Raw genomic sequence first — 270,863 nt, forward strand, 5'->3', positions numbered from 1 at the left:
TAGCACCACAACCTTGACCTTCATTGTCCTCCTGTGCCTTGGTGAGTTTGTGGGGAAAAGAGGAGGGATAGGGTCCCCTCCCCTCCCATGTCCTGGCCTTGGGAGACCCCAGGATTCAGGAGGCTCAGTGAGGACAGGACTTTGGGGTGAGGAGACAGTGCTCAGGAGCCCAGACCAGGCCTGGAGCTTCTGTGTGCTGTCGGGGACGGTTCTCACAGGGACTCTCTTCCAGGGCTGTGTCAGGGCCCGTGGGACCAGGTACAGGCAGGTGAGTCTCCCCCGCCCCCCCCCACCCCACTTCCCCTGACCTCCTGCTTCAGCACAGTCACCCCTTAGGCACCTGGGGAGACACAGGTTTGGAATAGTGGTGACCAATCTGGGAAGGGCCTGGGTGTGACAGCTGGTGAAGGTGGAGAGAAGGACATCCTGGACCATTCAGGTCTGATTCCTTTCCAGAATTCATCCCCAGTCCCTTCATCTGGGCTGACCCGGGCCGCTTCATCACCAACGGGAGCTCTGTGACCATCTGGTGTAAGGAGTATCTGCAGGCTAGTGCCCACAGTCTGTATAAAGACGGGGGCTCTGACCCCCTGGAAATAAGGATCCCACAGGACTCTAGCAACAAGGCCTGTTTCCTCATTGAAGCCATGACCCCATCCCACACAGGGCTGTACCAGTGTGCATATTACACTACTGAGGACAAACTGTCACAGAGGAGTGACCCCCTGCTCCTGGTGGTGACAGGTAAGGGAGATGGCGTGGGCTCCAGGTCATAGGCAGAGGGAATACAGTGTGACCTCAGGGGACTTCACCCCTCACAGAACACACCTGGGGTGCAAGGGTGACTGTCCTTTTAACACAGACCCTTTCTCCTTCCTCAGGAATGTACCCTGCACCCTCCCTCTCAGCCCAGCCAAGCCCTGTGGTGGCCTCAGGAGGGAACGTGTCCCTCTCCTGTAGCTCACAGTTCACATCGGGCCCTTTCCATCTGCTGATGGAGGGAAAGTTTGATCCACCCCGACACATGGAAGCAGAACTGAGGATCCATAATGGGAGGTCGCAGGCCCAGGCCATCTTCTCTCTGGACCCCGTGTTCACCTCCCATGGGGGGACCTACCGATGCTATGGTTCTTCCAGCTCCAACCCCAATGTGTGGTCACAGCCCAGTGCCCCTCTGCATATCGAGGTCACAGGTGAGGGACAGACCCTTGTGCATCCCCTTCTGTTTCCTGGGCTCAAATTAACTGTGCTGTGTGTCCATTGGGGCCCTTAGGTCATAGGGGTCAGGGGCCTCCTGCCCAGACTCTGTGCATTCACCTCTGCTCAGTGTCTCTGTGCACCCCAGTTGGATGCAGGAGGCGTCCTCTACAGGGATATGGCCCACATTCTCCTACACCCAAACTGGGGTGCTCTCTCTCCCTCCCTGTCCTCGCTCACTCTCCTTCACTGCTCTTCTGTTCTCACCCTGTCACGTGAGGGTCCATCTCATCTGGCTGGTTTGGATTCCCATCTATACAACCCTTCATGCTGGGTCTATTATGGCTCTTTTTAGAGAAACTTCAGGCAACACTTCAGTCTATGAGCTCACAATTGAACTTTCATTATATGGAGTCCAGATAGAAATATAAACATTCTATTCCTCTTTTCATTGGGAGCAGATCAAATTCAGATATTTGTTACGAAGAATAACTTCTTTATATAAAGTCTTCTTATCACACACATTTTCAAATGAGCTTTATGAATGAACTTCAGACGCATTTGACAGCTATTTGTAAAACTGAGTAAATGCACAACCCACTTAGACAATTGCACAACTAAGATAGCAATTTGTCAGAAAGCTGTTTGATTCTTATAGCTTTTCTAAATGGCACTAAGTGCACATAGGAAAGCTATTGTGTGGACATACTTATACCCTGACCTGTTAGCCTCCCAAAGCTTCTCTCCCTGTGGATTGTTTTTCAGTTGGTCCCTCTGATATAAGATTATAATCCCCAGCAGTCAAAGGGAATGTCATTTCTTTATTCCCAATGGCAGACCTATTTTTCTCACTCCACGTCCCATAGGATGAAACCGCGAAGCACAATGCGAATTCACACCCAAAGTTATGTCAAGGCAAATCCATTTACAAATTTGCATTTTATATTGAAAGCACTATTGGTCCCTATGTTCCAATCCGTTCTTCTGTTTCATTAGGGTTTACTAGGAAGGCTTTCTTTTCCTGACAGATACACCCACCCCCATAATGATCTTTTCTCTGACTTTTAACCACATGAACACACATTACAAAGGCTTCGTAGATTCACCCACTTGGATATTAACCCAACTGCGCAACACGGATCATTCATGTGTATATCTGAATAGTGGAGCTGACATTTAGAGTTATTGCATGGATCAGTGTACTGAGGAGATGTCAATAATTTTGTTTATATCTCAGGTTTTATAGCAAAACAGGTAAACAGATTGACATAATTTCCTACTTTGGGTGCTCACTAAATAATGAAATTAGGGGAGTTTTCTCTGTGACTTAAGCTTGAGCCAGAAGTGTGGACCTCCTTGGTTATGACCTTTGTTGTACTTTGAGATAAAGCAAAAGCTCACACCATTAGCATCCATATGCCCACACTTCTCATCTAGTAAATATATCTACCACTGTAGGTATTCATTTGTATAATTGTATAATGAATGAACTAAATCTTATCTGGTTTGGCTCAGTGAATAGAGCGCCAGCCTATGGACTGAAGGGCCCCACGATTGATTCTGGTCAAGGGCACATGTCCAGGTTGCAGGCTCAGTCCCCTGAAGGGAATGTGCAGGAGGCAGCCAATCAATGATTCTCTCTCATCATTGATGTTTCTATCTATCCCTCCCTCCCTTCCTCTCTGAAATCAATAAAAATATATTTAATATATAAATAAATGAGTTAATGAAAGGATCAATAGATGAACAATTCCAGGTGAGGATGAAAATGCGGATCCCAGAGAGGAGGGGCCTGGGCGAGATGGAGTGAAGGAGACCCAGCCCAGACTTTCACTCCTTCATGCTCATGAGATTCGGGAATCCCTGATACCAACCCCTCCTCCACAGACCCTGGGTCCCCCGCTGTTGAGAACCTGGGATGACTTAGCTGTAGGGGAATAAGCTCATGGGGTCTTGAGTCTCAGGCTGAACACAGACACACAGCTCTTAGTTATTTCTCAAGTGGGACCATTTCTCCCCTCACCCTCAGTTCTTGGGCAATGCTAACTCTTGTCAAGGTGACTCAGCAGGTGCTGAGTTCAGATATCACAGGGACGCTGAAGTAAAGGAGAGGTGGGAACCAGGGTTGACACAGAACCCGTGAGATTTGGGTCCTGCCCTGACCTCTGTGACCTTTGCATCTACATTTTCCAGACTCCAAACCCCAAGACCCAGTGCCGATTCTCGCTGGGATGGGCGTGGCTGGCTTGGTCCTGGTGGTCTTCGCGGTGATACTATGTCAGACTCGAAATGACAACAGAAGGACCCTTGAGGCAGCCAGGATGTGAACACAGAGGGGACAACCGATCAGAGTGGGGGAGCCTTGGAGCCCATCTGATGACCCCAGGAGGTGCTGAAACAGAATGTGGGCCATAATTGGGGAAACTGTCTGCTGAGAATGTCCAAGGGAGAAGACGTGGTAGATGAGGTTTGGGTGCAGGAGAACGTGGGTCATGTCCCTGTAGAGGACGCCTCCTCCATCCACCTGGGGTGCTCTCTCTCTCTTCCTGTCCTCACTCACTGTCCTCCACTGCCCTTCTGTTCTCACCCTGTGACATGAGGGTCTGTTCCACATGGCTTGTTTGGATTCACAACTATACACCCCTTCATGCTGGGCCACATCCATCCCAATAAAAATGTGGTATCTTAATAACCTGGGTTTTTTTTAAATTTTATTTTTATTGACTTTTGAGAGAGAGGAAGGGAGAAGGATAGAGAGATAGAAACATTGAGGAGAGAAAAACATCAGTTGCCTCCTGCATGACCCCTTTTGGGGATGGAGCCTGCAGCCTAGACATGTGCCCTGAGCTGGATTTGAACCAGTGACATCCTGATTCATAGGTTGATGTTCAACCACTGAGCCACACTGGCTAAACTGTGGGATTATTTTTAAACCAAGAAGAACAAAGTAAAAAAATGTCCTGATACCTGCTCCACGTGGTCCAGACTATTGCACATCTCCACCCTCCTACCATCTCCATGGGACTTTTTTTTTTTTTTGGTGAGGGATTGCAAATTTATTTGATCATCCACACACCAGGTGGCTGAGCCTGGTTCGGTGCTTCTCCTTTGTATCCTTTCCTGGGACCTGCTGTTCACCTAGGTTTCATGTGGTTCTGAATGATGCTTGCTCTGTAGTTTAGTTGTAATTTCGCTGTGGTTTTGGGAGGATTTAAGTACTTCCTTTACTTCCTCTGCTATCTTGAGAAGAAGTTGTAATATTTTGATAATAAATAAATAAGTTTGAATTGTTGGCATCATTTCATTTAAGTAACGCATAGGTTTGTTTTAAGTAGCTTTTTAAAAATTTTCCAGACCAGTTTTAAATTGATTCAAATTTATTTGCTTTATGCATTTACATCAATCAGTTTCGAGGTTATACATGCATTTCCAGTAGGAATACTTACCACCATTGTTAATATTGTTAAACGGGCCTGTGGGCCAGTCACTAGCTTTAACTACAGCTGTTCCACCTGGAGCGATAGGGTCACTGTGCCTCAGTGTTTCTACCAAAAGGTCATTGCTGATGCCGGCTTCACTGAAAGGCTGAACAACAGACGTGGCCACAGCATCAGAAGATTGCTTGAGAAAGCTGTTGATGTACATGGATCTGAACCCTTGAAGGATCACCTCCAAATAGACCAATTCCCCCAAAAGGATCAGCCTTGAAAGGATCACTGCCAAGAAAAATATCAAACTGGAAACAAATCCAAGTCTATCTGCACCTGGATCTGCCAGTGACCTTGATTCTACAGTTGATGGATCTTCCTCATTTGAGTGTCTGTCACTGTTACATCCAAAACAAATATTTTATTGGCAGCTGCAGTCCCCACTCCATTCCCATCAGCCATCACACCATTCCCATCAGTCCCCACTCCATTCCCATCAGCCATCACACCATTCCCATCAGTCCCCACTCCATTCCCATCAGCCATCACACCATTCCCATCAGTCCCCACTCCATTCCCATCAGTCCCCACTCCATTCCCATCAGCCATCACTACATTCCCATCAGTCCCCACTCTATTCCCAGCAGCCATTACTCCATTCCCATCAGTCCCCACTCCATTCCCATTAGCCATCACTACATTCCCATCAGTCCCCACTCCATTCCCATCAGTCCCCACTCCATTCCCATCAGCCATCACTACATTCCCATCAGTCCCCACTCCATTCCCATCAGCCATCACTGCATTCCCATCAGTCCCCACTCCATTCCCATCAGCCATCACTGCATTCCCATCAGTCCCCACTCCATTCCCATCAGCCATCACTACATTCCCATGAGTCCCCACTCCATTCCCATCAGCCATTACTCCATTCCCATCAGTCCCCACTCCATTCCCATCAGTCCCCACTCCATTCCCAGGAGGCAGCATGTCAGAAGCAGTTCTTGCTCAGACTCCAGGCTGCTCAGGCCTTCTGTGCGCATTCAGTTGGCTGTTGCTCTGCTGCCTGTGCTGAGGCTGCAATAATCTCTAGCTGCTAGCACAATCTCTGGAGTCTAGCGCCATTTAAAAGGATGCTGTGTGGGCTGCTGCACCAATTTCTTTTTTAAAAAAAAACTGTATCTTTCTTGTTGAAAGTATTAGAGTTGTCCCCATTTTTCCCCACTGACCCCTTCCACCCCACAACTGCCCTTCTCAGGTCTTTACCACACTATTGTCTGTGTCCATGGGCTGTGCCTATGTGCACATAACTTCCCCAGTTAATCTCTCCCCACTCATCCATTCACCCAGCTTTCCCTCTGAGATTCGTCAGTCTGTTTTATGCGCCTATGTTTCTGAATCTCTTTTATTCATCAGTTTATTTTGTTCATTAGGTTCTATATATGAGTGAGATCATGTGATACTTATCTTTCTCTAACTGGCTTATTTGCCTCAAAGTCCCTCCATGCTGTCTCTATATACTCCAGGTCCCTCCATGCTGTCTCAAAGGGTAAGAGATCTTTCTATTTTACACATGCATAGTAATCCATGGTGTCAATGTCCACAGCTATTTTTTATCCATTCATCTACTGAAGGGTACTTGGGCTGTTTCCAGATCTTAGAAAATTGTGCTTCTATGAACAAACAGGTATATACGTCTTTTCAGATTAGTGTTTAGAGTTCCTTAGGATATATTCCTAGAAATGGCATCACTGGGTCACATGGAAGTTACACTTTTAAATTTTTGAGGAAACTCCATACTGTTTTCCTCAGTGGCTGCACCAGTCTGCATTCCCAGGCATGTACTAGCAGGCATGTACTAAGACTCCCTCTTCTTCACATCCTTGCCATCACTTTTCCATTGTTGACTGGTTGATGCTTCCCTTCTGACAGGTAAGATGATAGCTCATTGTCATTTGAATTGGCATCTCTCTGCGGATCAGTGACTGCACCAATTTCATTGATTACAAGGGGTGTCCAGCTCTTTCATTTCCACCTGATTCATTTGCATTGAACTGATTTCCTGCTGTGAACCCTGCAGGTGCCCCTGAGGAGGTCCCAGCTGGCCCTTGCCTGTGTCCACACTCTCCCCCAATCCTGCTGTTCCTGTTGTAGGCCACGCCCCTCTTCCCTATAACATGGCCAACTCTTCCGCAGAAGTGGAGATCTGCGACTCTTGACTAGTCCCTTCAGCTTCCAGGGATGTGACCAGCTGGGCCTCCTCAGTGTATTTGGCTGACTTTCCTGAGTTGCTCCTGCAACGGGGCCTCCTGCTCATCCAGCCCATTAAGGAGACCCTGTGCTTGCTGTTTTTGGGCCTGTAGTCTTTGCAGATTAGCATTTGACCCTGAACCTCATCAAGACCCTGAACCTCAGCGTTCTCTTTTGAAGAGTATATCTCTCGCCCAGCTGGAGCGGCCCCAGTTGGTTGAGCATTAGCCTGTGCACCAAAAGGTTGCTGGTACAACTCCAAGTCAGGACACACATCTGGGTTGAGGGTTCAGTCTATTGTTGGGGCACCTGCAGAAGGGAACTGATTCATGTTTCTCTGTCTCCCTCTCTCCAAGCATGTCCTCAGGTGACAATTTTTTAAAATAGAGCACCTTCTTTCTCTTTAAGGTCCTCTTGCACATAAGGTCCCTCTTTAGGTCAATGGTGTTGTTGTTAAAGGCATCTAGCTCCTTAATAGCAGAGAAATCTGTAGCAGGACTGGATCCTATGATGCTCTTTGGTAAACCGGCCCTGTCTGGTGGTGGGAGAATCTCAGGAGTAAAAATGTGAGGAGGATCAATGCCCTTTTAACTTCTGATTGACTGAGTGAAAAGCCAAGGCAAACATACCCTTTGAGAGCTTCCCACAGGGTCACATGACACCCAAAGGTAGGCTAGTCAGGTAGAAGCTAACCCTGTCTCCAGGTAGATCTCACAATTCAGACACAAACTCATCCATGTCTTCATCAGTTTTCAGGAAGATGCCATCCTCTCTAATTTTTCTTCAGGGGATCCAACCCAGGTTTTCCTCTTAGCAGGTGGCACAAGGCTGGAGGCCAGGACATGGGCACAGGTGCTTCCTCCAATGTGCCCTTTACCAAGCACATGGCACCTGCAGACTCATCTCCATGAGCTTCGCACCAGGGCCAACACCACTCAGCTCCCAAAGGCTTCCAAGGGCAGCCACAGGCAGCTTCGAGGTGAGTGATGCTCGTTTCCCTTTAGCACATCCACATATGGGGCTTAAAACAATCAAAAATGGCACCATGTTTGGCCTTGTCTTCAGATTTTACAGCCCACGTAACCCTGATGCAGAGGTTCCACTGTCTAGTAAGAAACTATGGGTGTCCTGAGATCTGGGTCCTGGAAAGCAAGGTTTAAGCTTCTCAGTGACACCTGCCATGCATTCTGGGTACATGCACAAGGCAGAGAGCAATGAACAATTCCCGTTTGCTCAGGACAACTTTGCCCTCTGGGTCAGCTAAATACCAAACCTTTCCAAGTGTCAGATCTGGGAGCCTGATATATTCAGAAAAGTAGCAGCATCAGCAGGCAACGCCATCCTGGATGGCTCGCACCACCCGGTCTGTAGCGTTTTTCACATGAAGGGATCCCACTAGATGACTGTGTCAGGGAGAGCTGGGCAGGCACAGCCATGATGCCCCCATCCTGCAGGGGAGAGAAAGGAAGGGCAGGCAGACAGGGCAGGGTGGAGAGGAAGGGGATGGTGCATGGGAGGCTAGCTCTTCCCTCCTCTCACCCCCTGGGATTTCCCTTTCACGTCCATTCCTATTGGATCCTCCCACTTCCACCCCTGCTTCTCCACAGAGAGTCCCTCCCAGGCCTGTCCTGATGTTCAGGACGCAAAGAGGTGGGTAGTGGGATCTGCCCTGCCCCATGGCGTCCTCTTTCCCTAAGTTGGCATCTGACTGTGATGTGCCCAGCAGAGCCCACGCCAAAGGTGAGTCTCACACTCACACCAGGACAGACGCCCACGCCCAGCGAGAATGGATTGAATCCGTTTCCACACACACACAGAGGACATGGCTCAGTGCTGACCATGGGCTGGGTCTGTGGGCAGAGAGACCCCAGTGCCCGTATCCAAAGCATGTGGAGGGGCAGCCCTGCTCCAACTTTCACCCTGAGTCCATTCCCCTCCCTGTGTGTGGCCACCTTGGGTCCCTCTCTTGTCCACACACAGGTGGGAAGCTCCACATTGATGACTTCTGGCTGCACCCAGGCACCAGTAACCACTCAACTTTGGCCCCCATCATCTATTCTGCTTCCCTCTTCATCTGGGGAACTTGCAGTTCCCTTTTGGGCACTGAGGATGGACACATGTTTCAGAAAGTGCATAGCCTTTCTCAGCATCAGGAGCAGATGGGATTTGTACGTGGGTATAGCAATCATCCAATTCCTGCAGAGTTCTGAACAACACCACTCAGGGCTCACCTCACAGGCTTACTCAGGTGTGGAAATAAACCGGGATGGCTCCCTCCAGGTCCCCGCGGCACCGACCCCACAACCACTCTAAGGAGTTGGGTTCTTGACAATGTGCTTCATGAAAGGAAACTGAGAATCAAGATGTTGTACCTTGAGAGTGAAGGTCACACACCTAATGGACAATGGAGGACGATTTAAATAAGAATCAGCCCAGCTGGCATGGCTCAGTGTTTGCATATCGTTCTGTGAACCAGGAGATTGAGGTTGGATTCTTCCTGAGGGCACATGCCCGGGTTGCTGGGCTCAATCCCCCATATGGGGCATGCAGGAAGCAGCCGGTCAGTTGTTCTTTCTCATCATGGATGTTTATATCGCTCTCTACCTCTCCCTTTCTCTCTGTTAATCAATAATAATATATATTCAAAATAAAAATAAATAAGAATTCGTTTTGTGCCCCAAATCACAGCAATAACACACTTATTGTCACTGACTGTGAAGACAGGGGCCCAGGACGAGAAGCAGCGATCTTCCTGAGGAACAAGGCGCTGAGGGTCGGAGGGACTCAGAGGCGAGTTCCCACCCGGCTGGGGAGGATGCTGTTGCAAGAAAGGGGAGGTGACCAGGGGCTGGGACAGGAAGAGAAATACATTCTGGGGCCAGGGAGAAGACCTGTTTCCTTCCCATATTTCCCTGCATTTCCCTCTGTGCTCATTGTCACAGGGACATCGCCCTGAGCTGCACAGTTGGAGGGTGAGCATGTTCCTGATGACCTGAGCTCTGCAGGCCACAGGGACCCACATCTTTCTGAAGCGTCTTCAGGGCCCAGGTGGCACTATCCATGGTGAGGACCCCAGGGAGGTGCTGATGGACGGGCTGAGGAGGAAGGAGACCCCGTGGGGGAGGCTCTGACAGGGAAGGACGTGCCCTGGGTCACCTCACCTGCAAGGGGCCTCTCAAGAGGCTCCGGGTCTATTTCCCGCTTCACCATGGAAATGAGAGCCAGGCTGTGCCCTCCCCTATAGGCTGCTGACATAACAACCCTGTGATGCGAAGGATCCGCCTGCAAGTGACCACCACCCGTGCATCTCTGTGTCCATCCTGCTGGTTCCGTGGCCTCCATCTGCTCAGCTGAGGCCACAGGGAGAAGACGCCATGACCCCCACCCTCAGGGTCCTGCTCTGCCTCGGTGAGATGGGAAGGGGAGGGGAGCCCTGCTCTATCAGAGCCCAGGACTCAGGAGGCTCATGGGGAGGAGGGTGCTGCTCAGGGTTCAGGGCAAATCTCTCACAGGGACTCTCTTCCAGGGCTGAGTGTGGGCCTCAGGACCCCAGTGCAGGCAGGTGAGTCTGTTCCCAGTTGTCCCAGGTCCCACTCCTCAAGGGCCATCCTCCAGGAAGCAGAGGGAGGGGTGCATATCTGTCTGACAGATGGGGGGCATCTAGGACCGAGAGTTGGGACCAGGAGTGCGAATGTCCTGTGACCCACCCTCTGAATCCTTCCAGGGCCCCTCCCCAAGCCCACCCTCTGGGCTGAACCAGGCCCTGTGATCCCCCGGGGGAGCTCCATTACCATCTGGTGTGAGGGGACCCCAGGGGCTGAGGAGTACCATCTGGAGAAAGAGGGAAGCCCAGCACCATGGAATATACAGAAGCCACTGGAGCTTGCGGACAAGGCCAAGTTCTCCATCACACACGTGACAGAGTATCATGCAGGGAGATATCAGTGTCACTACCTCAGCTCCAAAAGCAGGTCAGAGCGCAGTGCCCTCCTGGAGCTGGTGGTGACAGGTGAGAGGACTCACAGTGGTTTCCGCCTCAGCCTCTGCCCTCAGGATGGGGGTCTGCCCACAGGGTGTCTCCCTCTCACAGCCCAGCCATGGGGGACGTGAGGGAGTTGTGCTCCCATTTAACACGCTGCCTCCTTCTCTCCTAGGAGCCTACCCCAAACCCAGCCTCTCCGCCCTGCCCAGCCCTGTTGTGCCCTCAGGAGGGAACGTGACCCTCCAGTGTGGCTCAGGGCAGAGATTTGACAGGTTCCTTCTGACTGAGGAAGGAGATCACAGGCTCTCCTGGGCCCTGGACTCACAGACACTGCCCACTGGACGGTCCCAAGCCCTGCTTCCTGTGGGCCCAGTGACCCGCAGCCACAGGGGGACGTTCAGATGCTATGGCTGCTACAGGCACAGATCCCACCTGTGCTCACACCCCAGTGACCCCCTGGAGCTGCTGGTCCCAGGTGAGTCCCATTATTGCCCCATCTATGGATTGAGGAACCAGACACATAATTGGCATCTTTGCTTTGAGGGGAGCCCCATGTGAGAAGGTGGGGAGACTGGACCACAGAGGCTTCTGGGCCAGAGACACAGAGAGAGACCGTGAGACCTGGAGGCCAGGCAAAAATAAGAGGGTTATGGGAGGAGCACCCCCTGTAATTCATGTCTGGTCTCCCCAGGTGAGGCTGAGAAGCCCTCCCTCCTGAGCCAGCAGGGCCCCATCGTGGCCTCTGGACAGAGCCTGACCCTCCAGTGTCGCTCTGATGGCGGCTATGACAGATTCGCTCTGCACAAGGAGGGGGGACGGGACCTCCCCCAGAGCCTCATCCTGCAGCCCCAGGCTGGGCTCTCTCAGGCCCACTTCCCCCTGGACACTGTGAGCAGCTCCCACGGGGGCCGGTACAGATGCTACGGTGGATACAACCTCTCCTCTGAGTGGTCGGCCCCCAGTGACCCCCTGGACATCCTGGTGGCAGGTGAGGAGCCAGTGGGTTCACTCAGGGACTGGATTCTGCACAGGCCCTGCTGGGGGTCTCAGGGGGTGAGGCCAGAATGAAAGTGCAGGCCCCAGGGAGGGAGAGAGATAGAGAGACAGGGGGTGGGAGGGGAGAGGGGAAGACTCAGAGAAACAGAGACAGACAGAAGGGAGGGTCCTCAGAGAGAGGCCTGGTGACTCTCAGGGCCGAACAATGTGGGCAGGCACCTCTTACCCTCCCTCTCTCTCTCTCTAGGACACCTGCCTGACAGACCCTCCCTCTCGGTGCAGCCAGGCCCCAGGGTGGCCTCAGGGGAGAACGTGACGCTGCTGTGTCAGTCACAAGGCCCGAGGGACACGTTCCTTCTGTCCAAGGAGGGGGCATCCGATCCCCCCCTGCGTCTGAGATCAGAGCACCGAGCTCAGCAGTTCCAGGCGGAGTTATCCCTGGGTCCTGTGACCTCAGCCCACGGGGGCACCTACAGGTGCTACAGCTCACACAGCTCCTCCCCCTTCCTGCTGTCACGCCCCAGTGAGCCTCTAGCGCTCCTGGTCTCAGGTGAGGGCCCCTGACCCTCTCTGCTGAGCTGTCAGCCCAGGGTCCCTGCTCCAGAACAATCATGGGCTGAAAGGGAGGGAGGGGCTGTAGGGATCGTCACTCAGAGGAGATCTGCCCCTCAGAGACCCCCTGTCCCCTCTACTCCCCTCCTCACCTGGTCCAGAAGGTGTCAGGTCGGTGGTGGTAGGGACTTAGTGAGGACTCTGTGTGAGGGGGCTCCAGAGTCAGCCCCACGGTATCCCCCTCTTCCTGTCCTTCCCAGGCCCCTGGGATCCAGCCCCTCTCCCACGTGGTCCCCTTTGCTCGGAGGGAGACAGCACCCCTGGGCAGTTCTGAGACTGAGGATCTAACGCCGCCCGTGCAGTAAGGGCAGGCTGTGTCCTAAGGCTGCTAGGAGCTGGGGACACATTTCAGGGAACCAAGGGTCCCAGGGCTCTGAGGATCGGTCTCCTCCCACCCAGAGAGTCAGGCCCATGGAGGGAAAGCGGGGTCTCTGTGGGGAGGTGGTGGGTGCCTCCATGGGACGGGGCTGAGCCATGTGATGGTTCTGGATCCTCTGAAGTCCCTCATTTGGACACGCCCTTCCCCTGCCGGGGCTTCCGTGTCTGCTCATGTTAAAAAAGTGAATCATGGCCAAGAGCTTACACTTCCTGTCAGTTTTGACCCTGACCTCCTGGGCGAGGGGCCTCTCAGGGAAGCACCCAGGACGTGATGTTATGGGGCCTGTCCCCTCTGTCTCAGTGACGGTGACATTGTACAGGGAGGGACAGGCAGGACTGGGGTCCAGGCACCCAGGTCCTACCCCCCAGCTCAGGCTCAGCTCAGAGGAGGGAACAGGGAGGATCAGCCCTGGCTCAGCTCCTGGCTCTGCTGCTCCTGCTGTGGGGCTGGGCGGTCCCTTCTCTCCTCTGAGTGTCGGGTTCCTGTCTGCTCATCCCTGGTCCCATCCTGCTCACAGGCTGCTGGGAGATGAGGTGACATAAGGGCCTCACAGAGCTCAGGAAGGCAGAGCCCCAGCCCAGCCTGACTTTCCCAAGGGGCATCAGGACCTGCAGGGTGGGGACAGATGAGGGTGAGACTCAGAGTCCAGCCCTCACCCTGCCCCTCCTGTCGCTGGTGTGCTGGGGGCGGGTAATGAGGAAGGACCCTCAGCTCCAGATGAGACGTGGACAGGCCCCTGCAGAGAAGGACCCCAGAGCATGAAGCTGGTGTCCCCCTGGGGGGCAGCGTGAGGATAGGACAGGGAACTCACAGTCCCAGGTTCCAGTCCCAGCCCCGCCCTGACCAGGATGGGTGACCTGGGGCACCTGGTTAACCTCTCTGAGCCTCAGTGAAGAGGGTGGTGGGGTCAGCAATCCCTGGTGCATGACTGCTGTGAGGGGAGAGGAGATGAGTGACAAACCCCAGCACATACCTCACACATAGTAGGTGCTCAATAAATGGGATCATTGGCTCATTCCTGATGGCATTTCCGGAGAGGGACGCCCATGACATTTCAGGTCTGATTTCTTTCCAGGAGACGTCCCCAAACCCTCCATCTGGGCTGACCCAGGCCCGATCGTCACCCATGGGAGCCCTGTGACCATCTGGTGTCAGGGGTCTCTGCAGGCTAGTGCCTACGTTCTGTATAAAGGGAGGGGCTCTGAGCCTTTGGATACGAGGATTCCACAGGACTCCAGCAACAAGACCAGTTTCCTCATTGAAGCCACGACCCCATCCCACGCAGGGCTGTACCAGTGTGCGTATTACAGCACTGAGGACATACTGTCAGAGCTGAGTGACCCCCTGCTCCTGGTGGTGACAGGTAAGGGAGACACCGGGTCCCCTCCCCACTGTGGGCTCCAGGTCACAGGCAGAGGGAATAAAGTGTGGCCTCAGGGGACCTCACCCCTCACAAAATACCCCTGGGGCGCGTTGGTGATGGTCCCTTTAACACAGACCCTTTCTCCTCCCTCAGGAGTGGGCGATGCACCCTCCCTCTCAGCCCAGCCAAGCCCTGTGGTGGCCTCAGGAAAGACCCTGTCCCTCTCCTGTAGCTCTAACCTCACATCGGGCCGTTTCCATCTGCTGAAGGAGGGAGGGGCTGACCCATCCGGACACATGGAAGCAGAACCCAGGACCTATGATGGGAGATGGAGGGCCATCTTCCCTCTGGGCCCCGTGAGCCCCTCCCATGGGGGGACCTACAGATGCTATGGTTCTTCCAGCTCCTACCCCAACGTGTGGTCACAGCCCAGTGCCCCTCTGCACATCGATGTCACAGGTGAGGGACAGACCCCTGCGCAACCCCATCTGTTTCCTGGGCCCAAAATGACTGTGCTGTGTGTCCACTGGGGCCCTGAGGTCATCGGGGTCAGGGGCCTTCTATCCAGACTCTGTGCATTCGCCTCTGCTCAGTGTCTCTGTGCACACGGGTCTATTATGGCTCTTTTTAGAGAACCTTCAGGGAATACTTCAGTCTATAAGCTCACAATTTAACTGACATTATATGGACTCCAGATAGAAATATAAACATTCTATTCTTTTTTTGGGGAGTAGATTAAATTCAGACATTTGTTATGGAGAACAACTTCTTGTTTATATAAAATCCTCTTATCACACACACTTTCAAATGAGCTTTATGAATGAAGTTCAAAAGCATTTTTGACAGCTACTTGTAAAATTGAGTAAGTGCACAGCCACTTAGAGAATTGCACACCTAATATTAAAATTTGTGAGTAAGTGGTGTGATTCCTGTAGATTTTCTAAATGGTACTAACTACACGTAGGAAAGCTTTTGTGTGGACATACTTATATCATGACTTGTTAGCCTCCCAAAGATTCTCTTCCTGGGGATTGTCTTTCAGTTGGTCCCTCTGATATAAAATGATAACCCCCAGCAGTCAAAGGGAATGTCACTTCTTTATTCCTGATGGCAGACCTATTTTTCTCACTCCACGTCCCATAGGATGCAATGACGGACCAAAATGGGCCACAGCTTCCCTTCAACAAAACAGCTTCATTCACACCCAAACTTATGTCAAGGCAAATCCACTTACAAATTTGCATTTTATGTTGAAAGCACTATTGGCCGCTTTGTTGCAATCCGTTCTTCTGTTTCATTAGTGTTTGCTAGGAAGGCTCTCTATTCCTGACAGATACACATCCCCCCGTAATTATCTTTTCTCTGACTTTTAACTAAACGACACACATTACAAAAGCTTCTTGGTGTCACCCATTTCGATATTAACACAACTGAGTAACTCGGGTCATCCATGTACATTTTCTGAATTGTGGAGCTGACGTTTAGAGTTATTGCATGGATCACTGTAATGAGGAGAGGTCAATAATTTTGTTTAAATCTCCGGTTTAATAGCAAAATAGGGCAACAGATTGACATGATTTCCTACTTTTGGTGCTCTCTCAATAATGAAATTAGGGGGATTTTCTCTGACTTAAAGTTTGAGCCAGAAGTGTGGACTTCCTGGGTTATGACCTTCCTTGTACCTTGAGATTTAAATAGACTCACACCATTAGCATCCATATGCCCACATTTCTCAACGGGTAAATGTATCTACCACTGTAGGTATTCATATATATAATTGTATAACAAATGAGTTAAACCCTAGCTGGTTTGCTCAGTGGATAGAGCATCGGCCAAAGTACTGAAGGGTCCCAGGTTCGATTTTGGCCAAGGGCACATGCCCAGGCGCAGGCTCAGTCACCAGTAGGGATGTGCAGGAAGCAGCCAATCAATGATTCTCTCTCATCATTGATGTTTCTATCTATCTCACCCTCTCCCTTCCTCTCTGAAATCAATTAAAATATATTTAATAAAAAATAAATGAGTTAATAGAAGAATCAATAGATGAACAATATCCGATGAGGATGAAAATGCGGACCCCAGGGAGGAATGGCCTGGGCAGGGCAGGGTGAAGGAGACCCAGCCCAGACTTTCACCCCTTCATGCTCCTGAGATTCAGGAGCCCCTGACACCACACCCTCCTCCATGGACCCTGGGTCCTCAGCTGTTGAGAAGGCGGGATCTCTCAGCTGTAAGGGAATGAGCTCATGGGGTCTTGAATCTCAGGCTGAACACAAAACACCCAGCTCTTAGTTATTTCTGAATTGTGATCATATCTTCTCTCATCCTCAGTTCTTGGGCACAGCTCTTACAGGTGACTCAGAGCAGGTGCTGGTTCAGACATCACTGAGATGCTGATGTGAAGGGAAGGTGTTAGCCCAGGGAAGACACCAGAATCCCAGAGGTTTGGGTCTGTCCTGACCTCAGAGACTTGTTTACCCACAATTCTTATTTTCCCATCCCCAAGACTACACAGTGGAGAATCTCATCCGGATGGGCGTGGCTGGCTTGGTCCTGGTGGTCCTCGGGGTGCTGCTATTTCAGGCTCGAAATGACACCAGAAGGACCCACGATGCAGCCAGGATGTGAACACAGAGGGAACAATGCACCGTTCAGAGTGGGGGAGACTTGGAGCCCATCTGATGACCCCAGGAGGTGCTGAAAGAGAATGTGGACCATAGTTGGGGAAACTGTCTGCTGAGAACATCCAGGGGAGAAGATGTGGTAGGTGAGGTTTGGGTGCAGGAGAACGTGGGCCATGTCCCTTTAGAGGACGCCCCCTCCATCCACATGGGGTGCTCTCCCTCCCTCTCTGTCCCCACTCACTCTCCTTCACTGCCCTTCTGTTCTCACCCTGTGACATGAGGGTCCATCCCACATGGCGGGTTTGGATTCACATCTATACACCCCTTCATGCTGGGCCACATCCATCCCAACAAAATGTGATACTTCATAACCCTGGGGTTGGTTTTTATTTTATTTTTCCTTTTTTAACTGTGTTTTTATTGATTTTAGAGAGAGATGAAGGGACAGGGATAGACAATAGAAACATTCAGGAGAGAAAAACATCAGCTGCCTCCTGCATGCCCCCTTTTGGGCATGGAGCCTGCAACCCGGCGTATGCCCTGACCGGGATTTGAACCAGTGACATCCTGGTTCATAGGTCGATGTTCAACCACTGAGCAACACTGGCTGGGCTGTGGCATTATTTTTAAACCAAGAAGAACAAAGTTTAAAAAGAAAAGTCCTGATATCTGCTCCATGTGGTCCAGCCCATTGCACATCTCCATCCCTCCCACCGTCTCCATATAGTTTCTTCTTTGGATCCTTACTTGTAAACTTCTGTTCACCTAGATTTCATGTGGTTCTGAATGATGTTTGTTCTGTAGTTTAGTTGTGATTTTGTGGTGGTTGTGGAAGGATTTGAGTACTTCCTTTACTTTCCCTACTATCTTGATCAGATGTTTTAATGTTAGATAATAAATCATTTAACATTGTTGGCATCATTTTATTTAAGTAGTACATACGGTTCATTTTAAGTAGCTTTTTCAAAAAATTTCCAGACCAGTTTAAAATTGATTCACATTTATTTGTTTTATATATTTACTTCAACCAGTTTGGAGGTTATACATGCATTTCCAATTGCATGTATTTATTATTAATAATAATAAATACCATTGTTAATATTGGTATTTATATCTATAATTGTGAAATATTTTTTATTCACTCTCTTCTTTAGATGATAAAATGACACTACACATTAGCTGAACTCTGTACCAAATTCCAAAAGCTGTGTGTGTTCATGTGTCTCAAACACACACACACACACACACACACACACACGCACACACACTCATAATATTTTTTAAACTTTCTTAATTAATAATGTATATGTGAATGTATGTGCCAATATACTTTTTCAAACTTTATTAATTTTGCCATTACTTTTCTCACTTTTACAACTCACTGTCTCTACTTCTTGTCTGTTGTGCTGTTGGTTTAATTACTATCTTAGTGAGCTTTTAGTCAGTGTGTAAAAAACAGAGAACTTGTATGTTTGCAAATGTCTTATTTCCATTAAGACACTTGAAAACATGTTTTATTTCAAAGAGAGGATATAATTCAAATAAAAGGAGACAGAAAGTCTCTGATGGCTGAGGATCTACCGCCCAAACCTCCTCCTCCCTCCTGAATCAGAACCTGACCTGGTGAATGTAACACATGGGATGTGAGTTCATAGGGTTGGACGTGCCTCTCTCTTCTCAAGCTCATGGATTTCTCCCCTCTGACACTTTCACCTTAGCCTTCTAATAAAAATGTGGGTGAGTATAGGATTCTTCATTCACAATCAAGTATTTGAATGGACTTTTCACATAATGTTTGGTATTATGTTTCTGTTTGAACATGAGCTCCCATCACTTTCCCCCACTTGCAATGAATATCAAGACCCACATTTCATTTGCATATTCATGCACCCTGGCACTGTGTTCTCTCTGCTTCTCTGTAACATACCCAGCCATTGGCCTCTAGGAATGAAGGAGACATCATCCTCACTGCTCTCCTCCTGCATCTCACAGCTTCAGTGGCCCTTCTCTTTCTATTCCCCAGGTATCTGAATTTTCTAGTTCCAGTCCTTCTGTGTTGCATCTCACAAAATTTCCTCAATGTTGTCCTCCGATTTCAGAATTGTATCTTCAACTGTATCTCCTCCTTGATGGAAAGAATGTTTGAAAGTGCTAAATCAAATTACTTTTTGTCTTAGGTCTACGGCATTTGCATGATCCATTACTAAAATTTCATGTAATTCTCTACCATGATGCCTATTGTTTCCCAAGAAATCAATTCTCTCCTTTCATTGTCAGATGTTTAAACATTCTTCAATTAAAATGAGTTTCATGTATTCCTAGTGTTCTGTTTCTTTGAGTGATTTCCATGATAACACCCATTAATCACTCTGTAGATAGTCTTTCATGGCACTGTGAATCATTATTATGATTTCACATTTATAGCAATCTCAAGCCTTTTGTATTTCCACGCTCACAGGTAGTTTTGATACACACTGAAAATAGCTTCACTGTTCAAGAAGAATATTATATGGTTGACGAAGGACAGGAGAATTCTTCCTGCTTCTGAATCTTAGATGTGCTGGGTGCAATTGTCAATGCTAAGTCGTCCTGCTCCCACTGATTCAGTCAGGAATGTCTCGGCTCTTCTCTCACACATTCATTCCCAATTGGCCCATTCAATCACATCTTCTTCAAAATAGGGTAAGTTAACAAAACACTTGGGACAAACTCTTTATTGGTAGTGGTGGTAGTAGTACAGTGGATGGAACACAAAACATATCAGCATCTTTTTCTTTGGGACGGTCACTGCCTGGGAAAGGCTGAACTGGATCATTCAGTTAAATGAGACAAGAAGAATCCAATTTGTTGCTGGGTCTTTCCCAGGTGGTGGTGACCAGGTTGTGGCTGGAGTTCTGATCTCTGGTGACAGGGCTGGGGGTATGTGTTCACTGTTGGCTGAAACTTTCTCAAGCACATTTTGTGTAATGATGACATTGCTGATCATGCTGGATGAGGCTGAACTAAAAAGGTCCTCATTTTTGGCCATTGACAATGTGCTGAAGTCAGCAAATCCATTTTCAGATGATCCCTATCCAAAACCAGAAGCAACGGGATCTTTGGGCAAATTCTTAGTTGCAACAACCTATCCATCCAAGAGCAATAGGATCGATGTGCTTCAGTGTTTCTACCAAAGGGTCACTGCTGATGCCGGCTGCACTGAAAGGCTCAACACCAGACGTGGCCACAGGGTCAGGAGAAGATTGCCTGAGAAAGCTGTCCGATGTACATGGATCTGAACCCTTGAAGGAACACCTCCAAATAGACCAATTTCCCCAAAAGGATCGTCCTTAAAGGATCACTGCCAACAAAAATATCAAACTGGAAACAAATCCAAGTCTGTATCTGCACCTGGATCTGCCAGTTGCCTTGATTCTACAGTTGATGGATCTTCCTCTTTAGAGTGTCCGTCACTGTTAAATCTAGAACAAATTTTTCACTGGCAGCTGCAGTCACCACACCATTCCCATCAGCCTTCACTCCATTCCCATCAGTCCCCACTCCATTCCCATCAGTCCCCACTACAATCCCATCTGCCATCACTCCATTCCCATCAATCCCCACTCCATTCCCATGAGCCTTCACTCCATTCCCATCAGTCCCCAAGCCATTCCCATCAGTCCCCATTGCATTCCCATCAGCCATCACAGTATTCCCATCAGACCACATTCCATTCCCTTAACCATCACTTCATTTTCATCCCTCACGTCATTCCCATCAGCCACCACTCCATTCCCATCAGTCCTCACTCCATTCCCATCAGTCCCCACTCCATTCCCATTAGTCCCCATTCCATTCCCATTAACCATCACTCCATTCCCATCAGCCGATGGTATCTGCCCTGCCCTGTGGCATCCACTCTCCCTAAGTTAGCATCTGATTGTGATATGCCCAGCAGGCCCACGCCAAAGGTGAGCCTCACACTCACACCTGGGCAGATGCCCACGCCCGGCTATAATGGATTGAATCCGTTTTACACACACACAGGGGGTGTGGCTCAGTGCTGACCATAGGCTGGGTCTGTGGGCAGAGAGACCCCAGTGCCCATATCCAAAGCATGTGAAGGGGCAACCCTGCTCCAAATTTCACCCTGATTCCATTCCCCTCCCTGTGTGTGGCCACCCTGGGTCCCTCTCTTGTCCACACAGAGGTGGGAAGCTCCTCACTGATGACTTCTGGCTGCACCCAGGCACAGTAGCCACTCAGGGTTGGCCCCTGTTATCTCCTCTGCTTCCCTCTCCATCTGGGGAACTTCCACTTCCCTTTTTGGGCACTGAGGATGGCCACATGTTTCAGAAACAGTGTGCATAGCCTTTCTCAGCATCAGGAACAGATGGGGATTTGTATGTGGGTATAGCAATCATCCCATTCTTGTGGAGTTCTGAACAACACCGCTCATGGCTCACCTCTCAGGGCTTAGTCAGGTGTGGAAATAAACCAGGATGGCTCCCTCCAGGTCCCCGTGGCACCGACCTCACAACCACTCTTAGGAGTTGGGTTCTTCACAACATGCTGCATGAGAGGAAACTGAGACCCAAGAGATGGTGCGTTCAGGCTGAAGGTCACACACCCAATGGACAATGGTGGACTATTTAAATAAGAATCAGCCAGGCTGGCATGGCTCAGTGCTTGTGCATCGTTCTATGAACCAGGAGGTCATGTTTGATTACCAGTCAGGGTACATGCCCAGCTTTCCCGCTTGATCCCCATGTGGGGCATTCAGGAGGCAGACGATCAGTGATTCTCTCTCATCATTGATGTTTCTCTCTCCCTGTCCCTTCCTCTCTGAAATCAATAAAGAAATATGTATATATTCTCGGGGTTGGGGGAGGAAAAAGAAAAGTATGAGAGTGGCGCTCCAGCCGCTGGACATGGGGCCCGCAGGTAGCAGGACTGCTATGAGCACAAATATGTGTGGAAGCTGTGGTTCGGACCAGCTCTGCTGGTTGCAGGCGAGGTGTCTGGGCAGAGGCAGCTCACAGCTGCCCTTAGAGCTGAAGGTGTGTGAGGGAGATGAAACTGAACTCTGTCTGGGCAAGAATTGTGCTCCGTGTACAAAGCAAAGAGCAGCACAGTGACTCCTGGTGGCAAAGAGCACAAATTCCGAGTCAACTGGGGAGAGGGAACTCGTGCTCATGGAGAGAGTGGACGGTTCGTGCCAAATTCCAGAGGAACCGTCCCACTACGACCATAGGACACAGAACCCGTGTAATCGTGTAACCCTCCAGGAGTTAAACTCATTGAAAAGTAAATAAATTACAGTGGATGGTCTCTTGTAAAAAAAAAAAAAAAGTAGAAGAAAACACCTGATTGAGACATTACTGCTCAGTACACACAGGAAGCAGGTGGGACACAAGTATTTTGAAAAGGTGATTTTTCTTAACTAACCAAAGCTCTAGATCGAATCATGGCTTCTTACTGTCTAAGACAAGCCATGGGCCCAGGGGGACAGCTCTGCCCCAGGAATGAGGGGCCCTGAGGGGGAAAATGACCCTGAGGCGTGTGCCTAGGAAGGAGGGGCTGGAGGCTGTGGCTGAGAAAAAGAGAAGTTCATGAACAAACATGTGATAAAAAGAAAACCAAGATTCTGGGCTCACAGAAGGGACCTGTTTACTTCCCTTATTTCCCTGCATTCCCCTCTGTGCTCACTGTCACAGGGACATCGCCCTGAGCTGCACAGGGAGAGGGTGAGTATGTCCCTGCTGATCTGAGCTCTGCAGGCCACAGGGACCCATGTCTTCCTGAAATATTTCCAGGTCCGGGTGGCACTGTCCAAGGTGAGTACCCCAGGGAGGTACTGATGGACGGGCTGAGGAGGAGGGAGACCCCGTGGGGAGACTCTGACAGGGAAGGACATGCCCTGGGCCACCTCACTTGCAAGGGGCGTCTCAGGAGGCTCCGAGTCTATTTTCTGCTTCACCATGGAAATGAGAGCCAGGCTGATAGAGAGGCTGTGCCCTCGCCTGTGGGCTGCTGTTGTGACAACCCTGTGACAAGAAGGAGTGGCCTCCAAGTGACCACGACCTGTGCGGCTCTCTGTCCATCCTGCTGGCGCCAGAGCCTCCTCCATCTGCTCAGCTGAGGCCACAGGGAGAAGAGGCCATGACCCCCACCCTCAGGGCCCTGCTCTGTCTCGGTGAGATGGTATGGGAGGGGACCCTGGTTTGTCAGGACCCCAGGACTCAGGGGGCTCATGGGGAGGAGGGTGCTGCTCAGGGTTCAAGGCCAATCTCTCACAGGGACTCTCTTCCAGGGCTGAGTGTGGGCCTCAGGACCCCAGTGCAGGCAGGTGAGTCTGTCTCCAGATGTCCCAGCTCCCACTCATCCCTGAGGACCAAGGGCCACACCCCAGGCAGCAGGGGAAGGATCTCTCTGACACACTGGGGGCATCTGGGACTGAGACCTGGGGATCAGGGGTAGGAATGTCATGTTACCCAGCCTCTGATTCCTTCCAGGGCCCCTCCCCAAGCCCACCCTCTGGGCTGAGCCAGGCCCTGTGATCCCCTGGGGGAACCCCATGACCATCTGGTGTGAGGGAACCCCAGAGGCTGAGGAGTACCGTCTACAGAAAGAGGGAATCACACAGCAGTGGGACACACAGGAGCCACTGGAGCCTGGGGACAAGGCCAAGTTCTCCATCACACACATGACAGAGCATGATGCAGGGAGATATCGCTGTTACTATCACAGCTCTGCTGGCTGGTCAGAGCTCAGTGACCCGCTGGAGCTGGTGGTGACAAGTGAGAGGACACTCAGGGTTCCCAGCCTCAGGCTCTGCCCTCAGGAAGGGGGCCTGTCATGGTTTCTCCCTCTCACAGCCCAGCCCTGGGGGACATGAGGGAGGTGTGAGCCCATTTAACACGCTGCCTCCTCCTCTCCTAGGATCCTACAGCAAACCCAGCCTCTCAGCCCTGCCCAGCCCTGTCGTGACCTCAGGAGGGAACGTGACCCTCCAGTGTGGCTCAGGGCAGGGATTTGACAGGTTCATTCTGACTGAGGAAGGAGATCACAGGCTCTCCTGGACCCTGGACTCACAGCCACAGCCCAGTGGGCAGGTCCAGGCCCTGTTCCCTGTGGGCCCCGTGACCCCCATTCACAGGGGGACGTTCAGATGCTATGGCTGCTACAGGAACAGCCCCCAAGTGTGCTCACCACTTAGTGACCCCCTGGAGCTCATGGTCTCAGGTGAGTCCCATTATTCTCCCATCATGAAATGAGGAACCAGATGCATTATTGGCATCTTTGCTGTGAAGGGAGTCCCATATGAAAAGAGGAGTGAGGGGAGCACAAGGGCTCCTGGGCCAGCGACACAGAGAGAGACAGTGAGACCTGGGGGCCAGGACAGGAGAAAGGGGTTATGGGAGCAGCTGCCCCTGTAATTCACATCTGGTCTCCCCAGGTGCCTCTGGGAAGCCCTCCCTCCTGAGCCAGCAGGGCCCCATCGTGGCCTCTGGACAGAGCCTGACCCTCCAGTGTCGCTCTGATGGCGGCTATGACAGATTCGCTCTGCACAAGGAGGGGGGACGGGGCCTCCCCCAGAGCCTTGTCCTGCAGCCCCAGGCTGGGCTCTCTCAGGCCCACTTCCCCCTGGACACTGTGAGCAGCTCCCACGGGGGCCGGTACAGATGCTACGGTGGATACAACCTCTCCTCTGAGTGGTCGGCCCCCAGTGACCCCCTGGACATCCTGGTGGCAGGTGAGGAGCCAGTGGGTTCAGTCAGGGACCAGACTCTGCACAGGCCCTGCTGTGGGTCTCAGGTGGTGAGGCCAGAATGAAGGTGCAGGACCCCAAGGAGGGAGAGAGACAGAGAGTCAGGACGGGGAGGGGAGAGGGGAGACTCAGAGAAACAGAGAGAGACAGAGAGGAGGGTCCTCAGAGAGAGACCTGGTGACTCTCACAACAAGGTGGGCAGGCAGCCCTCACCCTCCCTCTCTCTCTCTAGGATGGCTGCAAGACAGACCCTCCCTCTCAGTGAAGCCAGGCTCCAGGGTGGCCTCAGGAGAGAATGTGACCCTGCTGTGTCAGTCACAGATGTGGAGGGACACGTTTCTTCTGTCCAAGGAGGGGGCAGCCGATCCCCCTCTGCGTCTGAGATCAGAGCACCGAGCTGGGCAGTACCAGGCGGAGTTCTCCATGAGTCCTGTGACCTCAGCCCACAGAGGCACCTACAGGTGCTACAGCTCACACAGCTCCTCCCCCTTCCTGCTGTCACTCCCCAGTGAGCCCCTGGAGCTCCTGGTCTCAGGTGAGGGGCCCTGAGCCTGTCTGCTGAGCTGTCAGCTCAGGGTGCGATCCTCAGAACAATCATGGGCTGAAAGGGAGGGAGGGGCTGTAGGGATGGTCATCCAGAGGAGATCGCACCTCAGACACCCCCTATTCCCTCCCCACCCCTCCCCCTCACCTGGTCCTGAAGGTCCCAGCTGGGCAGTGAGATAAACTTAGTGAGGACTCTGCGTGAGGGGGGCATCGGGGTCAGCCCCAGACTCTCTCCTCTTCCTGTCATTCTCAGAACCCAGGAGCCCCAGGACCACAGCCAGAGGGTTCTCTCTACTCAGAGGGAGACAGCTCCCCTGGGCAGTTCTGAGTCTGAGGACCTAATGCCACCCATGCACTAAGGGCAGGCTGTGTCCTAAGGCTGCTGGGAGCTGGGGAAAGATCTTAGGGAACCACAGGACCCAGGGGCTCTGAGGCTCGGTCTCTGCCATCCAGGGAGTCAGGTTCACAGAGGGGAAGTGGGGGTCTCTGCCTCCATGGGGACAGGGGCTGAGCCATGTGGGAGTTCAGACCCCTCTAAATCTCTCACTTGGACACCCCTTCCCCTGCCTGGGCTTCTGTGTCTCCAGGTGTAAAAGGAGAGAATCCTTGTCCAGAGCTTAGATTTCCTGTCGGTTCTGGCCCTGACCTCCTGGGAGAGGGGCCTCACAGGGACCCCCCAGGATGTGATGTTATGGTGCCTGTCCGCTCTGTCTCAGTGACGATGACACTGTACAGGGAGGGACAGGCAGACAAGGGTCTGGGTACCCAGTCCTCCCCCTCAGCTCAGGCTCAGCTCAGAGGAGGGAACAGGGTGGGTCAGCCCTGGCTCAGCTCCTGGCTCTGCTGCTCCTGCTGTGGGGCTGGGTGGCCCCTTCTCTCCTCTGAGTGTCGGGTTCCTGTCTGCTCATCCCTGGTCCCATCCTGCTCACAGGCTGCTGGGAGATGAGGTGACATAAGGGCCTCACAGAGCTCAGGAAGGCAGAGCTCCCAGCCCAGCCCGACCTTCCCAAGGGGCATCAGGGCCTGCAGGGTGGAGATGGGTCCAGAAGAGACTCAGAGTCCACCCCGCACCCTGCCCCTCCCTGTCCCTGCTGTGCTGGGGGTGGGTAATGGAAAGGACCCTCAGCTCCAGATGAGAGGTAAAGAGGCCCCTGCAGAGGAGGAGCCCAGAGCATAAAGTTGGTGTCCACCTACGGGGGAGGGGGAGGACAGCACAGGGAACCCACTATCCCGGGTTCCAGTCCCAGCCCTGCCCAGTCCAGGCTGAGTGACCAGGGGCACATGCTTAACCTCTCTGAGCATCAGTGAAGTGGGTGGTGGGGTCAACAATCCCTGGTGCATGACCGCTGTGAGGTGAAAGGAGATGAGTAACAGTCCCCAGCACATACCTCACACATAGTAGGTGCTCATTCAATGGCATCTTTGGCTCATTCATGACATCATGGGGAAATGAGGACTCCCCAGGACCTTTAATGCCTGATTCCTTTCCAGGAGACGTCCCCAAACCCTCCATCTGGGCTGACCCAGGCCCCATTGTCAGGAAGGGGAGCCCCGTGACCATCTGGTGTCAGGGGTCTCTGCAGGCTAGTGCCTACGTTCTGTATAAAGACAGAGGCTCTGAGCGTTGGGAAACCAGGATCCCACAGGACTCCAGAAACAAGGCCAGTTTACGCATTGGAGCCACAACTTCACTGCACGCTGGGCTGTACCAGTGTGCATATTACACCACTGAGAACATATTGTCACAGTGGAGTGACCCACTGCTCCTGGTGGTGATAGGTAAGGGAGACACAGTTCCCCTCCCCTCTTTTGTCTCCAGGTCACAGGCAGAAGGAATATAATGTGGCCTCAGGGGGGCTCACCCTTCACAGAACACACCTGGGACATGAGGGTGATGGTCCCTTTAACACAGACCCTTTCTCCTCCCTCAGGAGTGGGCAGTGCACCCTCCCTCTCAGCCCAGCCAAGCCCTGTGGTGGCCTCAGGAGGGAACGTGTCCCTCTCCTGTAGCTCATGGTTCACATGGGGCCCTTTCCACCTGCTGAAGGAGGGAGGGGCTGACCCGCCCCGACACATGGAAGCAGAATGGAGGATCCAAGCTGGGAGGTGGCAGGCCATCTTCCCTCTGGGCCCCGTGAGCCCCTCCCATGGGGGGACCTACAGATGCTATGGTTCTCCCAGCTCCAACCCCAACGCGTGGTCACAGCCCAGTGCCCCTCTGCACATCCAGGTCACAGGTGAGGGACAAAACTCTATGCAACCCCATCTGTTTCCTGGGCACAAATACCTGATTTAAGCTGTGTTCCCAGCAGAGATCTGGGCTCATGGACATCAGTGACACTGGCCTCTTGGGGACAGAACCACAGGCGGGAGGCTCAGGTTTGGGACATGGGAGACCTCTCACTGCAGCCCCGTGGGTGATGTGGGGTGTCCCCTGGCTGACGCTGTGCCCTCCTCCCAGGTGTGCACAGGGAGCCCGCCCTCTCAGCCCAGCCAGGCTCGCTGGTGCTGCCTGGACACAGCCTGACCCTCCAGTGCCACGCAGAGGCCGGCTTTGACACATTCGCTCTGACCAAGGACGAGGGGCTCGCACCCCCTCAGCACCTCGATGGGCAGCACAGCCCCCACTTCCCCCTGGGCCACGTGAACCGCACCCACGGGGGCCGGTACAGATGCTACAGTGGACACAGCCTCTCCTCTGTGTGGTCGGCCCCCAGCGCCCCCCTGGACATCCTGGTGGCAGGTGAGGAGCCAGCCCTGCCCCTGTCCTGAGGGTCTGCTCAGGGCTCTGGGCTCAGGGTCACCTGGGGGGGATGGGGTCCAGGAGAGGGGCCTGGAGCAGAGGCTGAGCTGGGCAGAGGCCTAGGGGAGGGAGTGAGGAAGGGGGTGAGGCCATGGAGATAAAAGACACCCCCCAGGGCGACTGAGAGGAGGTGGCAGGGGTCATAGAGTTTCTGGAGAAGGACAAGGTCCCTGAGCTCAGGGTCAGGGGCGTGAGGGGGGGGTGGCTCTCTACCCATCACACCTTCCTCTCCCCAGGAATGTACAGGAAACCCTCCCTCTCAGCCCAGCCGGGACCCTCAGTGCCCAGGGGAGCGACCGTGACCCTGCAGTGTGGGTCCGAGATCTGGTTGGACACCTTCCACCTGCACAGGGAGGGGTCACTGGACCCTCCCCAGCACCTTCGTCTGCAGGACATGTCTGTACCCTCTCAGGCCACCTTCACCCTCAGTCCTGTGACCTCAGGCCACCAGGGGACCTACAGGTGCTATGGCTCAAACAGCTCCTCCCCCTACCTGCTGTCACACCCCAGCGACCCCCTGGAGGTGGTGGTCTCAGGTGAGCAGCCCTAGACCCGCCCCCGTGTCCTCATGTCAATTTTGGGCCCTGCCCCCAGGGGACCTTGGGCTGCAATGGGCATGAGGTAGTACCAGGAGGAGGGCCACCCAGAGGCGACTCTCACCTCCCAGAGGGGTGGAATGAGCCAGAGCTGATCCCATGCCTGCCTCATTCTCATCCTCATCGTCCTCCCGGAGGCCCAGACATGCTCCCGTGGGCAGAGGGAGGCTGGCGAGGATGGAGCTGCCCAGAAGGAGAAAGGCCAGAGGAACCCATCCCGACCCTCCAGTCCCCAGTCCTGTGGCTTCAGCCAGAGTGACCAAGACAGGAGTGTGACCAGCAGAGGCCGGATCCCCACAGAGAGCAGGACCCCCTGCTGGGGCTGGGCCTGTCTCCCAGGGGGGCTGGGGAATGGAGATGCTGGGGGACCACCAGGGGAGGAGCAGCCCCCACCCCTACCCCCCTTTCCTGATTGAGGAGCCTCTGAGGATTGGTTCCCCCAACGGGAAGTCAGGCCCGCAGAGGACTAAGTGAGGGTCTGGGGGGAGGTGGTGGGTGGGAGGAGCTCAGTGTTGGTCTTGGCTCAGCCACTTCCTGGGTAATGGCCTGAGGAATGTTCCTCCTTCTCACTGGGACCAAGTTCCCCAAAGGCTGCCAGGACACATTGTGTGCAAGTGTGTATATGTGTGTGTGTGCAGGCGCATTTGTGCATGTGTTCACACCTGTGCCTCCATGCATGTGTGTGTGTGCACGCGTGCACCTGTGTGTCTGTGTGTGTGTCTCTCTCTGTGTGTGCATGTGTGCTGGGGACTCAGTCTCCTCCACAGCCTTACAAGGAGCAGCCGTGGAATCAGGAGAAGCAGCCTCAGCCCTGGTTCAAATCCCAGCTCTGCTCTTTCCCGCCTGTGGGACCTTGGACAAGTCTGTTCCTCTGAGTCCTGGTCCATGGGCTGTGGGTCAGGCCCCCAGCTCCCGCACAGCAAAGGCCATCAGCTCGCAGCCCAGCCCAGTTAGAGCTCAGGAAGGACCCAGCCCTCCCTCCTGCCCTTCCCGAAGGCGTCCCACGTGCACAGGCCCCACTGTGGGGGAGGGGGATGTCAGTCTGCCGAGTGGGACAGGGATCTGGGCTGGGATGGAGAGGGGTGGTTCTACCTGCAGGTACAGGGACAGCATGAATAATAATAATAATTCTATATAATAAGGAGTTAATATGCTATTTAGACCAAACAGCAAAACAACCGTCCGGACATCCTTCCAGATGACCTTCCGGATGAAGCCGGGGCTGTAAGGGCCAGCCAGGGCTGCGAGGGCCAAGCCCCTTGCATGAATTTTGCAATCATAGTAATAATGCCCTGACCAATTTTGCTCCGTCAGTTAGAGTGTCAATCCACGAACTAAAGGGTTGCAGGTTCGGTCCCAGGTCAAGGGCACATACGTTAGCTGCTGATTTGATCCCCCACCCTGGTCAGGGCACATGTTTGAGGCAACCAGTCAATGTGTCTCTCTCACATCAATGTTCTCTCTCTCTCTCTCTCTCTCTCTCTCTCTCTCTCTCTCTCTCCCTCCCCCTCCTCCCTGACTTCCACTCTCTCTCTAAAGATCAATGGAAAAAATATCCTTGGGTGAGGATTAAAACAATAATAACAGTAACAACAACACACAGGGATCCCCCTGTCCCAGATTCCAGTCCCAGCCCTGCCCCGCCCAGGCTGGGTGACCTGGGGCTTCTGATTAACCTCTCTGAGCCTCAGTGAAATGGGTGGTGGGGTGAGCAATCCCTGGAGCATGACTGTTGTGAAGTTAGAAGAGATGAATGACAGACCCCAGCATGTGCCTCACACACAGTAGGTGCTCATTGATTACGTCATTGGCTCATTCATGACATCACTTGTGTTCAAGGTCTGGAATGGAACCGGAATATCCTGATCGGGGCCTCAGTGGGTCTCGTCCTGCTGCTCCCCCTCCTTCTCTTCCTCTTCCTCCGATTCCGGCGTCAGAGCAAAGGCAGCACATCAGGTGAGTAGGAGTGACCTGGGTCACAGGAGGGAAAGCTCCAAGCACCTGCCACAGCAAACCAAATAGCTGGAGGTCAGCTGAGAAAAAGATTTCCCCAGAACCTCAAATCAGGAAATGTGGAGCCCCAGCTTGTTTGGCTCAGTCAATAGAATGTCATCCTGCCCCAAAGGCCCCTACTTTCACTGACCTTGGCCCACACTGTGCCTTAACACTCCTGTCTACTCCCCGTGCTGCAGCCTGTGAGGGGAAGAAACAGCTGCCCTGGGGGAGGGGGCACAGGGATTTCAGGAAGGGTTGGGGAGGGTTATGCTGGGAGGGTGTGGGGTCAGGGGTGGGAAGGACTGAGATGCACACTGAGTGACCTGGCTCTGCACCTCATTCCTGGGTGCAGGCGAGGTTTGCAGCCCTGAGATCTCGGGGCCCTGTCAGGAGACACACCCCTGTTCTGCCCCAATAGATGCTTCTGTTAAGGACCCACAGCCTGGAAAGAGCGTGGAGCTGGATCCTCCGGTGAGACCCCTGCTCCTGTCCAAGCCTCCAAGGACCTTCTGTTGCCCAGTTTAATCCAATGGACCCTTCCCTGTCCCACCTCACCTGCTTCTCAGCAGCGTCCACACTGACCTCCCCTCTGGGCCCCCAGGTCGTCCTGCTGTGACTCACTCCTCCTGGTTTCCTTGTGACCTCATGGCCCCTCCTATGTGGCCCCCTTTGCTGGCCCCTCACCCTCTGTCTGACCTTGTGCAGCCCCAGGTCTCAGGAGGAGGCAGGAATGAGTGACTCACCCACAGGTCCCCAGTATCCCTTCATTCATTCACCCAGCACATGTGATGGGCTCACTGTTTACCATCTCCATTTGGGGGCCACGGTGCAGCCCTGAGCCACACTGTCTCCACACGCCTCGAGCTCACCTGTGCGTGAGGGAGACAATATGCAAACAAGCAGACAGTGTCCCAGAGAGCAAAGTGCTGTGAAGGAACATAAAGCAAGAGGAGGGGATAGAGTGCATGGTGGGGTGTGGAGAGGAACAGGGAAAAGAGCCGGTGCCAGGGCCTGAGGCAGGACATGCTTCTTCAGGAAGATGGGCCATGAGGCTGGAGCCAAGTGAGCAAGAGAGAGCGCGTTAGGATAAGAGTCGGAGCCATCAAAACATCCAGAGGCCCCAGGGCTCTGGAAGGCCCTGCAGATTCCACCAGGAGAGGGACCTGATCTATTTAAAGTATAAGCAGTCTCCATGGCAACATGTGGATACTTGACAGGAGGCACTGTCTCCAGCAGAACAGGCAGGATGAAGACCCCCAGGGAGTGACGTACACCCTGGTGAACCACTCAACACCAAGACCCAGGCAGGGAATGGCCACCTCTCCTTCCTCCCTGTCAGAGGAATTGCTGGACACAAAGGGCAGACAAGCGGAAGAGGACAGACATATAAACAGTCTGGTGAGTCCCATTCTCTGCAGACCTCCAGGTTTCCCCAACCCCAACCAAGTGTCATCCCTCTCTCTCCCCCTGCTCCAGGCTGCACCTGACGCCCCCCAGGATGTGACCTACGCCCAGCTGAACCTCTTGGCCCTTAGGCGGCAGACAAGTGCACCCCCTTCCTCCCCATCAGAGGAGCCCCCAGAAGAGCCCAGCTTGTACGCTGCTCTAGCCACCCACTAGCCAGGAAGGACCCAGACCCCACACTTCAGAAAGGGGGCCTGCAGGGACCCCAGAAGGCATGGGCACTTCCCCCATGGACACTCAGCTAGTGACCCTAGCCTGTCTGGAGACCAGACCTGCTCCCTCGGCAGCTCCTGGCACCCTCTGGGAGTCACCCGGTTCTATAAGCAACATGCCTACATTTTGGAATCAAAGCAAGACTTCTCAATAATCAATGTGTGAATTTAGAAAAAACTGAAGTGAGAGAATGCTTTAAATGAACGACAATGTAAATATCATACATCAAACCTATGAAGTGGAACATAGAAACAACGTAAATGTCCTTGAACTGATAATGGGATAAAGATGTGATAACATATACCAAGAGAATATTACTCAACCATAAAAAATGAAATACTGCCATTTGTCACAACATGGATGTATCTGGAGAGCATCACGCTAAGTGAAGGAAGTCAGAAAGAAAAGGACAAGAACCGTATGATTTCACTCAAGTGGGTGAAATATGAAACTCGGAACTGTCATGTATGTTAAATATATTTAATCTTTAATTAAAAATTTTCCTGCAGCCCTGGCTGGTTTGCCTCAGTGGATAGAATATTGACCTGTGGACTGAAGGGTCCTGGGTTCGATTCCAGTCAAGGGCACATGCCTGAGTTGCGGGAGCGATCTCCAGTGGGAAGCCTGCAGAGGGCAGCTGATCAGTGATTCTCTCTCAGCATTGAGGTTTCTCTCTCTCTCTCTCTCTTTCTCTCCCTTCCTCTCTGAAATCAATATATATCTTTTAAAAAAACGCACACACACACTTTCCTGCAAAGTGACCTTAGTTTTCCTAAAGTTTCTCTCCTAAATACTTCTAAACATTTATTCATGTATGAAATACACACATATATACACATACATGTATAAATACATACACATATATACATGGACATACACATGGGCACATTCAGACATATACACAAACATAGATGGACATAAATATGGGTGCACATGGACATACACACCAACACACACACACACACACATGGACACACACATAGACACACACACACACAATCTAAAATAGTATAAAGACCTATTATTCTAATTTGAAAAGAATGTATTCAATGTCACTGGACACATCATTAATATCTAAAAACCAATTGCATTTCAGACTTCCAGTTTTAGACCAAGGGGAAGCAGACCTATGTCTTCCGTACCCCCCCTACAGCACAACAAAACCCCTGGTCATACATCAAACAGAAGCACACGCCTGGTTTATGGCCGGAGCTGTGAAATGTGGCCTCCTGACCACAGCAGCCTGGAGACCAGAGTGCACCTGGCCGCTCCTGGGACCCTCTGGGAGTCACCTGGTTCTATAAGCAATATGCCTACATTCTGAAATCAAAAGAGACTTCTCAATAATCAATGTGTGAACTTAGAACAAAACAGAAGCGAGAGAACGCTTTAAGTGAATGATGGGCAGCAGCTGCCATGGGAGGCCCTACAGCAGCTCTCCTCCCTCCCCCTCCCCACCTCTAGCCTCACTGACCGACCTGCAGTTCCCCAGGAGCCGAAGAACACCGACAAGGCTGTGGCTGTGGCTGACCAGGTGTGTGCCACGCTGCTACGGTTCTCTTCCTTCAGTCCTTTGCATGGGGCCTCCTGACAACTCCAATGTTAACGGCAAATGCAGATTTCAAGGTGGAGGCGGAGTATGTGGAAGCTACTACACTCACCTCCTCCCAGGTCCAAACGGGAATTACAACTGAATGAAGGAGCAATCACCCTGAATAACCACCTGAACACTAGCTGAGGAGGAGTCACAGAGCCAAGGATTTACAGAAGCCACTTGGAGACTGGCAGGAAGGGCAGGCGCGGGAAAAGGGCCGCCCCGCTCTCCAGGCAGTGGCTGACCTTGGCCTGCACCAGAGTCCCTCCCAAGAGGCCCAGAACCAACCCACCCGTGGGCAGCTTCACACGACATCAGAGCAGGACCCAACTAGCCTCACAAGCAGCATATCTAAAGGGAGATCTCCCAGACAACAGACCCTGCTGAGGCCAATGCCGCTTAGTCTGGTCAGCATCTGCCCAGCAGCTTGCATGCCATGGTGGGAGCTGAGCCTCACATTCAGCCAGCCTGAAGGTCGATCCCACGCACAAACACAATAGCCATCAAGACTCAATTACACAGTGTTCACGGTCCTGCGAAGAGCCCTTAGTCCTGGCAAACAGGGTTCGGCTGGAAAGGGGGCCGCCCCCTTGCCCTTCACACAATGCAATTCATGGGCAACCTGGTGCTAAACCATTCGTAGACAAACTGCTTTTGGGTCGGGTTTCCTAGCAGAGCAGTTACCTAGTTGCGATCTATTGAAAGTCAGCCCTCTGACACAAGGGTTTGGTTTGCTCCGGGCCTCTCGCCTCTCTCCTTCCCCAGGGGACTACCTCGCGGAGGATGGTCGAGAGAAGAAAGGGGCGGGGGGACCGCGTGCGTGGAGCCCATGGCGGCATTGGCGTCCATTCCTTCCTTTCGCGCTTGGCACGGGAACCTGCCAGGGCCTTTGGCCCCGGGCTGGGACGGGGAAGTGGGGGTGGTGGTGGCAGACAAGGCCCCTTTCCCAGTGGTGCGGAAGGCAGGCTCCCTCCACCCCGTTTTTTCCTCCCCCTCTGAGGAACCCTGTCAACCAGCACTCCCAAAACTGCCCGCGCAGGGCTACCCCAGGTACTGACTGTCTGCACAGTGACTCTGGTCAACTAGATGGCCGGCCCGGACTTAGTCTCGGGCAGCAGTGAGGACTGTAAGAGACCGGGTGGACCAGATGGCCTGCCTGGACTTTGTCTCAGACAGTGGTTGGGACTGTGAGAGACAGGGTCGACCCAATGGCCGGCCCAGATTTAGTCTCAGCGGTGATGGGGACCAGGAGAGATGAGGTCGACCAGATGGCTGACCCAAAATTAGTCTTGGACACTGGTAGAGACTGCTAGAGATGAGGTCAATCAGATGGCCTGGCTCAGACTTCGTCTCTGGCAGTGGCTCAGAAAGATGGGGTTGACCAGTTGTCTATAGAGATGAGAGATTGAAGACAAGGGACTGGTGATTGAGAGGGAAGGAGGAAGGCCGGGGGTGGGGCGGGGCGGTGCCGGGGGCAGGGCTAGGGGCGGGGCCAGACCAGGAACTAAGAGCAAATACATGTTCACAGAATATATTTATTTATTAAAAAATAAAAAGACTCAATTACGAGAGGAGGGCCCACATAACCCATGAAAGGGACATCCCTAGGGCTCCCAGCTTAGGTAATCAAAGAGACTACACCACAGGACTTGGCCCCACAGGACACCTACCACACTAAGTCACCCCATAAAGCGGGAGTCATGGCAGATCTAGCTCATACACAAAAAATTAACACGAAGAGGCAGCCAAAATAGGAAGACAGAGAAACAGACCCCAAGTGAAAAAAAAAAAAAAACAGTAGAAATCTCCAAAAAACACAGCTAAATCAAATGAAAGCAAGCTGTTTGTTAGATATAGAGTTCAAAGTAATGGTTGTAAAGATGTTCAAAGAACTTAGGGAAAATTATAACAGCATGGAAAAAAACATTTTTTGAAGTCAGAAATGAAGAATACAATATATGACATCATGAAACACTGGCTGTGGCTGGGTGGCTCATTCGATTGGAGCATTGTCACATACACCCAAAGACTGTGGGTTCAATTCCTGGTCAGGGAACATGCCTAGGTTGTGGGTTTGATCTCTGGTGAGGGCAAACACTGGAGGCAAACAATCAATGTTTCTCTCTCTCTCTCCCCTTCCCTTCCTCTCTCAAAAATCACTTTTAGCCTTGGCTGGTGTTTCTCAGTGGGTAGAGCATAGGCCCTGCACCACAGAGTCTCAGGTTCAATTCCAGGTCAAGGGCACATACCTGGATTGCAGGTTTGATCCCTAGCCCTAGTCGGGGCATGGGAGGGAGGCAACCAGTTGATGTGTCTCTCTCGCACTGATGTTGCTCTCTTTCCCACCGCCACCTTCCTTCCACTCTTTCTGAAAAGCAATGGAAACAATATCCTCTGGTGATGATTAACAAAAATAAAATAAATAAAATAAACTATAAAAAAAAATATCCTCAGTTGAGGATTTTGAAAAAAGAGTACACTGGAAGGAATAAGCAACAGGTTAAATAAAGCAGAAGATCAAATGAGTGATTTGGAAGACAAGGTAGAAAAAAAACAATCAGAGCAGCAAAAAGAAGAAACAAAATGAAAAGAATGAGGCTAGTTTAAGGGACCTTTGGGACAAAATGAAGTATAACAGCATCATCATCATAGGAGTATCAGAAGGAGGAGAGAGAGAGCAAAGGATTGAGACTTATTTGAAGGAATAATGACTGAAAACTTCCCTAAACTAGTGAAGAAAAGACACGCAAATCCCAAACAAGAAAAACCCAAAAAGGCCCAAACCAAGACACATCATAATTAAAAAGGAAAGGTTAAAGACAAAGAAAGAAACTTTTTAAAACAATTTTTGTTGATTTCAGAGAGGAAGAAAGAGGGAGAGAGAGAGAGAGAGAGAGAGAGAGAGAGAGAGAGAGAGACCTCAATGATGAGAGAATCATTGATTAACTGTCTCCTGCTTGCCCCACACTGGGAATGGAGCCCACATCCAGGCATGTGCTCTCACCAGGAATGGAAGCATGACCTCATGGTTCATAGGTCAACTCAACCACTGAACCACACCGGCTGGGCTTTAAATATTTATAGCTGAGTACCTTGAATGTGTAAATGTATGACTGTCCACAAATTTGTGAAATCATCAGCTATCTAATTGTTCAAATCTGTTTTTTCTTCATTGACATCATTCTCCTTTGCTTGGAGATCAATAACATAAATTGTCATACAGGTCCCTGAGTCTGTCTGTGTCCATGCTGAAATCTGGATTGCCTCCCATGCAGGTGCTTGCCCAGTGCTGGAAACAGAATTCCCAGTGTGAGGGAGGAGCTCTGCTCAGGAGAGGAGGGGCCCAGAGGAGGCAGCAATGACTCAGAGGTTTGAAGGAGAGCCATGAAGAAAAAGATGGGCCCTAGCCGGTTTGGCTCAGTGGATAGAGCGTCGGCCTGCGGACTCAAGGGTCACAGGTTCGATTCCGGTCAAGGGCATGTACCTTGGTTGCGGGCACATTCCCAGTGGGGAATGTGCAAGAGGCAGCTGATCGATGTTTCTGTCTCATCGATGTTTCTAACTCTCTATCCCTCTCTCTTCCTCTCTGTAAAAAGTCAATAAAATATATTTAAAAAAAAAAAAAAAAAGATGGTGCTGACCTACAGAAACAGGAAGTCAGTGAAGGGAAGTGTGCCGGGGGAAAAAAGTCCACAGTCCCAGTGGGGCCCTGCTTTCGTCTGAGAAATGGGGAGCAGTCTTCTCAGCATCTCCCAGGCCTCCCTCTCCACTGGGGTGTCCTCCCTGGGACGGCCCCACTGGCTCCTCCAGGCACCAAGGACAATAGAGCAGCCTTCACTTCCTCACTGGAACACTTCACATAGACCATCAACTCACTCCATGTGCCCCATGAGCCCTTCTGAGCAGTGGCACGACCCACCACAGACTCAAGATGATTCATCTATGTCATCCAATCAGCCTCCTTCCTGGTCCTCCAACCCAGGCCACACTTTTTCTCCATGTCTCTCCTCTCCCCACCTCCTGAGGACCCTTCCTATAGCCCCACCTGGTCTGAGCCAGCCTGCTGCACCCTCTCCACCAGTTTCCACCTTCAAAAGAGATCCAAGGTGCACATCTGATATCAAGACTGTGAATGGTCAGTTTGAGCTAAACTCACCAGCCCCAGCAAACATGACTCTCCCTCAATGGCGTTAACAATCAATAGAGCCAGTCTGCATGGCATTTTCACATAGTGGTCGCCTTTTTAAATCAGAAATCTTTTCCTACAATCTGTTGCTTCAAATTTATCCCTTTGACTTGGAGCTAAAATCCCAAATATTTGTGTGATTCACTAGACCAGCCGTGGGCAAACTACGGCCCGCGGGCCGGATCCCGTTTGAAATGAATAAAACTATTGAAAAAAAAGACCGTACCCTTTTATGTAATGATGTTTACTTTGAATTTATATTAGTTCACACAAACACTCCATCCATGCTTTTGTTCCAGCCTTCCAGTCCAGTTTAAGAACCCATTGTGGCCCTCTGAGTCAAAAAGTTTGCCCACCCCTGCACTAGACCCTGTGTGACTATCCTGAGCCTTTGCCTGACAGCTCTTACTTCTGACAACAGCTCAAGATCTTTCTGGACAAAGACACACCGTCCCTCCCCCCAGCCCACCACCTCTGGGCTCCTCCTCGCTCATGCCTTGGGTCAGTCCATGCCAGAGAAGGACCCCCTCAGCCAGAACCTGTGTTGCATGGCATCTGCCTGTCATTGAACCTCATTATCTCATTTCCTTTATTCTCCCGACGGGTACACGAGACTACAACTGAACTGTTTGCAGCGGAAATATCTGTAACATCTGCTTCATTCATCTCAGCCCCATGAGTCCAGGGAAGGGATCTCGGAACTTCAGTTACAACTCAGTAATACTGCCTGATTGCCTGGCCAGTGACAGTCCAGGGTTACTGCTCAGTAAGTACTGCATGGCCAGTGATGGTCTGGGGTTACTGCTCAGTAAGTACTGCCTGATCGCCTGGCCAGTGAGGGAAGGGAAGGGCAATTCCATTTACAGAGGCTCAGGAAAGGGAAGTGTCTTACACAAGCTCACAGAGGTTCTAGAAAAGGCAGAGTCAGAACTGGGCCTTAATTGGGTGAAGTCCTGCCCTGTTCCTCCACCCTCCTCACCTGGGACGGCTGTCACCGTCTGGATTTGGGTTTGGCATGAGGTGGAGGCAGAGGGTGTGGGGTCTGGTGAGACTCAGGTCGGTCTCAGAGGTCCCACAGCTTGCTGGCCCCTAGGGCCCACCCTCCAGGGAGGGGCTACTTCCCTTCCTGTGAGGCCACTGATGAGGAACCAGTGATTTATCACTTGGGGACTGGACCCTGTCACACCTCATTCTTGCCTTTGTCCGCCAGGCTCTGTGCAGTTTATGTCGTCTGCACACCGGGGACCACGTGAAGAAGCCCCCCAACGTAGAAACTCACCACCCTTCTTGGCCTCGGTGAGCTCTGGGGAAAGGAGGAGGGGAGGGAGCGTTAACAGCTCAGTAACCATCCCTGGGCTGACGGGATGGTGGAAGGAGGGGAGAAAACGTGCATGTGTGGAGTCTCAGGAAAGAGAAGGGAACTCCCAAGGTCACACAGACTCTGTGAGAGGCAGGAGCTGGTGCTTCCTTCTGCTCTGCCCTGTGCCCTGCACCCTCGGGGACTGGGACCAGGGTCACCCTCTGGATTGGGGTTGGACAGGAGGTGGAGGCAGAGTGTGGGGCTTCTGCTGAGACTCACATCTGGTCCTGAAGTCTCAGAACCTGCTGTGTCCTCATCCATCCTTCTTGGAGAGCAGAGTGAGGCTGATGAGGAAACAGGGACCTGTCACACAGAGCCGGGACCCTGTCACACCCGTGCGTCTGCTTGTCCTGCTGGGCTCTGCGGACTTCATTCATCATCAGTGCCACTGGGGACCATGGCAGACAGCACCACAACCTTTAACTTCATTGTCCTCCTGGGCCTTGGTGAGTCTGTGGGGAAAGGAGGGGTGGGGTCCCCTCCCCTCCCAGGTCCTGGTCTTGCAAGAGCCCAGGACTCAGGAGGCTCAGTGGGGACAGGACTTTGGGGGGAGGAGACGTGCTCAGTCCCAGGTCTGTCCCCAGTGCTCAGGGGCCCCAACCAGCCTGGAGCTTCTGTGTGCGGTCAGGGACGGTTCTCACAGGAACTCTCTTCCAGGGCTGTGTCAGGGCCCATGGGACCAGGTACAGGCAGGTGAGTCTCCCCCCCCCTGCTCCCCCAGACCTCCTGCTACAGCACAGTCACCCCAGGGCAGCTGTGGAGACACAGAGTTTGGAATAATGGTGACCAATCTGGGAGGGGCCTGGGAGTGACAGCTGGTAAAGGTGGGGAGAAGGACGCCCCTGAGATTTCAGGTCTCATTCTTTTCCAGGAGTTCTTCCCAAACCCTCCATCTGGGCTGACCCAGGCCCCATCGTCACGAACGGGAGCCCTGTGACCATCTGGTGTCAGGGGTCTCTGCAGGCTAGTGCCTACGTTCTGTATAAAAACAGGGGCTCTGAGCCCTTGGATACGAAGATCCCACAGGACTCCAGCTTCAAGGCCGGTTTCCTCATTGGAGCCATGACCCCATCCCACTCAGGCTTGTACCAGTGTGCATATTACACCACTGGGGACATACTGTCAGAGCAGAGTGACCCCCTACTCCTGGTGGTGACAGGTAAGGAAGACAGTGGGTACCCCTCCCTATTGTGGGTTCCAGGTCAAAGGCAGGGGGAATAAAGTGTGGCCTCAGGAACACCCCTGGGCATGAGAGTGACGGTCCCTTTAACACACACCCTTTCTCCTCCCTCAGGACTGGGCAATGCACCCTCCCTCTCAGCCCAGCCAAGCCCTGTGGTGGCCTCAGGAGGGAACGTGTCCCTCTTGTGTAGCTCATGGTTCACATCGGGCCCTTTCCATCTGCTGAAGGAGGGAGGGGCTGACCCGCCCCAACGCATGGAAGCAGAATGGAGGATCTATGCTGGGAGGTGGAGGGCCATCTTCCCTCTGGGCCCCGTGAGTGCCTCCCATGGGGAGACCTACAGATGCTATGGTTCTTCCAGCTCCAACCCCAACGTGTGGTCACAGCCCAGTGCCCCTCTGCACATCAAGGTCGCAGGTGAGTGACAGGCCCGGATGCATCCCCATGTGTTTCCTGGGCCCAAAATCACGGTGCTCATTGTCCACTAGGGACCTGAAGTCAGGGGGTCAGTGACACTCGCCTCTTGGGAATAGAACCACAGGCGGGAAGTTCAGGGAGGTACATGTGAGACCTCACTTCAGCCCAGTGGGCGATGTGGGGTATCCCCTAGTGCCACTGTCCCCTCCTCCCAGGTGTGCACAGGGAGCCCATCCTCTCGGCCCAGCCAGGCTCGCTGGTGCTGCCTGGACACAGCCTGACCCTCCAGTGCCACATGGAGGCCAGTTTTGACACATTCGCTCTGACCAAGGACGAGGGGCTCCCACACCCTCCCCCCAGCGCCTCTTCTGATTTATTAGAGTTTACTAGGAATGTTCTCTTTCCCTGACAGATACACATTCCCCCATAATTATCTTTTCTCAGACTTTTAACCACATGACACACATTACAAAGGCTTCTTGGTGTCACCCATTTCGATATTAACCCAACTGAGTAACACTTTTCTGAATTGTGGATATGACATTTAGAGTTATTGCATGGATCACTGTAACAAGGAGATGTCAATAATTTTGTTTATATCTCGGGTTTTATAGCAAATAGGGTAACAGGTTGACATGATTTCCTACTTTGGGTGCTCACTCAATAATGAAATGAGGGGGGTTTCCTCTGTGACTTAAAGTTTGAGGCAGAAGTGTGGACTTCATTGGTTATGACCTTTGTTGTACTTTGAGATAAAGCAAAAGTTCACACCATTAGCATCCATATGCCCACATTTCTCATTTGGTAAGTATATCTACCACTGTAGGTATTCATTTGTATAATTGTAGAATAAATGAGTTAAACCCTAGCTGGCTTGGCTCAGTGGATGGAGAGTCAGCCTATGGACTGAAGGGTCCCAGGTATGATTTTGGCCAATGACACATGCCCAGGTTGCAGGCTCAGTCCCCTGAAGGGCGTGTTCAGGTGGCAGCCAATCAATGATTCTCTCTCATCATTGATGTTTCTATGTCTCCTTCCCTCATCCTCTTGGAAATCAATAAAAATATATTTAATAAATAAATAAATGAGTTAATAGAAGAATCAATACATGAATAATTCCAGGTGACAATGAAAATGTGGACCCCAGAGAGGAGGAGACTAGGCAGGGTGGGGTGAAGGAGACCCAACCCAGATATTCACCCCTTCATGCTCCTGAGATTCAGGAGCCCCTGACACCAACCCCTCTTCCATGGACCCTGGGTCCCCAGCTGTTGAAAATGTGGAATCTCAGTTGTAGGGGAGTAAGCTCATGGGTCTTGAGTCTCAGGCTGAACATGGAACACGCAGCTCTTAGTTATTTCTGAATTGGGACCATTAGTCCCCTCACCCTCAGTTCTTGGGCTCAGCCAACTCTTATCAAGGTGACTCAGAGCAGGTGCTGAGTTCAGACATCACAGAGACCCTGATGTCAAGGAGAGGTGGGAACCAGGGTTGACATCAGAACTCTGGAGATTTGGGTTCTGCCCTGACCTTTCTGACCTTTGTATCCAGATTTTCCAGCCTCCAAACCCCAAGACTACACAGTGGAGAATCTCATCCGGATGGGCGTGGCTGGCTTGGTCCTGGTGGTCCTCACGGTGCTGCTATTTCAGGCTCGAAACGACACCAGAAGGACCCATGATGCAACCAGCATGTGAACACAGAGGCAACAATGCACCGTTCAGAGTGGGGGAGGCTTGGAGCCCATCTGATGATCCCAGGAGGTGCTGAAAGAGAATACGGACCATAGTTGGGGAAACTGTCTGCTGAGAATGTCCAGGGAAGAAGACGTGAGAGGCATGTTTTGGGTGCTGGAGAACGTGGGTCATGTCCCTGTAGAGGACGCCTCCTCCATCCACCTGGGGTGCTCTCCCTCCATCCCTGACCTCGCTCACTCTCCTTCACTGCCCTTCTATTCTCAACCTGTGACGTGAGGACCTGTCCCACCTGGCTGGTTTGGATTCCCATCTAAACACCCCTTCATGCTGGGCCACACCCATCCCAATAAAATGTGGTCTCTTCATAACCTTGGGATTGTTTATTTTATTTCATTTTTACTTTTTTAACTATATTTTTATTGATTTTAGAGAGAGACAAAGGGAGAGAGATAGACAATGGAAACATTGAGGAGAAAAAAAAATCAGCTGCCTCAAGCACGCCCCCTTTTGAGGATGGAGCACGCCATGCAAGCATGTGCCCTGACCTGGATTTGAACCAGTGACCTCCTGACTCATAGTTAATGTTCAACCACTGAGCCACACTGGCTAGGCTGTAGGATTACTTTTAAACGAAGAAGAACTTATTTAAAAAAAAAAAAAAAGCCCTGATACCTGCTCCACATGGTCTACCGGCCTGCCCATTGCACATCTCCACCCTCCTACCGTCTCCATGAAGCTTGTTCTTTGTATCCTTACCTGGGACCATCTGATCACCTGGATTCCAGGTGGTTCTGAATGCTGCTTGCCCTGTAGTTTAGTTGTGATTTCACTGTGGTCATGGGAGGATTTCAGTACTTCCTTTACTTCCTCTGCTATCTTGAGCAGAAGTCCTAACATTTTGATAATAAATAAATAATTTTGAATTGTTGGCATCATTTTATTTAAGTAGTGTGTAGGGTTCATTTTAAGTAGCTTTTAAAATATTTTCCAGACCAGTTTTAAATTGATTCAGATTTGTTTGTTTTATACATTTACATGAATCAGTCTGGAGGTCACACATGCCTTTCCTATAGGAATAGTTACCACCATTGTTAATATTGGTAAACGGGTCTGTGGGCCAATCATTAGCTGCAACAACAACCATTCCACCTGGAGCGATAGGGTCACTGTGCCTCAGGGTTTCTACCAAAGGGACACTGCTGATGCCGGCTGCACTGAAAGGCTCAACACCACACGTGGCCACAGGGTCAGGAGAACATCGCCTGAGAAAGCTGTCTGATGTACATGGATCTGAACCCTTGAAGGATCACGTCCAAATAGACCAATTTCCCCAAAAGAATCGGCCAACAAAAATGTAAAACTGGGAACAAACCCAAGTCTGTATCTGCACCTGGATCTGCCAGGGGCCTGGATGCTACAGTCGCTGGGTCTTCCTCATTGGAGTGTCCGTCACTGTAGGATTCAGGACAAGCTTGTTCTTGGCAGCTGCATCGCCAGTCCCTTCTTATGAGCCACCGCTCCACACACCTGCCTTCCCCACACTAATGTCTGTGTCCCTGAGCTGTGCATATAGGCATATAAGGCGCCCGGTTAATTTCTCCTCACCAGCCCAGCCCCCTCTTCCTTCCCTGGAAATTCCACAGTCTGTTCCGTGCTTCTATGTCTCTGGATCTGTTTTATTCTTCAGTTTATATTGTTCCTCAGAATCCACACACAAGTGAGATCATGTGATACTTACCTTTCTCTAACTGGCTCATTTCACTTAGCATAATACTCTCCAGGTCCCTCCATGCTGCCTCAAAGGGTAAGAAATCCTTCTTTTCTACAGCTGCATGGCATTCCATGGTGTAAATGTATCAGCTTTTTTACCCACTCACCTACTGATGGGCCCTTGGGCTGTTTCCAGATTTTAGCTATTGTAACTTGGGCTTCTATGAACATGGGAGTGTATATGTTCTTTCTGATTGCTGTTTCAGGGTTCTTAGGGTATATTCCCGGTGTGGGATCACTAGGCCAAATGGCAGTTCCATTTTTAATTATTTGAGGAAACTCCACACCGTTTTCCATGATGGCTTCATCAGTCTGCATTCCTACCAGCAGTGCACGAGGGTTCCCTTTTCTCCACATCCTCACCAGCAAAGGTAATTTGTTGATTTGTTGGTGATAGCCATTCTGACAGGTAAGATGATCCCTCATAGTTTTTTATTTTCTGTCTTTCTGGTGATCAGTGATTGCACCAGTTTCATTGATTACTATGGGATTCCAGCTCTTTCCTTTCCATCCCTTATTTCACATCCATTTGCATTGAACTGATTTCCTGCTATGAACCATAGAGGAGCCATTGAAGAGGTCCAAAGTGGCCCTGGCCTGACTCTCCCCCAATCTTACTGTTCCTTGCTGTAGATGACTCCACTCTTCCCTATATAGGCCAGCTCTTCCTCAGAGGTGGAGATCTGCGACTCTTGCCTAGCCCCTTCAGCTTCCAGGGATGTGGCCAGCTGGGCCTCCTCAGCGCATTAGGCTGACTTCCCTGAGTTTCTCCTGGAGCTGGGCTTCCTGTTCATCCAGCCCATTAAGGAGACTCTGTGCTTGCTGTGTCTGGGCCTGTACTTTTTACAGATTAGCATTTGCCCTTTGAAGACCCTGGCCCACACTGTTCTCTGTTGAAGAGTACATCTGTCGCCCAGCTTGAGTGGCCCAGTTGGTTGAGCATTAGCCTGTGCACAGAAAGGTTCCTGGTTCACTTCCAGATCAGGACCCACATCTGGGTTGTAGGTTCAATCCTTGGTCAGGGTACATGCAGAAGGCAACTGATCAATGCCTCTCTTTCGCATCCATGTTTCTCTGTCTTCCTCTCTCTAATCATGTCTTCAGGTGATAATTTTTTTAAATGGAGTACCTTCTTTCTCCTTAAGGTCCTGTTGCACATTATTCATTCCCTCTTTAGATCAATAGTGTCATTGTTAAGGGCATCTAGCTCCTTAATAGCAGAGAAATCTATAGCAGGACTGGATCCTATGATGTTATTTGGTATTGGGCCATGTGTGGTGGTTGGAGCATCTCAGGAGTAAAAATGTGAAGAGGATCAACGCCCTTTATTAACTTCTGATTGACTGAGTGAAAAACCAAGGCAAACATGTCCTTTGAAAGCTTCCCACAGGGTCACATTACATCCAAATGTAGATTAGTCAGGTAGAAGCTAACCCTGTCTCCAGGAAGATCTCACAAACTTCCAATCCAGAAAAAAAATGACACATGTCCCCATCAGTTTCCAGGAAGATGCCATCCTCTTCAGCTTTCTCTGCAGGGGATCCAGCCCACGTTTTCCTCTGAGCAGGTGGCACAAGGCTGGAGGCCAGGACATGGGCACAGGTGCTTGCTCCAATGTGCCCTTTACCGAGCACATGGCACCTGCAGACTCATGTCTGTGAGGATTGCACCAGGGCCAACACCACTCAGCTCCCAAAGGCTTCCAAGGGCAGCCACAGGCAGCTTGGAGGTCAGTGACGCTGGTTTCCCTTTTTACAGACAAAAAATCACGTATGGGGCTTAAAACGATCAAAAATGGCACCATGTTTGCCCTTGTCTTCAGATTTTACAGCCCATGGGAGCTCCGATGCAGAGGTTCCACTGTCCAGCAATGGACTATGGGTGTCATGATATCTGGCTGCTGGAAAGCAAGGTTTAAGCTCCTCAGTGACACCTGCAATGCATTCTGGATACATGCACAAGACACGGAGCAATGAACAATTCCTGTTTGCTCAGGACACCTTTGCCTTCTGGGTCAGCAAAACTGTAAACCTTTCCCAGTGTCAGATCTGGAGCCTGATATGTTGAGGGAAGCAGCAGCATCAGCAGCCAGTACCCTCAGAGATGGCCTGCACCCCCCTGTCTGTAGCATTTTCCAAATGAAGGGGTCCCACTTGATGACTGTGTCCTGGAGAGCTGGGGCAGCACAGCCATGGTGCCCCCATCCTGCAAGGGAAGGGGAAGGAAGGACAGGCAGACAGAGGTACAGTGGCAAGGAAGGGTAGGGTGCATGGGAGGCAAGCCCTTCCCTCCTTTCACCACCTGGGATTTCTCTTCACGTCCATTCCTATTGGACGCTCCCCTCCCACACGCCTGCTTCTCCACAGAGAGTCCTTCCGAGGGTTGTCCTGATGTTCAGGATGCAAAGAGGTAGAGAATGGGATCTGCCCTGCCCCATGGAATCCTCTCTCTCTAAGTTAACATCTGACTGTGATGTGCCCAGCAGGGCCCACGCCAAAGGAGAACCTCACACTCACAGCTGGACAGACGCCCACACCCGGCTAGAATGGATTGAACCTGTTTCAGTCACACACACAGGGGACCTGGCTCAGTGCTGACCATGGGCTGGGTCTGTGGACAGAGAGGCCCCAGAGCCCGTATCCAAAGCATGTGGAGGGGCAGCCCTGCTCCAACTTTCACCCTGAATCCATTCTCCTCACTGTGTGTGGCCACCTTGGGTCCCTCTCTTGTCCACACAGTGGTGGGAAGCTCCACGCTGATGACTTCTGGCTGCACCCAGGCACCAGTAACCACTCAACTTTGGCCCCCATCATCTATTCTGCTTCCCTCTCCATCTGGGGAACTTGCACTTCCCTTTTGGGCACTGAGGATGGCCACATGTTTCAGAAAGTGCATAGCCTTTCTCAGCATCAGGAGCAGATGGGGATTTGATCGTAGGTATAGCAATCATCCAATTCCTGCAGAGTTCTGAACAACACCACTCAGGGCTCACCTCACAGGCTTACTCAGGTGTGGAAATAAACCAGGATGGCTCCCTCCAGGTCCCCGCGGCACCGACCCCACAACCACTCTAAGGAGTTGGGTTCTTGACAATGTGCTTCATGAAAGGAAACTGAGAATCAAGATGTTGTACCTTCCTGGCACAAGAATAGGCATATAGATCAATGGAATAGAATAGAGAGCCCAGAAATCGGCCCGAACCAATATGCTCAATTAATATTTGACAAAGGAGGCAAGAACATACAATGGAGCCAAGATAGTCTCTTCAATAAATGGTGTTGGGAAAATTGGACAGATATATGCAAGAAAATGAAACTAGACCACCAACTTACACCATACACAAAAATGAACTCAAAATGGATAAAGGACTTAAATGTACGATGGGAAACCATAAAAATTCTAGAAGAATCCAAAGGCAACAAAATCTCAGACATATGCCGAAGCAATTTCTTCACTGATACAGCTCCTAGGGCACTTGAAACTAAAGAGAAAATGAACAAATGAGACTACATCAAAATAAAAAGCTTTTGCACAGCAAAAGAAACCATCAACAAAACAACGAGAAAACCCACTGCGTGGGAAAACATATTTGCCAATGTCATATCTGATAAGGGCCTAATCTCCAAAATTTATAGGGAACTCATACAACTTAACAAAAGGAAGATAAACAATCCAATCAAAAACTGGGCAAAGGACCTAAATAGACATCTTTCAAAAGAGGACATTCAGAAAGCCAAGAGACATATGAAAACATGCTCAAATTCACTAATCATCCAAGAGATGCAAATCAAAACAACAATGAGGTACCATCTCACACCTGTCAGACTGGCTATCATCAACAAATCAACAAACGACAAGTGCTGGAGAGGATGTGGATAAAAAGGAACACTTGTGCACTGCTGGTGGGAATGCAGACTGGTGCAGCCACTGTGGAAGACAGTATGGAGTTTCCTCAAAAAACTGAAAATGGAACTCCCATTTGACCCTGTGATCCCACTTCTAGGAATATATCCCAAGAAACCAGAAACACCAATCAGAAAGGATATATGCACCCCTATGTTCATAGCAGCACAATTCACCATAGCTAAGATCTGGAAACAGCCTAAGTGCCCATCAGTAGATGAATGGATTAGAAAACTGTGGTACATCTACACGATGGAATACTATGCTGCTCTAAAAAGGAAGGAACTCTTACCATTTGCAACAGCATGGATGGAACTGGAGAGCATTATGCTAAGTGAAATAAGCCAGTCAATGAAGGAAAAATACCACATGATCTCACTCATTCATGGATAATAGAGACCATTATAAACTTTTGAACAATAATAGATACAGAGGCAGAGCTGCCTCAAACAGATTGTCAAACTGCAGCAGGAAGGCCGGGGAGGGTTGGGGGGCAGGAGGTAGCGGGGTAAGAGATCAACCAAAGGACTTGTATACATGCATATAAGCATAACCAATGGACATAAGACACTGGGGGATAGGGGAGGCTAGGGGACTGTCTAGGGCAGGGGGGGAAATGGACAAATATGTAATACCCTTTGTAATACTTTAAGCAATAAAGAAAAATAAAAAATAAAAGATGTTGTACCTTGAGAGTGAAGGTCACACACCTAATGGACAATGGAGGACGATTTAAATAAGAATCAGCCCAGCCAGCGTGGCTCAGGGTTTGCATATCGTTCTGTGAACCAGGAGGTTGAGGTTGGATTCTTCCTGAGGGCACATGCCCGGGTTGGTGGGCTCAATCGTCCATGTGCGGCCTGCAGAACGCAGCCAGTCAGTTGATCTTTCTCATCATGGATGTTTATATCGCTCTCTACCTCTCCCTTTCTCTCTGTAACCAATAAAAACATATATTGAAAATAAAAATAAATAAGAATTCGTTTTGTTCCCCAAATCACAGCAATAACACACTCACTGACTGTGAAGACAGGGGCCCGGGACGAGAAGCAGCGATCTTCCTGAGGAACAAGACACTGAGGGTCGGAGGGACTCAGAGGCGAGTTCCCACCCTGATGGGGTGGATGCTGTTGCAAGAAAGGGGAGTGACCGGGGGCTGGGATAGGAAGAGAACCACACTCTGGGGCCAGAGGAGAAGACCTGTTTCTTCCCTTATTTCCCTGCATTTCCCTCTGTGCTCATTGTCACAGGGACATCGCCCTGAGCTGCACAGTTGGAGCGTGAGCCTGTCCCTGATGATCTGAGCTCTGCAGGCCACAGGGACCTACATCTTCCTGAAGCGTCTCCAGGGCCCGGGTGGCACTGTCCATGGTGAGGACCCCAGGGAGGTGCTGATGGACGGGCTGAGGAGGAAGGAGACCCCGTCGGGGAGGCTCTGAGAGGGGAGGACGTGCCCTGGGTCACCTCACCTAAAAGGGGCATCTCAGGAGGCTCCGGGTCTATTTCCTGCTTTACCATGGAAATGAGAGCCAAGCTGTGCCCTCCCCTATAGGCTGCTGATGTAACAACCCTGTGATGGGGAGGATTGGCCTCCAAGTGACCACCACCCGTGCATCTCTCTGTCCATCCTGCTGGCTCCGTGGCCTCCTCCATCTGCTCAGCTGAGGCCACAGGGAGAAGACACTATGACCTCCACCCTCACAGCCCTGCTCTTCCTCGGTGAGATGGGAGAGGGGAGTGGGGAGGGGACTCTGGTCAATCAGGACCCAGGACTCAGGAGGCTCATGGGGAGGAGGGTGCTGCTCAGGGTTCAGGGCAAATCTCTCACAAGGACTCTCTTCCAGGGCTGAGTGTGGGCCTCAGGACCCCAGTGCAGGCAGGTGAGTCTGTCCCCAAGTGTCCCAGGTCCCGCTCATCCAGGGCCACCCTCCAGGCAGGTTGGGAAGGAGTGCAGATCTGTCTGACCTAATGGGGGGCATCTGGGACTGAGAGTTGGGACCAGGGGTGGGAATGTTCTGTGACCCAGCCTCTGATTCCTTCCAGGAACCCTGTTCAAGCCCACCCTCTGGGCTGAGCCAGGCCCTGTGATCCCCTGGGGGAGCCCCGTGAACATCTCCTGTCAGGGGACCCCAGGGGCTGAGGAGTATCATCTGGAGAAAGAGGGAAGCCCATCATCATGGAAAATACAGAAGCCACAGGAGCCCGGGGACAGGGCCAAGGTCTTTATCACACACATGACAGAGCATGATGCAGGGATATATCGCTGTTACTACCTCAGCCCCAAAAACTGGTCAGAACGCAGTGACCCCCTGGAGCTGGTGATGGTGAATGGTGAGAGGACACTCAGGGGTCCCAGCCTCTGGCTCTGCCCTCAGGAAGGGGGTCTGCAATCAGGGTGTCTCCCTCTCACAGCCCAGCCCTGGGGGACATGAGGGAGGTGTGAGCCCATTTAACATGCTTCCTCCTCCTCTCCTAGGATCCTACAGCAAACCCAGCCTCTCAGCCCTGCCCAGCCCTGTTGTGACCTCAGGAGGGAACGTGACCCTCCAGTGTGGCTCATGGCAGGGATTTGACAGGTTCATTCTGACTGAGGAAGGAGATCACAGGCTCTCCTGGACCCTGGACTCACAGCCACAGCCCAGTGGGTGGTCCCAGGCCCTGTTCCCTGTGGGCCCCGTGACCCCCATTCACAGGTGGATGTTCAGATGCTATGGCTGCTACAGGAATATATCTCACAGGTGGATGTTCAGATGCTATGGCTGCTACAGGAATATATCTCAGGTGTGCTCACCACTTAGTGACCCCCTGGAGCTGCTGGTCCCAGGTGAGTCCCATTATTGTCCCATCCATAGATTGAGGCACCAGACACATTATTGGCATCTTTGCTGTGAAGGGAGCCCCATGCGAGAGGGTGATGGGAGCACAGAGGCTTCTAGGCCAGAGACACAGAGAGAGACAGTGAGACCTGGAGGCCAGGCCAGGAGAAGGGGGTTTATGGGAGGAGCAGCCCCTGTAATTCTTGTCTGGTCTCCCCAGGTGAGGCTGAGAAGCCCTCCCTCCTGAGCCAGCAGGGCCCCATCGTGGCCTCTGGACAGAGCCTGACCCTCCAGTGTCGCTCTGATGGCGGCTATGACAGATTCGCTCTGCACAAGGAGGGGGCACGGGGCCTCCCCCAGAGCCTTGTCCTGCAGCCCCAGGCTGGGCTCTCTCAGGCCCACTTCCCCCTGGACACTGTGAGCAGCTCCCACGGGGGCCAGTACAGATGCTACGGTGGATACAACCTCTCCTCTGAGTGGTCGGCCCCCAGTGACCCCCTGGACATCCTGGTGGCAGGTGAGGAGCCAGTGGGTTCAGTCAGGGACCAGACTCTGCACAGGCCCTGCTGGGGTCTAAGGTGGGGAGACTAGAATGAAAGTGCAGGCCCCAGGGAGGGAGAGAGACAAGAGAGACGGGGGGTGGGAAGGGAGATGGAGAAACCCAAAGAAACAGAAACAGACAGAGACGAGGGTCCTCAGAGAGAGGCCTGTTGACTCTCAGGCCAGAACAAGGTGGACACGAGCCCTCAACTCCCTTCCTCTCTCTAGGACACCTGCCTGACAGACCCTCCCTCTCGGTGCAGCCAGGCCCCAGGGTGGCCTCAGGAGTGAACGTGACCCTGCTGTGTCAGTCACAGAGCCCGAGGGACACGTTCCTTCTATCCAAGGAGGGGGGAGTGGATCCCCCTCTGCATCTGAGATCAAAGCCCGGAGCTCAGCAGTACCTGGCGGAGTTCTCCATGAGTCCTGTGACCTCAGCCCACGGGGGCACCTACAGGTGCTACAGCTCAAACAGCTCCTCCCCCTTCCTGCTGTCACTCCCCAGTGAGCCCCTGGAGCTCCTGGTCTCAGGTGAGGGCCCCTGACCCTGTCTGCTGAGCTGTCAGCTCAGGGTCCCGTACCCAGAACAATCATGGGCTGAAAGGGAGGGAGGGGCTGTAGGGATGGTCACCCAGAGGAGATCTGCCCCACAGACGCCCCCATCCCGCTCTCCACTCCTTCCCCTACCTGGTCCAGAAGGTGCCAGGTGGGCGGTGGGAGGGACTTAGTGAGGACTCTGCCTGAGGTGGGCTTAAGGGTCAGCCCCAGACTCTCCCCCTCTTCCTGTCCTTCCCTGGGACCCAGCCCCCCTCCCACGGGATCCTCTTTGCTCAGAGGGAGAGCGCTCCCCTGAGCAGTTCTGAGTCTAAGGACCTAACCCCACCCATGCACTAAGGGCAGGCTGTGTCCTAAGGCTGCTGGGAGCTGGGACACATTTCAGGGAACCACAGGCACCAGGGGTTGTGGGGATCAGCCTCCCCGGCCCAGGAAGTCAGCCCACAGAAAGGAAATGGGGTCTCTGTGGGGAGGTGGTGGGTCCCTCCATGGGGACAGGGATGAGCCTTGTGGGAGTTCAGGCCTCTCTGAAGTCCCTCACTTGGGCATGCCCTTCCCTTCCCTGGGCTTCCGTGTCTGCACATGTTAACCATGTGAATCATGGCCCAGAGCTTACATTTCCTGTCAGTTCTGGCCCTGACCTCTTGGGAGAGGGGCCTCACAGGGAAGCCCCCAGGATGTGATGTTATGGGGCCTGTCCCCTCTGTCTCAGTGACGGTGACACTGTACAGGGAGGGACAGGCAGGACAAGGGTCCGGGCACCCAGTCCTCCCCCTCAGCTCAGGCTCAGCTCAGAGGAGGGAACAGGGAGGATCAGCCCTGGCTCAGCTCCTGGCTCTGCTGCTCCTGCTGTGGGGCTGGGCGGTCCCTTCTCTCCTCTGAGTGTCGGGTTCCTGTCTGCTCATCCCTGGTCGCATCCTGCTCACAGGCTGCTGGGAGGTGAGGTGACATAAGGTCGTCACAGAGCTCAGGAAGGCAGAGCCCCAGCCCAGCCTGACCTTCCTGAGGGGCATCAGGGCCTGCCGGGTGGAGATGGATGAGGGAGAGACTCAGAGTCCAGCCCTCACCCTGCCCCTCCTGTCCCTGCTGTGCTGGGTGTGGGTAATGAGGAAGGACCCTCAGCTCCAGATGAGACGTGGACAGGCCCCTGCAGAGGGGGAGCCCAGACAACAAAGCTGGTTTCCTAGGGAGTGGGGGGGGGGGAGGAGAGTGAGGGCAGCACAGGGAACCCACATTCCTCATCCAGGAGGTTCATTCCAGTCCTAGCCCTGCCCCGCCCAGGCTGGGTGACCTGGGGCACATGATTAACCTCTTTGAGCCTCAGTGAAGTGGGTGGTGGGGTCAGCAATCCCTGGTGCATGACTGCTGTGAGGTTAGAGGAGGTGAGTGACAGACACCAGCATGTGCCTCACACACAGTAGGTGCTCATTCAATGGTATCTTTGGCTCATTCACGTCATGAGCTGGAGATGGACGCCCCTGACCTTTCATGTCTGATTCCTTTCCAGGAGACGTCCCCGAACCATCCATCTGGGCTGACCCAGGCCCCATCTTCACCAATGGGAGCTCTGTGACCATCTGGTGTCAGGGGTCTCTGCAGGCTAGTGCCTACGTTCTATATAAAGAGAGGGGCTCTGAGCCCTGGGATACCAGGATCCCACAGGACTCCAGCAACAAGGCCGGTTTCCTCATTGAAGCCACGACCTCATCCCACGCAGTGCTGTACCAGTGTGCATATTACACCACTGAGGACATACTGTCTCAGAGGAGTGACCCCCTGCTCCTGGTGGTGACAGGTAAGGGAGACACCGGGTCCCCTCCCCACTGTGGGCTCCAGGTCACAGGCAGAGGGAATAAAGTGTGGCCTCAGGAGACCTCACCCCTCACAGAACACACCTGGGACATGAGAGTGACCGTCCCTTTAACACAGACCCTTTCTCCTCCCTCAGGAGTGGGCGATGCACCCTCTCTTTCAGCCCAGCCAAGCGCTGTGGTGGCCTCAGGAGGGAACGTGTCCCTCTCCTGTAGCTCACAGCTCACATCTGGTCCTTTCCATCTGCTGAAGGAGGGAGGGGCTGACCCGCCCCGACACATGGAAGCAGAATGGAGGATGCATGCTGAAAGGTGGCAGGCCCAGGCCATCTTCTCTCTGGGCCCCGTGAGCCCCTCCCATGGGGGGACCTACAGATGCTATGGTTCTTCCAGCTCCTACCGCAACGTGTGGTCACAGCCCAGTGCCCCTCTGCACATCCAGGTCACAGGTGAGGGACAGACCCGGCTGCAAACGCATCTGTTTCCTGGGTCTAAAACGACTGTGCTGTGTGTCCATAGGAGCCCTGGGCTCATGGGGTCAGTCACTCTGGCCTCTTAGGGACAGACCCACAGGCAGGAGGCTTAGGGAGGGACATGGGAGACCTCTCACTGCAGCCCAGTGGGCGATGTGGGGTGTCCCCTGGCTGCCACTGTCCCCTCCTCCCAGGTGTGCACAGGGAGCCCGCCCTCTCAGCCCAGCCAGGCTCGCTGGTGCTGCCTGGACACAGCCTGACCCTCCAGTGCCACGCGGAGGCCGGCTTTGACACATTCGCTCTGACCAAGGACGAGGGCCTCACACACCCCCAGCGCCTCGATGGGCAGCACAGCCCCCACTTCCCCCTGGTCCATGTGAACCGCACCCACGGGGGCCGGTACAGATGCTACAGTGGACACAACCTCTCCTCTGTGTGGTCGGCCCCCAGCGCCCCCCTGGACATCCTGGTGGCAGGTGAGGCGCCAGCCCTGCCCCTGTCCTGAGGGTCTGCTCAGGGCTCTGGGCCCAGGGTCACCTGGGGGTGACGGGGTCCAGGACAGGGGCCTAGAGCAGAGGCTGAGCTGGGCAGAGGCCTAGGGGAGGGACTGATAGAGGGGGTGAGGCCATGGAGATATAAAACACCCCCCAAGGGGACTGAGAGGAGCTGGGAGGGGGTCACAGACAGAGTCTCTGGAAAAGGACTAAGTCTCTCAGCTCAGGGTCAAGAGCTTGAAGGAAGGGGTGGCTTTCTACACACCACACCTTCCTCTCCCCAGGAATGTACAGGAAACCCTCCCTCTCAGCCCAGCCGGGACCCTCAGTGCCCAGGGGAGTGAACGTGACCCTGCAGTGTGGCTCTGAGATCTGGTTGGACACCTTCCACCTGCACAGGGAGGGGTCACTGGACCCTCCCCAGCACCTCCATCTGCAGGACACGTCTGCACCCTCTCAGGCCACCTTCACCCTCAGTCCTGTGACCTCAGGCTTCCCGGGGACCTACAGGTGCTATGGCTCAAACAGCACCTCCCCCTACCTGCTGTCACAGCCCAGCGACCCCCTGGAGCTGGTGGTCTCAGGTGAGGAGCCCTGATCCCGTCCTTTCTGTGCTCGGTCAGCTCAGGGCCCTGTCCCTAGGAGTGTGGGTGACAGTAATAAACAAGGGGGTGGAGGAGGTTCCACAGAGCTGGGTCCAGCCCAGGAGAGAGTAGAGACAGGACCTCCCTCTCCTGAATCCCATTTCTGAACCTCAGCAGAGATGTAGGGTAGGGAAGGCGAGTGAGATATGAGTGAAATGAGCAGGAATGTGATTAGACTGAGCAGAGAACACAGACCCCAACCACTCACCTCCTGACGACTTCATCTCAGAATCTGGATCCCTCTAGTCCCAGCCCCACTGGACACTCCAATAGAGAAGCATCCTGCCTGTGTGCACCACCCTGCATGGCCCCCTGTGCTCTCCTGGAGGCCTCCAGGCCCTCAGTGCTCACCTGAGAACAAGGAGGGACCCTGCAGGCCTCGTGGGGACCTGCGGCCTCCTGCCCAGACTCTGTGCATTCCCCTCTGCTCAGTGTCTCTGTGCACACGGGTCTATTATGGCTCTTCTTAGAGAAACTTCAGGGAATACTTCCGTCTAAAGGCTCACAATTTAACTGACATTATATGGCATCCAGATAGAAATATAAACATTCTATTCCTCTTTTTATTGGGAGTAGTTTAAATCCAGACATTTGTTATGGAGAACAACTTGTTTATATAAAGTCTTCTTATCATTCACATACTCAAATGAGCTTTATGAATGAACTTCAGAAGCATTGTGAGAGCTATTTGTAAAATTGAGTAATTGCACAGCCCACTTAGAGAATTGCACACTTTATGTTGTAACTTGTGACTAAGCGGTTAGATTCCTGTAGATTTACTAAATGGTAGTAAGTGCACATAGGAAAGCTATTGTGTGGACATACTTGTATCATGACCTTTTAGCCTCCCTAAGATTCTCTCCCTGTGGATTCTTTTTCAGTTGGTCCCTCTGATATAAAATTATAATCCCCAGCAGTCAAAGGAGATGTCACTTCTTTATTCCCGATGGCAGACCAATTTTTCTCACTCCACGTCCCATAGGCTGGAATGACGGACCAAAATTGGCCACAGCATCCCCAACATTATGCCAAGGAAAATCCTTTTACAAATTTGCATTTTATGTTGAAAGCACTATTGGCTGCTTTGTTCTCATCCGTTTTCTGTTTCATTAGGGTTTACTAGGAATGCTCTCTTTGCCTGACAGATGCACATCCCCCCATAATTATCTTTTCTCTGACTCATAACCACATGACACACATTACAAAGGATTCTTGGTGTCACCCATTTGGATACTAACACAACTGAGTAATGCTGATCATCCACTTACTCTTTCTGAATGGTTGAGCTGACATATAGAGTTATTGCATGGATCCCTGCAACAAGAAGCGATCAATAATTTTGTTTATATCTCGGGTTTTATAGAAAATAGGTTAACAGATTGACGTAATTTCCTACTTTGGGTCCTCACTCAATAATGAAATTAGGGGGATTTTCTCTGTGACTTAAAGTTTGAGCCAGAAGTGTGGAAGTCTTGGGTCATGAATTTCCTTGTACTTTGAGATTTAAAAAAAACTCACACCATTAGCATCCATATGCCCACATTTCAGTGGGTAAATGTATCTACCACTGTAGGTATTCATATGTATAATTGTATAACAAATGAGTTAAACCCTAGCTGGTTTGGCTCAGTAGATAGAGGATCGGCCAAAGTACTGAAGAGTCCCAGGTTTGATTTTGGCCAATGACACATGCCCAGGTGGCAGGCTCAGTCCCCAGTAGGGGGCATGCAGGAGGCACCCAATCAATGATTCTTTCTCATCATTGATGTTTCTATCTATCTTTCCCTCTCCCTTCCTCTCTGAAATCAATTAAAATATATTTAATAAATAAATAAATAAATGAGTTAATAGAAGAATCAATAGATGAACAATTTCAGGTGACGATGAAAATGCATACGCCAGACAGGAGGTGCCTGGGCAGGGTGGGGTGAAGGAGACCCAGCCCAGACTTTCACCCCTTCCTGCTCCTGAGATTCAGGAGCCCCTGACACCCACCCTTCTCCATGGTCCCTGTTCCCCAGCTGTTGAGAACGTGGGGTCTCTCAGCTGTAGGAGAATAAGCTCATGGGGTCTTGAGTCTCAGCCTGAACCACAGAATACACAGCTCTTAGTTATTTCTGAATTGTGATCATATCTTCTCTCATCCTCAGTTCTTGGGCACAGCTCTTACACGGTGACTCAGAGCAGGTGCTGGTTCAGACATCACTGAGATGCTGATGTGAAAGGGAGGTGGGAGCCCAGGGAAGTCACCAGAATGACGGAGGTTTGGGTCTGTCCTGACCGCAGAGACTTGTTTACCCACAATTCTTATTTTCCCATCCCCAAGACTACACAGTGGAGAATCTCATCCGGATGGGCGTGGCTGGCTTGGTCCTGGTGGTCCTCGGGGTGCTGCTATGTCAGGCTCGAAACGACACCAGAAGGACCCACGATGCAGGCGGGATGTGAACACAGAGGGAACAATGCACCGTTCAGAGTGGGGGAGACTTGGAGCCCATCTGATGACCCCAGGAGGTGCTGAAAGAGAATGTGGACCACAGTTGGGGAAACTGTCTGCTGAGAATGTCCAGGGGAGGAGACGTGAGAGGCACATTTTGGGTGCTGGAGAACGTGGGTCATGTCCCTATAGAGGACGCCTCCTCCATCCACCTGGGGTGCTCTCCCTGTCTCCCTGACCTCGCTCACTCTCCTTCACTGCCCTTCTCTTCTCACCCTGTGACGTGAGGGTCCATCCCACATGGCTGGTTTGGATTCACATTTATACACCCCTTCATGCTGGGCCACACCCATCCCAATAAAATAAAATGTGGTCTCTTCATAACCTGGGATTGTTTTGTTGTTGTTTTTTTACTTTTTTAACTATGTTTTTATTGATTTTAGAGAGAGACAAAGGGAGAGGGATAGACAATAGAAACACTGAGGAGAAAAAAACATCAGATGCCTCCTGCACGCCCCCTTTTGAAGGGGGAGCCGGCGATGCAGGCATGTGCCCTGACCTGGATTTGAACCAGTGACCTCCTGACTCATAGGTTGATGTTCAACCACTGAGCCACACTGGCTAGGCTGTGGTGCCAGGGTCCATCCCCAGCAGGTCCAGGGGTCCCCAAAGGTGTGGACGGAGTCGGCGAAGAAGGAAGGACACGGATACAGCGTTCAGTTGATCAGCAGCCTAGCCAGGATCTCCAGCCAAGTTCTGGTCTGGATCTCCAGAGAGGTTCTGCTTAGGATCTCCAGAGAGGTTCTGTCCAGGTTCTCCAGTCAGATTCAGTCACCAGGTTCTAGTCAGGCTCTCCTGCCAATCTCCGCAGTCAGGTTCAGTCCAGGATCCCCTGCCATGCTCTCTCGCCAGGCTCTGGCTCCAGGCTCCGAGGCCAGTCCCTGTCCAGGATCCTCCGGCATGCTCTCTCCAGCGAAGTTCTTCTGTCTCTAGAGAATGTTCTGTGTAGGTTCTGTGCCTAGGCTCTGTCTCTCTTGGTCCTGTCTTCCAAGTCCTGTGTCCTAAGTTCTGTGTCTGAAGTTCTGTCTCTCTGTCTGGTTCTGTGTTCTGAGTTCTGTCTTCTGAATTCTGTCTGTTGTTGTCTTGTTGCATCTGTATTTATACCAGTTGATTCTAATCCTGTCAATTTCTATTACAAAGGTTAGGGCGTTTCTTATCTCCATTCCAGGGAGTAAAGATTATGTAGCTTAAGCATGATTGTTTGTAGTTAAATTGATTAACTACCCGCCTGGCACTTAGTTAAGGAGTTTCATCCCCTCCCTAACTTCAGGGGAAAATCCCTACCTGGGGATTCAACCTTTCTTGGAGAGGTGACCTTGGTTAAAACACAGTGCCAAGAAGGTGAGCAAACATATTAAGAACCGTATGCTATATATGCCAGGTCCCTTGAAACAGCAAGCATGGACCGGCTCCCGGCACTGTGGGATTACTTTTAAACCAAGAAGAACTTAGTAAAAAAAAACAAAAAAGCCCTGATACCTGCTCCACATGGTCTACCGGCCTGCCCATTGCACATCTCCACCCCTCCTACCATCTCCATGAAGCTTGTTCTTTGTATCCTTACCTGGGACCATCTGATCACCTGGATTCAAGGTGGTTCTGAATGCTGTTTGCTCTGTAGTTTAGTTGTGATTTCACTGCGGTCATGGGAGGATTTCAGTACTTCCTTTACTTCCTCTGCTATCTTGAGCAGAAGTCCTAACATTTTGATAATAAATAAGTAATTTTGAATTGTTGGCATCATTTTATTTAAGTAATGCATAAGGTTCATTTTAAGTAGCTTTATAAAAATTTTCCAGACCCATTTTAAATTGATTCAGATTCATTTGTTTTATACATTTACGTGAATCAGTCTGGAGGTCACAAATGCATTTCCATTTGGAATAGTTACCACCATTGTTAATATTGGTAAACGGGTCTGTGGGCCAATCATTAGCTGTAACAACCATTCCACCTGGAGCGATAGGGTCACTGTGCCTCAGGGTTTCTACCAAAGGGGCACTGCTGATGCCGGCTGCACTGAAAGGCTCAACACCACACGTGGCCACAGGGCCAGGAGAACATCGCCTGACAAAGCTGTCCGATGTACACGGATCTGAACCCTTGAAGGATCACGTCCAAATAGACCAATTTCCCCAAAAGGATCGGCCAACAAAAATGTAAAACTGGAAACAATCCACGTCTGTACCTGCACCTGGATCTGCCAGGGACCTGGATGCTACAGTCGCTGGGTCTTCCTCATTGGAGTGTCCGTCACTGTTGGATTCAGGACAAACTTATTCTTGGCAGCTGCATCGCCAGTCCCTTCTCAGGAGCCACCGCTCCCCACACCTGCCTTCCCCACACTGATGTCTGTGTCCCTGAGCTGTGCATATATGCATATAAGTCGCCCGGTTAATTTCTCCTCACCCACCCAGCCCCCTCCTGCTGCCCTGGCAGATTGCACAGTCTGTTCCATGCTTCTATGTCTCTGGATCTGTTTTATTCTTCAGTTTATATTGTTCCTTAGAATCCACACAAAAGTGAGATCATGTGATACTTACCTTTCTCTAACTGGCTTATTTCACGTGGCATAATACTCTCCAGGTCCCTCCATGCTGCCTCAAAGGGTAAGAAATCCTTCTTTTCTACAGCTGCATGGCATTCCATGGTGTAAATGTACCAGCTTTTTTTACCCACTCATCTACTGATGGGCCCTTGGGCTGTTTCCAGATCTTAGCTATTGTAACTTGGGCTTCTATGAACATGAGTGCCTGGAGCCGGTCCATCCTTGCTGTTTCAAGGGACCTGGCATATATGGCATACTGTTCTTAATATGTTTGCTCACCTTCTTGGCACTATGTGTTTTAACCAAGGTCACCTCTCTGAGAAAGGTTGTTTCCCCAGGTAGGGATTTTCCCCTGATGTTAGGGAGGGAATATAACCCCTTAACTAAGTGCCAGGAGGGTAATTGATCACTTTAACTACGAACAATCATGCTTAAGCTACATAATCTTTACTCCCTGGAATGGAGATAAGAAAAGCCCTAACCTTGGGAATAGAGATTGATAGGATTGGAATCAACTGGTATAAATACAGATGTAACAAGACAACAGGACACAGAACCTAGACACAGAACCTAGAGACAGAAGAACTTTGCTGAAGAGAACATGGCAAAAGATCCTGGACAGAAACTGGCCACAGAACCCAGAGACAGAACCTAGCAAGAGAACCTGGCTGAAGAACCTAGAGACAGAACCTGGCTACAGAACTTGGATAGAACATGGCAAGAGAACCTGACTAGAACCTGGTGACTGAACCTGGCTGGAGAACCTGGACAGAACCTGGCTGGAGAACCTAGCGAGGGAACATGGACACAGAACCTGGCTGGAGATCCTAACCAGAACTTCACTGGAGATCCTGACCAGAACTTGGCTAGAGATCCTGGCTAGGCTGCTGATCAACTGAACGCTGTCTCCGTGTCATTCCTTCTTCGCCGACTCCGTCCACACCTTTGGGGACCCCTGGACCTGCTGGGGTTGGACCCCAGCACATGGGAGTGTATATGTTCTTTCTGATTGCTGTTTTGGGGTTCTTAGGGTATGTTCCCGGTGTGGGATCACTAGGCCAAATGGAAGTTCCATTTTTAATTATTTGAGGAAACTCCACACCGTTTTCCATGATGGCTTCACCAGTCTGCATTCCTACCAGCAGTGCACCAGGGTTCCTTTTCTCCACATTCTCACCAACAATTGTAATTTGTTGATTTGTTGGTGACAGCCGTTCTGACAGGTAAGATGATACCTCATAGTTTTTTATTTTCTGTCTCTCTGGTGATCAGTGATTGCACCAATTTCATTGATTACTGTGGATTTCCAGCTCTTTCCTTTCCATTTCCATTCAACTGATTTCCTGTTATGAACCATGGGGGAGCCACTGAGGAGGACCAAGGTGGTCCTGGCCTGACTCCACACTATCCCACAATTCTGCTCTTCCTTGAAGTAGCGACTCACTCTTTGCTAGCATGACCAGCTTTTCCTCAGAAGTGGAGATCTGCGACTCTTGACTAGTTCCCTCAGCTTCCTGGGATGTGACCAGCAGGGTCTCCTCAGCGCATTAGGCTGACTTCCCTGAGACCTCCTGCAGCTGGGCCTCCTGCTCATCCATCCCATTAAGGAGACCCTATACTTGCTGTTTCTGGGCCTGTAGTCTTTGCAGATTAGCATTTGCCCTTTGAATTCATCAAGAACACCATGACCCACACGGATCTCTGTTGAAGAGTATATCTTTCGCCCAACTGGAGTGGCCCAGTTGGTTGAGCATTAGCCTGTGCACCAAAAGGTTGCTGGTTCACTTCAGGTGAGGACACACACCTGGGTTGTGGGTTAAATCCCTGGTCAGGGTACATGCAGAAGGCAACTGATCAATGCTTCTCTTTCACATCCATGTTTCTCTGTCTCCCTGCTCCCTCCCTCCCTCTCTCGGGTGAGAATTTTTAATAAATAGAGTACCTTCTTTCTCCTTCAGGTCTTCTATCAATTATTCATTTCCCTCTTTAGGTCAATGGTGTCATTGTAAAGGGCATCTAGCTCCTTAATAACAGAAAAATCTGGATCCTACGATGCTCTCTGGTAAATGGGCCCTGTCTGGTGGTGGAAGCGTCTCAGGAGTAAAATTGTGAAGAGGATCAATGCCATTTATTAACTTCTGATTGACTGAGTGAAAAGCCAAGGCAAACATGTCCTTTGAGTGCTTCCCACAGGGTCACATTACACCCAAATGAAGGCTAGTCAGGTAGAAGCTAACCCTGTCTCCAGGAAGATCTCACAAACTTCCAATCCAGACACAAACTCCTCCATGTCCCCATCAGTTTCCAGGAAGATGCCATCCTCTTCAGCTTTCTCTGCAGGGGATCCAACCCACGTTTTCCTCTGAGCAGGTGGCACAAGCCTGGAGGCCAGGACATGGGCACAGGTGCTTTCTCCAATGTGCCCTTTACCAAGCACATGGCACCTGCAGACTCATGTCTGTGAGCATCGCACCAGGGCCAACACTACTCAGCTCCCAAAGGCTTCCAAGGGCAGCCACAGGCAGCTTTGAGGTGAACAACACTGGTTTCCCTTTATCACAGACAGAAATCCACATATGGGGCTTAAAAATGATCAAAAATGGCGCCATGTTTGGCCTTGTCTTCAGATTTTACAGCCCACGAGAGCCCTGATGCAGAGGTTCCACCTTCCAGCAAGGGACTTCGTGTGTCCTGAAATCTTGTTGCAGGAAAGCAAGGTTTAAGCTCCTCAGTGACACCTGCAGTGCATTCTGGGTACATGCACAAGGCACAGACCAATGAATAAGTCCCCTTTGCTCAGGACACCTTTGCCTTCTGGGTCAGCAAAAGCCCAAACCTTTCCCAGTGTCAGATCTGGGGCCTGACATGTTCAGGAAAGTAGCAGCATCACAAGCCCATACCCTCAGGGATGGCCTGTACCACCCTGTCTGTAGCATTTTCCACATGAAGGGGACCCACTTGAAGACTGTGTCAGGGAGAGCAGGGCCGGCACAGCCATGGTGCCCCATCCTGCAGGGGAGGGAAAGGAAGGACAGGCAGACAGGGGCTGGGTGGGGAGGGAAGGAAGGGGAAGGTGCATAGGAGGCAAGCCCTTCCATCCTCTCACCCCCTGGGATTTCCCTTCACATCCATTCCTATTGGACGTTCCCCACCTACAGGCCTGCTTCTCCACAGAGTCCCTCCCAGGCCTGTCCTAATGTTCAGGACACAGAGAGGTGGGGACTCGGATTTGCCCTGCCCCATGGCGTCCTCTCTCCATAAGTTAGCATCTGACTGTGATGTGCCCAGCAGGGCCCACGCCAAAGGTGAGCCTCACACTCACGCCTGGACAGATGCCCACGCCCGGCTAGAATGGATTGAATCCACTTCACTCACACACAGAGGACATGGCTCCATGCTGACCATGGGCTGGGTCTGTGGGCAGAGAGACCCCAGTGCCCGTATCCAAAGCGTGTGGAGGGGCAGCCCTGCTCCAACTTTCACCCTGAGTCCATTCCCCTCCTTGTGTGTGGCCACCCTGGGTCCCTCTCTTGTCCACACACAGGTGGGAACTCAATGCTGATGACTTCTGACTGCACCCAGGCACAGTAGCCACTCAAGGTTGGCCCTCATTGTCTCTTCTGCTTCCCTCTCCAACGGGGAACTTGCACTTCCCTTTTTGGGCACTGAGGATGGCCACATGTTTCAGAAACAGTGTGCACAGCCTTTCTCAGCATCAGGAGCAGATGGGATTTGTACGTGGGTATAGCAATCATCCAATTCCTGCGGAGTTCTGAACAACACCGCTCAGGGCTCACCTCACAGGGCTTAGTCAGGTGTGGAAATAAACCAGGATGGCTCCCTCCAGGTCCCCGCGGCACCGACCCCACAACCACTCTAAGGAGTTGGGTTCTTGACGACCTGCTGCATGAGAGGAAACTGAGATTCAAGAGATTGTACGTTGAGGGTGAAGGTCAAATACCTAATGGACAAGGGAGGACTATTTAAATAAGAATCAGCCCAGCCAGCATGGCTCAAGGATTGCGCATCATTCTATGAACCAGGAGGTCGAGGTCTGATTCTCCGTGAGGGCACCGGGCTCAATCCCCCGTGTGCAGCAACCAGGACGCAGCCAGTCAGTTGTTCTCTCTCATCATGGATGTTTATATCTCTCTCTACCTCTCCCTTTCTCTCTGTAATCAATAACAATATATATTGAAAATAAAAATAAATAAGAATTCGATTTGTGCCCCAAATCGGAGCAATAACACACTTATTGTGACTGACTGTGAAGACAGGCGCCCAGGACGAGGAAGAGAGATCTTCCTGAGGAACAAGGCACTGAGGGGAGGAGTGACTCAGAGGCAAGTTCCCGGGTTGCTGGGGTGGATGCTGTTGCAAGACAGGGGAGGTGACCAGCGGCTGGGATAGGAAGAGAAACACACTCTGGGGCCAGAGGGGGAGATGCATTTCTTCCCCTTATTTCCCTGCATTTCCCTCTGTGCTCATTGTCACAGGGACATCGCCCTGAGCTGCACAGTGAGAAGGTGAGCATGTCCCTGCTGATCTGAGCTCTGCAAGCCACAGGGACCCACGTCTTCCTGAAGCGACTCCAGGGTCCGAGTGGCACTGTCCAGGGAAAGGACCACAGGGAGGTGCTGATAGATGAGCTGAGGAGGAAGGAGACCCCCTGGGGGAGGCTCTGACAGGGTCTCCTACCTGCAAAGGCACCTCAGGAGGCCCCGGGTCTATTTCCTGATCCATCATGGAAATGAGAGCTAAACATCTGGGAGACACTGTTCCCCTTCCTGTGGGGCTGCTGAGATGACAACCCTGAGGCACCGAGGGCCAACCTCCCGGTGCCACACCCTGTATCTCTCCATCCTGATGGCACCTTGGTCTCCTCCATCAACAGCCAGAACCAGACAAGAGACACCATGACCCCCACCCTCAGGGCCACGCTCTGCCCTGGTGCAATGTGAGCATTTATTTTCCAAGACGGCCTCTGGAATAAATAGAAAATCTGAAACCTTGTGGAACCAGTCAAAATGTCATCTGAAAAGTGAAATCATCGCACACAATTAACTCCAGGCCCACCCAGTGCGCAGAGACAATCCCAGGACATTGGACTCTGGTGTCATAGACACTGTGACAGAGCTAACGCATTTAGATACGCGAGACGTATGTCTGAGAGGGATGTTTCTAGTCAAAATGCACATTTAGGGTTCTAACCTATAATTAGATGCAGAAAAGTTTTAAAACTGGAAGAAGAGCCTGGCCACGATGGCTCAGAGGCTGAGCATCAACCTATGAACCAGGAGGTCGTGGTTCAATTCCCAGTCAGAGCACATGCCTGGGTTTCGGGCTCGATCCCCAGTGTGGGGTGTGCAGGAGGCAGCCGATCAGTCATTCTCTCTCATCATTGATGTTTCTCTCTCTCCCTCTCTCTTCCTCTCTGAATCAATAAAGATATTTTTTTTCAAACTTGTTAAAGGAAAAAGAAAAGTATGAGTGGCACTCCCACTGCTGGAGATGGGGCCCATGGGGACCAGGACTGCTAGGAGCACAAATATGTGTGGAAGCTGTGGTTCGGACCAGCTCTACCTGTTGCAGGCGGGGTCTCGGCGGGTGGGGGAGAAACAGAGGGAGCTCACAGCTGCCCTTAAACCTGAAGGTATGTGTGCGCGAGATGAAACTGAACTCCGTCTGGACAAGAGATGTGCTCCGTGTAAAAAGCAAAGAGCAGCACAGAGACTCCTGGTGGCAAAGCGCACAAATCCACAGTCACCCGGGGAGAGGGGACCCGTGCTCATGGGGACAGAGGACGATAAGTGCCAAATTCAGGAGCAATCAGCCTGCTAAGATCACTGGGCCCTGAATCCGGGTAATCCTATAACCATCCAGGATTTAAACACATTGAAGAGTAAATGAATTACAGTGGCTGTTCTCTTGTAAAAAAAAAAAAAAAAAAAATGGAAGAAAACACCTGATTAAGACATTACTACTCAGTTCATACAGGAAGCAGGTGGGACACAAATATTTAAATAAAGAGGGTTTTCCCAAAAAATAAAAGTTCTACATGAAATCATGGCTCCTTACTGTCTAGGAAAAGCCATGGTCCCAGACGGACAGCGCTGCCCCAGGAACCAGGAGCCCTGAGGGGAAAATGACCCTGAGGCTGTTCCAGGGAAGGAGGGGCTGGAGGCTGTGGCTGAAAAAAGAGAAGTTCATGAACAAACATGTGATAGAAAGAAAACCCAGATTCTGGGGGCACAGAAGGGACCTGTTTCCTTCCCTTATTTCCCTGCATTTGCCTCTGTGCTCATCGTCACAGGGACATCGCCCTGAGCTGCACAGGGAGAGGGTGAGCGTGTCTCTGCTGATCTGAGCTCTGCAGCCGCAGGGACCCACGTCTTCCTGAATCATCTCTAGTGCCCAAGTGGCACTGTCCATGGTGAGGACCCCAGGGAGGTGCTGATGGACGGGCTCAGGAGGAAGGAGACCCCGTGGGGGAGGCTCTGAGAGGGGAGGACGTGCCCTGGGTCACCTCACCTAAAAGGGGCGTCTCAGGAGGCTGCGGGTCTATTTCCTGCTTCACCATGGAAATGAGAGCCAGGCTGCTAACGTCAGAGCTCCGGGACAGGGAGGATCAGCCTCCAGGGAACCACCACCCTTGCATCTGTCCCTCTACCCTTCTAGCACCGTGGCCTCCTCCATCTGCTCAGCTGAGGCCACAGGGAGTGGACGCCATGACCCCCACCCTCAGCGCCCTACTCTGCCTCGGTGAGATGGGAGAGGGAGGGGAGCCCTGGTCTGTCAGGACCCAGGACTCAGGAGGCTCATGGGGAGGAGGGTGCTGCTCAGGGTTCAGGGCAAATCTCTCACGGGGACTCTCTTCCAGGGCTGAGTGTGGGCCTCAGGACCCCAGTGCAGGCAGGTGAGTCTCCCAGGTGTCCCAGGTCCCACTCCTCCCTGGGGAGAAGGGCCACCCTCCAGGCAGCAGAGGGAGGATCTGACAGTCAGGGGGGCATCTGGGACTGAGGGTGTGAATGTCCTGTGACCCAGCCTCTGATTCCTTCCAGGAACCCTCCCCAAGCCCACCCTCTGGGCTGAGCCAGGCTCTGTAATCCCCCGGGGGAGCTCCGTGACCATCTGGTGTCAGGGGAGCCCAGGGGCTGAGGAGTACCGTCTGGAGAAAGAGGGAAGCCCACCACCATCCAAAAGACAGGAGCCAGAGGACCCCAGGGATAAGGCCAAGTTCTCCATCACACACATGGCAGAGCATGATGCTGGGATATATCGCTGTCTATATATCAACCCCACTAACTTGTCAGAGCGCAGTGACCCCCTGGAGCTGGTGATGGTGAACGGTGAGAGGACGCTTAGGGGTCCCAGGCTCAGGCTCTGCCCTCAGGAAGGGGGTCTGCTCGCAGGATGTCTCCCTCTCACAGTCCAGCCCTGGGGGATGTGAGGGAGGTGTGAGCCCATTTAACACGCTGCCTCCTCCTCTCCTAGGATCCTACAGCAAGCCCAGCCTCTCAGCCCTGCCCGGCCCTGTCATCACCTCAGGACAGAACGTGACCCTCCAGTGTGGCTCAGGGCAGGGATTTGACAGGTTCCTTCTGACTAAGGAAGGAGATCACAGGCTCTCCTGGGCCCTGGACTCACAGCCACAGCCCAGTGGGCGGTCCCAGGCCCTGTTCCCTGTGGGCCCCGTGACCCCCAGCCACAGGGGGACCTTCAGATGCTATGGCTGCTACAGGAACAGGTCCCAGGTGTGCTCACATCCTAGCGATGCCCTGGAGCTCCTGGTCTCAGGTGAGGGCCCCAACCCTGTCTGCTGAGCTGTCAGCTCAGGGTCCCCTCCCCAGAACAATCATGGGCTGAAAGGGAGGGAGGGGCTGTAGGGATGGTCACCCAGAGAGGTCTGCACCTCAGACACCCCCTGTCCCTTCCCCAACCCTCCCCCTCACCTGGTCCAGAAGGTGCCAGGTGGACAGTGGGAGAGACTTAGTGAGGACTCTGTGGAGGGCGCTCCAGGGTCAGTCCCAGGCTGTCCCCCTCTCGCAGTCCTTCCCAGGACCCAGGGGCCCCAAGACCCCACCCAGAGTGTGCTCTCTGCTGAGAGGGAGACAGCTCCCCAGGCAGTTCTGAGTCTGAGGACCTAATGCCCCCCATGAGCTAAGGGCAGGCTGTGTCCTAAGGCTGCTAGGAGCTGGGGACACATTTCAGGGAACCACAGGCCCCAGGGGCTCTGAGGATGGGTCTCCCCCACCCAGGGAGTCAGGCCCCAGCGGGGAAAGTGGGGATCTCTGTGTGGAGGTGGTGGGTGCCTCCATGGGGTCAGGGCTGAGCCATGTGATGGTTCTGGAACCTCTGAAGTTTCTCACGTTGACTCACACTTCCCCTGCCTGGGCCTCAGTGTCTCCAGGTGTAAAAGGAGAGAATCCATGTCCAGAGCTTAGATTTCCAGTCAGTTCTGGCCCTGACCTCTTGGGAGAGAGGCCTCACAGGGAAGGCCCCGGGACGTGATGTTATGGGGCCTGTCCCCTCTGCCTCAGTGATGGTGACAATGTACAGGGAGGGACGGGCAGGACAAGGGTCCAGGCCCCCAGTCCTCCCCCTCAGCTCAGGCTCAGCTCAGAGGAGGGACTAGGGTGGATCAGCCCTGGTTCATCTCCTGGCTCTGCTGCTCCTGCTGTGGGGCTGGGCGGTCCCTTCTCTCCTCTGAGTGTCGGGTTCCTGTCTGCTCATCCCTGGTCCCATCCTGCTCACAGGCTGCTGGGAGATGAGGTGACTTAGGGCCTCACAGAGCTCAGGAAGGCAGAGCCCCCAGCCCAGCCCGACCTTCCCAAGGGGTGTCAGGCCCTGCAGGGTGGAGAAGGATCCTGGAGAGACAGGGAGTCCACCCCTCACCCTGCCCCTCCTGTACCTGCTGTGCTGGGGGCGGGTAATGAGGACGGGCCCTCAGCTCCAGATGAGATGTGGACAGGCCGCTGCAGATGAGGAGCCCAGAGCACGAAGCTAGTGTCCCTCTGGGGATCAGCGTGAGGACAGGACAGGGAACTCAGTCCTGGGTTCCTGTCCCAGCCCCGCCCCGTCCAGGCTGGGTGACCTGGGGCACGTGATTAACCTCCCTAAGCCTCAGTGAAGTGGGTGGTGGGGTCAGCAATCCTGGTGCATGACTGCTGTGAGGTGAGAGGAGTTGAGTGGCAACCCCAGCACGTACCTCACACACAGTAGGTGCTCATTAAATGACAGCACTGTCTCGTTCATGACGTCCTGAGGAGATAAGGGCTCCCCAGGACCTTTCATGTCTGATTCCTTTCCAGGAGACGTCTCCAAACCCTCTATCTGGGCTGACCCAGGCCCCAGCATCACCAATGGGAGCTCTGTGACCATCTGGTGTCAGGGGTCTCTGCAGGCTAGTGCCTACGTTCTGTATAAAGACAGGCGCACTGAGCCCTTTGAAACAAGGATCCCACAAAACTCCAGCAACAAGGCAGGTTTCCTCATTGGAGCCACGACAACCCACGCAGGGCTGTACCAGTGTGCATATTACACCCCTGAGGACATACTCTCAGAGCTGAGTGACCCCCTGCTCCTGGTGGTGACAGGTAAGGGAGACACCGGGTCCCTCCCCACTGTGGGCTCCAGGTCACAGGCAGAGGGAGGTTTCTCCAGAACCTCAAATCAGGGCTCATGGGACCTCACCCCTCACAGAACACACCTGGGGCGTGAGGGCAACCTTCCCTTTAACACAGACCCTTTCTCCTCCCTCAGGAGTGGGTGATGCACCCTCCCTCTCAGCCCAGCCAAGCCCTGTGGTGGCCTCAGGAGGGAACGTGTCCCTCTCCTGTAGCTCATGGTTCACATCGGGCACTTTCCATCTGCTGAAGGAGGGAGGGGCTGACCTGCCCCGACACATGGAAGCAGAACCCAGGACCTATGATGGGAGGGGGCAGGCCATCTTCCCTCTGGGCCCCGTGAGCCCCTCCCATGGGGGCACCTACAGATGCTATGGTTCTCCCACCGTCTACCTTAACGTGTGGTCACAGCCCAGTGACCCTCTGCACATCGAGGTCACAGGTGAGGGACAGACCCCTGCGCAACCCCATCTGTTTCCTGGGCCCAAATATCTGACCTGAACTGTGTGCCCAGCAAAGCCCTGGAATCATGGGGTCAGTACACTGGCCTCTTGGGGACAGACCCACAGGCGGGAGGCTCAGGGGGGGACATGTGACACCTCTCACTGCAGCCCAGTGGGCGATGGGGTTGTCCCCTGGTGCCACTGTCCCCTCCTCCCAGGTGTGCACAGGGAGCCCGCTCTCTCGGCCCAGCCAGGCTCGCTGGTGCTGCCTGGACACAGCCTGACCCTCCAGTGCCACGCGGAGGCCGGCTTTGACACATTCGCTCTGACCAAGGACGAGGGGCTCCCACACCCCCAGCTCCTCCATGGGCAGCACAGCCCCCTCTTCCCCCTGGGCCCCGTGAACCGCACCCACGGGGGCCGGTACAGATGCTACAGTGGACACAGCCTCTCCTCTGTGTGGTCCGCCCCCAGCGCCCCCCTGGACATCCTGGTGGCAGGTGAGGAGCCAGCCCTGCCCCTGTCCTGAGGGTCTGCTCAGGGCTCTGGGCCCAGGGTCACCTGGGGGTGATGGGGTCCAGGAGAGGGGCCTGGAGCAGAGGCTGAGCTGGGCAGAGGCCTAGGGGAGGGACTGATAGAGGGGGTGAGGCCATGGAGATAAACACCCCCCCCAGGGGGACTGAGAGGAGCTGGGAGGGGTCACAGACAGAGTCTCTGGAGAAGGACAGGGTCCCTGAGCTCAGGGTCAGGGGCGTGAGGGGGGGTGGCTCTCTACCCATCACACCTTCCTCTCCCCAGGAATGTACAGGAAACCCTCCCTCTCAGCCCAGCCGGGACCCTCAGTGCCCAGGGGAGCGACCGTGACCCTGCAGTGTGGGTCTGAGATCTGGTTGGACACCTTCCACCTGCACAGGGAGGGGTCACTGGACCCTCCCCAGCACCTTCGTCTGCAGAACACGTCTGCACCCTCTCAGGCCAACTTCACTCTCAGTCCTGTGACCTCAGGCCACCAGGGGACCTACAGGTGCTATGGCTCAAACAGCACCTCCCCCTACCTGTTGTCACACCCCAGTGACCCCCTGGAGCTGGTGGTCTCAGGTGAGGAGCCCTGACCCCGTCCTTTCTGTGCTCAGTCAGCTCAGGGCCCTGTCCCTAGGAGTGTGGGTGACAGTAAAAAACAAGGAGGTGGAGGAGGTCCCAAGAGCAGGGTCCAGCCCATGAGAAAGTAAGAGAGACAGGACCTCCCACTCCTGAACCCATGTCTGATCCTCAGCAGAGATGAAGGGTAGGGAGGGCAAGTGAGATGTGAGTGAAATGAGCAGGAATGTGATTAGACTGAGCAGAGAACACAGACCCCCCACCACTCACCTCCTGACATCTTCATCTCAGAATCTGGGTCCCTGTAGTCTCTGCCCCCACTGGACACTCCTTTATAGAGAAGCATCCTGCCTGTGGGCACCACACTGCACGGCCCCCTGTGCTCACATGGAGGCCTCCAGGACCTCCATGCTCACCTGAGAACAAGGAGGGACCATGCAGGCCTCATGGGGACCTGAGGCCTCCTGCCCAGACTCTGCATTCACCTCTGCTCAGTGTCTCTGTTAACATGGGTCTATTGTGGCTCTTTTTAGAGAACCTTCAGTCAGTACTTAAGTCTATAAGCTCACAATTTAACTTACATAATGTGGAGTCCAGATAGAAATATAAACATTCTATTACTATTGTCTTTTGGGGTAGATTAAATTCAGACATTTGTTATGGAGAATAAATTCTTGTTTATATAAAGTCTTATTGTGCACATTTTCAAATGAGCTTTATGAATGAATTTAAGAAGCATTTTTTAAAATATATTTTATTGATTTTTTACAGAGTGGAAGGAAGAGGGATAGAGAGTTAGAAACATCGATGAGAGAGAAACATCAATCAGCTGCCTCCTGCACACCCCCTACTGGGGATGTGCCCGCAACCAAGGTACATGCCCTTGAACAGAATCGCACCTGGGACCCTTCAGTCCGCTGGCCAACTCTCTATCCACTGAGCCAAACCAGTTAGGGCTTCAGAAGCATTTTAACAGCTATTTGTAAAATTGAGTAAGTACACAGCCCACTGAGAAGATTGCACACCCTAATATTGTAATTTGAGAGTAAGCGGTGTGATTCCTGTAGATTTTCTAAATGGTAGTAAGTGCACATAGGAAAGCTCTTGTGTGGACATACATACATCATGACCTGTTAGCCTCCCAATGATACTCTCCCTGTGGATTGTCTTTCAGTTGGTCCCTCTGATATAAAATTATAATCCCCAGCAGTCAAAGGGAATGTCACTTCTTTATTCCCGATGGCAGACCTATTTTTCTCACTTACGTCCCATAGGATGGAATGACGGACCAAAATGGGCCACAGCTTCCCTTCAACAAAACAGCTTCATTCACACCCAAACTTATGCCAAGGCAAATCCATTTACAAATTTGCATTTTATATTGAAAGCACTATTGGCTGCTTTGTTCTCATCCGTTTTCTGTTTCATTAGGGTTTGCTAGGAATGTTCTCTTTGCCTGACAGATACACATCCCCCGTAATTATCTTTTCTCTGACTTTTAACCACATGACTGACACACATTAAAAAGGCTTCTTGGTGTCACCAGTTGGATGTTAACCCAACTGAGTGAAGCTGATCGTCCATGACCATTTTCTGAATTGTGGAGCTGACATGTAGTTATTACATGGATCACTGTATGAGGAGAGGTCAATAATTTTGTTTATATCTTGGGTTTTATAGCAAATTAGGGCAACAGATTGACATGATTTCCTACTTTGGTGCTCATTCAATAGTGAAATTAGCAGTATTTTCTGTGTGACTTAAAGTTTGAACTAGAAATGTGGACATCTTTGGTTATGGCCTTTTTTGTACTTTGAGATAAAGCAAAAGCTCACACCATTAGGATCCATATGCCCACATTTCTCATCTGGTAAATATATCCACCAATGTAGGTATTCAGTTGTATAAGTGTATAACAAATGACTTAAACCCTAGCTGGTTTGGCTCAGTTGCTAGAGCGTCGGTCTATGGACTGAAGGGTCCCAGGTTAGCTATTGGCCAAGGGCACATGCCCGGGTTGCAGGCTCAGTCACCAGTAGGGGGTGTGCAGGAGGCAGCCAATCAATGATTGTCACTCATCATTGATGTTTCTCCCTCTCTCTCTCCATCTCCCTTCTTCTCTGAACTCAATAAAAATATATTTAATAAATAAATAAATGAGTTAATAGAAGAATCAATAGATGAACAATTCCAGGTGATGCTGCAAATGAGGATCCCAGAGAGGAGGGACCGGGGCAGGGTGAGGAGAAGGAGACCCAGCCCAGACGTTCACCCCTTCATGCTCCTGTGATTCAGGAGCCCCTGACACCCACCCTCCTCCATGGACCCTGGGTCCCCAGCTGTTGAGAATGTGGGATCTCTCAGCTGTAGGGGAATAAGCTCATGGGGTCTTGAGTCTCAGGCTGAACACAGAACACCCAGCTCTTAATTATTTCTGAATTCTGATTATATCTTCTCTCATCTTCAGTTCTTGGGCACAGCTCTTACAGGTGACTCAGAGCAGGTGCTGGTTCAGACATCACTGAGATGCTGATGTGAAGGGAAGGTGTTAGCCCAGGGAAGACACCAGAATCCCAGAGGTTTGGGTCTGTCCTGACCGCAGAGACTTGTTTACCCACAATTCTTATTTTCCCATCCCCAAGACTACACAGTGGAGAATCTCATCCGGATGGGCGTGGCTGGCTTGGTCTTGGTGGTGCTCGGGGTGCTGCTATTTCAGGCTCGAAACGACACCAGAAGGACCCACGATGCAGCCAAGATGTGAACACAGAGGCAACAATGCACCGTTCAGAATGGGGGAACCTTGGAGCCCATCTGATGATCCTAGGAGGTGCTGATAGAGAATATGGACCATAATTGGGGAAATTCTCTGCTGAGAACGTCCAGAGGGAAGACGTAGTAGGTGAGGTCTGGGTGCAGGAGAACGTGGGCCCTGTCCCTGTGTAGGAGGCCTCCTGCATCCAACTGGGGAGCTCTCCCTCCCTCCCTGTCCCCAGTTACTCTCCTTCACTGCCCTTCTGTTCTCACCCTGTCACATTAGGGTTCGTCCCACATGGTTGGTTTGGATTCACATCTATACACCCTTTCATGCTGGGTCACATCCATCACAACAAAATAGTATCTTCATAACCCTGGGATTCCATTTTAATTTATTTTTTAGCTGTGTTTTTATTGATTTTAGAAATAGAGAAAGGGAGAGGGAGAGGGAGATAGAAACATTGAGGAGAGAAAAACACCAGCTGCCTCCTACATGCCCCCTTTTGGGGATGGAGCCCACCACCCGGACATGTGCTCTGACCGGGATTTGAAATGATGACCGCCTGGTTCATAGGTCTATGCTGAACCACTGAGCAACACTGGATGGGCTGTGGGATTATTTTTAAACCAAGAACAAAATATAAAAAAAGTCCTGATACCTGCTCCACGTGGTCCAGCCTATTGCACATCTCCACCCCTCTTACCATCTCCATGCGCTTCTTCTTTCTATCCTTTCTTGGGACCTTCTGTTCACCTAGATTCCAGGTGGTTCTGAATGCTGCTTGCTCTGTAGTTTAGTTGTGGTTTCACTGTGGCTATGGAAGGATTTCAGCTCTGCTATCTTGAGCAGAAGTCCTAATATTTTGATAATAAATAAGTAATATTAAATTGTTGGCATCATTTTATTTAAGTACTACATAAGGTTCGTTTTAAGTCACTTCTTAAAAATTTTCCCGACACGTTTTAAATTGATTCAGATTTATTTGTTTTATGCATTTACATCAATCAGTTTGGAGGTCACACTTGCATTTCCAATAGGTATAGTTACCACCATTGTTAATATTGGTAAACGGGTCTGTGGGCCAATCACTAGCTGCGACTATAACCATTCCTCCTGGAGCAATAGGATCAATGAGCTTCAGTGTTTCTACCAAAGGGTCACTGCTAATACCAGCTGCACTGAAAGGCTCAACACCAGATGTGGCCACAGATGTGGTCAGGAGAAGATCGGCTGAGAAAGTTGTCCGATGTACATAGATCTGCACCCTTGAAAAGAACACCTCCAGATAGACTAATTTCCCCAAAAGGATCTTCCTTAAAGGATCCCTGACAACAAAAATATAAAACTGGAAAAAAAATCCAAGTTTGTATCTGCACCTGGATCTGCCCGTGACCTTGATTCTACAGTCGTTGGGTTTTCCTCATTGAGGGTCTGTCACTGTTGGATTCAGGATAAACTTTTTCCTGGCAGCTGCATCGCCAGTCCATTCTCATGAGCCACCGCTCCCCACACCTGCCTTCCCCACACTAATGTCTGTGTCCCTGAGCTGTGCATTTATGCATATAAGTCCCCAGTTAATTCCTCCTCACCAACCCAGCCCCCTCCTCCTTCCCTGGGAGATTCCACAGTCTGTTCCATGCTTCTATGTCTCTGCATCTGTTTTATTCAGTTTATATTGTTTCTTAGAATCCACACACAAGTGAGATCATGTCATACTTAACTTCTCTAACTGGCTTATTTCACTTAGCATAATACTCTCCAGGTCTCTCCATGCTGACTCAAAGGGTAAGAAATCCTTCTTTTCTACAGCTGCATTCCATGGTGTAAATGTACCAGCTTTTTTATCCACTCATCTACTGATGGGCCCTCAGGCTGTTTCCAGATCTTAGCTATTATAAATTGGGCTTCTATGAACATGGGGGTGTATATGTTCTTTCTGATTGCTGCTTCAGGCTTCTTAGGATATATTCCAGGTAGGGAATCAGTAGGCCAAATGGCAGTTCCATGTTTAATTATTTGAGGAAACTCCACACCGTTTTCCATAACGGCTTCACCAGTCTGCGTTCCCACCGGGAGGGTATCAGGGTTCCCTTTTCTCCAGATCCTCATCAACAATTGTCATTTGTTGATTTGTTGGTGATAGCCATTCTGACAGGTGAGATGACACCTCATTGTTTTTTATTTTGCATCTCTCTGATTATCAACAACTACACCAATTTCATTGATTACTATGGGATTCCAGCTCTTTCCTTTCCATCCATTTCCTTTTCATCCATTTGCATTGAACTGATTTCCTGCTATGAACCATGCAGGTGCCCCTGAGGAGGTCCAAGGTGGCCCTGGCCTGACTCTCTCCCTATCCTGCTGTTCCTTGCAGTAACGAGTCCACTCTTCCCTAGCGTGGCCAGCTCTTCCTCAGAGGTGGAGATCTGCGTCTCTTGACTAGTTCCTTCAGCTTCCAGGGGTGTGACCAGCTGGGCCTCCTCAGCACATTAGGCTGACTTTCCTGAGTTGCTCCTGGATTTGGGCTTCCTGCTCTTCCAGCCCATTGAGGAGACCCTGTCCTTGCTGTGTCTGGGCCTGTACTTTTTGCAGATTAGCATTTGCCCTTTGAAGACCCTGCCCACACTGTTCTCTGTTGAAGAGCACATTTGTCACCCAGCTTGAGTGCCCCAGTTGGTTGAGCATTAGCCTGTGCACCGAAAGGTGACTGGTTCAATTCCAGGTCAGGACTCACACCTGGGTTGTAGGTTCAATCCTTGGTCGGGGTACGTGCAGAAGGCAACGGATCAATGCTTCCCTTTCACATCCATGTTTCTCTGTCTCCCTCCTCCTCTCTATGCATGTTCTCGGGTAAAAATTTGAAAAAAAAATAGAGAACCTTCTTTCTCACTCCTTAAGGTCCTCCTGCACATTACTCTTGTCCCTCTTTAGGACAATGGTGTCATTGTTAAGAGTTTCTAGCTCCTTAATAGTAGAGGAATCTGTAGCAGGACTGGATCCTAAGATGCTCTTTTCTAAATGGACCTTTTCTGATGGTGGAAGCATTTCAGGAATAAAAATGGGAAAATGACCAATGCACTTTATGATCTTCTTATTGACTGAGTGAAAAGCCAAGGCAAACATATCCTTTGACAGCTTCCCAGGGTCACATAGCACCCAAAGGTAGGCTAGTCAGGTGGAAGCTAACCCTGTCTCCAGGAAGATCTCACAAACTTCCAATCCAGACACAAACTCCTCCATGTCCCCATCAGTTTCCAGGAAGATGCCATCCTCTTCAGCTTTCTCTGCAGGGGATACAACCCACGTTTTCCCCTTAGCAGGTGGCACAAGCCTGGAGGCCAGGACATGGGCACAGGTGCTTGCTCCAATGTGCCCTTTACCAAGCACATGGCACCTGCAGACTCATGTCTGTGAGCATCGCAGCAGAGCCAACACCACTCAGCTCCCAAAGGCTTCCAAGGGCAGCCACAGGCAGCTTCGAGATGAGCAACGCTGGTTTCCCTTTATCACAGACAGAAATCCATGTACAGGGCTTAAAACGATCAAAAATGGCACCATGTTTGCCCTTGTCTTCAGATTTTACAGCCCATGGGAGCTCCGATGCAGAGGTTCCACTGTCCAGCAATGGACTATGGGTGTCCCGAAATCTTGGTTCAGGAAAGCAAGGTTCAAGCTCCTCAGTGACACCTGCAATGCATTCTGGGTACATGCACAAGGCATAGAGCAATGAACAATTCCTCTTTGCTCAGGACACCTTTGCCTTCTGGGTCAGCGAAATCCCAAACCTTTCCCAATGTCAGATCTGGGAGCCTGATATGTTCAGGAAAGCAGCAGCAGCAGGAGCCAGTACCCTCAGGGATGGCCCGCACCTCCCTGTCTGTAGCTTTGTTCACATGAAGGGGTCCCACTTGGTAGCTATGTCAGGGAGAGGTTGGGCCGGCACAGCCATGGTGCCCCCATCCTGTTTTGGAGGGGAAGGAAGGACAGGCAGGCAGGGGCTGGGAGGAAGGGGAGGGTGTAGGGGAGGCAAGCCCTTCCCTCCTCTCACCCCCTGGGATTTCCCTTTCATGTCCATTCCTATTGGACGCTCCCCTCCCCACACACCTGCTTCTACACAGAGCGTCCCTCCCAGGGCTTATCCTGATGTTCAGGACGCAAAGAGGTGGAGAGTTGGATCTGTCCTGCCCCGTGGCGTCCTCTCTCCCTAAATTAGCATCTGACTGTGATGTGCCCAGCAGGGCCCACGCCAAAGGTGAACCTCACAATCCCGCCTCGACAGACGCCCATGCCCGGCTATAGTGAATTAAATCCGTTTTACACACACAAAGAATGTGTGGCTCAGTGCTGAACAAGGGCTGGGTTCGTGGGCAGAGAGACCCCAGTGCCCATATTCAAAGCATGTGGATGGACAACCCTGTTCCAACTTTCACCTTAAGTCCAGATCCCCTCCCTGTGTGTGGCCACCCTGAGTCCCTCTCTTGTGCACACGGAGGTGGGAAACTCCACACTGATGACTTCTGGCTGCACCCAGGCACAGTAGCCACTCAAGGTTGGCCCCCATTGTCTATTCTGCTTCCCTCTCCATCTGGGGAACTGGCATTTACCTTTTGGGCACTGAGGATGGCCACCTGTTTCAGAAACACTGTGCATAGCCTTTCTCAGCATCAGGACCATATGGGGATTTATACGTGGGTATAGCAATCAGCCAATTCTTGCGGAATTCTGAACAACACCACTCAGGGCTCACCTCACAGGGCCTAGTCAGGTGTGGAAATAAACCAGGATGGCTCCCTCCAGGTCCCCGCGGCACCGACCCCACAACCACTCTAAGGAGTTGTGTTCTTGAGGACATGCTAGATGAGAGGAAACTGCGACTCAAGAGATTGTACGTTGAGGGTGAAGATCACACACTGATGGACAATGGAGGACGATTTACATAAGAATCAGCCCGGCTGGCATGGCCCAGGGGTTGTGCATCGATCTATGTATGAACCAGAAGGTCGAGGTTCTATTCTCAGTCCGGGCACACGCCCAGGTTGCGGGCTCCATCCCCCATGTGGGGTGTGCAGGAGGCAGCCGGTCAGTGATTCTCTCTCATCATCAATGTTTCTGTCTCTCTCTCCCTATCCCTTCATCTCTGAAATAAATAGACATATATTTATAAAATAATAATCAAATAAATAAATAAGAATCCGTTTTGTTCCCCAAATCGGAGCAGTAACACACTATTGTCACTGACTGTGAAGACAGGGGCCCAGGACAAGGAGGAGAGATCTTCCTGAGGAACAAGGCACTGAGGGGAGGAGTGACTCAGAGGCGAGTTCCCAGGCTGCTGGGGAGGATGCTGTTGCAGGAAAAGGGAGTGACCAAGGGCTGGGATAGGAAGAGAACCACACTCTGGGGCCAGAGGGGGAGACCCGTTTCTTCCCCTTATTTTCATTGTCACAGGGACATCGTCCTGAGCTGCAAAGTTGGAATGTGAGTGTGTCCCTGCTGATCTGAGCTCTGCAGGCCACAGGGACCTGTGTCTTTCTGAAGTGTCTCCAGGGCCCGGGTGGCACTGTCCATGGTGAGGACCACAGGGAGGTGCTGATGGACCGGCTGAGGTGGAAGGTACCCCATGGGGGAGGCTCTGACGGGGTCACCTACCTGCAAAGGCGTCTCAGGAGGCCCCGGGTCTATTTCCTGATCCATCATGGAAATGAGAGCTAAACATCTGGGAGACGCTGTTCCCCTTCCTGTGGGGCTGCTGAGGTGACAACCCTGAGGCACCGAGGGCCAACCTCCCGGTGCCACACCCTGTATCTCTCCATCCTGATGGCACCTTGGTCTCCTCCATCAACAGCCAGAAACAAGGCAAGAGACACCATGACCCCCACCCTCAGGGCCACACTCTGCCCTGGTGCGATGTGAGCATTTATTTTCCAAGACGGCCTCTGGAATAAATAGAAAATCTGAAGCATTGGGGAACCAGTCAGAATTTCATCTGAAAAGTGAAATCATCGCACACAATTAACTCCAGGCCCACCCAGTGCGCAGCCAGGTCTTTCGAACAATCCCGGGACATTGGACGCTGGTGTCACAGACATTGAGACAGAGCAAATGCATTTAGAGAGGCGAGACGAACATCTGAGAGGGATGTTTCTAGTCAAAATGCACATTTAGGGTTCTAACCTATAATTAGATGCAGAAAAGTTTTAAAACTGGAAGAAGAGCCTGGCCACGATGGCTCACAGGTTGAGCATTGACCTATGAACCAGGAGGTCGTGGTTCAATTCCCAGTCAGAGCACGTGCCTGGGTGGTGGGCTTGATCCCCAGTGTGGGGCGTGAAGGAGGCAGTTGATCAGTCGTTCTCTATCATCATTGATGTTTCTCTCTCTCCCTCTCATTTCCTCTCTGAAATCAATAAAGATTTTTTTTTTTCAAACTTGTTGGGGGGAAAAAGGAAGAAGAAAAATATGAATGGCACTCCCGCCGCTGGCCGTGGGGGGCGCTGTGAGCAGGACTCCTATGAGCACAAATATGTGTGGCAGCTGTGGTTCAGATCAGCTCTGTCAGTTGCAGGAGTGGTCTAGCTAGGGGGAGGGGGGGGTAGGACCAGAGGGACCTCACAGCTGCCCTTAAAGCTGAAGGTGTGTGAGGGAAATGAAACTGAACTCTGTCTGGGCAAGAGATGTGCTCCGTGTACAAAGCAAACAGCAGCACAGAGACTCCTGGTGGCAAAGCGCACAAATCCACAGTCACCCGGGGAGAGGGGACCCGTGCTCATGGGGACAGAGGACGATAAGTGCCAAATTCAAAGCAATCAGCCTGCTAAGATCACTGGGCCCTGAATCCGGGTAATCCTATAACCCTCCAGGATTTAAACACATTGAAGAGTAAATAAATTACAGTGGCTGTTCTCTTGTAAAAAAAAAAAAAAAAAATGGAAGAAAACACCTGATTAAGACATTACTACTCAGTTCATACAGGAAGCAGGTGGGACACAAATATTTAAATAAAAGGAGTTTTCTCAACTAATCAAAGTTCTACACAAAATCATGGCTCCTTACTGTCTAGGAAAAGCCATGGTCCCGGGGGGACAGCTCTGCCCCAGGAATGAGGGGCCCTGAGGCGGAAAACAGACCCTGAAGCTTGTTCCCAGGAAGGAGGGGCTGAAGGCCGTGGCTGAAAAAAGAGAAGTTCATGAAGAAACATGTGATGGAAAGAAAACCCAGATTCTGGGGCCACAGAAGGGACCTGTTTCCTTCCCTTATTTCCCTGCATTTGCCTCTGTGCTCATCGTCACAGGGACATCGCCCTGAGCTGCACAGTGAGAGGGTGAACGTGTCTCTGCTGATCTGAGCTCTGCAGGCCACAGGGACCCACGTCTTCCTGAATCGTCTCTAGGGGCCAGATGGCACTGTCCATGGTGAGGACCCCAGGGAGGTGCTGACGGACGGGTTTGGAGGAAGGAGACCCCGTGGGGGAGGCTCTGAGAGGGGAGGACGTGCCCTGGGTCACCTCACCTAAAAGGGGCGTCTCAGGAGGCTGCGGGTCTATTTCCTGCTTCACCATGGAAATGAGAGCCAGGCAGCTAACGTCAGAGCTCCGGGACAGGGAGGATCAGCCTCCAGGGGTCCACCACCCTTGCATCTGTCCCTCTATACTTCTAGCACCGTGGCCTCCTCCATCTGCTCAACTGAGGCCACAGGAAGTGGACGCCATGACCCCCACCCTCAGCGCCCTACTCTGCCTCGGTGAGATGGGAGAGGGAGGGGAGCCCTGGTCTGTCAGGACCCAGGACTCAGGAGGCTCATGGGGAGGAGGGTGCTGCTCAGGGTTCAGGGCAAATCTCTCACGGGGACTCTCTTCCAGGGCTGAGTGTGGGCCTCAGGACCCCAGTGCAGGCAGGTGAGTCTCCCAGGTGTCCCAGCTCCCACTCATCCCTGGGGAGAAGGGCCACCCTCCAGGCAGCAGAGGGAGGATCTGACAGTCAGGGGGGCATCTGGGACTGAGGGTGTGAATGTCCTGTGACCCAGCCTCTGATTCCTTCCAGGAACCCTCCCCAAGCCCACCCTCTGGGCTGAGCCAGGCTCTGTAATCCCCCGGGGGAGCTCCGTGACCATCTGGTGTCAGGGGACCCCAGGGGCTGAGGAGTACCGTCTGGAGAAAGAGGGAAGCCCACCACCATCCAAAAGACAGGAGCCAGAGGACCCCAGGGATAAGGCCAAGTTCTCCATCACACACATGGCAGAGCATGATGCTGGGATATATCGCTGTCTATATATCAACCCCACTAACTTGTCAGAGCGCAGTGACCCCCTGGAGCTGGTGATGGTGAACGGTGAGAGGACGCTTAGGGGTCCCAGGCTCAGGCTCTGCCCTCAGGAAGGGGGTCTGCTCGCAGGATGTCTCCCTCTCACAGTCCAGCCCTGGGGGATGTGAGGGAGGTGTGAGCCCATTTAACACGCTGCCTCCTCCTCTCCTAGGATCCTACAGCAAGCCCAGCCTCTCAGCCCTGCCCGGCCCTGTCATCACCTCAGGACAGAACGTGACCCTCCAGTGTGGCTCAGGGCAGGGATTTGACAGGTTCCTTCTGACTAAGGAAGGAGATCACAGGCTCTCCTGGGCCCTGGACTCACAGCCACAGCCCAGTGGGCGGTCCCAGGCCCTGTTCCCTGTGGGCCCCATGACCCCCAGCCACAGGGGGACCTTCAGATGCTATGGCTGCTACAGGAACAGGTCCCAGGTGTGCTCACATCCTAGCGATGCCCTGGAGCTCCTGGTCTCAGGTGAGGGCCCCAACCCTGTCTGCTGAGCTGTCAGCTCAGGGTCCCCTCCCCAGAACAATCATGGGCTGAAAGGGAGGGAGGGGCTGTAGGGATGGTCACCCAGAGAGGTCTGCACCTCAGACACCCCTGTCCCTTCCCCAACCCTCCCCCTCACCTGGTCCAGAAGGTGCCAGGTGGACAGTGGGAGAGACTTAGTGAGGACTCTGTGGAGGGCGCTCCAGGGTCAGTCCCAGGCTGTCCCCCTCTCGCAGTCCTTCCCAGGACCCAGGGGCCCCAAGACCCCACCCAGAGTGTGCTCTCTGCTGAGAGGGAGACAGCTCCCCAGGCAGTTCTGAGTCTGAGGACCTAATGCCCCCCATGAGCTAAGGGCAGGCTGTGTCCTAAGGCTGCTAGGAGCTGGGGACACATTTCAGGGAACCACAGGCCCCAGGGGCTCTGAGGATGGGTCTCCCCCACCCAGGGAGTCAGGCCCCAGCGGGGAAAGTGGGGATCTCTGTGTGGAGGTGGTGGGTGCCTCCATGGGGTCAGGGCTGAGCCATGTGATGGTTCTGGAACCTCTGAAGTTTCTCACGTTGACTCACACTTCCCCTGCCTGGGCCTCAGTGTCTCCAGGTGTAAAAGGAGAGAATCCATGTCCAGAGCTTAGATTTCCAGTCAGTTCTGGCCCTGACCTCTTGGGAGAGAGGCCTCACAGGGAAGGCCCCGGGACGTGATGTTATGGGGCCTGTCCCCTCTGCCTCAGTGATGGTGACAATGTACAGGGAGGGACGGGCAGGACAAGGGTCCAGGCCCCCAGTCCTCCCCCTCAGCTCAGGCTCAGCTCAGAGGAGGGACTAGGGTGGATCAGCCCTGGTTCATCTCCTGGCTCTGCTGCTCCTGCTGTGGGGCTGGGCGGTCCCTTCTCTCCTCTGAGTGTCGGGTTCCTGTCTGCTCATCCCTGGTCCCATCCTGCTCACAGGCTGCTGGGAGATGAGGTGACTTAGGGCCTCACAGAGCTCAGGAAGGCAGAGCCCCCAGCCCAGCCCGACCTTCCCAAGGGGTGTCAGGCCCTGCAGGGTGGAGAAGGATCCTGGAGAGACAGGGAGTCCACCCCTCACCCTGCCCCTCCTGTACCTGCTGTGCTGGGGGCGGGTAATGAGGACGGACCCTCAGCTCCAGATGAGATGTGGACAGGCCGCTGCAGATGAGGAGCCCAGAGCACGAAGCTAGTGTCCCTCTGGGGATCAGCGTGAGGACAGGACAGGGAACTCAGTCCTGGGTTCCTGTCCCAGCCCCGCCCCGTCCAGGCTGGGTGACCTGGGGCACGTGATTAACCTCCCTAAGCCTCAGTGAAGTGGGTGGTGGGGTCAGCAATCCTGGTGCATGACTGCTGTGAGGTGAGAGGAGTTGAGTGGCAACCCCAGCACGTACCTCACACACAGTAGGTGCTCATTAAATGACAGCACTGTCTCGTTCATGACGTCCTGAGGAGATAAGGGCTCCCCAGGACCTTTCATGTCTGATTCCTTTCCAGGAGACGTCTCCAAACCCTCTATCTGGGCTGACCCAGGCCCCAGCATCACCAATGGGAGCTCTGTGACCATCTGGTGTCAGGGGTCTCTGCAGGCTAGTGCCTACGTTCTGTATAAAGACAGGCGCACTGAGCCCTTTGAAACAAGGATCCCACAAAACTCCAGCAACAAGGCAGGTTTCCTCATTGGAGCCACGACAACCCACGCAGGGCTGTACCAGTGTGCATATTACACCCCTGAGGACATACTCTCAGAGCTGAGTGACCCCCTGCTCCTGGTGGTGACAGGTAAGGGAGACACCGGGTCCCTCCCCACTGTGGGCTCCAGGTCACAGGCAGAGGGAGGTTTCTCCAGAACCTCAAATCAGGGCTCATGGGACCTCACCCCTCACAGAACACACCTGGTGTGTGAGGGCAACCTTCCCTTTAACACAGATCCTTTCTCCTCCCTCAGGAGTGGGTGATGCACCCTCCCTCTCAGCCCAGCCCAGCCCTGTGGTGGCCTCAGGAGGGAACGTGTCCCTCTCCTGTAGCTCATGGTTCACATCGGGCACTTTCCATCTGCTGAAGGAGGGAGGGGCTGACCCACCCCAACACATGGAAGCAGAAACCAGGGCCTATGCTGGGAGGAGCCAGGCCCAGGCCATCTTCCTTCTGGGCCCCGTGAGCTCGTCCCATGCGGGGACCTACAGATGCTATGGTTCTCCCACCGTCTACCCCAACGTGTGGTCACAGCCCAGTGCCTCTCTGCACATCGAGGTCACAGGTGAGGAGCATGCCAGGGTGCATCCCCATCTGTTTCCAGGGCCCAAATACCTGATCTGAGCTGTGAGCCCAGTCGAGACCTGGGATCATGGGGTCAGTGACACTGGCCTCTTGGGGACAGACCCACAGGCGGGAGACTCATGGAGGAACATGTGAGACCTCTCACTGCAGCCCAGTGGGCGATGTGCGGTGTCCCCTGGTGCCACTGCCCCCTCCTCCCAGGTGTGCACAGGGAGCCCGCCCTCTCGGTGCAGCCAGGCTCGCTGGTGCTGCCTGGACACAGCCTGACCCTCCAGTGCCACGCGGAGGCCGGCTTTGACACATTCGCTCTGACCAAGGACGAGGGGCTCCCACACCCCCAGCGCCTCGATGGGCAGAACAGCCCCCACTTCCCCCTGGGCCCCGTGAACCGCACCCACGGGGGCCGGTACAGATGCTACAGTGGACACAGCCTCTCCTCTGTGTGGTCGGCCCCCAGCGCCCCCCTGGACATCCTGGTGGCAGGTGAGGAGCCAGCCCTGCCCCTGTCCTGAGGGTCTGCTCAGGGCTCTGTGCCCAGGGTCACCTGGGGGTGATGGGGTCCAGGAGAGGGGCCTGGAGCAGAGGCTGAGCTGGGCATAGGCCTAGGGGATGGAGGGTAAAGGGGGTGAGGCCATGGAGATAATGACACCCCCAGGGGGACTGAGAGGAGCTGAGAGGGGGTCACAGACAGAGTCTCTGGAAAAGGACAAGGTCCCTGAGCTCAGGGTCAAGGGCGTGAGGGGGGGGGGTGGCTCTCTACACATCACACCTTCCTCTCCCCAGGAATGTACAGGAAACCCTCCCTCTCAGCCCAGCCGGGACCCTCAGTGCCCAGGGGAGCGACCGTGACCCTGCAGTGTGGCTCTGAGATCTGGTTGGACACCTTCCACCTGCACAGGGAGGGGTCACTGGATCCTCCCCAGCACCTTCGTCTGCAGGACACGTCTGCACCCTCTCAGGCCACCTTCACCCTCAGTCCTGTGACCTCAGGCCACCAGGGGACCTACAGGTGCTATGGCTCACACAGCACCTCCCCCTACCTGTTGTCACAGCCCAGCGACCCCCTGGAGGTGGTGGTCTCAGGTGAGGAGCCCCAGCCCCACCCCCGTGTCCTCAGGTCAGTTCAGGGCCCTGTTCCCAGGGAATCTTGGCTGTAATAGGTGTAATGGGGTCACAGAAGGAGGGACCCCCAGAGGGAACTCTCACCCCCAGAGGGATGGAAAGAGCCAGAGCCGCTCCCATCCCTGCCTCATCCCCATCCCCCTCCCTGAAGCCCAGACATGCTCCCATGGGCAGAGGGAGGCTGGAGAGGATGGGGCTGACCAGGAGGAGAAAGGACAGAGGCATCCATACTGACCCTCCAGTCCCCAGTCCTGTGGCCTCAGCCAGAGAGACCAAGACAAGAGTGTGACCAGAGGAGGCCAGATCCCCAGAGAGAGCAGGACCCCTGCTGGGGCTCGGCCTGTCTCCCAGGGGGGTTGGGAGAATGGAGATGCTGGGGGACCACAGGGGAGTAGCAGCCCCCACCCCCACCTCCCATCCTGATTGAGGAGCCTCTGAGGATTGGTCCCCCAACGGGAAGTCAGGCCCGCAGAGGACTCAGTGAGGGTCTGGGGGGAGGTGGTGGGTGGGAGGAGCTCAGTGTTGGTCTTGGCTCAGCCACTTCCTGGGTAATGGCCTGAGGAACGTTCCTCCTCCTCACTGGGACCAAGTTCCCCAAAGGCTGTTAGGACAGTGTGCATGCGTGTCTGTGTGTGTGTATGTGTGTGTGTTGGGGACAAAGGTGGTGTCTGAGTCTCCTCCACAGCCTTCCAAGGAGCAGCCTCAGCCCTGGTTCAAATCCCAGCTCTGCTCCTTCCCGCCTGTGGGACCTTGGACATGTCTGTTCCTCTGAGTCCTGGTCCATGGGCTGTGGGTCAGGCCCCCACCTCCCTCAAAGGGAAGGCCCTATCACGCAGCCCTGCCCAGTTAGAGCTCAGGGACGATCCAGGCCTCCCTCCTGCCCTTCCTGGTGGCGCCCCACGTGCACAGGCCCTTCTGTGGAGGGGAGGGGGGTCAGGCTGCAGAGTGAGACAGGGATCTGGGCTGGGATGGAGAGGGGTGGTCTACCTGCAGGTACAGGGGCAGCATGAATAATAATAATATTAATAACAATAATAGTAATAATGCCCTGACCAGTTCTGCTCCGTGAGTTAGAGCATCAGCCCTCTGACTAAAGGGTTATAGGTTCGGTCCCTGGTGAAGGGCACATACCTTAGCTGCAGATTTGATCCCCCACCCTGGTCAGGGCACATGCAAGAGGCAACCAGTCAATTTGTCTCTCACATCAATGTTTCTCGCCCCCCTCTCTCTCTTCCCCTCCCTCTAAAGATCAATGGAAAAAATATCCTTGGGTGAGAATTTAAACAATAGTAACAACACACAGGGATCCCCCTGTCCCAGGTTCCAGTCCCAGCCCTGCCCCACCCAGGCTGGGTGACCTGGGGCTTCTGATTAACCTCTCTGAGCTTCAGTGAAATGGGTGGTGGGGTCAGCAATCCCTGTCGCATGGCTGCTGTGAAGTTAGAAGAGATGAATGACAGACCCCAGCATGTGCCTCACACACAGTAGGTGCTCATTTATTACGTCATTGGCTCATTCATGACATCACTTGTGTTCAAGGTCTCGAATGGAACCCGATCATCCTAATCGGGGTCTCGGTGGCCCTCGTCCTGCTGCTCTCCCTCCTTCTCTTCCTCTTCCTCCGCTGCCGGCGTCAGAGCAAAGGCAACACATCGGGTGAGTAGGGGTGACCTGGGTCACAGGAGGGGGGCTCAGAGCACCTGCCACAGGAAAACCAAACAGCTGGAGAAGGTCAGCTGAGTGGATTTCTCCAGAACCTCAAATCAGAAAATGTGGAGCCCCAGCTGGTTTGGCTCAGTTGATAGAGCGTCGGCCTGCCCCAAAGGCCCCAGGCTTTCCCTGACCTTGGCCCACCTCCCCACCCCCTCACACCCTGCCCCCCGTCCCTAACTCTCCTGTCTCCTCCCCCAGCTGCAGCCCCGCTGGAGCCCCTCTGTGAGAGGAAGAGACAGCTGCCCTGGGGAGGGGGCACAGGGATTTCAGGGGATGACTGGGGAGGGGAGGCGCTAGGAGGGTGTGGGTCGCGGTGGGAAGGACTGAGACCCACACTATGTGACGTGGCGCCTCACCTCACCCTGTGTTAGTGGCCCATCTGAAGCAGGTGGGGTCTGCTGCCCTGAGATCTCGGGGACCTGCCAGGAGACACCCCTGTTCTTCCCAGCAGATGCTGCCGTGAAGGACCCGCAGCCTGGGAAGAGCGTGGAGCTGGACCCTCGGGTGAGACCCCTGCTCCTGTCCAGGCCTCCAAGGACCTTCTGTTGCCCAGTTTAATCCAATGGACCCTTCCCTGTCCACCTCACCTGCTTCTCAGAAGCATCCACACTGACCTCCCCTTTGGGCCCCCAGGTGGTCCTGCTGTGACTCACTCCTCCTGGTTTCCTTGTGGCCTCATGGTCCCTCCTACATGGCCCCCTTTGCCGGCCCCTCGTCCTCTGTCTGGCCTTGTGCAGCCCCAGGTCTCAGGAGGAGGCAGGAATGAGTGACTCACCCCCAGGAACCCAGGATCTCCTTCATTCATTCCCCCAGCAGATGTGACCGGGCTCACTGTTTCCCGGCTCCATTTAGGGCCCACGGTGCAGCCCTGAGCCACACTGTCTCCACACGCCTCGAGCTCCCCTGTGGATGAGGGAGACAATATGCAAACAAGCAGACAGTGTCCCAGAAAGCAAAGTGCTGTGAAGGAACATAACGCAAGAGGAGGGGATAGAGTGCATGGCAGGGGGACAGGGAAAGAGCGGGTACAAAGGTCCTGGGGCAGGACATGCTTCTTCAGGAGGATGGGCCATGAGGCTGGAGCCCAGTGAGCAAGGGAGAGCGCGTTAGGATAAGAGTCAGAACCATAGAAGCATCCAGAGGCCTCAAGGCTCAGGAAGTCCGTGCAGATTACATCAGGAGGGGGACCTGATCTATTTAGACTGTAAGTCATTTCTCTGGAAACATGTGGATACTTGACAGGAGGCACTGTCTCCAGCAGAACAGGCAGGATGAAGACCCCCAGGGAGTGACGTACGCCCAGGTGAAACACTCAAGACCAAGACCCCGGCAGGGAATGGCCACCTCTCCTTCCTCCCTGTCGGAGGAATTGCTGGACACAAAGGACAGACAAGCAGAAGAGGACAGAAAGATGGACAGTCCGGTAAGTCCCATTCTCTGCAGACCTCCAGGTTTCCCCAACCCCAACCAAGTGTCATCCCTCTCTCTCCCCCTGCTCCAGGCTGCACCTGATGCCCCCCAGGATGTGACCTACGCCCAGCTGAACCTCTTGACCCTTAGACGGCAGACAAGTGCACCCCCATCCTCCCCATCAGAGGAGCCCCCAGAAGAGCCCAGCTTGTACGCTACTCTAGCCATCCACTAGCCCCGGAGGACCCAGACCCCACGCTCCAGGGAGGGGGCCTGCAGGGACCCCAGAAGGCATGAGTACTTCCCCCATGGACTCTCAGCTAGTGACCCCAGCCAGCCTGGAGACCAGACCTGCTCCACTGGCAGCTCCTGGCACCCTCCGGGAGTCACCTGGTTCTGTAAGCAATATGCCTACATTTTGGATCAAAACAAGACTTCTCAATAATCAATGTGTGAACTTAGAAGAAAACAGGAGTGAGAGAATGCTTTAAGTGAATGACAATGTAAATATCATACATCAAACCTATGAAGTGGGACATAGGATCAACCTAAGTGTCCTTGAACCGATAATTGGATAAAGATGTGGTTACTATACAAAGAGAATATTTCTCAGCCATAAAACATGAAATACTGCCATTTGCCACAACATGGATGGATCTGGAGAGCATCATGCTAAGTGAACAAAGTCAGAAAGAAAAGGACAAGAACCATCTGATTTCACTCATGTGGGTGAAATATGAACCTGAAGTGTCATATATGTTAAATACATTGAATCTGTAATTAAAACTTTCCTGCAGCCCTAGCCGGTTTGGCTCAGTGGATACAGCATTGGCCTGCTGACTCGGGTTCAATTCTGGTTCAAGGGCCCGTACCTGGGTTGTGGGCATGATCTCCAGTGGGAAGCTTGCAGGAGGCAGCTGATCAGTGATTCTCTCTCATCATTGATGTTTCTCTCTCTCTCTCCCTCTCCTTTCCTCTCTGAAATCAATAAAAAATATATATTTTTTAAAAAACTTTCCTGCGAAGTGACCTTAGAGTTCAGAAAGTTTCTCTGCTAAATGCTTCTGAACACTTATGCATGTATGAAATACACACACATATACACATGCACGTATGAAATCCACGCATATACACATGGACATACACATGGGCACATACAGACATATACGCAAACATACACGGACATATAAATTGGCACACATGGACACACACATCAACATACACACACATAGGTATACACACAAAAAAATCTAAAATAATATAAAGATCTATTATTCTATTTTGAAAGGATATATCCAACGTCACTGGATACATCATTAATATCTAAAAACCAATTGCATTTCAGACTTCCAGTTTTAGACCAAGGGGAAGCAGACCGATGGCCCCCTAACCCCCGTACAGCACAGCAAAACCCCTGGTCATTGCACATACATCAAACAGAAGCCCACGCCTGGTTTGGGCCGGAGCTGTGAGGTGCGGCCTCCTGACCACAGCAGCCTGGAGACCAGACGTGGACCCGGCTGCTCCTGGGACTCTCTGGGAGTTACCATGTTCTATAAGCAATATGCCTACTTTTTTAAAATTTATTGATTGATTAAGTTATTACATATGTGTCCTTGTCCCCCTTGTTGTCTGCGTCCATTGGTTAGGCCTATATGGATGCATATAAGTCCTTTGGTTGATCTCGCCCACTTACCCCCACCCTCCCCTACTTTCCCTCTGAGGTTTGACGGTCTGATCAATGTTGCTCTGTCTCTGGATCTGATTTTGTTTATCAGTTTATGTTGTCCATTATACTCCATAAATGAGTGAGATCTATGCCTACATTTTGAAATCAAAGCAAGACTTCTCAATAATCAATGTGTGAATTTAAAACAAAACAGAAGCTAGAGAATGTTTTAAGTGAATGATGGGCAGCAGCTGCCATGGGAGGCCCTACAGCAGCTGTCCTCTCTCTCTCCTCCTCACCTCTAGCCTCACTGACTGACCTGCAGGCCCCCAGGAGCTGCAGAACCCCTACAAGGCTGTGGCTGACCAGGTGTGTGCCACGCTGCTACGGTCCTCTTCCTTCAGTCCTTTGCATGGGGCCTCCTGACAACTCCAATGTTAATGTTAACGGCAAATGCAGATTTCAAGGTGGAGGCAGAGTATGTGGAAGCTACTACACTCACCTCCTCCCAGGTCCAAACGGGAATTACAACTAAATGAAGGAGCAATCACCCTGAATAACCACCTGGAGACCAGCTGAGGAGGAGTCACAGAGCCAAGGATTTACAGAAGCCACTTGGAGACTGGCAGGAAGGGCAGGCACGGGAAAAGGGCCGCCCCACTCTCCAGGCAGTGGCTGACCTTGGCCTGCACCAGAGTCCCTCCCAAGAGGCCCAGAACCAACCCACCAGTGGGCAGCTTCACACGACATCAGAGCAGGACCCAACTAGCCTCACAAGCAGCACATCCAAATGGAGGTCTCCCAGACAACAGACCCTGCTAAGGCCAATGCCGCTTAGTCTGGTCAGCATCTGCCCAGCAGCTTGCCTCCTGGCCAGCCAGCCTGAGGGTCGATCCCACCCACAAACACAATAGCCATCAAGACTCAATTACACAGGTCTGGTGTGGAGAGCCCCTTGCCAATCTTGGGGAACCTGGTGTGAAACCATTCCTAGACGACCTGCTTCTGGGTTGGGGTTTCATATGTAGCAGAGCAGCTCTCTCGCTGGCTGGGGGAAGGTCAAGGGGGAAAAACAGGAGACATATGTACTACTCTTTGTAATATTTTAAGCAATAAAACAAAATTTAAAAAAAGAAATAACATAAATGTAGATTTTAAATTCAAAAAGTAAAAAGAGAAGGAGAGAGAGAGAGAAGGAGGAGGAGGAGGAGGAGGAGGAGGAGGAGGAGGAGGAGGAGGAGGAGGAGGAGAAGAAAGTCAGCCCTCAACACAAGGTTTGTCTAGCTCCCGGCCTCTCTCCTTCCCCTGAAGAAGGCTTCCCACCAGCCAAAGTGGGAACGCGGCGGTGGAGGGAAAGAAGGGAGGGCGGGGGGGTGGGGGCGGGGGGCGCGGGGGGAAGGGAGAAGAGGGGAAGGGGGGAAACGCGAGTGTGGAGCCAACCGCGGTAGCGTCCGTTCCTTCCTTTCGCGCATGGCACGGGGACCTTCGCTTCCTCTCGCGACCCCGCCAGGCTGGGACGGGAAGTGGGGGTGTGTGGCCGACGCGGCCCCTTTCCCAAGGGGCTCGAGGGCCGGCACCCTACTCCCCATTTTTTCCTCCCCCTCCAAGGAGCCCGGTCGACCAGCACGCCGAAAACCGCAGGCGCAGGGCAGCCGCGAGGACAAATGTTTGCGCGGTGGCTCCGGTAGACCAGATGGCCCGGACTTAGACTCGAGAAACAGTGACAGATGGGGTTGACTAGATGGCCGGTCTGGATTTAGTCTCCTGTGGTAGTGGAACTGTGAGTGATAGGGTCGACCAGATAGCCCGGCCCAGACTTTGTCTCTGGCATTGGGTCAGAGTGATGGATTGACCGGTTGTCTGTGGAGAGATTGAAGACAAGGGACTGGTGATCCAGCAAGGGTAGTAGGCCAGGGGCGGGGCAGGAGGCGGTGCCAGGGGAAGAGCAGGGCTGGGCAGAACAGGGAGGAAGAGCAAATAAATGTCGACAGAATATATATATATATATATATATATATATATATATATATATACACACACATATATATGTATTTTTTTTTAAAGACTCAATTACAGTCCTAGCTGATTTGGCTCAGTGGATAGAGCGTCAGCCTGCAGACTCAAGGGTCCCAGGTTCGATTCTGGTCAAGGGCATGTACCTTGGTTGTGGGCACATCCCCAGTGGGGAGTGTGCAGGAGGCAGCTGATTGATGTTTCTAACTCTCTATCCCTCCCCTGTCCTCTCTGTAAAAAATCAATAAAATATATATAATAATAATAAAAAAAGACTGCCCTAGCCGGTTTGGCTCACTGGATAGAGCGTCAGCCTGCGGACTCAAGGGTCCCAGGTTCGATTCTGGTCAAGGGCATGTACCTTGGTTGCAGGCACATCCCCAGTAGGGGGTGTGCAGGAGGCAGCTGATCGATGCTTCTCTCTCATTGATGTTTCTAACGCTCTATCCCTCTCCCTTCCTCTCTGTAAAAAATCAATAAAATATATTTTTAAAAAAAGATAAAAGACTCAATTACAAGAGGAGGGCCCACATAACCCACTAAAGGGACATCCCTAGAGCACCCAGCTTAGGTGATCAAAGAGACTAGGCCACTTGGTCCCACAGGGCACCTACCCCATTAGGCCACCCACCAAGCTGGGAGTCATGGCAGACCTAGCTAAGACACAGAAACAAACACAAAGATGCAGGCAAAATAAGGAGACAGAGAAACAGACCCCGAGTGGAAAAAAAACAGTAGAAATCTTTAAAAAAAAAAAAAAAAAAAAAAACTAAATCAAATGGAAGCAAGCAGTTTATCAGGTATAGAGTCCAAAGTAATGGTTATAAGGATGTTCCAGGAACTTAGGGCACGTTATAACAGCATGAAAAAAACCTTTTGTAAAAGTCAGAAATGAAGAATACAGTATATGACATCATGAATACACTGGCCGGGGCTGGGTGGCTCATTCAATTGGAGCATTGTCACATACACCAAAGGCTGTGGGTTCAATTCCTCTTCTGGGAACATACCTAGTTGTGGGTTTGGTCCCGGGTTAGGGTGCCTATGGGAGGCAGCCAATCAATATTTCTTTCTCCCTCTCTCCTTTCTTCTTGTCTCAAAAATCACTTTTAGCCTTGACTGGTGTTTCTCAGTGGGTAGAGCATAGGCCCCTGCACCACAGAGGCTCAGGTTCAATTCCAGGTCAAGGGCACATACATAGGTTTCAGGTTTGATCCCCAGCCCCAGTTGGGGCATGGGAGGGTGTAAGAGGCCGTGGGGCTCCAGGAAAGGCCTGACCCCACTCCAAGTCATGTAAAGGACATGAACTTGGCTTGCACCCCAGTTCTTGTGATTTAGGCAAGCAGACATTTTGTCATAGCAACTGTTTGTCATAGCAACTGCCAAACATAGATGGAACTAGACAAAGCTTGCCCAGTCTTGCCCCAGTCTGTAACAATCTGCTACTTCCCCATGATAGGCCAAGCCCTAGCAGTGATCTATGAAGCATGACCAGCCACAGCTTAGCTATAAAACAGTGTGTGTAAAAAACAAAGTTGCTGGTGTCTTGTGCCAGTCCTCCTAACCCCGGTCTCTGGTGCTTTCATCCCACGCCGCCATTACCCTACAGGACCTTTTGGGAGCGGGTCTCCACAGGAGGGAGGCAACCAGTTGATGTGTCTCTCTCACACTGATGTTTCTCTCTCCCCAAGCCCCCCACCTCCCTTCCACTCTCTGAAAAGCAATGGAAAAATTATCCTCTGGTGAGGATTAACAAAAATAAAATAATTTTTAAACAATATCCTCAGTTGAGGATTTTGAAAAAGAATACACTGGAAAGAAAAAACAACAGGTTAAATAAAGCAGAAGATCAAATGAGTGATTTGGAAGACAAGGAAGAATAAAAAAAATCAGAGTAGCAAAAAGAAAAAACGTTAAAAGAATGAGGATAGTTTAAGGGACCTTTGGGACAACATGAAGTAGAACATCAGCATCATAGGGGTACCAGAAGGAGAAGAGAGAGAGCAAGGGATTGAGAATTTATTTGAAGAATTGCCCTAACCGGTTTGGCTCAGTGGATAGAGCGTCAGCCTGCGGACTCAAGGGTCCCAGGTTCGATTCCGGTCAAGGGCATGTACCTTGGTTGCGGGCACATCCCAGTAGGGGCGTGCAGGAGGCAGCTGATTGATGTTTCTCTCTCATCGATGTTTCTAACTCTCTATCCCTCTCCTTTCCTCTCTGTAAAAACTCAATAAAATATATTTAAAAAAAAAAAAAAGAATGACCAAAAACTTCCCTAAACTAGAGAAGAAAAAAGACACACAAGTCCCAAACAAGAAAAATCCAAAGAGGCCCACACCAAGCTACATTATAATTAAAAAGGCAAAGGTTAAAGACAAAAAGAGAAACTTTTAAAAAATATTTTTTTATTGATTTCAGAACGGAAGAAAGAGGGAGAGAGAGAGAAACATCAATGGTGAGAGAATCATTGGTCAGCTGCCTCCTGTATGCCCCACACTGGGGGTCGAGCCCACAACCGGACGTGTGCCCTCACCAGGAATCAAACCATGACCTCATGTTCATAGGTCAACTCAACTACTGAGCCACACCAGCCGGGCTTTAAATATTTATAGCTGAGTACTTTGGATGTGTAAATGTGTGACTTTCAGCAAATTTGTGAAATGGTCAGCTATCTAATTGTTCAAATCTGTTTTTTCTTCATTGACATCATTCTCCTTTGCTGGGAGATCAATAACATAAATTGTCATACAGGTCCCCGAGTCTGTCTGTGTCCATGGTGAAATCTGGATTGCCTCCCATGCAGGTGCTTGCCCAGTGCTGAGACCGAATTCCCAGTGTGAGGGAGGAGCTCTGCTCAGGGGCGGAGGGGCTCAGAAAAGACAGCAATGACTCAGAGGTTTCGAAGGAGAGCCATGAAGAAACAGACGGTGCTGACCTACAGAAACAGGAAGTCAGTGAAGGGAAGTGTGTGGGGAAAGAAAGTCCACAGTCCCAGTGGGGCCCTGCTTTCCTCTAAAAAATGGAGAACAGTCTTCTCAGCATCTCCCAGGCCTCCCTCTCCCCTGGGGTGTCCTCCCTGGGACGGCCCCACTGGCTCCTCCAGGCACCAAGGAGAGTGGGGCAGCCTTCACTTCCTCACTGGAGCACTTCACATAGACCATCAACTCACTCCATGTGCCCCATGAGCCCTTCTGAGCAGTGCCCCCCACTGACCACAGACTTAAGATGATTCATCTGTGTCATCCAATCAGCCTCCTTCCTGGTCCTCTAACTCAGGCCCCACCCCTTCTGCAGGTCTCTCCTCTCCCCACCTCCTGAGGACCCTTCCAGTAGCCCCATCTGGTCCCAGCCTGCCTGCTGCACCCCCTCCACCAGTTTCCACCTTCAAAAGAGATCCAAGGTGCACATCTGATATTCAAGGCTGTGAATGGTCAGGTTGAGCTAAACACACCAGCCCCAGCAAACACGACTCTCCCTCCACAACCCAACTCACCCAGTTACCCACACTCCCCTCCACACCAAACCACATGCAGAAACTGAGCTGTTTAGAAATTCTGTGCCTTCCTCCTCTGCTCCCTCAGCCAATCGGAACCTAGCCACCTCCTCTCCAACCTGCTGGACCAAGCCCGTCCTGTCTCAACCTACTCAACTGAATGTGTACTTTCTGTTACAGGTTTGTGTAAGAGTTATACGCTGAAACCACATGAATGACTGAAAATACTGATCAGCACACCCTCCAAGAGCCAGGTGAACGTTGGAGTTTTATTACTAATGGAGTGAATTTTCAACAGAGCCGGCCTGTATAACATCTTCACATAGTAGTAGCCTTTAAAAACTGAAATATTTTCATTCAACCTGTTGCTAAAAATTTTTCCCATTGACTTCAAGAATATATTCCAAATATTTGCGTGGTGCGCTAGCCCTTGTGTGACCAGCCTGCGCCTTCGCCTGACTGCTCTCATTTCTGACAAAAGCTCTAGATCTTTCTGGTCCGATCCTCTGGGCTGCTCCCTGCTCATGCCTTGGGTCGGTCCATCCCCAAGAAGGACCCTTTCAGCCAGGACCCAGGTTGCATGGCCTCTACCAGTTATTGAACTTCATTGTCTCATTTCCTTTATTCTCCCAACGTGTACATGAGACTGTAACTGAACTGTCTGCCGTCTAAATATCTGTAACATCTGCTTCATTCATCTCAGCCCCATGAGTCCAGGGAAGGGATCTCTGAGCTTCAGCTATGACTCTCTAGAGCAGGGATTCTCAACCTGTGGGTTGCGACCCCTTTGGCGGTCGAACGACCCTTTCACAGGAGTCGCCTAAGACCAGCCTGCATATCAGATATTTACATGATGATTCATAACAGTAGCAACATTACAGTGATGAAGTAGCAACGAAAATAATTTTATGGTTGGGTCACAACATGAGGAACTGTATTTAAAGGGCTAGAAAGTTGAGAACCACTACTCTAGAGCCTGGCCAGTGATGGCCCTAGGTCACTGCTCAGTAAGTACTGCCTGATTGCCTGGCCAGTGAGGGAAGGGAAGAGCAATTGCATTTACAGAGGCTCAGGAAAGGGAAGTGTCTTACACAAGCTCACAGAGGTTCTAGAAAAGGCAGAGTCAGAACTGAGCCAGAAATTGGGTGGGGTCCTCTCCTGCCCTGTTCCTCCACCCTCCTCACCTGGGACGGCTGTCACCCTCTGGATTTGGGTTTGGCATGAGGTGGAGGCAGAGCGTGTGGGGTCTGGTGAGACTCAGGTCGGTCTCAGAGGTCCCACCGCTTGCTGTCCCCTAGGGCCCACCCTCCAGGGATGGGCTACTTCCCTTCCTGTGAGGCCACTGATGAGGAACCAGTGACATGTCACATGAAGCCTGGACCCTGTCACACCCCATTCACCCATCCTGGGTGGCTCTGCGGAGTTTACACATCGTCTGCACACTGGGGACCATGGGAGGACGCTCCATGACTTCCACCCTCACTGCCTTTCTCTGCCTCAGTGAGCTCCGGGGAAAGGAGGAGGGAGGGATGGGGTCCCCTCCCCTCCCAGGTCCTGGCCTTTCGAGAATCCAGGACTCAGGAGGCTCAGTGGGGGCAGGACTCTGCGGGGAGGAGACGTGCTCAGCCCCAGGTCTGCCCCCAGTGCGCAGGGGCCCAGACCAGGCCTGGAGCTTCTGTGTGCGGTCGGGGATGGTTCTCACAGGGACTCTCTTTCAGGGCTGTGTCAGGGCCCGTGGGACCAGGTACAGGCAGGTGAGTCTCCTCCCGCTCCCCCTTGAGCTCCTGCTTTAGCACAGTCACCCCCTGGGCAGCTGGGGAGACACAGGGTTTGGAATAATGGTGACCAATCTGGGAGGAGCCTGGGTGTGACAGCTGGGGAAGGTGGGGAGAAGGATGACCCTGACATTTCAGGTCTCATACCTTTCCAGGAGACGTCCCCAAACCCTCCATCGGCGCTGACGCAGGCCCCATCATCACCAATGGGAGCTCTGTGACCATCTGGTGTCAGGCGCCTCTGCAGGCTAGTGCCTACCTTCTATATAAAGAGAGGGGCTCTGAGCCCTGGGATACCAGGACCCCACAGGGCTCCAGCAACAAGGCTGGTTTCCTCATTGGAACCACGACCCCATCCCACGCAGGGCTGTACCAGTGTGCATATTACACCACTGGGGACATACTGTCTCAGAGGAGTGACCCCCTGCTCCTGGTGGTGACAGGTAAGGGAAACACTGGGTCCCCTCCCAACAGTGGGCTCCAGGTCACAGGCAGAGGGAATACAGTGTGGCCCAGGGGACCCCACCCCTCACAGAACACACCTGGGACATGAGGGTGACAGTCCCTTTAACACAGACCCTTTCTCCTCCCTCAGGAGTGGGTGGTGCACCCTCCCTCGCAGCCCAGCCCAGCCCTGTGGTGGCCTCAGGAGAGAACGTGTCCCTCTTGTGTAGCTCTAACCTCACATCGGGCACTTTCCATCTGCTGAAGGAGGGAGGGGCTGACCCGCCCCGACACATGGAAGCAGAACCCAGGATCCATGCTTGGAGGCGGCAGGCCATCTTCCCTCTGGGCCCCATGAGCACCTCCCATGGGGGGACCTACAGATGCTATTATTCTTCCAGCTCCTCCTCCAATGTGTGGTCCCAGCCCAGCGATCCCCTGGAGCTGGTGGTCTCAGGTGAGTAGCCCCAGCCCCACCCCCAGGTCAGTTCAGGGCCCTGTCCCCAGGGAACCTTGGCTGAAATGGGCTGAGGGAGTACCCGGTGGAGGCCACCCAGAGGGAACTCTCATCTCCCAGAGGGATGGAAAAAGCCAGACTGCTCCCATCCCTCCTCATCCTCCTCCTCCTCCCTGAGGCCCAGACATGTTCCCGTGGGCAGAGGGAGGCTGGAGAGGATGGGGCTGACCAGAAGGAGAAAGGCCAGAGGTGCCCATCCCGGCCCTCGTCCCTAGTCCTGTGGCCTCAGCCAGAGAGACCAAGACAAGAGTGTGACCAGCAGAGGCCGGATCCCCAGAGAGAGCAGGACCCCTGCTGGGGCTCGGCCTGTCTCCCAGAGGGGTTGGGGGGCGGAGACGCTCAGGGCACCAGAGCTCTGAGGCTGACAGGTGACAGGTGGGTGGTCATGCAGAGGGAGATGCTGGGGGACCACAGGGGAGGAGCAGCCCCCAGCCCCCACCTCCCATCCTGATTGAGGAGCCTGTGAGCATTGGTCCCCCAACGGGAAGTCAGGCCCGCAGAGGACTCAGTGAGGGTCTGGGGGGAGGTGGTGGGTGGGAGGAGCTTAGTGTTGGTCTTGGCTCAGCCACTTCCTGGGTAATGGCCTAAGGAACATTCCTGGGACCAAGTTCTCCAAAGGCTAAATATTTTAGTGTGCCCGTGTGTGTGCGCGTGCGTGTGTGTGTGTGTGTGTGTGTGTGCGCGTGTGTGCTGGGGACTCAGTTTCCTCCAAAGCCTTCCAAGGAGCAGCCGTGGAGTCAGGAGAAGCAGCCTCAGCCCTGGTTCAAATCCCAGCTCTGCTCCTTCCCGCCTGTGGGACCTTGGACACGTCTGTTCCTCTGAGTCCTGGTCCATGGGCTGTGGGTCAGGCCCCCAGCTCCCGCACAGGGAAGGCCCTCACCACACAGCCCTGCCCAGTTAGAGCTCAGAAAGGACCCAGCCCTCCCTCAGCTCAGGGTCAAGGGCTTGAGGGGCGGGGTGGCTTTCTACACATCACAACCTTCCTCTCCCCAGGAATGTACAGGAAACCCTCCCTCTCAGCCCAGCCGGGACCCTCAGTGCCCTGGGGAGTGAACGTGACCCTGCAGTGTGGGTCTGAGATTTAGTTTGACACCTTCCACCTGCACAGGGAGGGGTCACTGGACCCTCCCCAGCACCTTCGTCTGCAGAACACGTCTGCACCCTATCAGGCCACCTTCACCCTCAGTCCTGTGACCTCAGACCACCAGGGGGCCTACAGGTGCTATGGCTCAAACAGCACCTCCCCCTACCTGCTCTCACAGCCCAGTGACCCCCTGGAGCTGGTGGTCTCAGGTGAGCAACACTTTCTCCATCCTTTCTGTGCTCAGTCAGCTCAGGGCCCTGTCCCTAAGAGTGTCGGTGACAGTAAAAAACAAGGGGGTGGAGAGGTACCACAGAGCAGGTCCAGCCCATAAGAGAGCAGAGACAGGACCTCCCTCTCCTGAACCCCATTTCTGATCCTCAGCAGAGATGAAGGGTAGGGAGGGCGAGTGAGATGTGAGTGAAATGAGCAGGAATGTGATTAGACTCAGCAGAGAACACAGACCCCCACACCCACCGCCACCACCACCACCACCACTCACCTCCTGATGACTTCATCTCAGAATCTGGGTCCCTGTAGTCCCAGCCCCACTGGACTCTCCCCTATAGAGAAACATCCTGTCTGTGGGCACCACCCTGCATGGCGCCCTGTGCTCACCTGGAGGCCTCCAGGCCCTCAGTGCTCACCTGAGAACAAGGAGGGACCCTGCAGGCCTCATGGGGACCTGGGGCCTCCTGCCCAGACTCTGTGCATTCCCCTCTGCTCAGTGTCTCTATGCACACGGGTCTGTTATGGTTCTTTTTGGGGAACCTTCAGGCAATATTTCCATCTATAAGCTCACAATTTAACTTACATTATATGGAGCCTAGATTGAAATATAAACATTCTATTCCTGTTTTCATTGGAAGTAGATTAAATTCACACTTTTGTTATGGAGAACAACTTATTATTTATACAAAGTCTTCTTTTCACACACATTTTCAAATGAGCTTTATGAATGAACCTTAGAAGCATGTGATAACTACTTGTAAATTGAATAAATGTACAGCCACTTACTAGAGAATTGCACCTCTTACATAGTAATTTGTGAGTAAGTTGTGTGATTCCTGTAGATTTTCTGAAAGATAGTAAGTACACATAGGAAAGCTCTTGGTTTGGACATACTTATATCATGACCTGATAGCCTCCTGTGGACTATTTCTCAGTTGGTCCCTCTGATATAAAATTATAATCCCCCACAGTGAAAAAAAATGTCACTTCTTTATTCCCGATGGCAGACCTATTTTTCTCACTCATGTCCTGTAGGATGGAATGACAGACCAAAATGGGCCACAGCTTCCCCTCTGGAAAACAACTTAATTCACACCCAAAATTATGTCTAGGCAAATCCATTTACAATTTTGCATTATATTGAAAGTGCCTTTGGCTGCTTTGTTCCAATCCATTCTTCCGTTCATTAGGGTTTACTAGGAATGCTCTCTTTTCCTGACAGATACACATCCCCCCATAATTATCTTTTCTCTGACTTTTAACCACATGACACACATTATAAAGGCTTCTTGGCGTCACCCACTTGGATATTAACCCAACTAAATAACTCGGATGATCCATGTGCATTTTCTGAATTGTGGAGCTGACATTCAGAGTTATTGCATGGATCACTGTAATGAGGAGAGGTCAATAATTTTGTTTATATCTCAGGTTTTATAGCAAATAGGGAAACAAATTGACATGATTTCCTACTTTGGTGCTCACTCAATAATGAAATTAGGGGGATTTTCTCTGACTTAAAGTTTGAGCCAGAAGTGTGGACGTCCTTGATTATGACCTTTGTTGTACTTGGAGATAAAGCAAAAGCTCACACCATTAGCATCCACATGCCCACATTTCTCATTGGGTAAATATATCTACCACTGTAGGTATTCATTTGTATACTGTAGAATAAATGAGCTAAACCCTAGCTGGCTTGGCTCAGTGGGTAGAGTGTCAGCCTATGGACTGATGGGTCCCAGGTTCGATATTGGTCAAGGGGACATGCCCGGGTTGCAGGCTTTATATCCAATAGGGGGTGTGCAGAAAGCAGCCAATCAATGATTCTCTCTCATCATTGATGTTTATATCTATCTCTCCCTCTCCCTTCCTCTCTGAAATCAATAAAAAAAATATATTTAAGAAATAAATAAATGAGTTAATAGAAGAATCAATAGATGAACAATTCAAGATGAGGATAAAAATACGGACCCCAGAGAGGAAGGGCCTGAGCGGGGTGGGGTGAAGGAGACCCAGCCCAGACTTTCACCCCTTCGTGCTCCTTAGATTCAGGAGCTCCTGACACCACACCCTCCTCCAAGGACCCTGGGTCCCCAGCTGTTGAGAACATGGGAACTCTCAGCTATAGGGGAATAAGCTCATGGCATCTTGAGTCTCAGGCTGAATACAGAGCACACATCTCTTAGTTATTTCTAAATTTTTATCATATCTTCTCTCATCCTCAGTTCTTGGGCACAGCTCTTAGAAGGTGACTCAGAGCAGGTGCTGGTTCAGACATCAGTGGGATGCTGATGTGAAGGGGAGGTGGGAGCCCAGGGAAGAAACCAGAATCCCAGAGGTTTGGGTCTGCCCTGACCTCTCAGACTTTTTTACCCAAAATTCTTATTTTCCCATCCCCAAGACTACACAGTGGAGAATCTCATCCGGATGGGCATGGCTGGCTTGGTCTTGGTGGTGCTCGCGGTGCTGCTATTTCAGGCTCAAAACGACACCAGAAGGGCCTGCGATGCAGCCAGGATGTGAACACAGAAAGAACAGTGCACCGTTCAGAGTGGGGGAGCCTTGGAGCTCATCTGATGACCCTAGGAGGTGCTGAAAGAGAATTTGGACCATAATTGGGGAAACTGTCTGCTGAGAACATCCAGGGGAGAAGATGTGGTAGGCGAGGTTTGGGTACAGGAGAACGTGGACCATGTCCCTGTAGAGGGCACCCCTGCCATCCACATGGGTGCTCTCCCTCCCTCCCTGACCTCGCTCACTCTCCTCCACTGTCCTTCTGTTCTCACCCTGTGTGTGAGGGTCCATCCCACATGGCTGGTTTGGGTTCACATCTATATACCCCTTCATGCTGGGCCACATCCATCCCAACACAATGTGGTATATTCATAACCTTGGGATTGTTTCTTTATTTTATTTTTACTTTTTTACCTATGTTTTTATTGATTTTAGAGAGAGAGGAAGGGAGAGGGATAGAGAGATAGAAACACTGAGGATAGAAAAACATCAGCTGCCTCCTGCATGCCCCTTTTGGGGATGGAACCCACACCCAGGCATGTGCCCTGACCAGGATTCGAAAGAGTGACATCCTGGTTCATAGGTCAATGTTCAACCACTGAGCCACACTGGCTGGCTTGTGGGATTATTTTTAAACCAAGAAGAACAACATAAACAAACAAAAAAAGTCCTGATACCTGCTCCATGTGGTCCAGCCCATTGCACATCTCCACCCTCCTACCACCTCCATGCGGCTTCTTCTTTGTATCCTTACCTGGGACCTTCTGTTCACCTAGATTCCAGGTGATTCTGAATGCTGGTTGCACTGTAGTTTAGTTGTGATGTCACTGTGGCCATGGGAGGATTTCAGTACTTCCTTTAGTTCCTCTGCTATCTTGGGCAGAAGTCGTAATATTTTGATAATAAATAAGTAAATTTGAATTGTTGCCATCATTTTTTTAAATATATTTTATTGATTTTTTACAGAGAGGAAGGGAGAGGGATAGAGAGTTAGAAACATGGATGAGAGAGAAACATGGATCAGCTGCCTCTTGCACACCCCCTACTGGGGATGTGTTCACAACCAAGGTACATGCCTTTGACCAGAATCGAACCTGGGACCTTTCAGTCCGCAGGCCGACGCTCTATCCACTGAGCCAAACCAGTTACAACTGTTGCCATCATTTTATTCAAGTAATGCATAAGGTTCATTTTAAGTAGCTTTTTAAAACATTTCCAGAACAGTTTCTTTTTTAATTGTAATGATTTATTTTTAAGAGTGGGTCCCCTTGGTATAACAAGATTTTAAGAATCATGATAACATCAACTAATGTTTTTGAGTGCTTATGGTGTGACAGGCACTGTTCTAAATGTATTACCTCTATTAACTCACTCAGTCTACACAACAATGAGATCAGATTACATAGATATAGATTTTCAAATTGACTCAGATTTATTTGTTTTATACATTTACATCAATCAGTTTGGAAGTTATGCATGCATTTCCAATAGGAATAGTTACTACCATTGTTAATATTGGTAAATGGGTCTGTATCCAAATCAGTAGCTGCAACAACATCCAATCCGCCAGGAGCAATAGGGTCACTGTGCCCCAGTGTTTCTAACAAAGGGGCACTGCTGATGCCGGCTGCATTGAAAGGCTCAACACCAGTCCTGGCCACAGGGTCAGGAGAAGATCGCCTGACAAAGCTGTCCGATGTACATGGATCTGAACCCTTGAAGGACCACCTACCTCCAAATACACCAATTTCCCCAAAAGGATCATCCTTGAAAGGATCACTGCCAACAAGAAAATCAAATTGGAAACAAATCCAAGTCTGTATCTGCGCCTGGGTCTGCCAGTGACCTTGATTCTACAGTAAAAGGATCTTCTTTAGAGTATCTTTCACTGTTATATTCAGAACAAATTTTTCATTGGCAGCTGTGGTCACCACTCTATTCCCATCAGCCATCACTCCATTCCTATTAGCCGTCACTCCATTCCCATTAGGCATCACTCCATTCCCATCATTCACCCCTCCATTCCATCAGCCATCACTCCATTCGCATCAGTCCCCACTCCTTTCCCATCAGTCACACTAGGAGGCAGCATGTCAGGAGCACTTCTTCCTCAGACTCCAGGCTGCTCTGGCCTTAGGGACTCATGCAGGTTGGCTGGTTCTCTGCTGCCTGTGCTGAGGGTGCAATAATCTGTACCGCCTTTTACCAGGATGCTGTGGGGCTGCTGCTCCAATTTCCTTTTTAAAAAATGTATCTTTATTGTTGAAAGTATTACAGATGTCCCCTTTTTTTCTCCATTGATCCTGTCCACTCTACACCTGTCCTTCCCAGGCCTTCACCACACTATTGTCTGTGTCCATGCATATAAATTCTGTCCCAAACCATCCACTCACTCCAGGCTTCCCTCTGAAAGTTATCAGTCTGTTCTATGCATCCATGTCTCTGGATCTATTTTATTCATCAGTTTATTTTGTTTATTAGATTCTGTATCTGAGTGAGACCATGTGATACGTATCTTTCTTTAACTGGTTTATTTGCCTCCAGGTCCCTCCATGCTGTCTCCAAGGGCAAGAGATCCTTCTTTTTACAGCTGCACAGTATCCCATCATTTAAATGTGCCACAGCTATTTTTTATCCACTCATCTACTGTTGGGCACTTGGGCTGTTTCCAGATCTTAGTAAACGGTGCTGCTATGAACACTGTTCTTTCAGATTAGTCTTTAGAGTTCCTTAGGATATATTCCTAGAAGTGGGATCACTGAGTCAAATGGAAGTTCCATTTTTCATTTTTTGAGGAAACTCCATACTGTTTTCCACAGTGGCTGCACCAGTTTGCATTCCCACCAGCCATGTACTAGGACTCCCCATTCTCCAATCCTTACCAAAACCTTTTCTTTGTTGATTGGTTGATGGTGCCATTCTGACAGGGGAGGTGATACCTCATTGTCATTTCAATTTGCATCTCTCTGAGGATCAGTGACTGCACCAATTGTGCTCTTTCATTTCCATCTGTGTCATTTGCATTGAATTGATTTCCTGCTGTGAACCCTGCAGGTGTCCCTGAGGAGGTCCCAGCTGGTCCTTCCCTGACTCCATACTCTCCTCCAATCTTGCTGTTCCTTCTGTAGGCCACTCCCCTCTTCCCTAGTTTGGCCAGCTCTTCCTCAGAAGTGGAGATCTGCAACTCTTGACTAGTTCCTTCAGCTTCCAGGGATGTGACCAGCTGGGCCTCCTCAGTGCATTTCCCTCAGACTTCACTGAGTTGCTCCTGCAGCTGGGCTTCCTGCTCATCCAGCCCATTAAGGAGACCCTGTCCTGGCTGTGTCTGGGCCTGTAGTTGTTGCAGATTAACATTTGCCCTTTGAAGTTCAGCCTGAAGACCCTGAACCTCACCGTTCTCTGTTGAAAAGTATATCTCTCGCCCAGCTGGAATGGCTCTGTTGGTTGATCATTAGCCTGTGCACCGAAAGGTTGCTGGTTCAACTCCAGGTCAGGACACACACCTGGGTTTTGGGTTCAATCCCTGATCTGGGTACATGCAGAAGGCAACTGAACAATGCTTCTCTTTCACATCCATGTTTCTCTGTCTCCCTCTCTCCTTCCTCTCTCTAAGCATGTCCTCAGGTGAGAATTTTTTTTAAATAGAGTACCTTCTGTGGACAAAAGGGGCCACATACCTGACAAGCTCAGGGGAGGCCTGCATGGCAGTCTTGCAAACTCCGAGACCTAAAGTAACCACAAAGGATGGTCTGAAACTAAACCATAAAAGCAGTGATGGTGGGCAGTTACGTCCTAGGCCGGTATCTTCACTGACAAGGTCAACCTTTACCTTCACTGAGCCTATCTGTCTTTTTGCATCTATGATAACATACCCTTGAAATGTCTGGGTAACTTGAAACTCCCCTTTTTCTGGAGCCCCTAGGGCACAACCAAATGTGCTGGGTCCCAGGACAGAGACCACAAATTCCTTCATCATCATGTTAATTGTTCCTGCACCCACCTAAGTGTGTGTCCATCATTTTACTTTTTATCCAATCCCAGGGGTTAACCTGCTTTGCTTATCCCTCCTCCTTAATCTATCACCAATGAATTTCATGTAACCCACCCATATTCCTCCTTTGATTGCAATGTATAAATATTGATGTAACCTCGCTCTTCTCGGGAACATTATCTCAATTCGTTGAGGTTCTGCTTCAAGGCATATGTCAACAATTTGGCTCAAATAAACTCACAAAAAACCTTTACAGGTTTCAATGTTTTTTTTTATATTAACACTTCTCCTTAAGATCCTCTTGTACATTACTCTTGTCCCTCTTTAGATCAACAGTGTCATTGTTCAGGGGATCTAGCAGCTTCCTGGTGGTGGAAGCATCTCAGGATCAAAAATATGAGGAGGATCAATGCCCTTTATTATCCTCTCATTGATTGGGTGAAAAGACAAAGCAAACATATCCTTTGAAAGCTTCTCACAGGGTCACATAGCACCCATAGGTAGGCTAGTCAGGTAGAAGCTAACCCTGTCTCCAGGAAGATCTCACAAACTTCCAATCTAGACACAAACTCCTCCATGTCCCCATCAGTTTCCAGGAAGATGCCATCCTCTTCAGCTTTCTCTGCAGGGGATCCAGCCCACGTTTTCCTCTGAGCAGGTGGCACAAGGCTGGAGGCCAGGACATGGGCACAGGTGCTTGCTCCAATGTGCCCTTTACCAAGCACATGGCACCTGAAGACTCAGCCCCATGAGCATTGCCCCAAGGCCAACACCACTCAGCTCCCAAAGGCTTCCAAGGGCAGCCACAGGCAGCTTCTAGATTACCAACACTGGCTTCCCTTTATCACAGACAGAAATACACATACGGGGCTTAAAAAAATCAAAAATGGCACCATGTCTGGCCTTGTCTTCAGATTTTACAGCCCATGGGACCCCATTGCAGAGGTCCCGCTGTCCAGCAAGGCACTATGGATGTGGTGAAGTGTTGTTGGAGGAACAGCCAGGTTCAAGCTCCTCAAGGACACCTGCAATGCATTCTGGGTACATGCACAAGACACAGAGCAATGAACAATTCCCGTTTGCTCAGAACAACTTTGCCCTCTGGGTCAGCAAAATCCCAAACCTTTCCCAGTGTCAGATCTGGGGGCCTGACATGTTCAGGAAAGCAGCAGCACCAGCAGCCAGTTCCCTCAGGGATGGGCCACACCCTCCTGTCTGTAGCATTTTCCACATGAAGGGGTCCCACTTGATGACTGTGTCAGGGAGAGCTGGGCTGGCACCGCCATGGTGCCCCCATCCTGCAGGGGAGGGGAAGGATGGACAGGCAGGCAGGGGCAGGGCAGGGAGGAATGGGAGGGTGCATGGGAGGCAATCCCTTCCCTCCTCTCACCCCCTGGGATTTCCCTTTCCTGTCAATTCCTGTTGGACGGTCCCCTCCCACACGCCTGCTTCTCCACAGAGAGTCCCTCCCAGGGCGTGTCCTGATGTTCAGGACGCAAAAAGGTGGGTAGTGGGATCTGCCCTGCCCTGTGGCATCCACTCTCCCTTAGTTGGCATCTGACTGTGATGTGCCCAGCAGGGCCCACGCCAAGGTGAGCCTCACACTCACACCTGAACAGACGCCCATGCCCGGCTAGAATGGATTTAATTTATTTCACACACACACATAGGAGACCTGGCTCAGTGCTGACCATGGGCTGAGTCCGTGGGTAGAGAGACCCCAGTGCCCATATCCACACCATGTGGAGGGTCAACACTGCTCCAACTTTCACCCTGAGTCCATTCCCCTCCCTGTGTGTGGTCACCCTGGGTCCCTCTCTTGTCCACACAGAGGTGGGAAACTCCACACTGATGATTTCTGGCTGCACCCAGGCACAGTAGCCACTCAAGGTTGGACCCCATTGTCTCTTCTGCTTCCCTCTTCATCTGGGGAACTTGCACTTCCCTTTTTGGGCACTGAGGATGGCCACATGTTTCAGAAACAGTGTGCACAGCCTTTCTCAGCATCAGGAGCAGATGGGTTTTGTACGTGGGTATAGCAATCATCCAATTCTTGCGGAGTTCTGAACAACACCACTCAGGGCTCACCTCACAGGCTTACTCAGGTGTGGAAATAAACCAGGATGGCTCCCTCCAGGTCCCCGCGGCACCAACCCCACAACCACTATAAGGAGTTGGGTTCTTTACAACGTGCTGCATGAGAGGAAACTGAGACCCAAGAGATGGTACGTAGAGGGTGAAGGTCTAATACCTAATGGACAAGGGAGGACTATTTAAATAAGAATCAGCCCAGCCGGCATGGCTCAGGGGTTATGCGTCATTCTATGAACCAGGAGGTCGAGGTTTGATTCTCTGTGAAGGCACTGGGCTCAATCCCCCCGTGTGTAGTAAGCAGGAAGCAGATGGTCAGTTGTTCTCTCTCATCATGGGTGTTTATATCTCTCTCTACCTCTCCCTTTCTCTCTGTAATCAATAAAAATATATATTGAAAATAAAAATAAATAAGAATTCGATTTGTGCCCCAAATCGGAGCAATAACACACTTATTGTCACTGACTGTGAAGACAGGGGCCCGGGACGAGGAGGAGAGATCTGCCTGAGGAACAAGGCACTGAGGGGAGGAGTGACTCAGAGGCGAGTTCCCGCCCTGATGGGGAGGATGCTGTTGCAAGAAAGGGGAGTGGCCAGGGGCTGGGATAGGAAGAGAACCACACTCTGGGGCCAGAGGGGGAGGCCTGTTTCTTCCCTTTATTTCCCTGCAGTTGCCACTGTGCTCATTGTCACAGGGACATCGCCCTGAGCTGCACAGTTGGAGGGTGAGCCTGTCCCTGCTGATCTGAGCTCTGCAGGCCACAGGGACCCACATCTTCCTGAAGCGTCTCCAGGACCCGGGTGGCACTGTCCATGGTGAGGACCCCAGGGAGGTGCTGATGGACAGGCTGAGGAGGAAGGAGACCCCCTGGGGGAGGCTCTGACAGGGTCACCTACCTTCAAAGGCGTCTCAGGAGGCCCCGGGTCTATTTCCTGATCCATCATGGAAATGAGAACCTAACATCTGGGAGACACTGTTCCCCTTCCTGTGGGGCTGCTGAGGTGACAACCCTGAGGCACGGACGGCCAGCCTCCCGGTGCCACACCCTGTATCTCTCCATCCTGATGGCACCTTGGTCTCCTCCATCAACAGCCGGAATGAGACAAAGAGACACCATGACCCCCACCCTCAGGGCCATGCTCTGCCCTGGTGCGATGTGAGCATTTATTTTCCAAGACGGCCTCTGGAATAAATAGAAAATCTGAAGCACTGTGGAACCAGTCAAAATGTCATCTGAAAAGTGAAATCATCGCACACAATTAACTCCAGGCCCACCCAGTACGCAGCGAGGTCATCCGAACAATCCCGGGACATTGGACACTGGTGTCGTAAACCCTGTGGCAGAGCAAACGCATTTAGAGAGGCGAGATGAACATCTGAGAGGGATGTTTCTAGTCAAAATGCACACTTAGGGTTTCAACCTATAATTAGATGCAGAAAAGTTTTAAAACTGGAAGAAGAGCCGGGCCACGATGGCTCAGAGGCTGAGCGTCGACCTATGAACCAGGAGGTTGTGGTTCAATTCGCAGTCAGAGCATGTGCCTGGGTTGGGGGCTCGATCCCCAGTGTGGGGCGTGCAGGAGGCAGCCAATCAGTGATTCTCCCTCATCATTAATGTTTCTCTCTCTCTCCGTCTACCTTCCTCTCTGAAATCAATAAAGATATATATATATATTTTTTTTAAACTTGTTGGGGGGGGGGGGAAGGAAGAAAAAAAGTATGAATGGCACTCGTGCAGCTGGCCGTGTGGCCCGCAGGAAGTAGGACTGCTATGAAAACAAATAAGTGTGGAAGCTGTGGTTCGGACCAGCTCTGTCGGTTTCAGGCGGGGTCTGGGGACCGGAGGGAGCTCACAGCTGCCCTTAAACCCGAAGGTGTGTGCGGGAGATGGAACTGAACTCTGTCCGGGCAAGAGATGTGCTCTGTGTACAAAGCAAAGCAACACAGGGACTCCTGGTGGCAAAGCGCACAAATCCAGAGCCACCTGGGGAGAGGGAAGTTCTGCTGGTGGAAACAGTGGACGGTTCATGCCAAATTCCAGAGCAACCGTCCTGCTAAGACCATTGGGAACTGAATGCGTGTAGTGCTGTAACCCTCAGGAGTTAAAGTCACTGAAGAGTAAGTAAATAAGAGTGGGTGATCTCTTATAAAAAAAAAAATGAAAACACCTGATCAAGACATTACTGCTCAGTTCAAACAGGAAGCAGGAGGGGCCAAAGTATTTTAAAAAGGGAATTTTCCTTAACAAACCAAAGCTCTAGACCAAATCACAGCTTCTTACTGTCTAGGACAAGCCATGGTCCCAGGGGGACAGCGCTGCCCCAGGAATGAGGGCCCCTGAGGGGGAAAAGGACCCTGAGGCGTGTTCCCAGGAAGGAGGGGCTGGAGGCCGTGGCTGAGAAAAAGGGAAGTTCATGAAGAAACATGTGATAGAAAGAAAACCCAGATTCTGGGGCCACAGAAGGGACCTGTTTCCTTCCCTTATTTCCCTGCATTTCCCTCTGTGCTCGTTGTCACATCGCCCTGAGCTGCACAGGGAGAGGGTGAGCATGTCTCTGCTGGTCTGGGCTCTGCAGCCACAGGGACCTACGTCTTCCTGAAGCTTTTCCAGGGCCCGGGTGGCGCTGTCCATGGTGAGGACCACAGGGAGGTGCTGATGGACGGGCTGAGGAGGAGGAAGACCCCGTGGGGGAGGCTCTGACAGGGAAGGATGTGCCCTGGGTCACCTCACCTGCAAGGGGTCTCTCAGGAGGCTCCGGGTCTATTTCCTGCTTCACCATGAAAATGAAAGCCAGGCTGCTAGAGAGGCTGTGCCCTCCCCTATAGGCTGGTGACATAACAACCCTGTGACAGGCAGGAGGGGCCTCCAAGTGACCACCACACGTGCATCTGTCTGTCTATCCTACTGGCACCGTGGCCTCCTCCATCCGCTCAGCTGAGGCCTCCGGGAGAAGATGCCATGACCCCCACCCTCAGGGCCCTGCTCTGCCTTGGTGAGATGGGAGGGGGAGGGGAACCCTGGTCTGTCAGGACCCAGGACTCAGGAGGCTCATGGGGAGGAGGGTGCTGCTCAGGGTTCAGGGCAAATCTCTCACAGGGACTCTCTTCCAGGGCTGAGTGTGGGCCTCAGGACCCCAGTGCAGGCAGGTGAGTCTCCCAGGTGTCCCAGGTCCCACTCCTCACTGAGGACAAGGACCACCCACCAGACAGCAGGGGCAGGATCTGACAGCCAGGGGGGCATCTGGGACTGAGGGTGTGAATGTCCTGTGACCCAGCCTCTGATTCCTTCCAGGAACCCTCCCCAAGCCCACCCTCTGGGCTGAGCCCGGCCCTGTGATCTCCTGGGGGAGCCCCGTGACCATCTGGTGTCAGGGGATTCCAGGGGCTGAGGAGTACCGTCTGGAGAAAGAGGGAAGCCCAGCACCATGGAAAATACAGAAGCCACAGGAGCCCAGGGACAGGGCCAAGGTCTTTATCACACACGTGACAGAGCATGATGCAGGGAGATATCAATGTCACTACCTCAGCTCCAAAAACTGGTCAGAGCGCAGTGACCCCCTGGAGCTGGTGATGGTGAATGGTGAGAGGACACACAGGGGTCCCAGCCTCAGGCCCTGCCCTCAGGAAGGGGGTCTGCTCTCAGGGTGTCTCCCTCTCACAGCCCAGCCCTGGGGGACATGAGGGAGGTATCAGTCCATTTAACACGCTGCCTCCTCCTCTCCTAGGATCCTCCAGCAAACCCAGCCTCTCAGCCCTGCCCAGCCCTGTGGTGACCTCAGGAGGGAACGTGACCCTCCAGTGTGGTTCAGGGCATGGATTTGACAGGTTCATTCTGACTAAGGAAGGAGATCACAGGCTCTACAGGACCCTGGACTCACAGCCACAGCCCAGTGGGCAGGTCCAGGCTCTGTTCCCTGTGGGCCCCGTGACTCCCAGCCACAGGTGGATGTTCAGATGCTATGGCTGTTACAGGGACAGCCCCCAGGTGTGCTCACCACTTAGTGACCCCCTGGAGCTCCTGGTCCCAGGTGAGTCCCATTATTGCCCCATCCATGGATTGAGGGACCAGATACATTATCGGCATCTTTCTGGGAGGAGACACCCCTATGAGGGGGTGAGGGGAGCACAGGGGCTCCTGGCCTAGGGACACAGAGAGACAGTGAGACATGGGGACCAGCCCAAGAGAAGGGAGTTTATGGGAGGAGCAGCCCCTGTAACTCATGTCTGCTCTCCCCAGGTGAGTCTGGGAAGCCCTCCCTCCTGACCCAGCAGGGCCCCATCGTGGCCTCTGGACAGAGCCTGACCCTCCAGTGTCGCTCTGATGGCGGCTATGACAGATTCGCTCTGCACAAGGAGGGGGGACGGGACCTCCCCCAGAGCCTTGTCCTGCAGCCCCAGGCTGGGCTCTCTCAGGCCCACTTTCCCCTGGACATTACCAATGGCTCCCACGGGGGCCGGTACAGATGCTACAGTGGATACAGGCTCTCCTCTGAGTGGTCGGCCCCCAGTGACCCCCTGGACATCCTGGTGGCAGGTGAGGAGCAAGTGGGTTCAGTCACGGACCAGACTGAACAGGCTCTGCTGGGGTCTCAGGGGGTGAGGCCAGAATGACAGTGCAGGGCCCAGGGAGGGAGAGAGACAGAGAGAGACGGTGGGTGGGAGGGGAGATGGAGAAACCCAGAGAGACAGAGACAGACAGAGAGGAGGGTCCTCAGAGAGAGACCTGGTGACTCTCAGGGCAGAACAAGGTGGGCGGGCAGCCCTCACCCTCCCTCCCTCTCTCTCTAGGACACCTGCCTGACAGACCCTCCCTCTCGGTGCAGCCAGGCCCCAGGGTGGCCTCAGGAGTGAACGTGACCCTGCTGTGTCAGTCACAGAGACCGAGGGAGACTTTCCTTCTGTCCAAGGAGGGGGCAGCCAACCCCCCGCTTCGTCTGAGATCAGAGCACCGAGCTGGGCAGTACCAGGCGGAGTTCTCCATGAGCCCTGTGGCCTCAGCCCACGGGGGCACCTACAGGTGCTACAGCTCACACAGCTCCTCCCCCTTCCTGCTGTCACTCCCCAGTGAGCCCCTGGAGCTCCTGGTCTCAGGTGAGGGCCCCTGACCCTGTCTGCTGAGCTGTCAGCTCAGGGTCCGGTCCCCAGAACAATCATGGGCTGAAAGGGAGGGAGGGGCTGTAGGGATGGTCACCCAGAGGAGATCTGCCCCTCAGAGACCCCCTATTCCCTCTCCACCCCTCCCCCTCACCTGGTCCAGAAGGTGCCAGGTGGGCGGTGGGAGGGACTTTGTGAGGACTCTGTGTGAGGGGGGCTCCAGGGTCAGCCCTAGACTCTCACTCTCTTCTTGTCCTTCCCAGACCCCCTGGGACCCAGCCCCCCTCCCACATGGTCCCCTTTGCTCAGAGGGAGAGAGCTCCCCTGGGCAGTTCTGAGACTGAGGGTCTAATGCCGCCCATGCGCTAAGGGCAGGCGGTCTCCTAAGGCTGCTGGGGGCTGGGGACAGATTTCAGGGAACCACCAGCCCCAGGTGCTCTGAGGATCGGTCTCCCCCACCCAGGGAGTCAGACCCACAGACAGGGAAGTGGGGGTCTCTGTTGGGAGGTGGTGGGTGCCTCCATGGGACGGGGCTGAGCCATGTGATGGTTCTGGATCCTCTGAAGTCTCTCACTTGGACATGCCCTTCCCCTGCCTGGGCTTCCATGTCTGCTCATGTTAAAAAAGTGAATCATGGCCCAGAGCTTACATTTCTTGTTGGTTCTGGCCCTGACCTCCTGGGAGAGGGGCCTCACAGGGAAGCCCCTAGGAGCCCGTTCCCTCTGTCTCTTTGACGATGCCACTGTACAGGGAGGGACAGGAAGGACAAGAGTCCGGGCACCCAGTCCTACCCCTCAGCTCAGGCTCAGCTCAGAGGAGGGAACAGGGTGGATCAGCCCTGGCTCAGCTCCTGGCTCTGCTGCTCCTGCTGTGGGGCTGGGCGGTCCCTTCTCTCCTCTGAGTGTCGGGTTCCTGTCTGCTCATCCCTGGTCCCATCCTGCTCACAGGCTGCTGGGAGATGAGGTGACATAAGGGCCTCACAGAGCTCAGGAAGGCAGAGCCCCAGCCAAGCCCAACCTTCCCAAGGGGTGTCAGGGCCTGCAGGGTGGGGAGGGATGAAGTAGAGACTCAGAGTCCACCACTCACCCTGCCCCTCCTGTCCCTGCTGTGCTGGGGGTGGGTAATGAGGAAGGACCCTCAGCTCCAGATGAGACATGGACAGGCCCCTGTAGTGCAGTCCAGAGCATGAAGCTGGTGTCCCCCTTGGGGGCAGCGTGAGGACAGCACAGGGAACCCACAATACTGGGTTCCAGTCCCAGCCCTGCCCCGTCCAGGCTGGGTGACATAGGGCACGTGATTAACCTCTCTGAGCCTCAGTGAAGTGAGTGGTGGGGTCAGCAATCCCTGGTGCATGACTAATGTGAGGTGAGAGGAGATGAGTGACAGACCCAGAATGTGCCTTGCACACAGTAGGTGCTATTAAATGGCAAAATTGCCTCATTCATGTCATGAGGAGAATTATGGCTCCCTTGACCTTTCATATCTGATTCCTTTCCAGGAGACGTCCCCAGACCCTCCATTTGGAATGACCCCGGCCCCATCGTCACCAAAGGGAGCCCCGTGACCATCTGGTGTCAGGGGTCTCTGCAGGCTGAAGCCTACGTTCTGTATAAAGAGAGGGGCTCTGAGCCCTTGGATACGAGGATCCCACAGAACTCCAGCAACAAGGCCGGTTTCCTCATTGAAGCCACGACCTCACACCACGCAGGGCTGTACCAGTGTGCATACTACACTACTGGGAAAGTATGGTCACATCGGAGTGACCCCCTGCTCCTGGTGGTGACAGGTAAGGGAGACACCGGGTCCCCTCTCCACTGTGGGCTCCAGGTCACAGGCACAGGGAATAAAGTGGGGCCTCAGGGGACCCCACCCCTCAGAGAACACACCTGGGGAATGAGGGTGACGGTCCTTTTAACACAGACCCTTTCTCCTCCCTCAGGAGTGGGCAGTGCACCCTCCCTCTCAGCCCAGCCAAGCCCTGTGGTGGCCTCAGGAGGGATCGTGTCCCTCTCCTGTAGCTCTAACCTCACATCGGGCACTTTCCATCTGCTGAAGGAGGGAGGGGCTGACCCGCCCCAACACATGGAAGCAGAACCGAGGATCCAAGCTGGGAGGAGGCAGGCCAAAACCATCTTCCCTCTGGGCCCCGTGAGTCCCTCTCATGGGGGGACCTACAGATGCTTCAGTTCTAACAGCTCCTACCCATACGTGTGGTCACAGCCCAGTGACCCTCTGCACATCGAGGTCACAGGTGAGGGACAGACCCGGGAGCATCCCCATCTGTTTCCTGGGCCCAAATACCTGATCTAAACTGTGTGCACAGCGGAGCCCTGGGCTCTAGGGGGTCAGTGACACTGGCCTCTTGGGGATAGACCCACAGGTGGGAGGCTCAGGTTTGGGATATGTGAGACCTCTCACTGCAGCCCAGTGGGCAATGGGGGTATCCCCTGGTGCCACTGTCCCCTCCTCCCAGGTGTGCACAGGAAGCCCGCCCTCTCGGCCCAGCCAGGCTCGCTGGTGCTGCCTGGACACAGCCTGACCCTCCAGTGCCACGCGGAGGCCGGCTTTGACACATTCGCTCTGACCAAGGACGAGGGGCTCGCACCCCCTCAGCACCTCGATGCGCAGCACAGCCCCCACTTCCCCCTGGGCCACGTGAACCGCACCCACGGGGGCCGGTACAGATGCTACAGTGGACACCACCTCTCCTCTGTGTGGTCGGCCCCCAGCGCCCCCCTGGACATCCTGGTGGCAGGTGAGGAGCCAGCCCTGCCCCTGTCCTGAGGGTCTGCTCAGGGCTCTGGGCCCAGAGTCACCTGGGGGTGATGGGGTCCAGGAGAGGGGCCTGGAGCAGAGGCTGAGCTGGGCAGAGGTCTAGGGGAGGGACTGATAGAGGGGGTGAGGCCATGGAGATAAACACACCCCCCAGGGGGACTGAGAGGAAGTGGCAGGGGTCACAGAGTCTCTGGAGAAGAACAGGTCCCTCAGCTCAGGGTCAAGAGCATGAGGGGAGGGGTGGCTCTCTACCCATCACACCTTCCTCTCCCCAGGAATGTACAGGAAACCCTCCCTCTCAGCCCAGCCAGGATCCTCAGTGCCCAGGGGAATGAACGTGACCCTGCAGTGTGGGTCTGAGATCTGGTTGGACACCTTTCACCTGCACAGGGAGGGGTCACTTGACCCTCTCCAGCATCTTCATCTGCAGGACACGTCTGCACCCTCTCAGGCCAACTTCACACTCAGTCCTGTGAGCTCAGGCAACCAGGGGACCTACAGGTGCTATGGCTCAAACAGCACCTCCCCCTACCTGCTGTCACACCCCAGTGACCCCCTGGAGCTGGTGGTATCAGGTGAGTATCCCCAGCCCCACTTCTGTGTCCTCAGGTCAGTTCAGGGCCCTGTTCTCAGGGAATCTTGGCTGTAATGGGTGTGATGGGGTCACAGAAGGAGGTTCCCCCAGAGGGAACTCTCACCTCCCAGAGGGATGGAAAGAGCCAGAGCCGCTCCCATCCCTGCCTCATCCCCATCCCCCTCCCTGAGGCCCAGACATGCTCCCATGGGCAGAGGGAGGCTGGAGAGAATGGGGCTGACCAGGAGGAGAAAGGACAGAGGCGCCCATCCCCACCCTCCAGTCCCCAGTCCTGTGGCCTCAGCCAGAGACACCAAGACAAGAGTGTGACCAGAATAGGCCAGATTGCCAGAGAGAGCTGGACCCCCTGCTGGGGCTTGGCCTGTCTCCCAGGGGGGGCTCTGCGGAGGGGCGGTCGGAGATGCTGGGGGACCACCAGGGGAGGAGCAGCCCCCACCCGCCACCTGCCATCGTGATTGAGGATTGGTCCCCCAAGGGAAGTCAGGCCCGCAGAGGACTCAGTGAGGGTCTGGGGGGAGGTGGTGGGTGGGAGGAGCTCAGTGTTGGTCTTGGCTCAGCCACTTCCTGGGTAATGGCCTGAGGAACATTCCTCCTGCTCACCGGGACCAAGTTCCCCAAAGGCTGCTAGGGCACTGTGTGTGCAAGTGTGTGTGTGCAAGTGTGTGTGTGTGTGTGTGTGTGTGTGGTGGAGAAAAAGGTGGTGTCTGAGTCTCCTCCACAGCCTTCCAAGGAGCAGCCTCAGCCCTGGTTCAAATCCCAGCTCTGCTCCTTCCGCCTGTGGGACCTTGGACACGTCTGTTCCTCCGAGTCCTGGTCCATGGGCTGTGGGTCAGGCCCCCACCTCCCTCAAGGGGAAGGCCCTCAGCACGCAGCCCTGCCCAGTTAGAGCTCAGGGACGATCCAGGCCTCCCTCCTGCCCTTCCCTGAGGCGCCCCACGTGCACAGGCCCCACTGTGGAGGGGAGGGGGTCAGGCTGCAGAGTGGGACAGGGATCTGGGCTGGGATGGAGAGGGGTGGTTCTACCTGCAGGTACAGGGACAGCATGAATAATAATAATAGTAATTACAATAATAGTAATAATGCCCTGACCATTTCTGCTCTGTGAGTTAGAGCATCAGCCCTCGGACTAAAGGGTTATAGGTTCGGTCCCTGGTGAAGGGCACATACTTTAGCTACAGATTTGATCCCCCACCCTGGTCAGGACACATGCAAGGGGCGGCCAGTCAATTTGTCTCTCTCACATCAATGTTTCACACCCCCCCTCTCCCCTTTCCCTGTCTTCCACTCTCTCTCTCTCTAAAGATCAATGGAAAAAATATCCCTGGGTGAGAATTTAAACAATAATCATAGTAACAACAACACACAGGGATCCCCCTGTCCCAGGTTCCAGTCCCAGCCCTGCCCCACCCAGGCTGGGTGACCTGGGACTTCTGATTAACCTCTCTGAGCCTCAGTGAAATGGGTGGTGGGGGCAGTAATCCCTGGTGCATGACTGTTGTGAGGTTAGAAGAGATGAATGACAGACCCCAGCATGTGCCTCACACACAGTAGGTGCTCATTGATTACGTCATTGGCTCATTCATGACATCACTTGTGTTCAAGATCTGGAATGGAACCCGATCATCCTAATCGGGGTCTCGGTGGCCCTCGTCCTGCTGCTCTCCCTCCTTCTCTTCCTCTTCCTCCGCTTCAAGCGTCAGAGCAAAGGCAGCACATCGGGTGAGAAGGGGTGACCTGGGTCACAGGTGGGGGTGCTCAGAGCACCTGCCACAGGAAAACCAAACAGCTGGAGAAGGTCAGCTGAGTGGATTCTCCAGAACCTCAAATCAGGAAATGTGGAGCCCCAGCTGGTTTGGCTCAGTCGATAGAGCGTCGGCCTGTCCCAAATACCCCAGGCTTTCACTGACCTTGGCCCCCCAACCCCCGTCCCTAACCCTCCTGTCTCCTCCCCCAGCTGCAGCCCAGCTGCTTATGCCCAACAGGAGCCCCCCTGTGAGAGGAAGAGACAGCTGCCCTGGGGGAGGGGGCACAGGGATTTCAGGGGATGACTGGGGAGGGGAGGCGCTAGGAGGGTGTGGGTCGCGGTGGGAAGGACTGAGACCCACACTATGTGACCTTGCTCTGCACCTCACCCTGGATTCGTGGCCCATCTGGAAGCAGGTGGGTCTGCAGCCCTGAGATCTCGGGGACCTGCCAGAAGACACCCCCATTCTTCCCCAGCAGATGCTGCCATGAAGGACCCCCAACCTGGGAAGAGCCTGGAGCTGGACCCTCGGGTGAGACCCCTGTTCCTGTCCAGGCCACCAAGGACCTTCTGTTGCCCAGTTTAATCCAATGGACCCTTCCCTGTCCCACCTCACCTGCTTCTCAGCAGCGTCCACACTGACCTCCCTCTGGGCCCCCAGGTCATCCTGCTGTGACTCACTCCTCCTGGTTTCCTTGTGGCCTCATGGCCCCTCCTACATAGTCCCCTGTGCTGGCCCCTCATCCTCTGTCTGACCTTGTGCAGCCCCAGGTCTCAGGAGGAGGCAGGAATGAGTGACTCACCCACAGGACCCCCGGATCCCCTTCATTCATTCCCTTAGCTGATGTGACAGGGCTGTTTCCTGGCTCTATTTAGGGCCCACAGTGCAGCCCTGAGCCACACTGTCTCCACACGCCTCGAGCTCCCCTGTGGGTGAGGGAGCCAATATGCAAACAAGCGGACAGTGTCCCAGTGAGCAAAGTGCTGTGAAGGAACATAAAGCAAGAGGAGGGGATAGAGTGCATGGTGGGGGGACAGGGAAAGAGTGGGTGCAAAGATCCTGGGGCAGGACATGCTTCTTCAGGAGGATGGGCCATGAGGCTGGAGCCCAGTGAGCAAGAAAGAGCGCGTTAGGATAAGAGTCAGAACCATAGAAGCATCCAGAGGCCCCAAGGTTCGGGAAGGCCCTGCAGATTCCACCAGGAGAGGGGCCTGATCTATTTAGACTGTAAGTCATTTCTCTGGAAACATGTGGATACTTGACAGGAGGCACTGTCTCCAGCAGAACAGACAGGATGAAGACCCCCAGGGAGTGACGTACGCCCAGGTGAAACACTCAAGACCAAGACCCCAGCAGGGAATGGCCACCTCTCCTTCCTCCCTGTCGGAGGAATTGCTGGACACAAAGGGCAGACAAGCAGAAGAGGACAGACAGATGGATAGTCAGGTGAGTCCCATTCTCTGCAGACCTCCAGGTTTCCCCAACCCCAACCATGTTTCATCCCTCTCTCTCCCCCTGCTCCAGGCTGCACCTGACGCCCCCCAGGATGTGACCTACGCCCAGCTGAACCTCTTGACCCTTAGACGGCAGACAAGTGCACCCCCATCCTCCCCATCAGAGGAGCCCCCAGAAGAGCCCAGCTTGTACGCTACTCTAGCCATCCACTAGCCCAGGAGGACCCAGACCCCATGCTCCAGGGACGGGGCCTGCAGGGACCCCAGAAGGCATGAGTACTTCCCCCATGGACCCTCAGCTAGTGACCCCAGCCAGCCTGGAGACCAGACCTGCTCCACTGGCAGCTCCTGGCACCCTCTGGGAGTCAACCTGGTTCTATAAGCAATATGCCTACGTTTTGGATCAAAGCAAGACTTCTCAATAATCAATGTGTGAACTTAGAACAAAACAGAAGTAAGAGAATGCTTTAAGTGAATGACAATGTAAATATCATACATCAAACCTATGAAGTGGGACATAGGATCAACCTAAGTGTCCTTGAACCGATAATTGGATAAAGATGTGGTTACTATACAAAGAGAATATTTCTCAGCCATAAAACATGAAATACTGCCATTTGCCACAACATGGATGGATCTGGAGAGCATCACGCTAAGTGAACAAAGTCAGAAAGAAAAGGACAAGAACAATCTGATTTCACTCATGTGGGTGAAATATGAACCTGAAGTGTCATATATGTTAAATACATTGAATCTGTAATTAAAACTTTCCTGCAGCCCTAGCCGGTTTGGCTCAGTGGATACAGCATTGGCCTGCTGACTCGGGTTCAATTCTGGTTCAAGGGCCCGTACCTGGGTTGTGGGCATGATCTCCAGTGGGAAGCTTGCAGGAGGCAACTGATCAGTGATTCTCTCTCATCATTGATGTTTCTCTCTCTCTCTCCCTCTCCTTTCCTCTCTGAAATCAATAAAAAATATATATTTTTTTAAAAACTTTCCTGCAAAGTGACCTTAGAGTTCAGAAAGTTTCTCTGCTAAATGCTTCTGAACACTTATGCATGTATGAAATACACACACATATACACATGCACGTATGAAATCCACGCATATACACATGGACATACACATGGGCACATACAGACATATACGCAAACATACACGGACATATAAATTGGCACACATGGACACACACATCAACATACACACACATAGGTATACACACAAAAAAATCTAAAATAATATAAAGATCTATTATTCTATTTTGAAAGGATGTATCCAACGTCACTGGATACATCATTAATATCTAAAAACCAATTGCATTTCAGACTTCCAGTTTTAGACCAAGGGGAAGCAGACCGATGGCCCCCTAACCCCCGTACAGCACAGCAAAACCCCTGGTCATTGCACATACATCAAACAGAAGCCCACGCCTGGTTTGGGCCGGAGCTGTGAGGTGCGGCCTCCTGACCACAGCAGCCTGGAGACCAGACGTGGACCCGGCTGCTCCTGGGACTCTCTGGGAGTTACCATGTTCTATAAGCAATATGCCTACTTTTTTAAAATTTATTTATTGATTAGGTTATTACATATGTGTCCTTGTCCCCCTTGTTGTCTGCGTCCATTGGTTAGGCCTATATGGATGCATATAAGTCCTTTGGTTGATCTCGCCCACTTACCCCCACCCTCCCCTACTTTCCCTCTGAGGTTTGACGGTATGATCAATGTTGCTCTGTCTCTGGATCTGATTTTGTTTATCAGTTTATGTTGTCCATTATACTCCATAAATGAGTGAGATCTATGCCTACATTTTGAAATCAAAGCAAGACTTCTCAATAATCAATGTGTGAATTTAAAACAAAACAGAAGCTAGAGAATGTTTTAAGTGAATGATGGGCAGCAGCTGCCATGGGAGGCCCTACAGCAGCTGTCCTCTCTCTCTCCTCCTCACCTCTAGCCTCACTGACTGACCTGCAGGCCCCCAGGAGCTGCAGAACCCCTACAAGGCTGTGGCTGACCAGGTGTGTGCCACGCTGCTACGGTCCTCTTCCTTCAGTCCTTTGCATGGGGCCTCCTGACAACTCCAATGTTAATGTTAACGGCAAATGCAGATTTCAAGGTGGAGGCAGAGTATGTGGAAGCTACTACACTCACCTCCTCCCAGGTCCAAACGGGAATTACAACTAAATGAAGGAGCAATCACCCTGAATAACCACCTGGAGACTAGCTGAGGAGGAGTCACAGAGCCAAGGATTTACAGAAGCCACTTGGAGACTGGCAGGAAGGGCAGGCACGGGAAAAGGGCCGCCCCACTCTCCAGGCAGTGGCTGACCTTGGCCTGCACCAGAGTCCCTCCCAAGAGGCCCAGAACCAACCCACCAGTGGGCAGCTTCACACGACATCAGAGCAGGACCCAACTAGCCTCACAAGCAGCACATCCAAATGGAGGTCTCCCAGACAACAGACCCTGCTAAGGCCAATGCCGCTTAGTGTGGTCAGCATCTGCCCAGCAGCTTGCCTCCTGGCCAGCCAGCCTGAGGGTCGATCCCACCCACAAACACAATAGCCATCAAGACTCAATTACACAGGTCTGGTGTGGAGAGCCCCTTGCCAATCTTGGGGAACCTGGTTCGAAACCATTCCTAGACGACCTGCTTCTGGGTTGGGGTTTCATATGTAGCAGAGCAGCTCTCTCGCTGGCTGGGGGAAGGTCAAGGGGGAAAAACAGGAGACATATGTACTACTCTTTGTAATATTTTAAGCAATAAAACAAAATTTAAAAAAAGAAATAACATAAATGTAGATTTTAAATTCAAAAAGTAAAAAGAGAAGGAGAGAGAGAGAGAAGGAGGAGGAGGAGGAGGAGGAGGAGGAGGAGGAGGAGGAGGAGGAGAAGAAAGTCAGCCCTCAACACAAGGTTTGTCTAGCTCCCGGCCTCTCTCCTTCCCCTGAAGAAGGCTTCCCACCAGCCGAAGTGGGAACGCGGCGGTGGAGGGAAAGAAGGGAGGGCGGGGGGGGGGGGGGGCGGGGGGCGCGGGGGGAAGGGAGAAGAGGGGAAGGGGGGAAACGCGAGTGTGGAGCCAACCGCGGTAGCGTCCGTTCCTTCCTTTCGCGCATGGCACGGGGACCTTCGCTTCCTCTCGCGACCCCGCCAGGCTGGGACGGGAAGTGGGGGTGTGTGGCCGACGCGGCCCCTTTCCCAAGGGGCTCGAGGGCCGGCACCCTCCTCCCCATTTTTTCCTCCCCCTCCAAGGAGCCCGGTCGACCAGCACGCCGAAAACCGCAGGCGCAGGGCAGCCGCGAGGACAAATGTTTGCGCGGTGGCTCCGGTAGACCAGATGGCCCGGACTTAGACTCGAGAAACAGTGACAGATGGGGTTGACTAGATGGCCGGTCTGGATTTAGTCTCGTGTGGTAGTGGAACTGTGAGTGATAGGGTCGACCAGATAGCCCGGCCCAGACTTTGTCTCTGGCATTGGGTCAGAGTGATGGATTGACCAGTTGTCTGTGGAGAGATTGAAGACAAGGGACTGGTGATCCAGCAAGGGTAGTAGGCCAGGGGCGGGGCAGGAGGCGGTGCCAGGGGAAGAGCAGGGCTGGGCAGAACAGGGAGGAAGAGCAAATAAATGTCGACAGAATATATATATATATATATATATATATATATATATATATATATATATATATATACACACACATATATATGTATTTTTTTTTTAAAGACTCAATTACAGTCCTAGCTGATTTGGCTCAGTGGATAGAGCGTCAGCCTGCAGACTCAAGGGTCCCAGGTTCGATTCTGGTCAAGGGCATGTACCTTGGTTGTGGGCACATCCCCAGTGGGGAGTGTGCAGGAGGCAGCTGATTGATGTTTCTAACTCTCTATCCCTCCCCTGTCCTCTCTGTAAAAAATCAATAAAATATATATAATAATAATAAAAAAAGACTGCCCTAGCCGGTTTGGCTCACTGGATAGAGCGTCAGCCTGCGGACTCAAGGGTCCCAGGTTCGATTCTGGTCAAGGGCATGTACCTTGGTTGCAGGCACATCCCCAGTAGGGGGTGTGCAGGAGGCAGCTGATCGATGCTTCTCTCTCATTGATGTTTCTAACGCTCTATCCCTCTCCCTTCCTCTCTGTAAAAAATCAATAAAATATATTTTTAAAAAAAGATAAAAGACTCAATTACAAGAGGAGGGCCCACATAACCCACTAAAGGGACATCCCTAGAGCACCCAGCTTAGGTGATCAAAGAGACTAGGCCACTTGGTCCCACAGGGCACCTACCCCATTAGGCCACCCACCAAGCTGGGAGTCATGGCAGACCTAGCTAAGACACAGAAACAAACACAAAGATGCAGGCAAAATAGGGAGACAGAGAAACAGACCCCGAGTGGAAAAAAAACAGTAGAAATCTTTTAAAAAAAAAAAAAAAACTAAATCAAATGGAAGCAAGCAGTTTATCAGGTATAGAGTCCAAAGTAATGGTTATAAGGATGTTCCAGGAACTTAGGGCACGTTATAACAGCATGAAAAAAACCTTTTGTAAAAGTCAGAAATGAAGAATACAGTATATGACATCATGAATACACTGGCCGGGGCTGGGTGGCTCATTCAATTGGAGCATTGTCACATACACCAAAGGCTGTGGGTTCAATTCCTCTTCTGGGAACATACCTAGTTGTGGGTTTGGTCCCGGGTTAGGGTGCCTATGGGAGGCAGCCAATCAATATTTCTTTCTCCCTCTCTCCTTTCTTCTTGTCTCAAAAATCACTTTTAGCCTTGACTGGTGTTTCTCAGTGGGTAGAGCATAGGCCCCTGCACCACAGAGGCTCAGGTTCAATTCCAGGTCAAGGGCACATACATAGGTTTCAGGTTTGATCCCCAGCCCCAGTTGGGGCATGGGAGGGTGTAAGAGGCCGTGGGGCTCCAGGAAAGGCCTGACCCCACTCCAAGTCATGTAAAGGACATGAACTTGGTTTGCACCCCAGTTCTTGTGATTTAGGCAAGCAGACATTTTGTCATAGCAACTGTTTGTCATAGCAACTGCCAAACATAGATGGAACTAGACAAAGCTTGCCCAGTCTTGCCCCAGTCTGTAACGATCTGCTACTTCCCCATGATAGGCCAAGCCCTAGCAGTGATCTATGAAGCATGACCAGCCACAGCTTAGCTATAAAACAGTGTGTGTAAAAAACAAAGTTGCTGGTGTCTTGTGCCAGTCCTCCTAACCCCGGTCTCTGGTGCTTTCATCCCATGCCGCCATTACCCTACAGGACCTTTTGGGAGCGGGTCTCCACAGGAGGGAGGCAACCAGTTGATGTGTCTCTCTCACACTGATGTTTCTCTCTCCCCAAGCCCCCCACCTCCCTTCCACTCTCTGAAAAGCAATGGAAAAATTATCCTCTGGTAGAATTAACAAAAATAAAATAATTTTTAAACAATATCCTCAGTTGAGGATTTTGAAAAAGAATACACTGGAAGGAATAAACAACAGGTTAAATAAAGCAGAAGATCAAATGAGTGATTTGGAAGACAAGGAAGAATAAAAAAAATCAGAGTAGCAAAAAGAAAAAACGTTAAAAGAATGAGGATAGTTTAAGGGACCTTTGGGACAACATGAAGTAGAACATCAGCATCATAGGGGTACCAGAAGGAGAAGAGAGAGAGCAAGGGATTGAGAATTTATTTGAAGAATTGCCCTAACCGGTTTGGCTCAGTGGATAGAGCGTCAGCCTGCGGACTCAAGGGTCCCAGGTTCGATTCCGGTCAAGGGCATGTACCTTGGTTGCGGGCACATCCCAGTAGGGGCGTGCAGGAGGCAGCTGATTGATGTTTCTCTCTCATCGATGTTTCTAACTCTCTATCCCTCTCCTTTCCTCTCTGTAAAAACTCAATAAAATATATTTAAAAAAAAAAAAAGAATGACCAAAAACTTCCCTAAACTAGAGAAGAAAAAAGACACACAAGTCCCAAACAAGAAAAATCCAAAGAGGCCCACACCAAGCTACATTATAATTAAAAAGGCAAAGGTTAAAGACAAAAAGAGAAACTTTTAAAAAATATTTTTTTATTGATTTCAGAACGGAAGAAAGAGGGAGAGAGAGAGAAACATCAATGGTGAGAGAATCATTGGTCAGCTGCCTCCTGTATGCCCCACACTGGGGGTCGAGCCCACAACCGGACGTGTGCCCTCACCAGGAATCAAACCATGACCTCATGTTCATAGGTCAACTCAACTACTGAGCCACACCAGCCGGGCTTTAAATATTTATAGCTGAGTACTTTGGATGTGTAAATGTGTGACTTTCAGCAAATTTGTGAAATGGTCAGCTATCTAATTGTTCAAATCTGTTTTTTCTTCATTGACATCATTCTCCTTTGCTGGGAGATCAATAACATAAATTGTCATACAGGTCCCCGAGTCTGTCTGTGTCCATGGTGAAATCTGGATTGCCTCCCATGCAGGTGCTTGCCCAGTGCTGAGACCGAATTCCCAGTGTGAGGGAGGAGCTCTGCTCAGGGGCGGAGGGGCTCAGAAAAGGCAGCAATGACTCAGAGGTTTCGAAGGAGAGCCATGAAGAAACAGACGGTGCTGACCTACAGAAACAGGAAGTCAGTGAAGGGAAGTGTGTGGGGAAAGAAAGTCCACAGTCCCAGTGGGGCCCTGCTTTCCTCTAAAAAATGGAGAACAGTCTTCTCAGCATCTCCCAGGCCTCCCTCTCCCCTGGGGTGTCCTCCCTGGGACGGCCCCACTGGCTCCTCCAGGCACCAAGGAGAGTGGGGCAGCCTTCACTTCCTCACTGGAGCACTTCACATAGACCATCAACTCACTCCATGTGCCCCATGAGCCCTTCTGAGCAGTGCCCCCCACTGACCACAGACTTAAGATGATTCATCTATGTCATCCAATCAGCCTCCTTCCTGGTCCTCCAACCCAGACCCCACCCCTTCTGCAGGTCTCTCCTCTCCCCACCTCCTGAGGACCCTTCCTATAGCCCCATCTGGTCCCAGCCTGCCTGCTGCACCCCCTCCACCAGTTTCCACCTTCAAAAGAGATCCAAGGTGCACATCTGATATTCAAGGCTGTGAATGGTCAGGTTGAGCTAAACACACCAGCCCCAGCAAACACGACTCTCCCTCCACAACCCAACTCACCCAGTTACCCACACTCCCCTCCACACCAAACCACATGCAGAAACTGAGCTGTTTAGAAATTCTGTGCCTTCCTCCTCTGCTCCCTCAGCCAATCGGAACCTAGCCACCTCCTCTCCAACCTGCTGGACCAAGCCCGTCCTGTCTCAACCTACTCAACTGAATGTGTACTTTCTGTTACAGGTTTGTGTAAGAGTTATACGCTGAAACCACAAGAATGACTGAAAATACTGATCAGCACACCCTCCAAGAGCCAGGTGAACGTTGGAGTTTTATTACTAATGGAGTGAATTTTCAACAGAGCCGGCCTGTATAACATCTTCACATAGTAGTAGCCTTTAAAAACTGAAATATCTTCATTCAACCTGTTGCTAAAAATTTTCCCCATTGACTTCAAGAATATATTCCAAATATTTGCGTGGTGCGCTAGCCCTTGTGTGACCAGCCTGCGCCTTCGCCTGACTGCTCTCATTTCTGACAAAAGCTCTAGATCTTTCTGGTCCGATCCTCTGGGCTGCTCCCTGCTCATGCCTTGGGTCGGTCCATCCCCAAGAAGGACCCTTTCAGCCAGGACCCAGGTTGCATGGCCTCTACCAGTTATTGAACTTCATTGTCTCATTTCCTTTATTCTCCCAACGTGTACATGAGACTGTAACTGAACTGTCTGCCGTCTAAATATCTGTAACATCTGCTTCATTCATCTCAGCCCCATGAGTCCAGGGAAGGGATCTCTGAGCTTCAGCTATGACTCTCTAGAGCAGGGATTCTCAACCTGTGGGTTGCGACCCCTTTGGCGGTCGAACGACCCTTTCACAGGAGTCGCCTAAGACCAGCCTGCATATCAGATATTTACATGATGATTCATAACAGTAGCAACATTACAGTGATGAAGTAGCAACGAAAATAATTTTATGGTTGGGTCACAACATGAGGAACTGTATTTAAAGGGCTAGAAAGTTGAGAACCACTACTCTAGAGCCTGGCCAGTGATGGCCCTAGGTCACTGCTCAGTAAGTACTGCCTGATTGCCTGGCCAGTGAGGGAAGGGAAGAGCAATTGCATTTACAGAGGCTCAGGAAAGGGAAGTGTCTTACACAAGTTCACAGAGGTTCTAGAAAAGGCAGAGTCAGAACTGAGCCAGAAATTGGGTGGGGTCCTCTCCTGCCCTGTTCCTCCACCCTCCTCACCTGGGACGGCTGTCACCCTCTGGATTTGGGTTTGGCATGAGGTGGAGGCAGAGCGTGTGGGGTCTGGTGAGACTCAGGTCGGTCTCAGAGGTCCCACCGCTTGCTGTCCCCTAGGGCCCACCCTCCAGGGATGGGCTACTTCCCTTCCTGTGAGGCCACTGATGAGGAACCAGTGACATGTCACATGAAGCCTGGACCCTGTCACACCCCATTCACCCATCCTGGGTGGCTCTGCGGAGTTTACACATCGTCTGCACACTGGGGACCATGGGAGGACGCTCCATGACTTCCACCCTCACTGCCTTTCTCTGCCTCAGTGAGCTCCGGGGAAAGGAGGAGGGAGGGATGGGGTCCCCTCCCCTCCCAGGTCCTGGCCTTTCGAGAATCCAGGACTCAGGAGGCTCAGTGGGGGCAGGACTCTGCGGGGAGGAGACGTGCTCAGCCCCAGGTCTGCCCCCAGTGCGCAGGGGCCCAGACCAGGCCTGGAGCTTCTGTGTGCGGTCGGGGATGGTTCTCACAGGGACTCTCTTTCAGGGCTGTGTCAGGGCCCGTGGGACCAGGTACAGGCAGGTGAGTCTCCTCCCGCTCCCCCTTGAGCTCCTGCTTTAGCACAGTCACCCCCTGGGCAGCTGGGGAGACACAGGGTTTGGAATAATGGTGACCAATCTGGGAGGAGCCTGGGTGTGACAGCTGGGGAAGGTGGGGAGAAGGATGACCCTGACATTTCAGGTCTCATACCTTTCCAGGAGACGTCCCCAAACCCTCCATCGGCGCTGACCCAGGCCCCATCGTCACCAATGGGAGCTCTGTGACCATCTGGTGTCAGGCGCCTCTGCAGGCTAGTGCCTACCTTCTATATAAAGAGAGGGGCTCTGAGCCCTGGGATACCAGGACCCCACAGGGCTCCAGCAACAAGGCTGGTTTCCTCATTGGAACCACGACCCCATCCCTCGCAGGGCTGTACCAGTGTGCATATTACACCACTGGGGACATACTGTCTCAGAGGAGTGACCCCCTGCTCCTGGTGGTGACAGGTAAGGGAAACACCGGGTCCCCTCCCAACAGTGGGCTCCAGGTCACAGGCAGAGGGAATACAGTGTGGCCCAGGGGACCCCACCCCTCACAGAACACACCTGGGACATGAGGGTGACAGTCCCTTTAACACAGACCCTTTCTCCTCCCTCAGGAGTGGGTGGTGCACCCTCCCTCGCAGCCCAGCCCAGCCCTGTGGTGGCCTCAGGAGAGAACGTGTCCCTCTTGTGTAGCTCTAACCTCACATCGGGCACTTTCCATCTGCTGAAGGAGGGAGGGGCTGACCCGCCCCGACACATGGAAGCAGAACCCAGGATCCATGCTTGGAGGCGGCAGGCCATCTTCCCTCTGGGCCCCATGAGCACCTCCCATGGGGGGACCTACAGATGCTATTATTCTTCCAGCTCCTCCTCCAATGTGTGGTCCCAGCCCAGCGATCCCCTGGAGCTGGTGGTCTCAGGTGAGTAGCCCCAGCCCCACCCCCAGGTCAGTTCAGGGCCCTGTCCCCAGGGAACCTTGGCTGAAATGGGCTGAGGGAGTACCCGGTGGAGGCCACCCAGAGGGAACTCTCATCTCCCAGAGGGATGGAAAAAGCCAGACTGCTCCCATCCCTCCTCATCCTCCTCCTCCTCCCTGAGGCCCAGACATGTTCCCGTGGGCAGAGGGAGGCTGGAGAGGATGGGGCTGACCAGAAGGAGAAAGGCCAGAGGTGCCCATCCCGGCCCTCGTCCCTAGTCCTGTGGCCTCAGCCAGAGAGACCAAGACAAGAGTGTGACCAGCAGAGGCCGGATCCCCAGAGAGAGCAGGACCCCTGCTGGGGCTCGGCCTGTCTCCCAGAGGGGTTGGGGGGCGGAGACGCTCAGGGCACCAGAGCTCTGAGGCTGACAGGTGACAGGTGGGTGGTCATGCAGAGGGAGATGCTGGGGGACCACAGGGGAGGAGCAGCCCCCAGCCCCCACCTCCCATCCTGATTGAGGAGCCTGTGAGCATTGGTCCCCCAACGGGAAGTCAGGCCCGCAGAGGACTCAGTGAGGGTCTGGGGGGAGGTGGTGGGTGGGAGGAGCTTAGTGTTGGTCTTGGCTCAGCCACTTCCTGGGTAATGGCCTAAGGAACATTCCTGGGACCAAGTTCTCCAAAGGCTAAATATTTTAGTGTGCCCGTGTGTGTGCGCGTGCGTGTGTGTGTGTGTGTGTGTGTGTGCGTGTGTGCTGGGGACTCAGTTTCCTCCAAAGCCTTCCAAGGAGCAGCCGTGGAGTCAGGAGAAGCAGCCTCAGCCCTGGTTCAAATCCCAGCTCTGCTCCTTCCCGCCTGTGGGACCTTGGACACGTCTGTTCCTCTGAGTCCTGGTCCATGGGCTGTGGGTCAGGCCCCCAGCTCCCGCACAGGGAAGGCCCTCACCACACAGCCCTGCCCAGTTAGAGCTCAGAAAGGACCCAGCCCTCCCTCAGCTCAGGGTCAAGGGCTTGAGGGGCGGGGTGGCTTTCTACACATCACAACCTTCCTCTCCCCAGGAATGTACAGGAAACCCTCCCTCTCAGCCCAGCCGGGACCCTCAGTGCCCTGGGGAGTGAACGTGACCCTGCAGTGTGGGTCTGAGATTTAGTTTGACACCTTCCACCTGCACAGGGAGGGGTCACTGGACCCTCCCCAGCACCTTCGTCTGCAGAACACGTCTGCACCCTATCAGGCCACCTTCACCCTCAGTCCTGTGACCTCAGACCACCAGGGGGCCTACAGGTGCTATGGCTCAAACAGCACCTCCCCCTACCTGCTCTCACAGCCCAGTGACCCCCTGGAGCTGGTGGTCTCAGGTGAGCAACACTTTCTCCATCCTTTCTGTGCTCAGTCAGCTCAGGGCCCTGTCCCTAAGAGTGTCGGTGACAGTAAAAAACAAGGGGGTGGAGAGGTACCACAGAGCAGGTCCAGCCCATAAGAGAGCAGAGACAGGACCTCCCTCTCCTGAACCCCATTTCTGATCCTCAGCAGAGATGAAGGGTAGGGAGGGCGAGTGAGATGTGAGTGAAATGAGCAGGAATGTGATTAGACTCAGCAGAGAACACAGACCCCCACACCCACCGCCACCACCTCCACCACCACTCACCTCCTGATGACTTCATCTCAGAATCTGGGTCCCTGTAGTCCCAGCCCCACTGGACTCTCCCCTATAGAGAAACATCCTGTCTGTGGGCACCACCCTGCATGGCGCCCTGTGCTCACCTGGAGGCCTCCAGGCCCTCAGTGCTCACCTGAGAACAAGGAGGGACCCTGCAGGCCTCATGGGGACCTGGGGCCTCCTGCCCAGACTCTGTGCATTCCCCTCTGCTCAGTGTCTCTATGCACACGGGTCTGTTATGGTTCTTTTTGGGGAACCTTCAGGCAATATTTCCATCTATAAGCTCACAATTTAACTTACATTATATGGAGCCTAGATTGAAATATAAACATTCTATTCCTGTTTTCATTGGAAGTAGATTAAATTCACACTTTTGTTATGGAGAACAACTTATTATTTATACAAAGTCTTCTTTTCACACACATTTTCAAATGAGCTTTATGAATGAACCTTAGAAGCATGTGATAACTACTTGTAAATTGAGTAAATGTACAGCCACTTACTAGAGAATTGCACCTCTTACATAGTAATTTGTGAGTAAGTTGTGTGATTCCTGTAGATTTTCTGAAAGATAGTAAGTACACATAGGAAAGCTCTTGGTTTGGACATACTTATATCATGACCTGATAGCCTCCTGTGGACTATTTCTCAGTTGGTCCCTCTGATATAAAATTATAATCCCCCACAGTGAAAAAAAATGTCACTTCTTTATTCCCGATGGCAGACCTATTTTTCTCACTCATGTCCTGTAGGATGGAATGACAGACCAAAATGGGCCACAGCTTCCCCTCTGGAAAACAACTTAATTCACACCCAAAATTATGTCTAGGCAAATCCATTTACAATTTTGCATTATATTGAAAGTGCCTTTGGCTGCTTTGTTCCAATCCATTCTTCCGTTCATTAGGGTTTACTAGGAATGCTCTCTTTTCCTGACAGATACACATCCCCCCATAATTATCTTTTCTCTGACTTTTAACCACATGACACACATTATAAAGGCTTCTTGGCGTCACCCACTTGGATATTAACCCAACTAAATAACTCGGATGATCCATGTGCATTTTCTGAATTGTGGAGCTGACATTCAGAGTTATTGCATGGATCACTGTAATGAGGAGAGGTCAATAATTTTGTTTATATCTCAGGTTTTATAGCAAATAGGGAAACAAATTGACATGATTTCCTACTTTGGTGCTCACTCAATAATGAAATTAGGGGGATTTTCTCTGACTTAAAGTTTGAGCCAGAAGTGTGGACGTCCTTGATTATGACCTTTGTTGTACTTGGAGATAAAGCAAAAGCTCACACCATTAGCATCCACATGCCCACATTTCTCATTGGGTAAATATATCTACCACTGTAGGTATTCATTTGTATAACTGTAGAATAAATGAGCTAAACCCTAGCTGGCTTGGCTCAATGGGTAGAGTGTCAGCCTATGGACTGATAGGTCCCAGGTTCGATATTGGTCAAGGGGACATGCCAGGGTTGCAGGCTTTATATCTAATAGGGGGTGTGCAGAAAGCAGCCAATCAATGATTCTCTCTCATCATTGATGTTTATATCTATCTCTCCCTCTCCCTTCCTCTCTGAAATCAATAAAAAAAATATATATTTAAGAAATAAATAAATGAGTTAATAGAAGAATCAATAGATGAACAATTCAAGATGAGGATAAAAATACGGACCCCAGAGAGGAAGGGCCTGAGCGGGGCGGGGTGAAGGAGACCCAGCCCAGACTTTCACCCCTTCGTGCTCCTTAGATGCAGGAGCTCCTGACACCACACCCTCCTCCAAGGACCCTGGGTCCCCAGCTGTTGAGAACATGGGAACTCTCAGCTATAGGGGAATAAGCTCATGGCATCTTGAGTCTCAGGCTGAATACAGAGCACACATCTCTTAGTTATTTCTAAATTTTTATCATATCTTCTCTCATCCTCAGTTCTTGGGCACAGCTCTTAGAAGGTGATTCAGAGCAGGTGCTGGTTCAGACATCAGTGGGATGCTGATGTGAAGGGGAGGTGGGAGCCCAGGGAAGAAACCAGAATCCCAGAGGTTTGGGTCTGCCCTGACCTCTCAGACTTTTTTACCCAAAATTCTTATTTTCCCATCCCCAAGACTACACAGTGGAGAATCTCATCCGGATGGGCGTGGCTGGCTTGGTCTTGGTGGTGCTCGCGGTGCTGCTATTTCAGGCTCAAAACGACACCAGGAGGGCCCGAGATGCAGCCAGGATGTGAACACAGAAAGAACAGTGCACCGTTCAGAGTGGGGGAGCCTTGGAGCTCATCTGATGACCCTAGGAGGTGCTGAAAGAGAATTTGGACCATAATTGGGGAAACTGTCTGCTGAGAACATCCAGGGGAGAAGATGTGGTAGGCGAGGTTTGGGTACAGGAGAACGTGGACCATGTCCCTGTAGAGGGCACCCCCGCCATCCACATGGGTGCTCTCCCTCCCTCCCTGACCTCGCTCACTCTCCTCCACTGCCCTTCTGTTCTCACCCTGTGTGTGAGGGTCCATCCCACATGGCTGGTTTGGGTTCACATCTATACACCCCTTCATGCTGGGCCACATCCATCCCAACACAATGTGGTATATTCATAACCTTGGGATTGTTTCTTTATTTTATTTTTACTTTTTTACCTATGTTTTTATTGATTTTAGAGAGAGAGGAAGGGAGAGGGATAGAGAGATAGAAACACTGAGGATAGAAAAACATCAGCTGCCTCCTGCATGCCCCTTTTGGGGATGGAACCCACACCCAGGCATGTGCCCTGACCAGGAAAGAGTGACATCCTGGTTCATAGGTCAATGTTCAACCACTGAGCCACACTGGCTGGCTTGTGGGATTATTTTTAAACCAAGAAGAACAACATAAACAAACAAAAAAAGTCCTGATACCTGCTCCACGTGGTCCAGCCCATTGCACATCTCCACCCTCCTACCACCTCCATGCGGCTTCTTCTTTGTATCCTTACCTGGAACCTTCTGTTCACCTAGATTCCAGGTGGTTCTGAATGCTGTTTGCTCTGTAGTTTAGTTGTGATGTCACTGTGGCCATGGGAGGATTTCAGTACTTCCTTTAGTTCCTCTGCTATCTTGGGCAGAAGTCGTAATATTTTGATAATAAATAAGTAAATTTGAATTGTTGCCATCATTTTTTTAAATATATTTTATTGATTTTTTACAGAGGAAGGGAGAGGGATAGAGAGTTAGAAACATGGATGAGAGAGAAACATGGATCAGCTGCCTCTTGCACACCCCCTACTGGGGATGTGTTCACAACCAAGGTACATGCCTTTGACCAGAATCGAACCTGGGACCTTTCAGTCCGCAGGCCGACGCTCTATCCACTGAGCCAAACCAGTTACAACTGTTGCCATCATTTTATTCAAGTAATGCATAAGGTTCGTTTTAAGTAGCTTTTTAAAATATTTCCAGAACAGTTTCTTTTTTAATTGTAATGATTTATTTTTAAGAGTGGGTCCCCTTGGTATAACAAGATTTTAAGAATCATGATAACATCAACTAATATTTTTGAGTGCTTATGGTATGACAGGCACTGTTCTAAATGTATTACCTCTATTAACTCACTCAGTCTACACAACAATGAGATCAGATTACATAGATATAGATTTTCAAATTGACTCAGATTTATTTGTTTTATACATTTACATCAATCAGTTTGGAAGTTATGCATGCATTTCCAATAGGAATAGTTACCACCATTGTTAATATTGGTAAATGGGTCTGTATCCAAATCAGTAGCTGCAACAACATCCAATCCGCCAGGAGCAATAGGGTCACTGTGCCCCAGTGTTTCTAACAAAGGGGCACTGCTGATGCCGGCTGCATTGAAAGGCTCAACACCAGTCCTGGCCACAGGGTCAGGAGAAGATCACCTGACAAAGCTGTCCGATGTACATGGATCTGAACCCTTGAAGGACCACCTCCAAATACACCAATTTCCCCAAAAGGATCATCCTTGAAAGGATCACTGCCAACAAGAAAATCAAATTGGAAACAAATCCAAGTCTACATGTATCTGCACCTGGATCTGCCAGTGACCTTGATTCTACAGTAAAAGGATCTTCTTTAGAGTATCTTTCACTGTTATATTCAGAACAAATTTTTCATTGGCAGCTGTGGTCACCACTCTATTCCCATCAGGCATCACTCCATTCCCATCATTCACCCCTCCATTCCATCAGCCATCACTCCATTCGCATCAGTCCCCACTCCTTTCCCATCAGTCACACTAGGAGGCAGCATGTCAGGAGCACTTCTTCCTCAGACTCCAGGCTGCTCTGGCCTTAGGGTCTCATGCAGGTTGGCTGGTTCTCTGCTGCCTGTGCTGAGGGTGCAATAATCTGTACCGCCTTTTACCAGGATGCTGTGGGGCTGCTGCTCCAATTTCCTTTTTAAAAAATGTATCTTTATTGTTGAAAGTATTACAGATGTCCCCTTTTTTTCTCCATTGATCCTGTCCACTCTACACCTGTCCTTCCCAGGCCTTCACCACACTATTGTCTGTGTCCATGCATATAAATTCTGTCCCAAACCATCCACTCACTCCAGGCTTCCCTCTGAAAGTTATCAGTCTGTTCTATGCATCCATGTCTCTGGATCTATTTTATTCATCAGTTTATTTTGTTTATTAGATTCTGTATCTGAGTGAGACCATGTGATACTTATCTTTAACTGGTTTATTTGCCTCCAGGTCCCTCCATGCTGTCTCAAAGGGCAAGAGATCCTTCTTTTTACAGCTGCACAGTATCCCATCATGTAAATGTGCCACAGCTATTTTTCATCCACTCATCTACTGTTGGGCACTTGGGCTGTTTCCAGATCTTAGTAAACGGTGCTGCTATGAACACTGTTCTTTCAGATTAGTCTTTAGAGTTCCTTAGGATATATTCCTAGAAGTGGGATCACTGAGTCAAATGGAAGTTCCATTTTTCATTTTTTGAGGAAACTCCATACTGTTTTCCACAGTGGCTGCACCAGTTTGCATTCCCACCAGCCATGTACTAGGACTCCCCATTCTCCAATCCTTACCAAAACCTTTTCTTTGTTGATTGGTTGATGGTGCCATTCTGACAGGGGAGGTGATACCTCATTGTCATTTCAATTTGCATCTCTCTGAGGATCAGTGACTGCACCAATTGTGCTCTTTCATTTCCATCTGTGTCATTTGCATTGAATTGATTTCCTGCTGTGAACCCTGCAGGTGTCCCTGAGGAGGTCCCAGCTGGTCCTTCCCTGACTCCATACTCTCCTCCAATCTTGCTGTTCCTTCTGTAGGCCACTCCCCTCTTCCCTAGTTTGGCCAGCTCTTCCTCAGAAGTGGAGATCTGCAACTCTTGACTAGTTCCTTCAGCTTCCAGGGATGTGACCAGCTGGGCCTCCTCAGTACATTTCCCTCAGACTTCACTGAGTTGCTCCTGCAGCTGGGCTTCCTGCTCATCCAGCCCATTAAGGAGACCCTGTCCTGGCTGTGTCTGGGCCTGTAGTTGTTGAAGATTAACATTTGCCCTTTGAAGTTCAGCCTGAAGACCCTGAACCTCACCGTTCTCTGTTGAAAAGTATATCTCTCGCCCAGCTGGAATGGCTCTGTTGGTTGAGCATTAGCCTGTGCACCGAAAGGTTGCTGGTTCAACTCCAGGTCAGGACACACACCTGGGTTTTGGGTTCAATCCCTGATCTGGGTACATGCAGAAGGCAACTGAACAATGCTTCTCTTTCACATCCATGTTTCTCTGTCTCCCTCTCTCCTTCCTCTCTCTAAGCATGTCCTCAGGTGAGAATTTTTTTAAAATAGAGTACCTTCTGTGGACAAAAGGGGCCACATACCTGACAAGCTCAGGGGAGGCCTGCATGGCAGTCTTGCAAACTCCGAGACCTAAAGTAACCACAAAGGATGGTCTGAAACTAAACCATAAAAGCAGTTATGGTGGGCAGTTACGTCCTAGGCCAGTATCTTCACTGACAAGGTCAACCTTTACCTTAACTGAGCCTATCTGTCTTTTTGCATCTATGATAACATACCCTTGAAATGTCTGGGTAACTTGAAACTCCCCTTTTTCTGGAGCCCCTAGGGCACAACCAAATGTGCTGGGTCCCAGGACAGAGACCACAAATTCCTTCATTATCATGTTAATTGTTCCTGCACCCACCTAAGTGTGTGTCCATCATTTTACTTTTTATCCAATCCCAGGGGTTAACCTGCTTTGCTTATCCCTCCTCCTTAATCTATCACCAATGAATTTCATGTAACCCACCCATATTCCTCCTTTGATTGCAATGTATAAATATTGATGTAACCTCGCCCTTCTCGGGAACATTATCTCAATTCGTTGAGGTTCTGCTTCAAGGCATATGTCAACAATTTGGCTCAAATAAACTCACAAAAAACCTTTACAGGTTTCAATGTTTTTTTTTATATTAACACTTCTCCTAAAGCTCCTCTTGTACATTACTCTTGTCCCTCTTTAGATCAACAGTGTCATTGTTCAGGGGATCTAGCAGCTTCCTGGTGGTGGAAGCATCTCAGGATCAAAAATATGAGGAGGATCAATGCCCTTTATTATCTTCTCATTGATTGGGTGAAAAGACAAAGCAAACATATCCTTTGAAAGCTTCTCACAGGGTCACATAGCACCCATAGGTAGGCTAGTCAGGTAGAAGCTAACCCTGTCTCCAGGAAGATCTCACAAACTTCCAATCTAGACAAAAACTCCTCCATGTCCCCATCAGTTTCCAGGAAGATGCCATCCTCTTCAGCTTTCTCTGCAGGGGATCCAGCCCACGTTTTCCTCTGAGCAGGTGCACAAGGCTGGAGGCCAGGACATGGGCACAGGTGCTTGCTCCAATGTGCCCTTTACCAAGCACATGGCACCTGAAGACTCAGCTCCATGAGCATTGCCCCAGGGCCAACACCACTCAGCTCCCAAAGGCTTCCAAGGGCAGCCACAGGCAGCTTCTAGATTACCAACACTGGCTTCCCTTTATCACAGACAGAAATACACATACGGGGCTTAAAAAAATCAAAAATGGCACCATGTCTGGCCTTGTCTTCAGATTTTACAGCCCATGGGACCCCATTGCAGAGGTCCCGCTGTCCAGCAAGGCACTATGGATGTGGTGAAGTGTTGGTGGAGGAACAGCCAGGTTCAAGCTCCTCAAGGACACCTGCAATGCATTCTGGGTACATGCACAAGACACAGAGCAATGAACAATTCCCGTTTGCTCAGAACAACTTTGCCCTCTGGGTCAGCGAAATCCCTAACCTTTCCCAGTGTCAGATCTGGGGGCCTGACATGTTCAGGAAAGCAGCAGCACCAGCAGCCAGTTCCCTCAGGGATGGGCCACACCCTCCTGTCTGTAGCATTTTCCACATGAAGGGGTCCCACTTGATGACTGTGTCAGGGAGAGCTGGGCGGGCACAGCCATGGTGCCCCCATCCTGCAGGGGAGGGGAAGGATGGACAGGCAGGCAGGGGCAGGGCAGGGAGGAAGGGGAGGGTGCATGGGAGGCAATCCCTTCCCTCCTCTCACCCCCTGGGATTTCCCTTTCCTGTCAATTCCTGTTGGACGGTCCCCTCCCACACGCCTGCTTCTCCACAGAGAGTCCCTCCCAGGGCGTGTCCTGATGTTCAGGACGCAAAAAGGTGGGTAGTGGGATCTGCCCTGCCCTGTGGCATCCACTCTCCCTTAGTTGGCATCTGACTGTGATGTGCCCAGCAGGGCCCACGCCAAGGTGAGCCTCACACTCACACCTGAACAGACGCCCATGCCCGGCTAGAATGGATTTAATTTATTTCACACACACACATAGGAGACCTGGCTCAGTGCTGACCATGGGCTGAGTCCGTGGGTAGAGAGACCCCAGTGCCCATATCCACACCATGTGGAGGGTCAACACTGCTCCAACTTTCACCCTGAGTCCATTCCCCTCCCTGTGTGTGGTCACCCTGGGTCCCTCTCTTGCCCACACAGAGGTGGGAAACTCCACACTGAAGATTTCTGGCTGCACCCAGGCACAGTAGCCACTCAAGGTTGGACCCCATTGTCTCTTCTGCTTCCCTCTTCATCTGGGGAACTTGCACTTCCCTTTTGGGCACTGAGGATGGCCACATGTTTCCGAAACAGTGTGCACAGCCTTTCTCAGCATCAGGAGCAGATGGGGATTTGTACGTGGGTATAGCAATCATCCAATTCTTGTGGAGTTCTGAACAACACCACTCAGGGCTCACCTCACAGGCTTAGTCAGGTGTGGAAATAAACCAGGATGGCTCCCTCCAGGTCCCCGCGGCACCAACCCCATAACCACTCTAAGGAGTTGGGTTCTTTACAACGTGCTGCATGAGAGGAAACTGAGACCCAAGAGATGGTACGTAGAGGGTGAAGGTCTAATACCTAATGGACAAGGGAGGACTATTTAAATAAGAATCAGCCCAGCCGGCATGGCTCAGGGGTTATGCGTCATTCTATGAACCAGGAGGTCGAGGTTTGATTCTCTGTGAAGGCACCGGGCTCAATCCCCCCGTGTGTAGTAAGCAGGAAGCAGATGGTCAGTTGTTCTCTCTCATCATGGGTGTTTATATCTCTCTCTACCTCTCCCTTTCTCTCTGTAATCAATAAAAATATATATTGAAAATAAAAATAAATAAGAATTCGATTTGTGCCCCAAATCGGAGCAATAACACACTTATTGTCACTGACTGTGAAGACAGGCGCCCAGGACGAGGAGGAGAGATCTGCCTGAGGAACAAGGCACTGAGGGGAGGAGTGACTCAGAGGCGAGTTCCCGCCCTGATGGGGAGGATGCTGTTGCAAGAAAGGGGAGTGGCCAGGGGCTGGGATAGGAAGAGAACCACACTCTGGGGCCAGAGGGGGAGGCCTGTTTCTTCCCTTTATTTCCCTGCAGTTGCCACTGTGCTCATTGTCACAGGGACATCGCCCTGAGCTGCACAGTTGGAGGGTGAGCCTGTCCCTGCTGATCTGAGCTCTGCAGGCCACAGGGACCCACATCTTCCTGAAGCGTCTCCAGGACCCGGGTGGCACTGTCCATGGTGAGGACCCCAGGGAGGTGCTGATGGACAGGCTGAGGAGGAAGGAGACCCCCTGGGGGAGGCTCTGACAGGGTCACCTACCTTCAAAGGCGTCTCAGGAGGCCCCCGGTCTATTTCCTGATCCATCATGGAAATGAGAACCTAACATCTGGGAGACACTGTTCCCCTTCCTGTGGGGCTGCTGAGGTGACAACCCTGAGGCACGGACGGCCAGCCTCCCGGTGCCACACCCTGTATCTCTCCATCCTGATGGCACTTTGGTCTCCTCCATCAACAGCCGGAATGAGACAAAGAGACACCATGACCCCCACCCTCAGGGCCATGCTCTGCCCTGGTGCGATGTGAGCATTTATTTTCCAAGACGGCCTCTGGAATAAATAGAAAATCTGAAGCACTGTGGAACCAGTCAAAATGTCATCTGAAAAGTGAAATCATCGCACACAATTAACTCCAGGCCCACCCAGTACGCAGCGAGGTCATCCGAACAATCCCGGGACATTGGGCACTGGTGTCGTAAACCCTGTGGCAGAGCAAACGCATTTAGAGAGGCGAGACGAACATCTGAGAGGGATGTTTCTAGTCAAAATGCACACTTAGGGTTTCAACCTATAATTAGATGCAGAAAAGTTTTAAAACTGGAAGAAGAGCCGGGCCACGATGGCTCAGAGGCTGAGCGTCGACCTATGAACCAGGAGGTTGTGGTTCAATTCGCAGTCAGAGCACGTGCCTGGGTTGGGGGCTCGATCCCCAGTGTGGGGCGTGCAGGAGGCAGCCATCAGTGATTCTCCCTCATCATTAATGTTTCTCTCTCTCTCCGTCTACCTTCCTCTCTGAAATCAATAAAGATATATATATATATTTTTTAAACTTGTTGGGGGGGGGGAAGGAAGAAAAAAAGTATGAATGGCACTCGTGCAGCTGGCCGTGTGGCCCACAGGAAGTAGGACTGCTATGAAAACAAATAAGTGTGGAAGCTGTGGTTCGGACCAGCTCTGTCGGTTTCAGGCGGGGTCTGGGGACCGGAGGGAGCTCACAGCTGCCCTTAAACCTGAAGGTGTGTGCGGGAGATGGAACTGAACTCTGTCCGGGCAAGAGATGTGCTCCGAGTACAAAGCAAAGCAACACAGGGACTCCTGGTGGCAAAGCGCACAAATCCAGAGCCACCTGGGGAGAGGGAAGTTCTGCTGGTGGAAACAGTGGACGGTTCATGCCAAATTCCAGAGCAACCATCCTGCTAAGACCATTGGGAACTGAATGCGTGTAGTGCTGTAACCCTCAGGAGTTAAAGTCACTGAAGAGTAAGTAAATAAGAGTGGGTGTTCTCTTGTAAAAAAAAAAAAAAAATGAAAACACCTGATCAAGACATTACTGCTCACTTCAAACAGGAAGCAGGAGGGGCCAAAGTATTTTAAAAAGGGAATTTTCCTTAACAAACCAAAGCTCTAGACCAAATCACATCTTCTTACTGTCTAGGACAAGCCATGGTCCCAGGGGGACAGCGCTGCCCCAGGAATGAGGGCCCCTGAGGGGGAAAAGGACCCTGAGGCGTGTTCCCAGGAAGGAGGGGCTGGAGGCCGTGGCTGAGAAAAAGGGAAGTTCATGAAGAAACATGTGATAGAAAGAAAACCCAGATTCTGGGGCCACAGAAGGGACCCGTTTCCTTCCCTTATTTCCCTGCATTTCCCTCTGTGCTCGTTGTCACATCGCCCTGAGCTGCACAGGGAGCGGGTGAGCATGTCTCTGCTGGTCTGGGCTCTGCAGCCACAGGGACCTACGTCTTCCTGAAGCTTTTCCAGGGCCCGGGTGGCGCTGTCCATGGTGAGGACCACAGGGAGGTGCTGATGGACGGGCTGAGGAGGAGGAAGACCCCGTGGGGGAGGCTCTGACAGGGAAGGATGTGCCCTGGGTCACCTCACCTGCAAGGGGTCTCTCAGGAGGCTCCGGGTCTATTTCCTGCTTCACCATGAAAATGAAAGCCAGGCTGCTAGAGAGGCTGTGCCCTCCCCTATAGGCTGGTGACATAACAACCCTGTGACAGGCAGGAGGGGCCTCCAAGTGACCACCACCCGTGCATCTGTCTGTCTATCCTACTGGCACCGTGGCCTCCTCCATCCGCTCAGCTGAGGCCTCCGGGAGAAGATGCCATGACCCCCACTCTCAAGGCCCTGCTCTGCCTTGGTGAGATGGGAGGGGGAGGGGAACCCTGGTCTGTCAGGACCCCAGGACTGAGGAGGCTCATGGGGAGGAGGGTGCTGCTCAGGGTTCAGGGCAAATCTCTCACAGGGACTCTCTTCCAGGGCTGAGTGTGGGCCTCAGGACCCCAGTGCAGGCAGGTGAGTCTCCCCAGGTGTCCCAGGTCCCACTCCTCACTGAGGACAAGGACCACCCACCAGACAGCAGGGGCAGGATCTGACGGTCAGGGGGGAATCTGGGACTGAGGGTCTGAATGTCCTGTGACCCAGCCTCTGATTCCTTCCAGGAACCCTCCCCAAGCCCACCCTCTGGGCTGAGCCCGGCCCTGTGATCTCCTGGGGGAGCCCCGTGACCATCTGGTGTCAGGGGATTCCAGGGGCTGAGGAGTACCGTCTGGAGAAAGAGGGAAGCCCAGCACCATGGAAAAGACAGAAGCCACAGGAGCCCGGGGACAGGGCCAAGGTCTTTATCACACACGTGACAGAGCATGATGCAGGGAGATATCAATGTCACTACCTCAGCTCCAAAAACTGGTCAGAGCGCAGTGACCCCCTGGAGCTGGTGATGGTGAATGGTGAGAGGACACACAGGGGTCCCAGCCTCAGGCCCTGCCCTCAGGAAGGGGGTCTGCTCTCAGGGTGTCTCCCTCTCACAGCCCAGCCCTGGGGGACATGAGGGAGGTATCAGTCCATTTAACACGCTGCCTCCTCCTCTCCTAGGATCCTCCAGCAAACCCAGCCTCTCAGCCCTGCCCAGCCATGTGGTGACCTCAGGAGGGAACGTGACCCTCCAGTGTGGTTCAGGGCAGGGATTTGACAGGTTCCTTCTGACTAAGGAAGGAGATCACAGGCTCTACAGGACCCTGGACTCACAGCCACAGCCCAGTGGGCAGGTCCAGGCTCTGTTCCCTGTGGGCCCCGTGACTCCCAGCCACAGGTGGATGTTCAGATGCTATGGCTGTTACAGGGACAGCCCCCAGGTGTGCTCACCACTTAGTGACCCCCTGGAGCTCCTGGTCCCAGGTGAGTCCTGTTATTGCCCCATCCATGGATTGAGGGACCAGATACATTATCGGCATCTTTCTGGGAGGAGACACCCCTATGAGGGGGTGAGGGGAGCACAGGGGCTCCTGGCCTAGGGACACAGAGAGACAGTGAGACATGGGGACCAGCCCAAGAGAAGGGAGTTTATGGGAGGAGCAGCCCCTGTAACTCATGTCTGCTCTCCCCAGGTGAGTCTGGGAAGCCCTCCCTCCTGACCCAGCAGGGCCCCATCGTGGCCTCTGGACAGAGCCTGACCCTCCAGTGTCGCTCTGATGGCGGCTATGACAGATTCGCTCTGCACAAGGAGGGGGGACGGGACCTCCCCCAGAGCCTTGTCCTGCAGCCCCAGGCTGGGCTCTCTCAGGCCCACGTTCCCCTGGACATTACCAATGGCTCCCACGGGGGCCGGTACAGATGCTACAGTGGATACAGGCTCTCCTCTGAGTGGTCGGCCCCCAGTGACCCCCTGGACATCCTGGTGGCAGGTGAGGAGCAAGTGGGTTCAGTCACGGACCAGACTGAACAGGCTCTGCTGGGGTCTCAGGGGGTGAGGCCAGAATGACAGTGCAGGGCCCAGGGAGGGAGAGAGACAGAGAGAGACGGTGGGTGGGAGGGGAGATGGAGAAACCCAGAGAGACAGAGACAGACAGAGAGGAGGGTCCTCAGAGAGAGACCTGGTGACTCTCAGGGCAGAACAAGGTGGGCGGGCAGCCCTCACCCTCCCTCCCTCTCTCTCTAGGACACCTGCCTGACAGACCCTCCCTCTCGGTGCAGCCAGGCCCCAGGGTGGCCTCAGGAGTGAACGTGACCCTGCTGTGTCAGTCACAGAGACCGAGGGAGACTTTCCTTCTGTCCAAGGAGGGGGCAGCCAACCCCCCGCTTCGTCTGAGATCAGAGCACCGAGCTGGGCAGTACCAGGCGGAGTTCTCCATGAGCCCTGTGGCCTCAGCCCACGGGGGCACCTACAGGTGCTACAGCTCACACAGCTCCTCCCCCTTCCTGCTGTCACTCCCCAGTGAGCCCCTGGAGCTCCTGGTCTCAGGTGAGGGCCCCTGACCCTGTCTGCTGAGCTGTCAGCTCAGGGTCCGGTCCCCAGAACAATCATGGGCTGAAAGGGAGGGAGGGGCTGTAGGGATGGTCACCCAGAGGAGATCTGCCCCTCAGAGACCCCCTATTCCCTCTCCACCCCTCCCCCTCACCTGGTCCAGAAGGTGCCAGGTGGGCGGTGGGAGGGACTTTGTGAGGACTCTGTGTGAGGGGGGCTCCAGGGTCAGCCCTAGACTCTCACTCTCTTCTTGTCCTTCCCAGACCCCCTGGGACCCAGCCCCCCTCCCACATGGTCCCCTTTGCTCAGAGGGAGAGAGCTCCCCTGGGCAGTTCTGAGACTGAGGGTCTAATGCCGCCCATGCGCTAAGGGCAGGCGGTCTCCTAAGGCTGCTGGGGGCTGGGGACAGATTTCAGGGAACCACCAGCCCCAGGTGCTCTGAGGATCGGTCTCCCCCACCCAGGGAGTCAGACCCACAGACAGGGAAGTGGGGGTCTCTGTTGGGAGGTGGTGGGTGCCTCCATGGGACGGGGCTGAGCCATGTGATGGTTCTGGATCCTCTGAAGTCTCTCACTTGGACATGCCCTTCCCCTGCCTGGGCTTCCATGTCTGCTCATGTTAAAAAAGTGAATCATGGCCCAGAGCTTACATTTCTTGTTGGTTCTGGCCCTGACCTCCTGGGAGAGGGGCCTCACAGGGAAGCCCCTAGGAGCCCGTTCCCTCTGTCTCTTTGACGATGCCACTGTACAGGGAGGGACAGGAAGGACAAGAGTCCGGGCACCCAGTCCTCCCCCTCAGCTCAGGCTCAGCTCAGAGGAGGGAACAGGGTGGATCAGCCCTGGCTCAGCTCCTGGCTCTGCTGCTCCTGCTGTGGGGCTGGGCGGTCCCTTCTCTCCTCTGAGTGTCGGGTTCCTGTCTGCTCATCCCTGGTCCCATCCTGCTCACAGGCTGCTGGGAGATGAGGTGACATAAGGGCCTCACAGAGCTCAGGAAGGCAGAGCCCCAGCCAAGCCCAACCTTCCCAAGGGGTGTCAGGGCCTGCAGGGTGGGGAGGGATGAAGTAGAGACTCAGAGTCCACCCCTCACCCTGCCCCTCCTGTCCCTGCTGTGCTGGGGGTGGGTAATGAGGAAGGACCCTCAGCTCCAGATGAGACGTGGACAGGCCCCTGTAGTGCAGTCCAGAGCATGAAGCTGGTGTCCCCCTTGGGGGCAGCGTGAGGACAGCACAGGGAACCCACAATACTGGGTTCCAGTCCCAGCCCTGCCCCGTCCAGGCTGGGTGACATAGGGCACGTGATTAACCTCTCTGAGCCTCAGTGAAGTGAGTGGTGGGGTCAGCAATCCCTGGTGCATGACTAATGTGAGGTGAGAGGAGATGAGTGACAGACCCAGAATGTGCCTTGCACACAGTAGGTGCTATTAAATGGCAAAATTGCCTCATTCATGTCATGAGGAGAATTATGGCTCCCTTGACCTTTCATATCTGATTCCTTTCCAGGAGACGTCCCCAGACCCTCCATTTGGAATGACCCCGGCCCCATCGTCACCAAAGGGAGCCCCGTGACCATCTGGTGTCAGGGGTCTCTGCAGGCTGAAGCCTACGTTCTGTATAAAGAGAGGGGCTCTGAGCCCTTGGATACGAGGATCCCACAGAACTCCAGCAACAAGGCCGGTTTCCTCATTGAAGCCACGACCTCACACCACGCAGGGCTGTACCAGTGTGCATACTACACTACTGGGAAAGTATGGTCACATCGGAGTGACCCCCTGCTCCTGGTGGTGACAGGTAAGGGAGACACCGGGTCCCCTCTCCACTGTGGGCTCCAGGTCACAGGCACAGGGAATAAAGTGGGGCCTCAGGGGACCCCACCCCTCAGAGAACACACCTGGGGAATGAGGGTGACGGTCCTTTTAACACAGACCCTTTCTCCTCCCTCAGGAGTGGGCAGTGCACCCTCCCTCTCAGCCCAGCCAAGCCCTGTGGTGGCCTCAGGAGGGATTGTGTCCCTCTCCTGTAGCTCTAACCTCACATCGGGCACTTTCCATCTGCTGAAGGAGGGAGGGGCTGACCCGCCCCAACACATGGAAGCAGAACCGAGGATCCAAGCTGGGAGGAGGCAGGCCAAAACCATCTTCCCTCTGGGCCCCGTGAGTCCCTCTCATGGGGGGACCTACAGATGCTTCAGTTCTAACAGCTCCTACCCATACGTGTGGTCACAGCCCAGTGCCCCTCTGCACATCGAGGTCACAGGTGAGGGACAGACCCGGGAGCATCCCCATCTGTTTCCTGGGCCCAAATACCTGATCTAAACTGTGTGCACAGCGGAGCCCTGGGCTCTAGGGGGTCAGTGACACTGGCCTCTTGGGGATAGACCCACAGGTGGGAGGCTCAGGTTTGGGATATGTGAGACCTCTCACTGCAGCCCAGTGGGCAATGGGGGTATCCCCTGGTGCCACTGTCCCCTCCTCCCAGGTGTGCACAGGAAGCCCGCCCTCTAGGCCCAGCCAGGCTCGCTGGTGGTGCCTGGACACAGCCTGACCCTCCAGTGCCACGCGAAGGCCGGCTTTGACACATTCGCTCTGACCAAGGACGAGGGGCTCGCACCCCCTCAGCACCTCGATGCGCAGCACAGCCCCCACTTCCCCCTGGGCCACGTGAACCGCACCCACGGGGGCCGGTACAGATGCTACAGTGGACACCACCTCTCCTCTGTGTGGTCGGCCCCCAGCGCCCCCCTGGACATCCTGGTGGCAGGTGAGGAGCCAGCCCTGCCCCCGTGCTGAGGGTCTGCTCAGGGCTCTGGGCCCAGAGTCACCTGGGGGTGATGGGGTCCAGGAGAGGGGCCTGGAGCAGAGGCTGAGCTGGGCAGAGCCCTAGGGGAGGGACTGATAGAGGGGGTGAGGCCATGGAGATATAAAACACCCCCCAGGGGGACTGAGAGGAAGTGGCAGGGGTCACAAATTCTCTGGAGAAGAACAGGTCCCTCAGCTCAGGGTCAAGAGCATGAGGGGAGGGGTGGCTCTCTATACATCACACCTTCCTCTCCCCAGGAATGTACAGGACACCCTCCCTCTCAGCCCAGCCGGGACCCTCAGTGCCCAGGGGAGTGAACGTGACCCTGCAGTGTGGGTCTGAGATCTGGTTGGACACCTTTCACCTGCACAGGGAGGGGTCACTTGACCCTCTCCAGCATCTTCATCTGCAGAACACGTCTGCACCCTCTCAGGCCAACTTCACACTCAGTCCTGTGAGCTCAGGCAACCAGGGGACCTACAGGTGCTATGGCTCAAACAGCACCTCCCCCTACCTGCTGTCACAGCCCAGTGACCCCCTGGAGCTGGTGGTATCAGGTGAGGAGCCCCAGCCCCACTTCTGTGTCCTCAGGTCAGTTCAGGGCCCTGTTCTCAGGGAATCTTGGCTGTAATGGGTGTGATGGGGTCACAGAAGGAGGTTCCCCCAGAGGGAACTCTCACCTCCCAGAGGGATGGAAAGAGCCAGAGCCGCTCCCATCCCTGCCTCATCCCCATCCCCCTCCCTGAGGCCCAGACATGCTCCCATGGGCAGAGGGAGGCTGGAGAGAATGGGGCTGACCAGGAGGAGAAAGGACAGAGGCGCCCATCCCCACCCTCCAGTCCCCAGTCCTGTGGCCTCAGCCAGAGACACCAAGACAAGAGTGTGACCAGAATAGGCCAGATTGCCAGAGAGAGCTGGACCCCCTGCTGGGGCTTGGCCTGTCTCCCAGGGGGGGCTCTGCGGAGGGGCGGTCGGAGATGCTGGGGGACCACCAGGGGAGGAGCAGCCCCCACCCCTCACCTCCCATCCTGATTGAGGAGCCTCTGAGGATTGGTCCCCCAAGGGAAGTCAGGCCCGCAGAGGACTCAGTGAGGGTCTGGGGGAGGTAGTGGGTGGGAGGAGCTCAGTGTTGGTCTTGGCTCAGCCACTTCCTGGGTAATGGCCTGAGGAAAGTTCCTCCTGCTCACTGGGACCAAGTTCCCCAAAGGCTGCTAGGGCACTGTGTGTGCAAGTGTGTGTGTGCAAGTGTGTGTGTGTGTGTGTGTGTGTGTGTGAGTGTGTGTGTGTGGTGGAGAAAAAGGTGGTGTCTGAGTCTCCTCCACAGCCTTCCAAGGAGCAGCCTCAGCCCTGGTTCAAATCCCAGCTCTGCTCCTTCCCGCCTGTGGGACCTTGGACATGTCTGTTCCTCTGAGTCCTGGTCCATGGGCTGTGGGTCAGGCCCCCACCTCCCTCAAAGGGAAGGCCCTATCACGCAGCCCTGCCCTGGTTAGAGCTCAGGGACGATCCAGGCCTCCCTCCTGCCCTTCCTGGTGGCGCCCCACGTGCACAGGCCCTTCTGTGGAGGGGAGGGGGGTCAGGCTGCAGAGTGAGACAGGGATCTGGGCTGGGATGGAGAGGGGTGGTCTACCTGCAGGTACAGGGGCAGCATGAATAATAATAATATTAATAACAATAATAGTAATAATGCCCTGACCAGTTCTGCTCCGTGAGTTAGAGCATCAGCCCTCTGACTAAAGGGTTATAGGTTCGGTCCCTGGTGAAGGGCACATACCTTAGCTGCAGATTTGATCCCCCACCCTGGTCAGGGCACATGCAAGAGGCAACCAGTCAATTTGTCTCTCACATCAATGTTTCTCGCCCCCCTCTCTCTCTTCCCCTCCCTCTAAAGATCAATGGAAAAAATATCCTTGGGTGAGAATTTAAACAATAGTAACAACACACAGGGATCCCCCCGTCCCAGGTTCCCGTCCCAGCCCTGCCCCGCCCAGGCTGGGTGACCTGGGACTTCTGATTAACCTCTCTGAGCCTCAGTGAAATGGGTAGTGGGGTCAGCAATCCCTGTCGCATGGCTGCTGTGAAGTTAGAAGAGATGAATGACAGACCCCAGCATGTGCCTCACACACAGTAGGTGCTCATTGATTACGTCATTGGCTCATTCATGACATCACTTGTGTTCAAGGTCTCGAATGGAACCTGATCATCCTAATCGGGGTCTCGGTGGCCCTCGTCCTGCTGCTCTCCCTCCTTCTCTTCCTCTTCCTCCGCTTCCGGCGTCAGAGCAAAGGCAACACATCGGGTGAGTAGGGGTGACCTGGGTCACAGGAGGGGGGCTCAGAGCACCTGCCACAGGAAAACCAAACAGCTGGAGAAGGTCAGCTGAGTGGATTTCTCCAGAACCTCAAATCAGAAAATGTGGAGCCCCAGCTGGTTTGGCTCAGTTGATAGAGCGTCGGCCTGCCCCAAAGGCCCCAGGCTTTCCCTGACCTTGGCCCCCCGTCCCTAACTCTCCTGTCTCCTCCCCCAGCTGCAGCCCCGCTGGAGCCCCTCTGTGAGAGGAAGAGACAGCTGCCCTGGGGAGGGGGCACAGGGATTTCAGGGGATGACTGGGGAGGGGAGGCGCTAGGAGGGTGTGGGTCGCGGTGGGAAGGACTGAGACCCACACTATGTGACGTGGCGCCTCACCTCACCCTGTGTTAGTGGCCCATCTGAAGCAGGTGGGGTCTGCTGCCCTGAGATCTCGGGGACCTGCCAGGAGACACCCCTGTTCTTCCCAGCAGATGCTGCCGTGAAGGACCCGCAGCCTGGGAAGAGCGTGGAGCTGGACCCTCGGGTGAGACCCCTGCTCCTGTCCAGGCCTCCAAGGACCTTCTGTTGCCCAGTTTAATCCAATGGACCCTTCCCTGTCCACCTCACCTGCTTCTCAGAAGCATCCACACTGACCTCCCCTTTGGGCCCCCAGGTGGTCCTGCTGTGACTCACTCCTCCTGGTTTCCTTGTGGCCTCATGGTCCCTCCTACATGGCCCCCTTTGCCGGCCCCTCGTCCTCTGTCTGGCCTTGTGCAGCCCCAGGTCTCAGGAGGAGGCAGGAATGAGTGACTCACCCCCAGGAACCCAGGATCTCCTTCATTCATTCCCCCAGCAGATGTGACCGGGCTCACTGTTTCCCGGCTCCATTTAGGGCCCACGGTGCAGCCCTGAGCCACACTGTCTCCACACGCCTCGAGCTCCCCTGTGGATGAGGGAGACAATATGCAAACAAGCAGACAGTGTCCCAGAAAGCAAAGTGCTGTGAAGGAACATAACGCAAGAGGAGGGGATAGAGTGCATGGCAGGGGGACAGGGAAAGAGCGGGTACAAAGGTCCTGGGGCAGGACATGCTTCTTCAGGAGGATGGGCCATGAGGCTGGAGCCCAGTGAGCAAGGGAGAGCGCGTTAGGATAAGAGTCAGAACCATAGAAGCATCCAGAGGCCTCAAGGCTCAGGAAGTCCGTGCAGATTACATCAGGAGGGGGACCTGATCTATTTAGACTGTAAGTCATTTCTCTGGAAACATGTGGATACTTGACAGGAGGCACTGTCTCCAGCAGAACAGGCAGGATGAAGACCCCCAGGGAGTGACGTACGCCCAGGTGAAACACTCAAGACCAAGACCCCGGCAGGGAATGGCCACCTCTCCTTCCTCCCTGTCGGAGGAATTGCTGGACACAAAGGACAGACAAGCAGAAGAGGACAGAAAGATGGACAGTCCGGTAAGTCCCATTCTCTGCAGACCTCCAGGTTTCCCCAACCCCAACCAAGTGTCATCCCTCTCTCTCCCCCTGCTCCAGGCTGCACCTGATGCCCCCCAGGATGTGACCTACGCCCAGCTGAACCTCTTGACCCTTAGACGGCAGACAAGTGCACCCCCATCCTCCCCATCAGAGGAGCCCCCAGAAGAGCCCAGCTTGTACGCTACTCTAGCCATCCACTAGCCCCGGAGGACCCAGACCCCACGCTCCAGGGAGGGGGCCTGCAGGGACCCCAGAAGGCATGAGTACTTCCCCCATGGACTCTCAGCTAGTGACCCCAGCCAGCCTGGAGACCAGACCTGCTCCACTGGCAGCTCCTGGCACCCTCCGGGAGTCACCTGGTTCTGTAAGCAATATGCCTACATTTTGGATCAAAACAAGACTTCTCAATAATCAATGTGTGAACTTAGAAGAAAACAGGAGTGAGAGAATGCTTTAAGTGAATGACAATGTAAATATCATACATCAAACCTATGAAGTGGGACATAGGATCAACCTAAGTGTCCTTGAACCGATAATTGGATAAAGATGTGGTTACTATACAAAGAGAATATTTCTCAGCCATAAAACATGAAATACTGCCATTTGCCACAACATGGATGGATCTGGAGAGCATCATGCTAAGTGAACAAAGTCAGAAAGAAAAGGACAAGAACCATCTGATTTCACTCATGTGGGTGAAATATGAACCTGAAGTGTCATATATGTTAAATACATTGAATCTGTAATTAAAACTTTCCTGCAGCCCTAGCCGGTTTGGCTCAGTGGATACAGCATTGGCCTGCTGACTCGGGTTCAATTCTGGTTCAAGGGCCCGTACCTGGGTTGTGGGCATGATCTCCAGTGGGAAGCTTGCAGGAGGCAGCTGATCAGTGATTCTCTCTCATCATTGATGTTTCTCTCTCTCTCTCCCTCTCCTTTCCTCTCTGAAATCAATAAAAAATATATATTTTTTAAAAAACTTTCCTGCGAAGTGACCTTAGAGTTCAGAAAGTTTCTCTGCTAAATGCTTCTGAACACTTATGCATGTATGAAATACACACACATATACACATGCACGTATGAAATCCACGCATATACACATGGACATACACATGGGCACATACAGACATATACGCAAACATACACGGACATATAAATTGGCACACATGGACACACACATCAACATACACACACATAGGTATACACACAAAAAAATCTAAAATAATATAAAGATCTATTATTCTATTTTGAAAGGATATATCCAACGTCACTGGATACATCATTAATATCTAAAAACCAATTGCATTTCAGACTTCCAGTTTTAGACCAAGGGGAAGCAGACCGATGGCCCCCTAACCCCCGTACAGCACAGCAAAACCCCTGGTCATTGCACATACATCAAACAGAAGCCCACGCCTGGTTTGGGCCGGAGCTGTGAGGTGCGGCCTCCTGACCACAGCAGCCTGGAGACCAGACGTGGACCCGGCTGCTCCTGGAACTCTCTGGGAGTTACCATGTTCTATAAGCAATATGGCTACTTTTTTAAAATTTATTTATTGATTAAGTTATTACATATGTGTCCTTGTCCCCCTTGTTGTCTTCGTCCATTGGTTAGGCCTATATGGATGCATATAAGTCCTTTGGTTGATCTCGCCCACTTACCCCCACCCTCCCCTACTTTCCCTCTGAGGTTTGACGGTCTGATCGATGTTGCTCTGTCTCTGGATCTGATTTTGTTTATCAGTTTATGTTGTCCATTATACTCCATAAATGAGTGAGATCTATGCCTACATTTTGAAATCAAAGCAAGACTTCTCAATAATCAATGTGTGAATTTAAAACAAAACAGAAGCTAGAGAATGTTTTAAGTGAATGATGGGCAGCAGCTGCCATGGGAGGCCCTACAGCAGCTGTCCTCTCTCTCTCCTCCTCACCTCTAGCCTCACTGACTGACCTGCAGGCCCCCAGGAGCTGCAGAACCCCTACAAGGCTGTGGCTGACCAGGTGTGTGCCACGCTGCTACGGTCCTCTTCCTTCAGTCCTTTGCATGGGGCCTCCTGACAACTCCAATGTTAATGTTAACGGCAAATGCAGATTTCAAGGTGGAGGCAGAGTATGTGGAAGCTACTACACTCACCTCCTCCCAGGTCCAAACGGGAATTACAACTAAATGAAGGAGCAATCACCCTGAATAACCACCTGGAGACTAGCTGAGGAGGAGTCACAGAGCCAAGGATTTACAGAAGCCACTTGGAGACTGGCAGGAAGGGCAGGCACGGGAAAAGGGCCGCCCCACTCTCCAGGCAGTGGCTGACCTTGGCCTGCACCAGAGTCCCTCCCAAGAGGCCCAGAACCAACCCACCAGTGGGCAGCTTCACACGACATCAGAGCAGGACCCAACTAGCCTCACAAGCAGCACATCCAAATGGAGGTCTCCCAGACAACAGACCCTGCTAAGGCCAATGCCGCTTAGTGTGGTCAGCATCTGCCCAGCAGCTTGCCTCCTGGCCAGCCAGCCTGAGGGTCGATCCCACCCACAAACACAATAGCCATCAAGACTCAATTACACAGGTCTGGTGTGGAGAGCCCCTTGCCAATCTTGGGGAACCTGGTGTGAAACCATTCCTAGACGACCTGCTTCTGGGTTGGGGTTTCATATGTAGCAGAGCAGCTCTCTCGCTGGCTGGGGGAAGGTCAAGGGGGAAAAACAGGAGACATATGTACTACTCTTTGTAATATTTTAAGCAATAAAACAAAATTTAAAAAAAGAAATAACATAAATGTAGATTTTAAATTCAAAAAGTAAAAAGAGAAGGAGAGAGAGAGAGAAGGAGGAGGAGGAGGAGGAGGAGGAGGAGGAGGAGGGGGGGGAGGAGGAGAAGAAAGTCAGCCCTCAACACAAGGTTTGTCTAGCTCCCGGCCTCTCTCCTTCCCCTGAAGAAGGCTTCCCACCAGCCGAAGTGGGAACGCGGCGGTGGAGGGAAAGAAGGGAGGGCGGGGGGGGGGGGGGGGGGGCGGGGGGCGCGGGGGGAAGGGAGAAGAGGGGAAGGGGGGAAACGCGAGTGTGGAGCCAACCGCGGTAGCGTCCGTTCCTTCCTTTCGCGCATGGCACGGGGACCTTCGCTTCCTCTCGCGACCCCGCCAGGCTGGGACGGGAAGTGGGGGTGTGTGGCGGACGCGGCCCCTTTCCCAAGGGGCTCGAGGGCCGGCACCCTACTCCCCATTTTTTCCTCCCCCTCCAAGGAGCCCGGTCGACCAGCACGCCGAAAACCGCAGGCGCAGGGCAGCCGCGAGGACAAATGTTTGCGCGGTGGCTCCGGTAGACCAGATGGCCCGGACTTAGACTCGAGAAACAGTGACAGATGGGGTTGACTAGATGGCCGGTCTGGATTTAGTCTCGTGTGGTAGTGGAACTGTGAGTGATAGGGTCGACCAGATAGCCCGGCCCAGACTTTGTCTCTGGCATTGGGTCAGAGTGATGGATTGACCAGTTGTCTGTGGAGAGATTGAAGACAAGGGACTGGTGATCCAGCAAGGGTAGTAGGCCAGGGGCGGGGCAGGAGGCGGTGCCAGGGGAAGAGCGGGGCTGGGCAGAACAGGGAGGAAGAGCAAATAAATGTCGACAGAATATATATATATATATATATATATATATATATATATATATATATATATATATATATACACACACACACACACATATATATGTATTTTTTTTTAAAGACTCAATTACAGTCCTAGCTGATTTGGCTCAGTGGATAGAGCGTCAGCCTGCAGACTCAAGGGTCCCAGGTTCGATTCTGGTCAAGGGCATGTACCTTGGTTGTGGGCACATCCCCAGTGGGGAGTGTGCAGGAGGCAGCTGATTGATGTTTCTAACTCTCTATCCCTCCCCTGTCCTCTCTGTAAAAAATCAATAAAATATATTTAATAAAAAAAAAGACTGCCCTAGCCGGTTTGGCTCACTGGATAGAGCGTCAGCCTGAGTACTCAAGGGTCCCAGGTTCGATTCTGGTCAAGGGCATGTACCTTGGTTGCAGGCACATCCCCAGTAGGGGGTGTGCAGGAGGCAGCTGATCGATGATGCTTCTCTCTCATTGATGTTTCTAACGCTCTATCCCTCTCCCTTCCTCTCTGTAAAAAATCAATAAAATATATTTTTTAAAAAAGATAAAAGACTCAATTACAAGAGGAGGGCCCTCATAACCCACTAAAGGGACATCCCTAGAGCACCCAGCTTAGGTGATCAAAGAGACTAGGCCACTTGGTCCCACAGGACACCTACCCCATTAGGCCACCCACCAAGCTGGGAGTCATGGCAGACCTAGCTAAGACACAGAAACAAACACAAAGATGCAGGCAAAATAGGGAGACAGAGAAACAGACCCCGAGTGGAAAAAAAACAGTAGAAATCTTTAAAACAAAAAACAACTAAATCAAATGGAAGCAAGCAGTTTATCAGGTATAGAGTCCAAAGTAATGGTTATAAGGATGTTCCAGGAACTTAGGGAAAGTTATAACAGCATGAAAAAACCTTTTGTAAAAGTCAGAAATAAAGAATACAGTATATGACATCATGAATACACTGGCCGGGGCTGGGTGGCTCATTCAATTGGAGCATTGTCACATACACCAAAGGCTGTGGGTTCAATTCCTCTTCTGGGAACATACCTAGTTGTGGGTTTGGTCCCGGGTTAGGGTGCCTATGGGAGGCAGCCAATCAATATTTCTCTCTCCCTCTCTCCTTTCTTCTTGTCTCAAAAATCACTTTTAGCCTTGACTGGTGTTTCTCAGTGGGTAGAGCATAGGCCCCTGCACCACAGAGACTCAGGTTCAATTCCAGGTCAAGGGCACATACATAGGTTGCAGGTTTGATCCCCAGCCCCAGTTGGGGCATGGGAGGGTGTAAGAGGCCGTGGGGCTCCAGGAAAGGCCTGACCCCACTCCAAATCATGTAAAGGACATGAACTTGGCTTGCACCTCAGTTCTTGTGATTTAGGCAAGCAGACATTTTGTCATAGCAACTGTTTGTCATAGCAACTGCCAAACATAGATGGAACTAGACAAAGCTTGCCCAGTCTTGCCCCAGTCTGTAACGATCTGCTACTTCCCCATGATAGGCCAAGCCCTAGCAGTGATCTATGAAGCATGACCAGCCACAGCTTAGCTATAAAACAGTGTGTGTAAAAAACAAAGTTGCTGGTGTCTTGTGCCAGTCCTCCTAACCCCGGTCTCTGGTGCTTTCATCCCACGCCGCCATTACCCTACAGGACCTTTTGGGAGCGGGTCTCCACAGGAGGGAGGCAACCAGTTGATGTGTCTCTCTCACACTGATGTTTCTCTCTCCCCAAGCCCCCCACCTCCCTTCCACTCTCTGAAAAGCAATGGAAAAATTATCCTCTGGTAGAATTAACAAAAATAAAATAATTTTTAAACAATATCCTCAGTTGAGGATTTTGAAAAAGAATACACTGGAAGGAATAAACAACAGGTTAAATAAAGCAGAAGATCAAATGAGTGATTTGGAAGACAAGGAAGAATAAAAAAAATCAGAGTAGCAAAAAGAAAAAACGTTAAAAGAATGAGGATAGTTTAAGGGACCTTTGGGACAACATGAAGTAGAACATCAGCATCATAGGGGTACCAGAAGGAGAAGAGAGAGAGCAAGGGATTGAGAATTTATTTGAAGAATTGCCCTAACCGGTTTGGCTCAGTGGATAGAGCGTCAGCCTGCGGACTCAAGGGTCCCAGGTTCGATTCCGGTCAAGGGCATGTACCTTGGTTGCGGGCACATCCCAGTAGGGGCGTGCAGGAGGCAGCTGATTGATGTTTCTCTCTCATCGATGTTTCTAACTCTCTATCCCTCTCCTTTCCTCTCTGTAAAAACTCAATAAAATATATTTAAAAAAAAAAAAAGAATGACCAAAAACTTCCCTAAACTAGAGAAGAAAAAAGACACACAAGTCCCAAACAAGAAAAATCCAAAGAGGCCCACACCAAGCTACATTATAATTAAAAAGGCAAAGGTTAAAGACAAAAAGAGAAACTTTTAAAAAATATTTTTTTATTGATTTCAGAACGGAAGAAAGAGGGAGAGAGAGAGAAACATCAATGGTGAGAGAATCATTGGTCAGCTGCCTCCTGTATGCCCCACACTGGGGGTCGAGCCCACAACCGGACGTGTGCCCTCACCAGGAATCAAACCATGACCTCATGTTCATAGGTCAACTCAACTACTGAGCCACACCAGCCGGGCTTTAAATATTTATAGCTGAGTACTTTGGATGTGTAAATGTGTGACTTTCAGCAAATTTGTGAAATGGTCAGCTATCTAATTGTTCAAATCTGTTTTTTCTTCATTGACATCATTCTCCTTTGCTGGGAGATCAATAACATAAATTGTCATACAGGTCCCCGAGTCTGTCTGTGTCCATGGTGAAATCTGGATTGCCTCCCATGCAGGTGCTTGCCCAGTGCTGAGACCGAATTCCCAGTGTGAGGGAGGAGCTCTGCTCAGGGGCGGAGGGGCTCAGAAAAGGCAGCAATGACTCAGAGGTTTCGAAGGAGAGCCATGAAGAAACAGACGGTGCTGACCTACAGAAACAGGAAGTCAGTGAAGGGAAGTGTGTGGGGAAAGAAAGTCCACAGTCCCAGTGGGGCCCTGCTTTCCTCTAAAAAATGGAGAACAGTCTTCTCAGCATCTCCCAGGCCTCCCTCTCCCCTGGGGTGTCCTCCCTGGGACGGCCCCACTGGCTCCTCCAGGCACCAAGGAGAGTGGGGCAGCCTTCACTTCCTCACTGGAGCACTTCACATAGACCATCAACTCACTCCATGTGCCCCATGAGCCCTTCTGAGCAGTGCCCCCCACTGACCACAGACTTAAGATGATTCATCTATGTCATCCAATCAGCCTCCTTCCTGGTCCTCCAACCCAGACCCCACCCCTTCTGCAGGTCTCTCCTCTCCCCACCTCCTGAGGACCCTTCCTATAGCCCCATCTGGTCCCAGCCTGCCTGCTGCACCCCCTCCACCAGTTTCCACCTTCAAAAGAGATCCAAGGTGCACATCTGATATTCAAGGCTGTGAATGGTCAGGTTGAGCTAAACACACCAGCCCCAGCAAACACGACTCTCCCTCCACAACCCAACTCACCCAGTTACCCACACTCCCCTCCACACCAAACCACATGCAGAAACTGAGCTGTTTAGAAATTCTGTGCCTTCCTCCTCTGCTCCCTCAGCCAATCGGAACCTAGCCACCTCCTCTCCAACCTGCTGGACCAAGCCCGTCCTGTCTCAACCTACTCAACTGAATGTGTACTTTCTGTTACAGGTTTGTGTAAGAGTTATACGCTGAAACCACAAGAATGACTGAAAATACTGATCAGCACACCCTCCAAGAGCCAGGTGAACGTTGGAGTTTTATTACTAATGGAGTGAATTTTCAACAGAGCCGGCCTGTATAACATCTTCACATAGTAGTAGCCTTTAAAAACTGAAATATCTTCATTCAACCTGTTGCTAAAAATTTTTCCCATTGACTTCAAGAATATATTCCAAATATTTGCGTGGTGCGCTAGCCCTTGTGTGACCAGCCTGCGTCTTCGCCTGACTGCTCTCATTTCTGACAAAAGCTCTAGATCTTTCTGGTCCGATCCTCTGGGCTGCTCCCTGCTCATGCCTTGGGTCGGTCCATCCCCAAGAAGGACCCTTTCAGCCAGGACCCAGGTTGCATGGCCTCTACCAGTTATTGAACTTCATTGTCTCATTTCCTTTATTCTCCCAACGTGTACATGAGACTGTAACTGAACTGTCTGCCGTCTAAATATCTGTAACATCTGCTTCATTCATCTCAGCCCCATGAGTCCAGGGAAGGGATCTCTGAGCTTCAGCTATGACTCTCTAGAGCAGGGATTCTCAACCTGTGGGTTGCGACCCCTTTGGCGGTCGAACGACCCTTTCACAGGAGTCGCCTAAGACCACCCTGCATATCAGATATTTACATGATGAATCATAACAGTAGCAACATTACAGTGATGAAGTAGCAACGAAAATAATTTTATGGTTGGGTCACAACATGAGGAACTGTATTTAAAGGGCTAGAAAGTTGAGAACCACTGCTCTAGAGCCTGGCCAGTGATGGCCCTAGGTCACTGCTCAGTAAGTACTGCCTGATTGCCTGGCCAGTGAGGGAAGGGAAGAGCAATTGCATTTACAGAGGCTCAGGAAAGGGAAGTGTCTTACACAAGCTCACAGAGGTTCTAGAAAAGGCAGAGTCAGAACTGGGCCTTAATTGGGTGAAGTCCTGCCCTGTTCCTCCACCCTCCTCACCTGGGACGGCTGTCACCCTCTGGATTTGGGTTTGGCATGAGGTGGAGGCAGAGTGTGTGGGGTCTGGTGAGACTCAGGTCGGTCTCAGAGGTCCCACCGCTTGCTGTCCCCTAGGGCCCACCCTCCAGGGATGGGCTACTTCCCTTCCTGTGAGGCCACTGATGAGGAACCAGTGACATGTCACATGAAGCCTGGACCCTGTCACACCCCATTCACCCATCCTGGGTGGCTCTGCGGAGTTTACACATGATCTGCACACTGAGGACCATGAGAGGACGATCCATGACTTCCACCCTCACTGCCCTTCTCTGCCTCAGTGAGCTCCGGGGAAAGGAGGAGGGAGGGATGGGGTCCCCTCCCCTCCCAGGTCCTGGCCTTTCGAGAATCCAGGACTCAGGAGGCTCAGTGGGGGCAGGACTCTGCGGGGAGGAGACGTGCTCAGCCCCAGGTCTGCCCCCAGTGCGCAGGGGCCCAGACCAGGCCTGGAGCTTCTGTGTGCGGTCGGGGATGGTTCTCACAGGGACTCTCTTTCAGGGCTGTGTCAGGGCCCGTGGGACCAGGTACAGGCAGGTGAGTCTCCTCCCGCTCCCCCTTGAGCTCCTGCTTTAGCACAGTCACCCCCTGGGCAGCTGGGGAGACACAGGGTTTGGAATAATGGTGACCAATCTGGGAGGAGCCTGGGTGTGACAGCTGGGGAAGGTGGGGAGAAGGATGACCCTGACATTTCAGGTCTCATACCTTTCCAGGAGACGTCCCCAAACCCTCCATCGGCGCTGACCCAGGCCCCATCGTCACCAATGGGAGCTCTGTGACCATCTGGTGTCAGGCGCCTCTGCAGGCTAGTGCCTACCTTCTATATAAAGAGAGGGGCTCTGAGCCCTGGGATACCAGGACCCCACAGGGCTCCAGCAACAAGGCTGGTTTCCTCATTGGAACCACGACCCCATCCCTCGCAGGGCTGTACCAGTGTGCATATTACACCACTGGGGACATACTGTCTCAGAGGAGTGACCCCCTGCTCCTGGTGGTGACAGGTAAGGGAAACACCGGGTCCCCTCCCAACAGTGGGCTCCAGGTCACAGGCAGAGGGAGTAAAGTGTGGCCTCAGGGGACCCCACCCCTCACAGAACACACCTGGGACATGAGGGTGACAGTCCCTTTAACACAGACCCTTTCTCCTCCCTCAGGAGTGGGTGGTGCACCCTCCCTCGCAGCCCAGCCCAGCCCTGTGGTGGCCTCAGGAGAGAACGTGTCCCTCTTGTGTAGCTCTAACCTCACATCGGGCACTTTCCATCTGCTGAAGGAGGGAGGGGCTGACCCACCCCGACACATGGAAGCAGAACCCAGGATCCATGCTTGGAGGCGGCAGGCCATCTTCCCTCTGGGCCCCATGAGCACCTCCCATGGGGGGACCTACAGATGCTATTATTCTTCCAGCTCCTACCCCAATGTGTGGTCACAGCCCAGCGATCCCCTGGAGCTGGTGGTCTCAGGTGAGTAGCCCCAGCCCCGCCCCCAGGTCAGTTCAGGGCCCTGTCCCCAGGGAACCTTGGCTGCAATGGGCTGAGGGAGTACCAGGTGGAGGGCCACCCAGAGGGAACTCTCATCTCCCAGAGGGATGGAAAAAGCCAGACTGCTCCCATCCCTCCTCATCCTCCTCCTCCTCCCTGAGGCCCAGACATGTTCCCCTGGGCAGAGGGAGGCTGGAGAGGATGGGGCTGACCAGAAGGAGAAAGGCCAGAGGTGCCCATCCCGGCCCTCGTCCCTAGTCCTGTGGCCTCAGCCAGAGACCAAGACAAGAGTGTGACCAGCAGAGGCCGGATCCCCAGAGAGAGCAGGACCCCTGCTGGGGCTCGGCCTGTCTCCCAGAGGGGTTGGGGGGCAGAGACGCTCAGGGCACCAGGGCTCTGAGGCTGACAGGTGACAGGTGGGTGGTCATGCACAGGGAGATGCTGGGGGACCACAGGGGAGGAGCAGCCCCCACCCACCACCTCCCATCCTGATTGAGGAGCCTCTGGGGATTGGTCCCCCAACAGGAAGTCAGGCCTGCAGAGGACTAAGTGAGGGTCTGGGGGGAGGTGGTGGGTGGGAGGAGCTTAGTGTTGGTCTTGGCTCAGCCACTTCCTGGGTAATGGCCTGAGGAACATTCCTGGGACCAAGTTCTCCAAAGGCTAAATATTTTAGTGTGCCCGTGTGTGTGCGCGTGTGTGCGTGTGTGTGTGTGTGTGTGTGTGTGTTGGGGACTCAGGTGGTGTCTGAGTATCCTCCAAAGCCTTCCAAGGAGCAGCCGTGGAGTCAGGAGAAGCAGCCTCAGCCCTGGTTCAAATCCCAGCTGTGATCCTTCCCGCCTGTGGGACCTTGGACACGTCTGTTCCTCTGAGTCCTGGTCCATGGGCTGTGGGTCAGGCCCCCAGCTCCCGCACAGGGAAGGCCCTCACCACACAGCCCTGCCCAGTTAGAGCTCAGAAAGGACCCAGCCCTCCCTCCTGCCCTTCCCAGAGGCACCCCACTTGCACAGGCCCCACTGTGGGTTGGGGTCAGGCTGCAGAGTGGGACAGGGATCTGGGGTAGAGAGGGGTGGTGATTGGGTTTGGTAACAGGTCTCTGCACTGGTGTTCTACTGGGAAGAACAGAGACAGCATAAGTAATAACAACACGTAAGGGAATCCACAGTCCTGGGTTCCAGTCCCAGCCCTGCCCCATCCAGGCTGGGTGACCCAGGGCACGTGATTAACCCCTCTGAGCCTCAGTGAAATGGGTGAGGTCAGCAATCCCTGGTGGATGACTGTTGTGAGGGTAAAATTAGTGACAGACCCCAGCAAGTGCCTCGCACACAGTAGGTGCTCATTAAATTGCATCACTGGCTCACTCATGATGTCATTCATGTTCAAGGTCTCAAATGGTACCTGATTGTCCTGATCGGGGTCTCGGTGGCCCTGGTCCTGCTGCTCTCGCTCTTCCTCTTCCTCCTCCGACACCAGTGGCATCAGAGCAAAGGCAGGACGTCAGGTGAGTAGGGATGACCTGGGTCACAGAAGGGGGGTGAGGGGCTTAGGGCGCCAGCCAGTGTGAAACCCAATAGATGGGGAAGGTCAATGGTAAAACCTCCTGCAGCGTTTCCCAAGGGAAATTAAACGTGGATGTGTAAGTAAGTAGTCTTGAGTATTCTTTTGGCTTTTTCAACCTTATCAGGTGTGTGGGAACATGTGCAAGTTTTGTTTTTTATCAATTAGAATGGCTTTCTCCTCATTGTGACGTGAGAGGGGTTGTGACCTTCTCGGTTGTTAGGTCCTCTGCTCATCTTAGTGCAGCCCCAGGGGAGGGCTCTTGGGGGCCGGAGGCTGACCCCACCTTCCCGCAGTGGCTGCCTCAGAGCAAGAAGACAGAGGCCTGCAGAAGAGGTGCGCCCGCTCCCTAAGAACCCGAGCCCCACCCGTCCGGTCCGAGGCCCCCTCTCCGCCCCCAGCTCCCGCCCAGCTGCTGAGGTCCAGGAAGAGAGTTTGTGTAATAGAAAGCAGCTGTGGGGGCAGGTCCAGGGAACATGGATGGGCTGTGAGACAGCTCGAAGCTCATACTGTGTAACCTTGGCCCTGTCACTGACCCTCTCTGGGCCTCTGCCAGGTGAGATCTCAGGGAATCTTGGCAGGAGATGAGATGGTCTTGTTCTGTCCCCACCAGATGCTGTCGCGAAAGACACACAGCCTGAGCGGGACAGACAGCTGGACAGTCAGGTGAGCTCCATCTGGCCCTGAGCAGGGCGCCCACACCTTGTCCACACACTACATCCAGGGGACATGGGGGCAGTCTGAGCCCCACACAAGGGGCTGAAAGCCAAGCTCTGGGCCTGCAGAGGGTGCGTCTAAAACCCACACACAGGGTCCTAAAGCCTCCCTCAGCCCTGGCTGGGTCCATCCTCCTGCCTGGCCCAGGAGCCACACAGGGGCCAAGAGGCTCTGTACATGGCAGGCTCCCTCAGCTCACCCTAGGGCAGTGACGGCGAACCTTTTGAGCTCGGCGTGCCAGCATTTTGAAAAACCCTAACTTAACTCTGGTGCTGTGTCACATATAGAAATTTTTTGATATCTGCAACCATAGTAAAACAAAGACATATTTTTGATATTTATTTTATATATTTAAATGCCATTTAACAAAGAAAAATCAACCAAAAAAATGAGTTCGCGTGTCACCTCTGACACGCGTGTCATAGGTTCGCCATCACTGCCCTAGGGAATGGATGGCACTCCGTTGAGGGCAGCAGTGGGGTCTGTCCCCCCATGGTGACGGCTCCACGCCCAATTCCTGTCTCCCCGGCACCAGACTCACACCTCCAACCTTCCAACCTTCCATCCCTCCTCCCTAGACCCCCAAAGACACGATGACTGGTGCAGGGCAAGACTAGAACCAAGGAGACCACCCCTCACTGTGTCCAGCAGAGCCCTGGCCACTAAGGCCCCAGGACTGGGTCCTTTCCTCCCTGGCCTCAGGCTCCCCCACCCCAACCACGCGTCTTCATTCTCCCCACCACAGGCTAAAGACCCACGGGCTGCACCTGAAGACTCCCAGGATGTGACCTACGCCCAGCTCAAGCCCTTGACCCTCAGCCAGGAGTCAAGTGCACCCCCTTGCTTCCCATCAGAGGAGCGCCCAGAAGAGCCCAGCCTGTATGCTGCTCTGGCCATGCACTAGCCCAGCAAAGACCCAGACCCCACACTCCAGGGAGGTCCCTGCAGGGACCCTAAAAGACGTGAAAGCTGCTGCCATGGACACTCAGGTAGTGACCCCTGCCAGCCTGGAGACCTGACGTGCCCCCAGCAGCTCCTGGGACCTTTTGGAAGTTAACTGCTTCCAGGAACCGCACCGTTACTCAGCTGACCTACAGACCCCGCCACCAGGACCCCGCTGACTGCAAGGATCCCAGGGAACTGCCATGGAGGCAGTAAGTATGCAAGTGGCAACTTCGGGCTGAGGGAGGGCCTACTGCCCGGCCACTGTCACTGACTGAGCCCAAAAGTTCCCAGACGGGGACCAACCACAGGACGCAAGGTGGCTGCACCACTGAGGGGTTGCTCAACCTCCTGTTCCTCATTTCCCAAGACTCAGCCACTTCCTCCCCTGCCTGAGAAAGCGTCTCAGCCAGGAAAAGGGAAGCCTGCTCCCTCCTGACCACTTCTTCCTATACCAGACAAGGTGGGGGGGTGGGGGGGGAGGGGCGCTTCTCCATAGGCCACTAACCCATTCCCCACTTCACTTAAATCTCAAGACAGAACTGGGAATCCACCCACCAACCATCCTGTAACCAGCTGTGAAATGAGCCTATAGGTCTTGTCAATTAAAACTCAACAGCAAACCAAGGTGGATGGATCCGGATCAGCTCTCAGCTCTCATCTCCTCCTCACCCAGACTCCTTGCCAGGGACCAGGGTCAAAAGCTGTAAGTGGGAGCTGACCCCTGACCTCCACTTGCTACTTCCTCTACATGCAAATGACTCCAGCTTTCAGAACTTCCTGGTTTTTATTGAGAATGCTCATCTTTAAACTTAAAATGATTTCCACCCTAGGTAATTTGGCTGTGGCTAGAACGTCAGCCTACAGCAGTGATGGTAAACCTTGACACGCCTGTCAGAGGTGACACACAAACTCATTTGGTTGATTTTTGTTAAATGGCATTTAAAAATCTATATATATAAAAGACTAATATGCTAAGTGTCCCTCCCACTGTCTGACTAGTTGCTATGATACACACTGACCACCAGGGGGCACTCACTGCAGGAGTTGCTGAGCTGCAGTGACTTGGCAGCTGAAGTTCTTGGGTGACGCACCCCAAAACCAGAGGAGGGGGCCTTGCGATTCCACCTTTGGCAGTGGGTTATGTTGTTGCTGGGGCACTAAGCCCAGAATCTGGTTCACTGCACACTTGTCTGTGTTCCACACCCTGGAGGAAAGCAACTTTGCAGAGTGCCCTCTCTTAACCTGGGACCCCTCGGGGATGTCGGAGAGCTGGTTTTGGCCTGATCTCCACAGGCCAGCCTGAGGGACCCCACCTGCCTAGGGGACCCGGCTCACTCCACAGATGCCCGGGAGAGAACTTGGGAGGTTGGTTTCTGGGCACGTCCCACCTGTCTCACCCAGTCCCACCCCACAGGCCACCTTCCAATTAATTCCTGTTCAATGTGCACAAATCTGTGCACCAGGGTCACTAGTATAAACATCAAAAATGTCTTTGTTCTACTATGGTTGCAAATATCAAAAAATTTCTGTATGTGACACACCAGAGTTACGTTAGGGTTTTTCAAAATGCTGACACGCAGAGCTCAAAAGGTTCGCCATCACTGGCCTACAGACCAAAGGGTCCCGGGTTTGTTTCCAGGCAAGGGCATATACCTGGCTGGGGCTTGTGCAGGAGGCAACTAATCAATGTTTGTCCTTCCCTCTCTCCCTAAAAATAAAATTCAAAAATACCCTCAGGCAAGGATTAACAAAAAATTTGCTTGCCAATAGTTATCAAGTTTTGATTCAAAGAACCTCCCTGTTATAGCCTTGGTCTCCCTGCTGTGGTGAATGTTTTGTCCACTAGTGCAGGCCCCACCTTAGGACAAGGACTGGCACCTACAGGCTGTCACAAGTGCCTACAGTGGTGGCTTCAGCAGCCACACTAACAGTGGACAGACAGCTCAGCATGGCTCCTAGCGAGGATGACAGGCAGATTCATGAAGCATCCCCAATTTTTTGATGAACAGCAACTAGACTTTAGGGGGTGATGACTTTGTCGTGCGTATGGATGTTGAATTGTGTTTTACACCAGAAATAAAAGCCCACACGGATGTGACCAAACCAGGCTAGCCAGGCCCCGTGCAGAAAGCAACATTTGACAGGTGTGAACTAGCTCTAAGTAACCTGGTGAAGAACCCAGGCCACGCTTTTCCCAGCTACAGACTATGTTCGGAGCAGGGAGGGAAAGAGATCACCATAGAGACCAGTTCAAAGTGTTTTATTATCTGAATGGAAAACTAGACACTCTGTCAGTCCAGGGGGGTTGAGGGGACCTAATCCTCCTCCTCGTCATCACCGGCTCCAGCCCCACCCTGGCCCTTCTTGGCGTTCTTCCTCTTCACGCGGCCTGGGCGGCCACCCCCGTATGGAGACCGGAGGGAGAAGTCGATGTGCTTCTGAGAGTCCAGACGGACAATGAAGGACGGGATGTTCACCACCTGCTTGCGGACCCTGGAGGGGGGAATGGCAGGTCAAGGGGGAGTAGGACCCCACACCGGACAAGACACTACTCTCCTCACTTGTGCCTCAAGCTGACAGGTTTGGCATTTACAGCTGCGCTCACACAGCTAAGCTGGCCGGGCCTCCTGACCCTATGGCCTCCGGGTCCATCTAATCTAACCCGTACAGATACTCTGTGACATGAGCTTCTCTTATTTCACACAACAGGGAGATTCAGAGGTAACCACACAAGGCCACAAAGCCAATGAGGTGAGGTGGCAGTGTATAAATCCGAGATCTGACCTTCCAAAATTCTGAATAGTGCCAGACACGGAGCTTCGTTTTCCTGCAGTTTCACTGCCCTGGAAGCAGCAGCCAGAGGCTGGGCTCTATGAGGTCATTTCCAACAAGAAATGTGACTGAGGCTCTAGCCCGTGGGTCATCGCAGGGCTGGGGAAGGGCTTAGGCAGCAATTCCATAAATCAGCATCCTGGCCACTTACTGCATAGCTCCCCGAGTGGTGCCAATTTACAGAAAGGGCAAGACCCACTGCCCTGACTGCTGTCTTCACTGCACCAGCCGCCACCCTGAGCCAGCATCTGCACGCACCAGACCCTGGACTGTGGTCCATTAGCCAAGTTAATACCCCCTGTGCAAGAATCCAAGAGGACCAGGGTCTGGAACAACTTCAGAGTGGGCCCGGGATCCAGCTGAGCCCACCCAAGCAAACTGAGGCCCAATGACTTCTCTCTCAACTGGGGGCACCAGAGCTGTTACCTGTCCAGCTGCCTGCATGCCTGGCAGAGGCCTTCGCAAGGTGTACGGCTAAAGCCGCAGTGACCCTTGCGCTGGGCTATGTGGGGGTGAGGCGGCCCCAGCTCCCCACAAGCTGTTTGTAGGGGTCACTCTGTACCCTCAAGGTGAGCTCACACCTTTGTCACCTCCGAGGGCTGCACAGGAGACAGGGACAGCAGGCTTAGTGAGAGCAACCTTCAGAAGGGATGAGGGTGGCAGGGGGCTGAGGGATTCAGGGAGCCTGGCATAGGTGGTACCTGATGTGACGCTGGCGGATCAGCACACGGGCATGGTGGATGGACTTGGCCAAGCCCAGCTTGAAGACCTGGGTCTGCAGGCGCCTCTCCAAGAAATCCTCGATCTTCAGGCCCAAGATGTAATCCAGCTTCATCTTGCCCTCGTCCAGCACCCCAATGCGGACCAGCCGCCGCAGCAGGGCATTGCCTGGTAAGGGGGAGGAAGCATGAGCGATGATTCTGGCTGAGCTCACACTTGATAAGTGCAAGTCCTCCACCCCGTGCTGACCATGCTGGTGGGACATCAGTGCAAGTATGAGCTAATTCTGACATAGGAGTCAACATGCCAGCCACCATGTGACTGGTGTGACCCTCACACAACCCTAAGGCAGGTCCCTATGGCTGCATCCATCTCACCAGGGAGGGCAGGTGACCACATACAGCTATGTCCTCATCTGGAAAAGGAGAGCCTTCCTCAGAGTTGTCAGGAAGGAAAAGGACAACCCACTGAAAGGGCTCAGCATCCACCTGCAAGACTAAGGGCGGCTGTTATCAAACTATGACTCCCAGGACAAAGCTAACATCCTGGAGTTAAGAAAGCCCTACCAGCTTCACAGCACAGGCCTATAGCTAATTAGCACCTTAATACGGAGATAAAAGCCCAAAACTTTCGTCCTTGGAAAGGTTTAGCTTCACTTCTCCCCCTCCCTTTCCTGTGGCTAAATAAATGGCTTCATTTACTAGAAAGTGAAGGTGCTGACTTCCCCTTGCAATTTCTATTTCTACCCTGGAAAAACCACAATCCTTGGACACCTACAGATCACCTGTCATCTCTGCCACATGACTGTCATCTAACTACAGCTTTGAGTAAGTTTCACTGTGACTAGCTCTGAGTCCTGAGACCAGAACCAGCAGTGGCCTGCTCCTTACAACCTCTGGGATTAAGTCTCACCCAATACCAGTGTCACTGGGAAAAGAGATTCTGAACTTTCATGAGACTGTCAAACGGAGGCCTCTCTCACCATTTGTTCTTACAGATATCAGTAGCCACCCTTATGAGGTGCTGTGCAGGTTAAAGAACACATATGTTGATCTTAGAAAAAAGCACTTAGCCAATCCTCATAAAACATCAGCTATTTTAATATTATTGCCACCTTACAATCTAAGAGGTACTATTAAAATTTGGGCCCTAACCAGTTTGGCTCAGTGGATAGAGCCTTGGCCTGCGGACCAAAGGGTCCGAGGTTCGATTCTGGTTGCAGGCCCATTCCCAGGAGGGAGTGTGCAGGAGGCAGCTGACTGATGTTTCTCTCTCATCAATGTTTCTAACTCTCTACCCCTCTCTCTTCCTCTCTGTAAAAAGTCAATAAAAAATATATTTAAAAAATTGGGGTGTGATCGTGTCCATCTTCCACCTTCCCATCTCAAAGTAGAAAATTAAGATCTTGAGCAAGAGTCTAAATGTCTTCCCTGTGACATCCCCAAGTCCTCTCCTGTTCAGGCCTTTGCTAAAGCTCACCTGAATGCCCCTGACCGCCTTATTTAAGCAGGCAAATGCACACAGCCAAGTCCCCCTCCCTGCAGTCACCATTAGAAATTTCACTGTCTATCCCCACTAGAACCATGTCACATTATATACATACACACACACACACACACACACACACACACACACAGCTATAGCCAGGTGCCCCAGCTTGGCGGGCACTATTGATTTTGGTCAACAGTAAACTAACCTCCATTATCACTCATAAGGGACAGTGTAGGGATTTGTATCCAGAGCCACTTCTCCACGCCCGGCCCCCTCCCACGTTCCCATTAAACGCCAAGGACCACTTATTCCACTTTAACGCTCTGACCACTGGACAGGCACGCCTAGAAGAACCGCAGGGGCCCCGCACCTCATGGCTGCCCTGTGGGCTCCCCACACACCTTCAAACAAACGCCGCTGGTCTTTCTCGTCCAGCGTCAGCAGCTCCCGGGCAGCCTTGCGGATCTTGGCCAGGGTGAATTTGACCCTCCAGACCTCACGTTTGTTTCGGAGCCCATACTCTCCTGCAAAAAAAAAAAAAAAAAAAAAAAAAAGGTGGGGGAGGGGATGAGAAGAGTAGGAGTTAATGGGCGAACAGACTGTCCCCACGGACTAGTGCCAAAGCTGGATTGGTGGCTCCGGGGTGCATAAAATCCTCCCAAACCACTAAATGTTCTGAACTATGGGGAGAAGAATGGGGACACACCGCGGAGACCTAGAACAGACCGAGCACGTGGCCGGCCTCACCCACGCGTTCGCCTCCCCCCGACCCCAGAAGCCGAACCCCTGCCCTGGCCCCTCACCGATCAGCTTCAGCTCTTGGTCGAGGCGGGACTTCTCGAAGGGTCTCCGCGGGGTCACATAGGTCTTGCGACAAACCCAACTGCGGGCCACGGGCATGTTGGCGGCGCTGCTCCGCCTGCGCAGGAGAGAAACGTGGTGGTGAAGAACGCGCTTGGCGCCTGCGCGGTCCCACGACTACGCTAGAATCCCGTGGCGCCCAGAGAAGATCTCGCGATAACCGGCCCCAAAACTTCCAGAACCGCCTTCACTCCACAAACGTGTCGCCGTCCTGTCCAGCCATCCTCATCTCACCGCCCGCCCTAACCTCTTCACTGTTTTTATCCGAGTTTAAAAGGCCCGCAAGGCCTCACAACCCACACCAGAACCAGGAAGCACGGTAACCCACCTAACCCAAGCGCGGACCCGGCTGAGAAAGAGGAGCGCACGCGCCCCTGCCGCGCTTTTATAGCAACGCCGCCGTCTCGTGACGTCATCGCGCACGGCGCCCGCCTGCACCAATCAGAAGAGGCGTTGTCGGGCTGTGGAGACGGGAGGCGGGGCTTTAATAAACCGGGGCCGGTGGCTCTCGGCCTGACAGGGACTCGGGGCACCGACAACTCCGGAAGTGGGGCCCTTCTTCCGCCCCCTGGTGGTGCCCTAAGTCCCGCCTGCTGGCCTCCGGGTCGGTGTAATGCCGGAGGCGTTGCCGCCGCCCTCTTTAGACCTCAGCCGGCTCCCTCTCGGGGGTCTCACAGCTTCTTCCAGAAGATTCTCCGTGGATTCGGTGAACAATGAAGTCGTTCTTTCCTCAGAACAACGTCACCCCGAAGCCAGCGGCTCCGGCTGCCTCCGGACGGCCGCCCTCCCGCAGCGGCGCCAGGATTTGCTCCGCACGGTGCAACCGGGAATGCACAGCCCCTCTGCTCACGGAGCTTCGAGTCTCAGGGGAACGGAAAAAAATAGGAAATTGAAGGAAGTAAATCCCTTCGGAGCGGGAACCATGAAGAAAATATAAATTACTAATAATGACTGAGGGGAAATGGTACTTCCCATAGGATGGCTCCGGCGGACTCTGAGGAGGGGGCGTTTTTTGTGTGTTTTTTTAAACGTAAGACCCAAGGATAAAAAAGCTTTGTGCCTATTTTTTTTTTCTTCTAATTTTCTGTGGATTTTTAGAAATGAAAGAAGACAGACATCGACTTGGCATGCTCTCGCTGGTTGATTCCGCCTGTGCCCGGGGCGGGGATGGGACCGGCAGCCCTGGCGCTTCAGGACGAGGCTCTAAGGTGCCTCTTTCCCCCAAGATAGCAATTTCTTTTTTATTTTTAATTTTTTTAATCCTCACCCGAGAATATTTTTCCATACACTCACCCTGACTAGGGTCCCTGGTCGCTGCCAGGGAGGAGCCTGCAACCTAAGTACATGCCTTGACTGGAATCGAACCCAGGACCCCGTGGTCCACAGGCCGCCGCTCTATCCGCTGAGCCAAACAGGCGAGGGCAGCAGTTCCTATTCTGAGGTTGGGTCCCAGGACCGGGTGACTGTTAGGCAACCTCTCCCTGCATAGTCTGCTCCACCGTGACACCATTTGTCACCTGGAGGAATTGGCGGTTTTTTTTCTCTCCTTTGCCCACATCTTAACCTCGGGGTTATTTTCTCTGGTCCTTTTCTCCCTGGAATAGTCCCATTCACACCATAGGGCTTTGCTTGTCGTTGTTAGATTATGTTTATTGAGCTCTTTAAATGTGCTAGGTTTTGGGCCAAACACTGGGTTTTAAGGATTCTAGTGGCCCATGATGGTATTAAAAATAATAGGTGGCATTCTGAAATGCTTACTGCACAGGAAGCACTGTTCTAAGAATTTTACATGAATTAATATATTTAATCCTCAATACATGTTTACATTGCCCGGCCTCATTAAGGAGCACTAATACTGTTATCAATCGTATTTCACAGAGACCGTCTGGAGGCACCAAAAGATGGTTATAGAATATGTGCAAGACTGCACAATGTGGAAATAAGTGAAAACAAGCAAAGGATATTTATTCAGAGTGAGAGCATCAATCACCATCACTTGCATTTTAGCAGACTCCAAGGCAGGCAGAAGGGTTTTCTAGTGCAAAAAAGGTACAGTTTTATTTTTTGTTTTGTTTTTTAAATATTTTTAAGTTATTACATGTGTGTCCTTATCCCCACGTTACCCCCTACCCTCCCCCCCCCACACACACACACACACTCTGTTGTTGTTTTCTTTAATGTTTTTATTGATTTCAGAGAGGAACAGCAAGGGAGAGAGTAACATCAATGATGAGAGTCATTGATTGGCTGCCTGCTGTGCCGCCCTCCTCCCCCTTACTGCAACCCAGGCATGTGCCCTGATCAGGAATCAGCCAGGATCTCTTGGTTCCTGGATGGACCCTCATCCACTGAGCCACACCAGGTGTGCCCTGATTGGAGGTTGTTGGCCTGGGCAAAGCTGGAGGTGGGCTATTTTCATGTGTGCTATCTGAAAATATTTTTTTATTGATTTCAGAGAGGAAGGGAGAGGGAGAGAGATAGAAACATCAATGAGAGAGAATCATTGATTGGCTGCCTCCTGCATGCCCCCTACTGGGGATGGAGCGTGCAACCTGAGCATGTGCCCTTCATCAGAATCGAACCCTGGACCCTTCAGTCCATAGGCCGATGCTCTATCCACTGAGCCAAACCAGCCAGGGCTTGGCTTTCTCTTGATCTTAAATTGGAACCAGGGACAAAAATTAGGGAAGCTATCGGTTTCTAATCAAGTCCTGGCCCTGGCACTGTTACAGGGATCATTGTTTCATCCATCTGCCCACCCACCCGTCCCATGGATAAAGCGTCCGCCCATGAACTGAAGGGTCTGGGGTTTGTTTTTAGTCAAGGGCACATGCCCGTGTTGCGGGCTCCATCCCCAGTAGGGGGTGTGCAAGAGGCAGCCAATCAATGATTCTCTCTCATCACTGATGTTTCTCTCTCTCCCTCTCCCTTCCCCTCTGAAATCAATGAAAATTTATTTAAAAAATAATAATAAAGGAGCTAGAATATAAATGTATGCTATTCCAGAAGACCCAAGAGCATTTCCTGAGATTCTCCTCCCCTTTCTAAACCCCTGTTCTGAAACAACATTCACCTCCTTCTTCTCTTCATGCATTTTTTTTTTATTTACATACTAGAGGCCCAGTGCACAAAATTCATGCATGGGGGTCGGGGGAGTGTCCCTCAGCCCAGCCTGCACCCTCTCACAATCCAGGATGCTGCATGCACCAGTGACCATACTTTTCATGCAGGTCAAAGACATCTTGCTGTTGTATGGGCAGCTACATTTTTTTGCCCTGATTATAAAAAGTATATAACATGATCCTTCTGAAGCAGTAGTACCATTTTCCGCATCTTATGGGTGGAAAAACTGAAGCAGAGAGAAGTTAAGTAATTGGCTTTGTCACAGTTATAAGTGTCAGAATCAGGGCTGACCACAAAATGTGCAAGCCAGAGGCCATGCAGGTCATCGCTGCATCATCCTGTTTTTTCAGTGTTAGAGTAGCCTTGCCAGGTTTTAATTTTTAAATCTAAGAGACTGTTCCCAATATGTAGGGTAGGGTCCCTAGGCCTGGCTGGTGATCAGGGCCATTGGTGGGGTGACTGGTGGATGGGGCGCCCGCTGGCCAGCCCCTCCCCCCGCCCCCCATTGCCACTGCTGCCGGTTGCCTCCCTCTGGGGTGGAGAGGTAGTCACTCAATTCAGGAGCTTCCCCTGGTGGTCAGTGCACATCATAACAACTAGTTGTTCTGCTGTTCAGTCAATTTGCATATTGGGGTTTTATTATATAGGATGCATGTGAAATGTTTCATTAAAATATTTTCAAAAGGAAGTTTAACACAGTGGGAATAGCTCAGACTTTATTCAGAGTCAGAAAGACCAGGTTTTAAAACCCAGCCCTGTTACTTACTAGCTGTGTGACTTTGGGCAAGTCATTTCCCCTCCTCCAGATTTTTGCTCATGCAAATGGCCACACTCCCCAGGACTGTCCTAAGGATTCAAATCACAAACTCCACATTTATTCAACAAGTTTATTGAGATCTCTTGGGACCTGAGCCCTGTAGAAAACAGAGATGAATCAAACTGAGTCTTCACTCTCAAGAAGCTCACAGTTTGGAAACAAGTAACTACAAAAACAACACAGCCTGTAAGTGCTTTGAAACATGGAGGGACACAAGGAGGATGTAGTGTTTATAAATCTGGAACCAAAAACTAGCCGTAGGCAGAGGTAGGACAGTGTTCTCGTCTCCCACACAGAGATGAACTTGGGACCAGGTAGAAAGGCTCTCGCCCCAGACACAGCCGCGCCCTGTAAGTCTCCGGCGCTCACTGCAGGCTGGCCCACTGCAGGGAGGTGTAGACCACCTTACCGTCCGGCTGCGGAGAGCAGAGGAGCAGCGTCTTCCTGACGCTGGTTCCCAGGCGGCCGGCAGACACCAGGTCCTGGAGGGGGATGGGGTCCCCAGGAGCCCAGCACTGGGCGATGTAGTGGGCATGGAAGCGGAGCGGGTCACCTGGGTGAGGAAGGGAGGCATGCAGCGGTTTCCAGTGGCACAGGCTGGGGGACACCGGACTGCCCGCCGATGGGAGGCAGGGAGTCCTTTTAGCAAACACTAATTTTTTTTTTTTTTTATCCTCACCTGAGTCTATTTTTTCCATTGCTTTTCAGAAGGAGTGGAAGGGAGGGACGGGGGGGAGAGAAACATCAACCGGTCGTCTCCACCACATACGCCAACCTGGGAGTCGAACCCAAAACCCAGTACTTGTCCTCGAGACCCTTTGATGTGCAGCCGATGCTCTAACCACTGAGAAACACCAGCTAGGGCCACTGTATTTTTAAAATAGATCCCTTAGCTCTGGCTGGTGTGGCTCAGTTGGCTGGAGCATAATCCCATATATCAAAAGGTGGAGGGTTTGATTCCAGTCAGGGCATATATGGGAGGCAGCAGATCAATGTTTCTCTCACAGTGATGTGTTTGTTTGTTTTTGTTTGTCTTTTGTTAATGCTCACCAGGAGATATTTTTCCATTGATTTTTTTGTAGGAAGAGTGGAGGAGAGAGGGAAAGACAGTGAGAGACATCGGTGTCAATTGGTTGCCTCCTGCACGAGCCCTGACCAGGGCCCAGGCCAGGGAGGAGCCTGCCACCAACGTACCTTCCCTTGACCGGAATCCTTCTGTCTACAGGCCTACATTCTATCCACTGAACAAAACTGGCTCGGGCTGTTTGTTTCTTCTCTCTCTCACTCTCTCTCTTCCCCTTCCCTGCTCTAAAATAAATTTTAAAGATTAAAATATAACACCCTGGCTGGTGCGTTCAATGGTTAGAGCACTGGCCTGTGCACCACTGAAGAGTCTCAGGTTCAATTACCTGGCAAGGGCACATACCTGGTTGCAGGTTTGATCCCCAACCCTGGTCAGGGTGCATGCGGGAGGCAACCAATCAATGTCTCTCTCACAGTGATTTCTTTGTTTCTCTCTTTCTGTCTCACCCCTCGCTCCTTTCCACTCTCTCTAAAATAAAATAGGTGGTGGGCACACGGTGAAATATAGATCTTGTAACATAGAAACCCACACCTGAAACCTATGTGATCATGTCAACCAATGTCACCCCAGTAAGTTTAATAAAAATAAAAAGTACAGCGGCACTAAAATCTACCTACGTACATCACCTAGTGCTAAGACTCTCCCCTCAGCTGCGGAAGACTTAGTGGGCAGTCTCCAATCAATAGCTGAGCTCTGACTACCTTATCAGAAAGTTACATCTTTTCACATTCTTAGGGGGAACAAAAAGGGTGATATTTTGCAGACTTATTTCTTTAACCTTTATTTTTTAATATTTTCATTTATTGATTGATTTGAGAGATTAAGATTTATTGTCCCTCTTATTTATGCATTGATTGATTGATTGATTCTTGTATGTACCCTGACCCCGAAAACCTTGGAGTACTGGGACAGTGCTCTAACCAACTGAACTACACAGCCAGGGCCTAATTTTTTTAAATTTTTAGTTACATAATAGAGGTACCCTTACTACAAAATCAAAAATTAAGTGATTCATCAAGTCCCTTTACCTATACCTGATGCAAATTCCCTTCCACAGGTAACCACTGTAGTTGGGCTGGAGTACATCCTTTCATGCCTTTTCTACTTTCTTGATAGGATTCTTAGTCCACTTGGTACTCCATTTTATTCTAAGTTCTTCTCATAGTCTTTCACTAGAGCCACAATCTTTACGGCTACTTAAATAATGTGTATATAACTGTATAACAATATAAAACGTGAATTACTAAACATGTTTTCTACAAGCTATTCCTTTTTTCTCTCTTTGGTCATTTTTATTGACTTTTTTTTTTTTTACAGAGAGAAGCATCGACCTGTCATTCCACACATTCATGTATCCATTGGTTGACTCATGTTATGTGCCCTGATTCAGGATCAAACCCACAACCATAGCTCATTGGGAGGATGCTCCAACCAACTGAGCCTCCAGGCCAGCGCACTCCCTTTGGTCATTTTTACAATAAATGTGCATGGACCTCTATCAGTCTGACAACTAATGGTGCTTCTCATACAGCTACCAGTGATGTTTAACTTATTAATCATCATCCTGATTATTATCTAACTTTTGAATACTGTAAAAAAAAAAACCCTGCAATTAATATTTCTTATGTTTGATATCCCTATCTAAGTATTTTTAAGTGAAACTTCTGGATGGAAGTATTAATAAAATTTACTATCCTGTCCCCCAAATAAGCTTGGGGGGGTCCCAAGTGTCTCCTGTCCTTCCATGTGTTTCAGACGCTGAGAAAATGAGACCAAAAAAAAGAAAAAGGCAGAACTGCGGTGGGCCTGTGAAGAAAGGGCCAGCAACCGGAGGCCCCGGGCCAAACTCACCAGGATAGACCAGGAAGTCGCCCCCGAACTTGCCAGCCGCGCTGAGAAAGAAGCCGCGCTCCCACAGGTCTCTGTAGATGCTGTAGCGCAGCTCATGGGCCGGGCGGCCGGCGTGGGGCCAGTCCTGGGACTGCACGCGCCAGTCCAGGGGCCGGGCCTTGATGGGCCGAGGCCTCGCCGTGGCCAGCTGGACGAGCAGGGCAGACCTGGGCAGGGGGGCCGCCTCCTCGGAAGGCCCTGGCTGGGGACAGGAGGAGCCTGCGGGAGGTGAACCCCAGAGTTTGGTGAATCCAAGACGGAAGGTCTTCCTCCCATCCCCGAGGGAGACCCAAGCCCTAGAGTCCCAGCCAGAATTCCCCAAAGATCTCCCCTCTCCTCCCCCAGGTCCCCGGCTCCACTCCCACCCGCACCTGCTTCCTCCTGCTCTCCAGGAGCCTGGCTCACACCGGCCTCATTCTCCGCGGCTGCTGGGTTCTCCCTGGCCGCCTGGCTCTCGCTGGTCCCGGGGCCCCGGTCCAGCTTCTGCTTCTTGGCCGCCTGGCCCTCTGCGATCTTCTCCAGGAGCTCCTGGCGGCGGGTCTCGCGGGCCTCGGCCGCCAGGGCGCTTTGCTCCTGGAAGCCCTGCTCCTGCTGGCGCTTGAAGGATGCCAGAGCCTGGGGAGTAAACTTAGCTGGAACCTCGGGACCCAGGTATGTCCTCCCCTAGGAAGCCCGACTCCCCGAGCCCCCCCGGCCTTAGGGCCGAACCCGGAGATCCCAGGTGCCCGCCCCCACCCCATCCCACCCGCACCGGTCCAGGGAGTTCGCCCCGCAGCCTGCCCCCTTACCAGGCTGTGTTGGCGGGGATCCGGGCGCGGGGCGCTGACCAGGGTCACGGCGCCGATCTCGGCCAGGAGCCGCGCCTCCTCCGGCATCAGCAGCAGCGGGAGGCCCAGGCGCGAGTTCTGGCGGGGCCCGCGGGGCAGGGCGCCCACCGTGCGGCCCCCGACTCCCAGGCGCTCCCGCAGCGCCTGCACCGCCTCGGCCCCCCACACCAGGGAGCGGCCGTTCGCCACCTCCACCACCAGCATCCTCCTGCGGGATCCGGGGCACCGTGGTCACCGACAGAGCCGCTCGGAGCGACCCCACCGCCTCGGGGGTCCCGGCCAAGCGCCGCCCCTGGGCCTCCGGGGGCGGAGCCTCGCTCCCGCCGCGTTCGCCACCTGCCGAGCCGGAGGGCCAGGCCCCGCCCCCTGGCGCCGGGCTCCGCCCCTCGCCGAGCCGCCGGAATCAACATTCGGTCCCGGCCAACATTCGCGCCTCCGGGCCCCCGCGCCCCCAGAAAAGCCTCCGAGCGGAGCCACGCCCCTTTCGGGAGGCCCATTTGCACCGGCCTCTCGCGAAGCGGGCGTCTCCCTTCGGCCGTTCCCGTCAGGTGCCGGGACATCCCGAGGCCGAGGCCACGCCCGATCCGGATGCCTCGGAACTTGGCTCCTTTCACGCACGAGGCCCCGCCCCTTTCCGAACGTAAGCAGTTCGGTGTTCGGTCGTCTCCAGCTCCAGTCAACCCGCAGCCTGAGGCCCCGCCCCCTCCTGCCGCCAGCGAACCCCCTATAGGGGAGTCCCCGCCCCAGGACCGAACCCCACGGCCGGAGGCCCCGCCCCCTGGGCGCCCGCCGTCGGTTCTCCGCTCGAACAGGCTCACCCCACTCGTGGGCGCGCGCTCCGCCGCCTCGCTTGCCTTCAGAATGTGGCGGCGTCCTCCGATGGAACCAGCTGGTCACCGCGTAAACACCAGCTCCCAGCGCCGGCGGGGCCGCCCCCTAGGAGCGCACCACACGCGGCTTCCTCCACCGCCGCCCCATGCGGACCCCCTGCGTCAATTTCGTCACGCCGCCACCTCAGCGAAGCGGGAAGCCTGGGACCCGCCCCGCAGGACCGTAGCCCCGCCTCCCCCTGAAGTGAAACACCTTAGCCCCGCCCCCCGAGACGCACCTCCCTAACCTGAGGCGTATTACCCTGGCTCCGCCCTCCTCGGCTGACGCAGCCTGGGGCCCCGCCCCTTTACGTCTGGACTCTGTCGGCCTGGCCCCCTGAGAATGTCCTGTTACCGCCTCTTTCCTGTGGTCTAAGCCTGTGGCCCCGCCTCCCTAAACGTGAGACTCCGCCCATCAGCCAATCCAGTTCACTTGCACCCAACTATCTCCGAAGCCCCGCCCACCTCCGGTCGAAGTTCTTGGCCCCGCCCACTTCCGAACACAGACCATCGGTATTCGACCGTCTCCGAAGAACACCGAAGTTCGTAGCCCCGCCTCCAAGCTGCCTCGAGACTGAGCCCGAAGGAACCCGAAGCGGAGGCCCCGCCTCCTTCCCGGACCAGTCCCGTTCCTCGGAGCCCGAAGTTCTGGCCCCGCCCCTTTCCGAGCACTAAGCCCCGCCTCGCTGTGTATTCTGGTTCGGTGGTTCCGGAGTCCAGATCCAGTCGGGGACGCGTGCTCCCGGTGCTGAGTGCCAGATCCTCCACTGCCTCCGAGACTGTCGGGGGCCTCGCACCCGGCTCCAGATCGCTCAGCGCGTCCGGCTCCCGAGAGAGGCGGGGGCGCGCGGCGGGGAGGTGTGGCTGGCCCGGGGTGGACCGCGGGCCGGGACTGCTCAGCCGCCTCCTGCCTGGCGGGCGGCGCGGACGCGGACGCAGGTGGGCCAGGGTGGGAGCGCCCCGAGAAGCGGTGGGGTCGCTGCCCATCTGGGGGTAACGGGGGCGGGGGCGGCGCCGGAATGCGGCCGAGCTCGGGATGGCGTAACTGCCTGTGGCTTCTCCGGGCGGACCTGACCGCGCCGGGTGCGCGCAGCCCGAGTGGGGCTGGGGAGGGAGCCTGGAAGACCCTCGGGAGGCCCGCCCTCGGGGCTGGAGGCAGGAGAGGGGGGGAAGATGTGCGGGCTGGAGCCGGGCTGGGGGTCGGGAGACCTGCGTGCTGGGGGACCAGATCCTCGTAAGAGGAGGGGGCTGGAGGCCTGGGTTCTCGAAAGAGGGGGCCTACGGGTGGAATCTATTCTTGGAGGAGGAAGGGCCTGGAGGTCCGGATTCTTATGTTCACAAGGGAGAGGAGCTGAGGGTAGGGCTCCAGGGTCCTCGACAGCCGGGGACCGAGGACCAGATTCCTGGATCCCTGCAGGGGGAGCGGCTGGGGGTCCCGACTCCTGGGTTCTCACTGTGAACCTCTGCCCCTCCCCCAGACCATGTCGCCAGAGGAGTGGACCTATCTAGTGGTTCTGCTTATCTCCATCCCTATCGGCTTCCTCTTTAAGAAAGCTGGTGAGTCAGGTTCCCACCCCAGTGGAAAATAAGGAGGGGGGGGGAACCAAGAGGGGTGAACCCCTGGAAGGCTTATGCTCTCTCTTCTCCCTGCAGGACCTGGGCTGAAGAGATGGGGGGCGGCCGCCGTGGGCCTGGGGCTCACCTTGTTCACCTGTGGCCCCCACACTTTGCACTCTCTGATCACCATCCTTGGGACCTGGGCCCTCATTCAGGCCCAGCCCTGGTGAGGATGCGGTGGGGGAGGTGGGGGGAGAGGTAGCAACCTGTCTCTTCTCTGGAGTCTTGCCTGACCTCTGCCTCAGTCTGTGGGCGTCTCTCATTGATCTGTTTCTTTGGGTCATTCGTGTTTTCCTCTCCTGCCTTCCTGGGCCTTGTTCCTGTGTGTTTGTTTGGGTCCTCGATGGATTCAGGAGAGGGCGACATCACTCCCCTGCTGGCCCTGCCACCTCTCATATTCATTTTCATATTCATATTCATATTCATATTCCCTCTCCTTCCTCCCAGTAAAAGATGGATGGAAGGGTGTTCACCCCGAAGCTCTCTCAACCTCTTCTCATTCTCTTTATTTCTGTGCATTTGTATGTGGCTATGCCTCTTCTCCCGCTGTCTCAATCTTGTTCATTCTGCTCCCCATTTTCTGTCTCTGAAGGTGGGGAGGTGGGGGAGGACCTGTAGCTAGAATCTGGGGAGGCTCTGGGAGCTGACCCGGCCCCACCTCCTCCTACCTCTGCCCCAGCTCCTGCCACGCCCTGGCCCTGGCCTGGACCTTCTCCTACCTCCTGTTCTTCCGCGCGCTCAGCCTGCTGGGCCTGCCCACTCCCACGCCCTTCACCAACGCCGTGCAGCTGCTGCTGACACTGAAGGTCAGACTCCCCTCCACCCTCCCGTGTGCCAGTTCACCCCCCAACTTCACCTCCTCCTCCCCGCCACTCCCAGGAGGAACAGGGGAGGCGGGATCTTATCTCCCACGCACCCTGGGCGGGGCTGCACCTCTCAGTTCTCACCCTGGGGGAAGAGGTACCTTGAATACTGCGCGCCTGGGAGGCCAGAGGCTGGGTAAGTGCTCACCTACACGCCTCCCTGCCTCTTTGGGGAAGCTGTGCTGTGAAAGAGGGAGACCAGCTTTGGAGGAAGGCACTTATCCAAGGACAGGAAACCAGGACACCCAGGTCTGGCGCTAAGTCACCTGGGAAGATCGGTGAAAACAGCTTCCCAGGCCCCATCCCAGGTCAAAAAGTCTGAGTTCCCACTGGGCACAGGCTCTGGCCACCAATCAGTGCGCGAATCAGAGAGCGGAGCAGGCACCGGGGCTAGCGGACCGGGTCCCTTCAGGAAGGAGTTGGGGACAGCAGGCGATGCTTAGCGAGAAGACGTGGAGGCGTGGCCTTCTACGTGCAAGGACAGCGCCCGTGGAGGGAGCAGCTGCTGGCCAGCTGTGTGCCGGCCAATGGACAGGTCCCAGAAGGAAGGAGGAGCGGCAGGGACCACACCACTCACAGGGATTCAAGTTTGGACTTCTCCCTGTGGGGGGCCCAACCCCTCAGGAGAGGTTTTGGTTTGTTGTCAGGAGAGGTAATGTAACCCAATTTGCATTTTTTTTTCAAATTTTATTGATTTTTAGAGAGGAAAGGGGAGAGAAACAGCTTATTTGTTGTTCCACGTATTTATGCATTCCTTGGTTAATTCTTTTTTAAAATGTATTTGTTGACTTTAGGGAGGGGGGAGAGAGAAACATTGACTTGTTCCACTTATGCATTCCTTGGTTGATTCTTTTTTTAATGTATTTATTGATTTAAGGGAGAGAGAGAAACATCGACTTGTCGTTCCACTTATCTGTGCATTCATTGGTTGATCCTTGTCTGTGCCCTGGCCAGAGGTCAAACCGCAACCTTGGTGTAGGGGACGATGCTCTAACCACTGGCCAGGGCAGATTTGCGTGTTTAGAAATCTCGCTCTGGGTGCGGTCCAGCTGGCGGCTCAATCAGGCTGTGGGCAGGTCGGTCAGTCCGAGTCCCACCAGGAAACGCCCAATTTAGGATGAGTACGTGCAGGAGCTGAAGGGACAGCTCAGGAGGAACCCTGGCCCAGCCGCTGGGGAGGAGCCCCAGGGGACGAGAGGAGGGGCAGGCAGAGGAGCTGGGAAGGAGGAGGCTGCAGAGAGGTGCTCCCCCGGAGGTGTCCCTGGGGTCACACCAGCCCCCGGGTCATGCCTTCCTCCGTGGCTAGGCAGACTCTGCCCCAAGGTGGAGGTGGAGACAAAACTAAAGGATCAGGGCTTGGGCTCCAGAGACCTGAGGGAATAGATCTGGGGCCTGAACAATTAATGGGATGGCGGCACCATTGCCTGAGGGGAGAATCTCGAAGTGGATCTGGTTTGAGGAGTGGGTAATACCGGTCCCGCTGTGCATGTGCCTGGTAGACATCTGAATATTGGTCAGAGGCAACTTAATGAATAGGTTTGGGGGAGAGAGATCCCAGCCAGGAGTAGAGTGTTGTTGGGGTCCAGCCCCAGCAAGTCTAGGGGTTCCCAAAGGTGTGGACGAAGTCGGTGAAGAATGAAGGACACGGAGACAGCATTCAGATTACCTGCATAGCCAGGTTCTCTATTTATTCTCTCGTTACATCTGTATTTATACCATTTGATCCCATAAGCATGCCTCCATAATCACATCATGGTATGTTTTGGGTAACCTTCTACAGTTCCTTGTTTTCATTTCCATAGTTTCTTATCTGACCTTTGCCAAAAATCCTGTCTCTATCTAGTTCTGTTGATTTTATCTTGTCTAGGTTAATCTCTGTGTTCCATCATAAGGGCTATTCCAAGGTCACTGCTCTACTGATAAGCTACAAGAAAGTGACTGAAGGAGATTATCTTACCCAGTAAAGGTTATGTCCTCCCAGCCTGGCTGCTTGCCTTCCCTGGGACTGCCCTGTGTCGGTGCGTCTCCAGGGGTATAGGCTTTGGTGCTTTCCCTGGTGGGCAGACCCCTGGGGATGTGGGCCCAACAAGTCCCAAATTTATTGCCAATAGTCTTAGTCCAAGTTCTTCATAAGTAGTCCATGGTATTTCTGTAACACTAGGGGTTTTTACTGATTCATTCCCTTCCTTAGTCCTGTTAATCCCTAACTCCAGGGGAAAATCCTCACCTGGGGAAACAACCTTTCTCAGGGAGGTGGTCCTGGTTAAAACACATAGCGCTAAGAGGGGGAGCAAACATATGCCATATACGCCAGGTCCCTTGAAACATATGCTGTGCAGATGTTTCTTCCCTGCAGCGACTGTGTCAAGCAGCAAGGGTGGACCGGCTTCTGGCAGAGTGTAGGAGTCATGAGGTGAAGGTGAGGGTTATCTAAAGCCCCAGACGGCAGGAGAACAAAGAAGGAGGGAACACGGAGAAAGAAGACTGGCCAGTGTGCTCAGTGGTTAGAGCATTGGCCTGTGCACTGAAGGGTCATGGATTCAGTTCCCGGTCAAGGGCACACACCTGGGTTGTAGGTTTGACTCCTGGCCCTGGTCAGGGTGCGTGTGGGAGGCAACCAATTGATGTGTCTCTCTCACATCGATGTTTCTCATTTCTTCCCTCCCTTCCACTCTCTAAAAATCAATGGGAAAATATCCTCGGGTGAGGATTAACAAAACAGAACGACAAAAAAAGAAGACAGGTGGGCCCCGAAGTGAGCCCTGGTGAGCACCTGCCATCGATAGAGACTCTAAGATGCCAGATGCTCCCTGGGGGGGTAGAACTCAGCTCCCAGCTGCACCCCAGCATCCTTGGCTGCCGAGAGGGGTAGCTGAAGGGAGGCGGTGTGAGGCGGAACCGAGTCTGACTTGTTCCCCACCCGCACCCCTTCCTCCCAGCTGGTGAGTCTGGCCAGTGAGGTACAGGACCTGCACCTGGCCCAGAGGAAGGAAATGGCTGCGGGCTTCAGCCAGGGGCCCAGCCTGGGGCTGCTGCCCTACATCCCCTCTCTGACGGAGACACTCAGCTACAGCTACTGCTACGTGGGAATCCTGACCGGTGAGTGCCCGCTCCCCAGCCGCCTCTCCTCGCCTCCCTGCCCCCTCTCCCCATCCAGCATCCGCCGCTCCCACGGTGAGCTTCTGTGTCAGACCCTCCCACTGGACCCAGGGCTCTTCCAGGGGAGACTCGGACGGGTCTCAGCCTGTGGTTCCGTGTAGCTTTTTGGGAATGACAGCTGTATTGAGCTATAATTGACACCTTTTCCCACCATCGCCACGGCCAGTTCGCTGGTTTTCAGTGTATTCACGGAGTTGTGCAACTGTCCCTGCCCATAGTGGTAGAACAGTTTCATCACCCCACAAAGAAACACTTCGGCCCTGGCCGGTCTGGCTCAGTGGATAGAGCTTCAGCCTGTGGACTGAAGGGTCCCAGGTTCGATTCCGGTCAAGGGCACATGCCCGGGTTGCGGGCTCCGTCCCCAGTGGGGGGGGGGGGGAGGGGGTGCAGGAAGAAAAAAGAGAGAAACACTGCCCTTCAGCCATCATCCCCAAACCTCCTCCAGCCCCAGCACCTGGAACCACCGATTACTTTCTGTCTGTGCCGTCCTGCTCACCGTGAGCATTTAGAATGAACGCACACGCTCCACGGCCTTTGTGACGTGCCAGGCTCCTGACAGCTGTCACCTCTGTCACCCACTGCTCCCTCCCTCCCTCACATGGGCTGTCATCTTATCTGGAACAGCCTCCCATTCTCCATCGTCGACCCTCCGCCGGCCCCGCCCCACTCAGTGGCCGAGGAGTCCTTGTGAAAGGTGACTGGTGCTGTCCAGCCCGGGTTTCCTCGCACTGAGAACAAACCCCAGAGTCCTCCTGGGTTCCCTGACGGTCGGTCCGTCTGTCTGTCTGTCTGTCTGTCTGTCTGACTCCGTTTGTGTCAGAGCCTCTGTGCCCCTCACTGTCGGGGTCCTTGTCCCCCTCTACAATTGTCTGTCCCACTTTTCTTGTCTTTGAGTCCCTTGTCCCCCCCTCTGCTTCCCTGTCCCTTTTATTTTAGTTTATTTTTTATTTTTTGTTAATCCTCACCTGAGGATATTTTTCCATTGATTTTTTTTATTATATTTTTATTGATTTCAGAGAGGAAGGGAGAGGGAGCGGGAGAAACATCAGTGATGAGAGGGAATCATTGTTTGGCTGCCTCCTGCACGCCCCCTACTGGGGATCGAGCCTGCAACCCGGGCATGTGCCCTTGACTGGAATCCAACCTGGGACCTTTCAGTCCGCAGCCCCAGGCTCTATCCACTGAGCAAACCAGCTAGGGCCCCACTGATATTCAGAGAGAGTGGAAGGGAGGGGAAGAGACAGAGAAACATCGATGTGAGAGAGATACCTTGATGTATGTGCCCTTGACCAAAATCGAACCCGGGACCCTCCAGCCCACGGCCTCGCTGTCCACTGAGCCAAACCGGCTCGGGCCCTTCTTGTCCCTTTTACTCTGGGTCTCCGGCCCCGCCCTCTGGGCTTCCCTCCCCCACCCCTGTCTCTGCTTTTCTCTCGGTCTCTGCCCTCCTTCAGCCCCCAGACTTGAGCCCTGCCCTCCGTCCCCGGTCCCGGCCGGTAGGTCTCTGACGCCGCCCCTGCCCCTCCGCCACAGGCCCGTTCTTCCGCTACCGCACCTACCTGGACTGGCTGGAGCAGCCGTTCCCGGGCGCCGTGCCCAGCCTGCGGCCCCTGCTGCGCCGCGCCTGGCCGGCCCCGCTCTTTGGGCTGCTCTTCCTGCTGTCCTCGCACCTCTTCCCGCTGGAGGCCGTGCGCGAGGACGCCTTCTACGCGCGCCCGCTGCCCGTCCGCCTCTTCTACATGGTCCCGGTCTTCTTCGCCTTCCGCATGCGCTTCTACGTGGCCTGGATCGCCGCGGAGTGCGGCTGCATTGCCGCCGGCTTCGGGGCCTACCCCGTGGCCGCCAAAGCCCGGGCTGGGGGCGGCCCCACCCTCCCATGCGCACCCCCTAGCAGGTCAGGCGGCGGGAGGGCGGTGACCCCAGACCTGGCAGGCCCCATCACCACGGGCTGGCCCTGCCCCTAGCAGGGAGGATAGCGGGGTATCGGGGCGGGGCCACCACCTGTTGTTGTCACAGTGTCGCCCCTGGACCACCCACAGTTCGCCTTCCCCTGCCCTAGGGAACAGCATTTCTGATACCTATGGATTGTCCCTGGTTGCTAGTGCCTACCACCCCTTGGGATGGCGAGTTGCTCTCTGTCGCTAGGAAAAGAAAGGTAGTAACCTAGCAACCACGTGTGGCCCCTCGGTTGCCATGGCAGTGTCACTCCAATAACCCGATTGTTCCTGGTTGTTCAGGATGCCATCGTTAGGCAGTGATGGGTTGCCCTTTGTTTCTAGGGAAACGGTTCCCTAGGAACCATGGTCCACTCCTTCCAGCCAGAAGGGTTGCTCTTTGATGCTATAAAAATGGCACCAACTTGCCCCTTTGTTGCTAGGAGCCAGCATTTCCCTTCTCCCCCCGCCCCCCAAAGGGATGTTATCACAGCCCGCAGTTCCCCTGTTTCTAAGGAAATGGCATCCCTGACGCGCTGGCCTCTAGCAGAGGGGACACCATTCCTAGCAACCGCAGGTCCCCTTCCTATGTTGCTAAGGAAGCCAGTTCCCCTGGTAACAATGGATTGACATTGTTGCTAACAAGGCTACACCCCCAAATCCTTCACTGCTAGGTAAGTCACACTGCTGGGCTCTCTTGTTGCTAAGGAAGTGTTGCTCCTGTGTTGCTAGGGAAATGGTGCCCCTAGCAACCAGGAAGGACTGCCTCTCTGTTCCTAGCAACCACAGTCATCTCAGCCAGGACTGGGGGAGCAGCCCCTCCTCGGTGTAAATTATGAACTATTCCTTTTTTTTTTTTTAAATATATTTTATTGATTTTTTACAGAGAGGAAGGGAGAGAGATAGAGAGTTAGAAACATCGATGAGAGAGAATCATCGATCAGCTGCCTCCTGCACATCTCCTACTGGGGATATGCCCGCAACCCAGGTACATGCCCTTGACCGGAATCGAACCCGGGACCTCTCAGTCCGCAGGCCGACGCTCTATCCACTGAGCCAAACCGGTTTCGGCTATGAACTATTCCTTGATCGGGTGGGGCCGTGCCCTAGCAGACACGAACTGCCATTCCACTGTGGGGGAGTTGGCACCCCCACGGGAATTTATTCCACTGCCCTTCTAACCATGGGGGACCTCCAGTGGCTGGAGAGGACGTCCCCTAGGAAATGCCAGGTGGGAACCAAAGGCTTTTCTAACCCTGCTTGCCCCCCTCCGAGTGGATGGCCCCCCCTCCCATTATCAGAAGCCACCAGGCATCCAGGTGGGCCAAGGATGCGCCCCCCTGCTGCTGGGGGTGTTGGCACCAGTAACCAGGAACCACCTTATTGCCGGGGGTGACACTTCTTGAACAATCGTAAGAACCAATAGCCAAAGGCCCTTTCCGGAACCTTTTCTAAACATCCTAGATCTTGTTGCTAAAGAATGACCTTTCCCTAGCAAGAGAGACCATCCAGGCCTCGAACATCTCCCTAGCAACCACGGGCCACCTCGTTGTTAAGGATGCTACTTCCCTAGCAACCGCAGTGTCCGACAACTCAGAGGGGACAGCACCTGGAGGCTTCTCTGAGTACACTGGTAGCTCAGGAGTCGCCTTTCCCTGGCATCGGGGACCAGAGAAGGGTCAGGTTGCTAAGGACTCATGGCCTAGCAACCGTAGCCCTTCAAGGCTTTTTCTCAGGGCCCCACTGCCAAGAGAACACGATTGTTGGTGAACTGTGCACCCCACCACCTTCCTCCCCAAAAAGGCTCCCTTTGGGCTACCCTCCCCTGTTGCCCGAGCCACTGTGACAGCCAGGGGGCTGTCACCTGCCCTCCACCCCTCCTTAGCATCGGGGCTGGGACAACAACCGGCATCGGGAGGGGGCCTGGCTGAGTTGCATGTCTGTCCCCCACCCCCACCCTCCACCCCCCAGTCTGGAGGAGGCAGCCGCCCTGGAGTACGACTACGAGACCATCCGCAACATCGACTGCTACGGCACAGACTTCTGCACGCGGGTGCGGGAGGGCATGCGGTACTGGAACATGACGGTGCAGTGGTGGCTGGCGCAGTACATCTACAAGACGGCACCCACTCGCTCCTACGTCCTCAGGTGAGCCTGCCAGCCCCAGACCAGACGGAACTTACGTCTCCCAGCAGCACACAGGGCAGCCTGCCGGTCTCTGGCTGGGCCTCCTCCCCTGAGGGTCAAGGGAGTTGTAGTTTCTTTCTTCCTTTTTTAATATATATTTTGATGATTTCTTACAAAGAGGAAGGGAGAGGGGTAGAAAGTTGGATAGAGAGTTAGAAACATCAATGAGAGAGAAACATTGATCAACTGCCTCCTGCACACCCCCCACTGGGGATATGCCCGCAACCAAGGTACATGCCCTTGACCCAAAACAAACCTGGGACCTTTCATTTCAGTCCGCAGGCCGACACTCTATCCACTGAGCCAAATCAGTTAGGGCTCATCCAATATTTCTTCAGTGGAGACTTTGTGCAATACATTATCTTTCAAACCTTAGGAAGTAGGAACTGTTATCCCTATTTGAAGGATGAGAGTAAGGCTCAGACAGGTTAGGCAACCTCCTGGGTGTCACTCAGCCTTCCTGGAGCCACCAGATGAGGTCGGATACCCAAGGAAGCTTTCTCATGATGAAGCCATTACAAAAAATGGTAGTGGCAGTGTTACAAAAATAACACACACAGGGTTGGCGGCCTGCCACAAGGAAAGCCAAATTCCTGAGGCAGGTGCTGGTGCAGAAGGAAAGAGGTTTATTCGGGTGCCACACAACCGGGGGGAATGGTGGACTCCCATCTCCAAGACAATCTCCCCGTCCTGCTCAAGCCCACAGTTCTGACAGGGAGGGGAGGACTTTTTAAAAATACCCAATTACTTTGCTAGCTTTTGATGTGCCGGGGTTCTGTCCATTCATCTTTCTAGCTTTTGGCGTGCTTGGTGTAAGAGCCTCCCCCTGAGCCATCATGGCCACTGGGGGAGACTCCCCAGAGCTCCCTGAGCATCTGCAGCCACAGTGAGAGTTCTGGAAGTAGACCTACCTGAGTGTATCATCGGATTTACATTATAAAGACCACCCCTGGCCTTGTGTGGGGAATGGAGTGGAGGGGAGAAAGGCAGCAGGAGGCAAAGACAGGAGACAAGTTCGGAGGCCTTTGGGGCTGGCCGAGTGGGAGATGATGATGTGCTGGAATAGAAAACAGAAGCTGAAGAAGTGGGTGGATTTGAGAGCTAGACTCAGGCTTGGCACGGACTGGATGTGGGGCATGGAAAAGAGAGGAAATGAAACACAATGCCGGGGGAGTGGGTGTGGGTCACCGAGGGCAGGGAAAGGCCGTTTCCTGAGAAGGGACACAGCAGGAGGGAGTTTCGGGTGTGGGTGGGTGTTTGGTTCCCAGCGGGGGTTCTTGGAGAGGCAGTCAGTGATGTGGTCCTGGGGCTTCGGGGAAAGGCTGGTGGGAGAAGTGGGCACCGGGGCAGCCTCAGGTAGAGGCGATATTAAAGCTCCGAGGCTGAGTGTGAGGCCAAAGCCAGGGACGCTCCTGTTTAAACCAGGGCTTCTCAACTGGGGCGCTGGTGCTGCCCCCAGGGTGCACGTGCCCATGTGCGGGGAGGTGCTTGTCATAACTGAGAGGTGCTTCTAGTGGGCGGAGTCCAGGGCGCTGCTCAGCGTCACAGGATGCTCACAGGAGGGCCCCACCACACAGAACCCCCAGCCCCCCATGTCAATGGTGCTGAGACTGAGAGAGCCTGGTGTGGACCAGGAACGAGGGGGAGCAAAGACGCAGCCGTGAGCTCCGAGGGCAGGCAAGTGTTCATTCCGGAGGGAGCCCAGGGAGCCAGGCTTTCAAGGAGGAATCCTTTGTGTTGGACGCTCCCAGGGGCTCAGTTCCATGAAGGCAGGTGGGGCCTCTGGGTTGGGCGTGATGGGAAGCAGCAACCTTGCCCGGAGCAGTGAGGAGGGCGGAGGTGAGAGCCCGGTTGGGTGTGTTCAAGAGAAGGAAGGTGTTCTGGCCGGTGTGGCTCACTTGGTGGAGTGTGGTCCGGTACACCCGAAGGTCGCAGCTTCTGTTTGCAGTCGGTGTACATACCCGGGTTGCAGGTTTGATCCCTGGTCAGGGTGCTCATGGGAGGCAACCAATCAATGTTTCTCTCACATCGACGTTTCTCCCTCTCCCTTCCTCTCTCTCTGATACAAAATAATAACCATCAATTAAAGAGAATGGAAGGGAGACCTTGAAGAAGAGCACAGACAAGTCTTTGGAGAGTCAGGGAGGCAGAGGAGGAAGCAGATCGGATGGAGGACAAGTTTGAGATGCTGTCCTGTCCCTCCCCCACCCCCACTCCCACTCCCATGGGGAAAACATCTTTACATTCTGCCAACCCAGAGAATTCTCTCTCCGCCGTCAGTAGGAAAGAAAGAACACAGTTCTGTGGACTGAAGGGTCCTGGGGTTGATTCCGGTCAAGGGCAGGGACCTTGGTTGCAGGCTCCATCCCCACCCCGCCCTGGTCAGGGCATGTGCCGCAGGCAACCAGTGGATGGGTCTCTCCCACATCGATGTTTCTCTCTTTGTCTTCCACTCTCTCTAAACATCAATGGAAAAACACCCTCTGGTGCGGATTAACAAAAAACGAGAGCAGGAAGAGGTCTCTCCTAATGGCAACAGGGAAAATTCTATCTTTTATGGTCCCCACGCCCCCAAGGATGGGTGATCAGCACTGTGTCCCCCATGAGGTGGTTTTTGACACTTCAGGAAGTGTCGGAGGGAAGTGTTGATGCCATGGGCAGGACAGAACACACACACACACCCCACAGGCCACACTCAAGCTAAACGGAAGAGTTCCGAGTCCTCCATAGAAGGGGAATCAGAGCCCAAATATGCGGGCTTTCGAGGGCCCGCATTCAGGGTGCACAAGGAGGGGGGGGGGGTCATAGCTAGAGATGTCAGAGCCATCACAGAGCAGGATTGTAACCCTGGGTCCCCAAAGAGGAAGTGGGTGCTGAGGGGGGTCAACTGGGTTCCTGAAAAGAAAGTAGAGCCTCCTGGGTCTGGGGGAGGAGGGGCTGGGGCCTGACCCCCTCCGTCCCCCTCCCCCGCAGGAGCGCCTGGACCATGCTGCTGAGCGCCTACTGGCACGGCCTGCACCCCGGCTACTACCTGAGCTTCCTGACCATCCCGCTGTGCCTGGCGGCCGAGGTGCGGCTGGAGGCGGCGCTGCGGTGGCGGCTGGGCCCGGGCGGCCAGCAGGCCTGGGACTGGGCGCACTGGTTCCTGAAGATGCGCGCCTACGACTACATGTGCATGGGCTTCGTGCTGCTGTCCCTGGGCGACACCCTCCGGTACTGGGCCTCCGTCTACTTCTGCGTCCACGTCCTGGCGCTGGCGGCGCTGGGCCTCGGGCTGGCCGTGGGGGCGGGCGGCCCCGGCCGGCGGAAGGCGGCGCCCCAGGCCGCCCGCCTCGCCCCCGAGAAGCTGCGGGAGGAGTGAGCTGCCCCGCGCCGCCGCCCGGCCCGGCCGCCAAGCTTCTGCCCGGGATGCCGTGACCCCGGCAGCCGCTCCTCCCCGGGAAGCCCTGGGTTCGGGGCCGGGCCTGGAGAGGATCCCGCTCCGCGCAGCACCCGCCCCGCCCCGCCCAGCTCCCCGGCCCCAGGCCTTGCCCGCCGGGGCCCCAGGGCGCTGCCCAGACAGGACGCCCCGCCCCGCCAGCCTCCCGGTTTCCGGGCTCCCGGACAGCAGGGCCCGCGGCCAGGCCCTCGGGGTGCGGGCACCGCTTCCCCGCGGCTTCCGTTCCACTTCTCTGTCCTCACACCCGCGTCTCGGGCCGGGAGGGAACATCGCCTCCCGCTTCCCAAAGGGGAAACTGAGGCAACGCATGTGCGGTTCTCTCCCAATAAAGCGTTGCGCACTGACTGTGTGGAGTGTCTGGGGGGGGTCCATCCAAGGGGGGGGGCGGGGGCCCCGCGCCGTGCCCGCGGGTTCCGTGGACTCCAGTTCCCAGCGGCGCGCAGGTGGGAGGAAGTGGCGGCCCGGCGGCCCAGGTGCACCTGCCCCGGCCCCGCCTCCCCGGGCGGTGCCCTCCCCGCTGGTCGCCAAGGACGGAAGCAGACGCTCGGGGCCATGGAGGAGAGCCCGGCCTGGGAGCCCGAGGGCTGGGGCCCCTCTGGGAGGTGGCCGGCACCCCGGGGGGCCAGAGCAGGTGGGGGCCAGCTGGGCCCGCGGGTGGGCGGGAGGCCCTGCTGAGGCCGGACGCCTGGGTCCCGAGGGCGGGAGTGGGAGGGGCGTCCATTCCTTTCCCTGGTTTCTGGGCGGAAGGGAATCCGAGGCTGGGAATCCAGGGCCCAGCGGAGGAGTCTGGGGTAGGGGCTGGGCTCAAATATCTGGTGAGTGGGCGAGGCCAAGGTCCCAAATAATCAAAGGGAAAAGGAAGTTGAAGAGTGAACTCCTGGGGCCTGAAGGGTGCGCACTGGGTCTGAGGGAGGAGGACTGCGGGCCTGGACCCCTGGGTCTGAGGGAGGAGGGGCTGGGGGCCTGGACCCCTGGGTCTGAGGGAGGAGGACTGGGGGCAGGACTCCTGGGTCTGAGGGAGGAGGGGCTGGGGGCCTGGACTCCTGGGTCTGAGGGAGGAGGGCTGGGGGCCTGGACCCCTGGATCTGAGGGAGGAGGGGCTGGGGGCCTGGACCCCTGGGTCTGAGGGAGAAGGGGCTGGGGGCCTGGACCCCTGGGTCTGAGGGAGGAGGGCTGGGGGCCTGGGCTCCTGGGTCTGAGGGAGGAGGGCTGGGGACCTGGACTCCTGGGTCTGAGGGAGGAGGGACTGGGGGCCTGGGCCCCTGGGTCTGAGGGAGGAGGGGCTGGTGGTCTGGGCTCCTGCGTCTGAGGGAGGAGGGACTGGGGGCCTGGACCCCTGCGTCTGAGGGAGGAGGACTGGGGGGCCTGGACCCCTGCGTCTGAGGGAGGAGGACTGGGGGCCTGGACCCCTGGGCCTGAGGGAGGAGGGGCTGGGGGTCTGGACTCCTGGGTCTGAGGGAGGAGGGGCTGGGGGTCTGGACCCCTGGGTCTGAGGGAGGAGGGGCTGGGGGCCTGGACTCCTGGGTTCTCCCCTCGCCTGCCTTCTTACCCAGGCCCGACGCTGTCCTCGGTGCTGAATGAACTGCCCAGCGCTGCTACCCTTCGGTACCGAGGCCCCGGGGTGCTGCCGTGGGGCGCGCTGGAGGAGGACGAGGATGAAGAGAGGAACGTCCAGGCCTTCGCAGAAGCCGCCCTGAAGGAGCTGCAGGACCCTGGCCCTTCCCGGGAGCTGCCCTGGCCCATGCAGGCCCGACGGGCACACAGGTGAGCCTGGACTCCATCCCGCCCTGCCTCTCAGAGCTGCCTCTCTGGGGTCCTCTTCCCCGCCTGTGTCTCTGCCTCTCGGCCGCCAGGCTGCCTCTCCCCGTGGCTCAGCACTCACTCCTTTCCTGCCCGGGCGCCCAATCTCACAGGCCTCTCTCCCTCCCAGCCTCTCCCCGCCGCCACTTTCTCTCCGTGTCTGAAATCTGAATGGGGCCCGTGTGGCTACTCAGGTGGCTCTTGAAACTGACCCTTGTTTCTTTCTATAATTCTTTTTTTTAAATATATTTTTATTGATTTCAGAGAGGAAGGGGGAGGGAGGGAGAGAGAGAAACATCAATGATGAGAGAGAATCATGGATCGGCTGCCTCCTGCACGTCCCACACTGAGATCGAGCCCACAGCCCTGGCATGAGCCCTGGCCGGGATTCGAACTAGTTCATAGGTCAAGGCTCAACCACTGAGCTATGTATGCCAGCTGGGCTCGCCGTTTCTATTTTAAAGTTGATTTTTAGAGAGAGGGAGGAAGGGAGAGGGAGAGAGAGAGAGAAACGTCGATGTGAGATGGAGAGATTGATGGAATGCCTCCTGCACACCCCCTCTTGGGGATTAGCCCGAAGACCCGGGCATGTGCCCTGACCAGGAATCAAAACGGCAGCCTTTTGGTGCACGGACGCCGCCCAACCAACTGAGCCACACCGGCCAGGGCATTCTCTGTTCCTTTCTGTGTTTGTTTTGTTTATATGTTTACTTCATGATGACATTTGCCTGCAGGAACCATGATGGACAGACTCAGAGAGTTTCCCTATAGTGAGAGCCCCGGGGAACCCCGCCCATGGGGAGAGGCATTGCAGCCCCTGAAGCACCCCGCGTGCCCCTCCCCTGGCCCCCCTCCCCCTCTCTCTCCAGGAGAATGCCTTTCCCACGCACGCGTGACCTCTCCTGGCGCTTCTGCAGAGCTGGCCGCGGGGTCTCCTTCCTTGAAGGGCAGGGTCCCCCGCTCGCTCTGGGACTGTGTGAATAGGGGCCCGCAGTCTTGGGGTTCTGCCGGCTGCCTGTGCTCAGCGTCACGTGTTTCCTTTTATTGCTGTGGGGTCCCTGTTAGGAGCCCCCGCAGCGCACGGTCGGGGGCGTCTCCGCCTCGGGTGGTTTCCACCGGGGGCAGCCAGGTCCCTTCCTTTTCTGTCTCTGACTGTTTCCTTCCAGGCAGCGCCACGCCAGGGACCAAATGGCTCAGGGGTCCGGGTCCAGGGTGGCCAACTGGGCCCTGCGGCTTCGGAGGTCCAAGGAGAAGATGCGAGAAGCCTTGCACACCCTGGAGCCCTGGGGGTGGACCCTGAAGAGGATCGGGGGTGCGCTGGGGCTGGACTCCTGGGTCAGAGGGAGGAGGGGCTGGGGGCCTGGACTCCTGGGTCTGAGGGAGGAGGGGCTGGGGGCCTGGGCTCCTGGGTCTGAGGGAGGAGGAGGCCGGGGGCCTGGGCTCCTGGGTCAGAGGGAGGAGGGGCTGGGGGGCTGGGCTCCTGGGTCCGAGGGAGGAGGAGCCGGAATCCTGACTCAGGACCCGGGCCTCCTGCCGCCCCCTGCAGGCCAGTTTGGCGCGGGCACCGAGTCCTACTTCTTGCTGCTGCGCTTCCTGCTGTTTCTCAACGTGCTGGCCTCGGTGCTGAAGGTCTGCATGACGCTGCTGCCCACCTGGCTGGACGGCGGCCCCCCGGGCCCCCCGGATCCCCCGGGCCCGGGCCCCTCCTCGCCCTGCGGCTCCTACAACCCCCATCCCCAGGGCCTGGTTTCCTTCCCCTCCCAGCTCTTCAACCTGCTCTCAGGAGCGGTGAGTGCCGGCTCCCCTGGAGACCCAGCTCCCTGATCGCCGCCGACCAGGCCATGGTGACCCCGCTGCGCCCCTCCCTCCGCAGGGCTTTCTGGAATGGTCCCCCCTCTTCTATGGGTTCTACCCGCCCCGCCAGCGCCTGGCCACCACCTACCTGTGCTCCACCTTCGCCATCGGCCTCCTGTCCCTGCTGCTGATCCTGCGCCGGTGAGTGACACCCCCACGCAGACCCCGGGCGGGGGTGGGGGTGGGGGTGGGGGGTGGAGGTGAGGGCAGGGGTGGCGGGGAGGGTGGTAGAGCCCCCGCCCCAGGAATCCCGAGTCTCGTTCTGGGATCCCTCTCTCTCTGTTTGAGTTGAAATCCATGTTTAAAATGCTTCGTAAGTGCTCAGGGCCAGGGATAAAGACGGAAGCTGCCCCCTCCCCCCCCCCCCAGTGGGGTCGGTGCTATTAACAAGGAAGAAAATGAATTACAGCTTCTCTGGACGGGAGAAGTGCTGAATGGAAAACCAGCAGTGGTCGTTTGTTTCACTCATTCATTCATTCATTCCTGCAACAAATACTGAGCAGCTGCTGTGTGCCATGCGCTGTTCTAGGCAGTTGGCAAAACAGACCATAGAACCAACCAACGGCCCTAGCCGGTTCGGCTCAGTGGGTGGAGCGTCAGCCCGGGGACTGAAGGGTCCCGGGTTCAATTCAGGTCAAGGGCACATACCGTGGTTGCAGGCTACCTCCCCGGCCCTGGTCAGGCGGGTGGGGGAGGCAACCAATCCATGTGTCTCTCTCACATCGAGGTTTCTCTCTCTCTCCTCCTCCCCTTCCACACTCCCTAGAAATCATTGGAAAAATATCCTCGGGGGAGGATTAATAAGAACAACAACAAAGTAATAATAAAGTTACTCTTTAAAAAAAAAGAACGCACAAAAAGCAGTGATACATAGAAAACAAATGGGGTGGGATGGTAGAGGAGAGATCCGCTCGTTTGTTGTTTTTCTTAAATAAACGTTATTGATTTTTTACAGAGAGGAAGGGAGAAGGATAGAGAGTTAGAAACATCGATCAGCTGCCTCCTGCACACCCCCTACTGGGGATGTGCCCGCAACCAAAGTGCATGCCCCTGACCGGAATCGAACCTGGGACCCTTCAGTCCGTAGGCCGACGCTCTATCCACTGAGCCAAACCGGTTAGGGCTATTGTTTATTTTTATTTTTTTTTTAAAAATAAAGACCAGGTAGGAAACATTTTCATCTTTTTAAAAAATATATATTTTTATTGACTTCAGAGAGGAAGGGAGGAGAGATAGAAACATCAATGAGGAGAGAGAATCATTGATCAGCTGCCTCTGGCACGCCCCCCACTGGGGTTCCAGCCTGCCACTGGGGCCTGTGCCCTGACCAGGAATCGAACAGTGACCTCCTGGTTCATAGGTCGACGCTCAACCACTGGGCCACACCGGCCGGGCCTCATTGAGTCCCTTTATGTGAATCTCTGACCCTTTGGGGTCTCAGTCCCGTCTGCATCTCCGTCTCCAGGGCTGGGTATCCCTGTGGGTGTCTGACCTCGGACTCTCTCTGGGCCGGTGGCTTCCCCTCTTCCTCCGCCAGGTGGCAGCTCGCCCAATGCCACGGCTGAGGGTGCGCTTTCCCTGTCCCCCGCCCCTGCTCCCACGGCCCTGACCCCGTCCCCGGGCCGCCCCTCTCGCAGCTCGGTGTCCGGGCTGAAGCAGACGCTGCTGGCCGAGTCGGGCGTCCTGACCAGCTACAGCCACCGGGTGTTCTCCGCCTGGGACTTCGGCCTCCGCGGGGAGGTCCACGTGCAGCTGCGCAGACGCCGCATCCGATACGAGCTGCAGGTGCGCTCCGGGGGCGGGGCCTGCACCCGGGGACGGGGGGCGGGGCCTGCAACCCGGGACCCGGGACGGGGGGCGGGGCCTGCAACCCGGGACCCGGGACGGGGGGCGGGGCCTGCAACCCGGGGCCGGGGGCGGGGGGCGGGGCCTGCAACCCGGGACCGGGGGCGGGGGGCGGGGCTTGCAACCCGGGACCGGGGACGGGGGGCGGGGCCTGCAACCCGGGCCCGGGGACAGGGGACGGGGCCTGCAACCCGGGACCAGGGACGGGGGGCGGGGCCTGCAACCCGGGACCGGGGAGGGCGGGGCCTGCAACCCGGGACCGGGGACGGGGGGCGGGGCCTGCAACCCGGGCCCGGGGAGGGCGGGGCCTGCAACCCGGGACCGGGGACGGGGGGCGGGGCCTGCAACCCGGGACCCGGGACGGGGGGCGGGGCCTGGGCCTCCGGAGGGGACTGCAGAGGAGATGCTGGGCGGAGCTTTCTCCTACGGGGGCGGGCCTTGGGGAATGAATGGCATCTGAGGAGGCCGAGGTGCGGCCTGAGGTCAAAGGATAAGGGGACGCGCTCGCCGCAGCCGAGAGGCGGGGCCTGGAGCTGCTGGGCTCAGAGCTGAGGAGGGTGTGGCCTCGGGGGCGGGGCCTGGGTGTGGCTTCTGGTCCTGGGTGTGGCCTCGGGGCGGGGCCAGGAGATCTAAATTGTCCCTGGAGGCGGGCAGGTGCGGTTCAGCGGTTGAGCGTCAACCTATGAAACAGGAGGTCACAGTTCGATTCCCGGTCAGGCCGTGCCGGGGTTGCGGGCGCGATCCCCAGTGTGGGGCGAGCCGGAGGCAGCCGATCAATGATTCTCTCTCATCAATGATGTTTCTCTCTCCCTCTCTCTGAAGTCAATAAAAATACATTTAAAAATAGCCCTGACCAGTTTGGCTCAGTAGAGTGTCGGCCTTTGGACTCAAGGGTCCCGGGTTCGATTCCGGTCAAGGGCACGTACCTTGGTTGCGGGCACATCCCCAGTAGGGAGTGTGCAGGAGGCAGCTGATCCATGTCTCTAACTCTCTATCCCTCTCCCTTCCTCTCTGTAAAAAATAAATAAAATATATTTTAGAAATAAATGAATTGCCCCCTGGAGAGGCTGAGGACCAGGTGACAGCAGTCCTGGGCAGGGTGTTGCTGCCTCCCTCGTAGTGGAGCCAGGGCTGTGGGCGGCGGGCTGGGCCTGGGAGACGGCGCCCAGGGGACTGTCTCCCGGTCCAGGTGGAGCTGGAGGAGGCGCAGGTGCGGCGCCAGGCGGCGGTGCGGACGCTGGGCCAGCAGGCCCGGGTGTGGGCGGTGCGGCTGCTGCTCAACCTGCTGGTGGCGGCGCTCCTGGGGGCGGCCTTCTACGGCGTCTACTGGGCTACGGGGTCCACCCAGGCGCTGAAGGTGTGCAGGGGCCGGGGGAGGGGGGCGGGAGGTCCTGGAACCTACATTTCCAAGGGCGGAGGGGACTGAGGCCTATGACGCCTGGGATCTTAGGGAGGAGGGTGGCGGCTTGGGTTTGGAGCTCAGACCAAGGGGTGCGGAAGGAAGAGGCCGGGGAACCCCCTCCAGCGTGGGGGCTCCTCCGGGACCCCAGCCTCTCCTCGCGGCCCCCTTTCCCTCCCAGGAGTTGCCCCTTGTCAGCCGGACGCGGCTGCTCGAGCTCGGGGTGGACTACCTGCCGTCCATCTTCATCTCCGGGGTCAACCTGGTGCTGCCGCCCGTGTTCAAGCTCATCACCCGGCTGGAGGGCTACACCAGGAGCCGCCAGATCGTCCTAATCCTGCTCAGGTTCCAGCCTGCGGGGGGGGGGGGGGGGGGGCAGGGAGTGAGATCTGGGTTCAACCCGGCTCCTTGTCACTGAGCCTCCTTTTCTTTTCTTTTAAAGTTCTTCTTTTTTATTTATTTTGTAAATATATTTTATTGATTTTTTTTTACAGAGAGGAAGGGAGAGGGATAGAGAGTTAGAAACAACGATGAGAAACATCGATCAGCTGCCTCCTGCACACTCCCCACTGGGGATGTGCCCGCAAACAAGGTACATCCCCTTGACCGGAATCGAACCCAGGACCCTTCAGTCCGCAGGCCAACGCTCTATCCACTGAGCCAAACCGGTTACAGCAAAGGTCTTCTTTTTTTAAAAAAAAAAAAATTTTTTTATTGATTTCAGAGAGGAAGAGGGAGAGAGAGAAATATCAATGATGAGAGAGAATCATCCATCAGCTGCTTCCTGCACGCCCCCCACTAGGGATGGACCCCGCAACCCAGGCATGTGCCCTTGACCAGAATCGAACCCGGGACCCTTCAGTTCGCAGGCCTATGCTCTATCCACTGAGCCACACCGGCCAGGGAGAGCCTCCCTTTCTTCATCTGTGAAATGGGGAGACCAGCGAGTCCTGTCCGCGCAGGAGGGGCCGGCACTTGGCCCGGGCTGACCCCCCTTCTCTCCCCGGCCAGGACCGTGTTTCTCCGCCTGGCTTCCCTGCTGGTCCTGCTCTTCTCTCTCTGGAATCAGATCACGTGCGGGGGCAAGCCCGAGGCCGAAAAGTGCAAAGCCTGTGGCTACAATTACAAAGAACTTCCGGTGAGGAGGACGAGGGGCTGGGACCCCAGGTTTGGGAGGAAGAGGGGCTGGGGTGCTAGAACGCCGTCGCCCGAGGACTGGGGTACGGGTGCCCCCCTAAAACTGAAGGCCCCGGAGGAAGTCTCTCATACGCTTGTTACTTAGGGACCCGGATGCTCAGGCCCCTCGGGCCCCGGATCCTCACCCCTTTCTTCCGCCCTTAGTGCTGGGAGACTCGCCTGGGGCAGGAGATGTACAAACTCCTGCTCTTTGACCTGCTGACTGGCCTGGCCATCATGCTGCTCATCCAGTTCCCGCAGAAGTGAGAGCCCCGCCCCCGCTGTGGCCCCGCCCCTTCTAAAACAGGCCACGCCCCCTTCAGGTCCCGCCTCTGACTGCTCCCGTTCTTTGCTAACTACGAAGACCCCGCCCCTTCCACGTGATAGGTAGTTACTCCCTTTGGCCCCGCCCCCCAGACACACCCCTCCAGGACCTTGACGGCCCCGCCCCTCAGATAGGCTCACTTTTGATTGGTGAGCACAACGGTGGAGGCGGGGAAACCGCTAGCTGACACGCCCCCTGACTCCGCCCCGCCCCGCCCCTCAGGCTGCTCTGTGGTCTGTGTCCCGGGCCGCTGGGTCGGCTGGGGACCCAGGAATTCCAGGTGCCCGACGAGGTGCTGGGGCTCATCTACGCGCAGACAGTGGTCTGGGTGGGGAGTTTTTTCTGCCCTCTACTGCCCCTGCTCAACACGGCCAAGTTCCTGCTGCTCTTCTACCTGAAGAAGGTGAGGGGCGGGTGGAGGGCACCCGCCTGGAGTTGGAAATGGGGGGGGTCAGGGGGAGGGCGCGGAAGCGAGGAGGGATGTGACTGGGTCCTGAGGGAGGAGGATGCTAAGGTCCCAGACTCCTGGATCCTGAGAGAGGAGGGGTCTGTCTGCAGGACTGATTCCTGGATGTGGGAGGAGGAGAGGGTCTAGGGCACCCCAACTTTTAGGTCTGAGGGAAGAGGGGACCCGACTCCTGGATCCTGAGTGAGGAGGGGCCAGGCACCAGGACTCCTGGGTGGGGAAAAACAGACTAGAGAGTTCAGTCGCCGGTGCCTCAGACCTGTTCTTCCCTTGTCAGCTCACCCTCTTCTCCACCTGCTCCCCGGCCTCCCGCACCTTCCGGGCCTCCACGGCGAACTTCTTCTTCCCCATGGTCCTCCTCCTGGGGCTGGCCATCTCCGCCATCCCTGTGCTTTACAGCATCTTCCTGTGAGTGTGGGAGGCTGACCCCGCCGCCCTCACCCGGGGTCCCGACTCTCGGCCATCCTCGAACTCTTCCTGTCTCCGGCGGCAGGATCCCGCCCTCTAAGCTGTGTGGTCCATTCCGGGGGCACGTGTCCATCTGGGACCAGATCCCGGAGTCGATTTCCAGACTCCCTCAGACCATCCAGGACTTCCTCTTCTTCCTGGGCACCCAAGCTTTTGCTGTGCCCCTCCTGCTGATCTCCAGGTGAGGGGCCCAGACTCTTGGTGTTTTCAGTTGGAATGTGTGTGATCGGGGCGCCCCGCTGCCTGCGTCCAGGTGAAGAGGCGGGGCTGGGGGGCGGGGGAGCTAAACTCCTGAACGAGGGAGGAGGGGGTGGAGCCACAAACTCCTGGGTCTGAAGGAAGGGCGGGGACCCACACATTGAAGGTATTCTAAGAGCCGTCAGGGAGTGGCTCTGATTCTTGTCGCCTCCAGCATCCTGATGGCCTATACCCTGGCCCTGGCCAACTCCTATGGAGGCCTCATCTCGGAGCTCAAACGGCAGGTAGAGAAGGTGAGCCAGGCCGGGTCCCTGGGCAGGGGTCCTGGGGAGCGGAGACAAGGCCCTGGGGGAGGGCAGCTGCCTCACCTCCACCTCTCTTCACCCTTTATCTCAGGAGGCGCGGAACAAGGTCTTCCTGGCACAGCGCGCCGTGGCGCTGAGCTCGGACCACGGGGCCCTTTGACCGCCCCAGCTTGGCTCAGACCCAGACCTGCCCCCAAGCCTTTGTAAGCCTCGGCCACGTCATCTGTAAAATGAGAGAATGGAGAGGACCGTCCTTCCTTCCGGCCCTGGGACTCTGAGATTTCCGGGGCCCTGCACCCCTGACTGTCCAGGGAACCCCGTTCTTGTATCAATAAACACAGCCGAGTCCGCTGAGCGCTCTTTGAAACTGGCGAGCGGAAGCAGGGCAAGGCTTCCGCGGCACAAGCCAATCACATGTATTGGGCCTGACGGGCGTGCCAGCCAGTCAGAGGCCGCGTCCGTTTAGCGTCAAAAGTGGAGACACTGTGATTGGCTCAGGGCGTTGACGCGCGGCGGTCGCTAGGCGACAGCACGCGTGATTCGAGGCGTTGGGAGGCGGGGGCGTGTCAGGGAATCCAGGACCAATCCGTGGCTGGGGCAGGTATGCTAGGGCGGGGCATCCTCTCGCCAATCGGAAGTGCTAGGAGGCGGGCCTGCCAGTCTGTGGACGTCACGGCGCCATGAACATCTTGCCCAAGAAGAGCTGGCACGTCCGGAACAAGGACAATGTCGCCCGCGTGCGGCGCGATGAGGCCCAGGCCCGGGAGGAGGAGAAAGAGCGCGAACGGAGGGTGCTGCTCGCTCAGCAAGAGGTAGGCTACGAAAGCGGCCGGGCGGGCCCCTGGGCCAGCGCGCAGGCGCGGTAGGGGCCGGAAGTGGAGGCGGCGCGCAGGCGCAGTGCGTCCCGCGCGGAATTAGACGCCAGCGCGTTGGGAACCGGGGAACCTTCCTCGGTCTCGTTTCCTCGGCTCTTGTTCGCGAGGCCGGAACGCTGCCGGGCACAGAGCAGGAGCGTATGAATCTAGGAACCCCGGAGCAGTTCCGGGAAGCTCGGGCCACTCTTTAGTTTGCTTGTAGTGTGTTTATTGAGCGCCTACTGGATGCCCTCCCGCGCAGAGCGCTCCACTCGCGGCATCCCTGCAGCTCGGGTGGTGGTCGGAGGGGCGCTGCCATCAGCCCCCCGGAGCAGAGGGGAGCGGACGCCGCGCCGGAGTGACGGGCGCGAGCCAAGGCCTCTCCGTGGGGAGCCTTCGCACTGCCCGCCCACCCCCCACCCCCACACGGGAGACGCGCTCCCTGTGTAGCTCCTTCACCTGTCCGGTGCACACCTGGTGGTCCTCAGCGCTGGCTGGGAGGTAGCCTGGGCTTTTTAAATTCACGTGTCAGTAGAGATTGGAAACCGACTGGGAGCCGGCCAGGTAGCTCAGTTGGTTACAGCGTTGTCCCCCATACGCCAATGTTGTGGGTGCGATCCCCAACCAGGGCGCATACACGTAACCACCAGTGAATGCTTAGGTGAGTGGGACAGCACATCGATGTATCCCGCCCTGGCTGGTTTGCTCAGTGGATAGAGCGTCGGGCTGCAGACTGAAGGGTCCCGGGTTCGATTCCAGTCAAGCGGGCTCAATCCCCAGTGTGGTGCCTGGAGGAGGCAGCCAATCAATGATGTTTCTCTCCCTCTCTAAAATAAAAAATATATTTTAAAAATCAATGTATCTCTCGCCCTTTCTGTGTTAAAAATATTAAAAATTCGACTTGGGCAGTGACTTGGAGCCCTGCCTGGAACTCAGATCGCCTGTCCTGATGTTTGGCCGCCTCCATGGTTATCTGTTGTCACTGAGACTGGAAACCCTCTGGCATGTGGTTGAAAGGCATCTTACAAACCAGCCGGCGCCTCATTTCCCCCCCTCCTCCCCAGGCTGGGAAGGTGCCTCTCCGGGGCCCCCAGCACAATTCTCTGTGGCAGCACCACACTCAGGGTTCCTCGACTGAATGTTCTGCCCATAACTTTCTCCCCCCCAGGCCCGCACAGAATTCCTGCGGAAGAAAGCCAGGCATCGGAACTCGCTACCAGAGCTCGAAGCAGCAGATGCAGGGGCCCCGAGTTCTGGCCCTGTGGACCTGTTTCGGGAGCTGCTGGAGGAGGGGAAAGGGGTGACCGGAAGCAACGAAGAGTATGAGGAAGAAAAGCGACAGGAGAAAGTAAGCCGGCCTCAGGCATGGAGCTGGGGGGAGGGGCTCTCTGCCCTCAGGTGCCGAGGACAGTTGGGGACCAAGTGAGCTAATGGACTCAGAGCAGACTGAAGGGGGCGCAGGGAGCTCTGGTCGTAGCCCTCCAGGCCGAGGAGGCTTGGGCGTGGAAGCTGGTCACTCCCCCCACCCCACCCCACCCTACCCCAGGCCTGAGGCTGCAGGCACAGACCCCTTAGGCACAGACCCGACCGGGACGGGAGCTGAGCTTTGTAAAATGAATCAGATCCTGTCCTCCCCTGCCTCAGCCTCTTCTCTGCCTGGCTTGCTTGTTCAGATTTGTCCTCCAAGTGCCTCCCCCTCCCCGTGTGTTCTGTTAGAGCCGCCACGGCGCCAGTGCAGGACCCCACCTGTGTTGGTCCCGTGTCTCCAGCACGGAGCAGAGCTGGCTCATGACAGACCCTCAACACTTGGCTGAACGACAGGTTCCGCCCTCCCGGCCATGGGTGTCGGCGTTCACACCCAGGGCTCCCTGCAGGGAGACACACCTGACCATCTTCCGGCTTCCTGTCGCCCCAGGAGAAGCAGGAGAAAGCGCTGGGCATCCTGACGTACCTGGGCCAGAGCGCGGCCGAAGCCCAGACCCAGCCCCCTTGGTACCAGCTGCCCCCGGAGCGAGGGGCGCCCCCACCCGGCCCAGGACCAGATGTGAAGGTCAAGAACCGCCTGGACCCTCTGCTGGAGATGCAGAAACATTTGGGGAAGAAGAGAAGGCACAGCGGTGACCACGGCGGACGCAGCAGAAAGGAAGCGGGGCCTGAGAAACAGCGGCCCAAAGAGTGAGGAGGGAGCCCGCGTGGGCGCCGGGGGCTCTGGGACAGGCTGGCTGGGCAGAGGTGGTTCTCAGCGACTCTGGGGGCTCGGCAAGGTCCAGGCTGTTTTCACAGCCACACCAGTTAGCTTCTCAGTGTGCAGTGGCTCCCAGGGGCTGCACGAGTGACATGGGAGGGTCCACTGCGCTGATGGCCGGTGGGACACACGCTTGTTTTCACTCCCAATGTTAACATTATCTACAGCCCAGGGACACAGGAGCTCTGTGAACCGCAGGGTTAGCGCAGAAGCAGGCCTGTTGCTAGGATGGCGGACCCGAGCACAGGAGGGAAACGGAGGCTGAGGCCCGGGTGTGTGCAGTGTCACCCAGCTGATGAGCAGCAGCCGCTCCTGATCTGAAGGGGCACCTCATTGTTGAGACTGGGGAGGACAGAGGCCCACAAGAGGGCGGCACAGGTCCTGGCTTCTGGTGGGAGGTCTGTTTCCTGGTCCCAGAGGCTCCAGGAGCCAAGGCCAGGAGCACGTCAGATGCGGGGGGGGAATGAGGGGGGCTGGCAGCTGCTCCCTCTTGGGGGAAGCTGGGGCCACTCAGCTTTCTAACCTGATTCTCCTTCCCCCAGATCCCCATCCCTGGACCAGCTTCGAGCTGAACGCCTTCGGCGGGAAGCCACTGAGAGGGCGCGGGCAGAGGCCCTGCTGGCCCGGGTTCGAGGGGGGTCACAACAGGAGGAGCCGCCAGAAGAGACAGACGATCGGCGGAGGCGGTACAACTCCCAGTTCAACCCCCAGCTGGCCCGGCGCCCCCGCTGGCAGGACCCCCCTCTGGCTCACTGACTCCTGAGGGGTACAGGAGAGGCTGCCGCCAGCCGTCATATAAAACTATTTATTCATAAATATTTTCCAAAATGAAAATAGGTTTACCAAAAAATGTCCCTCAACTCGAGAGGGGAGGAGGGGGCAGCCCTCGCCCCCAGGCCCCCAGGGTGGGGCTGAGAGGAAGAGAAAACCTCCCGGCCCCTCCTTGCTTCCTGGGGGAGGGGGCTGCCCCATGGCCTGGGGCCTCCCCATCTTCCAGGGCAGAGCCCTCGGGGCAGGGGGTCAGCATGCTGGGGTGGGGTGGGGGCGGGCCGGTGTCACTGGAGGTCCCGGTCCTCCAGGTAGCGGTACTCGAAGGTGAAGCCTTCCTTCTTGCGCTGGCCCCACTTCTCGTAGTCGAAGTAGATGTAGGTGCCCTGGCCGGGGAGAAGGCAGTCAGTGAGCAGACGAGAGGTGCTTGGGGGCGGGGCCGAGCTGACAAAGGGGACTGTTCTCAGGGCTGTGGAGGTGCCAGGCCCTGACCCTGCGCCCTCCGGCATGGCATGCTCTCCTCGGGCAGGAAGGGTTACCACGCCCACTTTAGGGGAAGCAGAGGGAGGCGCAGAGGTCACGCGCCAGAGCAGGGCCTTGGCCCCGCACTTTGCAAAGTCCTGCTTCTCAGGAGGCCGTGGCGTCCTAGCACTGCATCTCCACCCCCCGAGGCCAGCACCCCGGCCGGATGGACAGGCTGTGTGCGCACTGACGGTCACTGGTGCCTGGTGGGCGGGTCTTTCTGGAGGAGTGATGCCTGGAAATACACTAACTTGGCAGGTACTTTGGACCCAACCAGGAGGGGACAGGTCTGGAGGTCAGAGGCCTGTGGGAATGGGGCTGGGCTCTGAGCGGCTGAAATGCTTCAAAGAACCTGCAGGAACCGAGGGGAGCGGGCTGTCCTCTGAGGACATGACCATCAGGCACCAAGTGAAGCACGCTGGGACAAGTGCAGCGCACCCAGGACCCTCCGTGGCAGGCACCCGTCATGTACACACAACTAACTCATTCAATCCTCACCACTGCGTAAGGGGGGCCCGTCACCCCATTTTTACAGAAAACAGGAATGGCACAGGTTTCACTGCCTTGCCAGGGCCCCGGCTGGAGGCGGGTCACACCCAGGTTGAGTCCCCTGAGCGTTGTGTAAGGAGGCCCGCCATCACTGGAACTGGAGAAGGCCATTCAGACAGTAACAGCTTCCCCATCTGCACTTGCTGAGTGAGCGCTAGGCACAGGCAGGGAGGAGGCGGCAAGGCCCTGGGCAGCGTGGCCGTGGGGGGCGGACAGGCACAGGCTGTGTGGCTGGGGGAGGCTCCCCGAGGAGGGGGCGTTTAGGGCAGGACCTAGGGTGACTAGGAGTCGCTCAGTGTGAATGACAGACGAGCTGAGCTGGCTGCAGGGTGGCGAGGGGCGGGGCCTCACCTGCTCGAACTCGTCCGTGATGGTCTTGGGCTCCTCGTGCCTCTGGAACCACATCATGTACTTGGTGTGGAACCGCCACGACTGCTTCTTCAGGGCCTTGGCTGCCAGGTACTGCGCCTTAGTGCCCTGGGGGAGGAAGGGTGCAGCGGGGGTCAGGGGACCCCCAGATGGGAGGGGCAAGGGGGAGGGGCCGGGCATCAGGGCTGACCCCGGGCCCCGCCACAGACCAAGATGGGCTGGACCCTCCAGCAGGAGCGGGCGGGGCCCAGAACATACCAGTGCTGGCCAGAAGGAAAAGGAGACAGGAGGTGGGAGTGCTTCCAGAGAAGCTTGGAGAAGGAAGAAAGACTAACGCATGAGGAGTGCTCGGAGGGGCGGCCTAGGCTTCCCAGGCGGATGAGGGCGGAGGCTACGCGGGACGCCCGGGGGTCACAGAAAGGCTGTCCGCAGGGACAGCAAGCAGCCCGCAGGGACAGCTAAACAGACAGGCACTGGGGGTGGGCAACCTAGCCCTCCGCCTCAGCCATTCTGACCCCCCTGTGCTAAAGTGGGGACCAGGACGGGTTTGGTTTGGGGGGGCCCAGGACTGGGGGAATGGGGAGGGGTGCGGTCCCGGTGGCCGCAGTGGGGCACCCACCTCACCCCTCCAGCCCGAGGGGGGACAGCGGCGGTGGCGGCGAAGCCGGGGGGCCCGAGGCTGCCCCGGGGGCCCTGCTGTACCTCCAGATAGTAGAAGATGAAGAAGAGCGTCTCCGTGGACAGGCGCTGGTAGAATTCCACGGTGTCCGAGTGCGGGGGTGGCATCTGGTGGTGGTAGGGGGGCGTCGGGCAGGGGTTCCGGGGGAGGTACTGTCTGTGGGGGACCGGTGTGTTAGTGCCAGTGCCTGCCACCCCTGCTGTATCGGGGTGGCAGAAGGCCCCCACCCCGCTCTCACCTCTCTCTCCCGCCCCACCGCCCGGGGATCAATGGGAGCGTCTGTCGCCTGATCGCCCAGCCTGAACTCATCCCCACCTACCGTGGAGCCCACGTCAGGTGCCCAGCAAGCTTTACTGGTCTCAGGACTGGGGACCAGTTCCCCACCCCAGCCGCCTCCCTAGATTTGGGTCCCCTCCTCGCAGCCCCTCACCTGATCCGCTCAGAGTCTGAGGGGTGGGGCATGTGGTGCCAGGCGGCCTCTTCCATGGCCTGCTGGTAGAGCTGCTCCTTGGTGAGGGGCACAGGCCCCAGGGGGCACACCCCCAGGGACAGCGGGATGTTCACCTCTGAAAGCTGCAGAGGCGGCTGGGCCGAGGCCGGAGGAGCTGCCGTGCTGCTCAGGATGATGTCTGTGGGGAGGGCAGGGCCAGGCCCTTGGGTGAGGCTGGGTGGGCGCCCTTCCTCGCTGGGCTGCCCCCACAGCACCGGGACCCTCACCTCGCTCAGTCAGGTGCAGCGTTGGCACGGGGTCCTCGATGGCGGAGCTGAGAGCTGCCCTTTCTGCCATGGACTTCAGGGAGCTCAGGGGCTCGGGGGCCTGGGGAGGGAACGGGTGCCTCAGGTCCTAGGCAGAGGGCTGGTGTGGGGACTCATCTGCTCGGGGGAGGGTGGCACAGCCAGAGCCTTTAGTGTGCGACAGTGTTCGCTGCGGCCCTAACGGGGGGACTGGCCAGGGAAGCAGCCCCAGCAGAACCGGGCATGCGCTGATGCTGCAGACACTGCAGGACGGGGCACGCAGAGAAGAAACCACCTGCCATGCACACGTGCGACACGCCTCCTTCAACGCGGGGAGCACCTCCTCCTGCCTGCATCTCCCTCCGCGCCCCAGCCCGGCCGTCCTTGCCGCCCAGACCTTCACAGCTCCTCCGTCCTGTTCTCCCCGGGCCCCGGGTCCTCTCCAAGGCCCCACCACTCACCCCAGCAGTCCCTCCCTGTGGGGCCTCCCAGCTGAGGGCCTGCTCCAGGAACACGGACACGTGAACTTCCTGCCCTTGCACCTCTCGGTGGGAGTGCTGGCTCTGGGCCAAGCTCCCAGGAGCCTGACGAAGTTCCCAGCCTTCCAGCCAATGTCACCCGTGGTGACTGCCGAGTCGGGTGGAGGGGGAATAGCGCGCAACGCAGGCTTGGACCCGGGCAGTGGGCATCACGCTGCCCATGGAGCCGGGTCTAACCCGCAGTGTCCTGCTGATGGCGATCAGGACCCCTGCCCTCAATGGCAGCACCCCACCAAGTCAGGCAGCCGGCCTGCACCCCCTCCTGCAGAGAGGACACCCCTTTCCTCCTCTCTCTGCTGAACTCCCCCCCACCCCAGCCTTCTAACGACCACTCCGACATGAGCCTGCGTAGAACTCAGAGACACCCACTTCTCTTCCTCCGTCAGCATTTCCTGCCACTGTGACCCCACCTGCCCCATCCGGTCCCCGCTTAGTCACACCCCCAAGAGGCCTTGCAGGGCCGTCGCCACAGGTGAGACCACAGGGGCCAAGCGCACTCCCACCCGGCAGGGGCTCTGTCCGCACGGAAGGCGGTACTGGGTGCATTCACACACAGATGCCCAGAGCAGACGTCAGCAGGCGTTTCCTTAACTTAGGTGACTTCCTCAAGGGAGCAGGAGGGCCGTGAGCTGGACAGTGTTTGTGTGAATAAAGTACAATGTGTCTTAGGAGGAGAAATGGAGACAGAACTGGAGGGAGCGAGGATGGTGGGCACCCGGAGAGCAGGCAGCAGGCGAGTGAGCACCACCAGGCGCAGGGCAAGGCCGGGGGAGCAGTGGGGGAGACCCCGAGATGGTGAGGGTGCAGGAGGAAGGAAAAGACCAGAGAGAAAGCAGTGACGGCGTGAGGAGTGGAGCCAGGGGTGGCAGTGGAGGCCTAGGGTGGGGGTGGTGGGTGGGGGGCGGGGTTGCAGCGAAGGTCTGGGCAAAGCTGGCAGGGGCAAGACACACAGGCTTTGCACCCACCTTGATCTCCGGGGCGGCGCTGAACTGCGGGGGTCCGTTGAGCAGGGCGCCAGCTGCCTTGGCATCACTGAAGCTGGGTGTCGGGGAGCTGGGAGGGTTCACAGGAAGTGGCACGAGGAGGCTGGGTCCCCCAGCGTTGTTCCCTGAGCCTGGGGCTACGCCCCCAGCGCCTGCTGGGGCAGCTGCACTGGATTCCTTCCTGGAGAGAAGACAGAAGAGGGGGATCATGGGAGTGTCCCCACGGTGAGACGGACAGGAAGGGTGACGAGGGAGAGAGAACAGGGAGGAGGCCAGCAGCAGCAGAGGGACCGCGAGGGGTGGGCTGAGGGACGGAGGGAAGGGCTCTCTGGGAGAAGAGCTGCCAGGTGGGACGACTCGGCGCTCCCAGGCCGTGCAGCCGACATCCACTAGGAAACAGGGCGGCCTCTGAACGGTCCACGGAGCAGGGTGTGAGTGGGTGTTCCAGCCACAAGATGTGCCTCAGGCAGACACCCCCTTGGGAGCCCCCCGGAGAGGAGGGGTGAGTGGGAACAGGCTCCCCGAGGTCCCACCCAGGGGGGAAGCTCTCGTGGGGCGCTGTCCTGGGCATCGGGGACCAGGGGAAGGTGGCTGGGGACGGGGAGGAGGACTTTGGGGGGGGTCTTTCACTTTGGGGAGCAGACAGAGCCCTCCATGGAGTCGGGTGACGGTGGGGCAGGAACAGAAAAGGGGGGCTGAGGCCAAACCAGAGCTCCTCCGGGAAAGAGGAAGTCAGAGTGCCCAAGGGGGTGTGGGCTGAGAACCCCGTCAGTGAGGAACACTTTACGTCACAAAGGGCGAAGCTGGGGGACCCGTGCCCCGTGTCCCAGACCAAAAGAGGTGGGACACGGCTCGTGGGGGTGCCAACGGGCAGGGCAAGGCCTGTGTCTGCACCACGGGCAACAGTGGGTACCCCGTGCCTGTCCCCAACCCCGACGGAGGCCGACACTCACGAGGTGCTGGAGGGTGGGTTGTGGGGGCCAGATGGGGGGCCCAGAGCCTGGCTGCTGGCATTGCTGCCCCCACTGCTGCTGAGAGCCACCTCCGCCGGGCTGTCCGCTACGACGGAGCTGTAACCTGGGGGAAGGAAGAGGGGATGAACGAGGCCACCGGCAGCTACCCCAGCACCCCCTGCTCCCCAGCAGCCCCTCCTCCCCAGCACCCACCACTCCCCAGCAGCCCCTGCTCCCCAGCAGCCCCACTCACTGGTGGCACCGTTCTGCTTGCTGGCACCTCCACTTCCACTGCTGTTACTGCTGCCGCTGCCTCCACCTCCCCCGCCAGGCTGGACGCTGGGGGGCCGGGGCTGGGCAGCACTGGGCCCACTGGGGGCTGGTGGGGCCACAGCCTGGGCGTAGGGGGCGGGGGTGCCCGAGTTGTGGCTAGGAGCGGGGCTGGCCTTGGGGCCCAGGGCACTTGGAGGTGCTGCCGGGGCGGGGGCCCCGTTGTTGCCAGGGGTGGTGCTCAGAGCTGAGGTGGCGGGCGGGGGGCCGGCCGGGTAGCTGGGCGGCACGGCGGGGGACTGAGAGTGCTGGCTGCTGTGGACCGGCTTGGAGCCGTTTTTGGCTGGAGACTGCGGGTGGGAGAGAGAGGAGGGTCAGGACCCGCGGGCCGGCAGGGATGCCATACTGAGCCTCCGGCACCCCTTCCCGGGGGCTGGGCGGCCTCACTGAATGGCTTCCACAGCCACCTTCGTGCTTCAAACACCGATGCCTTCCTAGCCCACCCAGCGCCCCACCCAGCACCCCGCCCTGTCCCCACAACGTCCCCCAGAGGGATGTGACACACTCAAGAGAAACCCGCTGTCCGTGACACGGCCAAGTGCAAACACCTCAGGCCTCACATGAGGCGAGATGGAACCAGCCCGAGCCCAAGAGAAGGAAAGAGCTGCACTGGACAGTGACCGCCCATCACGTAGCGGGCTAAGCACCTCGTGGGGCGTATGAGCACCGCCCAGGAAGCAGGCTGGTGGCGCGCCCATGGCGTTCCGAGGCCAAGCTGCTGGCAAAGACTTGCTCTTGGCCATCTGGGCCTGCCATCCTGATGCCCCGGCCCCTTGTGCTCACCACACACCCAGCGGGACACGAGCTGACTCCTTCCTGGCACCTCACAGCCTCACCCCTGCCTGCCTCAGGGCCCGGACGGCCCTCCCGTGGCCCACGGGGAGCTAGGGCCCGGGGCCTGCTCCGCTCCCACCGGGAGACACCACCCAAGCAGCGTCTCCCAATGTGTGCTGCCCGGGAGGCGCTGATTCGCAGGGTCACCAGGGGAGAAAGGAACCCTGAGTGCTTCCCCCCTGGGATACCCAGCAGACCTGGCACAGCGCAGCCAAGACCCAGAACCTCCCAGAGAAAGGGCCTGTCTGACGCTGACCTGGCCGGTCTCGGGCTGGTCGGGCTGCACAGGGTCCCTCTGGGCTCTCGGCCCGGCCACCCTCGGCCCTGCGCTCACAGCTGGCCCCGCACACCTGGCGGGCTCACCGCGCGGCACTTTGGGTTTCACTGACGATGCCTGTTACCTGCCACTACCTGGCCCAGGAGCGTCACCCTTCCCCACTGGGCAAGCTCGTCTCCCTCCACCCAGGGCCGATATGCCCTCCAGAGCAGCTTCTGACCTCCCTGCCAGGGAGGCGCCCGGGCCACGCCTGGACCACAGCCCCTGCCTGCCTGCCCCTGGCCCCTCAGGGCAGCCTGTCCCAGAGCCCGCACTGCGGCCATCCTCAGGCTTCAGTGCACCTTTGGGAACCAAAGAAGTAGCAAGCGACATGCCCCTCAGACCCACCTGGCTGACTTCACTGTCCGTGGAGCGTCCCCTCTTCTTGTCATCTTCAGAGTTTTCCTGAGGTGAGGGAGGCACAGTCAGAAACGCGTCATCTCTGAACCCCCAGGACCTGTAACCAGCTGACCCCTCGGGCCTCAGAGCATTCAAGTCCCTGTGCCCCTATCTCACTGGGGATTCTCACTGGGAACCGAGGCCCTGCTCCCAGGTCATCTCCCGGAAACAGCACCACCCGCCAGCCTCCTTGGGGCTGCAGGTCCGACCTCTGCCCAGCCTTCCACCTCCACACCCAGCACCCCGTGTGGCCGTCCATCTCCTCAGCTCTCTGGGGCCCTGGGACCCAGACCCTGGATGCGGAGGTCCTCGCTTCCTCGATACCCCCGTGCTGGGCCCCCCCAGGCCTCACCGTGGTGCAGTTGGCCGGGCTGGGCGGGATGGGCGAGCTGGAGGTGGTGGAGGTGGGCGTGCTGCTCGACTGGTTGAAGATCTCGTCCTCCATGTGACTGTGGCTGGGGGGGGAGGTGGCGACCAGCGCCTGTGCTGTGGGGCAGGGGAGGGGCGTGCTGAGCTGGCTGGGGCGCCCCCTGCCCGGCCCCACCGCCCTGTGCACGCAGGTCACCCCTGGGCCTCACGAATGTCCTCGAGGTCCAGGTCGTCGTAGAGGAACTCATTCTCCTCGAAGTCGGGGTCCTGAGAGGAGTCGACGTAGTACTCCACGTCGTCCTTGATCTTGCGGATGGCGTCCACCAGGATGGAGTCGTTGTCCAGCATGCGCAGGATGGTCTCCAGCATGCGCACGTGGTAGCGGTGCTTCTCGATGTGCCGCTTCAGGCCCTCGATCCGGTCCTGCTTCTGCTGGTGAGCCCAGGGCCAGCTCAGGGGCTGCGGGCGCCGCCCAGCCCTCCTGCCCCACAGAACCCGTCCTCAGTCCCACTCGGGCCCCCCCTGCGCGGGCAGTGTGGAGCCTCCCGCCCTGCCCCCCGGGATCCCACGGCTCCCCAGACGTCCCTGCAGACCTGGCGAGGACTCGGAGACCCTGTGCCTCCCACAGCCTGGTCCCGCATGTGCCTCTGACTACCTGGACCTCTCACCTCTGCTGAGGCCCCCGCATCCTGTCCGGCTCCCACAGTAATAACGACGACCCCACTCGAGGGAGCTTGCGGTTTACAATCACAGCCCTTGTCACGCCATGCCCCACACTAGCTGTGCCCGCTGAGGAGCCCAGGATCTGAAGCCTGGCTCCCAGGCACTCCAGGGACCTCCTCCCGAGGCCCCCATTCCCTTTGGGGTTTGACACCTTAATCCCAAGTCTAACCCCTCTCTGAACGGACCTGTTACATGACCACGGCCACTTACAGGGACACGTTCTGAGAGTGTCGTCAGGCACCGACGGAGACCTGAAGGTCCGGCCTGCCCACCCCAGGCTGCCGGGCACAGCCTGTCCACCCCGTTCTGGGCTGAGCGGTGTAGCAACTGTAACGCCACGTAAGTATTCGTGTATCTAAACATCCCCACACAGGAAAGGCACGGCAAGAACACAGCGCCAAGCATCACGTGTGCAGGAGCCCGTGCGTGTGCACGCATTGGAGTAGCGGGGGGAGAGCCGTGGTGAGAGTGAGTAGAGGGAGGAAGAGAAGGGGAGAAGGGAAGGGGAGAGAAAGGGAGAACAGAAATCAAGAGACCCAGGAAGGTAAAGCTAGAGATGAGAACAAAGGGAAGGGGCTTGGGAGGGGGAGGGGTGATGGGGACAGAGCCGGAGGGGAGCAGTACTGCTTGGGGGGGCGAGGGGGTGAGACAGAGAGAGAGAGAGAGAGAGAGAGAGAGAGAGAGAGAGAGAGAAAGACAGACCCGGGAACCAAGGGAAGTGAGTGTGTGCACACGAGTGTGTGATTGCGGTGCGGGCGGGGGGCAGGCTCCCGGTGCCCCTCCGCCCCAGCCCACTCCTCGCACAGGGAGGGAACAGCACGCTGAGCCTCCTCCTCCACTTAAACCACCGCTCAGGCAGCAACTTCAACATCGTAGTTGGGTCCAGCCTTTCCTTTCAACATCACACGTCAGCCTTTTGCTTACAATGTTATCAGCTCATGGGCCACCCGCACCCAGACCCTCGCTGCCCGGAACATTACTCAGCACGTGGCTCTGGCCCCCTCCGAGCCCGGTCCCCAGAGCCCTCGGCTCTCACCGTGTCTGCACCTCCCTCTGGCAGGCCATCCCCGCGCCAGCTCCCTGAGGACAGGTCTGTTCCCTGTGCTTCCCATGCCGACAGCAGGGGTCTGCACCCTGCGAACTCACAACCTGCTTCCTGGGCTCTGGAACCCGAGGCCCGAGCCTCTGGGCGTCCCAGACCTCACTGCTCCTCGGCCGCATGTACTGTCCCTCCTGCCTCGCCTGCCTGTACCCACTGTCCCCCCCTGAGGACCCAGGGCTGCAGCTGCTGGACCTCCCACCCCGGTCCGATGGGTCTCACGCTGTGCAACCTAGGCAGAACTCTTCCCCTCCCCCCACTGCTCCTCCTCCTCCTCCTCCTCCTCCTCGCCCGCCCCTGTTCACCCAGAAGGCACTGGGCCTGCCTCACCTCCTCCCTGCGTCAGCCCGGTCAGCTAGGCCCTGACCCCACCCGAGCCCCCGTCCCACCAGCCAGCCCACGCCCCCTCCGGGTGCCGGCCCCACTCACATCCTTGTCGCCCTTCTTCTTGCGCGTCTGCACCGACAGCGACTCCACTTCGCTCTCAAACTGGTCCACCTGCATGTTTAGGGTGTCGATCGTGTTCTGGGGGAGGAGCAAAGGCGGGGTCAGCCAGCGTCCCCTGCGATGCCTGGGGCAGGGCCCCGAGGTCACCTCTTCTCGCCGGACTCACCGTGAGCCACTGGCCGACCTCCTCCTTCTCCTTCTGGGCGGGGTCCACCTTCTGCGCCAGGCCCAGGCCCTCCTTGCTGTAGGCTTTGGTCTTGGTCTCTCGCTCCACGACTTTGAACCGCTCCATTTGCTGTGGAGAGCGCAGTTGGCAGCCTGTCCCCTTCCCTTCTCTCAGGACCTCGGGGCCCTCCCGCCTGAGGCCAGGCTCTGGCTCCTACCGTCTCAATGAGCTTGCGGTTCTCTATGAGCTGCCTCTTGTCCTTGATCTCGTTGGACGCTACCCATGTCTTGATCTGGTCCCTCAGCCGCTGAAGGGAAAAGCAAGACAGTCAGACTCCTCGGCACCCGGGCACCGAGGCCCCAGCCCTCCTCTTCCTGGGACCCAGCAGTCCACTCTCCCGTCCTGCCACCCTCAGGACACAGGCGTCCCGGCCCCCAGCCCCTCACTTGAAGCTTCTTAATCTCCTTCTTTAGGTCAGCCTCATACTTTTCTTTCTGGTTCGCGTTGGCTGCATTGTGGAGCTGGGGGAGGAGAGAACGCACGCCGTCAGTGTGGGACTCGCGGCCCCAGTGCCCACGCCAGTCTGTGCCGGGACTCTGAGGACACCCCCCAGGATGGGCTGCCCTAGTGCCCACGTGTCTCTATGTGCCCGGGACTCTGAGGACACCCCCCAACCCATCTCAGAGCTGCTTCCCTCAGCATCCCCTCCCCAGACACCCTGCACCTCCTCCTGGCTCTGCTCGCTGGAGACCCAGGTTCGTAGGCCCAGACCGGTACCTTCTGCCAGATGTCTTCAAACTGCTCGACGCCCTCGGACACCTTCTTGAGGCAGCGGTCAATCTCACCTGCGGAAGGAAGGAAGGAGGGCAGGCAGTGAGCGCCTGCCGGGCAGCAGGCACCCAGGAGGAGCTCCGAGGGCACGAGGCCGCCACCCAGTACCTTGGAGTTTGCGCTTGTCCGCCATCTTCCCTGCCCTATAGGCGCACTCTCTTCATACTCTCGTGGAGACAGACGCTGCTGGGAGAGAGGGGGAAGGAACACACATTTACTCTCTGGTGGGCGCAAACCCAGACAGGAAAGAGGCTGGGAAGAGGGGCTCAGGGGACGGGAAAGGGAGGAGGAATCTACTATCGACGACAAGGACCTGGCCCAGTTCTCCATGCTGCCTCACCTGCCCAGCACAGGCCTGAACTTTGCTGAAATGAGGAAACAGATACACTTTTGTGTACGTGTGACCCAGGAAGTGGAAAATTCCTAGAGTGCGGGGCACCTTGCCCCAGATGACAGTCCAACGCCTTTATCAGAGCAGAAAAGAGCCAGCGCACAGCTGCCTGCGGGACGAAGGTGAGACCTGGAGGCCTCACTTCCCACCGAGGGGTCGGGCACGCAGGGGACTCGCCCCTAACACCTGAGAGGCACCCTCAGCCACGTCGGGAGGCACAGAACAGCTGCGCCCCCCAGAGAAGGGCCGGCACTGGGTGTGTGTGAGCTGTAAGGGACAGAGGGGGCGTGGGGGGCAGACACGCCGTAACCGGGCAGCACTAACCCCCCCACACCGACAGGGCTGGGTCCCAAGTAGAAAACGTCTATCCCAGAGCGAATGCTGAAACCAAAGGAGACAACACGCCCACCCCCAGGGGCGACAGCCAGAAGGGCTGGGTCTGGGGCAGGCAGCGACCCAAGAGGCCGGGAGGAGGGCTCTGCGGGAGACGAAGGGTGAAAGGGGACCTTTGCCGAGAGGAGCTATCTGCACGCAGGAGGGAGTTACATATCAGAGCATCGGAAATGGAGACTCGGAAACACACACCGCCAGGGCAAGCACCCAGGACTCAGAGGGGCACCTGCACCCTGAAGAACTCGCAGGCACCCCAGGGGGGCTGAGGCCCTCAGGGGTCCCAGGAGCTTTGCCTGGAGGAGGAAGCTACACCTTAGGGCCCGACATCAAGACCAGGGGAGAGCGGGGCCTGGCAGCGAGGGTTACACACGAGGACTCCCGACACCAGGCTGCCCCCCGAGAGGCGGCCTCTACTGAAAGGCCCAGCTCCCCGGGCTCCGAGATGGGGGACGAGGAAGAGGGGGCCCTATGCCGACGACCGAGCCTCAACCCGCGCAGTCCCCGCCCACAGGAGCGTCTCAGCACCGTCCTGCGGCTGCGGGACACTCAGCACTCGACTCGCAATGTGGCCGGAACATGTCCCTCCTAAGTCCACAGTCAGCACTACCTCCCACGTGGGCAGTAGCTGCGGGGGGACAGGGTGCCAGAGAGCAGGCCCTGCACCGGGCGGGGGCCCATAGAGACGGGCAGGTCCCTAACCTCAGGGAGGCCCCCACAGGGACCCCTCCGCGTGGGGGTAGTGGGTGTGGCACCTGAGGCTTGGAGGGCGAACATTCCTCTGCAACAGGCCCAGCCAGAGAACCTGCCACTCTCAGCCCAGGGCCAGCTGACCGGCCAAGGGGGGCCGAGCCCGGCCGCCCAGCGCCAGGACGGGAAGCAGCCAGAGCCCAGGAGAGGGCTGCCCAGAGGGAACTCAACCAAGAAGCACACGGGGCCCAGACCCCAACATGAAGCTGAGGGGCCCAGAAAAGCCTCTTGCTGCCCAGGGTGGGATGAGGACAGGACGTCACACGAGAGTGCGTGCTCCCTGCCTCTCCCAGGACGCAGACACAAGGTGCTGCATGCCTCCTCCGTGAGGGAGGACGCTCCACCCCTCTGAGGGTCGGAATGCCTGGCAGGGAGGAGCTGACCCCCTAGAGCAGCGGTTCTCAACCTTCCTGATGCCGCGACCCTTTCATACAGCTCCTCATGTTGTGGGGACCCCCAGCCATAAAATTATTTTCGTTGCTACTTCATCACTGTAATGTTGCTACTGTTATGAGTCGTCATGTAAATATCTGCTATGCAGGATGTATTTTCATTGTTACAAACTGAACATAATGAAAACATAGTGATTCATCACAAAAACAATACGAAATTATAGATGTGTTTTCCAATGGTCTTAGGCGACCCCTGTGAAAGGGTCATTCAACCGCCAAAGGGGTCGCGACCCACAGGTTGCGAACCGCTGCTCTAGAGGGTACGGACTATAGGGACTGCAGCCGCGAGTCCTGAAGGAGTTGGGAGCCCGGCGCCAGGGGAACCAGAGCCCGAGCCCGGGGAGGTTTCAGGCAGAACCTCCAAGGGACACAGCCGAGACCCGGACAGGACACGTGTGACCCGGGCGGCAGCTCCTCCAGAGGAGGGCCAGCACCTGTGCCCTGGAGACCGGGCACCACAGCGGGCGGGGGCCTCGGCCACAGAGGAACACCCCACATCGAGGTCCCCAGCGAAGGACAAACAGAGAGGAAGCCGGCCAAGGAGAGCCCCACCGCTCCGGGAATCTCCCCAGACCCCCCTAGGAGCTGACCCCCTAGAGCAGTGGTTCTCAACCTCCCTAATGCCGCGACCCTTTCATACAGTTCCTCATGTTGTGGGGACCCCCAACCATAACATTATTTTCGTTGCTACCTCATCGCTGTAACTTTGCTACTGGTATGGACCGTCGTGTAAATATCTGATATGCAGGGTGTATTTTCATTGTTCGGGACCCACAGGTTGAGAACCGCTGGTCCAGAGGAAGGCTCATCCCGCGATTCAGGAGCCAGCGCTGAGGGTGGGCGAGTGGGCAGCTCTCCACCCGGGAGCCAACGCTCAGGAGATGAAAGCCCCCGACTAAGGGAGCCCCCCGACTTCCCTGGGGGTGGGGAGAGCTGTCACGCAAAGGCCCCAGGAAGAGCAGGGCTGAGTCCAGGGGAGGGACACCAAGCCGCCCCGGGGACGAGGACCAGGACGCTCAGGCCACTGCGAGGTGATGCTGGGAGGCGATCCTGGACGCTAGGGCCCACCTGGGCGAGGGGACACCACAGGACTCTAGTCCAGAGGAAGTGACAACACACAGGGGTCGCTCCCCCATCCCAGGCTCCTTCCCCCCCACAGCGAGGAGCCTGAGCCATCAGCGCCGGGCAGACGCACTAGCCCTGCGCCCCTGTCCCTGCCTTTGGGGGGGGGGGGGGTGGCCTTCAGCAGGGACAGAGGGGCCACCACCCAGGCAAGGGGACCGCCCCCACATGGCCCCCTGCCCCGGGGAGAAAGCACAGCCCCCCCCCCCCAACATCGCACAGCACAGGAACCTCATTCCCTGAGGTGCCAGCAGGGTGGGTGGGGGTGAACCCCGGCTCTCGGACGGGGGACACCGAAGGGCTCTTTGGAGCTGGGAAGCTTACACGTCCACAGGATGGGGGGGGGGACCCCTGCCTCCCGGAAAGGCTACACCCCAATGGAAGGACGGATGCGAACGGGGCGGCGAGGGCCGGGGAGGAAGGCCCAGAGGTGACAGCCCCCGACCCGGCCGGGGGGCAGGCACCAGGCTCAGGGGAGGGGCGCCCGCCCCGCGCACACCGGGCGGCGGTGAGCAGCGCGGAGCAAGTGGCAGCCGACGGGTGTCAGCGAGTCGGGACCAGCTGGTCCCCGAGACCAGCACCATCCCCGCCCGAGGGGAGTGGCGGCAGGAGGACCCCACACCCGGGGCCGGTTCTCCGGCTCCCCGGTTCGGACTCGGGGCTCCCCCGGCGCCGGGAGCACGAAGCGCGAACTGGCGGGGGCTCCGGCGGCGGCGTCCCGCGTGCAGGGGGCTCCCCCGCACCCCGTCTCCGAGTGGCGGGAGCCCGGCCGCCGTGCCTGCCCGGAAGGGGGTCCGGCACCGGCACCGGCACCGGCACCGGCACCGGCACCGGAGGAGACCCCACGCCCGCAGCCGCGCGGACGCGGAGGGGCGGCACCTCGCCCGGGCTCACTCCCCGCACCCCGCGGGGCAGACGCGGACGCCACGCGCGGCCCGGGTCGCGGGCGGACTCCGGGTGACGCGGAGGGGGGAGCGGCGGAAGGAGGGGCGCGCTCGGCTGGGAGGGCGGACGCCGGACGGGGGGCCGCGCCGCGCCGGGACCCCGGGCGCCGAGCGGGGGCGGCCATGTCGAGACAGGAGGCGGTGTGGCAGGGGCGGGGGCGGCGGGGAAGGCGGTCGACGGCGCCGGGGGGAGGAGGGGAAGGGGTCCGGCCCAGTCGAGCCTGACGCTCTCACCACAGGAGCTGGCGCCGCCGCTGAGGAGCGTATCGCGATAGGCGAGGGAGGCGAGCGCCCGCCGCCTTTTTCTCGCGCCCCGGGCCCGGGCGCTATCGCGATAACGGCGCGGAGCGGAAGTGGGGTGGGGGAAAGTGGGCCCGGGGTTGTTCTGACGACGGGGTCGGGGCTCAAGGGAGGCCGCGGTGTCTGCCGATGGCTCCGCGGAAGCTGACGGGCCCGGTCCAAGATGGCGGCGGCGGCGGAGGCCTCCCCTCCGCTCTTCTCGTCTCTGGCGCCGGCCCGCCCCCAAGCCCCGAATAGAGCCCTACCATTGCTCCTGCTGCACGTCGCTCCTGCCGCTCGGGCGCGTGCGATTGGCTTTTGGCAGGGATGCGTTCGGCCCCCTGCCATCGATTGGACAATTGCTTCAAGGCGCGGCGTTCGATTGGCCTCCCGCGCAGGCTACTAGGATTGGCTCAGGTTTTGTTCCCCGTCCCTCCTCCTCCTCCCGCCTCAAGGCACAACACGCCAGCGCGAGGGCCCGCGCGTCAATCAAGAGGCTGGTGTCGTGCTGATTGGACACACCCGCCCCCCTTTCCTAAACCAATTGGCAGGGGGGAGGAGCTAGGCTGATCAGGGGAGGGAAGTCTTCCGTCAAGTTTAGAGCCATTTTTAATTGGTTGGGAGGGAATATTCCATGCCGAAGCCATTGGTTGGTCCTGGAAGTGGGTAGGGAAAGTGGAGGAAGGCATGCTTAGTGGGAGTTAAAGACCGAGCACCTAATGGGTTACAGACAGGTGCCTTCAAAGCTGAAGTCACCTGCCAATCAAAACATCCCCTAGGCCAAGGGGGAGGAGCTGAGCGAGAGGGCCCACCCCTTTTCCCTCGTTGGCCCTGACTGTTATCACTCATGCCAGTCTGTCCAATAGTGTAGCGAGGGGGCGGTACGTGCTCCTGCAGCGTGTGAAACAGGGCGTAGCAGCCCGACCTGGGGACTGGGGCGCATCCCTCTCTACCCCCAGCGTCCAGGCTGTCGCTCCGCAGCACGGTCCGTCTCCGGGTGCCTGTGCTGGGCACGAGACAGCGCCCCAAGTCACTGGCACCACGCGAAGCTGCATTCGTGGGGAAGCGCCGCGGAGGCACGGAGTTTTGTCCTGCCTCTGAGGGCTACGTGGCTGTTCCTCTCCTGTGCATCTCCGTTTCCTCGGTGCAGAAGGTGCAGGTGACATTAGGTTTACCCTCCCACGGTTGCCACCTGATGCCTGTTGCTCCTTAATATCTCAGCTCTGTGCTCTACTCTTGGGAGGAAAACTTCCCTGACATCCCACACCACGGGCTCAGGTGAGAGCCCTGTTGGTTCGTTCGGATGGACGCTTGCACGTCTGACGTCGTTTTCGTCATTACTCAACTCTCTCCTTATGGATTTTGCATCCCAGGAGGCACTGAGTTAACGCTTTGCTAAGCGGATGAATGAATGCAAGGAATGACTGTGGTTAAGACTTGCTAACAGCGGTTCTCAATCTGTGGGTCGCGACCCCTTTGGCGGTCGGACGACCCTTTCACAGGGATTGCCTAAGACCATCCTGCATATCAGATATTTATGAAGATTCATAACAGTGGCAGCATTACAGTTATGAAGTAGCAACGAAAATAATTGTATGGTTGGGTCACAACATGAGGAACTGTATTTAAAGGGCCAGAAGGTTGAGAACCACTGCTTGCTAAGCACCGGTGTTTCCATGAGCCTCCAGAATCACACCCATCAAGATGGGAAGCCAGAGCTGCCCATTATCTCCAGGTGGAGGAAAGTCAGATCAAAGCAGTGGGAACTGATGGTGACAAGGGAGATAAGAATGCTTCTGAAAATGCAAGGTTGCCCTGGCCAATGTTGCTCAATGGTTAGAGTGTCGTCCCATGCCCCGAGGGTCACAGGTTTGACTCCGGGGCAGGGCACACACCCAGGTTTCGAATTCAATCCCAGGTTGGGACGCATGTGTGAGGCAACTGATCGGTCTCTCACATCAATGTTTCTCGCTCCCTTCCTCTCTGTCTAAATTCAATGAACAACATATCCTCAGATGAGGATTAACAAGAAAAAAGCAATGTTCTTAGGGCCACACAGCCTCAGAGATTTGTACTTTTACAGACTTGCCAGGTGATCCCTGTGCTCACTGGAGTTTGAGTTTTGCTGTGGGGCTTTGCTATTCAAAGTGCCCCCTGCACGGGACTTCCCAGGAATCGCTTGGGGGGGGTGGGCATGGTTAAAATGCGATCCTGATCCAGGTCCCAGGTTCTGCTTTTCTAACAAGTTCCCAGGTGAATGGAGTGTCCACAGTCCCCACATCGAAGAGCAAAGACCCAGAGGACTGGTTCTCAAACGTGGCTGCACCTAGAATCACCTGGTGGCTTTTGAAAAAACCTAGTCAGCCTCACTGTAACCAGTGAAATAAAAATAAATCTGGGGCCCGGCCAGTTTTGCTTAGTGGTTGAGTGACAACCTATGAACCAGGAGGTCCTGGTTAGATTCCTGGTCGGGCACATGCCTGAGTTGTGGGCTCCACCCCCAGTGTGAGGCGAGCGGGAGGCAACCGATCAATGATTCTCTCATAGTTGATGTTTCTCTCTCTTTCCTTCTCCCTTCCTCTCTCTGAAAGCAATAAAAACATGTTAAAAATAAATCTGGGGGTCAGAACCAGGTAGCAGGAATTGTAAAACTTCTGAGATGACCCCAACATGCATCTAACTTTCTGGAGCAGTGGCTGCGAGTGTGGCCCCTACATCAGCAGCGTAGACATCACCTGGGACCTTGTTAGAAACGCACAGTGTTGAGCCTATGAAATCAGAAGCTCTGGGCCCAGCAGCCTGTTTTCATCAAACCTTGCAGGCAGCTCTGAAGCAGAGTGAGCTTCAAGGATCTTTGTTGTTAGTGTACACAGGACGGCAGGGCAGGCGACTGGATTCTGTCCCGAGACCTGCCCCCCTGCCACACACACCATTAGAGTCCCTCTGGCCAGGGGAGGTGGGATTCCGAAGGGCCCTTCCCGGCAGTGCCCCAAGCAGACCAGCCAGGGCTGTCACTTTTACTTACACAGGACTTGGGCTCAAGCATGAACTTGGGGAAGAGCTGTGTGACCGGGGTACTCTGGCCGGTAGAAGGAAGCTCCCAGGCGGAGGAGATTCAGAGCTCCGGGGTCCGCGGGAGGCACTGGGGTCCAGGGACACACACCGAGCCCTGAGTGGGGTGGGGCGGCCCAGAGGGGAACAGACAGGGAGATTGCAGCCGGGATCCGGAAGTGAGAGACCCGGCAAGAAGGCTGCTGGGGAAGCCTGGACGGCTCAAGCCATTCCCGGGAGGCCTCCCCACACCCACCTTTCAGCCTCTGCTTCCAACCCAGGGGACAGGCCTTGGCCGGCCCACCTCCCCCCCAGGCTGGGGGCTCCCCTCACACCTGGTGAGCTGAGCCTGGCACAGCAGCGGGAGCCCCAGCAGACGGACTAACACAGTGCCCGGCATCCGGTGGAGTTTGGTGGCCCCCCAGGCGGCCCACACGGGAGCTGGGCCTCTGCAGGCTCCTTGCTTGGGTGTGAAATCACAGGTGCCCCGAGGCGCGTGGACGGAGGGGGTGCTCCTCTTCCTGGGATCCATGACGGGGACTGGGCCGGGAGCCCACCCGGATCGGGGTCCCAGACTCTGTCCCCCAAACCCGGTAGCTCTGACTCCTCCAGTGCTTGACAATCAGATTCAGACAATGTGCTTTTAATCACACTTTTCCCAAAAGTATCTCCTTTCCCAGTTAAAATAACAAAAACGAGGTGTGGTGGGGACCGCTCTGCCACCCGGGGCGGCGATCTCGGTGCGGGGGCCTCCGCACCCCCCTGGACAGTCCGGGCACTGGGCACTGGCGGGCTCCCCCCGTCGGAGCCCCCCGGCCCTGGCCCCTTGGGAGCACAGGGCCTCCACGTCTGCCGTGGGCGGCCACCCAGGTGCGCCCTCAGGTGGACATGAGGCCGTTCTTCTCGCCCTTGACCTTGAGGAACTCGGCCATGCTGGAGAAGTACTTCTGGTTGGCCTCGGCCACCTTCTTCTCGGCCGCTTGTGGGTTCACAATCTCCAGGCCCTGGGCAGGCGAGGGGGACGGACAGCTGGGTGAGGAGATGGCCTGGCCCCTTGACATCAGCCCCCTCACCCCCCGCCGACACACACACACCCCCCCCCCCAGTGAACAGGCGAGGCTGAAGCCAGGGCGGGGTTTCCGGTACCTGGAGCGGGGTGAAGGCCACACTGGAGGCGGTGCCCGAGGAGCGGTCGCGGATGGTGGACTTCCCGCCGTACACCACACTCTGCTTCTGCAGGGTCCGCTGTGGGAGGGAGGGCGGGCGGGCGGCTGTGACCTGGGCCCTCCCTCCTGGGCCGCCTCGGCCCCCCAACCAGACCCTCCCTCCTGGGCCGCCTCAGCCCCCCACCGGGCCCTCCCTCCTGGGCCGCCTCAGCCCCCCACCCAGACCCTCCCTCCTGGGCCGCCTCAGCCCCCCAACCAGGCCCTCCCTCCTGGGCCGCCTCAGCCCCCCACCCAGACCCTCCCTCCTGGGCCGCCTCAGCCCCCCACCGGGCCCTCCCTCCTGGGCCGCCTCAGCCCCCCACCCAGACCCTCCCTCCTGGGCCGCCTCAGCCCCCCACCCAGACCCTCCCTCCTGGGCCGCCTCAGCCCCCCACCCAGACCCTCCCTCCTGGGCCGCCTCAGCCCCCCACCGGGCCCTCCCTCCTGGGCCGCCTCAGCCCCCCACCCAGACCCTCCCTCCTGGGCCGCCTCAGCCCCCCACCCAGACCCTCCCTCCTGGGCCGCCTCAGCCCCCCACCCAGACCCTCCCTCCTGGGCCGCCTCAGCCCCCCACCCAGACCCTCCCTCCTGGGCCGCCTCAGCCCCCCACCGGGCCCTCCCTCCTGGGCCGCCTCAGCCCCCCACCCAGACCCTCCCTCCTGGGCCGCCTCAGCCCCCCACCCAGACCCTCCCTCCTGGGCCGCCTCAGCCCCCCACCGGGCCCTCCCTCCTGGGCCGCCTCAGCCCCCCACCGGGCCCTCCCTCCTGGGCCGCCTCAGCCCCCCACCGGGCCCTCCCTCCTGGGCCGCCTCAGCCCCCCACCGGGCCCTCCCTCCTGGGCCGCCTCAGCCCCCCACCCAGACCCTCCCTCCTGGGCCGCCTCAGCCCCCCACCCAGACCCTCCCTCCTGGGCCGCCTCAGCCCCCCACCCAGACCCTCCCTCCTGGGCCGCCTCAGCCCCCCACCGGGCCCTCCCTCCTGGGCCGCCTCAGCCCCCCACCGGGCCCTCCCTCCTGGGCCGCCTCAGCCCCCCACCGGGCCCTCCCTCCTGGGCCGCCTCAGCCCCCCACTGGGCCCTCCCTCCTGGGCCGCCTCAGCCCCCCACCGGGCCCTCCCTCCTGGGCCGCCTCAGCCCTCCTGCCGCCCAGCGCACCTGCAGCGTCTTGGAGATCCTGGCTTTGGTGGCCTCGTTCACCTGCGTCTGCCGCACGCGCCCACTGCCCGACTTGCCCAGGTGGCCCAGGCTGAAGCCCAGGTCCTCCTGGTAGGCGTCCTCCTCGATCTGGGGGAGGGCCAGGCATCTGGAGTCAGTCACCCTGATCAGCTAGAAGCCCCATCATCCGTCCCACCAGCCAGTCCTGGGGCCCCTGTCAGGCGCCCGCGGGCCCCGAGAGCAGTGAGCCTTGCTGAGGCCCCAGTGGCGGGGGCCGGTCAGGAGCTGGGTCCTGTGACTGCTTCCCAAGCTGACAGGGGGTGTGTGTGTGTGCGGTCCTTGTGGGACCAGGAGGGTGCTCGGATGAGACTGGGGAGGGGCATGCAGCCCAGGGCATAGGAAGGGCAGGGAGGAGGGGCCAGGGTGGCCGGCAGGGCCCAGACCAGGATCCTGGGTCGATGCAGAGCCTCGGGGTGAGGGGCCCGGGCTGGGGGACCAGGGAGGAGGCCGGGTGGTGCCCCCGATGAGGGGCCATAGGCAGACAGCCAGGAGCGCAGCAGGGGCGGGGCCGGCTGGGAGGCGGGGGCCCACCTCCCCGAAGCTCATGCGGTTGGCCTGCTTCCGGATCTCCGTCAGCCCCAGCCGCTCCTTCATTTTGCGATACCTGAGGACAGGGCCCGGGGTCAGCTGGGACGGGGGAGCCCCTCCCCTCCCTGCCCGCCCAGCCTTCCGCCAGCGCCCCACCTGCGGCCGCCTCGCTTCTTGCGCTGCCCATCGAGGGGCGCAGGCAGTGGCTTCACCTGCTTCACGGGGGGAGGCTCCTGCCACTTGTCGAACTTCCGCTCGATCTCGTCCTTGAGTTCGTAGCCCACCTGCGGGGCACAAGAGGGGCTGCGGCTGCTGGGACCTCAGCTGTGACTGGCTCTCGGGGGCAAGCTCCACCCGAGACCCGCCGATCCCCAACTGCCCTCTGAACACTGCGCCCAGACAACTGTCTCCTCGACACCCGGATACCACGAGGACACCCGCCCGCCCCAGCTCCCACCCTCGCTCCCCGCAGGTCAGCAAGGGGGGACGCCCGGGGATCGGTCAGCCTCCGCCCCGCTTCTCTCTGACCCCGCCCATCCGAAGGGCTCTTCTTCAGGGAAGACCCCAAATCGGCCTCTGCTCAGCCTGCCCGCTGAGTCCGAGCACCCCGAGGCCCACAGCCCCTGGTCTGCCCGTGGCCCCTCCCAGGCTGGCTGTGCACCCGCCTCAGGGCCTTGGCACTGACCTCCCCAGTGCGAGATCTGCCTGCCAACCTCACTCAGGTCCCCGTGAAGCCCTCCCTCCCTGGGCACCCAACGCCCTTGCTTCTCTCCCGGCACTGGCCCGGCACTGACCCGGCACACGGGACACACCCCAGGTTTACCTACTGTCTCCGCCCCTCCCCCGACTGGAATATGAATGCCCCGAGGCAGGGCCTTGGTCTGTGCTGCTCACCCTGCACCCCAGCCTCCAGACCAGGGCGGGTTTGGGGGCGGGGGAGGAAGAGAGAGGGAGAGAGGGGGCGAGAGAGAGCCTGGAGCCCTGGCTGCCGCCAGGCTGGGTGCTTGGGCAACAACGCACAAGACAGCAAGCGTCTCTCCTCTCTCGGAACAAGTCAGCCTAGAAGACGGGGGCTAGCTGGTGGGGGACAGGTCCTAGCCCAGCAGCAAAGAATGGCGGCCCCCACCCCATCCCCGAAGGGTCCACGCCGGAGTCTCGGTCCCTGTGAACATGTCAGGTTAAGGTCAGGAGATGGGGAGGGTGTGGGCCAGTGTCACCAGGTCCTTCCGAGGCAGCTGGGAGGCACACGGTGGAGGGAGGGGCCTCTGGAAGTGGGAGGGCCCGGGACCCCCCACCCCCCCGGGGCCCAGAGGAACAACTCGGCGACACCTTGGCCTGACCAGCAGAACCCATCCCGGACCCTGACGGAGGCCTGTGGGCTCCGGCCTGTGCTGCGCTGAGCCACGGCGTCTGGTCATTTGCTAAGAGCAGCGGTGACCTCGGCAGGGGCACACGGACACCGCCCGTCAGGACCATCGCTCTCCCCGGACAGCCCACAGCCCACGAGCTCAGCCGCCGGCCCCTCACCTTCCCCTCCGTGCTCTCGTGGAAGCTGTCCACGCGGGCTGCCAGCGTGCACTTGGCGGCCACCAGGCGGGCCGCTTTCCGCCGGAGATCCTGGAAGAACAGAAACGGAGGCCGAGTCACGGCGAGGATCACTGAGGCCGCGGGGCCCCGAACGCTAGCCCCGGCCCGTTCCTGCCTGGCCGCGGCCACCCTGTGCGTGCGTCACTGTGACAGCGTGTTGTGGCAGCAAAGCATCGTCACCAACACTTTCTTCAAACTACTCTTTAAAAGCTTAACCTGGCCCTAGCCGATCTGGCTCAGTGGATAGAGCGTTAGCCTGCGGACTGAAAGGTCCCAGGTTCGATTCCGGTCAGGGGCATGTACCTGGGTTGCGGGCACATCCCCAGTGGGAGGTGGGCAGGAGGCAGCTGGTCGATGTTTCTCTCTCATCGATGTTTCTATGTTTCTAACTCTCCATCCCTCTCCCTTCCTCTCTGTAAAAAATCAATAAAATATATTTAAAAAAAGCTTAACCTGGTTTGACAGACAACCTACTCCACTGCTCCGGACGGGAAATACCACAGACCAAAGGCTAAGTGTGTTAGGGTTAAAACAGGAAGCGTGCAGGTTAGCACTGAGAACACAGAGAAAAGGTGGCCTGGGCTCTGGGGACACCGCGATGGGCGTGGGAAACCTGTGGCCACAGGTCTCGTTAGTGATAGTCATACCAACAATGAAGTCAGCAGCAGCTGGTGCAGTGAAGACCTAGCCTGCCCCTACGGGTCTGGTCTGGCCAGGCAGGAACCCTGTGAGTTCGGGGGGTCTTTGGGTTACAGGGTATCGGTCAACCCGGAGACGGGGCTCAGCCACGCTGCGTAACCAAGCCCAGCAGACTGCGGGCGCAGAGCCCGGCTGGAGGTGCTGTGCGTGTGTCACACATCGGTGCTGGGAGAGGACCGTGCCTGACGGCGGGTTCTCCTGGGCCCGGCCTCACGTTTCTTCCCTGGGCTGACGCTGACGTTACTGCCCTCTCCTGTGGTGAACTGTAACCCCAAGGGGTCACTCTCACTAGTTCTGTGAGTTCTCCTCGTGGTCGCTGAGCCCGAGGGCGCTTTGGGGAAGCCCGGACGGGCAGGCTAAGGCTGACGTCACTTGTCAGGTGTGAGGCTGCGCGGATGAGTGGGCATCGTGACCGAGAAGCAGGCGCTGTTCTCCCCACTTTACAGATGGAAAGACCGAGGCAGAGCGCAGGCCTGCTGCCCGAGGTCACCTAACCGGCAAGTGGCGCTGCCGGATTCCAACCCCAGCGCGTGTGCCCCAGGTCCCTGTTCTCACCCCGGGCCACCGTCCCAGGGTCCCCACTGTCCTCACGGATGGGAGGGGCTCACCGGGGGCAGGGACTGCACGATGTCGCTGTGGTAGATGTAGCCGGTGTGGGGCAGCACGGAGGTGGACGAGAAGCCCGACAGCGTCTTGCGCTGGGCCCCCAGCAGCATGATGTTGCAGGCGGGCATCTTGGAGAGGTTGGTCAGGCCGCCGGCCACCCCTGCAGCGGGTGGGGGGGAGGGGGAGAGGGGGAGGCGGTGAGGAGAGCAGGGGCATCTGTCCATGTGCCTTTACCGAGTCTCTGGTTGGATGCCATGGTGGCCCCGCCAGGGAGGGCCTCTCATTTCAGAGGGCATCCTCACCCCACCCTGTGCTCAGCATGAGACGTATCTAGAAGTGGAGCCTTTAAAGAGGTGATTAAGGTGACGTGACATCACAGGATCGGCCCCAATTCAATCTGACTGGTGCCCTTAAAAGGAGGTTGGGACACAGACACACACAGAGGGACGGCCATGTGACCGCACATGGAGACGGCCATGTGACCAGGCCCCATCTTGTGGAGGACACGGGCCCCTCTCCCAGCCCCGGGCTCACCCATGATCTTGGCGGCCGTGGACGCCCCGATGATGATGGAGAGGTTGGGCGCGATGAAGGACATGCGGGACTCCACGTACTCGTAGATGCGGTGCTTGGAGGCGTTCAGCTCCAGCGCCATGTCGCAGGCCTCCTCCAGCCGCTCCAGCTCCTCCTCCGACAGCTGCTGCCTGCAGGGAAGGGGGAACCACACGGCTGGGACCCCGGACAGACCCAGCCCCCTGGGTTCCCTGCCTGACTGCTGTGGGGGCCCCGCCCCCAGCTGTGTGCACGTGTGTGTGCACGCATGCAGGCGTGTGCAGCCTCAGGGCAATCACCCCTCGGCGGTGGCAAGCGGGGGGCCTGCTGTTCCCCTGCAGAGAGCTCGGTCCTGCCTGCAGCTGAGCCACCACCCCCTCCTAGGAAGCCACCTGAGCCAGGAGCTGGGTCTGGCATTTGGCCTTTGGCCTTTGACCTGTGCATGCACCTTCCTCCTCCCCGACAGGAGCTGAGAGGGCAGGGCCGCCTCCAGCTGCGAGCTCTGTAACCCCATCCGGGACCTGCCAGGATGACAGCCCGAGGGAGGGCCCCATCCCACAGGACCAGCTGGCTCCTCACTCAGGGGGGACCCCCGAGCCCAGCCTGCTGCCTGGCTGGCACCGAAGTGAACTGTCCCCCGAGATCACGCCTGCTGCCAGCTGGGCCCAGCGCCTCCCGCCTCCCCCCTCCCCGCGGCGTACGCACCCCTGGGTGGTCGAGGCGGTCACGCTGACCACCATGATGGTGGCGTTGGTCAGGATCTGCTGCAGGTTCTCGTTGTTCTTGCACTTGTCCAGGCTGTTGCCCAGCTCCTGGGGGTGAGGAGGGGGTGATGGACGGGCTGCACGGAGGCCGGGGAGGCCCCACACCCTCTTGCTCCTGCCCCGGCTCGGTCCCCTCCGGGTGCTGGGGAAGCTGGGTCTGTGCGCAGGTGCCTCTCCCGCCCCCACGGGCCCCGAGAGCGTCAGTGCTGAAAGCGCCAGCTCCGCCTGCCCCGTGTGGCTGATGCGGAAACGGACCGGAGCAACTGGCCACTCAGAGCGCGAATCTGACCATCGCCTCCCTGCACGGACGCCCCTGGCCGCCGCCCTCACCTCGGGACACATGGGAGCCCCCGGGCGGGCGTCCCTGCCTTCACCTGCACCTGAGCCGCCGGGGCTTAGAGGTCAGGTGTGACCAGACCTCAACTCGCCCCCTCACTTCCTGTTTCTCGTTCCCTGAACCGCAGGGCTCCTTACCCTCTCGGGGTCCTGACACTTCACGCTCTTCCCCGAATCTCTGCACGGCTGCCCCCTTGTCAGCTCTCCACACCCCCTGCTCCGTCCACCAGAGGGAGTGGGCACCCTCATCTCCCTCCCTGCTCCCTGGGCCACTCCCCCCTCGGGAGGCCCCTCTCTGGAGAGCCAGGGAGCTGAGGGTGCGGCGGAGGAGCCGTGAGAACCTCCGTTCCAGGCTCCACAGCTGGCAGCAGCTGGACCAGCGTCAGTCACCCCTCCAGAGCCTCCAGGCCCCGAGGGCGAGGGAGGCGGCTGGGGCCTCCGCCGTCACTAACTGAGCTTGTCCCCTGGCTCCGTGCTCACCCCCCCAGGGTCCCAGGGGGGGCCTGCCGCCCCTCCACACGGGGCCCACCCACACCCACCTTGACCGTGCGGATGTAATCCAGCGCGTTGGGGACCAGCGACTCCAGCTCGGGGAAGCGCTTCGAGTACTTGTCCCGGATGAACTTGTGGATGATGTCTGAGGTGGGCGGGCGGGAGGCGTCTGATGAGGGGACAGGCGACGGCTGGCTGTCCCCCACATCCACTTCCCCCTCTCGCTTTAGGAACCGAACCCCTGAGCTTCGCGGGGCGCAAGGACACACAGAATAAAGGGCCCACTTCCCGCTCCCTCGCTGCTGGACCGGCTGGAACGAGCTAGTTCTGGTCCAGAGGTGACACGTGAGCTTCCAGGGCAGCCCTTGAAGAGGAGCGCTGTGCCCTTGGCTCCGCCCCGTCTTGCTGGTGGGGATGTGGAGGCGATGGCTGGAGGTGGGCAGTCGCCTTGGACCACGAAACAGGCAGCAGATCAACAACATAACAAGAGCCTGGCCTGGCCGGTGGCTCAAGCTCAGGGGTTGAGCGTTGGCCCATGAACCAAAAGGTCCCTGGTTCGATTCCCGGTCAGGGCACATGCCCAGGTTGTGGGCTCCATCCCCGCTTTGGGGGCAGGGGGTGGGGAACACACAGGAGGCAGCCAATCGATGTCTCTCTCTCATTCATGTTCCTATCTCTCTGTCCCTCTCTCTCTAAAAATCAATAAAAACATGTTTAAGAAGACAAATAAATAAAGAGCCTGGGCAGCTGACACTCCGACACCAGGGCCCCGCCTGGACTTCCACGCGAGGGGGACGTGCACTTGCTTCTTCGTTCAGCCCCTGCCACAGCAGCAGAGGCCGGACTCAGGCAATAGGAGGGGCTGGGGAGAGGCCAGCGGGATCCTGCCTGTCCCCCCTCCCCCCACCCCCCACCGCAGGCAGGGCTGTCTGCTTCCCCTCCCACTCACTCAGCTCGTTCTCAATCTCCACGGTCAGGTTGTTGGCGTCCACGATGACCCGGTATTCGGGCGCCGCCTCCACTGGTCCCATCACTGTGAGGGCGAGAAACAGCCGGTGGTGCCCCATGCCCGGGGCTCTGCCCACGCCGCTCTCTTCCCTGGCACATGCCCCCGTCCCCGCCCCCCATGCGCCTGACGCATTCGCACCTCCACGTCCAATCCAGGTATCACTTCTTCCCTGACCCCCGAGGCAGGGTCAGCTGGCCCTCTGGGGGCTCCAGAGGGCCCCCAGCTCCCTCCCCCCCAGCAGGCACTGCCCCCCAATTGCTGCCTGGGACCTGCTGCCCTCGGCTGACCCCTCTGGGTGCCCAGCACCCACACGCCTGGCCCCGAGGTGCCTCAGTCTTTCCTTTGCAGAAAGGAAGAGTGACTGTCCCCGAAACTCCGCTCTGATGGCACCACCCCTGTGCCTGACAACCTTCCGGCCACCGAATCCCAGAGAGCCCCGCCCTGGCGAGGAGAATGGGCTGTAACAGGATCACCCCTGGGAGCTGGTCTGGACGGCCAAGAGCTAACCCAGCGCTGCCCTCAGCTGGGAGGGAGAGGCTTTAGGGGATGAGTTAGGAATCGTGCACGTCTGCGGCTACTTCCTGTTTACCAAATGGCACCAGCCTTCTACTCACAGTAACACAGCTTTCCTTCTGAGACACAGTTAATGAAAAAAGTTGATTTAAAGCAGTGGTTCTCAACCTCCTGGCCCTTTAAATACAGTTCCTCATGTTGTGACCCAACCATAAAATTATTTTCGTTGCTACTTCATCACTGTCATGTTGCTACTGTTATGAATCGTCATGGAAACATCTGATATGCAGGATGGTCTTAGGCGACCCCTGTGAAAGGGTCATTCGACCGCCAAAGGGGTCGCGACCCACAGGTTGAGAACCGCTGGTTTAAAGGGACTGTGGAGTGGGGGATTGGGAGGCGGGTGGAAAAGGTGAAGGGACTAAGAAGTCCAGATTGGCAGTTACAGAGCAGTCAGGGGAGCCCGGCCGGCGTGGCTCAGGGGTTGAGCCTCGGCCAATGAACCAGGAGGCCACAGTTCGGTTCCCGGTCAAGGGCACATGCCTGGTTTTCAGGCTGGAGCCCAGTGATTCTCTCTCCTCACTGATGTTTCTTAGACACCTGGACAGAGTCCTAGGCGATTGGCGAACGCTGTAACATGCAGCGTCTTTTCGGGAGAGAAGGGGACCGGGCTGGGATGGAGAAGAGGGCTCGGAAAAGGCCGGAGGGGGAGCGACCCAGCTTTCAAAGCCACAAGCAGCGCGAGGCGGGGGACCAGGCGGTGGGGGAGGCCAGGGGAGGCAGGGGGTACCTTCCGAAGCTTTGGCCTGCTTGCTGATGTACTCCTCGATCTTCATCATGATCTCAGCAAACTGGGGGGGAGAGGCGGGTCAGCTCCCAGGGCGGCCGGCTGGAGAGAGGGCCTGCCCGCCGCGCCCTCCGAGCTCCCGCCCGCGGCCGCTCACCATCTTGCTGTCCCACAGCTTGGCGATGCTCTTGACCGAATCCCCGGAGAGATCCAGCTGCGTCTCCTCCTGCACATCCTCGATCGCCGGCTCCTCTTCCTCCTCCCCATAGCTTCCGCCTTCCTCCTCTTCCGCCGCCTCCTCGAGGTCGGCCAGGAGCTCGTCTGCCAGAGACATCCCGAGGCCTACTGGGGGGAGAGCAGGGTTCCCCTCATTACCGAGAGGAGCTCCCCCCCAGGAGGCCCTGGCCCATCCTCGTCCCCCCGCCCCACTAGCCCGCAGGCTCCACAAGGACCGGCGTTTTCATCTGCGTTGCTCTCCAGCTCCTCACTGTGCCTGGCACATAGTAGGTGCTCAATAAACACCAACTGAATTAATCCATGAACAAACCTCCAGAGCCCAGATAATCTCCAGCCACAACCCACACCACCTACCCTCTCACAGTCACTTCACTGACAAGACACAGCACCTCCCCCCCCCCCCCATTAAGGCTTAAAAGATACATCCTCCCGCCTGGGCCAGTGTGGCTCAGTGGTTGTGTCGACCTATGAACCAGGAGGTCGGGGCACATGCCCAGGTTGCAGGCTCGATCCCCAGTCGGGGGCGTGCAGGAGGCAGCCAATCAATGATTCTCTCTCATCATTGATGTTTCTATCTCTCTAGCTCTCTCCCTTCCTCTCTGAAATCAATAAAAATATATTTAAAAAAAAAAAAGAAACATCGGGTAAATGAATTAACAATTTCATTTAGTCGTTACACCCACCACATTATGGTCTCTTTTCTCCAGGTCTGTGAATATATTATTTTCAATGTATGGCAGAGGCATAAACATTGTCTGGCGACATGGGTTTTCTGTGACACCCACCCACCCCTCTGCAAGACTGGACCCTACTCCCCTGTTTGTACATTTATGAACTCACTCGATTGCCTCGACACTTAAGAGACCCTAAATTCCTAACATTTGTCAGCCTGGGAACTGAGGGGAGCGGGTTTGAGTCCCAGTCAAGGGTATGTCTCTGGGTTGCAGGTTCCATCTCCAGCCCTGGTCAGGATGCATACAGGAGGCAGCCAATCAATGCACCTCTCTCTCTCTCTCTCTCTCTCTCTCTCTCTCTCACACCTCCCTCCCTCCCTTCCACTGTCTCTAAAAAGCAACGGGGAACACGCTCTCTGGTGAGGATTAACAACAAAAAAGTTAAATTTCTAACACTTTTGGGGTTTTCTTTGTTTTTTTAAAAAATATATTTTTATTGATTTCAGAGAGGAAGGAAGAGGGAGAGAGAGAGAATCATGGATCGGCTGCCTCCCGCACGCCCCCTACTGGGGATCGAGCCCGCGACCCGGGCCTGTGCCCTGACCTGGAATCGAACCCCGGACCCTTCAGTCCGCAGGCCGACGCTCTATCCACTGAGCCACACCGGCCTCTACCACTTTGTTTAACGCCCGTCTTGTCCCTGAAGCTCCCGTTTCCTTGAGAACAGGGCCCGCTGTGTTCACTGCTCGCCCGCTGCCCCAGCGCCCGGCGCGGCGCAGGTACCAGGACGTCGCCTGACCCCCACCTGCCACCATCACCTTTAGGGGCTCGGCCCCTCCTCAGCCTCCCGTTCGCGCCTGGTACCCCGGATCCCTGACCCCCGCACCCCGCTCTCGGCGGCACCCCATATACTTGTGATTAAGCCGTGACTTCACCCGTCCCCCCCCCAGGCCAGTGGTTCTCAACCTTCCTCATGCCGCGACCCTTCAATACAGCTCCTCATGTTGTGGGGACCCCCAACCATAAAATTACTTTCGTGGCTACCTCATCACTGTAATTTTGTTACTGTTATGAATCGTCATGTAAATATCTGCTATGCAGGATGTATTTCCATCGTTACAAATTGAACATAATGAGAGCACAGTGATTCATCACAAAAACAATATGAAATTATGTATGTGTTTTCCGAGGGTCTTAGGCGACCCCTGTGAAAGGGTCGCTCGACCACCAAAGGGGTCGCGACCCACAGGTTGAGAACCGCTGCCCAGGCGGAGGGCGCCGAGGGCAGGGGGTGCGGCGGCCGGTCGGTCTGGCAGAGGCCGCCCGTGTCCTCCCCTCGGCCGGCCCGCGCTCCCCCCGCCGCCGCCACACTCACCTCCTCCTCGCTCCCCGCGCCACGGCTCCTAGGAAATCAGCTTCGGCCGCCGCTCGACGCGAGCTGATGACGTCTCGCCCTCGCGCCGCGGCCGCCTCGGAGCTGCGCTCTGATTGGTCCCCGCGCCTGGTCCCTCAGGCCCGCGGTTGGAACAACAACTTTATTGGCACCGGCCGCTAGGCGGAGACGGGCTGAGCAGGCGCGAGGCGAGGGGCTCCTCCGGCCCGTGGCCCGCCGAGGACCGGGCCTCCCAAGCGGAGAGTCGCCGCGATCAGACGGCGCGGTACCGGGACCGGAATCAAGACGGAGGCGACTCAGACGCCTGGCGGCGCCGTTAGACCAGCTAGGGAGGCCTTTCAGCTGGGACGCGGGGTGGGGGTGGGGCGAGGGAGGCGAGCCGGAAACAGAGAACTACAACTCCCAGGAGGCTTAGCGGCCGGGGGGCCTTGGAATCAGATGGGGCGTGTCGTTTTGCGAGCCGCTTTAACCTAGAGGTTTGCAAGGTTGGAAGTTCCGCACCGGGAGCCGGGGAGAAATGGAGCTGGAGCAGAGAGAGGGGTAAGCGGCTTTGGGGAAAATCCCAAGAGGCAGTGCGGCTGCAGCATATGCAACCTTCCGCGCTTTGCCCTGAGGGCTGATGGGGGTTGTAGTTCGTGCAATGGCTTTGGGTTAGCATTCTTATTAGGGACTGGGGTCTGTACGCAAGCATCCTGGGGGAATGAGGCTGGGGGTCTAGCAGCGGTTCTCAACCTGTGGGTCGCGACCCCTTTGGCGGTCAACGACCCTTTCACAGGGGTCGCCTAAGACCATCCTGCTTATCAGATATTTACATGACGATTCATAACAGTAGCAACATTGCAGTTATGAAGTAGCAACGAAAATAATTTTATGGTTGGGTCACAACATGAGGATCTGTATTTAAAGGGCCAGAAGGTTGAGAACCACTAGAGAGGTTGGAGGCCTGGACTCCTGCGTCTCAGTGAGGGCTTGGGTGGCCTTGAACTTCCCTAAAATACTTGGGAGGAGGAATCGGGGGTCTGAACTCTCTCTGGGGTCAGGGCTTGAACTCTGGATCCCCCGACGGAGAGGCTGGGGGCCTGGCCCCCCGACGTGGAGGGAGGAGCAGGGGACCGGGGGTTCGGGGTCCCTGAGCGCCCCTGCCCCTACAGGACCATGGCAGCTGTGGGCTTTGAGGAGTTCTCAGCACCTCCCGGCTCGGAGCTGGCGCTGCCGCCGCTGTTCGGTGGTCACATCCTGGAGAGCGAGCTTGAGACCGAAGTGGAGTTCGTGTCTGGGGGTCTGGGCAGCTCCAGCCTCCGGGAGCGAGACGAAGAGGAGGAGGCAGCCCGGGGCCGGCGGCGGCGCCAACGGGAACTCAACCGCCGGAAGTACCAGGCGCTGGGTCGGCGCTGCAGGGAGATCGAGCAGGTAGGTGAGTGTGGGGCCCGTTTTGGGGTCCCCCGGCCTGAGTGCCCACCCCCTCCCAGGCTCTGCCCAGCAGGGTGAGGCTTTCATGCATGGTTCGTTCATTCCGCACCTGTGATGTGCAGGCCCCTGGAGTGCCGTCTCCTCTAGGAGCACCCGGGACAGCCCAGATCAGCTCGCTGGTGCCTCACAGGTGCCTGTCCTGCATCCTGGAGGCCAGTGTGAGCAGATGCAGGAGGGACAGCCGCTTCCGGGCCACAAGATGACCTCCGGGCTGGCTCCCTGGCCCCCAGCAGGGCTGGCTGCACTCACCCTCCGTTGAATGGGTGCAGCTGACCTGTTGTCCGCCTCCCTGCAGGTGAATGAGCGGGTCCTGAACAGGCTCCATCAGGTACAGAGGATAACACGGAGACTCCAGCAGGAGCGGAGGTAACCTTTGGGCACTGCCCTGGCCGGCATGCTCTGCCCCCGACCTCGTCTCCACGTGCTTCTCCTTTCTCCACCTTGCGGGTCTGCCCGGCTGGCCGTCTGGGGCAGGAGGAGCCGAGGCTGCAGAGGAGGGTGGGGTGCTGAGGCCGGCAGGGACCAGGAGTGGGATTGGGTCTTGCGGCAGGAAAGAGCTGCCCGGGCCTGGGGAGCGGGTGTGCACCCCCTGAGTGGAGAGGGCAGCAAAGGAAGGGGTCCTGGCCTTAGGAGTCACAGACCCAGCCCTGGCTGGTTTGGCTCAGTGGGTAGAGCATCAGCCTGCGAACCAAAGGGTCCTGGGTTCGATTCCAGTCAAGAGCACGTAGTTGGTTGTGGGCTCCGTCCCAGCCCGGGCCCTGGTTGGGGCTCCTGCAGGAGGCAACCAACCAATGTGTCTCTCTCACATCGATGTTTCTCTCTGTCTTTCCCTCTCCCTTCTACTCTCCCTCAAAATCAATGGGAAAATATTCTTGTGTGAAGACAAACAAAAAAAAAGTCACAGACCCCGTTTCAAGCTCTGAGCCAGTTGACACCCCCTCTCAGAGCCCCAGTTTCCTGACAACTCAGGGTGACGCAAAGGTCATGCCAAAGCCACAGGCTGCTGAGCTCAGAGCATCCCGCCTCCGGTCACCAGGACAGGGTGGGTGTGAGTCTGGGGCCGGCCGCTGGGGATCTGATGCCGACTGTCACTCTCTGTGTCCCCCTCAGGAAAAGGGGGGGAACCTTCCCCGGTGAGGTACTTAGAGTAACCGAGTCAGAGAGAAAGGAGTTGCTGGGGGCAGGCGACCGGGAGTTCTCGTTTCACAGGGACGGAGCTGCCCTTTGGAAAGATGAAGAGAGTCTGAGATGGACGGGCAATGCTTGCACAGCAGTGTGAATGCTACCTCACGCCGCTGCGTGCACACTTAGATACGCTGATGTTAGGCCAGTGTTGCTCTGGAGGGTCTTGTCTTGGGTTCGATTCCCGGTCAAGGGCACGTAACAGGGGTTACAGGTTCCGTTCCCGCCCCGGTCAGGACACGTGCGGGGGTTACAGGTTCCGTTCCCGCCCCGGTCAGGACACGTGCGGGGGTTACAGGTTCCGTTCCCGCCCCGGTCAAGGGCACGTGCGAGGGTTACAGGTTCCGTTCCCGCCCCGGTCAGGGCGCGTGCGGGGGTTACAGGTTCCATTCCCGCCCCGGTCAGGACACGTGCGGGGGTTACAGGTTCCGTTCCCGCCCCGGTCAGGGCGCGTGCAGGAGGCAGCCTAAGGACGCATCTCACGTTGAAGTTTCTCTCTCTCTCTCTCTTCCTTGTCCTCCCTCCCTTCCACTCCCTCTAAAAATCCATGGAAAAAATATCCTCAGGTGAGGATTAATGACAACAGAAAATGCTTAAGTTAGCAAATTTTGTATCTTACCACAATTTTGAAAAATAAATGATTTTTTTAGAGAGAGTGGAAGGGAGAGGGGCAGAGAGAAGTATCGATGAGAGAGAAACACATTGATTGGTTGCCTCCTACACGCGCCCTGACCAGGGTCCGGGCCGGGAGGAGCCTATAACCCAGGTACGTGCCCTTGACCAGAACCGAACCCGGGACCCTTCAGTCTGCAGGCTGACGCTCTATCCATTGAGCCAAACCGGCCAGGGCAGGACAGGAAGCTTTTAGAAGCCGGGATGGGGAAAGAGGAGCAGGCAGAGTCCGAGAGCTGAGGTCGCCAGGGGTGTCCAGCACACGCTTCTCTGGCCTTTTAGTTATTAACACAAAGGACGGCCCCCTGAATGTCTGCTCAGCCAGCACCCCCGAGCGCTCTCCGGTCGGGTCTCGTGGCGGTGTCCCAGCCGGCCCTGCAGTCGGCGTTGTCCCCTCCCGTGGGCAGCGGGAAGCTAAGGTGTGAGTCACCTTCTCCAGCCCAAAGTCCACTGGGTGGTCAGGCGCTTGGCACCCAGGCCGCTCAGACCCCAGAGCTCCAGCCCTTCTGGGTCAAGGACACGTGGCTTCAGAGGGAGTCAGAGCCGGGCTGTCAGGGGCCCCCTCCCCTGACCGCCAGAGATGAAGAGGTCCCCTGGCGGCTCCTCTCCGGGCGCAGGTTCCTCATGAGGGTGCTGGACTCCTACGGCGATGACTACCGGGCCAGCCAGTTCACCATCTTACTGGAGGTGAGCAGGGGGTGGGGGCCGGGGGAGCCGGGAGCCGGGAGCCGGGAGCCCAGGATACAGTCTTCACCTGCCTCCCGTCTCCCTCCAGGACGAGGGCAGCCAGGGCACAGACGCCCCCACCCCAGGCAACGCTGAGAACGAGCCTCCGGAGAAAGAGGGGCTGTCCCCGCCCAGGAGGACACCAGCGCCCGCAGAAGCCAGCAGCCCGGCCCCCGGCGAGGGGCCCAGCGGGCGGAAGAGGCGGCGAGCGCCCCGGGAAGGGCGCCGAGCGGGGGTCCCGCTGACTCCTGAGCTGCCCCCCGTGCAGGTGGGAGGCCCGGAGCCCAGCGGCCAGGGCTTCACGGTGGGGCCGGCAGGGAGGGGACAGCGGTGAAGCAGGATCGGAGGGTTGGGGTTGGAAGGAGGAGGTTGGGGAAAGCCGGGAAGACCGGGAGGAGGCTGTGGGAGGAGATGGGAGGGGAGACGGCGGCTGGAGCACCTGGAGGCCGCGGGGACCCGGGAACGCTGGGACTTTCTGGGGTGCACCAGGAGGCTGTCTGGCCCCGGAGTGCAGGATTGGTGGGGCCCAAGAGCCTTCCCCAGACCCAGGCCCACTCACACGGACTTTTCTCCCCCCCGCCCCAGATAAAGGTGGAGGAAGACTTTGGCTTCGAAGCGGACGAGGCCCTGGACTCAAGTTGGGTTTCTCGGGGGCCAGACAAGCTGCTGCCCTACCCCACCCTAGCCAGCCCCCCCTTTGACTGACCCCCCAATAAACGGACCCCATGCTCTCCTCGGCCACTGTCTGCTGCTCCCACCTCTAATCACACACACTGGACTCGGGGGTCGGTTTTCACATTTTATTGGCCACCGGGGAGGGGACCTCCCTGTCAGTCGGGGGGGGGGGGGGGGGAAGAGGGTGGTTCACAGTTTCTTCAGCCACTCCAGGCTTGGGCCCTGGGGGTCCTGGGGGTGGCTGGGCACGTCGGGCATGTTCCCATCATCTCGGACGGGCACTGCGGGACAGGAGGGCGGACCAGTGAGACCAGCAGGTCTCCGGGGCCCCAGAGACGGGCTGGCCCATCAGTGACCATTCAAAGAGGGAACTGGGGCCCCAGGGGAGGGAAGACAGGAGAGAGGGTCAGAGCATCAGGGACACAGAGACCTAGAGACCTGGGAAGCCAGGGAGACTGCCAGCCCCACTCACCTGGGTAGTTGTAGGGCGTGACCTTGTTGATCATGGTGGCGTACTTGGTGAAGGGGCTGACGAAGGGCAGAAGCAAAGCTGTGGAGACATGGGGGTGAGGCCCGGGAAGATGGCTCTGGAAGGGGGAGGGGCAGGAGCCAAACCCTGGCAAAGTGGGGGCTGAGTGCCTGGGGGGAGGGGAGCGGGGGTACAGCACCTCCAGGAGGCCCCTGGGCACCCCAGGGTCTCCACTTCTCAGAAGCGTTTATCAGTTTTTTGGAGGTGGGGCTGCGAGCCAAGCACTCAAGTATGTGGGACCTAAAGGGCACAGAGGGGGGTGGGATGGGGGTCCCGGAGCACGAGGTGGGGGAGTGTCTTGGAAATGTTCCAGGGGAACCTGAGGGAGAGGGCGGCACAGGAACGGCCCACCAGGGTGGGAGCCAGGAGTCCTGGGAGCCAGGGGGTGGGGCAGGGCACAGAAAGGGACACTCTAGGCCAGTGATGGCGAACCTTTTGAGCTCGGCGTGTCAGCATTTTGAAAAACCCTAACTTAACTCTGGTGCCGTGTCACATACAGAATTTTTTTGATATTTGCAACCATAGTAAAACAGACATATTTTTGATATTTTATATATTTAAATGCCATTTAACAAAAATCAACCAAAAAAATGAGTGTGTCATAGGTTCGCCATCACTGCTCTAGGCCAACACTGACATGTGACATTTATAATAGCCACAAGTTAGACATCCTATATAATAAAAGGCTAATATGCAAATTGTCCCCTCAACTGGGAGTTTAACATGCAGGGGGGTGGGGCCAGCTCCCCCCAAATCAGCCCCAATCAGGGGCAGGCCAGCCTGACCCCACCAGTGCACGAATTTGTGCACTGGGCCTCTAGTATATATATTTTTTGTTAGTCCTCACCCCAGGATATTTTTCCCGTTGGTTTTATTTATTTTTAGGGAGAGTGCATGGGAGGGGGAGAGACACATCATCGATTGGTTGCCTCCCAGACCAGGGCCGGGATGGAGCCTGCAACGGAGGTTACGGGCCAGTGCCCTTGACGGGAATTGAACCCCTCAGCCCACAGGCCACGCGCTATCCGCTGAACCCAACCGGCAAGGGCAAAACAGGATAATTTTTAAGGTGTATTTAACCTGGTATATCCAAATCATTTCAACACGCCAGACATTCTATATACCTTTGTCATAGTAAGCCTAGCCTTTCAAGGGCTGCTTCCTGGCTAACGGGACAGCTGTCTTCTAAGAACCTGGCCCCATGGCCTGCAGACACAGCGCTGACAAGACCTGGGGACACTGAAGGGCAGTAGCCCAGGCCCCCCCCCCCCCCCCGCCCTGAATCTGAGCCTGCTTTTTTTTTTTTTTTAACATTTTTTAAATCCTCACCCAAGGACATTTTTCCATTGGTTTTTAGAAAGTGGAAGAGAGAGGGAAAGACAGGAACATCAACGTGAGAGAAACACATGGATTGGGTGCCTCCTGCATGCACCCCGCTGGGGGAGGAGCCTGGAGCCGAGGTGCGTGCCCTGGACCAGAATCGAACGGGGACCCGCGCCCCCAAGTGGCCCTCGTACACCTTCAAGTATGTGCAACCCTGTCCCAGAGCAGAGGGTCGCAATGGGGCGCACACTGAAGTCGCTGGGGGGGGGGGGGTGGGATGTGAGGGAGAACGCGGGAGGATTCGGACATTATTGCTCACGGGTTTTCCTGTGCAGCCAGGGCTGGGCACCCCTCCTTGAAAGGGGTTGTGGCCATGGCCGGTGTGGCTCAGTGGATAGAGCCAAAGGGTCCCAGGTTCAATTCCGGTCAAGGGCACATGCCCGGGTTGCAGGCTCGATTCCCAGTAGGGGGCGTGCAGGAGGCAGCCAATCAATTATAAAAAAAAACACAAAAACAAAACAAAACAAAAAAACTAAAAGAAAAAGAAAGGGACTGTGGCCCTCGGGGTGGGGAAGGGGTCACACAGGTGGGAGGGGAGACGGAACGAGGGCGGCCAGGGGCCGGGGGTCAGGACGGAACCCCGAAGGGGGCCCCGGGACCTTTGGGGCGGGACGCCGGAGGGGGTGACGCACGCTCGCTCTCACGCACAGAGGCTCCCGATGACGCAGGACGCGACCAGCACCGGCTCCTTGGCCCAGGCATCCCTGATGAAGGTGGCGAGTCCTGGAGGGGTGTGCGGGCAGGTCACTCCGCAGGGAATGCCCGCGGTGACCTCTGGCCCTCGCGCGCCACCCGGCCCTGTAGGAGCCCTCTCGTGACCTCGGGGAACCCCTCCGCCCACGACCCCACCGCCTCCACGGGGGCACCGCCGCGCCCCAGCCCCGCACCGCCCGGGTTCGCTCCGCGCCCCGCGCTCCAGCTGCACCAGAACTTACTCCCGGCCATCTTGGTCTCGGCGGCGGCGGCGGCGGCGGCGAGAGCGCGGAGCACCCTGGGTATTGTAGTCCCTGCTCCCGAGGCGCGGCGGTCTGCGTCTGCGCGTGCGCACTGGCGCAGAACGGCGGTCCAAGGCAGCGGCGAGGGCGCGGAGCACTCTGGGAGTTGTGGTCCCGGTACCCAAGGAGCCCTGGGTTCCGCGCGTGCGCACTGGCGCAGAACAGAAGGCGGCGGCGGCGGCGGCGGCCGGAAAGGAAGCGGCGTTCCTCATTTACCGGCAATCCCGTCTTGCACACCTGCCGCCGCCCTCTTTTCTCTCGCAGCCTAGACATCGCTCTAGAGGAGTAACTTTTCCCCACTCTTGCTGCTGCATCTCACCCAAGGCGGACTGCAGTAGTCCTCATTTCATAGTTTACCTGTGAAAGCCCATTTTACAGATGGGGAAGTGGAGGCTGGGAGAGGTCGAATGACCGAGTTTTCATTTGAGGTCTCAGCTCAAAATCAGTTCGTCCTGAAACCCTAACTCTCATCACAGGGGTCTTCCGTGGACGCTCACAGTGCCCTGGGGGGGTCTCCATCTCCATCATAGCGCACATCACTTCTTTTTAAACTGGCCTGGTCCGCACCTGTCTTCCCATCAGACTGGGAGCTGCTGGAAGGCAGCAACCGGGTCTTGACTCCTCTCTGTGCCCCAGAATCACGCAGCAGGGTCTGGCACAGGTCAGGTGCTAATTGCTTTTAAACTTTAATTAATGAACACGAGTTATGCCTGCCCCAATCCATCTTTTCCCACAGCACCATGGGGCTGTGACACAGTCCTCCAGCACCCCCCCCCCCCCCGCCTCGCTCCCCTCCCTCAACAGGGTTCTGACTCTGACTTTCTGATGTTGCCTCACTTCCTGGGAGGTGAGAGGGCCCGGCTGAGCCCTGCCTTCTGCTCCAGCTCCAGCCAGACCTGCCCACCATGGCCCTGGTACTGGTCCTCCAGCTGTTGGCCCTCTCGTGTGAGCTACCCCGCGCCCTCTCTCTGGGTCCCTAGCGGGGCTGGGGTTACAGAAAGACAGGCTCTGGGGACCCAGAGCCCTAGCGAGGAGGGTGGGAGCAAGGGACCGAACTACGGGGTCTCCCTGGGGGCAGGTGCAGGGTGATCAGGCAGAATTAGCTGACCGTTCAGAACTCCAGGCCAGAATAATGGGAGCCAGGAGGGGGGGCCCAGACCCTGGGGTCCTGAAGCAAGAGAACACAGGGGCCCCGAATCCCCGGGTTCCTGGAAGAGGAAGTTGGGGGCAGGATTCTCTGAGGCAGGAGAGAGCTAGACGCCTGGACTCCTGGGGACAAGGGAGTATCAAGTCCCGGATTCTGAGGTGGGTGGGGAGGTGGAAGCCAGGACACCTGGGTCCCTGGGAACAGGGGGCGCTGAGGCCCAGACTCCTGAACCCCACCCCAGCAAGGGGAAACTCTGGGCTCAGATGACTGTCTCCTGCAAAAGGCGAAGTCCAAGGGCTTACCTCTTGGGTACAGAGGCAAGGGGTCCTGGGTCCAGATTTCTGGCTTGAGCAGGTGGGGACCGGAAGTCTTTCTACCGGGAGAGGAGGAAGTGTGGCCGGGATTCACCCAGAAGAAAAAGGGCCTGGGGACTTAAGATTCCGGGGTGGTCACTGGCGTGGGGCTTTGACAAGACCGAGCCCCTCAACCTTCCACAGGGCCTCTGTGCCACACAGGCGTCACTTCGAATGGTGAGTACACCCCCCCATATGTTGCTGACACCCCATTTCCAGCTGCTCCTATTTTATTTTTTGGTGCCCACCTCGCCCCAAGATTTCCTCCGTTCTCTCCCTCCTCCTCCTCCTCCTCCTCCTCCTCTTTCTTTCCTTCTCACTCCCTTCAGTGACCAGCATAGGTGAGTGGTGAGACCATGAACTTTGGAGCTAAAGAGATCTAAACTGGAATGGCACGTCCACCGTTTTATTCATTTATGAGCTGGAACAGGCCACGGCACGCGAAGACTCAGTTTCCTTCTCTGTGAAATGGGCCAGCGTGAGGATTTAATAACACCACGTGTGTCAGACCCGAGGCTCAGAATCTGGCAGAGTACAGGGCTTGAGAGAGAGAGAGAGAGAGTTTCTGGCAACACTAATTATTCCCTTATTTAGAAAGGAGGATCCCTCACTCTGAAGTAACCTTGGATCTCTTTCCAGATCTTCTGAAAGTGAGATCTCTCCTTTCTCTCAAACCTCCCCCCACCCACAACACTCAAATTTCAAATAAGAACCACCTGGAAAACCATTAACACATAAGCTATCAGTTTATTTTGAATTACGATGTTTAAAAGACAAAGCAAAAATATATTCCTGGTCTTAAAAAAAAAAATCCAATCATTGCTGGAGGACATATAACAGTCTCTCTCTTCCCCTTCCTCCTCTTCCTTAAATAATCTCTGAATCCTTCCCGAAAATTTCCAAGCATTCAAACACATACGCGTATTTACATACTTCTTGGTTTTCCTGCCAAGGAAAACTTGATGTTTCGTGACTCACTCTGTTCTGCATCTTACATTTTCCACTTTACAATCTCTCTTGGAGATATTTCCATGTCATTTAGCTAGCTCTCCCTCCCCCTCCCTCCCCCCCACCCGCTTTTATTTTATTTTTTGTTAATCCTCACTCGAGTACATTTTTCCATTGATTTTTTTAGACAGTGGAAAGGGGGGGGAGGCGGAGACACACACACACAGAGAAACATGGATGTGAGAGAGACACATCGATCGGTTGCCTCCTGCACACACCCCAACCAGGGCCCGGGATCAAGCCTGCAACAGAGGTACATGCCCTTGACCTCGATCGAACCCGGGACCCTCAGTCCATGGGCCAATACTCTATCCACTGAGCCAAACTAGATAGGGCTCCCCCCGCCCCCCCTTTTAACTGCTGTCATTTAAGCACTTGCCATGGTATGGCTGGATTCTCATTTGCTTGGTCCTCTTGATGTATATTTAGGTTGTTTCCAGTTTCCCCCCTCCCCACCAGTGCTGTAGGGAATGCTTCTGCTTTTTCGTGTGCAACTGGGCCATGTGCCCTTGACTGGAGTCGAACCCGGGACCCCTGCGCCCGTGGGCCGATGCTCTGTCCACTGAGTCAGGCCGGCTAGGGCCTCTTTGTGTATCTTGATAGAAACTGGCAAATCGCCTTCTCACAAGGCACACTCAGTGCACCTAAGGGCCTTCACCCACGTGGCGAATACTGCCGTTGTTTAAATATATCTTACTGTTGTTTCCATTTTTTCTTGTTGTTAACCCTCCCCTGAGGATATTTCCCCTATTAGTCTTTAGAGGGAGTGGAAGGGAGGGAGGAAGGGAGGGAGGGCTGGGGGTAGAGAGAAATATCAATGTGAGAGGAACACATTGATGGGTTGCCTCCCTCACAATCAAACCTGCAACCCAGGTACATGCCCTTGACCGGAATCGAACCCGGGACCTTTGAGTCCACAGGCTGACGCTCTATCCACTGAGCCAAACCGGTTTCGGCATGTTTTAGTTTTTTAAATGATTGCTAGTAAGGTTGGACAGTCCTTCCCAGCACCACCAAACGTGTATTGGTCAACTGTACTTCCTGTTCTGGGAAATGCCTCATCATATGTTTTACCCAACTTTCTTTTTTTTTTTATTTTTTTTTAATTAAATCTTTATTGTTCAGATTATTACATTTGTTCCTTCCCCCCCCCCCATAACTCCCCTCCTCCCAGTTCCCGCCCCACCCTCCGCCCTCACTCCCCACCCACTGTCCTCATCCATAGGTCCACGATTTTTGTCCAGTCTCTTCCCGAATCTCCCACACCCCTTTCCCCCCCAAGAATAGTCAGTCCATTCCCTTTCTATGTCCCTGATTCTATTATGATCACCAGTTCATTCTGTTCACCAGATTATTTATTCACTTGATTCTTAGATTCACTTGTTGATAGGTGCATATTTGTTGTTCATAATTTGTATCTTTACCTTTTTCTTCCTCTTCCTCTTCTTAAAGGATACCTTTCAGCATTTCATATAATCCTGGTTTGGTGGTGATGAACTCCTTTAGCTTTTCCTTATCTGTGAAGCTCTTTATCTGACCTTCAATTCTGAATGATAGCTTTGCTGGATAAAGTAATCTTGGTTGTAGGTTCTTGGCATTCATCACTTTGAATATTTCTTGCCACTCCCTTCTGGCCTGCAAAGTTTCTGTTGAGAAATCAGCTGACAGTCGTATGGGTATTCCCTTGTAGGTAACTGAGTTTCTTTCTCTTGCTGTTTTTAAGATTCTCTCTTTATCTTTTGCTCTTGGCATTTTAATTATGATGTGTCTTGGTGTGGTCCTCTTTGGATTCCTTTTGTTTGGGGTTCTCCGCGCTTCTTGGACCTGTAAGTCCATTTCTTTCACCAGGTGGGGGAAGTTTTCTGTCATTATTTCTTCAAATAGGTTTTCAATATCTTGCTCTCTCTCATCTTCTGGCACCCCTATAATTCTGATGTTGGTACGCTTGAAGCTGTCCCAAAGGCTCCTTACACTATCCTCGCATTTTTGGATTCTTTTTTCATTTTGCTTTTCCCGTTGGGTGTTTTTTGCTTCCTTGCATTTCAAATCATTGACTTGATTCTTGCGCTCCTCTGGTCTGCTGTCGGGCGTCTGTATAATATTCGTTATTTCAGTCCGTGTGTGCTTAATTTCTAGTTGGTTTCCCAATATAAGATCGAGGGTCTTATTAGTTTTCGTGTAGATCTCATTAAGTTTATCGGCAGCTTCTAAACAGTTCTTGAGAGACCTTAAAAGTGTGGTTCTGAACTCTATTTCTTCCATTGACAATTTTGTCCTGTTTCTTTGTCTCCGCATTTTGTTATGCTTCTTTGGTGCACCCCCTAGTGTTCTTTGTTCGCAGTCTTATAGATAAATCTTGATTGTTGTAGCTAATTCCAGGGAGGGTTTGACCTCCAGGCCAAGTGGCTATGAGAATCAGCTGTGTCAGCAGTGAGAGAACTTCTGTCCTCTAGGGAGGTGCTAATCTAGCCTTTGCCTGAGGCTATCCGGCAAATGCCTCTGTGCAGGGCTTGGGTAGGGCGGGTCGCACAGGATCAACAGGGTGGGCCGGAGAGAGCAGTTATGGCGGCTCTCAGTCCTGTCCCCAGGGGCTCTGCCTCTCTGAGTCCCAGCACCCGCTGCAAAGCTCGGAGAGAAAGCTGCACTCGCTCTGACCGAAGCCAGACAGTCCGCTTCTCCCGTTTGAGCCTGGGTCCCTAAAGACTCGCCTGTATCTGGAGCTCAGAGTCTGCGACTCCCTCCCGATTGAAAACAACAACCGCGCCCTCCGCCGCCAGCCCGCTCCGCGCACTCCGCACCTCAGAATTTGACTTCAGCACTGCGCCTCCTCTGAGTGTCCGTATGCGTTTCTCTTTCCTCCTAGTTGTAGGACTTCCACTCAGCCAGCGTTCCTGTGGTTCTGGGTGATGTCCCTTCCGTGTTTTAGTTTCACTTTTGAAGTAGTTGTTCCTGTTTTACCCAACTTTCAATTGGGTTGGCCTTGGAGTTCTTTCTCTAGACTCTTCTTTTGTTTGTTTATTAATCCTCACCCGAGTATATTTTCTCTCATTGATTTTTAGAGAGAGTGGAAGAGAGGGAAGGAGGGGAGAGAGAGAGAAACATCCATGTGAGAAAGACACATAGATTGGTTGCCTCCTGAACCTGCTCCCAGGGTGATGGGAGATTGAACCTGCAAACCAGGTACATGCCCTTGACCCTGCGGTGTTCGGGGCCAACGCTCTAACCACTTAGCAACACCGGCAGGGCTCTTTCTATACCAGCGTTGGCGAACCCATGACACGCGTGTCAGAGGTGACACGCGAACTCATTTTTTTGGTTGATTTTTCTTTGTTCAGTGGCATTTAAATATATAAAATAAATATCAAAAATCTAAATCTTTGTTTTACTATGGTTGCAAAGATCAAAAAATGTCTATATGTGACACGGCACCACAGTTAAGTTGGGGTTTTTTCAAAATGCTGACATGCCGAGCTCAAAAGGTTCGCCATCACTGGTCTATGCTCTTACTCTACATCATTTATGAGTAAGTCATTTCAGCCAGAGCTCCGATTGATTTGACTTTTCTCAGACACGACGTGAAAATGTCAGAGAGGTCAAATTTACTAGCGTTATTCCTTCCGAATTTTTCATTTAGTATTCTAAGACAGCCTTCTCTCCCCCAGGACAAATATATTTTCCTGCATTTTCTTCTGATACTTTTCTTGTTTAAAATACACGTGGGTCTTTAATCAATTGGGAGATGGTTTTGGGAAAGGGTGTGAGGTGGAGATCCAACATCCCCTCCTCCCTCGAACCTGAGAGCAAGTTTGGCAGCTGTTGGCTTACGTTGGATGCGTTTCAAATATTCCGGAGAACGGTTAAAAATGACAGGTGTCTGGGACCCAACTCCTTGACATGATGTTTGAAAAACGGGGAGGAGCCCAGCCAGAGGGGCGCAGTGGGTGAGCGTGGACCCGTGACCCAGGAGGCGGCCGGGTCCCATTCCCCGTCAGGGCACATGCCTGGGTTGCGGGCTTGATCCCCAGTGTGGGGCGAGCAGGAGGCAGCCGATCCATGATTCTCTCTCATCACTGATGTTTCTCTCTCTCTCTGAAGTCAATTTTAAAAAATATTTACACACACACACACACACACTAACCCACACGTGGAGGACAGGTGCGAGTGGAGGCCTGGCTCCTGAGAGGGAACCCAGGCTGAGGAAGGGACTGTGGTTGTCCAGGCCACGCTCCGCTCACCCCAGCTTCCCCTCCATGTCCGCAGGCACCCAGGAAGCCCAAGGACTCAGGCCGCCCATGTATTCAAACCCCCGCACCTCGTTCCCCAAGGACAGGCCCAGGCCCAGGCGGGGCCTAGCTTCCGTCTCCCTAGACTCATTCCCCGGGAGCCCACCACCTAGGCCCAGCTGGCCCACCAGGCCCTTGCCCCCATTCCTCCCACGCTCTTACCCGGAGATCAGGCGCCCCAGGCCCTTTCCTGCAGGCTTCCCACTCCCAAACTCCAAGCCCAGGCAGCCCACTTATTCAGGCCCCCCAACCTCACCCCCCAAGCCGTCACTGGCGGCTCAGCCGGCCGCAGTTGTGAACCCCGGCACCAACGTGACTTTGACCTGCCGGGCGCCCCAGCCCGCCTTGAGGTTTGTGCTCTCCAAGGCGGGAGAGGTCTCCCCGGTGCAGCTCCACTACCCGGACCCCGACAAGTCCCTGGCGCTGGCCCGGTTCTTCCTGGAGGCGGTGACCGAGGCCCAGGGGGGCAGCTATCGCTGCCAGTACCACAACCACCTGGGGGGGTCCCACCCCAGCGACGCCTTGGAACTGATGGTGACAGGTGAGGTCCGGAGGCGGGGAGGGGGCCTCAGGTGGGTGAGGGAGGGGGAGGAGGGGCAGGGGCGATCAGACAGGCGTAGGCAGGCCAGGCGTGCACACACAGGGGGAAAGGGAGGACGGGAGGGAACGAGGACATTTTCAACCGGGGGCGTTTCTGCGCCCCCCGCGCCCCGGAGCTTGGCTGGACCTGGGACCTGCTCAGTGGAGAGCCCACAGGCGCTGCCAAACAGCCCCCCGCGCGCAGGACAGCGCCGCCCACACAGCAGGGAGCGACGGTGCCGGGTGGAGGCCCGGGGAGGGTCACGGGCGCGGGGAGAGGAGGTCGGGGGCCTGCCCCGGGGGCGCGGGGAGAGCGGAGCCGGCGGGGAGGAATCTTAGGCACCGGCGGGGGGCAGGGGCTCCCGGGGAGAGGACGGAGGGGGAGAGGTGGGGGAGACCCGGGCCAGGGCGGCGCCCACCCGCTCCCGCCCGTCCTCCCTCCTCGCAGACCTGCTGCCGCGCCCGTCGCTGGAGGCGCTGCCCGGACCCCGGGCGCCCGGCGCCCCCGTGAGCCTGCGCTGCACCGGCCGCGCGCGCAACATGAGCTTCGCGCTGTACCGCGCGGACGAGCCGACGCCGGTCCAGTTCCGCGAGTCGGAGCAGCCGTGGGCCGACTTCCCGCTGCCCCGCGCGCAGGCCGCGGGCACCTACACCTGCTACTACCACACGCGCACCGCGCCCTACGTGCTGTCCCCGCGCAGCGACACGCTGGTGGTCAGCCTGGAGGGTGAGGCCCCGCCCCCCATCCAATCCACCTCCTCCCCGACCCAGGAGGCCCCGCCCCCAGCCAATCCACCTCCTCCCCGACCCAGGAGGCCCCGCCCCCAGCTCCTCCCCGACCAAGGAGTCCCCGCCCCCATCCGATCCACCTCCTCCCCGACCCAGGAGTCCCCGCCCCCAGCCGATCCACCTCCTCCTTGACCCAGGAGTCCCCGCCCCCAGCTCCTCCTCAGACCCAGGAGTCCCCGCCCCCCAGCCGATCCACCTCCTCCTTGACCCAGGAGTCCCCGCCCCCAGCTCCTCCTCAGACCCAGGAGTCCCCGCCCCCCAGCCAATCCACCTCCTCCCTGACCCAGGAGTCCCCGCCCCCAGCCCCTCCCCGACCAAGGAGTCCCCGCCCCCAGCCGATCCACCTCCTCCCCGACCCAGGAGTCCCCGCCCCCAGCCCCTCCTCCCTCAGACCCAGCAGTGGAGCTCTCCCGCTCCTTCGTCCCCCTCATCCACCCTCCTCAACTTGGAGGGAGTTGGGTCCCCACTTCACCCTGGAGGTTAGAGACCTCGGGTGGGGATGCTGACCGCCTGCCTCCCTTGCCGGCCCCGCTGGCCCCGCAGGCTCTGGCTCCGTGGACTACACCAAGGGCAACGTGGTGCGCCTGGCGCTGGCCGGCCTGGTGCTCATCTCGCTGGCCGCGCTGGTGGGCTGGGAGTGGCGCAGCTGGCGGCGAGCGTCCGACCGGGGCCCGGGAGGCCTGGAGCTGCACCCTGCGGCGTGAGAAGACTTCGCAGAGGGGCAGAGAGGCAGCAGGGCAGCCCGGCCTCCCGTCTGAGCCCAGCTGAGCCCCGCTTCCTCCCATCACAGTAATAACCACCTCTGTCCCGCGCACGCCTCTTCCAATGGGTCATTCCTCCAGGCCCCAGCGGTTCTCAACCTGTGGGTCGCGACCCCCGAAAATACATCCTGCCTATCAGATATTTACATGACGATTCATAACAGTAGCAAAATTACAGTGATGAAGTAGCCACGGAAATAATTTTATGGTTGGGGGTCACCACGACATGAGGAACTGCATTAAAGGGCGGCGGCCTTAGGAAGGTTGAGAACCACTGCGCCAGGGCCTCCCAGATCTGGGAGAGCGCGATCCTCGCCAGAAGGCCTGGGTTCCAATCCCAGCGCTGCTGCTCACTCACCGTGTGCCCGGGGGAAAGGGACCTTCTATGCCTCGCCTGCCGTGGCTGTGAAATGGGCGCTTTGTTGCTACTCACCGCTTAGGACCTGGGCAGGGTTAAGTGGACATGGCGCCGGAAGCATTTTAAACGGCGACTGGCCCGTAGTAAACGCCCAGTAGGTGTTAGCTCCTGTGTAACAGGTTTCTAGCAAAGTCTGGTGGTTTTGCACTGGCCCGTGTAGCTCAGTTGGTTGAGCAACAAGAGGTCACCGCTGGATTCCACATGCCCCGGTTTCGGGGTGTGATCCTCAGTAGGGGGCGTGCAGGAGGCTTCGGATCAATGATTCTCTCTCATCAGTTTCTCTCTCCTCCACTCTTCCTCTCTCTAAAAAAAAAAAAAATTTAAAAGAACATTTTAAATAAAAAGTCTCAGGATCTGAAGGAAGTTCGAGTCTTTGTCCCAATGCTCCAGCTCACCTCTTCAGGAACTCAGTGATGTCATTCCCGTCGTGGCGTCACATCTGGTTCCCAAGCAAACTCCTTAAGTGGCTCCTCACACCTTCCCTGAAGGTGAACACAGATGGACCTAGTAGCCCTGGCCGGATGCTCAGCGGTTAGAGCATCGGGCTGCGGAGCAAAGGGTCGAGGGGTCATTCTCGGTCAAGGGTACATACCTCAGTTGCAGGTCTGATCCCCGGCCCTGCTGCAGTGCCTGCGGGAGGCAACCAATCAATCTCTCTCTCACGTCGATGTTTCCCTCTCCCCCCTCCTCCTTGCCTTCTACACTCTCAAAAAAAATAAAAATCTCAGCTTCATTTGCTTGAACCGTCATTTTCGTTAAGCGGGGGTCCGTTGCCATGGCAACAGCAAGTAGCGTGTACGCAGCAGAACCTTGAGCCTTGGTATGGACACAATAAACTTCAGTTGGTCTGCTTGGGGCTGTGCTCTTGGCTGTCCTCACGGTTGCGCTAAGACCAGCGCAGCCCGTTCGCTCTCCTTGTCTTGCCTCTCGTCTTCCGAGGCCGGGCTACACGCACAGTCTCTTCGGAATCCATTAATTTAGGTTCTGTTTCCATCTGCCAACATCGATCCTTTCTCATGGACTCCATGGCGCATGCCAAGCAGGCAGGCTCTACCTCGTCTGAAAATCTACTTATTTGGGCTCCGTTTAAAATAATTGGCTGTGTAAACATTGGCGCTGGAGAACAGTGTTACAGCGTTTTAGCGCCCTAGAGAGAAACAAAGCAAGCAAATTCTTAACGCAGGTTAAGGGGGATACGGGCCTACGTGGGAGAGTGTAACTAAGGCTTTTGCAGAAACTCCTTCTTAGATTATTTTTTAAAGTATTATTATTAATAATATATTCTTATTGATTTCAGAGAGGAAGAGAGAGGGAGAGAGAGAAACATCAATGATGAGAGAGAATCATTGATTGGCTGCCTCCTGTGCAACCCACACTGGGGATCGAGCCTGCAACTCAGGCATGTGCCCTTGACCAGAATCGAACCCAGGACCCTTCAGTCCATAGGCCAATGCTTTATCCACTGAGCCAAACTGGCTAGGAATAATTATTTTTTAATTGATTTTTGTTGTTGTTAATCTTCATCAGAGGACATTTTTCCATTGATTTTTAGGAGGAGTGGGAGAGAGAGGGAAAGACAGAGAAACACCGATGAGAAAGAAACACATCGACTGGTTGCCTCCTGCATGCACCCGACCAGGGCTCGGGCAGGGGAGGAGCCTGCAACCAAGGTATGTGCCTTTGACTGGAATCGAACCCGGGACCCTTTGGTCCATAGGCCGATGCTCTATCCACTGAGCCCAACTGGCCAGGGCCCTTCTTAGACTCTAATGTCCATGAAGCCAGGACCTTACTTGTCAGGCTTCTCTCTGAAAAACACATGCCCAGCTCAGACGTCATTCTAACAAAGGGCAGCCTGGCTGGCGCCTCAGCCCTGCCTTCCTACATTTCTCTCATCTTTGCCGTCTCTGGTTCAGCCACGCGGACCATCTTCCCAGTGGGGACCTGTAGGAGTTCAGAATTTCAGCGCTGATGTAGGAAAGAGATGTGGCCACGAGGTGGCAGTAGGCGCACAACGTTTAGTCCCTCAGCACAGTCCCACCTGGCCGTCCTCCTCCACTGGGCTTTGCCAATGCCATTCCCTCTGCCTGGAACACCCTTCCAGCCCCTCTTCACCTAGTTAACGTCCGCCCAACTTTCAAATCTCACATCGCTTCTTCAGCCAAGCCATCGGCGATCTCCCTGACTAGCTCAAACTCTCCAACGACAGGCTTTCAAAACGTTTTCTCATTCAACCAGAGGACTTGTATGCATGCAAATAAGCCAAACCAATGGACATGGACAACAGGGGGATGAGGACATGAGTTGGGGGGGGGGGAGGGTTTAATGGGAGGGGATAGGGACACATTTGTAATACCTTAACTAATAAAGAATTAAAAAAATTAAAAAAAAACCACAAACACGTTTTCTCTTTGCTATAGCAGTATGGCTGCAGTGGAGGGCAAGGCTAACGGTTTCCCAGCGTCCCGAGTTCCCTTCTTCCTTTAGCTCAGAGAAAACTCCTTTCCCATTTTTTGGAAGGACACACGCGCCAGCCTGTATTCCCCCAACCACTTCTGCTGCCAGACCTCCCCCCCCCCTTCCCCATTGTCTCAGAACCAGATAGATCGCAAACCGACATTTTGATAAAAGCAAAGCTGTTGGTAAGCAGCTCAACTACACACTGTTAAGTGAGAGAAATTAAATTAGATCTAGTTTTCTTTTCTTGGGGTGTCTTTGTTACACCAGCTTCAAGTGCTCCCTCATCAACCCAGTGAGTTGTCATTTGGTTCCTATTACGGTTTCTCTGTGAGCCTCATGAGAGTAGGGTTCATGTCTGCTGTTACTCCTCACTGGGTCCCCAGCACCGGGCACGGGGCCTGGCACACTGAGGGCCTTAATGTGTGAAAAGTGGGCAGGGACAAAAGTCCCAAGGGTGAGTCCCTGGGTTTGTGGGATAAAAGGGGCGACACGAGTGAAGCTAATAGTATTCATTATTCTTTCTTTTTTAAATTTTCACCTGGGGATACATTTATTGATTTTAGAGAAAGAGGGAGGGAGGGAGGGAGAGAGAGAAACATCAATGTAAGAGGGAAACATTGATTAGCTGCCTCCTGTACATGCCCCACTGGGGACTGAACCTGAAATCTAGATATGTGCCCTGACTGGGAATTGAACCTGAAATCTTTTGGTGCACGGGACAAAACTCTAACCAACTGAGCCACCTGGCTAGAGCAGTATATTTTTTTTTTCATGCACACACATCTCTATATAAGTGTCCAACCATTCGACTGGTAGCTACGATGCACCCTGACCACCAGGGGGCAGATGCTCAACGCACAGGCATGGAAACACGGAACAGACTGATGAATCTCAGAGGGAAGGGGGGAGGGGGGGAGGGTTGGAAGAGATTAACCAAATATCTTATATGCATACTAGGGGCCCGGTGCACACATTCATGCACTGGTGGGGGGTCCCTCGGCCTGGCCTGCAGGGATAGAGTTGAAATCAGCCCGGTTCATGGATTCGTGCACCAGTGGGATCCCTTGGCCTGGCCTGCAGGGATCAGGCCGAAACCGGCAGTCTGATATCCCCGGAGGGGGTCCCAGATTTTGAGAGGGCAAGGGCCAGGCTGAAGGATCCCATTGGTGCACGAATCCATGCACCAGGCCTCTAGTGTGTGTGTATACACACACACACACACACACACACACACACATATGTATATATTTCAGAGAGGAAGGGAGAGGGAGAGATAGAAACATCAATGATGAGAGAGAATCACTGATCAGCTGCCTCCTGCCTACTGGGGATCAAACTCGCAATCCAAGCATGTGCCCTTGACCAGAATCGAACCGGGATCCTTCAGTCCACAGGCCGATGCTCTATCCACTGAGCCAAACCATGTTGGGCTGTGCCTCCCTCTTACAAGGACCCATTAAACCCACCCAGATAATCCAAGATGCTCTCCCTGTCTCATGAGTTTTCATTTAATCACATCCATGAAGTCCCTTTTGCCAGATATAACATCCACAGGTTCTGGAAATTGGCACTTCACATGTTCAGCAGAACCACTATTCTGCCTACCACTGAAGGGCGAAAGTTCGGAGCCTGCTATGGCATCCTCAGCGTGGTGAGCTCATGCAGCCACACTGGGCATGTTTCCCAAGCCCTGGGGATAAAACAACCTGGTCCCTTGGGAGGAGCTTGTGGTCTGGTCCAGGAGGGAGAAAGTCAGAATACAGTACACTAGCCCTGGCCAGTGTGGCTCAGTTGGTTGGGCATCGTCCCATGCACAGAAAGTTTGCAGTTCAATTTCCAGTCAGGGCACATGCCTGGGTTTCTGACTTGATCCACAATAGGGGGTGCTGCAGGAGGCAGCAATCAATGTTTGCTCTCACATCTATGTTTCTCTCTCCTTCTCTTTCTAAAAATCAATTTTTAAAAAAGAATACAGTATCCTAAGTACTCAGTTAGGGTGTGATAAGGCACCAGGGAAGCACATATGGGTCAGGCAAGAGTTTGCAGGGGAAACGGCATCTAATGTGAGACCTGAAGGGTGAGCAGAGTTAGCCAGGCAAGCGGGAGTAGAGAGCGGAGACCAACTCGGAGCCTCCACGGGTGACAGATGAAAGGAACCACTGCCTCGAAGATCATAAATTGCTCTACAATTGTTAAACGTTAAACACTCCTCTAGCTCTTCCTCATTTAAAAATGAAAGTGAGAGAGGAGACTAAAGCCGGTAAAACCCAGAAGTCTTGACTCAACAAACTGGAAGAGATTGTGGTGTTGTTTAGTTCTTGTTTCGAAGAGGCAGCCACAGGGAGAAAAAGAAACCCAACAGGTTAAACTCCTGTATGGATCTTAGAAGACTGACATAGCACGTGGACTGCCTGGCAACAAACACTGGGATGGAGACATGATCAACGGCAGACAGTGGAATTTGCATTATGACTGCTATCCACTCAATAAACATTCATTGAACAGTTGGTCTTTGCCCATCACTGGGAAAAATATTGGATAAATACATAAGTAGATTGATGGATATTGAATAAGGAAGAGAATGGGTGAGTAGATTAACACATTGATGAACTGCTTAATGAAGGGAGGAATGGATACATGGGTGTGAGAATGAATGCCTGATGAGTGTGGTTGAATGAATGAGTGAATAGATGAAGTCAAGTTGAAGTACAAACTTGACAGCCCTTCTGAGGCCTGGCTCTCTCTTTATACCCCGGGTTCCTTTCTCTCCCTTGATCTCCCACATCCACATGCACCAGGGGGATTGCCCTGGATACATCTGCCAGGGTCCCCCGTTGGTACTAAGACCAAACCCAGAAAGTTCTGCTCCAAGTGTCTCCTCTGATCTCTTCAAGTCAATGCACAGGCGGCTCATTTGACTTCAAAATTCAGTTCTGCTTAACTCACGACTACCCTAGTCTCGTCCACTGAGAGAACTGGGTGTTGAAGGAACATGTCAGCCCGGTGTGGCCCAGTTGGTGGAGCGTCATCCCGTGCACCAACAGGTCACTGGTTGGATTCCGATTCCCAGGCAGAGCACATGCCGGGGTAGCAGCCTCAATCCCCAATAGGGGGTGTGCAGGAGGGGGGTTCCTATCTCTCTAAAATCAATAAAAACATATATACATATATATTTTTTTATTTCAGAGAGGAAGGGAGAGGGAGAGAGAGATAGAAACATCAGTGATGAGAGAGAATCATTGATTGGCTGCCTCCTGCACGCTCCCCACTGAGGATTGAGCCCGCAACCGGGGCACACACTCTTGACCTGAATCGAACCTGGGACCTTGCAGTTTGCAGCTCTTATCTGCTGAGCCAAACTGGCTAGGACAATAACATACTTATATATATTTTAAATGACATCATTTTATACCATTTACTCCTATTATAAATTTCCCAATCAAAATACCTGTCCTGGTTTAGGTCAGTTTCTGAAACAAAAGCCCACCCCAGCAGAGATTGCTCACCCTTCCGCAAACTGGGCACCTGTACAAGTGTGTGTTGCACATGGGGGGTCATGATTCGAGAAGGCAGCATTTTTAATAAAACAGAGTATGTTAATGTGCAGCCTCGTGGCGGTAAATATTGCTTCGAGCCCGCAACCTGGGCATGTGCCTTTGACCGGAATCAAACCAGGACCCTTCGGTCTGCAGGCCGGCGCTCTATCCACTGAGCCACACCAGCTAGGGCGAAGTTGGAAAATTTAATAACAAGATGTGTGCCCCATTGCAATTAGGCAAAGTCACAAAAGGAACATGGGGGTGTTGAGTGGTAAGAAGCTCAGTGCTGCTAGTGCCAATCCTGCTGGGGCTCAGTCTGGCTGGTACCTAATACTCTGGTACTTAGTACTGATTGAGCAATAGAGGCTAGTCAGGAACACACTTCACAGTTTTTTTCCAATGGTCAAGGGGGCTGAGGTATTTATATCCACTTGTGGCAGATGTTGCTAAAGGGCTGCTCCCAGGTCAGGAAGTCCCCAGCACGTCCAGAGAGGAACATGGATTTGTTGTTCCACTTATTTAGGCATTAGAGGCCTGGTGCACAAATTCGTGCATGGGTGGGGTCCCTTGGCCTGGCCGGCGATCAGGGCCAATCGGGGCCGTCTTGCCCAATCTGACTGGTCTGGCCAGCCAACCTCACTGAGGGGGAGGGACCACAGGAGGTTGGCCAGCCACGGGAGGTTGGCTGTGGGAGCGCACTGACCACCAGGGGGCAGCTCCTGCGTTGTGCAGCTGCCCCCTGGTGGTCAGTGCGCGTCATAGTAACTGGTCATTCGGTTGACCAGTCATAACAGTCGCTCAGGCTTTTATATATATAGATTCATTGGTTGCTTCTTGTTATGTGCCCTGACCAGGGATTGAACCCTGACCTCCTGGCACATAGGTCGATGCTCAACCACTGAGCCTCACTGAATGGGCAAGGAACACTTTTTCTGTTTTTTTTTCTCTTTTTTAAAATTAAATCTTTATTGTTCAGATTATTACATTGGTTCCTCTTTTTTCCCACCATAACTCCCCTCCACCCAGTTCCCACCCCACCCTCCGCCCTCACTCCCCACCACTGTCCTCATCCATAGGTGCACGATTTTTGTCCACTCTCTTCCCGCACCCCCCACACCCCTTTCCCCCCCAAGAATAGTCAGTCTATTCCCTTTCTATGTCCCTGATTCTATTATAATCACCAGTTCATTCTGTTCATCAGATTATTTATTCACTTGACTTTTAGATTCACTTGTTGATAGATGTGTATTTGTTGTTCATAATTTGTATCTTTACCTTTTTCTTTTTCCTCCTCTTAAAGGATACCTTTCAGCATTTCATATAATACTGACTTGGTGGTGCTGAACTCCTTTAGCTTTTTCTTATCTGTGAAGCTCTTTATCTGACCTTCCGTTCTGAATGATAGCTTTGCTGGATAAAGTAATCTTGGTTGTAGGTTCTTGGTATTCATCACTTTGAATATTTCTTGCCACTCCCTTCTGGCCTGCATAGTTTCTGTTGAGAAATCAGCTGACAGTCGTATGGGTACTCCCTTGTAGGTAACTGACTTGCTTTCTCTTGCTGCTTTTAGGATACTCTCTTTGTCTTTTGCTCTTGGCATTTTAATTATGATGTGTCTTGGTGTGGTCCTCTTTGGATTCCTTTTGTTAGGGGTTCTCTGCGCTTCCTGGACTTGGAAGTCTATTTCTTTCACCAGGTGGGGGAAGTTTTCTGTCATTATTTCTTCAAATAGGTTTTCAATATCTTGCTCTCTCTCATCTTCTGGCACCCTTATGATTCGGATGTTGGTATGCTTGAAGCTGTCCCAGAGGCTCCTTACACTATCTTCGTATTTTTGGATTCTTTTACATTTTGCTTTTCCGGTTGGGTGTGTTTTTCTTCTTCGTATTTCAAATCTTTGACTTGATTCTTGCGATCCTCTGGTCTGCTGTTGGGAGTCTGTATAATATTCTTTATTTCTGTCAGTGTATGCTTAATTTCTAGTTGGTCCTTTATCACAACATCGAGGGTCTCACTAGATTTCTTGAGGATCTCACTACATTTATTGGCGGTTTCTAGAAAAATCTTGAAAAACCTAAAAAGTGTGGTTTTGAACTCTATATCCAGCAGTTTGCTTTCCTCCATTTCTGTCATTTGTGTCCTGTTTCTTTGTCTTGGCATTTTTTATGCTTTGCTGTGTCGATAGAGTGGCTTTCTGTGCTAAGTGTCCCAATTGCCTGAGGTAGACACTCTTGGTGCACACCCTTGTGGGCTTTGTGCACAGTCTTGTTGTAGTTAAGCCTTGATTGTTGTAGATAAAACTGGGAGGATTTGACCTCCAGGACAATTGGCTGTGAGAATCAGCTGTAAAGCAATGCAAGTTGCCCTGGGGCCTTGGGGCAGCTGCAGTTTGTTAAGTTATTTTCAGATTACAAAGGGCCGGGCCTTTCATATGCAGAAGCCTTGGTGCACGGCTTGGGCGGGGCGGGTCCCAGGGGATCAACAGGGTGGGCCGAGCGAGCGAGCAGTATGGCTGCTCTCAGTCCTGCCTTCAGAGGTCCTGGCAATCGCCGAGAGTGCCTCCGAGAGAAAGCTGCCCTCGAGTTCCGACCGATGCCAGACAGTCCCATTTCTCCCGTATGAGTCTGGGTACCTAGAGACTTGCCCAGAACTGGAGCTCAGAGCCTGAGACTCCCTCCCGGTTGAAAAAGACAATCATGTCCTCAGCCACCAGCCCTCTCCGCATGCACCTCTGCACCTTTATATTTACTTCAGCACCGCACCTCCTCTGAGTCTCGGTATGCTTTTCTCTTTCCTTCTAGTTGTAGAATTTCCACTCAGCCAGCCTTCCTGTGGTTCTGGATGATGTCTATTACGTCTTTTAGTTGTATTTTTGAAGTGGTTGTGCGAGGCAGCAATCTCCAGTGTTTACCTATGCCGCCATCTTGGTTTCTCCCCGGAACACTTTTTCTTAAGCTTTCCTTTACAGCAGCAGTTCTCAACCTGTAGGTCGCCATGGGGGTCAAACGAGCCTTTCAAAGGGGTTGCCTAAATACATCCTGCATATCAGATATTTACATTACGATTCATAACAGTAGCAAAATTACAGTTATGAAGTAGCAACAAAAATAATTTTATGGTTGGGGGTCATCACAACATGAGGAACTGTATTAAAGGGTCACGGCATTAGGAAGGTTGAGAACCACTGACTTACAGGGTCCGTTTCCTCATCCTCCCAGCTTCTCCCTCCCTCCCAATGCCACCACAATGTCTCATCTCTTTGCTATCAGCTCTGGCTCAGCTCCAGCCCTCTGAGGTTTCCAAGGGGCAGAACTCTGAACTTGTACATGTCACTTCCATGCAAACCCTGTTGACCAGAGAGACACGGAGCTGTTATTCTGGTTGCCATAGCTCCAGCTGAATTCTGTCGCGACGTATAAGGGCGCAAGGGCTATAAAATAATTCGACGAGCAATTTCTCACATACTGCACACTTGTGAATGTGCCTTAACGTTGGGCTAGCTGGGCTCTGCCGCCAAGCGGCTCTGTGAGTCAAGCCTGTGGGAAGTGGCTTGAGAGGATGTTGTAATAGCCACAGCTTCCTGATTTTGACTGTGAGGCAGAAACTGGGGGTATCTATCAGTGGAGGATTAAAAACGGTGCTTTTTTTTCATAACCAGGAGTCAGGAGACCATTCTGACAAACAGCAAAGCTCAAGAAAGATCCTCGAAAGAGGCGTCGGGGGCCACCATGACCCTCCCATTCCTGGCTCTGTTCTGCGTTGGTAAGCATGGGGGAGGGAGGGCCATTGAGGGTGGTGATGAGTTGGGCTATGGAGGCAACTGGACTTGGGGCAACTTGTGGGGTAGGTCATGGGGTTGGATGGGTAAGCAAAGAGCAGGTATTTCCTTTCCTGAATATCTATTACGAACGAGGAATGTGTTGGGTGCTTTACACACATTTTCCTCTATCTATATGTTTCCCCAATTCAGTCATTGCTGAACTTCCCAATCGCATTTTGCCAGATGCTTGTCACATGTCTGTATACTTTTTCGTTGTTAATTCTCACCCGAGGGTATTTTCTCCCATTGGTTTTCAGAGAGAGTGGAAAGGAGGGAAGGCTGGGGAGGACAGAAACATTGATGGGAGAGAGACACGTCGATTGGTTGCCTCCCGCACATGCCCAACCTGGGCTGGGGATTGAACCTGCAACCCAGGTTCATAAATCAAACCTGAGACCCTTCAGTCCTTGGGCTGACACTCTAACCACTGAACCACACTGGCAGGGGCACATGTCTGTGGTCTTTCATAAGTGATATTCTTCTTCAAATTGTTTCAAGTTTTTATTCTTTAAATTTTTATTGATTTTATTTTAAAAAATGTATTTTTATTGATTTCAGAGAGGGAGAGGGAGGATTAGAAACATCAATAATGAGAATCATTGACCGGCTGCCTCCTGCATGTGCCCTACTGGGGATCTAAGCTTGCAACCTGGGCATGTGCCCTGACCAGGAATCAAACTGTGACCTCCTGGTTCATGGGTCATCACTCAATGGCAGGCCTATCGATTGCTTTTAAGGATAATGGAAGGGGGAGAGGAAGAGAGAGAGAAAGAGAGAGATTTGTTGTTCCACTTATTTATGCATCCATTGGTGATTATTATATGTGCCCTGACCAGGGCTCAAACCCACAACCTTGGTGTATTGGGGACGATGCTCTAACTAACTGAGCCACCAGCCAGGACATATATTATTATTTTTATGCTCAAAGCTATTTTAAATATTTGCAAAACACTTCTATTAATGAAAAACCAATATCCTTCATCAGAAATAGAATATAGTTGTCAGTATCTAGTTAATGGGGAAATAGAACAATTAAGTTTTGTTTTTTTTTAATATATTTTATTGATTTTTTACAGAGAGGAAGGGAGAGGGATAGAGAGTTAGAAACATCGATGAGAGAGAAACATCGATCAGCTGCCTTCTGCACACCTATTGGGGATGTGCCCACAACCCAGGTACATGCCCTTGACCGGAATCGAACCTGGGACCTTTCAGTCCGCAGGCCGATGCTCTATCCACTGAGCCAAACCAGTTCGGCAGAACAATTAAGTTTTAATAGCTACTGCTCCTGACTGTAGACACTGGGCCACAATTTCCTCAGTAATTTTTTCTAAGAGATATGAGTGAATACAAGAAATGGGTTGGAGCCTTGGCCGGTAGCTCAGTTGGTTAGAGCGTCGTCCTGATATACCAATGTTGTGGGTTTGATCACTGATCAGGGAACATACAAGAATCAACCAATGAATGCATAAATAAGTGGAACAACAGATAGCTGTTTCTCTCTCTCTTAAGTCAATAAATACAAATTAAAATAAAAAGGAAATGGGTTGGAAACTAGTATCCAGCTGTGGTATTCTTCTGTGATCAAGACAGAGACAGACCCTGGCTGGGTGGCTCAGTTGGTTGGAGTGTTGACCCACACAACAAAAACATTTCTGGTTTGATTCCCGGTCAGGGCACATACCCAGGTTGTGGGTTCAGTCCCTGGTCAGGGTGTGTATGGGAGGCAACCAATCAATATTTTTTCTCTCTCTCTCTCCCTTCCTCTTTCTAAAAATCAATAAACACATATCCTCAGGTGAAGATTAAAGGGAAAAAAGGCAGAGATAGAATGAGAAGAGAACAACTTTCTCACAGAGTCCATGTTAATCTTGTGTCTTTGTATGACTTCATGTTACATGCCTTAGAAAAATTCTGCAGAATAGTCACACCCCCATATTGCCCGTGAGGAATCTGAGATTGACAACAGATGTGACACAGAAATGGAGAAGTTCAATTCAAATCCGGGTCTGCACAGTTCCAAAGACAGCAAGTTCCCACTGAGCCAGGCTGGGAACTTTAAAAGGTCAGGATTTGCACTGGACAGTGCGGCTCAGTTGGTTGGAGTGTTCTCCAACGCACCAAAGGGTCTCCAGTTCAATTTCTGGTCGGGCCACGTACCCAGGTTCCGGGTTTGATCCGCGGTCAGGATGTATGCAGGAGGCAACCAGCTGATGTTTCTCTCTCTCAAATCAATAAACATATAAAAATGCCAAAAGAATAAGAATGAAAGGTGATAACTTGGGGTGGAAATATTTGGAGGGTGAATGAAGGAAGCCATGGCTGGGAAAAGCTAGGGCAGGGAAGTGACAGTGGATCCGATGAGCTCAGTAGCTGTTGGCAACCTTTTTATGTAGAGGCCCGAGTGGCAGAGAGGCTCTGGGCCAGGAGGGCTCTGCCACAACTGCTCACCACCTGCTAAAATGGCCATCGTCGAGATGAGATCAGTGTTGGGAAGAGATGTGAAGAAAAGGGAACTGTTGGTGGAAATGTAAACTAGTGCGGCCACTGTGGAAGTTCCTCCAAAAATTAAAAATAGGATTACCACATGACCCAGCAATTTTGCTTCTATATATCTGAAGGACGTGAAAACACGACCTCACAGAGATATCTGCACCCCTATGTTCATTGCAGCATTATTTACAATAGTGAAAACACACAAAAAACGTAAGTGTCCATCAATAGATGAGTGGCTAAAAAAGGACACCTGTCATCTTTCTGTCTATCCATCTATCTGCCATGTAGCCAGATAATGTAATACTGTTCAGCCACGAGAAAGAAGGAAATTCTGCCATTTGCAACAGTGTGGATGGGCCTTGGCGGTATTATGCTAAGTGAGACGAGTCAGGCTGAGAGAACAAATACTGCAAGTTCTCCTTCATATGTGGAATCTAAAAATGCCGAACTCATAGGAACAAAGAGAGGAACGGTGGTTACCAGGGGCTGGGTGTGTGTGTGGGAGAAATGGAAGATGTTGGCCAAAGGGTACAAACTTCCAGCTGTAAGATGAGTACGTTCTGGGGGCCTGTTACACCAGCATGGCGACGAGAGTGAACGACACTGTGTTATGTATTTGCAAGTTGCCAGGATGTGGCCCAGTGTCCCCTGTGGAGAATCCCTGTCTTAAGCTAATCAAACGAGACCACCTACCTACCTTGGTGTCTAAAGGCACACTTCCTGGGGCCAGTTCGGTCTAGAGCTGTAAGGGCGGCCACCAGATGGGAAAGGTGGGGGACGCAAGCGTCACCCCTCCGAGTCATACGGGTTTTGGATTGCTGAGATTTGCTCTGGAGCACCAGGGAGGTTACCCATGGCCGCTGGTAGAGCCAGAGACGCACGTGGCCATTCTGAGAGCGGGAAGAAACACACGAGGGCAAAGGACCAGGTCTTCGGCAGCCGATGCCCTTGCCTTAGGCTTGGGGTCTCCCCTCCTCTTGCTCCCTCTCAGTTGCTGTGGGTGGGTATGGTGTTGTGCTGCAGGGGGTTTGGGGAGATCGCTGCTATTCCTGCTCATCAAAAATCTTTGCAAATGACCCTCCCTCCCTGCTGGTAAGGCTTCAACTCAGTCAGTCAGCGTGAAATTGTCGAACCTTTGCTGAAACCTAGGCACCATCCCAGGCACCGAGGATATATTCTCTGCCCTCGAGGGGCACAAGTTCTAGTGACTCCAGATATGAACTTTCCCCAGGGCATGAGGAATAACCAACTGGAGGGTGAACGAGGGTGAGCATGCAGGAGGCAACCAATTGCTGTGTCATTAAAACCGAGGTGTCTTTTCCAAATGGCTTTGTCACCAGTGAGGTCTCTCACGGTCTAGAATAGACAGCACCAGGGGAGGGGAGGGGAGGGCAGGGGAGGGGGCCTTTGCCCTCTACAATGTGACACATCAGAGGTCACCTCAGCGACCACTCGGGGTGACAGAGACATTCAGAGGTGGTCGTGTCCTTTGTCTTCTCCTCCACCATGAAAGCTAGAGACAACATGGCAGGATATGGAAGAAGAATAAGGTGGGTAAAGGATGGATGACGGACCAGAGGGAAGTGGGGGTGAGGGGAGGTAGGAGAGGGTAAAGGGGGTATAAATGGTGGTGGAAGACTTGACTTGGGGTGGTGAACACACAATATAACATATGAATGATGTATTGTAGAATTGTACCCCTGAAACCTGTATAATTTTATTAACCAACGAGAGGCCCGATGCATGAAATTCGTGCGAGGGACTCAGCCCTCGCAGCCTGGCTGCCTCTCGGCCCTGCGGCCCCACCCACTGGTCATTCAGGAAGGTCATTCTGCCATCTTGTCTAATTAGCATATTAGCTCTTTATTATATAGGATGTGACCCCAATAAATTCAATAAAAAGGATGAATGATGTGGAGAAGTGGGTCAGTTCCGGAGGAAAATAGAAAGGCCATCCACATCAATGGGGCATTGTGAAGAGGAGAGGAACCTGGATGGAGAAGTGGGACAAGTGAGAAAGGTAGAGACACTGTGCAGCAGGCTCCCCGAAGATGTCCACGTCCCGATTCCCGGAACCTGTGACTATGTCTCCTTCGGTGGCAAAGGGATTAAAGTGGCAGATGGACCCAAAGTTGCTAAGCAGCTGACCTGAGAGAGGATCCTGAATTACCCGGTTGGCCCCAATGTAATCACAATGGTGCTTAAAGTAGTAAAGAGGAGAAGAAGAAGTCGGACTCATCCAACCATTGCTGGGTGCAAAGATGGGGGAAGAGACGCCCAGCCAGTTTGGTTCAGTGGATAGAGTGTTGGCCTGTGGATACAAGGGTCCTGGGTTCAACTCTGGTCAAGGGCACGTACCTCGGTTACAGGCTCCTCCCCAGCCCAGGGCCTAGTCAGGGCACATGCAGGAGGCAACGAATTGATGTGCTTCTATCACATCGGTATTTCCCTCTCTCTAAAATCAATGGAAAAATATCCTCAGTGAGGATTAAAATAAAAATAAAGACGGGGGAAGAGACCACAAGCCAATGCAAGCACTTGAAACTGAGAGAGGCAGGGGATGGATTCTCCCCTCGAGCCTCCAGAGGAATGCAATCCTGCCGACATCTTGATTTTGGCCAGTGAGACCCGATGCTGCATTTCTCACACCGACCGAATGGCAGGATGACACACTGCTGTGATAAGCCAGGAACTGTGTGGTAATTTGTTAGACCAGCCCTAGGCCACTAACAAGCTGCGAACAGACTGTGATGCCAGTTGGGTTGTCGAGGAGGGAGTTGGGCCTGATGGGGATTAGGATGATGAGGGCTCCATTCGCAGCAAAAGCCCTGGGTGGTGCCTCGGGGACCAGGTCAGGGTGATGACGTGGGTTCCAGGCAGGAGCTTCTGTCTCACGGACGATTCCTTTGCAGGGCTGTGTGCTGGCCAAGACCTAAGAAGAGACGGTGAGTGTTTCTAAAGGAAAGCCTCCCTTCTCCTTCACTCCAAATCCCCCTCACCCCTTCTCTTTCTTCAGAACAGCAGGTGAGTAAATCTAATCCAGACCTGGACTCTGCTCCCTTCCAGGGTCACTTCCCAGGCCCTCCCTCCGTGCCTGGCCCAGCTCCGTGCTTCCTGCCAACAGTGATGTGACACTGCGATGCTCCATGCCTGCTGAGGAGGTCGACTTCAGGGATATCAGGTTTACTCTCAGAAAGAACAATGTTCCTTTGAATGTCTCTCCTGATTCCCCAGGTGGCCTGGCAGAGTTTCACCTCAGTGACATACAAACCAGTGACTCTGGAGAGTACACCTGTGACTACAGGACAGGGAGCCCCACCAGAAGGTCACCGCCCAGTGACGTCCTCCTACTACTGGTGACAGGTGAGGACGGGTGCTCAGAATGACACACCATGTCCCTAGGACAGGGATGAGGGGGGACCCAGAGAATGAGAGAGGAGCAGGGTCTCACCTCCAGTGTAGATGGGGAG

At 54.9% G+C, this 270,863-nt stretch overlaps 22 protein-coding genes, 2 long non-coding RNA genes and 3 pseudogenes across 40 annotated transcripts in view; 19 read left to right on the forward strand and 8 right to left on the reverse strand.

The window, feature by feature from the left end:
- The window catches only part of LOC132216525 (leukocyte immunoglobulin-like receptor subfamily A member 6), a 31,341-nt gene extending 26,845 nt beyond the window's left edge, over positions 1 to 4,496 (forward strand). For 2 of the 3 annotated variants that reach the window (XM_059665784.1, XM_059665786.1), the window contains exons 3-5: positions 457 to 744; positions 882 to 1,193; positions 3,391 to 4,496. In XM_059665784.1, coding sequence (XP_059521767.1) covers positions 457 to 744; positions 882 to 1,193; positions 3,391 to 3,524 — 734 coding nt within the window. In that variant the 3' untranslated portion in view covers positions 3,525 to 4,496. Of the gene's footprint in view, positions 42 to 232; positions 269 to 456; positions 745 to 881; positions 1,194 to 3,390 lie in introns of all 3 variants that reach the window. The other variant, XM_059665783.1, reaches the window with a different exon arrangement.
- Positions 4,497 to 9,802: 5,306 nt separating this feature from the next.
- On the forward strand, positions 9,803 to 12,417 carry LOC132216526 (leukocyte immunoglobulin-like receptor subfamily A member 6). Its single transcript, XM_059665787.1, has 6 exons — positions 9,803 to 10,283; positions 10,402 to 10,437; positions 10,600 to 10,884; positions 11,030 to 11,332; positions 11,549 to 11,845; positions 12,101 to 12,417. Exons 1-6 carry the CDS (start codon positions 10,250 to 10,252, stop codon positions 12,415 to 12,417), a joined length of 1,272 nt encoding a protein of 423 aa, XP_059521770.1. The 5' UTR covers positions 9,803 to 10,249.
- A 1,473-nt stretch (positions 12,418 to 13,890) lies between these two features.
- LOC132217259 (leukocyte immunoglobulin-like receptor subfamily A member 6) lies at positions 13,891 to 16,835 on the forward strand. Its single transcript, XM_059667353.1, has 5 exons — positions 13,891 to 13,902; positions 14,012 to 14,207; positions 14,361 to 14,666; positions 16,366 to 16,437; positions 16,714 to 16,835. The coding sequence occupies exons 1-5, from the start codon at positions 13,891 to 13,893 to the stop codon at positions 16,833 to 16,835; spliced, it is 708 nt and encodes a 235-aa protein (XP_059523336.1).
- A 5,872-nt stretch (positions 16,836 to 22,707) lies between these two features.
- On the forward strand, positions 22,708 to 91,141 carry LOC132216528 (leukocyte immunoglobulin-like receptor subfamily B member 3). Its single transcript, XM_059665789.1, has 13 exons — positions 22,708 to 23,006; positions 23,124 to 23,159; positions 23,326 to 23,610; positions 23,753 to 24,055; positions 24,270 to 24,566; positions 24,814 to 25,116; positions 26,619 to 26,906; positions 27,059 to 27,364; positions 27,589 to 27,870; positions 28,167 to 28,466; positions 30,366 to 30,482; positions 88,972 to 89,024; positions 89,779 to 91,141. The coding sequence occupies exons 1-13, from the start codon at positions 22,973 to 22,975 to the stop codon at positions 90,163 to 90,165; spliced, it is 2,991 nt and encodes a 996-aa protein (XP_059521772.1). The 5' UTR covers positions 22,708 to 22,972; the 3' UTR covers positions 90,166 to 91,141.
- LOC132216518 (leukocyte immunoglobulin-like receptor subfamily B member 3) lies at positions 39,602 to 153,995 on the forward strand. Of its 7 annotated transcripts, none has more exons than XM_059665772.1 (10): positions 39,602 to 39,784; positions 98,824 to 98,859; positions 116,343 to 116,630; positions 116,784 to 117,095; positions 117,318 to 117,599; positions 117,895 to 118,194; positions 119,817 to 119,933; positions 120,435 to 120,490; positions 121,241 to 121,405; positions 121,484 to 122,630. In XM_059665772.1, the coding sequence occupies exons 1-10, from the start codon at positions 39,736 to 39,738 to the stop codon at positions 121,625 to 121,627; spliced, it is 1,749 nt and encodes a 582-aa protein (XP_059521755.1). In that variant the 5' UTR covers positions 39,602 to 39,735; the 3' UTR covers positions 121,628 to 122,630. The 7 variants fall into 7 exon arrangements, with proteins under 7 accessions (XP_059521755.1, XP_059521752.1, XP_059521749.1 ...); XM_059665769.1 differs by lacking the exons at positions 39,602 to 39,784; positions 121,241 to 121,405; positions 121,484 to 122,630 and adding exons at positions 98,120 to 98,605; positions 152,636 to 152,797; positions 152,876 to 153,995; XM_059665766.1 differs by lacking the exons at positions 39,602 to 39,784; positions 116,343 to 116,630 and adding exons at positions 98,121 to 98,605; positions 99,036 to 99,323.
- Positions 49,558 to 52,230, forward strand: LOC132216529 (leukocyte immunoglobulin-like receptor subfamily A member 6). Its single transcript, XM_059665790.1, has 8 exons — positions 49,558 to 49,679; positions 49,861 to 50,027; positions 50,153 to 50,188; positions 50,352 to 50,639; positions 50,785 to 51,001; positions 51,047 to 51,132; positions 51,345 to 51,641; positions 51,893 to 52,230. The coding sequence occupies exons 2-8, from the start codon at positions 49,994 to 49,996 to the stop codon at positions 52,207 to 52,209; spliced, it is 1,275 nt and encodes a 424-aa protein (XP_059521773.1). The 5' UTR covers positions 49,558 to 49,679; positions 49,861 to 49,993; the 3' UTR covers positions 52,210 to 52,230.
- Positions 53,480 to 58,436, forward strand: LOC132216522 (leukocyte immunoglobulin-like receptor subfamily A member 6). The gene is made up of 5 exons (XM_059665779.1): positions 53,480 to 54,014; positions 54,168 to 54,479; positions 54,698 to 54,979; positions 55,282 to 55,581; positions 57,968 to 58,436. Exons 1-5 carry the CDS (start codon positions 53,708 to 53,710, stop codon positions 58,087 to 58,089), a joined length of 1,323 nt encoding a protein of 440 aa, XP_059521762.1. The 5' UTR covers positions 53,480 to 53,707; the 3' UTR covers positions 58,090 to 58,436.
- LOC132217154 (epidermal growth factor receptor substrate 15-like) lies at positions 61,955 to 63,684 on the reverse strand (annotated as a pseudogene).
- LOC132216523 (leukocyte immunoglobulin-like receptor subfamily A member 6) lies at positions 84,738 to 87,127 on the forward strand. The gene is made up of 4 exons (XM_059665780.1): positions 84,738 to 85,187; positions 85,354 to 85,665; positions 85,887 to 86,168; positions 86,469 to 87,127. The coding sequence occupies exons 1-4, from the start codon at positions 84,884 to 84,886 to the stop codon at positions 86,840 to 86,842; spliced, it is 1,272 nt and encodes a 423-aa protein (XP_059521763.1). The 5' UTR covers positions 84,738 to 84,883; the 3' UTR covers positions 86,843 to 87,127.
- LOC132217157 (epidermal growth factor receptor substrate 15-like) lies at positions 107,936 to 108,944 on the reverse strand (annotated as a pseudogene).
- Positions 110,284 to 148,635, forward strand: LOC132216527 (leukocyte immunoglobulin-like receptor subfamily A member 6). Its single transcript, XM_059665788.1, has 9 exons — positions 110,284 to 110,565; positions 112,577 to 112,743; positions 112,862 to 112,897; positions 113,043 to 113,330; positions 113,476 to 113,778; positions 113,988 to 114,284; positions 114,539 to 114,841; positions 130,497 to 130,784; positions 148,194 to 148,635. Exons 2-9 carry the CDS (start codon positions 112,710 to 112,712, stop codon positions 148,562 to 148,564), a joined length of 1,920 nt encoding a protein of 639 aa, XP_059521771.1. The 5' UTR covers positions 110,284 to 110,565; positions 112,577 to 112,709; the 3' UTR covers positions 148,565 to 148,635.
- Positions 136,577 to 140,521, reverse strand: LOC132217158 (epidermal growth factor receptor substrate 15-like; annotated as a pseudogene).
- LOC132217159 (leukocyte immunoglobulin-like receptor subfamily A member 6) lies at positions 143,041 to 146,638 on the forward strand. Its single transcript, XM_059667262.1, has 7 exons — positions 143,041 to 143,176; positions 143,735 to 143,791; positions 144,157 to 144,306; positions 144,453 to 144,740; positions 144,886 to 145,188; positions 145,398 to 145,694; positions 145,949 to 146,638. Exons 1-7 carry the CDS (start codon positions 143,041 to 143,043, stop codon positions 146,263 to 146,265), a joined length of 1,548 nt encoding a protein of 515 aa, XP_059523245.1. The 3' UTR covers positions 146,266 to 146,638.
- A 7,228-nt stretch (positions 153,996 to 161,223) lies between the features above and the next one.
- Positions 161,224 to 167,286, forward strand: LOC132216524 (leukocyte immunoglobulin-like receptor subfamily B member 4). 2 transcript variants are annotated; one of them, XM_059665781.1, is made up of 7 exons: positions 161,224 to 161,464; positions 161,683 to 161,718; positions 161,895 to 162,182; positions 162,336 to 162,641; positions 164,041 to 164,157; positions 164,827 to 164,879; positions 165,676 to 167,286. In XM_059665781.1, the coding sequence occupies exons 1-7, from the start codon at positions 161,326 to 161,328 to the stop codon at positions 165,832 to 165,834; spliced, it is 1,098 nt and encodes a 365-aa protein (XP_059521764.1). In that variant the 5' UTR covers positions 161,224 to 161,325; the 3' UTR covers positions 165,835 to 167,286. The 2 variants fall into 2 exon arrangements, with proteins under 2 accessions (XP_059521764.1, XP_059521765.1); XM_059665782.1 differs by having other exon boundaries at positions 161,228 to 161,464; positions 164,827 to 164,874; positions 165,683 to 167,284.
- An 833-nt stretch (positions 167,287 to 168,119) lies between these two features.
- RPS9 (ribosomal protein S9) lies at positions 168,120 to 172,248 on the reverse strand. The gene is made up of 5 exons (XM_059665791.1): positions 172,108 to 172,248; positions 171,722 to 171,837; positions 171,320 to 171,442; positions 169,409 to 169,595; positions 168,120 to 168,368 (listed from the first exon to the last, which is right to left on the reverse strand). The coding sequence occupies exons 2-5, from the start codon at positions 171,816 to 171,818 to the stop codon at positions 168,191 to 168,193; spliced, it is 585 nt and encodes a 194-aa protein (XP_059521774.1). The 5' UTR covers positions 171,819 to 171,837; positions 172,108 to 172,248; the 3' UTR covers positions 168,120 to 168,190.
- A 1,366-nt stretch (positions 172,249 to 173,614) lies between these two features.
- LOC132216533 (uncharacterized) lies at positions 173,615 to 178,589 on the forward strand. Its single transcript, XR_009448766.1, has 2 exons — positions 173,615 to 173,828; positions 178,559 to 178,589. It is a non-coding gene; the product is annotated as an uncharacterized LOC132216533 (long non-coding RNA).
- On the reverse strand, positions 175,776 to 180,579 carry TSEN34 (tRNA splicing endonuclease subunit 34). 2 transcript variants are annotated; one of them, XM_059665796.1, is made up of 5 exons: positions 180,339 to 180,579; positions 179,482 to 179,728; positions 179,059 to 179,308; positions 178,655 to 178,912; positions 175,776 to 176,272 (listed from the first exon to the last, which is right to left on the reverse strand). In XM_059665796.1, exons 2-5 carry the CDS (start codon positions 179,722 to 179,724, stop codon positions 176,085 to 176,087), a joined length of 939 nt encoding a protein of 312 aa, XP_059521779.1. In that variant the 5' UTR covers positions 179,725 to 179,728; positions 180,339 to 180,579; the 3' UTR covers positions 175,776 to 176,084. The 2 variants fall into 2 exon arrangements, with proteins under 2 accessions (XP_059521779.1, XP_059521780.1); XM_059665797.1 differs by having other exon boundaries at positions 179,065 to 179,308; positions 180,339 to 180,578.
- A 481-nt stretch (positions 180,580 to 181,060) lies between these two features.
- MBOAT7 (membrane bound O-acyltransferase domain containing 7) lies at positions 181,061 to 193,933 on the forward strand. Of its 3 annotated transcripts, none has more exons than XM_059665794.1 (8): positions 181,061 to 181,338; positions 181,868 to 181,946; positions 182,043 to 182,172; positions 182,686 to 182,812; positions 185,809 to 185,968; positions 187,562 to 187,922; positions 189,934 to 190,110; positions 193,123 to 193,933. In XM_059665794.1, exons 2-8 carry the CDS (start codon positions 181,871 to 181,873, stop codon positions 193,508 to 193,510), a joined length of 1,419 nt encoding a protein of 472 aa, XP_059521777.1. In that variant the 5' UTR covers positions 181,061 to 181,338; positions 181,868 to 181,870; the 3' UTR covers positions 193,511 to 193,933. The 3 variants fall into 3 exon arrangements, with proteins under 3 accessions (XP_059521777.1, XP_059521775.1, XP_059521778.1); XM_059665792.1 differs by having other exon boundaries at positions 181,062 to 181,328; XM_059665795.1 differs by lacking the exons at positions 181,061 to 181,338; positions 181,868 to 181,946; positions 182,686 to 182,812 and having other exon boundaries at positions 182,059 to 182,172.
- A 133-nt stretch (positions 193,934 to 194,066) lies between these two features.
- TMC4 (transmembrane channel like 4) lies at positions 194,067 to 203,772 on the forward strand. Its single transcript, XM_059665801.1, has 15 exons — positions 194,067 to 194,219; positions 195,142 to 195,352; positions 196,555 to 196,700; positions 196,935 to 197,176; positions 197,262 to 197,383; positions 198,880 to 199,027; positions 200,277 to 200,444; positions 200,668 to 200,831; positions 201,498 to 201,624; positions 201,828 to 201,925; positions 202,210 to 202,390; positions 202,731 to 202,861; positions 202,947 to 203,102; positions 203,334 to 203,412; positions 203,516 to 203,772. The coding sequence occupies exons 1-15, from the start codon at positions 194,141 to 194,143 to the stop codon at positions 203,582 to 203,584; spliced, it is 2,121 nt and encodes a 706-aa protein (XP_059521784.1). The 5' UTR covers positions 194,067 to 194,140; the 3' UTR covers positions 203,585 to 203,772.
- Positions 203,773 to 203,914: 142 nt separating this feature from the next.
- LENG1 (leukocyte receptor cluster member 1) lies at positions 203,915 to 207,357 on the forward strand. The gene is made up of 4 exons (XM_059665802.1): positions 203,915 to 204,236; positions 205,447 to 205,626; positions 206,194 to 206,453; positions 207,066 to 207,357. Exons 1-4 carry the CDS (start codon positions 204,105 to 204,107, stop codon positions 207,277 to 207,279), a joined length of 786 nt encoding a protein of 261 aa, XP_059521785.1. The 5' UTR covers positions 203,915 to 204,104; the 3' UTR covers positions 207,280 to 207,357.
- On the reverse strand, positions 207,315 to 222,673 carry CNOT3 (CCR4-NOT transcription complex subunit 3). Of its 3 annotated transcripts, none has more exons than XM_059665798.1 (18): positions 222,418 to 222,673; positions 218,243 to 218,320; positions 218,081 to 218,148; positions 217,750 to 217,824; positions 217,521 to 217,610; positions 217,304 to 217,432; positions 217,120 to 217,215; positions 215,078 to 215,300; positions 214,852 to 214,985; positions 214,449 to 214,505; positions 212,874 to 213,240; positions 212,621 to 212,744; positions 211,650 to 211,848; positions 210,128 to 210,227; positions 209,841 to 210,039; positions 209,434 to 209,566; positions 208,714 to 208,839; positions 207,315 to 207,677 (listed from the first exon to the last, which is right to left on the reverse strand). In XM_059665798.1, the coding sequence occupies exons 2-18, from the start codon at positions 218,265 to 218,267 to the stop codon at positions 207,579 to 207,581; spliced, it is 2,244 nt and encodes a 747-aa protein (XP_059521781.1). In that variant the 5' UTR covers positions 218,268 to 218,320; positions 222,418 to 222,673; the 3' UTR covers positions 207,315 to 207,578. The 3 variants fall into 3 exon arrangements, with proteins under 3 accessions (XP_059521781.1, XP_059521782.1, XP_059521783.1); XM_059665799.1 differs by having other exon boundaries at positions 215,078 to 215,297; positions 222,418 to 222,672; XM_059665800.1 differs by lacking the exons at positions 217,304 to 217,432; positions 217,521 to 217,610; positions 217,750 to 217,824; ... (1 more) ...; positions 218,243 to 218,320; positions 222,418 to 222,673 and having other exon boundaries at positions 215,078 to 215,349.
- A 3,577-nt stretch (positions 222,674 to 226,250) lies between these two features.
- PRPF31 (pre-mRNA processing factor 31) lies at positions 226,251 to 238,230 on the reverse strand. Its single transcript, XM_059665803.1, has 14 exons — positions 238,091 to 238,230; positions 235,962 to 236,146; positions 235,808 to 235,868; positions 234,445 to 234,528; positions 233,543 to 233,640; positions 232,609 to 232,715; positions 231,886 to 232,055; positions 231,354 to 231,511; positions 229,987 to 230,076; positions 228,616 to 228,743; positions 228,463 to 228,535; positions 227,872 to 228,000; positions 226,660 to 226,758; positions 226,251 to 226,517 (listed from the first exon to the last, which is right to left on the reverse strand). Exons 2-14 carry the CDS (start codon positions 236,136 to 236,138, stop codon positions 226,392 to 226,394), a joined length of 1,500 nt encoding a protein of 499 aa, XP_059521786.1. The 5' UTR covers positions 236,139 to 236,146; positions 238,091 to 238,230; the 3' UTR covers positions 226,251 to 226,391.
- A 27-nt stretch (positions 238,231 to 238,257) lies between these two features.
- Positions 238,258 to 242,889, forward strand: TFPT (TCF3 fusion partner). Its single transcript, XM_059665804.1, has 6 exons — positions 238,258 to 238,648; positions 239,260 to 239,518; positions 239,874 to 239,944; positions 242,050 to 242,119; positions 242,208 to 242,426; positions 242,744 to 242,889. Exons 1-6 carry the CDS (start codon positions 238,626 to 238,628, stop codon positions 242,861 to 242,863), a joined length of 762 nt encoding a protein of 253 aa, XP_059521787.1. The 5' UTR covers positions 238,258 to 238,625; the 3' UTR covers positions 242,864 to 242,889.
- Positions 242,890 to 242,944: 55 nt separating this feature from the next.
- Positions 242,945 to 246,028, reverse strand: NDUFA3 (NADH:ubiquinone oxidoreductase subunit A3). Of its 2 annotated transcripts, none has more exons than XM_059665806.1 (4): positions 245,681 to 246,028; positions 245,378 to 245,468; positions 243,306 to 243,383; positions 242,945 to 243,114 (listed from the first exon to the last, which is right to left on the reverse strand). In XM_059665806.1, exons 1-4 carry the CDS (start codon positions 246,011 to 246,013, stop codon positions 243,023 to 243,025), a joined length of 594 nt encoding a protein of 197 aa, XP_059521789.1. In that variant the 5' UTR covers positions 246,014 to 246,028; the 3' UTR covers positions 242,945 to 243,022. The 2 variants fall into 2 exon arrangements, with proteins under 2 accessions (XP_059521789.1, XP_059521790.1); XM_059665807.1 differs by having other exon boundaries at positions 245,394 to 245,468; positions 245,681 to 245,816.
- Positions 246,029 to 246,569: 541 nt separating this feature from the next.
- On the forward strand, positions 246,570 to 255,799 carry OSCAR (osteoclast associated Ig-like receptor). Of its 2 annotated transcripts, none has more exons than XM_059665808.1 (5): positions 246,570 to 246,685; positions 247,385 to 247,417; positions 252,509 to 253,072; positions 253,559 to 253,837; positions 254,443 to 255,799. In XM_059665808.1, the coding sequence occupies exons 1-5, from the start codon at positions 246,646 to 246,648 to the stop codon at positions 254,601 to 254,603; spliced, it is 1,077 nt and encodes a 358-aa protein (XP_059521791.1). In that variant the 5' UTR covers positions 246,570 to 246,645; the 3' UTR covers positions 254,604 to 255,799. The 2 variants fall into 2 exon arrangements, with proteins under 2 accessions (XP_059521791.1, XP_059521792.1); XM_059665809.1 differs by having other exon boundaries at positions 246,587 to 246,654.
- A 7,179-nt stretch (positions 255,800 to 262,978) lies between these two features.
- LOC132216299 (uncharacterized) lies at positions 262,979 to 263,854 on the forward strand. The gene is made up of 2 exons (XR_009448730.1): positions 262,979 to 263,613; positions 263,644 to 263,854. It is a non-coding gene; the product is annotated as an uncharacterized LOC132216299 (long non-coding RNA).
- Positions 263,855 to 264,442: 588 nt separating this feature from the next.
- The window catches only part of LOC132216543 (T-cell-interacting, activating receptor on myeloid cells protein 1-like), an 18,395-nt gene continuing 11,974 nt past the window's right edge, over positions 264,443 to 270,863 (forward strand). Inside the window, exons 1-3 of the mRNA XM_059665810.1 lie at positions 264,443 to 264,839; positions 270,306 to 270,338; positions 270,460 to 270,756. Coding sequence (XP_059521793.1) covers positions 264,806 to 264,839; positions 270,306 to 270,338; positions 270,460 to 270,756 — 364 coding nt within the window. The 5' untranslated portion in view covers positions 264,443 to 264,805. The remainder of the gene's footprint in view (positions 264,840 to 270,305; positions 270,339 to 270,459; positions 270,757 to 270,863) is intronic.

This window comes from Myotis daubentonii, chromosome 15, assembly GCF_963259705.1.
Source record: "Myotis daubentonii chromosome 15, mMyoDau2.1, whole genome shotgun sequence".
NCBI lineage: Eukaryota > Metazoa > Chordata > Mammalia > Chiroptera > Vespertilionidae > Myotis > Myotis daubentonii.

What these genes read in the sequence shown, in the direction of transcription:
- LOC132216526 (XM_059665787.1), top strand. Translation starts at nt 10,250, where the DNA reads ATGACCCCCACCCTCAGGGTCCTGCTCTGCCTCG. An exon ending in CAGGACCCCAGTGCAGGCAG is followed by an intron (nt 10,438 to 10,599) that starts GTGAGTCTGTTC and finishes GAATCCTTCCAG; the next exon opens with GGCCCCTCCCCAAGCCCACC. An exon ending in CCTGGAGCTGCTGGTCCCAG is followed by an intron (nt 11,333 to 11,548) that starts GTGAGTCCCATT and finishes TGGTCTCCCCAG; the next exon opens with GTGAGGCTGAGAAGCCCTCC.
- LOC132217259 (XM_059667353.1), top strand. An exon ending in CCTGCTCCTGGTGGTGACAG is followed by an intron (nt 14,208 to 14,360) that starts GTAAGGGAGACA and finishes CTCCTCCCTCAG; the next exon opens with GAGTGGGCGATGCACCCTCC. An exon ending in TCTGCACATCGATGTCACAG is followed by an intron (nt 14,667 to 16,365) that starts GTGAGGGACAGA and finishes CCTGAGATTCAG; the next exon opens with GAGCCCCTGACACCACACCC.
- LOC132216528 (XM_059665789.1), top strand. Translation starts at nt 22,973, where the DNA reads ATGACCCCCACCCTCAGGGCCCTGCTCTGTCTCG. An exon ending in CCTGGAGCTCATGGTCTCAG is followed by an intron (nt 24,056 to 24,269) that starts GTGAGTCCCATT and finishes TGGTCTCCCCAG; the next exon opens with GTGCCTCTGGGAAGCCCTCC. An exon ending in GCGTGGAGCTGGACCCTCGG is followed by an intron (nt 89,025 to 89,778) that starts GTGAGACCCCTG and finishes CACTGTCTCCAG; the next exon opens with CAGAACAGGCAGGATGAAGA.
- LOC132216529 (XM_059665790.1), top strand. Translation starts at nt 49,994, where the DNA reads ATGACCTCCACCCTCACAGCCCTGCTCTTCCTCG. An exon ending in CAGGACCCCAGTGCAGGCAG is followed by an intron (nt 50,189 to 50,351) that starts GTGAGTCTGTCC and finishes GATTCCTTCCAG; the next exon opens with GAACCCTGTTCAAGCCCACC. An exon ending in CCTGGACATCCTGGTGGCAG is followed by an intron (nt 51,642 to 51,892) that starts GTGAGGAGCCAG and finishes TCCTCTCTCTAG; the next exon opens with GACACCTGCCTGACAGACCC.
- LOC132216522 (XM_059665779.1), top strand. Translation starts at nt 53,708, where the DNA reads ATGTCTGATTCCTTTCCAGGAGACGTCCCCGAACCATCCATCTGGGCT. An exon ending in CCTGCTCCTGGTGGTGACAG is followed by an intron (nt 54,015 to 54,167) that starts GTAAGGGAGACA and finishes CTCCTCCCTCAG; the next exon opens with GAGTGGGCGATGCACCCTCT. An exon ending in CCTGGACATCCTGGTGGCAG is followed by an intron (nt 54,980 to 55,281) that starts GTGAGGCGCCAG and finishes TCCTCTCCCCAG; the next exon opens with GAATGTACAGGAAACCCTCC.
- LOC132216523 (XM_059665780.1), top strand. Translation starts at nt 84,884, where the DNA reads ATGTCTGATTCCTTTCCAGGAGACGTCTCCAAACCCTCTATCTGGGCT. An exon ending in CCTGCTCCTGGTGGTGACAG is followed by an intron (nt 85,188 to 85,353) that starts GTAAGGGAGACA and finishes CTCCTCCCTCAG; the next exon opens with GAGTGGGTGATGCACCCTCC. An exon ending in CCTGGACATCCTGGTGGCAG is followed by an intron (nt 86,169 to 86,468) that starts GTGAGGAGCCAG and finishes TCCTCTCCCCAG; the next exon opens with GAATGTACAGGAAACCCTCC.
- LOC132216518 (XM_059665766.1), top strand. Translation starts at nt 98,467, where the DNA reads ATGTCACATGAAGCCTGGACCCTGTCACACCCCATTCACCCATCCTGG. An exon ending in CCTGGAGCTGGTGGTATCAG is followed by an intron (nt 118,195 to 119,816) that starts GTGAGTATCCCC and finishes CTTGTGTTCAAG; the next exon opens with ATCTGGAATGGAACCCGATC. An exon ending in GCCTGGAGCTGGACCCTCGG is followed by an intron (nt 120,491 to 121,240) that starts GTGAGACCCCTG and finishes CACTGTCTCCAG; the next exon opens with CAGAACAGACAGGATGAAGA.
- LOC132216527 (XM_059665788.1), top strand. Translation starts at nt 112,710, where the DNA reads ATGACCCCCACCCTCAGGGCCCTGCTCTGCCTTG. An exon ending in CAGGGCCCTGCTCTGCCTTG is followed by an intron (nt 112,744 to 112,861) that starts GTGAGATGGGAG and finishes ACTCTCTTCCAG; the next exon opens with GGCTGAGTGTGGGCCTCAGG. An exon ending in CCTGGAGCTCCTGGTCCCAG is followed by an intron (nt 113,779 to 113,987) that starts GTGAGTCCCATT and finishes TGCTCTCCCCAG; the next exon opens with GTGAGTCTGGGAAGCCCTCC.
- LOC132217159 (XM_059667262.1), top strand. Translation starts at nt 143,041, where the DNA reads ATGGAACTGAACTCTGTCCGGGCAAGAGATGTGCTCCGAGTACAAAGC. An exon ending in GCTGGTGGAAACAGTGGACG is followed by an intron (nt 143,177 to 143,734) that starts GTTCATGCCAAA and finishes TGGGCTCTGCAG; the next exon opens with CCACAGGGACCTACGTCTTC. An exon ending in CAGGACCCCAGTGCAGGCAG is followed by an intron (nt 144,307 to 144,452) that starts GTGAGTCTCCCC and finishes GATTCCTTCCAG; the next exon opens with GAACCCTCCCCAAGCCCACC.
- LOC132216524 (XM_059665781.1), top strand. Translation starts at nt 161,326, where the DNA reads ATGTCACATGAAGCCTGGACCCTGTCACACCCCATTCACCCATCCTGG. An exon ending in CACTGCCCTTCTCTGCCTCA is followed by an intron (nt 161,465 to 161,682) that starts GTGAGCTCCGGG and finishes ACTCTCTTTCAG; the next exon opens with GGCTGTGTCAGGGCCCGTGG. An exon ending in CCTGCTCCTGGTGGTGACAG is followed by an intron (nt 162,183 to 162,335) that starts GTAAGGGAAACA and finishes CTCCTCCCTCAG; the next exon opens with GAGTGGGTGGTGCACCCTCC.
- RPS9 (XM_059665791.1), bottom strand. Translation starts at nt 171,818, where the DNA reads ATGCCCGTGGCCCGCAGTTGGGTTTGTCGCAAGACCTATGTGACCCCG. An exon ending in CCAAGAGCTGAAGCTGATCG is followed by an intron (nt 171,443 to 171,721) that starts GTGAGGGGCCAG and finishes TTTTTTTTGCAG; the next exon opens with GAGAGTATGGGCTCCGAAAC. An exon ending in ATCCGCCAGCGTCACATCAG is followed by an intron (nt 168,369 to 169,408) that starts GTACCACCTATG and finishes TCCCCCCTCCAG; the next exon opens with GGTCCGCAAGCAGGTGGTGA.
- TSEN34 (XM_059665796.1), bottom strand. Translation starts at nt 179,724, where the DNA reads ATGCTGGTGGTGGAGGTGGCGAACGGCCGCTCCCTGGTGTGGGGGGCC. An exon ending in ATCCCCGCCAACACAGCCTG is followed by an intron (nt 179,309 to 179,481) that starts GTAAGGGGGCAG and finishes TTTACTCCCCAG; the next exon opens with GCTCTGGCATCCTTCAAGCG. An exon ending in CGACTTCCTGGTCTATCCTG is followed by an intron (nt 176,273 to 178,654) that starts GTGAGTTTGGCC and finishes TTCCTCACCCAG; the next exon opens with GTGACCCGCTCCGCTTCCAT.
- MBOAT7 (XM_059665794.1), top strand. Translation starts at nt 181,871, where the DNA reads ATGTCGCCAGAGGAGTGGACCTATCTAGTGGTTCTGCTTATCTCCATC. An exon ending in CTACGTGGGAATCCTGACCG is followed by an intron (nt 185,969 to 187,561) that starts GTGAGTGCCCGC and finishes CCTCCGCCACAG; the next exon opens with GCCCGTTCTTCCGCTACCGC. An exon ending in ACTCGCTCCTACGTCCTCAG is followed by an intron (nt 190,111 to 193,122) that starts GTGAGCCTGCCA and finishes CCTCCCCCGCAG; the next exon opens with GAGCGCCTGGACCATGCTGC.
- TMC4 (XM_059665801.1), top strand. Translation starts at nt 194,141, where the DNA reads ATGGAGGAGAGCCCGGCCTGGGAGCCCGAGGGCTGGGGCCCCTCTGGG. An exon ending in GACCCTGAAGAGGATCGGGG is followed by an intron (nt 196,701 to 196,934) that starts GTGCGCTGGGGC and finishes CGCCCCCTGCAG; the next exon opens with GCCAGTTTGGCGCGGGCACC. An exon ending in CCCCTCCTGCTGATCTCCAG is followed by an intron (nt 203,103 to 203,333) that starts GTGAGGGGCCCA and finishes TGTCGCCTCCAG; the next exon opens with CATCCTGATGGCCTATACCC.
- LENG1 (XM_059665802.1), top strand. Translation starts at nt 204,105, where the DNA reads ATGAACATCTTGCCCAAGAAGAGCTGGCACGTCCGGAACAAGGACAAT. An exon ending in TGCTGCTCGCTCAGCAAGAG is followed by an intron (nt 204,237 to 205,446) that starts GTAGGCTACGAA and finishes TCTCCCCCCCAG; the next exon opens with GCCCGCACAGAATTCCTGCG. An exon ending in GAGAAACAGCGGCCCAAAGA is followed by an intron (nt 206,454 to 207,065) that starts GTGAGGAGGGAG and finishes TCCTTCCCCCAG; the next exon opens with ATCCCCATCCCTGGACCAGC.
- CNOT3 (XM_059665798.1), bottom strand. Translation starts at nt 218,267, where the DNA reads ATGGCGGACAAGCGCAAACTCCAAG. An exon ending in CGGACAGTGAAGTCAGCCAG is followed by an intron (nt 213,241 to 214,448) that starts GTGGGTCTGAGG and finishes TCCCACCCGCAG; the next exon opens with TCTCCAGCCAAAAACGGCTC. An exon ending in CAAGCAGAACGGTGCCACCA is followed by an intron (nt 212,745 to 212,873) that starts GTGAGTGGGGCT and finishes TCCTTCCCCCAG; the next exon opens with GTTACAGCTCCGTCGTAGCG.
- PRPF31 (XM_059665803.1), bottom strand. Translation starts at nt 236,138, where the DNA reads ATGTCTCTGGCAGACGAGCTCCTGGCCGACCTCGAGGAGGCGGCGGAA. An exon ending in CACGGCCGCCAAGATCATGG is followed by an intron (nt 231,512 to 231,885) that starts GTGAGCCCGGGG and finishes CACCCGCTGCAG; the next exon opens with GGGTGGCCGGCGGCCTGACC. An exon ending in TCGTGCAGTCCCTGCCCCCG is followed by an intron (nt 230,077 to 231,353) that starts GTGAGCCCCTCC and finishes CTGTTCTTCCAG; the next exon opens with GATCTCCGGCGGAAAGCGGC.
- TFPT (XM_059665804.1), top strand. Translation starts at nt 238,626, where the DNA reads ATGGAGCTGGAGCAGAGAGAGGG. An exon ending in GCTGCAGGGAGATCGAGCAG is followed by an intron (nt 239,519 to 239,873) that starts GTAGGTGAGTGT and finishes GCCTCCCTGCAG; the next exon opens with GTGAATGAGCGGGTCCTGAA. An exon ending in AGTTCACCATCTTACTGGAG is followed by an intron (nt 242,120 to 242,207) that starts GTGAGCAGGGGG and finishes GTCTCCCTCCAG; the next exon opens with GACGAGGGCAGCCAGGGCAC.
- NDUFA3 (XM_059665806.1), bottom strand. Translation starts at nt 246,013, where the DNA reads ATGTCTAGGCTGCGAGAGAAAAGAGGGCGGCGGCAGGTGTGCAAGACG. An exon ending in CGAGACCAAGATGGCCGGGA is followed by an intron (nt 245,469 to 245,680) that starts GTAAGTTCTGGT and finishes ACACCCCTCCAG; the next exon opens with GACTCGCCACCTTCATCAGG. An exon ending in CTCTGTGCGTGAGAGCGAGC is followed by an intron (nt 243,384 to 245,377) that starts GTGCGTCACCCC and finishes ATGTCTCCACAG; the next exon opens with CTTTGCTTCTGCCCTTCGTC.
- OSCAR (XM_059665808.1), top strand. Translation starts at nt 246,646, where the DNA reads ATGGCCCTGGTACTGGTCCTCCAGCTGTTGGCCCTCTCGT. An exon ending in CCAGCTGTTGGCCCTCTCGT is followed by an intron (nt 246,686 to 247,384) that starts GTGAGCTACCCC and finishes AACCTTCCACAG; the next exon opens with GGCCTCTGTGCCACACAGGC. An exon ending in CTTGGAACTGATGGTGACAG is followed by an intron (nt 253,073 to 253,558) that starts GTGAGGTCCGGA and finishes CCCTCCTCGCAG; the next exon opens with ACCTGCTGCCGCGCCCGTCG.